The sequence below is a fragment of the Callorhinchus milii genome, unplaced genomic scaffold (genome assembly GCF_018977255.1).
Source record: "Callorhinchus milii isolate IMCB2004 unplaced genomic scaffold, IMCB_Cmil_1.0 Scaffold16, whole genome shotgun sequence".
In the NCBI taxonomy this organism is placed as follows: domain Eukaryota; kingdom Metazoa; phylum Chordata; class Chondrichthyes; order Chimaeriformes; family Callorhinchidae; genus Callorhinchus; species Callorhinchus milii.
The window spans coordinates 7,539,877-7,778,339 of record NW_024704757.1 but is presented as its reverse complement, the minus strand read 5'-3'; the positions used below and the strand labels follow the sequence as shown (position 1 = coordinate 7,778,339).

Sequence of the window (238,463 nt, the reverse complement as noted above, 5' to 3'; positions counted from 1 at the left end):
TATAGCCAGTATTCGCTGTCTGCAGTAATCTCGTCGGCCAGTCAGCACTACAACAACACTGTGGGGAGCTTCCTGTCTAATCCTTTTTATTTCAGATAATCACGCAATCTCACATGGAAGTTTCATTATTTAAAAGCATTTTATAAAAGGTAAGGAGTAAAGTTAACCTGAGAATTGAACTTTCTGGATGTCCTGCGGACTCTCAATGAGTATTTGTCACAACTAGGGAGAGTGTTACATTTTTAATAAATTATGCTTCACAAATAAAAAGTAAGATATGTCATACATTATTGGAGAATTGATCCAAAATCAAAGGTAAAGAAATGATCTCCTTTGGGCGTCTCTCTTGGGCTACATGTTTCTACCTGTTCCCAAAAGTGCACAGAAATGTACGCCTAATATAAGACAAACTTCAGCCATGTCTGTCGGATATCTGCTGAACAAAGTCTAAAAATTTGGTTTAATGTCACAATTTCTGTGCCAACTATAGGGAATAGCTGTCGATCTGGCCAGAGATTAGCCCCAGCCCAGGGCCTGCTGCCTTATGTGAATACACCATGTCTGCCGTATACTGATACTAAATATACCAATTGATCAAGAATCGCCTTTTATTGTCTTAATGCTGCATATTTTCTTGATTTATAGTCTTCAAAGCATATTAAATAGATGGCCCAATAAGTGATACTCTGACATCTGTCCTATCGAGGTGCTGCCAATGCCACCTCTAATGCTTTGCAATTGCGACACCCAAACAGCATCAGTTCCACATTCTAACTATTTTGTTCATTGATGTTAGTAAAGGTGAGGAGCTGTTTAGATCTGAAGCAGGTTGAAGATGCATGCTAAACATGTTGAATGAACAAAATCTGAACAAAACAACATCAAGATAACCATTTAGTTTGTAGAGAGCCGCTTTGATTGTACTTGCACAGTGAGTATAATCCCATACTGTCACATTGCACCTCCATCTTTCACAGTGTTGTTTACTCAAAATTTCCTTCCAGTTTTTTTTGGGGGAGGGGCTCCGCAGAAAATGTCAAGGGTATGTTGATTCGAACATTGACAATTTTAAGGTTAGAGTATTGGATTTTGAAGTATTGTCCAACAATCATTTTCAGATTTAATGAGCTCTAGTTTGTCCGTTTAAAATGTGTTCAATTTTCTATTGTATGCTGCTCCTGAACTTTGTCATTTAATCTTCACATAGTATTTTATGATGATTTGTCCAATTCTAAAGATGGTCCCAGTAAAACTCTTCTCGGTCGTTTTTTTTTGCAGGAATTATTGATTTTTTAAATCCAAAATTCTGGCAAATTGAAATTTGCATTTTACCCAGAGTTTTGCCATTTGAATGTACTCTGCAGTTCATCTCTCCACGGGTCAGGTACGTGGAATCTCCAGTATCCTGCAAATTGAAACAAATTATTGAGGAGAATATTTTATAGGATCTTATTTTGCAGATCACATGTTATTTTGGAGGAGATTATGCTAAATAGAATGATCAGAATTTGTACTCATGAGTTAGTATTTAGACGTTGAAAATTTAAAGCTTTCAAAATAGTGCCAGTATTTGGGTCAGATATTGGGATACTAAACTCTGTGTTGACCCAAACCTTGGTTTACAATTATTTCTAAATTCAACTTCCCCAACCGGAAAATCCAATGCTCAAATCTTAATTTTTAAATGTACCTCATCAGGGCTGCTGTCTCCAGGACACTATGACTGCACAGCCAGGATCAGATATCAAAAAAACTTTGATCATTTGACCAAGATTCTCTGCTGAACTAAAGCCAAATAGTGAGAAACAATGAAGATCATCAGATCAGCTGACTTAACATTTTTTGAATGCCNTTTTTTACTGCCCCACAATGGTGTATGTGTAAACTATCTGGTTGAACAAAATACACCAAATTCTAGTCTGAATTAGAAATAAGCAGCAAGTGTGAATTAGGGACTGAATGATGGTTCTGGCTATCTCACACAGACCAGCATGTATCACAAGAGCTGAATTGTTGCATGATTAGAGCTCTCGTAGGGCTACTCTGAAGACAAGTCAAAATTTATTATGTGTGAAATTGGCCATTTTTTCAGCTGATAAACTGCTTCATCACTTCTGTGCTTCACTTAACAGAAGACATATCATATTAGAACTTACCTAGGATTTTAAAAATGGAAATGTTCATTTGGATCATGGCACAACTTCCATGACTTTACACAAAGTTAATTTGAAAACATTGAATATATTTGAAAACTGACAGTGAAGTTAGTCACCGCTGGCCTTTTTGGGAGATTTTTGAGCACTGACTCCAAATGCTGCAGATATGTTTCATTAAATCACGTATTAGACCAAGTGCACTTTCAGGGTATTTCAAAAGAAAATTTTAGAATTTAAGCAGGGTCTGACATAAGATAATATGGATGATCGATCAGTAGCCCTGGATTAGTCTCATCAATGAAAGATGTTTTTGTTATCTTGTAATAATGCACTTTGATCTCATAAAAAGTTCCACTTTTCTCCAATAGTTCCACTGTTTAGATTGTGCCGATGTGTCTCAAGGCTATTAACAAAAAAAGTTTCACATTGCTTTGCAGTACTGTAGAGCAGCCACACTCAGCTCTGAATGTCAATTGCAAAAAAGCCAATGTAAGGCTGTGTTTCATTTATATTCCTTATTTTGGAACAGGCCTTTTGTTAAATATCAGGTTTTCTTGTAACTGCAGTGAAGTGTATGACTTGTGCTGTTTACATGTAGCTGAATGCAGTTTAAGTACCATGCGGGCATTTCACTTTCTGCATCCCCTACACCTTGCGCAGTGCAGCTGAAACAAGTATTTGGGTTTCCAGGTGGGATATACGTGTTGGGGATGTCTACTACATTTGAGAATTGTTCTTGCTGTGCATTTAAGGTCAAGTGACAAGTTTCCTACTTTTGTGGTAAGTTCTCTACGTACATTCCCATCTGTACCTTTAATATTACTGTGAAGTTGTACAATCCAATCGATTTATACAACAAGGATTAATAAAAGTTACAGGCATCACAGCCTAGTTTCACTGAAATGATGATGTAATAGCTAATGATTCTTTTACCTGAAACTCTTAGAGAAACTAACTCTACAGTGAGTTCATTAGACAACAGCTGAACATTAGCTACATCATTATCCATTTTGCTAGTAGTTAAATATCAATGTTAAAAGTGAGAAATTATTTTAAAAGAAGTTTATATTTAGTCTTTTCAGTTTAATTTATCCCCAAATAACTGTCACTTGACCTTTGGAATATCAGCACTCATCGAGACTGTCACTTACTCTACTTGAACTGAACTGTTCACAGTCACAGTATGGATTTTAAAGCACGCAGAAACAAACATCCAGATATAATAATATTTCACACCTTCCTCCCCTCAAAGGCTTGAAAAACAGCCTGAGCATATAGGAGATGTGCTCAGTTTGTGATCTTGGATAATCGCAGTGCATTTTGGGAGTAGTTGTCCTTTTAATTGTGAGTTTCAGTGTATGTTATACAAAAGCTGCTTAAAGAAACTACGTTTCCCAGAATGCCACATGGTTCCAGCATATCCCATGTTAAAGATTGTTAGTTGATTCCTTGTCCTAAATTTGATATGTACCGTTCCCATTCAGGTCCTCTGGACAGGGTAATGTATATTTGAATTTCAGGCCCACTGTATTATCTACTTCTCCATGTGTGGTATTGCCTGCAGTACCGGGTTCATTTGTAATCTCATTTGATTTCTTTTCATGTTCTGAAAGAGTAAAATGTCAAAATAAATCATTTGACTGGGAGACCTGATATCTTAAGTGTAATGTAATTGGAGATCCGGTGTTCTCAAATGATGAATTTTGTGTATTTGATCTGTAGATGGAGTCCTGTAGCTCAGTGGTTAGAGCACTCGCCTCGCAAGCGAGAGACCTAGATATGCTTCCTGGGCAGGGCGAAACATTGGGCAAGTTTCCTTCCTCCACACGCCTCTGTTTTCCTAGCAGTAAGTAGGAACCCGGTTGTCAGTTGATTGGCAGATCGCTTTTCAGGGAGGAATTAATTCCTTCAAAAAATATGATAAATTGGTCACTCATTCCACGTCTGTTTGTGGGACACTGCCGTGTGCAATTGGCTGCCACGTTTCGTCCACAAAATATCCAGTCAATTCATTTTACAGTATATTCTGTGAAGCTTCTGAGGCGTCTCGAAGGCGTGATAAGACGCTGTATCAAATGCAAAGTATTATTAGATATTCTTGCACTTTAATTGACTAGACTTGTGGTTTATTCAATATCATTTAACTTACCACAAGCTTAAAGCCTCCTCCTAGTGATGTAATGTTAAATGGGGAATGCTAGTTCAAACTCAGATGTGGGAAGTACTACATAATAACTTGCATTTATATAGTGCCCTTCATGCAAAGTGAGGTCTCGGAGCACTATCAGTGGCAGATTTTGATGCTGAGAAAGGAAGAAAGATGCGATGACATGAGGCACTGTCAGTTAAAGACATGCAGTACATTGTCAGGATATGTGCTGCCCAACCCAAAACATTATCATGCTTCTGAAAAATCCATTCAGCCCAGCCAAGTCATGACAGCCATGAACACTTTCTTTAACTGAAGACACCTGAATAGCAATCCTATTTCATTGCTGTTATGAGGTGTGAGCACAGCAGATTTGTATGGTAAAGGCCAGAGGTACCGTCCTGATATGGTATTACTCTGAAAAGAATGAGAATGTTAAACCATCTGCCTAGTCAGGGGGACGTTAAAGATTACATGGCACTATTTGAAAAGAGAAGGGATATCTCCCGGTTCCTGGCCAACAGTCCCACAGATAAAATTAGTCATTCACTTCATGGCTATTTTTGGGACAATGCTGTGTGCTACTTGGCTGAGGTGTTCATTACACTTGGTCATTATTATGTTTGATAGTTAAAGTTCCCCTTAAACCACCACCTTTTCAAACTAATCCCACATCTGAGGAAAGAGAGCATTGGTCTGTAGAGCAACGTGGTTCAAGATGAGAAGGGGGAGTGGGGGGGGGGGGGGGGGGGGGGGGGAGGAGGGGAGAGAGGGAAGAGAGAATGTGAGAAGTGGCATGAGAGAGTAATTCAGAAAAAGTATGTGCACAAGAGAAGAGAGAGGAAGGAGGAGAGAAGAGAGGGAGGGGGAGAGAACAGAGAGGGAGAAAAGAAGAGTGTCTCCCCCCCCCCCCCCCCACTCCCTGCTCTCTCTCCCACTCCAATCTCTCCCTCTCCCCCGCCCCACTCTCTCCCCCGTCTCATTTTGTTCCACATGTTCCTGCTACAGATGGAAGTAATGAACAGGTGGACACACGGTCTCCCCATAGGATCTGTCATCTGGGGGAGATTGGGCATCAAAGAAAACAAATTGAATTACAAATCATATATTTTAAAAAAGTGATGCCGCTTTAGAGATCTACAACACAGGAGGCCATTCGGCACATGAAGCCTGCTCGGCTCTCAGAGCAAGGATATAGCTTCAATCTTCCCACCTCACTGTATCTCCACACCCCTTCAAGCCTCTCTATTTAATTAAGAACCTTACTTGTTAAAGCAATTATTTAATGGAGGGCTTACAATGCAGAGCAAATGTCCCATCAGAACAAAGACATGATATTTTAATTCTTGTTTATTCCAGAATTAATTAAACTCATTGCAGATGATCCTGTACTGGTTACAGCTGAGTCTCCAGATGTTTCTATATTGTCAAGCTGAAGGTTAGATGGAGGATTTTGTACCATTTCCAGCATTTCCTGAGTTACAAACTGAAGGAATTAGAATCAGAAATTACAGAACACTGAGTCATCAGGATCCAGATTTTCTTTGTTCGAGGAGATTGTTGGGTTTGAACTTTATATTCTTACAGAAAATAGTGCATGGAAAACATCTCTTTACTCCTCTTGATTCTTCACTTCCTGGGATTGGGACAGAAAGTGCCATCGCACTCCATTTGGCTGGGGATAGGGAATCTTCCCACTCCACTCCTGCTTTACAAGCTTGAGCTGTAACAGGTTGGGTGGTGTTAGCTGGACAAGCAGCAGGAAGCTTTTGCCAGATGGTGTTTTCAATAGCAAGCTGTGCAGTTTTCCCTAATACACACACACACTGGGATACCAAAGCCTTGGCTCTTGCCAATCTGCATCTAATGCCCCGTGGAACTAAGTAAACGGGGAGCGAGTGAACATTCCATGTGCAGGTGGTATACCAAGAACCATGTCTGGTTTGGATTCTCTTAACAATGATGGTTTCCCTACCTGTCAGACCAAACCAAAAAGAAAAATTGGCTGGTTCCAAAGGTTGGAAAATTAATTAAACCCTCAATCAATTTGTTCAATTAATAGCTACTTAATTCCCTCTTGATTTTCTAACACAATACACTGCTCCCTGCGCCCTCCATCTATTTGCATGACTGGGAGGGATTTCCTTATCCTGAGTTAAAAGATCTTATTTGGACTTACAAGCAGGTCCTACATCATAAAACCATTTTATATAAAGTGTTTTTTCCTCTCTGGTAAAAGCAGTCACAGATTGGGAGAACTAACTACAAGGAACAGAGTCTGGGAACAGCTCACTGGATTGCAGGTACGTGTTGATTAGGGGATCTGCTTATTAACAAATAGGAACTAATTTGCGAGTCTTTCTTAACTCATTCCTAATACAAGAAATGGGTGAAGAAGTAGTCCATTTTTCCTCATGTGCTAGCTTGTGAAGGAGAACAGATGATTTGAAACGTTTTGTCTTTGTGAGCTGGGACAGGAGCCAGTGATTGCGTTCTGGCAATAGGTGGAATTGGGAGGCACTGATGACCTGCTGGTGTGTTTGCAAATTCTTTTTTCTCTCTTTCTGTAAGTTTCCGTTCACAGCAACAATAGCTACATGTTTCTGATGGCTCCGAAGACAGACTTCGATTCTGCTCATCTCCGTCAACACCAACTTGCACCAGGCGGTCTGTGTGTGAAACATACCAGGTTGAGTAACGGAACGAGACACGATTAATAGAATGAGAAATAGGTGTGACTCTTGCTAATATCACAGTTGTAAACTTTAAAATGTAACTTTTATTCAGGAATTATCAAGAAACCCACAAATTCCCCTCATTCCCTGTAAACTTCCAGATTAATCTGTACCCTGTAAATTGACACTCTGTTCTGCATTCTTTAGACTAATGTCATAATGCCCTTGTGGTAGATCTCCAGATCAACTAAACACAAAATACAGCAGATGCTGGAAATATGAAATGAAAACAGAAGTCGCTGGGAACCCTCAGCAGGTCAGGCAGCATCTGTGTTTCTCCATAGATGCTGCCTGACCTGCTGAGTGTTCCCAGCAACTTCTGTTGGATTTTATTGCTTGACGTTCAACATGGTCTCTGTGAAGTGCTCCATGCAGTTACCCGATATGAACACCACTATACAAGTTGTAATTTCTAGGATTCCTGGTATTTGTGTGCAAATCGTCAAGTCATTTCTTACACTGTTTTTAGCCTGTCTGAATTTAGCTATAATTTATCTTCACAGTAGTAACCCTCTCCTCCATCCTATTGCTCTTTTATTTGTATCTGTATACAGTCACTTCTATTCTGCGCTTTATATCTTTTCCTGTTTCCATTTTCCCACCTGCCTTTATTTTAATGGTTTACATAATAATAATCCTTGCATTTGATATACAGCGCCTTATCATGAGTCTCAAAACTCTTTACAGGATATATTGTAAAGCGGTTTTGATCATGTAGTGGGTGAAATGTGGCAGTCAGTTTTGCACATAGCAATGTCCCACAAAAAGCTGTGTCAGCCTGGCGCAGTGGTAGCTCTCTCCCCTCCAAGGCAGAAGGTCGCCCTGTGTTAGGACTTGGAATCACATAGCTGATTCTCCAGTGCAGTGCTGGGGGAGGAGGGTGGTGCATTGTTGGAGGTGCCGTCCTTCAGATGAGATGTTAAACCAAAGTCCCGTCTGCCTTTTCAGGTGGACATTAAAGATCCCAAGGCACTAATTCAAAAAGAAAAGAGTTTCTCTTCTACAGTCATTTCACTTCACATTATATCCTGTGAAGCACTTCGGCATGTCTCAATGAAGTGATAAGGCGCTATATCAAATTCAAAGATTATTCTTATGGAATGTGTCACCAATTTTATTTGGAGTATTTGTTACTTTACCTTGTCCTTCAGTTTAATAATAATAATATTAATCCTTGTATTTGATATAATGCCTTATCATATCGTCGAGACTTCTCGCAGCGCTTCACAGAAAATACTGTAAATCCTCACTCACTTCTATTTTTGCACTCTCTGTGTCGACACTGCTGCTTCCAGCGCCTTGGGATGTCCTTCTGACGTGAAAGGCACTTTATAAATGTCATTTTGGTTGTTGTTTGTTGTATACTAAAACCCTTCCTATCTGAACAGTTTTCTCCTTTCTCCAAAACATATCTCAATGTCCCAAAACTCCAGACTTGTCCCAAATCTGAACATTGCTTATACATGTTCTCAAACTACGTGTTAATATGTTTGATTTGTTTCTCCGTGTACGATGCAGCGAATTGGCACCGACTCCAGTAAAATGTCCTGTTCTTTAATCTAACGTTTTATTCTGACTAAATGCAACCACTTTGTATTCTCTTTGTTTTCGATTTAAGCTTTTTGTTTCACTTCCTATTTTCTTTTTCTAGTCCTTTCAACTAATTTTTTCTGCATTTCATGTTTATCTTCTCACATTCTTTCAACTTGCAATTGAAAACATCCAGGAATAAGCAGCTGACCTTTTGAGGAGACATCTCTCTTGTGTCCAGTCACAGCTGCATCACGTGTGGAACTGACCTTCCTCCTAAAGCTGTAAACCAACAGCATCAAAAACACACAAGTGACAACACAGAGACTGACTGCCAGCACTGTGTAGATCAGGATGTTGAAATGCTCTTCGGTAGGTAGACAGTGTCTGAAGGTAGACACAGTGTCTGAATTGAACACCGTGTTCTCTAAAAGAAAAAAAGAATTATTTAAGAATCCCAGCCAACCAAATGAAAATGAATTATGGTATCACAGAACTGTTCAATTAATCGCAGACACTTAAAATTCTCCCTGGTCCTTGTGGCAAAGTGTTGCACGGGTAATAGATAGGAGAACTGTCTCATTACTCTTTTGGTTAAGATCAAGTGTAATATCTGTTCTTATTAGTTTAAGATGAATTGCAGTTTTAACTATGCTCCATACGTCAATGTAGTGTCTTGAACATATGGAGAAGGTCATAGCATCGTTAACACCAGACCTGCGACTGCACGGGCTTCGCTGGTTTGAGACGGTGGAATTTGAAAATGGATGTTCCTATGTTCCTATGATGTGTGACTCACTAATTGGTCAGATGAGAAATATTTTGGTTTTGGTGGCCAAGTGCAGCATTTAAACGATGCTGATGAGTGCAAATGATTCTGATTCACAGTTTTACTTTTGTCAAGTCAGTCAGTGTACCGGGTCTCCACAAAGGCCCATTACCCCATATTTTTTTTCTCTCTACAGTGCACTGTCCCAACAACTGAAACATATGGAAGAATGATGATAATTGTGCTTAGAAGTGCTTAATTGTATTCAGTACAGATGTTTAACTGTATTTACACAGAGGATCGGTGTGTGTGAGAGCGCCATCATTTTCATGGTAGATAATGATCCATTGCCATGTTTGGTGCGACATTGCCATAACATGGATGGAGTGACGAGGCGTTGTTTCATATCGATGTAACAGGGGGTAAGAGACACCCTGTGGAACAATCTTTTACAGGTAAGAACCAAGTAACTGACCACCTATAATTAAGATCTTCAAATTTACGATTAATTTGCTTTTATATAAAACTACAATGAGATTATCTATTACAAACAGCATACTACCTTGACATATGTTCGAACACTGCTGAGGATGTTGTCCACACACATCTGAGCACTTCACACATTTTCGCAACAGTTTGTCCCAGTACGATTGTGAAGCATCTTTACATCTCTGAACCTCTATGATGAGAAACATTTGAGTCAGTGAAGAGATCCAAACTGGCTCACAGTTTGTGAAAGGCAAATTATCCATATAGTATTTCCTAGAGACAGGAATATCTTTTATCGGGTATTTAAAATGATGATGAGTGAAAGGTATGAAATATAATTAGAAAAATGAAGGTTGGAGAATATTGAACAAGGTAACACTCAATGAGACCATTTAATATTATTTCTATATAATAATAATAATCCCTACATTTGATATAGCGCCTCATAGATGTCTCAAAGCGCTTCACGGAATATACTGTAAAGTGAATTGACTTGTATTTTGTGGGCGAAACACGGCAGCCAATTGCGCACAGCAGTGTCCCACAAATAGTCGTAGATTGAGTGACCACATTATTATTTTTTGAAGGGCTTATTAAACCCAGAAAAGCGATCCGCCAATCGATTGACAACCACTTACTAGTTAAACAGAGGCATGTAGAGTAAGGAAACTTGCGTAACATTTCGCTCATTAGCTTTAACACTAACTCTCTGCTTCAAAGTAAATCTTTGAAGGTGGCAGATCAGGTAGATAAAGCTGTTAAAAAAGTATACGGGTTACAAGGTTTTATAAATAGGGGCATGGAATACAAAAGTCAGGAAGTTATGATGAACCTTTATTAAAACACTGGTTAGGCCTCAACTGTTCATTTCTGGGCCCCACACTTTAGGAAGTATGTCAAGGCATTGGAGAGGGTGCAAAGGAGATTTACCAGGATGGTACCAGGAATGAGGGACTTCAGTTATCAGGAGAGGCGAGAGAAGCCGGGATTATTCTCCTTGGAGCAGAGAAGGTTAAGAGGATGCTTAGTAGAACTTTTCAAAATTATAAGGGGATTCGATAGGGTGAACAAGGAGAAACTATTTCCACTGGCGGGTGGGTTGGTAACCCGAAGACATCGATTTTAAAATAGTTGTTAAAAGAAACAGAGGGGAGGTGAGGAGAAATGTTTTCATATTGTGAGTTGTTGGGATCTGGAATGCATTGCCTGATTCGATAACACCATTTAAAAGAGAAGTAGATAATTATTTGGGGAGGACAAGTTTGCAGGGCTGCGGGGAGAGAGCAGGGGAGTGGATTGAATCGGATAGTTCTTTTCAAGGAACAGGCACAGACACAATGGGCCGAATGACTTCCTTCTGTGCTGTAAATCTTTTGATTCTATGATTTGGCCCTGCCCAGAAATCAAACCCAGCTTGTCTCGCTTACGGGGCGAGTGTGCTAACCACTACACTGCAGGACTTCCAATACATGCAATTGAAACAAATTATTTTTATTTGAGTTTCTTGTGATTGTAAATTCAAAATTGAGCAGTAGAAGGTGACCTACCACAGTAAGCCCTGCACATGACTTTCACATGTTCACCGCAATGGTTCGTACATTGAGAACATTTGCGCAGAAGCTGGTCCCAGAATTCATCGTCAGAACAGTCCTTCATATTCTCTCCTCAGGAGACAGCAGCTGTCTTAATTGAAATAAAACCGGTAATAATTGCACATAATTAACTTGTTCAAAACAGAACTGCCTAAATATCTGATAAATATCTTTATGAAACGTTACTAGAGATTTGGGGATAAACAACCAATGATTTCTGTGTGGCTGGGGTGGGAGGACCAAAGAGGATGTGGCCTTAGGAAGGTTTTTAATCCTTAAAGCTAGGATTAAATTGTGGGGTGCAAGAATATTCTGCTCATTAACACTGGCTCAGGAGCCTGTAATTCTCTACAAGTAGAGACCTTTGTGGTTAAGCAAATGTGGATAATTTGACATCACACAAAATACAAATTGACCACAGTGCTAAGTAAAAACTCAGTTAGTAACACGCAGTTAGTTAATTGACTCAGTTAGTAACACTCTCACCCCTGAGACATAATGTTGCCCCATGTCAGGATTTGGCTCCAGGTACCAGCGCAGCACTGGGGGTATCTGCATGATCAAAGGTGTTGCATTGATGGCTTACTGGGCATCAAGCCCTTTTCCCAGTCCCTTTACTTTCATTCTCAATGGAGCCAAGCTCCTGGTTCTCACTCTTTAAATAACTTCATCTTTACATTCCTGGGTTTATGCTTGCAACTGAGAATGTTCCTCTGGTGTATCTGGTGCTTTTGTTAAGATATAACAAATAAGTAACATACATGTGGAGTAATAAGCACGGAAACAGACTAGTTGTGCTGTAATGTTCTGTTTCTGTGCTTTAATGTTCTACATAATTCTACAAATTTTTCTAGAACTGTAGAAGTTCACAGCAATGAAGAAAGCCTTTCGGCCCATCGTGTGTAGCTCTTTTAAAGAATGATCCTTTCAGTTCAATTCCCTGTCTCTTCCCCTTCCCCTACATATAAACATATATATATATATAAGCTTTCATCACATTCTTTTATTCAGTTCAATTTTTTTAAACTAAAATTCTAGATAACTTTTTTAACAATAATGAACCTGATAATTACCAAAGACAAGACTTGTTTCAATATTCCTCCAATTAGACCTATGTTTCTCCATATAAAATCACAAGGAATAGAAAGGGATACATGTGGGCAAAGCAGGCTTGGAGGTTTGTGTGGATATAATAATAATAATAATAATAATAATAATAATCCTTGCATTTGATATAGTGTTTTTCTTCTAGACGTCCCAAAGTGCTTCACAGAATATACTGTAAAGTGAATTGACTGAATATTTGTGGGGGAACGCGGCATCCAATTGCGCACAGCAATGTCCCACAAACAGTCGTGGATTGAAAATGACCAATTCATTATAATCCCCACACGGACTAGTTTCTGTGCCTTATCTCTCTTTGTAACTCTATGTAAGACCTATCATTTCTTCTTTATAGAGTATCAAAAGGTGATTGACAGTCAGAACAAAAGAGCGTTACAACTCCCCGAGTTTGTGGGTTTGTCGAGTGAATAACTGAGATACGCAGATTGAGAAGGTCCCAGTTACGATCCCTTATCTGTCCTGAGGAAATTAAGCTACATTGGTCTCAGCACCCAAGTTAAGGAGGGAAAAATCTGTAAGATGATTAAATGATACTTCAAAATCATTCTATAGTCACTAAATTATACTAAATTTCTCTGAAGAAGTGCAGTGATTTACAGCTAGAAGCATTTTTACTGAAAATCTCAAACCAAAGAATTCATATACATTTTAAATCTAGAAAATTAAATGATAACAGTATATATTTTCAGGAGCATCTGGTATAAAAGAAATCCAATTGTTTCATCATAAACACACAATTTCTTTAACATTTTAAATTACTGATTTGTTTCCACATCATTTTGTAGAATCGTACTCACCTGGTCATAACACCATCTGGTTCTTAGTGCACAAGGTTGTGTGAATCTGAACTGAAACCAACTCATTTTAACAGCAAGAAGGATTTCCTGGTACTTCCCCCTTGTTTTACAATAAATATTAATCAGTCATGCCTCACAAAAAGCAAAATATTTAAACTTTTGACGGGCAATCTTTAAACAATAGTAGGATTTTGCTATTTTCTGTGAGTATCTGTAACAATTAAACATCAATAGGTGGAATAAAAATTTAATTATTGCTAGAAAGATTTAAATATTTTTCAATGTGGAATTTGTTACAAACTGCTGTTGGAAGTTGAGTCAATTGCTTCTAAAAAAGGGATTTAGCCAAAGAGTAAAGAGCAGAAAATGGGATTATAAAAATTTTTTGGGGGACACTGCTGTGCGCAATTGGCTGCCGCGTTTCGCCCACAAATATACGGTCGATTCACTTTCAGCATATTCTTTGAAGTACTTTGAGACGTCCAGAAGACGTGAAAAGTGCTATATCAAATGCAAAGATTATTATTATTCATTCACAAGAGTGCAGAAAGGAATTTCATTGAAATGTTCAATAATGGAGGGATTGATTTCCCATTTTCACAAAAATGTCTCTCTTTCAGTTTTACTCTGGGTATCGGTCTCCACATATTATAGTAAATATTTGCAGTGAGGGAATGAGCACAATGTCCTGTTCCTGCCATAAAACATCCATGTTTTTAAATTTAGAAAATGATTAATAAGATGCAAGCACTTCTCTCCTGTCACATGTCAGTTTCACTAAACATATTGGAGTCCTGTAGCGCAGTGGTTAGAGCTTTGCAAGCAAGACACCTGGGTTCTTTTCCAGACAGGGCGAAACCTTGGGCAAGTTTCCTTACTCCACATGCCTAATAATATTTCCTCCAAAACAAAATAATAATAAGTTGGTCATTTTCAATCCCCGACTGTTTGTGGGACACTGCAATTGGCTGCCGCGTTTTGCCCACAGATATACGGTCAATTCACTTTACAGTCTATTCTGTGAAGCGCTTTGAGACGTCGAGAAGACGTGAAAAGTGCTATATCAAATGCAAGGATTATTATTATTATTGAATGCAAGGATTATTATTATTATCCTGACAGAACAAATTTTGAATAAGTTACCAAGAAAGAGTAAATGAACTTGCTTCCCGTGCAACAGGGAGATTGGTTATTACTGGAATCTGATTGATCAGTTACTGGAATATAGATCAATAGACAGTCACTCAGTGTACATCAACACAGAGCACTGATTTTAGATTCATTGTTAATGCTACTACAATTACAGTAATGAATATACATTTTTGTGGTAAATCTGTTTTAAATGTTTTAATGTTTGTAAATCTGAAGCTGACTGTGCAGCACCTTGGGACTTCATCCCGACGTGAAAGGCCCTATGCAAATGTAATTTTATTGTTGTTGTTATTGCTTAAAAATAATTGGTGCTTTTGATATATTGCCTTTCCACATCATCGAGACTATTATAAACATACAATTTTGTTGCATACTTGACTTCTAAAACAGGCAGATCTTAAATGAAGAAGTCACAGTGAATGGGATAAACTCTGTTTTCTCAGTACCACCTTCACTATTTTCCACTTGGAAGGTGTATGAATGGAATGCCTTACCACAAATGACTGGTGAAGCCAATTGCAAAGTTGAAAAGGGAATTGGATAACTACTCAAAGTAAACAAATAGTAAAGAATAGTGAGAAAGAGCAGGGAATGGGATTAGAGAAGAGACCATCAGTGGGGAGTGAGCACCAGCACAGACACGATGGGGAGAGAGAGAGAGCAGGGAATGGGGTTAGAGTAGAGAGCTCCAGTAGGGATGGAGCACCAGCACAGACTCCAGTTTGCAAACGCCTGTGGCAGGAGTAGGACGGATGGGACAAGTGGCCTTTCTGTTGAAATAGACAAGTCCTCTTTTCCAGTATTGACAACCCGTTGAATACACTTTCACCAAAGAGTTTGAAAGTTTTCAGATAATTTTTAAAATAAATTGATTCTTGTAACAGTCTAGATGCAAGCCCCCAGTCGTTCACACACATGCCATGAGGAGCAGATGCAGCCCTTGTTTTCTTCTTCACTTTTTCATACAAAGAACATGAGTAAAAACTATTTAAGACTCAACATCTAAAAGCGGAAGCCTTGATGAATAAATAGAAGCTTAAATTACAGCCTCCCCACTCAGAGAGGAAACGAGACAATACAGATTGTGATAGTTTTAGTTGCATTTCCTGCTGGCAACTAGTTTAAAACAAACTACATTCTTAGCTGCTTTTAGTTTAGTCAGGTAAGGATTTAAATCTTAGACACTCATTGTGTATTACAATTGAAAACAAAACTTGCTATTAGATGTTTGATAGATATTGGATGTTTGATAGATATTGGATAGATATTTGATAGAGCATTTAAACTAACAGCATTGAAACGTCTCAACATTTCAGAGGTAATTGCTGGCAAGTGTATCAGCCACGGTGTCCTGGTCTGTCTGATGCATTTCCTTTATTCTACATAAAAATAATAATAATAATCCTTGCATTTGATATAGCTCCTTATGTCATTAAGGCATCTCAAAGCACTTCACAGGATATACTGTAAATGGAGTGACCATATTTTGCGGGCAGAACCTAGATGCCAATTGCACACACTGTCCCATAAACAGCCATGGAGTGAGTGACCAGTTTTATTTGGGGGATTGTTGGCCAGAACACCGGAAGAAACTAATTTTTCCAATAGCGCCATGGGATCTTTAACGTCCACCCGAACAGGCAGACGGGACCTCGGTTTCATGTCTCATATGAAGGACATAATTTTTTAATATTTAAAAGCCTGGTAATATGGTGTTTGCTCATGTTACAACTGGCAAGATTAACTTTTAAAGTTAAACCTTCCTCGCAAATACTATATTAGATCTGCAATAGATTTTTCCATTCAACGTAATTCTGTACAAATGTTTTAAAATTAAAATAAGTAGTAATGCTATAATAAATAAGTTAATTAAAAAATAAAGTATTATTAAAATCATATCATTTATATTGTAACTCACAATTAAAACAAATTTCATCCCCTTTGAACACTTGAATATTTACAGATTTTCAAGCTGGAATGGCTTACACTTCAAGCTCTGAATAAAATCAGAGACAAAAGTTTAAGAGAAGAAATGCACAGATAATACAAGGCAAAGAAAATTCACGTTTGTAAAGCTGCAGCGTAGACTGGACACCTGGGAGGCAGCAATCAGGTCTCTGTATAGGAATGGTCTGAGTAAAATATCATGAAGTAAAACTGATCTATTTTTGAGGGTCAGCTGTTTGACACATGTGGAAACCTATCATCCTGTTTAACAGTGTCTGATCCAAACTACCGAGAGTGCCACATTTTGTATGGTTTCAGTTTGTCTCCCTGGAGGAGAGTTGCTGGTTGGCAAGTAGCGCGTTGGGGTAATTATAGGAGTTTAACCAACAAAAAGCATACCTTTCCTTTGAGAACACTAGGAAGATACCCACTGTTTGTCCAACTAGGACCACCCTACCCATTAGGCCTTTAGCTTGCAGGATTAAAAGGTGCCAAGTCGGAAAATCCCTGCCCCATTGACTGGTCTGCTCTTCCAATCATACATATTTATCACCCTATTCCTCACAACACTCCATTGGTTCTCTCAATAGGTCAACTTCAAAGTTCTCACCTATAAATCCCTAGCACCTTCCTATCTCTGTAATATTCTACCCCCTTCTTCTCAACCCTCCGCTTGGCTAACTCAGGCTTGCTGAACGTCCCTGTCCCAATGTTGGTGGCCGAGCTTTCAGCTACTAAAGCCCTAGATTCAATCTAATTTCCTCAAACTAATTTCCTCTCTATCCATCTTTAAGTTCTGTCTAAAATACAAGCTGTTTGACTGTGTCTATGGCCACCTCCCCCTTTTTCCCTCCCCCTTTTCCCTAACTCAGCATCCCACCTTGTGATGGTGAAGCACTCTAAACCTACATGAAGGGCACTATTTAAATACACAATGTTGTTATGAGCCGGACTGCCTGGTCCATCAACAAGATGCTGTTTATCTGCTCTGCTCAGGTATTGGACTGATGCTACCGCAGGGGATTGAATTGATGGAAGTGGAAATCTGAAACTCTCCCCCAAAAGGCTGTGGATCCTTTCACATTTTCAAGATGGAGGTAGATAAATATTTGTTAGGTCAGGGTATTAAAGGATATGGGGATAGGGGGAATAACTGGACTTGAGGTATAGATCAGCTATGATCTTATAAAATGGCGGAACAGGCTCTGAATGGCCTACTTCTGATCCTTTCCGATGTCATCAACCTCTCCTTGTCCAGCAGTTCAGTTCCCACCCCCCTAAAAAAGCCGTCATCACCCCCATCTTGAAAAAATCTCTAACCTCCCATTCATCTCCAAGGTCCTGGAACGAGATGTTGTGTCCCAGCTCCGCTCCTTTCTCGCTGTTCCCTCTTTGACCCCTCCAACCCGGCTTCCGCGCTGCCCACAGCACGGAAACAACCCTGGTCAAAGTCACTAATAACATTCTGAACATTTGTGATCAGGGCTCCCTCTGCCTCCTTGTCCTCCTCGACCTCTCTGCTGCCTTTGACAATGTCGACCAATCCAACCTCACACACCTCCTCTCCTTAATCTTCACAGATCTATCCCTTGCCTGGTTCGATTCCTATCTCTCTCACGGCCTCCACTTTGTTGCCTCTAACAGTTTCTCCTCCAGCCCCCACACTGTCACGTCTGGCATCTCCCAGGGCTCTGTCCTTGGCCCTCTCTTTAATATCTACATGCTCCCCCTTGGTGATGTCATCCACAGACATGGGATCAACTTCCATATGTATGAGGATGACACCCAACTCTATCTTTCTGCCTCCACCCTCAACTCCAGGACCACTGGTGTCCTGACAGACTGCCTGTCGGACATCAAGTCCTGGATGAGGGCAAATCTCTTACAGTTGAATGTGAGCAAGACTGAGGCCGTCCTGTTTGGCTCGCGCCAGCGCCTCAGCACCTCAGGCTCTGACAGCATCAACCTCCATGGTTGCACACTTCAACTCACCAGCCAGTGAGGAACCTCGGTGTCTTGTTTGACCCGCAACTGTCTTCTTTCCCACATCCAAGCCATGACCCGCTCTGCCTTCGCTCACCTCAGTAACATTGCCCGACTCCGCCACTACCTCACCCCTCAGGCCACTGAAACTCTTGGTCATGCCTTCATCACTTCCAGGCTCAACTTTGCAAACACCCTGCTTGTCAGCCTTCCCAACTCCTTTCCACAAGCTGCAGAAAATCCAGAACTCTGCAGCACGTGTCCCCTCCCTCACCAAACTCCACGACCCCATCTCCCTCATTCTCGCCCGACTCCACTGGTTCCCTATCCCTCAGAGGATCCAGTTCAAGATCCTGGTCCTCACCTACAAAGCCCTCCATGGCCTCGCCCCACCCTATGTCTGTGACCTCCTTACCCACCTATCTACCCGCCCGCTCCCTCCGCTCAGCCAGCTCCCGCCTGCTCCATGTCCCCCGACCCACCCGCCCCACCATTGGCAGGAGAGCCTTCAGCCACTCTGCCCCCAACCTCTGGAATTCTATCCCCCAATCACTCTGCCTCGCCCCCTCCTTAGCCTCCTTCAAGTCCCACCTCAAAACCCTCCTCTTCGACCATGCCATCGGCCACCCCCCTTCCGCTCCCCTCCCTTCCCTTCTCCCCCCCCGACCCCAGCTCGGGTCTAAAATGCTGTACGCTGACCAGCGCCTTGGGATATCCTCCTGATGTGAAAAGTGCTATGCAAATCTAATCTTGTTGTTGATCTTCTATTGCCTGGTGTGTCACTTTAGAGCCAACTCAAACCCAAAGAGACCCATTTCTCCTCCCCTCCCCCCCCCCCCCATCACTGCGATCGTCACTTGTTGGGTCATCAGACATCCGAGAAGTGCAGGTTTGAGCCCCCACCCACAAGAAAGACACCCACCAAATCACACTGTGCACAACAGTCACAAAATCATGTGAGGTAACGCTACCATCTGTTGGCAGAAGTCGAGAGATGCATTACCGGTGAAATCTTGTAATTTGTGTAAAGATTCACTTTTTGAACAGCTTGGCTCTGATTTTAAGATTGCGTGCCCCCCGCCGCTTACGTTGAACTTCTCGATTCCCTTCTTCAGTTTAATTACATCAGTCAGACTTTCCCTCAAATTTCTCAGCTCTAAGGAATATAACCCAAGTTTATCCCCCGCACAACCAATCTCCTCCGTCCCAGGTATTAATCAATCCAGTGAGGGGCTTTGGCCTCGGGGTTAACAACAACAACAACATGGTTGCATTTATAGAGCGCCTTTCATGTCGGGAGGACGTCCCAAGACGCTGGACAGGTGGGTTGGGATCCGAGCAAGGGGGGAAATGGTCAGGGTGAGGGGAGGGGAGGGAGGGAGCGAGGAGGGGGGAAATGGTCAGGGTGAGGGGAGGGGAGGGAGGGAGCGAGGAGGGGGAAATGGTCAGGGTGAGGGAGGGAGGGAGGGAGCGAGGAGGGGGGAAATGGTCAGGGTGAGGGAGGGAAGGGAGGGAGCGAGGAGGGGGGAAATGGTCAGGGTGAGGGAGGGAAGGGAGGGAGCGAGGAGGGGGTAGAGAGTCGGGGAGGGAGCGAGGAGGGGTAGAGAGTCGGGAGGGAGGGAGTGAGGAGGGGGTAGAGAGTCGGGAGGGAGGGAGTGAGGAGGGGGTAGAGAGTCGGGAGGGAGGGAGTGAGGAGGGGGTAGAGAGTCGGGGAGGGAGGGAGTGAGGAGGGGGTAGAGAGTCGGGGAGGGAGGGAGTGAGGAGGGGGTAGAGAGTCGGGGAGGGAGGGAGTGAGGAGGGGGTAGAGAGTCGGAGAGGGAGGGGGAGGATTCACTGCCCCCAGTGACTGGTCTGTCCTTCCAGGTCCTGCCACTGGGAGAGCCAGACTGGGGGGAGGAGTCAGGCTGTGTGGGGGGAGGGGCCACGGCTGCCGTGGGGCGTGGCCGCCGCTGGAGGCGGGGCTATGGCTGCCGGGGGCGTGGCCGCCGCTGGAGGGAGGGGCCACGGCTGCCGGGGGGAGGGGCTGTGGCGCGGCTCCCGAGGCAGTGACTGAGCTCCGGGTCCTTCCCTCAGCGCCAGTCTTCCCTCAGCCTCTCATCAGCCTTCCCCCCCTCCGGGCTCCCCATCAGGGCTCCCCTCAGCCTCCGCCCCCCCCTCCCTCCCTCAGCCCCCCCCTCCCTCAGCCCCCCCCTCCCTCAGCCCCCCCCTCCCTCAGCCCCCCCTCCCTCAGCCCCCCCTCCCTCAGCCCCCCCTCCCTCAGCCCCCTCAGCCTCCGCCCCCCCTCCCTCCCTCAGCCCCCCCTCCCTCAGCCCCCTCAGCCTCCGCCCCCCCTCCCTCCCTCAGCCCCCCCTCCCTCAGCCCCCCTCAGCCTCCGCCCCCCTCCCTCCCTCAGCCCCCCCTCCCTCCCCCCCCTCAGCCTCCCCCCCCCCTCAGCCTCCCCCCCTCCCCCCGTCATCCTCCCCCCCCCCTCCCCCCGTCATCCTCCCCCCCCTCAGCCTCCCCCCCCCCCTCAGCCTCCCCCCCCCTCCCCCCCTCAGCCTCCCTCCCCCCCCCCCCCCCTCCCCCGCTCCCGGGATCATGTCGGCCCCAGACCAGGCCTGTAGGAAATTCCAGGCCAACTTCTTTAACCGGAGCAAATGTCAAAACTGCTTCAAAGCTCGTGATTCGCACCCGGTGTCAGACCGCGACCGGAGTCAGGTGAGAGGCCCCCGCGGCCCCCGCTCCCGGCACCGTGTTATATTAATGTACATTACTGGGGGTCACATTGGTCCATATTGTGTTATATTACATTATTATAGCACACACTGTGTTACATTGATACGATGTACTGTTGTATTTTATCATAACGTGTTGCTGTATGGCTATTTACATGATTATTATATTATTATTGTGTTGTGCTATTGCGTTGTGTGTTGTTATATTGACCGATGTGTGGCTCCCCGGGGCCCTGACCCGTCGGCCTTGTCCCGTGTCGGGCAAACGCACAAACTCAGACTTGTGGCCTCGGGGGTTAACGCTAATTAATTTATCGTGGAATTAACTGACTGTCGTCGCGGCCTCGGGGCCTGAGGGATTTGTCGGCTCAGCCCGTCACGGCTGCCCAACCCGCAAGTGCTCAGGAAAGCTCCACCCTTTGAACTCTACGGTTGCGATGTTTACGGCGGCACCGAATCCCATCCAGAGGCCACCTCTGTCACCATCGTACTGTGTGTGAGACGCGGCGCGCCCGGGAGAGCCAGGCGGCGCGCCCGGGAGAGCCAGGCGGCGCGCCCGGGAGAGCCAGGCGGCGCGCCCGGGAGAGCCAGGCGGCGCGCGCCCGGGAGAGCCAGGCGGCGCGCCCGGGAGAGCCAGGCGGCGCGCCCGGGAGAGCCAGGCGGCGCGCCCGGGAGAGCCAGGCGGCGCGCGCGGGAGAGCCAGGCGGCGCGCGCGGGAGAGCCAGGCGGCGCGCGCGGGAGAGCCAGGCGGCGCGCGCGGGAGAGCCAGGCGGCGCGCCCGGGAGAGCCAGGCGGCGCGCGCGGGAGAGCGACATAGTGCATGCGTGCGTGAGAGAGAGACACCGTGCATGTGAGAGACACGGTGTGTGCATACGAGAGAGACACGGTGCGTGCGAGAGAGACGTTGTATGCGAGGGAGACACACGGTGCGTGCGCAAGAGAGGGACACCGTGTGTGCACGAGACACGGTGCGTGCGCGAGAGAGAGACACACACACACGTGTGTGCGTGTGGCTGACATGTTCGCGTTTGTGTGACGCTGCGGGTGTGTGTTCACAGTGAGAAAACTTAAGAGATTGTCCATTTCCTCATCAATTACCGGTTGTGGTTTTCACTAAATTAGGTCAAAGTCAAATGTAAACCGATGCCCATCTCCAGAGACCTACCATCTGATCTTGTTGGCCTCAGCAATGCAATATTTACACAACTCGTTTCATTTTGAGGGAGGGGGAAATTATCTGATAGTTGTTTGTCTTGAAAGATGATTGACAATCTGTATAATTAAACATTGCGATCAGGATCACAATGTGTGATCTGATCATGAAGGTCCCAGGAACAGGACATTGTGCTGTGAGGTAAATGAATGTAACCAAGGATATCAGCGGGAGGCAGAAGTGTTTCGGGCAATAGATGTTAAACTCTGTCGTTCAGAGCAGCAGATACTCTTCACATAAAGACTTTGAAAAATGGCTAAATTAGTGTCGCCACTGATGTGATTAGAGCGCTCGAATTAAGTGATTCTGCAGATTTCGTTCTGATAATCGTGCAGTTTGTCCAGCTAGAACCACCCTACAATTAGTACGATCAGAGCCTGCCCCCACCCAGGGTTTGGTCATCAGCGGGGCTCTGGATGTAATTAGATGATGAGCTCTCTGAGCCGCTACCGTGTGTGAGGGGGCGCCATATAAATGCAAGTTGTTGTTGCTGCTCTGCTTGGCTCGGGAAATGGGTCACCGAGACCCATAGAGAATTAACTCGATTTCAACATCCTAGTACCAAGCATGTTACCTTGGAGCCAGCTCAGCCCCAAGGAGGCTGTGCTTACATTCCCCTCCCTCACCCCCAGCAGCAGAATAGTCACCAGTTGGTTATTTGACAACTCATCACCTATCTGACAGCTTGTGATATGCCAGGCACCATTCATGTTCTATAAATCCAAGTCGTCCAATGCCACATACCAGGCTGGCTCAGCACCAGCTGCTAATGAAGATCCTTATTTGAGGGTCTTGGGCAACTAGATGTGTTCGTTGTGAAGCCAAGTCTGTCTCCGAAGTAGAGCCCTCCCTCCCTGCTACCGCTTTCCCGTTTAGCACAAATCCACCTCATTGCTTGCTGCTGGATTTCACAACTGGGCTGGGAGAGCTCGCTTACTGCAGCCCCATTAAGGAGGACTGGACACTCACCTCAGGCACACATCTTTCAGCACTTCAAAATGCTGCCTCATGAGAAAGGCCCTATATATAACTGCAAGTTATTGTTATGTACCACAATCTTAATCTGCATTGGGACTTTGCTGTCATTGAAGAGAAACAATGACCAGAGTGTCCTTTGTTCTGCGATGCTGTCGGACAATGTTAGTTGTTGAGTTAGTTCAGTTAGTTGAAGTGTTAATGAATGTTGGGATATAATAACAACAAATAACATTTGTATAGCGTTGGGAGGAGGATATACACCATTTTCTTGATGCCAGTAACCTGAATCCCAGAGATTGACTTTTTTTTAAAAAATCAGATCTAGTGAACCACTCGTGGTCTGAGTAGCGCCCCTTGTATATGATGTTTTCACACCTCAGTCTCGTCAGACAAGATCCCATTTTAGGCAGTGTCAAAAGTAGATTTTTGGATTTCAATATCGTTGCCTCAGTTGGAGAAAGGGAGTGAGAATGAACATCAGACACTGGGCCTCACGATAGAGAAGTTAGTGTGTGACAATGAAAATCAATCTAATTTTGTCTTTTGTTTATGTTTTAGGCAAAACCTATCTATGGAGGGTGGTTGCTATTGGCTCCTGAAGGGATTAGCTTTGACAATCCAGGACAGAGGTCAAGAGTAAGTCTGAATCTTTCCCTCTTCAGTGCTTCATGTTGGGACGTCTTGTTTAATTAATAAACAGCAATTTGCAAGAACAAACTTGTGCATCTCTGACCATCAGCAATAACTGGTACAAACTTGATTGCTATTAACAGAAATCTAGATTCTTTGTGTACAGGCAGATGGAACCTACACCTCATGGCACCTCTTAATTGGGTTAGTGCGTGAGATATTTTAGCTGTTTTTCCTCTTGTCTTTTCACATTCTTCCACATAGACATTGGGTGGAGCAGAGCTTGCACTACTGATTGATGAGAAATGTTCTCCCTTTGAACACTTCATCAGCATGAATGTACCTCTCACTGTCCTGGGTGAGAGAATGGTCACAGTCATCTGGGTGTGATGCTGTGAATGATGCTGCTTTGCTTATAAATTGAGAACCACCTGGCACTCCACAACCAGGTCTGACTCAGACTGTGATGCAATCAGTTTCCGTTCAATACTAAAAATTATATTTTAAAGTTTCAAAATAGGTTTCAAGTTTTCTGGTTCCAGCATTTAACGTTGTTGTGACTTCTCGCACAGACAGATTTAATTTCCCTTTCTCTTTCACAGAAATGGCAGAGACGATTTTTCATCCTCTATGAACATGGCTTGCTCTGCTACGCATTGGATGAGATGGTAAATTTATGCCTGTGTTTCTCTTGAATGAAGGGATGGGGTCATTCTTTGCTCAGAAAGTTTTCCTGCACAATCCAGGGACTGGTGGTGGCTGTTAACATGGTACCTGTACAGTCCTTGGACTCCTCTCCTTAGGACTGAGTTGGCTCCATGGTGAATGTTGGCAAGTCTGCAGTGTTGCTGATGGATCAGCCAACCTGACTTGGCTGGGATTTCCCAAGCCTTGGCTCTTGCCAACCTGCGCCTAATCGTCTCCAGAATTAGATCAACATGATGCGTCTCTCCAGGGAGAGTGCAAATTCCATTGCAGACATGGTGAAGTTTCATCCTCTGAAGCATGGTGATAGGTTCCTGGGTGAGGCAGAGATTTGACTGGCTAATAGTGAGTTCAGGATTGTACATCCTTTACAAGAAAGCTTCCTGTTTGCCTGGGTTTATGCTCCACGTTTTCTGGAGGTTCTACAGTATCTGGGATTAATAGAATAAAAGTTCTGTGATTTGAAGCATCCACAGTTTGAAGTCTTGCATTAAAATTATCCAGTGATGATTATCATAACCCATTTTAATGCTGGACTTGGAAACTGTTTTTACTGTAATCCCAGTTTTGGCACAAGGTGTTTGTTTCTCTGCGGTGACAATCTGGGGTGAAATGTACAGCCTCTCATGACAGATTCAGAATGATAATTATTGCATTGAATCTATCCTGAAAACCATTAGTGAACGATGGGAACTCGAATGTTTCTCCAGTACCTAAATGCAAGCGTCCAAAAGCAACAACAATAAAATTACATTTACATACTAAAATAGTTTTTAAAAGAAACAGAGGGGAGGTGAGAAGAAATGTTTTCACACAGCGAGTTGTTCGGATCTGCAAATACGTTGCCTGAAAGGGTGGTGGAAGCCAATTTGATAACAACTTTCAGAGAGAGGTTGATAATTATTTGGGGAGGACAACTTTGCAGGGCTATGGGGAGAGAGCGGGGGAGTGGGATTGATTTGGGTAGCTTTTTTCAAAGAGCCAGTACAGACACGATGGGTCGTATGGCCTCCTTCTGTGCTGTGTAATTCTATGATTTGTATAGCACCTTTCACGTCTGGAGGACGTCCAAGGCATTGGACAATCGATATTTCGGACCCGAGCTGGGGGTTGAGATCGGGAGGGGTGGAGTGCAGGGTGGGGGGATAGAGGGTGACCAAAGGCACAGTCGAAGAGGAGGGTCTTGAGGCGGGTCTTGAAGGAAGCAAGGGAGGGGGCGAGGTGGAGGGACTGCGAGGCGGAGTTCCAGAGAGTGGGGGCAGAGTGGCAGAAGGCCCGCCCGCCAATGGTGGTGCGGGCGAGGCAGGAGACATGAAGCACTGTTATTTCAAGAGCATCAATGCTGCATAGTAGTTAATGTGGGACTATAAGGATACAGGCCAACTGCAGACTAGCTGTCATCTCTTCAGCTACATTTATTTAACACTTTAACCAACAGAAGTGTTTTCCAATGTTCTTGGGTTTTTGCTAGTCATTCCTCAGACATTCTTGAATATCCTTTTCATCATTTGCATGACCCTGTTTATTTTTCCCCAACTGCATCCTTTCACTCGGGGTCATCCAACTGGTGGTTAAGTGGGATTTGAGGCCTCGGGAAGAATACTTCATCAGGTATCGGTCTGTGGGAAAACAGTGAGAAAGACGTGCGATCTCCCAACTACAATATGATGCAAGGCTTTTTGTCCTTGAATGGGTTTTCTGAGGCTGAGATACCCATAAGCAGAGGATCGTTCTTGGTGTGTTGTAATAATCTTTACATTGTGTGCAGTTCCTTTCACGTCAGGAGGACATCTCAAAGCGCTTCACAGAATATATTGTAAAGTGTAGTGACTGTGTGTTTTGTGGGTGAACGCAGTAATAATAATAATCCTTGCATTTGATATAGTGCCTTATCATGTCTTCAAGACATCTTAAAGCGCTTCACAGGATATACTGTAAAGTGCATTGATTGTATATTTTGTGGATGAACGTGGTAGCTGATTATCCTGATATTTTCACATCAATACGTACATTTGTAATTTCTCTCCTCCTAAAGCACTGACTGGTTCTGGAGGAGAGACATTGGCCTCCGTACCAGGCGGAGGCCAAGGCTCTCACAAGGTGTCATTGTCCACAGCTCCATTGGCCTTTTCCACAGTAAACTGTGGCCTGTTCAGAGAAACGAGCATTGCATTTGGAGTTAGCCTTGGAGTAAAGTTGCAGAGAGGATTGTGCCACCAGATTGGTGTCAGTGTTGGCAGGACACAACAGCTGATATGCTGATGATAAACACCAGGGCTACATCAGTAATATTCTCACTCACTGTTTCATCTCATTTCAGTGAACTAAGCACAATTTGAACTGCAATATTTTTGTATTCTCAACTGTTTAGTTTTAACGTTTAATAATGTGAACTGAAAGCAGATGTTTAATCTCTGTATAACTGACAGAGTGAGTTTGTGGGAACGACTGAATAACTAATTTCAACGTATACATGTCCCATCACAAATCCCATGTGAATCCAGAGAGGCTGGTTCACAGCAACTTAGCCAAGGATAAAAATGAGTTAATATTTTCCAGATCTTAAACCCATTAAGTCTGAGTTGAAACACACCATTCAATTGTCTGATAGACCTTTGAACTATCTGATTAGGAACAAGGATAGTTTTATAACTCAAGCCTTTTTGTTCTTGATTGCCGGTTCTTGACGTTAAACATTTACATTGGAATTAATTACCCTCAAGCAAGGATTGCAACATTTCCTTCACCTCTGTTCTGTTTTCAAGCTCAACCCCAAACGACAAGATTAAACATTTTAAACCACAGCAGGAGCTTGTGTTAATTTCACTCTGAGAGGCCACACATTCATCGGTCACACTCCTCCAAGAGGGAGAACTTCTGAATTTGGGATTCAGACTGAAATGTTGGGTTACAGTATTCATAATTTTGGGACAGAATAAAAGGAACTTTATTCGGAGGTAACCTGTACGGTAGCAAACCTAGATTTTGGAACAATTTTGATAGTCGAGAGATTCATTCATAGCAGCTGAAATGGAATTGAATTGGAAATTGATAGGCATATATAGAGTTGGTATAAAAAGGACATTCTCTGATTGGGGCTGGCCCACGGGTTTTGTAACATTAATCACACTGAGTTGGAGTTGGAAGGTTTGGGTTCGAGCCCCCAATTTGGACTTTGAGCTTGCAGTCTAAGGTGACTGCCTTCCTTGGGGGAAGGAGGTAAGCAGGGTCTCCTTGGAGCTGAGCTGGCTCCAAGATGACGTGTTTGTCGATAGAATGCCTCTGTGGCAGTTTTGGTAGTCCATTTCCAATCTTTGAAACAGTAAACTTTAGGTTTTGCCTCAAAATTTCCTGTAACCAGGTGGTGCTTCCCAGACCAGCTCTGGAATGTGTTCACACATGTAATAATCACTCGTTTTTAATGTTTTTGTTTGCGAGGGTGTTTGTTCCTTACAGGGTGGGGGACAAGATAGTGTTCAGAGCAAAACAAACAATGGGAGTGTTTCCTGGGTTACAAATCCGGACGTAAAGTAAACACTTGAGAAAAAGACACATCTGTTAAAATTGCTTCTTGTGCCCACTAGAGCTGGTGTTTCAATCATTGCCAATAATATAACTGGTGAATGTAGACTAAGAATGTTTAGTATGTTTAGTCTACTGAGTTATTTTATCTCGCAACTGGGTTGACAAATCAGCCAGGGTTCCTGCTTCTGATCGCTATTCCCAGGCGGAAATTGTTGATGAGGATAGAATCAGGCCAGGGACAGATAGCAAACATCAATGCCGTATTGCTTGTGACAGAAGATCCCATTTCACCAAATCAAGTATTTCAGCAACTTTCTAGTCTTGTCTAAACCCTGCACAGCCGGGTCTGATCACCTGTTTAGATCACCGTCCTCTTGACTATGGCTCTTTTGTGAGCAGTTTCATCTGTTAATCCCCACCATTAATCATGCTCTGTGTGTGAGTACACGTGTGATTGTGCACGCGTGTGTGTGAAGTATGGCAATCGAGTAAAATCTGTTTCACTTTTAAGACCATATGCTGAGCTGGTGCCTCCTATTGTCTGTTTACCCATTCGCATGTGGCTATTTTGGGGGTAAACATCAACAAGCAAAGTTAAATTTGCATTTATACAGTGCCTTTCACATCGAGAGTTGAAGGTGCCATGGATTTGATTGGAGAGGAGCTGGCAGAGTATCCCCTGGATGCTCTATAGGAAACACGGGCCCCGGTTGACCTTCTCGGCCTTTTGGCAAAGATCAAGTTTAGTCTCTGTTCTTATTTCTTATCAGTTACTCCTTTGGGACATGCAGCTTCCAGAAAGATCAGTTGAGATTGTCTTATGTTTATGTGTCCATGACCCAATCTCCCCATAGAGTTTATGGGAGGATGAACTCCTGCCTGCATCTCGGCTCTCAGTCCTCTGTTGGTTGGGGTGGATATTGCAGGAGTGAGATCGCTGTCACACCAGAGGAAGGCGCGACACTGGAATCACTTGAGCCCCTGGTCACTAGGCTCAGGCCCAGTTTGCCCTGTCAGAGAGGCCATCCCTCACCTGACCTGCTCAGGTGGTCGTGAAGACATGGTTCAGGTCCACATTGATGTTTGTATGAACACCTCCATCGATAAACTGAAGGCAGTGCTGGATTGGTTGTAATTGCCCTGTGTATGCTTCCACTGACTCCTGTAAGTAAAAAGGAGGATGAGATGGCGGACACTAGCCTGCTTTAGGTCCTCCGCACTTCCCGCACCACCATTGGGGGTCGGGCATTCAGCATCTCTGCCCCCGCACTCTGGAACTCTATCCCGCAATCCTTCCGCCTCACCCTGTCTCTTGCCTCCTTCAAGTCCCGTCTGCAGACCTTCCTTTTCGATCGTGCCTTCCGCCACCCTCCCACCCCCACCCCTACTGCCCTACTCCCCTTCTCTCCTCAACTCCCAACTCAGGTCCAAAATCCCTGATTGTCCAGCGCCCTGGGACGTTTTTCCAACGTGAAGGGCGCAATACAGGTGTAATTTGTTGTTGTAAACATCATCAGGAAATGAGTAACTCTGCACAACAACAACTTGCATTTACATAGCGCCCTTCACCAGCATAGCGTCTGAGCGCGCTTAACAGTGGGGGAACCTGACTCCGAGCTGGGGGGAGATAGCCAAAAGCACAGTCGAAGAGGAAAGTTTTTAAGCGGGGCCTGAGGGAGGGGGCAAGGCGGAGGGATTCAGGGAAAGTGTTTCAGAGTTTTGGGGCATAGTGGCTGAAAATACAACCTCCGATGGTGGGCCGGAGGGCGAGAGGAATGAGCAGGTGCCAGTGGAGTGGAGGTGGTGGGTTAGGGAGTGAGGAGGTCGGAGAGATAATGAGGTACCAGAGAGTGAAGGGATTTGAACACGAGAGTGTGAGGATCTTGAAGTCGATCCATTCAGCAATGGGGAGCTAGTGCAGCCTGGGGCAGAACTGGTGTGATGTTGGTAAGAAGTTTGGTCTGGGTCAGAAAGCGGGTGGCAGAGTTCTGAATGAGCTGACCTTGTGAATGGTGGAGCTGGGGAGACCAGCGAGGAGTGCATTGCAGTAATCCAGATGGGGGGTGACAAACGCATGCACAAGGGTTTCGGCTGCATTTGGGGTAAGGTACGATCGGAGGCGGATAATGTGGCAGAGGGAGAGAAAACGGATCTGGTCAGGAACCGGATGTAGATGAGGTAGGTTATTTGGGGGTCGAACCAGACACCTACATTGCGCATTGGTTCAGAGAGCCTGAGGGAGAGCCCAGAGAGGTTGTGGAGTTTAGAACTGCAGGAGTGAAGACGTTGATGGGAGCCAAGGAGTATGGCTTCTGTCTTGTCCATATTCAGCTGCAGGATGTTTACACTCATTCAGGCCTTGATGTCTGCCAGACAAGCTGATCGGCGGACCAGGAATTAGTGCTGGAAGAGGCAAAGTAGATTTGTGTGTCATCGGCATATAAGTGGAAGTTTACTCCATGTCTGCGGACGACATCGCCCAGAGCATATAGGTGAGGAAAAGAAGAGGGCCAAGGATGGAGCCCAGGAGTACCTCGCAGGTGACCGGGCATGGGCGGGAGGATGAAATGGAGGCTGGTTGAGTAGGACTCAAACCATGCAGCAGATGAGAGAGGAGAGCCAATGGAGGAGGATGGCATGGTCGACTGTGACAAACTTGGCAGAGAGATCCAGGAGGATGAGGAGGCAGAGGGAGCCCTGGCCACAGACCAGAGAGAATGTCGTTTGTGACTTTGACAAGCACTGTCTCTGTGCTGTGGGCAGGCAAGGCGAAAACCAGACTGCAGGGGCTCGAGGAGAGAGTGGAGGGAAAGGTGTGACTGAAGTTGACCTGCAACAATAAGTTCCAGGACTTTGGTAAGGAAAGGTAGGTTGGAAATGGGATGGTAGTGTGTGAGATTAGAGGGATCGAGGGTGGGTTTTTTGAGGAGGAGGTGAAGGCAGCGGTTTTCGGGGGAAGTGGAACAGAGCCTGAGGAGAGAGACTGGTTGACCAAGTCGGCCAGCAGGGGGGAGAGAAGGGGGAATTGAGTGATCAGCAGCTGGGTAGAGAGGGGAGTCAAGATAGCAAATGGTGAACTTCATCTGGGTGATTGTGGTTGAGAGGGAGAAGGGAGAAATGGTGGCAAAGGGTAAGCAGGAGGGAGTGGCAGGAGCCATGGTGGAGGGAGAGGTGGTGTGGATGGTCTTGGTGGGGTGGAAGCGGAAATCGGGGGGAGGATGATGCAGCCAAGTGGATGGTTTCCATTTTTGAGGCAAAGAAGTCGAGGACCTCTTTGCACTTGGCGTTTGATGTGAGGATAGAGGGGGTTTGAGGGGGTGCACGGAGGAGGTGATGGATGGTGGAAATCAGCGTCTTCGGATTGTTGTTTGCCTCCAGGATAACTTTGGAGCTCTCTCGCATGGAGTCTGAGAGTTCCTGATGGAACAAGTGAAATAATAATGTGGAGAACCAAATACACAATACAAACTTAAATTGATGTATCACCTTTCAAGTCAGGATGACATCCGAGGGCTTAATAATTTGACTTGACACCCAGGATGGGGGTGGGAGCCAAGGAGGGATTGGGAGAGGAAAAATGACCGAATGTGCAGTCAAAGCAAAAGGGTAGTTTGAGACGGTCCTCAAACAAGGCGAGGCAGGGAGCAAGTCAGAGGGAATCCGCGGTGGAGTTCCAGAGTGGAGGCAGAATGGCTGAAAGCTGCTGGTAGGGAGGACTCAGGCCTATACTCACTGAGTAATGGCTGGGCAGATTGCTCAGCTTTCAGGAGGTCGGGTTATTGAGACTGTGGAGAGATTTAAAGGTGAGATTTGTAGATTGGCTCACCGAGACTGGTAGGCAAAAGGACACGGGCTGCAGGGTTCTGAATTGTACGATGGTCTCCATTTCATGAAATGTTTACATTGTGTGTGTAATGACACAGTGCATGTGTAAGATGGTCAGTGTGATTAGACATATAATGTAAAGGTATAATGTAAATGTTTAGCCAATTCCTCATTTATCAGGTTGAAAATCTGCTGAGTTTCAGGCTTGCACCTCTGCTGCAACATGCCTGCACGTGTGGGCAGTGTGCCGGGTGTCTGTCAGTACACATGTGTGCGGTATGCCGGGTGTCTTGTCAGTACACGTGTGCGCGGTACGCTGGGTGTCTGTCAGTACATGTGTGCGCGGTACGCCGGGTGTCTGTCAGTACACGTGTGCGCGGTACACTGGGTGTCTGTCAGTACACGTGTGCGCGGTACTCCAGGTGTCTTGTCAGTGGAAGCCTGCCCTCTCACACTGACACGTGTCCCTGGACGAGTCACACGGGATCTGAAACAACAGCTTTCAATGTTATAAGAGTTTTTGAACACTCTGTTTACTTTGCTTACTTTAAATGTTGCTGCTGTTAAAAGCGACAACAATTTGCACTGTTTACAGTCATTGCGAAGTCAATGGCAAAGTTAGGTCTGAAACAGATACAATGCTCCTTGTTGTGTACAGCCCAGCACCCTGCCACAAGGCAGCATCAACATGAACCAGTCCACCGATGTGCTGGAGGGCGAGAGCACCACTGCTCACAAATATTCACTCTGCATTTTAACACCAGAGAAACAACACTTCATCAGAGCTGAGAACCGAGAGACCATCAACGGGTAAGAGTCAAAGTGGGGCAAAGGGTCAGCACTTGGTCAGTGGCTTTGTGCCTGGCATGGCTGCCCTGCGTTCCGTTCTCTATAACGGGGGAAATTCCACCCAAATCAGGATTTCCTCCAGGAAGGTAACATTTCAGACTGATGGGTTTTGGCAAATGAATAAATTCAGCCTTAATTTTGAAGCTGATTTTTTTTTCTCCAAATTCTTTTTATCAAATTTAGCGTTTTGCATTTACCAAGTTCTGGTCGCCTCTTTTATGTACTCCTTCATTCCAGGCAGTCCGCCCACCCCCCGTCTTACCCCTCCAACCCACTGTCTGCCCCCTTACCCCCAGCCAACCCCCCCCCCTCATCCCCCAGTTTCCCTCCCATCTCCCAGTTTACTCCCCCCACCCTACTCCCCAACCAGTCCTTGTCACTGGTGATGTTTAATGTATTTCTTATTTCTGTAGCTGGTTTGAGACGCTGATTGTGTATCCACGCGCCAACAAACAGAACCCAAAGAAGAAACGTAAAGTGGAGTCTCCCCCGGCCCAGGTACCAGCGCTGGGACAGCCCAAGTCTCTCTGTGACAGGCGAGCGATCAGCTATCGGTGTACCCACAGCATGGAAGCAGTCCTGATCAAAGTCATTAATGACATTCTGTCCATCTGTCACCAAGGCTCTCTCTGTCTCCTTGTCCTCCTCGACCTCTCTGCTGCCTTCGACACTGTCGACCATTCTATCCTCTTTCACTGCCTCACCTCCCAGCTCAACGTTCGTGGACCTGCCTTTGCCTGGTTCAAATCCTCTCCTTTTCAACATCTAAGTGCTCCACCTTGGTGACATCATCTGTAGACATGGGGTCAATCTCAACATGTATGCAGATGACACCCAACTCTACTTCTCCGCCTCCACCCTCAATTGCAGGACCACAGCTGTCCTCACAGACAAGCCCGAGGACCTCCTGCTTGGCTCCTGTCAGCGCCGCCATAACTTGGGCGCTGACAGCATCACCCTTCATGGATGCACTCTACATCTCACAGAGCCAATGATGGTGAGGACACTACCTCCGTGTCACCTCAAGCAGCAGCTGAAATGCTGCAGTTGGTGAGGATGGCCGCTGGTCTCTGAGTGATTCCCATGCAGATTAACTAATTTCTCCTGGAAACATTCACTACACTTTACAGTGATTCTTGTGAAAGCTTTGAGGCATCCTCCCGATCTGAATGGCACAATAATAAATGTAAAGATTTTTTTATTGACATTTATACGTTGAACTCAGAAGCTGAGCTCCAGTGATTGGCGCTACTATGTGCCCAGGGCCAGGGTGGGGAGAGCACTCGGCATTCAGTTGATTATTGATTACAATAACAGAGGGTAATAAACTGCTGTGGTGCCAGCTGCTTGATACTCTGTGGGTATCACTCATTCTCTTTAGGAGCCCGGACCGGCAAAGATTGCAGTCACTCAGTGCCACATTCCAGGTGTTGAGAAGATCCCCAGCCAGAAGTCAACATTGTGGCAGAAAGAGCTTCCGGAAACCAGGAATCATCCCCAACATTGCCCCCAGGGCCCGGCACCCATGGCTGTGTTTCCTAGAACCCCTGCACTGGATGAGGGTTCAGGAACCAAGGGTAATGTTGCTGCTCGCTGGCCCCTACATCAGGCATCGTAGGGAAGATAATTCAAGTAGAACTTTATTTCAGGGTCAGCTACAGGATAGAGGATGTGATAGGTCCACGTGGGTTCAAGAGGCAAATAGACATCTTCCTGGAGTGATTGAGTCAGACCTATTGCAAAACACAAGCTTGTTGTTAAGCTTTGCTTCTTTAAAACTCTTGGAAAGGTTGAGATTTTAGCCTAATCAATTGTTTATAAGGAGTCTGATTGTGTTGTCAGGCGTGTTATTGGTTTAAGAGAAGCTGGATATGTGACTGGTATGTGGGTTGCAGCGATCAGTAGAATGATACCAGGGCCGGGCTGGCTGGAAATTTCCCAAGTTCCCTATGAATAATTCCCGAGCACCCCTGTGATTGGCTCCCCATCAACCTCATTCAGAAGTTCTGTTTAAGCCCCGACAAAGTTTTTAATAGAATCAGAATATTACAGCATAGAAGGAGGCCATTCGGCCCATCATGCCTGTGCCGGCTCTTTGGAAGAGCTACCCAATCAGTCCCACTCCCCTGCTCTTTCCCCCGTACCCTTCATACCCTTTGTAAATTTTTCCTTTTCAAGTTCCTATCCAATTCTCTTTAGAAAGTTGTTATTGAATCTGTTTCTCTTGCCTTTCAGGCAGTGCATTCGAGACGGTAACAACTCTTTGTGTGAAAAAAAAAGAAAAATTTCTCCTCATCTCCCCTCATAATTTTGAACACCTCTATTAAGTCTCCCCTTAACCTTCTCATCTGAATTATCTTCCCTTTGCCTCACTTCCTCCCTTGCCTCCTTCAAGGCCAGTCTTAAGATCCTTCTCTTCGATCGTGCCTTTGGTCACCCTCCAACCTCTCTGCCTTCCCTCAACCCTACACCACCCCTCCCCTATGCTTGGGTCCCGACACCTGACTGTTCAGCACTTTGGGACGACCTCCCGACGTGAAAGGCGCTCTATAAATGTAATTTTGTTGTTTTTATTGTTGTTCTCTGCTCTAAGGAGAACAATCCCGGCTTCTCTAGTCTCTCCACATAACTAAGGTCCCTCATCCTTGGTGCCATTCTGGTTAATTTCCTCGGCACCCTCTCCAAGGCCCTGTTATCATTATGTAGAGATTTTATACAGAATCGATGGCCCTGAGACTTGGCTCTGATGTTACCTGATCATCACAGCCCTTTGTGGAGCCTCGGCCACTGGTTGATGCTCATGTGATCTCAGAGCTCTAAAAACTGGAACCAGAGAAATTAAGTGACAAATGCTCTTCACAGGAAATTAGCAAAGTTGTAGGTTAGGAGGAATATTTCACACAGAATTGTTGGGATGTGGAATGCCTTGACATTTCCGGGGCTCAAGGATACATACTAGCTTTCAAGACAGAATAAGATAGATATTTAACCAGGTGTCATTTGTTGGTGTAGAGGGAATGGGGCAGGAGACAGGTAAATGGAAATGAATGGATTGATCTTTCAAAGAGCAGCACAGACAAAAGGGGCTAGTGCAAAAACAGGCGTTGGGGTTGATAGTTCAACAAAAACAACTTGCTTTATTATAGTGCCCCTCAGGCAGGGTAGTGCCCCAGACCGCTCAGTGTGTGACCGCAGTCCGAGATGTTTGAGTCACTGCCTGATCTTCATGTTGGGAATTAATGCCATTGACTGAATGAGGTCCTTTCCCCTCTCTACAGAGACCTTCGGCACAGCCAGCACCAGCCACAGAGGTGGGCAACATAGGAACGACTGCTGCTCCCTGGAGAAGCTTCCTGCCACCTATAAACCGCTGGGTTCCTTGCCAGGCACTGGCACTTTCAGCAGGTATAGTTGCCCTGAGAGTGGCAGTGTGGCAGCCTGTTCCCCTCAGCTCTCCTGCCATCCTTTCCCTCCCACAGATCGCAACCTCTCCATTAGCTCGTCCCAGAGTTCCTTGGGCTCGGACACCAGCAGCAGCTCACTGAGCAGTGCCAGCCCCCTGGACACTCTGGGGCCGGGGCTGGAGACGAGGCACACTGACTATGTCACACTGGCTGACATTCCCAGAGTCAAGAGGAACAGTCACCGGGAAGCGTTCAGAGCAGAGCGTCAGGCCAGGGCTCGAAGTCCAGGCAGAGAGGAAGTCATTCGCTTGTTCGGGTATGAAAGAAGGTAAGAAAGATTCTGTAATTTTATTCATGCTTAACCTGAGCAGATCCACAGCCAGTAATGAGCTGTGGTCTGTGGCTGTGTGTGTACATCCCATCTCTGCCCTGTGTCGGTCAGACTCACTGTTACTGCTTCGTGCTGATTATTTGTCTCCAAGTTAATCTGAAGTTAAGGCAAAGGTTTAGGAACGGTTTCCTTCCTCATGTCACCACATGTCCCTCGTTCTGTCACGTGACAGGAACCGAGTGATGACAACTTTCTGCCAACCTCAGCCCAGGAGTGGGAGAGGTGCCCAGTGGGGGAGGCACCAGGGGTAAGGGTGCCCGGGGCTGGGGGAGGAGCCCAGGGTGGGGGGGGTGGGAGCTTTGACAGTTACACACAGTCATGTTGTTGCTTGTCCAGTTGCTGCCATGTGTCTGACTGTCCAGGTGTGTCTTCCAGGTGCTGCTGCTGCCCGACTCTGCCTCCCCGCCTGCTCCCAGGACTGATTCGCATGTGGCTCCATACAATCCAACCCCACTCATTCATTCAAATCTCTCTGTGCTTTCAGCCTGTTACCAGTTAAGACTAGACCACTGTCGAGCATTGTAAATGGGTATGGGGGGGGGGGGGGGGCGGGGGGCGCTGAGGTTGTGCCAATGGTGGAATCATCAACTGAGAATTATTCCCACCCTCGGAGCTAATGTGGCTCCTGGTTGAGGTGGGCAGTGGTCTGGCCTTCCCTGGGCAGTGTTGTCTGTGGCTGAATTGTCGCTTTGTCTGAATCATCATTTAATCGCATTACTTTGATTGTGACGACAGAACATTTGTGTGTTACTGATCCACTAAACTAGTGTAGTAACCTAGAACTCAGATTATACTGGTGTTAGTAACCTAGAGCTCAGACTATACTGGTGTTAATAATCTAGAGCTCAGTCTACACTAGTGTTAGTAACCTAGAGCTCAGACTACACTAGTGTTAGTAACCTAGAGCTCAGACTATACTGGTGTTAATCATCTAGAGCTCAGACTATACTGGTGTTAATCATCTAGAGCTCAGACTATACTGGTGTTAGTAACCTAGAGCTCAGACTGCACTAGTATTAGTAAGCTGGAGCCAATGCAATGAGGTAGGCGATGGGCAAGGTTTACCCTCAGTTTCTGGTTTTCATTCTCACTCTTCAAAGAACTCCACTTGTCTGACGAAAGTGAAAAGTGTTTGATGCCATCTCACTGATGTCCGTTAGTGCTGTTGCTGTTGAGCGGGAATTACACAATTACCCCATCATGCCATTACGTACATAATACGGCTCATTCCCCAAAGAGGCAAAACACTCTGTAATAAAACATTATGTAATATGGCGTAACCGGGGGTGAACCTCACCTCCTGCCTCCTCCCCCCCCCCCCCCCCCGCTCTCCTCCTGCCTCCCCCCGCTCGCCCTCCTCCTGCCTCCCCCCCTCACCCTCCACCTGCTCTCCTCCTGCCTCCCCCCCCCCTCTCCTCCTGCCCCCCCCCCCGCTCTCCTCCTGCCCTCCCCCTTCACTCTCCTCCTGACAATCCTGACAAACGCGATTGTTGTGGCCGAGGATTCAGTAATAAAACAGTGATGAGAAAATAGCCAATTCACAGCTGACGCTGATGGGGCTCCGTGAGCAAAGTTTACTTTGATGTAAAGTGAACATGTTGTTGTTGGCTGTTTTCCGATAATTGCTGTTCACAGTGACCAGAGGAGGTTTTATCTGATACTGTAAATGGCCACAGGAATGTGTTTCTGTTCCTCACTCACCGCAGAGGCTCGTTGCTCATCCTGTTACTCCCTGAACATGGCCGAGAAGTTTTGTGGCTGTGAACAAGCGGTTTCGCAATTGATGTAAACTCGGTGTGTGCTCCTCCGTTGCGGTGCTCACTCCTCTTGTCCCCACGTGTAGGAAGTCCCAGGTCATTGAGCAGTTTGAGGCTCTGCAGATGGAGGCCAGCTCCCCAGGCGATACGAAGATCAACAATGAGACTCGACAAGGTCGAAGTGAGACCAGGAACTTCTCAGGAAAAGGGTACGTGGAGACCGGTAGCTCAGTGGTTAGAGCACTCGCCTCACAAGCAAGAGACCTCGGTTCAATTCCTAACAGGGCGAAACCTTGGGCAAGTTTCCTAACTTTACATGCCTGATAATAATCCCTCAAGAAAAAAACCAATAATAAATTGGTCTCTACAATCCACGACTGTTTTGTGGGACACTGTTGTGCGCAATTGGCTGCCGCATTTCGCCCACAAATTATACAGTCAGTTCACTTTACAGTATATTCTGTGAAGCACTTTGAGACATCTAGAAGATGTGAAAAAGTGCTACATCAAAATGCAAGGATTATTTGTTTATCACAACATTCACACATTCCTTTTTCGTTGGTGATTCGGTTTAATCGCTCCAAAACGCACCGAGCATGGAGGCACTATGAAAATGCACAGACAGAGGCAGAGCTATTGTGAATGACGCCTTATTGTTATTAACCCCTTCAGATCTGGTGATGTTATTAACCACTTCAGATCTGGTGATGCTGATGCTCTGGGCTGTAGCAGTGATGATGTTGGTTTTTGTTGCAGGAATGTGTGTCTGAGTCGGGCAACCTGAGCTCAGTACATCCTCCCCTGTGTTCTCGGGCAATGTCACTGGACAGGAGAGTAACTGAGTGTGCAGTGACGGTAAGGACAGTTCTCAACTGATGGGAAGGATTCAGCTTGCTTCGTGTGTGTTTATGTGACTAGGCGTGTCACTGTGTGTGTTTGTGTGTGTCACTGTGTGCGTTTGTATCACTGTGCGTGTCACTGTGTCTATCGCTGTGTGCGTGTGTGTCGCTGTGCACGTGTCACTGCCCGTGTGTCACTGTGTGACTGTGCGTGTGTGTGGTGTGTCACTGTGCGTGTGTGTGGGTCACTCTGTGTGAGTGAGACTGTGTGTATATGTTTGAGATGCTGAGTTTGTACTGAATTTACTGATTTACTTTGATTTGTGATGTACAGCTAACTCTCCTTTACTTTCCTGCAGCCAGACCTGCTGAACTTTAAGAAGGGCTGGATGTCCAAGCTCTCTGAAGAGGGTCAGGTACAAGACTCCAGTTGGTCAGAGCTCCCTGCCCATTCCCGTTACACAGCCGCACAGTCTCTCTTTCTAAAGTGTGATTTCAAGCCAATGAGAATAAAACATAATTTTTTTTCACATTAAATTATGGATAAATCAAAATATTAAGAGTTACTGTGTAACCTATCCAATTACTATGTAGCTTACCCTACTTACTGTGTAGCTTACCCTACTTACTGCGTAGCGTACCCTAGTTACTGTGTAGCTTACCCTACTTACTGCATAGCTTACCCTAGTTACTGTGTAGCTTACCCTACCTCATGTGTAGCTTACCCTACTTACTGTGTAGCTTACCCTACTAACTGTGTAGCTTACCCTACTTACTGTGTAGCTTACCCTACCTCCTATGTAGCTTACCCTACTTACTGTGTAGCTTACCCTACTTACTGTGTAGCTTACCCTACTTACTGTGTAGCTTACCCTGTAGCTTACCCTACTTACTGTGTAGCTTACCCTACTTACTGTGTAGCTTACCCTACTTACTGTGTAGCTTACCCTACCTCCTATGTAGCTTACCCTACCTCCTGTGTAGCTTACCCTACCTCCTGTGTAGCTTACACTACTTTCTGTGTAGCTTACCCTACCTTCTGTGTAGCTTACCCTACCTCCTGTGTAGCTTACCGTAGTTACTGTGTAGCTTGCCCTAGGTACTGTGTAGGACCGTGTGATAAACGTCCCTGCTGGTGAGAGACTGGCGTCTTTATCAGATATCTGACCTCTTCCCGGGTGATTTACAGCACAAGGCGACTCCCTCCGAGTGTACGATCCCATCCCGAATGTGTCATTTTCATTCCCCCCGCTAACACAGTGCTGAAAGCTGCTGTACCGAATGAGCGAGTGACATTGGATTTCTCTTCCAGTGGAAGAAACATTGGTTTGTTCTAACTGATCGCTTCCTGAGGTTTTACCGCGATTCTGTAGCTGAGGAGGTGAGACACTATCTGCACAGTCACCGTCACGTTGTCGATCACCTTGTGTCTCTGGGAGGAGGGTTCTGGGGGCAGTCCCTGAATCAATACCATCTTCAATTAAGCTCTCAGAGACACTGCCACACATGAAGCCTGCTATACGCGAGCTTATTGTTGCTGTTGTTGTCTCTTTGCAGGCAGTGGATTTAGACGGTGAGGTTGATTTAAACGGCTGCTCCGAGGCGACAGAATGTGAAGTGCAAAGAAACTACGGATTTCAGATCAACGTAAGTTTGTGATAAGAAACGTCTGTCAGACTGCGGGATCACAGCACAGACACCAGGAAGTATTTCCTTACTAATGATTGAACAGGTTAATAGGAAAGAAGGTTGAGGCCAGCACTCAGTGCTAGTGCTGTGTGGGGTCAGGCATTGATTCTAGACTGATGTCAACAAAGCAGTTTCAGGGTTTGCTTCTTGTTGCAGACCCAGGCAGGTGTGTGTGTCTTGTCCGCGATGACGTCAGGAATTCGAAACAGCTGGATCCAGGCCATCATGAAAAATGTGCGTCCAGTGACTATGCCTGATGTCGCCAGGTCAGTGTGGTTTACACGAGCGTGATTTGTGCTGCTTGCCACAGGCGTGTTAGTCACGAGCGGGCGAGGCACTTGTGACAAGCGTCCTGTCCCCAACCGTGTGACTGACACCGCACGTGTATTGGGATCTCTCAGGTTGCTAAACAGCTGCTGCTTTGATTCTTGGCTGACTTTTTCTTACTTTTTAACTGCAAATGTCTGATGAAGCCAAGGTAGAAGTCAAATTATCCCCCTGCACCTTTAGCACCAGCCCTCCTGCACCCCACGCCCCAGCAACCTGCCCCCCCCCTCCCACCTCCCCACTGCCCCTCTGGGGGTGGGGCATTTTTGCTGATTGAGGGCGGGGACTGCAGGACAGATGATTGTGTGGAGGTTACCAGAGACTGAGCGTGAGCAAGTGCGGCGAAACCAAAGACTGAGTTTGAGCGAGTGTGTAACCGGAGGCTGAGTGTGAGTGAGTGTATAACCGGAGGCTGAGTGTGAGCGAGTGTGTAACCGGAGGCTGAGTGTGAGCGAGTGGGAATCGAGCATGTGTTTGGAGGTCAGGAGTAATTCACTCTGTTGTTGACAGCCATGTTTCGGAGGAGAAGCAGAAAGCCAGGACTCTGTTTGAAGGTTCCTTTAGAATGAAAACAAAAGCTGAGACGGGAACATGTGTAGAAACGGAATCAAAGCGCAGCCGCACGCGGGAGCGGAGGCGAGAAGGAAGATCCAAGACACTCGACTGGGCTGAGTTTTGTCGAGACACAAAGGTGGACTTGGATCTGAGTAACAGCAGCGCGACTGAACCAGACCCTCGCGAGCTGGAGAGAGACCGAGCCCGACGTCGGGAAGAGAGACGCAGACGCTTTGAGACAGCTGAAGATTCCCATTCGCTGCATGATGAACCACTGATGAAGCTGGAGGTGGACGGGTCAATCAGGACCCCCAAAGCTGCCAGACCAGAGAATGTTTCCGTGGAGATTGAGCAACGATGGCATCAAGTAGAAAGTGCACGGCTTTGTGAAGAGAACCAGGTCCCAATCCCAATCCACAGCACCCAGGCTAATGGGCAAGAAAGGCTCCCGGCCCAGGAGCCACAGGCACTCAGCACAGAGGTACGGGCCGGTGAGCGCTTACTCCACCATTAGTTGTTGAAACTGTTCATTCCACTCAGATTAATTCTCTGTTTACTATCCAGATAAACAGAAGCGTATCGCAAACTGGCTGACAAATCCGGCCTGTGATTCGTATGAATGTAGGAACAGTAACCGTCTCCCATTACGTTTCCTCCCACAGTTGGAGCAAGCACAGCGGGAGCTCCGGAATCTGAATGAACAAAATCGACAACTTCAGGGTCAACTGCAGGTGTCGCGGGAGCAGACACAAGCGGCCCGCGATGGTTACGTCCTTCAGGTAACAGCAAGTGAGGGTGGGGCGGGGCGTGGTGAGGGCGGGGAATGGAGAGACAAGGGTTAAGGTGAGGAGACGAGTGGGTGAGGTGGGAAGGCGAGACAAGGTAGCGTATGGAGGTGAGGAAGCGGGGTGAGGTTGTGTATCGAGGCGTGAGGGTTTGAGGTGTCATGTCGAGTGGGCGAGGTGTCATGTTGAGGGGGTGAGGCTTTCTGAGGAGGAGGAGGGGTGAAGGGGAGTGGTGAGAGGGTGAGGTGTCATGGTGAGAGGGCGTGGCAAGGGGTTGGGCGAGTGGTGGCGATGGGGGTTCAGTCCACTGTTGCATGGTATCGAGAGTCACATCTCCAGCCTTTCCTACCAGGAAACATTCAGCTGGACAGAAGCCTTGGGCTGTTTATTGCTCCTTTATCCATGCGTGATTGCATGGCTGGGTGTGCAGGGCTGGGTGTGCGTGCTGCAATGCTGCTGCATGGCTGTTATGTTGTTGACGTGCTGCATGGTGATGGTTAATATGATGATTATGGTTAAGGCAATGGTTAAGGTGATGGTGATCTGCATGGCTGTATTTAGCACGTATTGTTTCTGTTCATTTCAAATTTAGTGTATTAGGTGGTGGCTTTGTTGTAATCTACACTTTCTTCACAACCTGCCAATGGGAATCTCTCCCTCGCTGCTCCTGTGTTGAGTGACGGGGAGCAGGTACTAAATTATCTAACCTGAAAAAGCACAACTACAGATCAGATCCTAAAATGTAAAAATCTTCCATCAATTCTTCCTGGTCCAGTTTGGGCAGAGTGTGACACTCAATACCTGGAGAGAAGATGGTTATTAACATGATTTCTGATCAATGTCTTAAAGACAAAGGTGACCTCTCCACCCCGATCCTTGGAAACACACCAGTCAGCCAATCCCCATCTGCCCATCGAGTTTGGGGCCGAATGTGAGAAGCAGGCTCTGAACCATGACCGTGAGGAAACCAGAGGTTTAATCCACATCCATAAAGGATCGGATAACGGGGAGCCAACCACTGAGCAACAACTGGCCAAATGGCAACAAAAGAGCACAGTGGAGTGGGAGCAGGAGAGGACCTTAAACTTGCAGTTGAGGGAAAGTGAGGAAAGGCTGGAGGCAGAAGTTCTGTTTTTAGAGAAAACTCAAGCTCTTTGGGAGTTAGAAAGACAACAGATTTCACAAAGAGGCGACATGCAAACACTACAATACAGCAGACAGCTCCATGCCAGTGAGCAAGGTATTCTGAACGAAGAAGAAATGTTTCAGAAACATTACGAGATCTTTAAACAAAATTATGTAAAAGAAAAGGCGATCCAACTTCAAACTCTGAGGAGGGGGGAAGAAAGCCTGGAGCAATACGAGAACTGTTTGGGTGATTTTAAAGAACAACTGGATGATTTGCAGAGAGGAAAGCCCAGAAACTCGCTGCAGGGAAGCCAGATGTCACAACTGCTGGAGGAGCAAGACATCACCGTTCAGATCTTGTCCCAGTCGCTGATGCAATGTGAGAAAGAGCAGCTGGTGGAAAAGGTTATGAACAAAGCAACCAAACGGCAGGATCAGCCAGCGGAGATTCTAATGGTGAAGAACTCTCACAAACAGCTCACTCAGCAGCTTCAGGTGGCTCACAAGCTGTTGGATGAGAAAAGCAGAGAATTGAATGAGGTGAAGGATGTGTACGAGAACCTTATTAAGAAGAAGGATAGAATGCTCAATGAGGCCATGATTAAACTCTATGCCCTGGGAAACAGTTTAGAGGAAACTGAGAAACAACTCCAAGCCCAAACATCCCTGCTTCAGCAGCTCAGCCCACAAGATGCCAGCACACATACACTGAATCAACAAGACAACTTACAGAACAAATTGTCCACTGCAGAGAAGCAGATTAGTGAACTAAAACAACAATTAGATATGCTGCAACTTGAGAACGAGGAACTAGAGCTAAAAAATACAAGAATGGGTAGTTTGCAGCAATATGAAGCATCTCAGGAAAGTGAATTAAAAGCTGAACTGACTTCAACAGAGCCTGACCTTATACTGAGCGGTGTGGATAATGGTGTGACAGGAGGAGAATCAGATTCAGCTTTTCCTAAATGGCAAAGGATCAGATTCTCCAGAATTCAGTGTCACAAGTACAGAGCTGGAGATGGAACAGGAAAACTGTTGGGGCTCGGCTTAGCATCTGATATTAGTCAGGGAAGGTCCCTATCTGTGGATGGGTACTTTCAGCTCCATTGTACGCTGCTTCCTCTGCAGGGAGCGAAGCAGGAAAAGAGCTTCTATCTTCTGACGAGAAACTAAAAGCTGCAACTTTGATACTGGAAAAAGAGGCCGACCAAGATGTTCCCAATCCGAAGAGGATGAAACCGGAAGCGCAGCTTCAAGAACAACTGCAGGAGAGTGTGTTTACGGCTGATTCCGTAAACATCCGACTGGAAGTGGAAAAAGCAAAGAGATGGAAATTAATCCAAGATCTGAACGGCCATCTGGGGGCAATTGAGCTGCAATACGGGCAGGTCTGCTCGTTGATGGAGACGTGTGACCACAATGTCCAGGTGCTGCTTCGAGAAAGTAACAAAGCAAGCAGTGTCCATCTTCACACCTTGTTAGAGGTGCAGAGCAGCCTTGCTAATGCTATCCATTGCTTGGAGAAAGTGAGAAGATCCTTAGAGCAGCAGCACATGGAGCTGCAGGACGCTCACGAGCAGATACACAATGGTCTGTCAGACAGAGCGATGCTTCTCCGAGGCCAGTTCCTGCTGGCGAGGGAGAGGGAAGTCTTCCAGCAACAGGAAGCATCCGACCAGGACAAGGTCAAGCTCTTTGCTGACAAATTGGCTTTTGAAGCCTTAATCCTCAATAAGATGGCTCAAACGTTGCAAAGTGAAGCGAGTGACTCAACGGGATTGGGAGGACTCTGTGAAGAGTTTGAGGTCTTTGTGTCTGAAGCTGACAATGTTGCTGATGGCACAAGTGAACCATGCAGCACTGTTGACTTTGCAGAAATCTTATTAAAGAAAATAATTTCAGAAGGAGAATTCTGGATTGAAGTGGAGAAGTTGAGAAAAAATATCAGACCAGAGGAAGATAAAGACAAAAAGGAAGAATGTGATGCTGTTTTAATTGATGCGTTTGCTAGTAAAGTAGCGCAGAGTGCTTCACTAAAAGCAGAGCTAACTTTATCCGTGCAAAAGGTCGCAGAGTTCTTCAGACTAAAAGTTCAAAACCTTGAACAAGAGATTCAGACAGCTCGGCAGGAAATCAGGGAGAAAGACAAGATATTGAGCGAAGTTCTAGATCCCTCCAAGTCTCCGGCACACAGTGAGTTTGTGCAGCTTTTAAAGGAAGTTCCCGAGAGAAAGATGTTCAACATAAGGCACCCAGAGTTGATTTTAGCACAAATTGAAAGGGAAGAGGCCAGGAACCCGACTTTAAATGTTGTTGAAAAACATTTAAATGACATTTCCGGAAAGAAACAGGAGGAATGTGACTTTTCAGCCAGAGCAGAGTTGTCAGATCAGCTGAAGGAACGTGCCAACATCCTGCAGCAATTAGCGGAAGGTCTGCAGTCGCTGTCTCAGGGGGAAACAGAGACAATCCGTCAGAAACTACTGGAGGTTTCACAGGTTCTCTCATCCTACGTTTACATGAAAAATATCAACAATTATGCTTCGGTGTTGGTGCAGGAGGCGGGGATTCAGGCTCAGATTAGCTACATAGTCTGTAAAATACAAACCGACTACAAGGAGGAGCACAAAAGATACAAGGATTTGTGCAGTGACATGGATGCCTTGTGTCAGAAACATGCCAAAAATATTGCTTCTATTCAGCTGAAATACGAGGAGGTTCTCCACAAGGAATGGCAGGGTTACTCAGAAGCACTGGCAACGCTTGAGAAAGAAAATGAAGCCCTTAAGCATCAGAACTCTTGTTTGGACGCTGAACTCGCCCTGAAACAAACATTACTGCAAGACATGGAGAAGAAACACCAGGACAGCTTGCAGCAGGTCCAAGCCGAGCATGAACTGGAGTTAAAATTGATTCACAAAAACCTAGAGGGACTGGAAACAGCAGATCAGAACACGTTAGGTGTTGCTCCGAGGGAAGCTGAGTCCCCCAAAAACTGTCAACAAACAAAGATCAAGGACCTGGAAGAATGTTTCCACAATAAAATGCAGGAGCTCTCGAGAGTGCGTGAAGATGAAAATCATCTACATGCCCAATACGAGCAAAGGGTCAGAGCGCTGGAAAATGCTCTTGAGTACAAGAGGGAAAATTCAGAATCATTATTTCAGCAGAGCTTCCTCAGGAAGAGGAGCAGTGGCACCAAGGAAGATACGGGGCCCAGGAGAAGGCAGCTCCTGGGAGACGTGGGCCAGGCTGAGGGGAGGTTTCACCTCGACAGCATGACCGTGCTGCAAGAGCGCATCGAGGACCTGGAGACCCAGATGAATCTAATGCGCGATGAACTGGAGCAAAAAGGCCTGGAGGAAAACGCTGCAGATCTGAAGGAGAAAAAACAGAAAGACTTTGACAATCTTAAGGTTTCTGGTCACTTCGCCCCAGAGTTAGGAGTAGCAAATCTACCATGAATGTACTCAACCAGATAGTGTGTCACCATTGATTCCAGCTGAAAGTTTTGAATTTGACGAAATGCCTCACATTACCTTGACCTCACCTAGAGTGACCTCACTCTCACCGCCTGTTCAGTATTGCGCCATTGCACTGTAGTTCAGCCAAGGTGTCAGCATTGAAAGTTAGTTCAGAAATCACATTTCAACTAATTTCATCCTTTCGCCCAAAGAAAGGATAAAACCTAAGTTGAATCGTGGTTCCCACACACTCTGTTCTCGGTACAGTATTGTACAGCACCCACAACTGGCTCAGTGCGGGCAGTGTGAGCTCAGTGCGGGCAATGTGAGCTCAGTGCGGGCAGTGTGAGCTCAGTGCGGGCAGTGTGAGCTCAGTGCGGGCAGTGGGAGCTCAGTGCGGGCAGTGGGAGCTCAGTGCGGGCAGTGGGAGCTCAGTGCGGGCAGTGTGAGCTCAGTGCGGGCAGTGTGAGCTCAGTGGGGGCACAGTGGAGGCTCCGAATCTTAGCTCTTGTTCCCAGCCACTCCAGGAGCCTCAATCTTTTTAAACGACAGCCCTCCCTCAGCCAATACCTAATAATCAAATGGTTTTACAGATATGGATCAATTGTAGCTATTGACCACGATAACAAAGACACGTGGTGTTTGTAAACGTTTCAGCCAGATTTGCCATGTGGTTTTGCCGATCACTGTTGAGAATAACGCTGATTTCCACCCTCAGGCCACGTGTGAGCGAGCGTTCGCTGCCATGGAGGAGTCTCACCACAAGGTGCTGGAGGATCTGCAGCGTCGACACCAGCGGGAGCGGGAGACGCTGGAGAGGGAGAAGCAGCAGCTCCTGGCGGAGGAGACGGCAGCCACCATCGCGGGTACGTTCACACCAACAGCCGAGGGAAGTGAAGCTACAATGTCCGGTTGTTGGTGTAACCGCTATCTTCCATTTCTCCTCAAGCTATTGAAGCCATGAAGAATGCTCACAGGGAGGAGCTGGAGCGGGAACAAGGGAAAACCCAGCGATCTCAAATCAGTGGCATGAATTCAGATACAGAAGCTTTGCACAAGCAGCACATGTGAGTTTTTGTCTCTCTCCCAGTCCGGGAATCAGACTGCACACTGGACGACAGTTACTCTGAGAGAGACGGCACTGAACATCCAGTGCACGATGCTCATAGTCAAAGTTTATTCTAAAATTGTAAATGGCCTGAGTGACATAGCATCTAGATGACAAGACTAATTCCGATATTCAGTGAACAGAGAGTTTTGAGGAAAGGTTAGTTCCTCAGGCTTGATGTCAGACACAGCAACAGTCCAGGAATGAAAGGCTGTGAGAACGAAGCAGAGTTAGAGAAAATGCTGACCCACATTTCCATGCAGTGTAAAGATGAGGAACAGTAGAGAGAACCCCATGTAACTCATGTTCACTATCTCTCTCTATCCTCACGAGCCACTGATGGTGGCTGTTATGGATCTGTGAGCACAACTGGACATTTATGTTAATAGCAACTGACAATCTGCCTTTCTGTCAGGGAGGAAATTGAATCTGTTCAGCGGGAGCTGGAGGTTCTGTCGGAACAATATTCCCACAAGTGTTTGGAGAACGCTCACCTGGCCCAGGCGCTGGAGGCTGAACGCCAGGCGCTGCAACAGTGTCAGCGGGAGAATCAGGAGCTCAACACACACAACCAGGTAACAACAAGCCGTTCGTTCCTGTGTTAGCCACATCCAAGATATCGGCTCCTCACAGCCTTCACTTTAGTCGTTTGGCCATTTCTAGGATTTGAACAAGCGCCTGGCTGCAGAATTTGCACGTTTACGGGAGCTGGTGACGGGGGAGGGGCGGGGAGACCGTGCTGGCTCACCAAGCTCACAGGGGAAAGATGGCTATGAACTAGAGGTAAGGACTGGGCGGACAGATTGCCAGTGTGTGGGGGCAGTGTTGGGGTCAGTCTGGGGAGGGCAGTGTTGGGGTTCAGTCTGGGGAGGGCAGTGTTGGGGTTCAGTCTGGGGAGGGCAGTGTTGGGGTTCAGTCTGGGGAGGGTAGTGTTGGGGTTCAGTCTGGGGAGGGCAGTGTTGGGGTTCAGTCTGGGGAGGGCAGTGTTGGGGTTCAGTCTGGGGAGGGCAGTGTTGGGGTTCAGTCTGGGGAGGGCAGTGTTGGGGTTCAGTCTGGGGAGGGCAGTGTTGGGGTTCAGTCTGGGGAGGGCAGTGTTGGGGTTCAGTCTGGGGAGGGCAGTGTTTGGTTCAGTGTGGGGGGAGTTTTGTGGTCAGTCTGGTGGGAAGGTGCTTGTTAAGATAGAAATTGTTACAGTAACTAGTGTATAATCTGCTATAGACATAATTTCTACCTTTAATCTTTCAGGTTTTATTGCGGGTCAAAGAATCTGAAATTCAGTATCTTAAACAAGAGATTAGTTCAGTAAAAGATGAATTGCACACCGCCCTGAGGGTAAGAGTGTTTGTGACTCCCTACGTTGCTGTGCAACCATATGTGACATTGATTGCAGTCGATGCTGAAGCAGATTCATTAAATTAGCCACGACAGTTGGCAGTAATTCTCTGTTGCTGGTGACCTGCCATTTTATGCCCATTTAAAATGTTTTACGTTTTGTCTCTAAGGACAAGAAATACTCGACAGATAAGTACAAGGATATTTACACAGAGCTGAGCATCGTTCGAGCCAAGGCCGATTGTGACATCAACCGGTTGAGAGAACAGTTAAAAGAGGCGACTGAGGCTCTGTGTGGCGGCAGTGGACATGTTCCTGTTTATGGTAAAAAAAACACGAGCACCCGAGACACAGTTTGCTGTTCCTCCATTTTAATGTTTTACAAATTGTCCAGCTTGGTCACTGAAACAGTCTTGTTTGTTTTAATCTTTCACTTTCCTCAGACATAATGAAATCTAAAAGTAACCCTGATTTCCTGAAGAGGGAGAGACCTCAGTACAGCCGTCCCCTGCGCACCCTGAGGTCGAAGGTGAGAACTGCCCAATACTCATAAATGCTGCCGTGTGTATCCCACACAGGCCATCCCAGGGGATCAGCCTCGCTGCTCTCCTCTGTAGCCCTAACGCAGCCCAGTTTATGTCGCAAAGACCAGCATGTGCTCACGGAGGTGGGGTGGGGGCAGAGAGAGCGCTATATCGTGGGCTTTGGGTCTCTGATGGGGACCAGGTCACTGATCAAACTTGTGGGTTTTTACAACAAAATAACAATAAAACAAAATCTGTATGGAGGAAAAGGTAAGCACTCAAGTCAGCAGCTGCAGATAGGAGAGACGGCAATATAAATTAGAAGAGATTTTATGATGAGCAATAATGCAACATTGTGATTATAGGCACTGGTGAAGTTAATGAAAAGTGTTTGAGATGGATTACGGGAGAACACGAGGCGTTTCCTGTGGGAAAGCTGTAGACGGAACAGTTGAGCCGTCAGTGTTTGGTGAGCGTGTCTGACCCTGGTGTTGTGCATGCTGGGAGCCAAAGGCATTTGTTGGTCATGTTAATTGGAAGGTGGAATGGGTTTGAGCTTCACCGCAGATCAAACACCTTCCTAACAAGTCTGTCTGTGACCAGGGGCTGGTCTGCATGAGGTGCTGATTGCAGTGCTGGATGCATGTGATATTGTAACTTGCCTCCCACCAGAGTCCGCATGCTGGAATGTGGGGCTTTGTTTGTTTGTTTGTTTGTTTGTTTGTGCAAATGTTTTATCTGCATGAGGAGGGGGGAGGAGGGGGTTTCATTAAAACAAAATGTTGGATGGTTTCTATTTACCAATGTTCTATGAACTTTGAGGAAAGAGAAAATACAACAAACGTAGTGCCCCCAACCTGAGGTCACTGACCCCCCCCCCACACCACCCCATCATCATCATTGCCACCTTCCGTGAGGCCTTACAAGAGGGTTTGTGTTGCCGTTGAGACCAGGAGACCTTTCACTTAGTGACAGTAGAGATTAGTGTAGATTTGTCACAGCAATAACCCAAACATTTATAAATTGTTCTGTTTTTTATTTAAAATTGTCTTTAGTTCAGACAGAATAGACTGGATGCAGGTTGAGAATTCACTTTTAGAGCCTGCGATATCAATATTATTATTTCATTATTATTATCTCACTGTCGGATCGAGACCTGAATCCACTTCAGTCTCAGACCCAGAAAGAGCATCACGCATTCACTCATTTGAATTGTCTAAAACATGTGGGGAAAACTCGTTTACAATGTTTGTTTTCTGGATGGTTCTTTAGGTCGGCTCTTGAATAGTTTCTGCATTAATGGAAAGCCCAGTTTTCTGTCTCACACACACTCACTCAATTTCACCCACGCACTCACTCTCTCACATACTTTCTCACATTGTTTCTCTCTCACACGCTGTTTATGTCACACACTGACTCTCTCACACACTCAGTCTCTCTCTCACACATACTCTGTCTCACTCGCACACTGTCTTTCTCTCACTCACATTCTGATACTTTCTGTCTCACACACTGTCTCACGCACACTCACGCATACTCATACACCTGCTGTCTCTCTCTCACACACACACACACACACTGTCTATCTCTCACACACACCATGTTTGTTTCTCACTCACACGCTCTTTCACTCTTTCCACAGAGTTTGAAGGAAGGTCTGACAATACAAGAACGCATGAAGCTTTTTGAATCCAAGGATTCCAGGAAACTATAACGAGCTTTGAGACCACATCACTATTAGCAGCAACACCAAGTCACAGTCTGTGTAGCCACTCACTGTGTTTAGTAACACCACTCACTGTGTTAGTAACACCGCTCACTGTGTTAGTAACATCACTCCTGCAGATAATGAATCCGGTTCAGCCTAACTTTGCACATTAATTGCTGCACAGTTAAAATGGTTTGTAAATTATCGTATAGAATTGTAGTTGAGAAAGCAGATTACCTCTGTCATTAAATACAAATTATTCACATTAGTAAAGCAACAATAAAAGTTGTTATAATCAGGGATCTCTTTACCATTCCCTCAATCTATTATAAAGTTGAATGTAGGACATTTTATTTATCTGTTTGCCATCAAGCAGTAGATGAGAGCAATATTTAATTCCTACCTTTGATTCTTTATTTCCCAAATGCTGGCCAGTTCCACAGCATGGACTGTCCTTGCCCACACCCCCATTGGCGGGCAGACCATCAGCCTCTGTCCCACCCTCTGGAACTCCATCCCTCAGTCCCTCCGCCTCTCCCCCTCCCTTGCCTCCTTCAAGACCCGTCTCAAGACTCTCCTTGACCGTGTCTTCGGTCACACTCCTACCCTGACCCTCCCCATCCTCCACCCCTCCTGATCCCAACCACCAGCTCGGATGCAAATCCCTGACTGTCCAGAGCCTTGGAATGTCCTGACTTGAAAGAACCTGTGTAAATGTAATTTTGTTGTTGTTGTAAATGTAATTTGTTGTCCTGATCTCAATCCCCAGGGTGGGGGGGGAGGTTTGGGCTCATCGTTCGGAGGCTTAAAATTTGGTCACAAATTGAAATGGTATGTAAACAGCAGGAGGCAGGCACACCATTCAGCTTGGAGAGTTTTTCCGTGAAGGTTTTATCTCTGAGGTTCCCCCAGCAGATGAGCATCAGTGACGAGCAGTGGCTTCAAGATGGGGTGACTGAGGAATGGGTGATGCAGTGAAATTGTCCTGCAAAACATCTGGGGAAGGTCAGCCAATGACTTCCTCTATCTCATTGCTGTAAGTCTCGCAACTTCAACACAATCCTATGAATATGTTATGTCCCAAAGGACAAGATGTCAAACTGACTGGACCTCAGACAGTTGCTATTCACATCAACATGAAAGATCCCATGACACATTTCATGGGAAAAAGTTTCTCCCTGTGTCTTGGCCAACGCTCCTCCAGCAAAACTGGTGATTCACTTAATAGCTGTTTGTTGGATATTGCTGTGTGCAAATCAGCGGCTGGGTTTACTTATAAATACTGTAAATACTATAATTACTAAATAAATTTGCAGAAACCACAGCACATGATGCTGTGAGGAGACACTGAGATTCCGTCCAGTAAATATTGCCAGTAGACGGCGCCCTTACAGGCCTTTAAACACGTGGTTTACTTCCTGAATGTGAGCAGCTTCAGTGGGTGGCATAAGTGGCTCCTATGCAGACTGAGGATAGGGTGTGGGGGGACGTTGTGTTAGTGCTGCCTCCAGGAAATAGGAATGGAAATAATTGTTGGTTTTAGTTAATGGCTGAAAACAAACACATGGTGAACATGAACCGAGGTTAGGTTTTAGTGCAGCAAACAGCAACAAAAGCCCAAATGTGTTTCTGACTGAGTTCCAAGTATAAATGTGTATGAATGTGCCTGGTGTCATTTAAAGTTTAGTGAAGTTCATACAAATTTAGTAAAAATGTTTTTATTACAAAAAATCATCGTATTTATCATTAAATAGCCACATAAAATCAGCAATATTATTACATCTGCCAATGTTATGAAGCTAAAGATTTGTTTATATTCTGTTCAAAGCATTTAATTAAAGAGGGAAAGTTGCTAAAATATGAAACTTGTATTAACTGTGCTTGTTCCCTGACAATCTGAATGATTGTGTCATTGAAAATGCCAGCTCAATACATTCATTTATTGTCAATTCATAAATCAACATTCATAAACCTTGATCTCTCCCAACACAAATGAATGATGAGGCCATAAACTGAGCTGGGGTTTCAGGGTCCATGCGGTATATTTCCGCAACTGAGTTATGTATGCATCACCCACTGAGTAAATGCTTTTACTGTGTAAATGATCTGCAATTTGAGGAGCTTCATAAATGGTCAAAGTTCTCATTGCTGCAAAATAAATCAATAATATCCGCTTGGTTCCCCTGTCTGTAAACATAATGTATTGATCAATCTGCATGTGATATAACAGGACAATGTATCATTATGGCTATCAAACCACCATGTTTCACATACGTGACATCCTTTCCTATGATGAACTTCACCCTATAGAATAACTTAAAATTTATTCTTCTTACAATACAAAATTACATTTACACAACGCCTTTCAAGTCAGGAGGATGTCCCAAGGCGCTGGACAGTCAAGGATTTGGACCCCAGCGGGTGGAGGGGTTGGGATAAGGCAGAGTGGAGGGCAGGGGTGCGTAGGATGGTGGCCAAAGGCACGGTCAAAGAGGAGGGTCTTGAGATGTGCCTTGAAGGAGCAAGTGAGGGAGTGAGGCAAAGCGACTGTGGGATGGGGCAGAGAAGCTGAATGTTGGTATGGAACATGGGCTAGAGCAGTGAGCTCGAATGAGGGAAGGGAGCACCAACATTAATGTGAGGGGAAATAACAAGAGAAAAGCATTAGAGCAGATAAGCTCCAGTGAAGGTGCAATGAGCCAAACTGCCTCCTGCAAAGTCAACTTTCGTTTGCTGCTGAAACGCACGCACACAATCTGCACCTGTTATGACAGCTACATATGACAGGTTTGTGCCACGTGAAGGTGAATGATTCCGGGGGAGGAAACATAATTTTTGTGACGAGATCAGACAATGAATAATAATAGAGTATAAAATCATCAGGTTCATCATTCTTCACTGTTTATTCTCACAAGCTGTTTGATTAAAAAACAAACGGCCTCAGCTGTGCAGCATTCTGTACACATAGGGCCAATAAAATATAGTTTAACATCAATAAAATTGTAAGGAACTATCAAAGACCTGCGACTTCAAATTTGTTACCACACAAACATCATCGCTGGAGAATTGAAAAATACAACATCTGAATTTAATGCTTTGAAAGAACAGAACAGACTATATCCCAACAAAGTCTATCAACCCTGGAGTTTGGAACAGAATGCAGTAAGAAGTAGTAATTCTAACACGTGTCCAGCTAGGACTGTGTTAGTGAGTGTTGGCAGCCTATTGAACACCATCACCAGCCTCACCTCCCCGAAGCCACACCAGCAGCAGTGATCACTTCTGTCCGGCCTTGTTTGTCCATTACCTTCCCTTTCAATCTTCCTTGCCTTCTGTTTTGGCTGCAGGATTCTACAACAAATACCAGCTCTGAACTAGGATCAAATTTGACATTTCAATCGAAGTCCCTGAGTGAACAAAGATTCCTCTCGATGCATGTATATTCTACGTGTAGGTGTAAAATGCCAGTATGCAATGTGTGCAAATGTACATGACACATTATACCAGAAATCAAATAATTACCATTTTGATCACTGATCCTGGTCGAACAAAACGTAAGATGCAACAAAACAGAAATGTTGCTTATTGAGGCTACACATTATCGCACCACAAAGCAGTGCTTCCAATTGTCCATCTGACTGATGCCTACTGTCCCCCAAACAGCAGCAGCCAATCTCCTTCACTGGCACAATGTCACCATTTACTTTTGTGGAGAAAAGATGAACTTTGACGGATCATATTCATTCCAAAGACTTTCAAATTCTTCCACAAACGGATTCACAATATCGGGAAGTTTTACAACGATGACATTTTCTTTGTTTCCGTAAATGGCTTGGGAGCTCCAGTTGAGCGATCCGTTCAGAAGGATTGATCCATCAACGATTGCGAATTTGTGGTGCATGTAGTTTGTGTCTTGGTCGTGTCGAACTTCTATTCCTGGTGGTGAAACAACGGATTCATAAATCATCTCCAATGAATTTCACGGGAAAATAAAACTGTGCGAAGTAATGTAAATTAGCGATTTACTGCACAAAGACTGTGTATTTGTTGCGGAGAGACCAGTGTTCCAGTGTCGGTGACCCCTGGTGCAGATGTGCCCCTGGTGTGGGTGCAGGTGTGCCCCTGGTGCGGGTGTGCCCCTGGTGTGGGTGCGCGTGTGCCCCTGGTGTGGGTGCGTGTGTGCCCCTGGTGCGGGTGTGCCCCTGGTGTGGGTGTCCCCCTGGTGCGGGTGTGCCCCTGGTGTGGGTGTCCCCCTGGTGCAGGTGTGCCGCTGGTGTGGGTGCAGGTGTGTCCCTGGTGTGGGTGCAGGTGTCCCCCTGGTGCGGGTGTCCCCCTGGTGCAGGTGTGCCCCTGGTGAGGGTGTCCCCCTGGTGCAGGTGTGCCCCTGGTGCAGGTGTGCCCCTGGTGCGGGTGCAGGCGTCTTCCTGGTGCGGGTGCAGGTGTCCCCCTGGTGCAGGTGTCCCCCTGGTGCAGGTGCAGGTGTCCCCCTGGTGCGGGTACCTGCTCTCCGGAAGTTGCCGACCTGGGAGGCGGCCAGCGCCATGTGACCGGAGTCGGTGATGACGCGAACGCGGACGCCGCGGCGGTGGAGGACGAGCACCGCGTGCGCGAGCTCGCGGCTGGAGATGGTGAAGACGCAGACGTCGAGCGTGCGCTGGGCGGTGAGGAGGAGCGCGCACAGGCGGCACGCCGCGCGCTCCCGCTGCCACAGACCGCACTCACATGGGCCGCGGCCCCGAGCACACAGCGGCCGCGCGCACATCACCGGCTCCACCGGGAAGAACAGCACCTGAGCGCGCTCCCGCTCCCGCCGCCTCAGCAACCGGTACAGGAGCGCGCTCAACACAGCCAGGGCGCCCAACAGCGCGGGAACGCGCATCCCGTCCCCGCCCCACAGCCCCTCCCCACAGCGCGGCCCCGCCCCACAGCCCCTCCCACCGCTCGGCCCCTCCCACAGCTCGGCCCCTCCCACCGCTCGGCCCCTCCCACCGCTCGGCCCCTCCCACCGCTCGGCTCCGCCCCTCATGTAATAACAAAGTCCTGGTTTGGGTTGATTTTTATTGTGGCCCCGCCCTCAGCAGTGGCCCCGCCCCCAGCAGTGGCCCCGCCCCCAGCAGTGGCCCCGCCCACACACACACCCTACATTTCAATAAAATCACAATAAGTTTCAGTAAAAACAACCAAACCCCCACCCAGCGACCACCCTGACACACCCACACAGTGACCCTGACACACTGCTGCTCACACCCACACAGTGACCCTGACACACTGCTGCTCACACCCACACAGTGACCCTGACACACTGCTGCTCACACCCACACAGTGACCCTGACACACTGCTGCTCACACCCACACAGTGACCCTGACACACTGCTGCTCACACCCACACAGTGACCCTGACACACTGCTGCTCACACCCACACAGTGACCCTGACACACTGCTGCTCACACCCACACAGTGACCCTGACACACTGCTGCTCACACCCACACAGTGACCCTGACACACTGCTGCTCACACCCACACAGTGACCCTGACACACTGCTGCTCACACCCACACAGTGACCCTGACACACTGCTGCTCACACCCACACAGCCCCAAGTCACAAACGCTGATTATCTTTAACATAAAAAAGGGAATAAATCCTTGTTCAGATCTGTGTTTGCAGAGATTATCAGATTTCGCCAATGGGCAGTGAGGGCAGTGAGACCACGGTTTAACCATTTGAATTGGAACCACAATTAGGAACAGAAACTCGAGACAGGAAATTGAGAGAAAGAGAATGTCTGTCCGACCCATCACCAAATTACACGCAAATTGCTTGTTCAATCCTGATCATTCAGCTCCACTCCAGAAATACTAATTCCCTGAGATTTGTGCTCTCACAGCTCCACTCACTGCTATTTGTGCTTGGGCTTAGCTTGGAGCTGCACGATCTTCTTGTAGTCCTCCACAAACACTCGTAGCGCATCCATATACAGGTTCACATTCTCCTCCATCCACTCCTCCACTGTGTCAGGGAAGTAAATGTTTTCCATTTGTAAGCGCAGTTTTGCCAGGTATTCTTCCCACTTCTGGTGAACCCTGGAGAGGCAATGTTTATAATAATAATCCTTACATTTGATATACAACAAAAAACTTGCATTTATAAAGCACCCGTCTCGTGGGGAGCATCTCATACCTTATATTATCTAACCTCCTCCCACCTCTGCACATGATAAGATTGTAAACACTGGTGGTCCACCGAACATTCACACCAGTTTAGATCAGTCAGTGTTACACCAATATTTTGTTTCCCGCAACGATATTTACGGCGTGGCCATCAATCAAGAAATATTCAATCAAAAAAAATGTATTTGGTTGGCTGCCCAAAAAGGTAAATAATAATAATAATGCTTGCATTTGATTTGGCGCCTTATCACATCTTCAAGACGTCTCAAAGTGCTTACTGTAGTGACTGTTTTGGGGGAAATCGCCTTCAATTTCTCGAACAGATTGTGACCCACTTACTTCAATACTTTATTTCCAAATCGCTCCAGGTTTCGTGGGTTTGCAAAGTGGTATTTCCTGTGATAGTTAGTGAACCAGCCTTTGATATCACTGGAGAAAACACATTCAAAGCATCAGGGAAAAAAAAACTTTGTTTACACCAATTCAGCAACTGTTGGTTGCCTAAAATTCTGCTCTATTTTATACCAGAGCAATTAATAAGTCTGAGAACAAGTCTGGCTTGTCATTTTCAGTCACTAATCACCTCAAACTGTAAATGGAAACAGACCAAGGCACATCTGGGTGAGAATTCCAAACTTTTGATTTTACTTTATCAATGTGAAATAACTAAATGTTTCCAACAAACTGTCAAGTGTGTTAAGCATGTGATTGGTTTCCTGGTGAGCCCGTTCTGAGCTGTCACTTTTAAATTGCTGAGCGAGGTTAGGCTGCTCACCCCCATTACCCCAATTACACCCAAACGTCCCACTTTGTGCACAAGGGTTGTCCCCGCAGACCAGCCCCTTCCCCCCCAAACTCTCTAGACCCCAAATTGTCACAGGACGATGTGGACCTGAACCATGACTTCACCATCACCTGAGCAGGTCAAGTTGACTGGATGGCCTCGCTGACAGGGGAAACTCAGCCTGAGCCTCGTGACCAGGGGCTCAAGTGATTCCAGTGTCTCCCCTTCCTCTGTGTGACAGCAGATCCTGCAACAGAGGGCTGAGAGCAGAGCTGCAGCCAGGAGCTCATCCTCCCATAAGAACCTTTAAATTATGGGTGCGATTCAATTGTGCCAGTGTATTACAAGTGAATTTCAACAAGAAAACGTTTCTGTCAGGTGCGAGCCCGAGAGGAGGGGAAACAATTGACAAAAAAGTTTGTGTAGTTTGCGTGTGACTGACTAACCTGTTGTCCTGTAGAACATTGGTTATTTCAGATTTTAGATTGTCATGAATATGACAAACCATTTCGTAAATTTCAGCTCCTGCAAACGACCCGGTTCCTTCGCTGCCGAGGGTGAAAAGGCAAAGTTAGCACCAGGTACAGTAATTCACACCTGGCTCCAAACAAAGTAATCCAACTACAACAACACAATCACCCCCACCACACACACACACGCACCCCCACCACACACACACACGTGCACTCCCACCACACACACACACGTGCACTCCCACCACACACACACACGTGCACCCCCACCACACACACGCACGCGCATACCACCACATGCATCCCACCACACAACAACAACAACAACAAAATTACATTTGTAAAGAGCCTTTCACATCGGGAGGACATCCCAAGGCTCTGGACAGACAGTTACGGACCCGAGCTGGGGGTCCGGGTAGGGGATGGTGGAGGGCAGGGGTGGGGGGGGGGAAGTAGGGAGGTCAAAAGCACGGTCGAAGAGGAGGGTCTTGATGTGGATCTTGAAGGTGGCGAGGGAGGGGTCGATACGGAGGGACCATGGGATGGAGTTCCAGAGGGTGGGTGCAGAGTGGCGGAAGGTCCGCCCGCCGATAGTGGGCGAGCAAGGCGGGGGAACATTACACAGGCCGGAGCCCACTGAGCGGAGGGAGCGAATAGGATGGTGGGGGTTAGGAAGTTGGAGAGGTGGGGGGGAGCAAGACCATGGAGGGCTTTGAAGGTGAGGACCAGAATCTTGAACTGTATCCTCTGTGTGATGGGAAGCCGGTGAAGTTGGGCAAAGATGGGGTCATAGGGTCACGGAGCCTAGTGCGGGAGAGGACACGGGCTGCAGAGTTCTGATGATCTGCAGTCTGTGGAGGGAGGAGTGGGGAGGCCGACAAGCAGTGAGTTTGCATAGTCGAGCCTCGATGTAATGAAGGTGTGTGTAAGGCATTCGGTGGCCTGCGGTGTGAGACAGTGTCGGGGCCAGGCGACGTTGCGGAGCTGGGGGAAGGCAGAGCGGGTCATGGCACGGATGTCGGGTAGAAAGACTAGTTGAGGGTCAAACAAGATCCCAAGGTTCCGGATGGCTTAGCAAGGTGGAGTGTGCCACCATGGATGGTGATGCTCTCAGTGCCTGAGGTGAGGAGGCACTGACGGGAGCCAATCAGGAGAGCCTCAATCTTGTTGACGTTCAACTGAAGAAAGTTAGCTCTCATCCAGGACTTGATGTCTGACAGACATTCTGTCAGCACAGCAGTGGTCCTGGAGTCAAGGGTGGAGGCAGAGAGGTAGAGTTGGGTGTCATCTGCATACATGTGGAAGTTGCCCCCATGTCTGCGGATGATGTCACCAAGAGGGAGCATATAGATATTGAAGAGGAGGGGACCCAGGACAGAGCCCTGAGGAACATCGCACAAGCCCCTCTCCCTCCCACAACAGTAAATAGCAAAGCTGAGAATAACAAACCTGACATTTTTTTCCAGGTCAATATCCTTAAATCCTAGAGTTTGCAGTGATGTGGTTTTGGCCTCAGTGCTGAAGGAGCCTAAGGGTCCAAGTACACAGGTATGAGAGACACAGAACATCCAACAAACAAGTAAGTAAGAGAGCAAGAGTGGTACTCACCATATCGCACGGTCTGGGCACAAATCACCAGTGATGGGATTGCCACGGGCAGCAACTCACACAGTGCAGAGTAATGATCGTACCTGGAAACCACAGCAATCAGTTACCAGCCACGTAGTCTATCCACCCCTCATACCTAGTAACTAGTCTATCTACCTAACTATAACCTCTCATACCTGGTAACCACAATAATCTAAATATAACTTCTAATATAATGACAGATTGCATTTATATCGCGCCTTTCAAGTTGGGATGTCCCAAGGAGCTGGACAGTGAAGGGTTTGCACCTCAGCTGGGGGTTGGAATCAAGTGGGCAGGGAGGAATTGAAACAGGCCTTGAAGAAGGACTGGGAAGGGGCAAAGTGGAGGGACTCTGGGATGGAGTCCCAGAGGGTGAGGGGCAGAAACACTGTAGGCACAACCGCCAATGGTGAGGTGGGCTGGGTGGGGGATGTGGAGCAGGCCAGTGCCCGCCGAGCAGAGGGAGTGAGGCTCTCAGCGGCCTGAGGGGAGGTATTGATGAAGGTGGGCAAAGTTGCAAAGGTGGAGGAAGGCAGAAGCAGGTACCAACAAGCTGCTGCTTTTGGGGGGGGGGGGGGTGGGAGAAAGGGGTTAACGCAGATGTATTAAAGCGACGTGCACCATATCACAGAAACATATTAAATATTAATGAAACGAGCAAACAGCAGGCATATCTGACCTTTGCCAGCCAGTTAATGCCAGTCCCTGGAAGTGGAGTGACGGAAACTTGGGCAGAGATTTAATGACCTTCAGCCATTGGAGCTGGTTCTGCAGATGCAGGTTAATGGGGGTCCGGTCCTGAGCTGCCCCCGAGGCTCCTTTGAAGGCGCTGGCGAACCAGACATTGCGGAATCCGCTCTCCAAGTACTTGCTGAGAATCTCCTCTGACGTGAAGATTGAAGATTTATTGTAAAACTTAAAAATTAGTTTATTCAAATTATTTCTTTTTACCAGTTGCAAATATTTCTCAGACACGCAACGATATTAATAATGGAGAAAATTGAGACTCAGTGTTTCTGTTTCTTACCGACGGAATCAGTACTGAACTGAGCAGCGTAAAACCAGACCATGGGAGCCACGTACTGAGCGATCCCCGTCTCTGTGGAAAATACAGTGAGAACCTTTAACTAACAACAATTTACATTGTGCTTTTTCCATCAAGGGGAAGCTTCACACAGCTGACTCTGAGCCAGGTGGGGTGGGTGGAGACGGTGACCAAAAGCACGGTCTTAAGGTGGGCTTCAAAGACAAGACGGAGAAACTCCAGGATAGAGTTGTAGAGAGTGGTGACAGAAAGCTCACCTGCCGATGGTCAGGCAGGGGATGTGAAGCAGGTGTTAGCGGAATGAGGGGAGCGACCAGAGCAGTAGGAGATGTGAGATGGGGGAGGAGGACCTGTAATTCAATCCCCTGGTGGATTGAGAGCCAGTGTAGATGGGTGGACAGAGCAGGGCTGGTGGGGTGGGACTGGCGGGCGGGGTGGGGCGCCAACTCAGTTGGCAGCAGCCACCGGACTCGATCACGTACGCTGGATCGTCTCTTTGCTAATTTTCCGCATCATGTCGTCCCACATGATGACCTCAATCCCCGGGTACTTGGTGGTCAGGTAGCTGCTGACCGCCATCACATGGTCCAGGAAGAGCTTCCCCCGATCCTCTTCATGCTCGCTCAGCCACTGCTTTGTCTCAACTCCTTCCCCCAGATAATAAACCTGTCAACGTAAACAGAAGAGACACTCTTTACCACATCGCTCGCTGAGCATCCTCCACCACCACCACATCATGTATATAACTACATAACACAGCCTTCACACAGCATTGCACTCGGAGCCCTGAATATACAATATTCAGCAAGTGGGCATTAAACATTACACCCTCTGCCCTCCCCTGGTTGGGGGGAGGAGGGAGAGGGGGGCAGCCCTCTATGTCCTGCAGCACCGCACGGGGGCCCCTCACATCTCTAACAACAGTAAATACAGGAATCTCCCCATGGCAACACAATACCATAAATTACTGAATTGAGGACCATAATACCATGAAGGAGCTGTCACTCCCACAACTAAAGCTCTGTAGTTATTGCCTCAGCTCCGCCCTGCAAACACGAACCTCGTCCGCACCAATGTGGATCCGAGAACAGGCGGGATGCTTATCCAGGACCTGACTGATCATTTCCTTCACCAGCTTCAGGGAGTCAGGCAGATGCGGGTTCAGGCTGTTGGGATAATTCTCCACCTCCCGTAGAGTCAGATATTTGTCGTGTTTCAGCACAAACTGGAGGAAAAACACACATCACTCAACACCGAGAGACGTACGGCAGTGGCGCACGGCACGGTGACGGGAGGAGAGATAAACCCTGAGGGATAAACAGCCACTGAGCTCACTTCCATATGTCCAAATGTCTGAACCAGAGGAATAATCTCCAGCTGGTTTCTGTCCGCCAAGTCCTGGATTTTTTCAATATCAGCAGAACTGCAGAGAAAACACCACAGAATTATTGCTTATAAAGAACAGCACCGTATCACAGTGTTCTCCCTCTCTCGCTGATTTTCCTCTCACTCATGTGACCAATCTTGATGTGTGTGCAGTGACATGTTGGAAGATAATGGCGTCCCCAATCTCCCTGTATATAAATCGAATCCTGATCTTACCTGTAAGCATACGTGGATTTAAGGACTTCAAGATCACCCTCAAAAGGAAACATGTCTTCGTATTCCATCAGAACACCATGGACACCAAGTGTGTGCAGGAGGGAAAATATCTGAAAAATATTACACCCAAACTGCATTTCATTTCATAGAATTATGGAATTATACAGCACCGAAGGAAGCCATTCTGCCCATTGTATCCGTGCCAGCTTTTTGAAGGAGCTGTCCAAATTAGTCCCACTCCCCCGCCCTCTCCCCATAGCCTTGCAAACTTGTCCTCCCCAAATATCTTTCAACTCTCTTGAAAGTTGTTATCGAATCGGCTTCCACCACCCTTTCAGATCCAAACAACTCGCTGTGTGAAAACATTTCTCCTACCTCCTTTCTGTTTCTTTTAACATCTATTTTAACTCAATGCCCTCGGGTTATCGACACACCCGCCAGTGGAAATAGTTTCTCTTTGCTATGTTTTTTTAAAAAAACCAGCTTTACCTACCTGTCCTGACACCTTCAAAGATTTTCTCAGGTGGAGCCCCAGGTCTCTTATGCCCTTTAAGATTGTACCATCAGCTTACATTCCCTCTCCTCATCTTCTTCCCAAAAATGCATAATTTCGCAGTTTTATCCGCCATGTGGCTATCCATTTTATCAGTCTGTCTATGTCCTCTTGCAGTCTGCAACTGTCCATCTCATGTTTACTACTTTTCCTAGCTTAGTATCATCTGCAAACTTGGAAATTGTATTCTCTATACCCAATTCCCAGTCATTTATATAGATCAAAAACAGCAGTGGTCCCAATATTGATCCCTGGGAGACACCACTGCACACTTCCCTCCAGTCAGAAAAATACCACCACTCTCTGCTTTCTGTCTCCCAGCCAGTTCTGTATCCATGCTGCCACTGTCCCTTTAATACCATGGGCTTCAATTTTTTCTATTAACATGTCTATTATGTGGCACTTTATCAAACGCCTTTTGAAATTCCATATAAACTACATCAACGGCACTACGTTCATCCACCCTCTCCGTCACTTCATTAAAAAACTCTACCAGGTTTGTTAGACATGATTTGCCTTTAACAAACCCAGGTTGGCTGTCCTTTATTAACCCATATTTTTCAAAGTGAAAATTATTTTGTCCCGGATTATAGTCTCTAGAAGTTTCCCCATCAGGCTGCCTGTAATTCCCAGGTTTATCCTTCTCCCCTTTTTGTTCAGAGGAGTAACATTTGCAAACCTCCAGTCCTCTGGGCACCTCCCGGCATCCATGGAAAATTGAAAAATTGTGGCTAGAGCCAATGTTCCAGGAACCTAAAGTCCTCCTTTCTGCACCATTTCTCAAGCCACATATTAACGGGTTTTATCCAGCTGTTCTTATACTCGCTTGCACACTGGGAGTAATCCAGCGATCACCACCATTGAGATCCAGCTCTTTAGTTTACTCCTAGCTTCTGAAACTCTCCCTGTAGGATCTCAGCCCTTTTTTTCCCTATGTCATTGCTCCCAACATGGATTACGACTTCTGAAAGGTCCCCTTCCGCCCATAGAATGTTTTGTACCTGTTCCGTGAAGTCTTCAACCTTCACACCAGGAAGGCAACATACCATTTAACACCACTTACCAGCATCTCTCTGTACCCCCTCCCTCAGGGTGCTCACTCACTGACATCTCTGAGCCCCTCACCCAGTATACCCTCACCTGCTCCAGATATAAGAGTTTTGGAGCAGCTCCTTTAAGGTCCAAGTGCACAATTTTCATCCCTGCGGCTCCGTACTGTTTGGGCTGTCGTCTATTTTCTTTGTTGATAGTCTGTTCTGTTGTGGTTCTGTGCCGAGCCTCCCCCGTGATTTCCCTGCTCTCCAGTGTTGCCTTGGCCCTTGGGTCTTTTGCCTTTTTCCAAAAATCTATGTGGCTTGGGTCATCCACTGGCTTTGATCTTAAACACAGATTAAAATATTTATCTTCAATCAGCTCAGTAAATATACTCGATTGGCTTGCGCCAGTGCCTCTGCACCTCAGGCACCGGCAGCATCAGCATCACCGAACCAATCAGGAACCTAGGCGTCTTGTTCAACCTTTAACTGTCCTTTCTTCCCCCACATCTGTGCCATGACCCGCTCTGCCTTCTCCCACCTCCGCAACAATGCTCTACTCCGCCACTGTCTCACCCCTCAGGCCGCCAAAACCCTCATATGTCTTCACTATAACCAGGCTCAACTATGCCAATGCCCTGCTTGTCGGCCTTCCCAACTATTCCCTTCACAAGCTGCAGGTCATCTAGAACTCTGCAGCTTGTGTTCTCTCCCGCACGAGGCTCCGTGATGCATCGCACCCATCCTCACCTGGCTCCACTGGCTGCCCATTCCTCAGAGGATAGAATTCAAAGTTCTCGTCCTCACCTTCAAGGCTCTCCATGGCCTTGCCCCCTCCTACCTCTCCAACCTGCTAACCCTGTGGAGTCCTATATCTCAGTGGTTAGAGCACTAGCCCCACAAGTGAAAGACCTGGGTTTGATTCCTGGCAGGTAAAACCTTGGGCAAGTTTCCTTACTTCACCCGCCTGATAATAATCCCTCAAGAAAAAAAATAATAGTTTGGTCACTCAATCCACGACTGCTTGTGGGGACACTGTTGTGTGCAATTGGCTGCCGTGTTTCATCCACAAATATACAGTCAATTCACTTAACAGTATATTCTGTGAAGCGTTTTGAGACGTGCCGAAGACGTGATAAGGCAATATATCAAATGCAAGGATTATTGTTTATTTTATTATAACCCCTTATCAAACTGTCCACTCCCTCCACTCGGCAGGCTCCAGCCTGTCCCATGTCCCCTGCCCAGCCTGCCCCACCATCAGTGGTCGGGTCTTCAGCCTCTCTGCCCCAACCCTCAGGAACTCCATCCCACATTCCCTGGCTTCACTCCCTCCCTTGCCTCCTTCAAGGCATGTGCCAAGACGCCCTCTCCAACCGTGCCTTCAGCCACCCTCCCTGATCCCAACCCACTTTAACAATGTAATTTTGCATTTTTCGTCTTGTACTCAACGCAGAAACCCCAACGCTGGCAATCGGGCTATACTGCTGCAGCTCTGCACTGGTTATTCAGCTGAAAGCTTTTCACAATAACAACAGCTGCAGATTGCAGGTTGCAGAGCCCCATCAAACGGAATAACAATCCTCGCGTTTTTAGCGGTACCGCTTCGTTGAGACATCTTAAAGCGCTTCACAGAATACGCTATAAAGCGGATTGACAGTGCGGTTTGTGGATGAAATAGCAAAGGAGCAATCCTGCCCTCTCTTAAGCCTGTGGTTCAGATGCTATCGTGTGGTGCTCTGTGAGCTGCACCCCGCAACCTGCCCCATCTCGCGCATCACTGCGGCACAAACACCCCGCAACGCCTCCCGCACGGAGAAGCCACTTACTCTGATGGGTACAGGAGGCTGGCGCCCACCAACAGGGCGATCAGCAGCACCAGCAGGCGCAGGACCTGGAGATACGGTCTCCGCACCATAGCTCTCGCACTCCCCACCGGGAACGATGTCACTCACTCCTGAGAAAAGTGACAGCGAAGTCAGCGGCTTTCACAGTAAAGAGCAGACGTCCGGGAACGCTCAGCAGGTCAGGCGGCACCTGTGCAGCTGTTACACCGGGGCAGGAGGGCTGCCATGTGGCGGGTTTATGGGCTGACTTGCCGGTTGCCAGTGAAACTATTTAACGTGCCAGTTTTTCAGTGACCGTACCGAGATGAACGTGTGATTGCGCGCACTGCCTTTACCACGGTGGCCGCCCCCGTCACGGTTTTACCAAGATGGCCACTGGCTCCCTCCTGCCTCGCCATGCATTGCTCGCTCTGCCTTTACCAAGATGGCTACTGGCTCCCCCCCCCTCCCCGCCATGCATTGCTCGCTCTGCCTTTACCAAGATGGCCACTGCCCCCCACCTCCCCGCCATGATTGGTCACTCTGCCTTTACCAAGATGGCCACTGGCTTCCGCCCCCCTCCCCGCCATGATTGCTCACTCTGCCTTTACCAAGATGGCCGCACTCTCCCTTCGATATATTGCGGACGATGGCTTTACCAAGATGGCGCCAGCGGAGCCTTGCAGGGCGCCGGTGGTCGGTTTTTTTTCCGTGGCGGAGGTGACGGCCGGTCACCAGCAACTCACAGCGTCCAGTGTAGGTGAGCGCGGCAGCCATTAGCGCACAACAAGGAGGCACCGCTCGCCGGCCCTGAGCGTCAGAACCCCGCCTCCCGCCGGTACAATCCCCGCTCGCCCCCCACCCAGGCCCGGGCCCCTCGCTCCCCCCCCCCCCCGGGTCCCTCGCCCCCCGGGTCCCTCGCTCCCCACCCCGGACCCCTCGCTCCCCCCCGTCCCGGGCCCCTCGCCCCCCCCCGTCCCGGGTCCCTCGCCCCACCCCCGTTCCGGGCCCCTCGCCCCCCCGTCCCGGGCCCCTCGCTCCCCCCCCCCCCCCTCCGGGCCCTTAGCTCCCCCCCGCCCCTCGCTACCCGGGGCCGCGCAGCCACTGCACTGACCTCGGCCATTTGTGTGTCCGCGGCGGAGCTACTGCCGGGCAACGCCCTGGGCGGCCCTGGGGGTGGGCATCAGCAACCTGTAAACACGGTGGCTTCACAGGGGAGAGGGGGAAGTGGGGGAGGAGTTGTGTGGGGGCAGAAGAGGAGGTGGGGAGGGAGAAGGGGTGATGTGGGGGGAGACCCGTGGGGGGCGGTGGGTGGGGGAAGGGGCTGTGTGGGGGGGGAGAAGGGGAGGGGAAGAAGGAATGTTGCGGGGGGGGAGAACCGTGAGGGGGGAGAAGGGGAGGTGGGGGGGACCCGAGGGGTTGTCGGGTTCTCAAATGCCCGGGTTGATGACCTGGAGCCGCCACTCTCACTGATGATTTAATGTTGCAGGCGTGAGCGAGCGTGAGCAGCCGTGAGCGAGCGTGAGCAGCCGTGAGCGAGCGTGAGCAGCCGTGAGCGAGCGTGAGCAGCCGTGAGCGAGCGTGAGCAGGCACCTCCGACATGAACGTGAACCAAGGCACCGTCGGCAGTGACCCGGTCATCCTGGCCACAGCCGGGTACGATCACACCGTGCGCTTCTGGCAGGCTCACAGCGGCATCTGCACCCGCACCGTGCAGCACCAGGACTCCGTATCCTCGGCAGCAAATGCCCGCACACACACGCCCGTACACAAATACGTGCCTACACACACACACACACACAGGCCGGTGTGCCCGCGCACACGCGCCTGCACACACACAGGCCAGTGCACCCGTGCGCCCACTTGAACACAGGCACATCTGTGCTTGTGCATAATAATAATAATCTATTGAATGCAGGCGTATGTGGCAGTATAAAACAAACAGTTCCTATAATTATTAGTGTATCTGGGACTGTTAAGATTATTCAATATGATTTGATAAAATACCCGGGGAGCAAAATATCAACTTCCTGCAGAAAGTAGCTATTCTCGGAAGCTCAGATTTACTGAGCAACATAACATCCATTCATATGTGGCAGTGTATTGGTCTGGCTGACCACACACAGGCTGCTTAGAAACTTCCTCGATCAATTGATGTAAACTGTAGTAACATAATAATAATAACAGAATCATAGAATATTACAGCACAGAAGGAGGCCATTCTGTGGGGCAAAATGTTGGGCAAGTTTCCTTTCTCCACACTCCTATGTTTATCTAGCAGTAAGTAGGAACCCGATTGTTAGTCAATTACTGGATTGCTTTTCCAGGGGTAATAATTCCTTCAAAAATTTGGTCACTGTTTGTGGGATACAATTGGCTGTCGCGTTTCACCCATAAAAAATATATAGTCGATTCACTTTCTGTTATATCCCTTGAAGTGCTTTGAGACGTCTCGAAGATCTGATAAGACACTATATCAAATGCAACGATTATTATTACTCGGCCCATCGTGCCTGTGCCGGCTGTTTGGAAGAGCTACCCAATCAGTCCTACTTTTTCGCCATATCATTGCAAATTTTTCCTTTTCGAGTTCCTATCTAATTCCCTTTCGACAGTTGTTACTGAATCTGTTTCCAGCCTTTGAAGCAGTGCATTCCAGACTGTGACAACTCTATATAAAAAAAAACTGAATTTTGAAACCTAGCATCATCATAGTAATAAACTCTCAGGGGAGAGGGGCAGTGTGTGAGTTACAGTGAATATTGAGGATCAGTCAAACATTTTCTTAACCAAGTGACCAGCAAGTGAACTCACTGGAAATCACCCCAGATCGTAGTATGATCGCAGCTGCAGGTGAGCACAAGGTCTCAAGGTACAATCACCCCAGTGTGTGATACAGCCATTATTTCTGTCTATACCCAGGGGGGGTATGTGGTGTTTGAGAGTGTGTGTGTGGGGGGGAGCTATGTGTGTGTGATGGGGTGGGGGTGTATGTGGTGGTTAAGAGTGTGTGCGTTTTGGAGGGGTGGTTTGTATGTGTATGGGGAGGTATTTGTGTATTGGGGGCTATGGGTACGGATGTGTGTGGGGGGAGGCTGATTGGCAGTGAGGGCAGCTTTGATGCTCCTCGTCTCTCACAGGGTATCAGCATATCCGAATGTATGACCTGAATTCCAATAACCCGAATCCCGTCATTAACTATGACGGAGTCAGTAAGAACATCACCTCAGTCGGGTTTCACGAGGACGGGCGGTGGATGTACACCGGCGGCGAGGATTGCATGGCAAGGATCTGGGACCTGAGGTATTTGATGGGAGAAGAGTACACACAGGGCGATTAGGATGTGGATTCACCAAGTGGGAATTTGATAAACAATTAGAGTAGAGAGCTCCAGTGGGAGAGTGAGCACCAACACAGAAACAACAACAAGATTACATTTGTATAGCGCCTTTCACGTCAGGAGGACGTCCCATGGCGCTGCTGGGAAGAGAGCAGGGAATGAGATTAAGAGTAAAGAGCTCCAGTGGGGGAGTGAGCACCAGCACAGACATGATGGGGAGAGAGCAGGGAAGGGGTGCTAGAGAGCTCCAGGGGGGAACGAACACCAGCACAGACACGATGGGAAGAAAGCTCCAGTGGAGGAGCGAGCACCAGCACAGACATGATGGGGAGAGAGCAGAGATTGGGATTAAAAGACCTCCAATAGCTTAAAAAACTCGTTCTAGAATTAAAATGCTACCTCTATCTCTGGGCTGTAGTGACTCTCTCTCTCTCTCAATAGGTCACGTAATTTGCAGTGCCAGAGAATCTTCCAAGTCAATGCTCCCATCAACTGTGTTTGTTTGCATCCGAACCAGGTAGAGTACAATACCCGGGCCTGACTGCCACATGTCACTTCCTCCTCAATCTTGGTCCCTTGGTCACCGTGGTGCTGTCCCTGCAGCCAGGCCAGCATGTCTCCTCGTGCAGGCTGACCTCCGGCATGGCTAGGGAGAGCTGCACTGTTGGCAGTGATGTCCTCTGAATGAGATGCTGAACTGACATTTCTTCTACCTGGTCATGTGGATGTAAAGATCCCATGGCATTATTGTTCCAGTGTCCTGGCCGAGGAACAGGAAGAGGCCATACAACCCTTCAAGCCTGAGATTGTGGCTGATTGATTTACTTACCTTATCCTGTAGAGTCCTGTAGCCCAGTGGTTAGAGCACTCACCTCGTAAGTGAAAGACCTGAGTTTGATTCCTGGGCAGGGCGAAACTTTGGGCAAGTTTCCCCTCAGCACGCACACGCCTCTGTTTACCAACAGTAACAACAACAACAAGATTCCACTTATAGAGCGTCTTTCACGTCAGGAGGACGTCCCAAGGCGCTGCACAGTTGGGTCATGACCCGAGCAGGGGGGAAATGGTCAGGGTGAGGAGAGGGAAGGGAGGAGAGAGGAGGGGAAATGGTCAGGGTGAGGGGAGGAAGGGAGGGAGCGAGGAGGAGGAAGAGAGTCGAGAGGGGAGCTGAAGGCACGGTCAAAGAGAAAGGTTTTGAGACCGGCCTTGAAGGAGGAAAGGGAGGAAGCAAGGCGAAGGCACTGGGGGATGGAGTTCCAGAGCCTGGGGGCTGAGAGGCTGAAGGCCCGACCACCGATAGTAGGCGGTTGGGGCGGGGACGTGGAGCAGACCGGAGCCAGAGGAACGGAGGGTACGGGCAGGTAGGTAGGGGGATAGTAGGTTGGAGAGGTAGGAGGGAGCAAGGCCGTGAATGGCCTTGTAGGTGAGGATGAGGATCTTGAAATCAAAGTAGGAACCTGGTTGATAGTCGATTGGCGGATCGCTTTTCCGGGGATAATACTTAAAAAAAGTAATAATTTGTTCACTCAATCCACGACTGTTTGTGGGACGCTGCTGTGCGCAATTGGCTGCCGTATTTCGCCCACAAAATATAGTCTTTACAGTGTATCCGATGAAGCGCTTTGAGACATCTCGAAGACATGATAAGGTGCTATATCAAATGCAAGGATTATTATTATCTACATGCCACCAGATACCCTCACTAGACAAGTATTTACTCTTCTCTCTTCTCTGACTCACCACTAACAGGTTTTAGAGGAAGTGAATCTGAGTGAAAAAAATCTCTCACTCTCCCTCTCACACACACACACACTCTCTCTCTTGGCAGGCTGAGCTGATTGTAGGTGACCAGAGTGGAGCCATCCACATCTGGGACCTGAAAACAGACCACAATGAGCAGTTGATCCCTGAGCCGGATGTTTCTGTCAACGCTGTTCACATTGATCCTGATGCCAGCTACATGGCAGCAGTCAACAGCTCAGTGAGTAGCGTGGTGGGGGGCTGGGGTGAAGAGCGCTGAGGGTTTGAAGAAACAAAAGTAAAGGCTGGGAGGGAGTAACCTGCAGAAGAGCAACAGCTTTGCATTTGGGTTAAGTGGCGTCGCTCACATTTGCTCGCTCACACTTTTTCACACTCGCTCCTTCACACTTACTCACACACTCTCTCTTCTTAGGGGAATTGCTATGTGTGGAACCTGACAGGAGGTATTGGAGAGGAAGTGACACAGCTCATTCCTAAAACCAAGATCCCAGCCCACAAGCGCTACGCTCTGCGCTGCAAATTCAGCCCCGACTCCACGTACGTACGTTCGGTTGGAATGTTTAAAGAGGTATTGGGTGGTGTGTTAACAGGGTGACTCCTGGGCTGCATTACGTGCTGAAGTTCCTTTAAGGTTCAAATCAATAGCAAAACCATGATAAACTGAGTGAGACTGCAGCTGACATTGTTTTATGTAATATTTAAAGTAACTTGGTCATTGTGGGTGAAGCTCTATCCACTGTGGCTCGCGCTCTCGCCAGAGGCTTGTGGATTACAGCCCACCGCTCACAGTCTAGGCTGATGCTCCAGTGCCGCGCTGGCAGAGCACAGCTTGGTCGGAGGTGCTGAACTTCAGATGAAACGTTAAATCAAGGACTCATCTACCCGTTCAGGTGGACATTAAAGATCCAATGGCACTTCTCAAAGAGAGGGGGCTTTCCCCCTTATTGCAAAAGGGATTAAGGAATATGAGGATAAGGCAGGGTCAGGTTATAAGCTGGAGTTAGAAGATCATCCATGATTGAATGGCGGGGCAGGCTCGAAGGGCCGAATGGCCTACTCCTGCTCCGACATGTTATGTTCCCCGGGTCCTTTCTGACAATCCCCCACATATAGTCACTCATTCACGTCATGGCTGTTTGTGGGTCGTTGCTGTGTGAATATTGGCTGCTGTGCTTGCCCATTGTGAGGTGTGGCTTTTTAAGCTTAACTAGTTGTTCCTCCACACGGGGATCTTCCTTATCACAGAGGCTTTGAGCCGGTATCACACTTGTCCTGGTGTAGGAGCTGATGTTATACCCAGTCTTTGTCCTTTAACCCACCCCCAGGCTCCTGGCCACCTGTTCTGCTGATCAAACCTGCAAAATCTGGAGAACCTCAAACTTCTCCCTGATGACGGAGCTCAGCATCAAGAGCAACAACCCCGGGGAGACGTCGCGGGGCTGGATGTGGGACTGCGCCTTCTCGGGGGATTCCCAGTACATCGTCACAGGTTGGCTCCCTCTCTGGGCAGTAGTGGATCTCAACCAGGCTGTGGGATGGGGTTCTGCTGGCTCTGGATGGGGTGGTCTGCTGACTCTGGGGTGGGGAGAGATGCCTACTGTAGAGGCTGGGGTATCAGTTGGATGTATAAAATGTGTTCATTGTTTCCTGGCTCGAAAGCTGACGTTCCCCTCTCTCTCTCTCTCTCTCTGTGTCTCAGCTTCTTCTGATAACTTGGCCCGACTCTGGTGTGTGGAGACTGGAGAGATTAAGCGTGAATACAGTGGCCACCAGAAGGCAGTGGTGTGCTTGGCCTTCAATGACAGTGTGCTGGGCTGATGTTACCAGGAGACAGACATGGCTTTCCTGCCTACGTGTTTGTGAACTGATCCCCGTCAAGTCATTGGGCAACACTGAGGCAGAGTTGTAATAAATAGTGAATGTAGAATGACCTGGTGCTGCCTTCTCCCTCTCGCCTCTCGTGCCTGTGATGAGTCTGACAAGGTCAGTGGGCTCGTTACAGGTTTTTTCACTCCAAATTTGTTACAAAGGTCACACTTCCCTCACCCAATCCCCATGGGTGTGGGCACTGATGATAATAACCTTCACATTCCATGTCAGGAGGTGACCTCAGAGCCCTTCACAGGATATAAAGTGACTGTAAAGTGTCTGTTTCATAAGCAAACATGGCAGCCAATTTGTCTACAGAAATGTCCCACAAGTCATTAAGTGAATGTATGATTTTATTTGGGGAATTGTTAGCCAGGACACCGGGAGAAGGAACTCCCTTCTGTTTTGAATAGTGCAGCAGGGATTTTTAATGTTCACCTGAACAAGGACCTCGATTCAATGTCTCATCCAAAGGATGGCACTTGCAACAATACAGCCCCTCCACCTCCACCCCTAAAGCTGCACAGGAGTGTTGGCCTGGACTGTGAGTTCAAAATCCCCAAATGTCCCTTAACCCCCCCACCCCCCCAGGCTCCTGGCCACCTGTTCTCCCAACTCGGAGGCATCAGGACTACTGACTAAGCCTGACTGAGGGTTGGGGTGTGAGCCTAGCTGGGTCAGGCTGGGTGTGAGCCTGGCTGAGGGCTGGCTGGGGTGTGAGCCTGGCTGAGGGCTGGCTGGGGTGTGAGCCTGGCTGAGGGCTGGCTTGGGTGTGAGCCTGGCTGAGGGCTGGCTGGGGTGTGAGCCTGGCTGAGGGCTGGCTGGGGTGTGAGCCTGGCTGAGGGCTGGCTGGGGTGTGAGCCTGGCTGAGGGCTGGCTGGGGTGTGAGCCTGGCTGAGGGCTGGCTTGGGTGTGAGCCTGGCTGGGTTGGGCTGAGTGTGAGCACTGGGTTTCTTCGAGTGAAAAGGAGAAATTGAAATCACAAAAATACCACTTCAGTTGTGATGTTACACGTTTATTGTATCTACGTTTATAAAAATATGAAAGTGTAAAAATGTGTGATTGTGAGAGTTGCTATTAGTCTCGTTGTGGGAACCCTCTGTTTACGATGGTTTAAACAATGTCACACAGAGACTGACGTGGGCCTAAGCCTCAGAGGAGAGGGAATTGTGGTAGCTGCGTGGCAGCTTGTCAAGGGTGGGGGGAGGCGGAAGGAGCTCACCGCTGGCTCCAAGGGGAGTGAGCTGAGCACAGTGTCCTTCCTCTCTGGTGCTGACACTGGTCAGTGCAGAGTCAGGTACAGGAGTGTGGTTGGGAAGGGAGGGCTGTAGGTGGTTGGTCAGTAAGGATTACATTAAATGAATGTTAAAAGCAGCTACGAGGCATTATAGTGGTGAGGCCGTCGTAGAGAGCAGCTAGTCTGGGAGGTAATAGAAGCACACAGACACGCAGATGTTGTTTGGGAAGCAGATATCGATGCAGAAGTAGATTAGCCGCTGTCTCCCGGGACCTGTGGAAGCAACACATTGGTGAGAGACGAACATATCAACTGAAACACATCGTATCGACCGACCAGTGAGATTTAGGGGGAGAGGATTGAGCAGGTGCAGGTCAATGTCCAATGGTCTCCAGGGACAGGGCAGCGAAGTGACCGTGTAACCTACACTAAACATGGCGTGTCGTGTTCCACACACTGGTGAGTGAGATACCGATAGGCATCTGCAGAGAAGAGAGAGAGCATTGTGGTGGGGAAAGAGAATCCTATCATTGAACGTCTTGTCACAGGTAGAAATGGAAAGTGGAGAGTGAAGATATAATGTTGTTAATCTCAGAAAGTAGGGATTTGGAAATGGATTTGGTTAATGTTTGAAGTGCAGTAATGTGGGCCTCACCGTTGCGTTTCTGCACCCAGTAAATGCGGCTCTTGTCACAGAGGCTGTTGATGTGCTTGCCCACACTCAGGCTGTCCACCACACGGCCACTCAGGATCCCCAGAAATTCTTTGGAGAATTGTGTTTCATTTCTCCACAGCAGTAACTGGCTGAACTTCAAACAAAAGACAGTTTCTTTCACTGAACGTAGCTTGTTCCTGTCGGATTACCCTAACGTTACACAGGCCGCTGGTGGGGCCATGTTTTGTGCACTTTTAGATTCAGGATTGGCAGCTAATAACAACGAACATGTTTACAGTAAAGCTCTCTGTGCAGGTGTGGCCAGGAGACACGCTGTGGGCTTTGAGCACCGTAATCACTACTGTGAGCAGGTTACACCGAGCATTTACTCCCGGGGGGGGGAGTGGGGGAGTTGGCGAGGAAGACGGAACCTCTCCTCGGGGTGAGTGGGTTGTGGGAAGTTTAGGGTAGAGCATGGGGTTTGGCTTCCTGTTATTCCTTTTTGGTTGGCAATATAATCAATGTTTCTTGAATGAATATTTCTTGATTTATTGCATAAATCTGTGTTTTTTTATTTCTATGTTATTCTATTGCTCGCTCCCCCACTGCGCCTATACCTGCTATACCTGAATGTTCCATCCAGTGACTTACCTGACCAATGGCATGTGTGATTGGGCAGATCTAGCCGGGGGTGGGGAGAGCAGGAATAACCCCAGGGACAGGGTCAGTATAGAGTCTGTGCAGTGTCTTAGCCACGGTAACACCTGCTCAAATGTTCCTTGAAAAGGCTGAGAAAGGGTATCACAGTTCAGCACATTCCTTCCCAGGGTGGGTGGAACAGGGGAGCTTTGTGTCCGCTCCCCGGCCCGGAACCACAGCTCTCAGCAAGATAACACAGCCATTGCCCGGGATAGCACTCCCGTCTGCCAACCTCCAGTGTATCACTGCCATAACAGGTTACATTCCATCAAATGTTAAATATTTCCCCAATAGTAAAAACCTGCATATTCATCTATTGCTCACATTGTGCGACTGGAGGCTACACAGTCTATACTTTTTAAAGCTGCCATTGTTCTTGCCCCCGGCCATTTGCTATGTCAGAGGGACCCAGCACCAGCCCGGCTCCGGGACACCATTAGATGTTCCAGAAATTACTGTCTAATCACCTGCTGACATGTCGTTTGATGATCATTTGACATGTTCTTTCATGACCTGAGAAAAATCGGCTGGGGGAGCGAGCACCAGCACAGACACGATGGGGAGAGAGCAGGGACTGGGATTAGATTAGAGAGCTTCATTGGGGGAGCGAGCACCAGCACAGACACGATAGTTGTGAGGTCAGAGACGTGGGTGCTTACCCTGTGCTCCATTGTGGTGAGAAATGTTTGAATATTCTCCAGCTCATTTGTTGTCATTTGTCGGACTAAACAGATGTTCCCTCTGGGCTGGTAGCAGACTAACTCCTGCACAGAGAAATAAACCAATTATTTACTGCCCAGTTATTATTGTTTTAATCAGCTGAGTGTCTGACACATATGGAAACCATTCCTCATGCTTAAGAGTATCTAAACCACACAATGCCACATATATATGTCACTTATGTATGGAAATATCCTTCTAGAATGGAGTGGACATTCTCTCCCTGGAGGGTCTACCCTTCTTACCTAGTTTTGGGAAGTATTTGAAGCAGGTTGACACTGGCTCAATTCATCCTTGTATCTGAAGGAATGTTTAGTCCCTCAGAGTCCGAGGTAAAGGCTCTGCTTGATCAGTACTAAGACACCTAAGCCTGTATCAGTGTGTAATGCAGAGAGGGGCAAGCGGGGATGGGATGTACTAAGACAGTCAGGCAGCAATGCCCTAAGACTCACAGATACAAAGAAATAAGCACAAAGGAATTCAGTAAGTGATTGCCTGGTTAAGTGGTGATATGTTAGCGGGAGATAGTGAGGATTTTGCCTCGGGTGGCTCTGGGATGCTGTCCTGCCTGAGGGGCACTATATAACTGCAAGTTGTTGTTGTGGCTACTCACGTTCTTCCCGTCAAATAGTACCACAGCAGAGTGGTTTGCGAGTGATTTGATGGAATAAGTTACAACATTTTCCTCTGGGTCAACGCGAGCCGATTGATTCACCCAGTGACCCTGCGGGTCCTGGAATGTGATCAGCACAACCTGTCGAGAGAGCATCAGTCACACACACGCCCAGCCCTCACACATGCGTACACACACACACACACACTCGCGCGCGCAGTGTGAAGGGGGGGAGGTGAAGTGTGTGAGTGTGGGGCAGTGTGAAGGGGAGGCGGTGTGAAGGGGAGCGGTGTGAGGGAAGGTGGTGGGTTTAGACAGAGTACCGAGGGAGGAGAGGAAAGGCGGTAGTTACCTGGGGAGTGCCTCTCCTCAGAGCCACGATCCCTGTCGCCGAGACCCCAATAACGGCTAATGCGAGCAGCAGCAGCCCGAGCCCCCGGACAGTGCGGCCCCCGAGCCTGGCTGTGGCCCCCGGGCCGCCAGGCTGCACCTGTTGGGACACAATCTGTGTTAGTCTTCACTGTTCCCCTGCAATCAGCAGCTCGGGGGGGGGCAGTGGGCTGATAGACCCGTTACTAATGGGATTCCCAAACCTACAATCCCACAAAGCAGGGAGATTGAGTGCTTACACATGGCAGTATGCGCTTCAGGGAAGCGAACATGGCTGTGCCTCTCTCCTGCTCCATGTCTCCAGGTCTGACTGTCTGCCTGAGTCTCAGCCCCTGGAGCCAGGCTGCAACCTGATGCCACCACAGGACCGGGGGGGGGGGGGGAGGGAGAGGGGACTTCAGGTGCAACCCTTTTGGATGAAATCCTGGATGTTAGCATAATTTCTCACTTCAAATCTTGCTGTGTTCATACAGCGAGATTTATTTGAAGTGCAATGAGTGCAATACAATTGGTTATTGTCTGTTTGAGCTTCTGCTTAGCAAGAGGGTAGGCTAGTGTAGTCCTAGCTGCCAGACAGCGATATCAATAGCAAGTTATGCGGTTTTAACTGGTTAGACTCCAGCAGTTACCCCAACGCACACTGTGGGATCTGCGAGCCTTGGCTCGTGCCAACCTGTGCCTAATACTCTCCAGAATTAGTATTCAGGATGCCCTCTGTCGCAACTAATTTTAAAATCCTTGCATTTGATACAGTGCCATAATCGAGATATCTTTGAGCCCTTCCCAGGATAGTTAAGTCTGCTTTGGGGGTGAAACAAGGTTGTTTGAGCTGCGAACCCAGGCTGATGCTCTGGCCCAGGGCGGGAGTGGTGGGGGGGTTGGGGGGGTGCCGTGTGCCATCCATTAGAGCAGAGATTACACTGAGCTTCAATCCAGGTGAAAGTTAATGATCTTTTTGCAAAATCAGTCTCCAAATTATTCAGTTTGGTCATTCTTATTGTAGTGTGTGGGACTTCGAAGGCGGTGTGTATCACACAGTCACTACACTGGGACACAATGTACTCCATCAAACACTTTGACGTGTTTTGTACGGATCCGTTCTGAGTTAATTTTATCAAATGAATAAGGAATGGAGAGAAAAAAAAATTATTAATGGTAATTATTGGGTATTGAGAGAGGAGACCTGTAGCTCAGTGATCAGAGCACTGCCCTCACAAGTGAGAGAGAGACCTGGGTTCGATTCTCAGCAGTTTCCTTACTCCACACACACACACACACACACATGTGATTACCTTGCGGTTAAGTGGGAACAATTGGCGGATCGCTGGGTAAAAGGCAATTGGATTGAGTGACCAATGTATTAATAATAATTAATCGATGACAAAAAGGACAAGCAAGACTCGAGCAAACTGATCAGTTTATTTTCAGTGCACAGTAAAGGGTCACTCACATCACAGTAATAAATAACACGGCCGCGCTCTCTCTCTCTCTCACACACACACACAGCGCTCTCTCTCTCTCTCTCTGTGTCGCTCTCCGCAGGAACCTGAAATCTTACAGTAAAGTGTTCAGACAAATAATTCAGACAACAACGACGACGACAACACCGCGTTACCCCTGAGCTGAGCCGAGCCGCGGCCTCAGTCCAGCGCGGGCAGCAGGTCGGCCACGCTGTGCACGTAGTAGTCGGGGACGAGGCGGCGGCGGTCGGCCTCCCCGCTGTCCCGGTGGCTCTCGGCCTCCTGCAGCGTGGAGACGCCGGTCAGGGTGAGGATGGTCCGGAGGCCGCAGTTGGTGCCGAGGAGGATGTCGGTGTCCAGCCGGTCGCCCACCATGATGGTCCTGGCCGGGTCCAGCCCGAAGCGCTCGGCCGCGCAGCGGAACATGAAAGCGCTGGGTTTGCCGATCACCGTGGCCGTGCGCTGGGCCGCGGCCTCCACCGCCCGCACCAGGCAGCCCGTACCTGCGGGAGGGGGAAAGGTTAGTGCCGGCCGCTCAGCCCGAGGCCCCGCGCCCGCCCCGGCCTCACGCTGCCACCCCCCCCGCCGCCGGCGCCACTTACCCGGGATGGCGGCGCCGGCCTCCAGCGGGAGGCGGGTGTCGGTGTTGGTGGCCAGGAAGCGGCAGCCCGGGTCCCGCAGGTAGGCCGCCGCCCGCACCAGCTTCATGTAGCTGAAATGCGGGTCGAAGGCGACGAGGACGGCGCCGACGTCGCTGTCTCGGGGCAGCGCGGCCCAGTCGCCCATGGCGCCGCACAGCGGGTCGGGGCCGGGGCCGATGCAGGCGATGCCCAGGCTCCGCAGCTCCTCGCTCACGGCCTCGGCGCCCAGCACGTACACCTTCCCGCGCTGCGCGGGCTTCTGCTGCAGGTACAGCGCCGAGCAGAAGGCGGTGGCGAAGACGTCCTGGGTCTCAGCGCGGAAGCCGAGGCCGCGCAGCTTGTCGGTGTACATGGCCCGCGTCTTGGTGCTGTTGTTGGTCATGTACAGCACCCGCTTCCCGCGCTCCTGCAGCCGGTTGATGAGCTGCGCGGCGCCGGGGATCGCGGCCTCTCCCCGCCAGATCACCCCGTCACAGTCGAACAGCAGCGTGTCGGCGGCCTCCAGCACCGCGGAGGCCTCGGGGCCCGAGAGGAGCCGGCATTCGGCAGCGGCCATAACAGACTGAGGCCGCAGGTCGAGCGCTTTCTCCCGCCCTTCAGGAACTCGAGCCCGACGTCTGTCCCCCGTGAACTGCAACTCCCAGTACGCACTGCACCGCGCAGCCTCAGTATCGCTCATCAGCGCACTACAATTCCCAGCAGGCGATGCTCTGCGCAGCCTCAGTGTTGCTGTTTGCCGGCACGGAACTACAGCTCCCAGATGTCCCCGGTTTGTGCGCAGCCGCAGTCCCCGCTTGCCGCAGCCGGGCGGCTCCACCTTTGGCGGCAGGTCGTAAAGCCGCCATTTTGTCCTCCTTGCGACAAGTGGGAGGAAGTCCTGATGAGTTCAGCACATACGGCAGCCGCGGCGCCGGGGGCCGGCGGGGAGGAAGGTAATTGGGTCCCGTCCTTGTTTCCAGGCTAAACCCCGGCCTCGGGCCCAGCGCTCGCGCCCGGGCTCCGGGCCGCACTGAGGAGAATCGTCTCGACCCCGAGCCCACAGTGAAGCTGTTATTGGGGCCGGTCTAACCCGGGACGCTGTGGCTGTGGGGGCGGGAAGCGGCTCAGCTCAGCCTGTGAGTCAGTCCGGAGGTTCAGGTTGAAGCCCCAGATCAGGGCCTGTCCATGGCGCCGCTCAAACTGGCTGACAATCCCCCCCCCCCCCATAACATTGCTCCCTCACGTCACGGCTGTTGATAGCGCTCTGTGCTGCCAAACTTGCCCACCAGATCCACAGTCACCACACTTTATAGTAAATCTTGGGAAGCGCTTTGAGCCGCCCTCTCAACGTCACAGGCTCTGTACCAATATCGGGCTATCATTAACATCTCCTCCTCAGCTCATCAGTTGGATTCCAGCTGTCATTCACTTTTCTGTCTATAAAACACCTCCTCTTGTCTGTACGTCACTCGCATTCATCATCTACTGCTCTGTAAAATCTACCTCTGGTACTGGGTTTATTTGGGGAATAGTTAAGCTGTGCAGCTGTGTGTGGAGTTACAGATCTCGCGAGTCACCAGAATGCGACATTAAACATGGTACAATAAAGTTGTGTTACTGTTTGTGCTGCGTTCCAAAGCACATTCACAATGCCGGGTGGTCAATGGCATACAAGATGGGGGTGGGAACCTGGGTGATAAGTGTAAGAACAAAAGGTGATGAGTAAATATTGTATCTGAATATTAGTGTGAACGAGAGACCACAGGTGCAGGGATTATTGTGGGATGGCGTATATGATGATGCTGCGGGAGTGGTGAGGTAGGAGGTCTGTGAGTGAAGAGAGACTGATGGTGTGTGTGTGTGTTGGTGGAGCAGGTCTGTGAGTGGTGAGACACTGATTGTATGTGTTCAGGGAGGGGGTCTGTGAGTGGCGAGACACTGATGATTTGTCTGTGCATGTGTTACAGAGGATGTTGATCTGCACAAGTGCGGCCGGTGTCACACTGAGTTCCATAGCCTGGAGGATTTCATTGGTCACAAAGTGCAGAAAGCATGTCAGAGGCTGCAGGAACAGTCTGTTGTTTGTCCTGACACCATACCTGTCAGCAGCCAGTCACGACAGGTCAGTTTCTTCACACCCACCCCCTCCTTTTCCTCCCGCATTACAGTTAGGATTCATTAGTGTCTCTTCAAATCTCTTCATGTCCTGGCCCCTTCCTACCTCTCCGACCTGCTTACCCCACTACCTGCTGCTTCTGCTCGACTGGCATGTCCCTCATGCCCTCCATTCCACCATTGGTAGCTGCGTTTTCAGCCACTATGCCCAGAAACTCTGGAACGTTCTTCCTCTATCCCTCCACCCTTCCCCTTCCTTCTCCATTTTCAGGTCGCGGCTGAAGATCTTCCTATTCAACCGTGCCTACGTCGTGCTCCGCCACTGTCGAGCACTTTGGAACGCTACCCTGCATGAGGAGCGTTGTGTAAATGAAAGTTGTTGTAGCGTTGACTCTGAGACTCCAACCTCTGCATATTTCAGGAGTCTGATCCAGTGGGTTCATCGGTAGCAGTCGCTCAGTTGGTTGTGGCAACACCTGAAACAACCTACACATTGCACTCAGATGAGACTGGTAAGCAGAGCTGTGTGTGTTCCCAGGTGATAGAGCTGTGTGGGCATGTATGTGTTTCTCAGTGATAGCTGTGTGTTGCAGGATAGTAGATTGATGAACGCTGAGCACAATGCAATAATCATGCATCTGCTCCAATTTGAGAGCAATGGCTTCATCCCCTGATGTGTGTAGTCATTGCTGGGGGGGTGGTGGGGGGAAAGTATCACCGCCCAGCTATCTATCTGAACAATGTCCTGTTTTTCAGGCAATGGGTGTGAGAATGGGGGTCAGAGTTCAGAAGAGCGAGTGTCGGGCAGTGCAGAGCAGGAGGCGAGTGAGAGCGAGGAGAGCCCAGTCAGCCCCGAGGCCGGAGACCACAGGGTCAAGAGGAACAGATTGGATACTGTTCTGAACGAGGACGGACGGTTTGTGTGTCAGATCTGTGTCAAGACTTTCAAAACAGTGGGTATTGAGGAGGGTCCATACGTGTGTGTGTGTGTGTATGTGTGTGAGAGAAAGAGCTGGAGTATATCGACCTCACACACGGGTCTCATTACAGGCTGTTATCCTGAAGGCGCACATGGTTACTCACAGCGACAACAAGGCTTTCAGATGCAAGATGTGTGGAATGGCTTTCAGAACAAAGGGATCCTTAGTGCGACACAACCGGCGGCACACAGGTCAGACAGGAGTCTGGGTACCAGGCGCCGCTCGGTCACTGACTGTTTGCCAGGGGGGTGCGGGTGTCTGGCTCTGTGTAACCCCTGTGACTGTTTCAGACGAGCGACCCTACCGATGTCAGATGTGTGGGATGAGTTTCCGGGAATCGGGAGCACTAACCCGGCACCTCAAGGCCATCACTCCGTGTACAGAGAAAAACAAGTTTCAGCAACTGCAGCTGGTGTCGGAGCCGGAGACAGAGGCCACAGCGATGGGCAAACCACAGCCACAGACAGGTACTGGTGTCCGCTGGGCTGGGGTGTGGGTTGGGAGCACGACGGAGCTTTGACTTCTTTCTTTGATTGTTGTAGTAAGCGAGAAGCAGAGTGAGGAGCTGGTGTGCCCGGAGGCCACAGCTGTGATCAGTGTACTCACTAACGCTGAGGGCACCATCCAGGAGGTGCAGGTACACAGCGTCCCCGAGACACTGCTCCCCGAGACCCAGCACAGAAGCCAGGTACAGCCTGCGTTCACTCACTGACTCACCACACTCACTGACTCGTTCACTCACTCACGCCCACGCACGCACACTTACGCCCACGCTCACTCACTCACGCCCACGCTCACTCACTCACTCCCAAGCACACTCACTCACGCCCACGCACACTCACCACTATACTCACTGACCCACCCACCCAGGTCTGTCTCCGCTCACACCACAGCCTCCGCACTCCACTGCCCCCACTGCCCCTACGTGAAGGGGCAGCAGTATTGCTGTTGTTGTGATGCTCTGTATGACTGAAAGCTCTAATCGGGGTGGAGGGGGGGAGATGGCTCTGTCACTGTGGTGTCTAAGACACCGCATGTGTGAGGGACACAACATAATTACAAGTTGTTGTTGTGTCATTGACCTGCAGTCGCCCACCCCAGCAGAGATGGCTTGTTCCGGGGAGGCTGCCAGCGAGAGCCTCATCTGCCAAGCCATGAGAAACTCCGGCATCGTCATCGAGACTGTAATAATTGAAGATGCGGAAAAATGCAGTGAGTCTGTGTCCCTGGGTGAGGACGGGGACAGCCCCGAGCATGAGGCACAGACACAGGAGGTGGAAGAGGCTAACGAGGTGCGTTTGTTACATGTACAATTCACAAAAACAACATTAAAAGTAGCTGTTTGTCGTGACTCCCTGTTTAACATGGCTGCTGCAGTGAGTGATGTTTGACACCCGAGTGCTCAGCGCAAACCCAGCTGGCCACACGTTCCCAAGTTGTGGTTCGCTTTTGTACCTCACTCCTGGACGCTCACGACGGGGAATGAGGGTGCGGAGTGCGGCTTGGGATTATAAGGTGCAGTTTGTGGGTTTCTGTCAGTATCTCAGTTGGATCCTTTTGTTACAGTCGGATTCATCCAGCAGGAGAGGCTGCAGGAGGTTTAAGTGTCCTCATTGCAGCCGGGAATTCCGGGGCTCCAGCTACCTGCGGCTGCACATTAAAGCACATTTAGGTAAAGTGTCTGCTCCCGGCCTCGGTGTGAGACAATTATACTCTTACTGGCTCCTAGTGGGGGATGGGGCTGCCTGGGAACCGTGCTGACATGCTTGTGTCTGTAGGCTACAAGCCCCATCGCTGCTCGCTGTGTGAGAAGGAGTTCATGACCGCGTACATCCTGAAGAAGCACCTGGAGTCGCACTACAACGAGCGGCGTTTTAAATGTGGGGAGTGCGGTAAGCTGTACAAGAGCATCGCCCACGTGAAGGAGCACATGAGGGCCCACTCCGACCACCGGCCTTACCCCTGCCCGTGCTGCGGCAAGAGCTACAAAACCAAGGTGAGGGTTTACGGGGCCCCCCAATCTCCACCGCCCCCCCACCCCGCCTGGCTTCCCGTTGCCCCCCCACGGGGTCTCACTGTTACTGACCGCCTCTCGTTCTCTCACACAGAATGCACAGCAGGTGCACTTGCGGACGCACTCGGAGGCCAAGCCATTTGTGTGTGAGCACTGCCCGCGGGCATTCAGGGAGAAGGGCTCGCTGGTGCGGCACGTGCGGCTGCACACGGGCGAGCGGCCGTTTCACTGCTACAACTGTGGCCGCGGCTTTGCCGAGCACGGCACACTTAACCGGCACCTGAGAGCCAAAGGTGGGTCCTCCTCCGCGGCCCGTTCCCCCCCTTCGCTCGCATTTGCTGTCAAGTGTGGCTCCAAGCAGTGACTCCTCGGGCTGGCGCAGAAATGATGCTCCAGGTCAACGCTGGCTTTAATCCTATAATAATTCTTCTTAATATGGCAACAGTGTCTCGCAGTGTGCCCCTGATACCACAGTATCTGAAAACAGTCATGACTGTATTGCATGCAAAGTAGCAGCCAATTTACACAAAGCAAAGTCCCACATGAGGTCAATCTCGTTGACTGGTGTCCAGGACATCAGGAGAAACTCCCTTCTCTTTCTAAATCGTATCACAGGATCTTTAACATCCACTTAAACAGAGAAGAGGTGGGTTTAATGTCTCACTTGAAGGCTGGTGTCCCTGGTCCTGCACTGGATTGTTAGTGGACTCTGAGCCCACAGTTTAGCCCAAATGTCGGGGAGCAGTGAGCTGAGGTAGGGGTGTTGGCTGACTCTGCAGAGTAGCACTGAGGAGCTGTGACAGGTTGAAGCTGATGAGTTTTCTCCATCGCCAGGCGGCTGCCATGTGCTGGAGCAGGTGGAGATCTCATCGGATGGCCAGTCAGTGGATGGTGTCGCTGGGATCAGCTCTGACGACTCTCACACGGTCCTAGTGGAGTTCTCCTCGGTGGTTGCTGACACGCAGGAGTACATCATCGAGGTATCCCAGGCGGCTCAAGTGGGAGAGGTGTAGCCGTCGGGGGGAGGGGCGTGGTGGCCACTGGGAGGGATGTACTGATCAGGGGAGGGGTTTGTCCAGGGGGAGGGCGTGGTGACCGGGAGGAAGGACTTAGGGACAGTTTTCAGGCTCCTGATGTGTGTGTTGGTCTGTGTGTGTGTAGAGCCCGGCTGAAGCCGTTGGAAGCAGTGATGTGGAGACGCTGATCCGAGGTTCCAAACACCAGGTTAGTCAGCGGTGTCTATTCGGATGCGGGGAGGTGGGGGGGAGCTCTCTCCCGTCTGCAGCTCTGATGTCTTGTTTCTGTCCTGTCAGGTGGACAGTCACATTATGAAGGTTGTGCAACAAATCGTGAACCAGGCGAACTGTGGCCAGCAGATCATTGCCGAGAGCCTGTCGGCAGAGGATGGTGCTGACACAATTACCATAGCAACGCCCGACAGCCTGACCGAGCAGGTGGCCATGACGCTGGCCTCCACCATCAGCGAGGGCTCCAGCCTGGAAAGCAGCCCCTCCACCCTCACCATGGTCACTGCGGCTGACCTCCAGGTGCTCGGCCATGCTGAGGAGTATGTGGTCACTGGCCAGGAGGGGGAGGTGGAGATACAGACAGTAGTGGTCGGTGACTGAGACCAGGCCATACCATGGCACCGGCGGCTGAAGGCTGCACAAAGAAGTTGGTTAATTGTCGTCATCATCACCATAACTCTCCAGCGTAATCCACAGGGAGAAGCACAGGACCGGGCACAGACAGTTTGGTGAGACTGGGCCTCGGCTCTGATCTCTGCACTTTGCCTTTCAGCCATTGCTGCTTCCCGGCTTTGTGTCTCGTGTGCAGACTGCTCCATTGCTGCCACTCCTGCACACGCACAGCTGCTACAGACCCCACGTGTTACACAGAATGAAGCGTTGATGTTCTTTGAACTAAGATGAGTGTTGGTATATGAGACACCGCCTGTCACACTGCCTGTCCACAGCCCTAGTAAACACTCACTACCACCATCTGTGGAGTATGATTTGCATCATTGGACAAGACAATGCGTTTGGCATTGAAGCTACTGATTTCACAAGTATCTGCTGCTCACAGCGGAAATCCCAGACAATTCCACCTCGATGTTGCTTCCAACCCACTGCCTTAAGAGCCTCCTGTTCCTGAAACTTCCAACGCAATGTCCCGGGTGGGGCCCGACTCCCGCTGGCTATGAGGCATCTGGTGACGTGGTTCTGGGTGGGGGTGTAGTGTCCTGGTCTAGATCTCTGAGCTCATGTCTGTCAGGGATGAGGAGTTGCTCACTGGGACCTTACAATGGTGTGTGTGAATGGCTAATGTTAGGTTATGTACAGCTTATTTTAAAGCCAAACATTTCTGCACAGATGTCTTGTGTGACAAAGGTTTCTTCCACATGGCACACATTTATAATTGGCAATAGTGTGTGTGAGGCCTTTCAGCCTCTCACTGTTACTGCATGTGCCAAGGTCACTCACTCCAAGCTCCCAGCAGATGCTGAAACCATTGCAAATAAAAACAGTATTTTTATCTCTTGGTGTGTTTGCAAACTTGAGCAGCATTCTGGTGCGGGGACTAAGCCACTGGTTATTACAGGATAACACAGACCTGAGAGCAATCGGACAGATCTCTGTTACAGACCTTTTGGTTGCTTTGGAGCAGAATTCCTCAGTCTTCCATTTACAAAACCACAAACGCAGGGTATCAATGTGATTCCGGGGCCCTGCCCTGAGTGAAAGCTGCTATATGAATGCAAGTTGTTGTTGATTCACCTCTAGATTTAGCTTCTGTTCTGGCCTCCCTTTTTCTCTGCCCCATGAGCAGGATGTGAATCATAATTCCTGGTGACTCCTAAGCAGCTAACACTCCTAAGTGTCAGACCGATGTCCAGTCTCATCTCCCTGCCATCTACCACCCGGGGCTCAGACCGACCAACAGGAACTCAGACCTTCTCTGGTGTTTGCCGTGAGACCTCTGTCATAGACGTTTCTCGGGTTAACCGCTGACCAGTGGCTCTGGCACCACTCGTTGGCAGTCTGGTCAGCACGATGCCCAGCAAGAAAATGATCCGGGAAAAAAAGCCAGGAACAGCTGCTGTGAGAGGGGAGGGACTGAGGGAGAAGCTGAGACAGCAGTGAGACATCCTCACACAGAGAGTGAAAGAGGGAGAGCTGAGAGACTCTTACACAGTGTGAGCAGGTGCTTGTAGCTGTCCCAGAAGACGGCAGAGGTGGAATCAATGTTTGTTTAAAAGGAGGAATTTAGGGATAAGGAAAAAAGCCAGAAAATTGTGATTAGTAGACGTTGCACAATTTATTAAACTGACAAGATTAAGCTCAACGGCTGAACGTAAGTAAGTGGCTGTTGATCTGTCAGTGGTGAAGGTACTCTCTGAATGCAAGTTCAAGAGACAATGAGGTACATGAGAAAGTGAAGGAGCAACAGCAGAAATATTGGGCTGAATGTTTCTAACTGGACACACACACTCCCACTATAGGCAGGGGCAGTGTGCAGGGGTGGGTGGGAGGGGGGCAGGAACAGAGCAAGCTCAATAAACTGGAAACCGGGCACTGGAAGCGCCAACACCACCACAGCAAAAGACACAAGACCTTCCCTCATATTCGCCCACAACATATACTGTCAATTCACTTTATAGTATATCCTGTGAAGTGCTTCGAAACGGCCCAAAGATGTGATAAGGCCTATATCAAATGCAAGGATTATATATAATATATATACCCTCATAGAGCCCCCCCCCCAACCTCATATACCCCCCCCCCTTCACATTCCAAGCTCCCCCCACACACACATTCAGCCCTCATATCCAAATACTCCAACCCTCCCACTCCCCCAATATATACCCCACCCCAAACGCCTCTGAACACCCACCCCTAACACATCCAAACCTCTCTCACCCCAAAATACCCCCACCACTCCTCAATTACCCCCACATCTAGTTACCCCCCACACACACACACACACATTAGTTGATTAATGGATCGCTTTCCGGGGCTAATAATCTCTTCAATAAATAAACAAATAATAATGTAGTCACTCAATCCACCACCATTTGTGGGACACTGCTGTGCGCAATTGGCTGCTGCACTTCGCCCAAAAATTATACAGTCAATTCACCATCCAGTGTATTCTTCAAGGCACTTGGTGACTTCTCAATGACATGATAAGACGCTATATCAAATGTAAGGATTATTAAATTTAGTCCCCTCACATCCCAATTACCCCCATATCCCCCATCACAACCCCACCCCCATTTACCCTCTCCCCCACATCCCCATTTACCTCCCACTCACTCATCATCTCCCCACACATACACAGTGTGTGTCTCACACGCGTGTCATACTGCCTGTGCTGTGCTAGTCCTATGCTGTGGTTATTGCTGGTACGTCACGTCTTGTCTTGGTTACAGGAGCTGCTCATTCAGCCGCTGACTGTAACTGATCCACAAAAGAGTTGCGGCTCCGCAGGTAGATTTCTGGGTAATGTTCAGGCGAATTTCTGGCTGATTCAGGACCAAACGCTCAGGTACCAGGTAAGAGTGTGTCCTGGTGCAGCCAGTCGTTGTGTGTGTAACCAGCTACATGTGAACTGGCGGAGTCAAGGGGGGGTCAGAGTCGAGGACACTTGATATAATGAGGGGGAGATATAATAATATAATAAAGTAATAATAATTCTTGCAGGTGAACAAACCAATTATGTCAAAAAGTCTTGCAGCATTTCACAAGTAATTGCTGTCAAGTGTAGTGACTGTATTTGTTGACAAACACAACAGCCAATTTGCAAGGTGCAGTGAGTGACCAGATTGATGGCCAGGACACTGGGAGAGAAACTCCCTTCTCTTTCCCAATATTCTCATAGAATGTTTAACAACCAGTAGACCAGGCACAGACAGGATCTCAGTTTAATAACAATTTGTATTCACCCCCGGCAGCACTGTTCACTGCTGCGGTTGAGCAAGAGAGGAGGGGGAGGTGATACATACACGTAGTCAAAGAGATAAGTCTTAAAGTGGGATTTAAAGATAAAGAAAGAGCAAGATGGAGGGTTGGAGATGAGTAGTTCAATAGGTCAGGAGCTGAAGGCACTGGGGGTGGACCTTGGTTTAACATCTTATCTGACAGACGATGCTCTCCCCCCCCAGGATTATGCTAGAGTGTCAGCCTAGACTGTCTGACCCAGAGGCGAGAGAGAGTTCCCAACTGAGCCAGGCTGAGGCCTCTACACCAATGATTGTGGGATCCGAGGGTTCCTTGCACAGAACATCACTGCTGAGATAAAGTTTGTAAGAAGTTAACTTTCTGCTATCAATCGGCTGTGTTCTAGTTGCGAGAATTCCTGATTTAAACCTGCCGTGGAAGGGAGAAAAGCAGGTCAGCGAGGCGGCCTCATTAGCAAGAAAGGCCCTATGCTCCACAGGGAAGGCAGAGGCCAGGCAACAGCCCAGAATAGGTCTGTGTTCTTTACATAATCTTGGTATCTAGGCCGGGCCCAGGAATTGGGGCAACGCTGCCCTCAGGCAGGCTCTGGGTTGTGGCCTGGCTTCTCTCAGGCTCTGTTCTGATATTCAGCCCCTCAAGGTGTTTGGATTAGACTGGCTGAGCCAGTGCTAAATTAGTTAAAATTCAGTTAGTTATTCTCACTCTGAACCCAGTGATTCACTTTTCTATTTAACGTACATGTTGTTGATTCTCTCCCGTTTCTCTGACCCAGAAATCGCTCTGTTTCCACTCATGTTGAACACTCGCTGCTGCTCTGGTTAATTCATCTCTGTAATTTCAACACAAATATTCTCCAAACGCTCTGAAAATGGGTCAAAATCAGAACAACCTGAGCTAGAGCACCAGCTGGTCTCACGAACCAGCTGATGGTCTCACTAACCAGCTGATGGTATGGATTGGATCCTTTGACACCAATTGTAGGAACTTAGGGTCGAAGTAGGAAACACAACTGAGTGATCGATCATTTCTGTGCTCCTCACTGAACGCTTTGATCCACCCTCACCAAGTGTAAACATGTATTGTGCAGTAACATGGTGGCACATTCAGACTGATAATCGTTGGTGCAATTAACCTGGTAAAGCAATACAACACAACATATAGCGCCCTTCACCAGGTAGCATCTCGGTGCACTTCAATATGGAATACAAGATTATGTGATAAGCAGTCTGCAGTCGAGAGTTTATTGTAGGTTTGTACTGAGGTCGGCCTGTTTTTATATCCTTTTCTCCCACTTAACCCTCTCAGTGCCAGGACCTCCCTTTGTGCATCGCACTGATGCCCCTGCTATCACTGCTGAAGTCACTGCTGATCTAAGAGTGTAACAACAACAACAACATTACATTTGTATTGCGCGTTTCAAGTCGGGAGGCGTCCCAAGGCGCTGGGCAGTCAGTGCTTCTGACAGGAACTGGGGGTCGGGACTGGGGAGGGTGGAGGATAGGGGAAGCAGGATGAACGAAAGCATGGTCGAAGAGGAGGGACTTGGGATGGGTCTTGAAGGAAGCAAGGGAGGTGGGGAGTTGGAGGGACTGCGGGATGAAGTTTCAGAGGGTAGGGGTAGAGTGGCAGAAGGCTGGCCCCCAATGGTGAGGCAGGCGACACGGGGACTTGAAGCAGGCCGGAGCCCGCTGAGTGGAGGGAGCGGACAGGGTGGTTAGGGGGCTAGGAGGTCACAGAGGTAAGGGGGAGCAATCACATCTAATGAAGTTACCGGAATTCTTTTAGAAAGTAACTCGGATATCTAGTGGGTATAAATCACTTGGATTTTCAGAAGGCGTTTGATAAAAGTTCCACACGTGAGAATTATAAAGATGGTTGTAGTTTATAGGCAGGTTGGCTGTTCCCGGGCCCCTCAACATTGACCTCAAACATCCAATTGTACTGTCAGTAACCTCAATGCTATCAGAGATGTTTCAGTCACACCCTTTGGGGCTGTGACTCTGAGAGAAGCAGCTTTAGGGCCAGATAATAATCTGGAGAGTGAGTGAATGTGGTGGAGCTGGTGTCAGAAGGTTTGAGTGTGGCTTCTTGTACAGATATTGACAGAATGCGGTGGGATTGTGAGGGTCGTTGCCCTACTTCTCCCTCAGCCACACTGTGTAATCCGGGTTAGCAGCTCCCGGCTGTCACTCCATTCACAGCTTTGCCATCCCCAGATGCTTCTCTTAAACCAGGAATTAATCGGCTGCTGATTGGGGTCTGAGCGGTGTGTGTGTTGTATCTGTGTCTGTGTGAGTTTTACTGTTTCTTCCTGCGTTGAGATGAAATTTGAAGGATAAAGTGTCCCCATTCTGCACGCGGAGTTGGAAGGGACAGTTTCACTGATGTGTGAGGCTCTTTCTCACCAGGGGGGGTAGAGGCAGAGCCCAGAATAGCTCTCAACACTGCTGACTATCTCAGTGTAGCGCAGTTGGTAAAGTCTCTCTCCGTGCTCTCTGAGCGCACAGCGCTGTGTGCAGGATTCCCGGTGCCGGTGCTGCCGGCCTCAGGGCAGTGAGTAGTTATGGCCAAGAGAGAGAGCTTTGTAAACCGGGTCCGCAGGCTGCTGAGGAGCCGCCGATCCCGGCCCCGACGTTCCCTGAGTGTGGGTCCCGCTCGCCGCACCTCCTCGCCCAAGGACATCTGTAAGTACCTCGGCCTCCGCACACAGTCCCTCATCTCCGTTTCTGTGTGTAAATGTGGGGGCCGCGGCCGCTGGGAATTCAGCTAAGATCAATGGGCGGGGTGGGGTGGGGGGGTCGGGTTGATGGGGGGGGTGTTGGAGGGGGATTATGGATTAACAACATGAGCTCAGATGTGTGTTCCTCCAGTGCTGCTCACACTGGTCACTGACACCATACACCTTGCGTTTACAGTCACTCCTGGTCTTGTCACTGCCTCTAGGGGAGGTGGCGGGGTGGGGGGGGCTTTGGAAGCTTCCTCGGAGCAGCTACAACTGCAGGGACGATGGTGGTGGTGGGGGCTGGCAGTGAGGGAGGGGCCTGGCAGTGGGGGGCGAAGGGCTGGGCAGGAGCCTTGTCAAAGGGGGAGGAACCTGGCAGTGAGGGTGGGACCATGCAATGGCGAGAGCAGCGCTAAAGCAAGGCCTGTGTGTCTGTCTGTCTGCGCAACAACAACAACAACAACTGACATTTACACCGAGCCTTTCATGTCGGGAGGACGTCCCAAGGTGCTGGACAGTCAGGGATTTGGACCTGAGCTGGGGGTTGGGATCAGGGAGGGTGGAGGTCAGGGGGTATAGGAGGGTGGCGGAAGGTGCAGTCGAAGAGGAGGATCTTGAGACGTGCCTTGTAGGAGGCAAGGGAGGGGGGGCGAGGCAAAGGGTGGGGGCAGAGTGGCCAATGATGGGGCGGGGCGGGCCGGGCGGGGGACATGGAGCAAGCCGGAGCCTGCTGAGTGGAGGGAGCAGACAAGTTGATATGGGGTCAGTGGGTCACAGAGGTAGGAGAGGGCAAGACCGTAGAGGGCTTCAAGGTGAGGACGAGGGTTTTGAGCTCTATCCTCTGGGGGGATAGGGAGCCAGTGGAGCAGGTCGAGGGTAATGGGGTCACAGAGCCTGGTGCGGGAGAGGACAAGAGTTGCAGAGTTCTGAATGATCTGCAGCCTGTGGAGGGAAGAGTTGGGGAGGTTGACAAGCAGGGAGTTGGCGTAGTCCAGCCTTGATGTACCAAATGGGTAGAAGACTGTAAGGTTTATTAATGATAAATGCACATATGTATTAAATGTCTCCTGATGTTGATTGTGGAACAAACCGTTGGGAATTACTGAGCTTTCAAGACTTTTAAACCCTGAATATCTCAACCTGAGTAACTCACAGGCCTGTGTCAGTGTGCAAAAGGGCAGGTAAAAGGGACTGAAAGTGTTGCTCATTAAACAACCTTGATGGGCTGAATGGCCTTCTTCTGTGCTGTGAGATTCTATGGTTCTAATCTTCTGCTATGTCTCCTCTCCTCCCAGTTGCCACAATGCCACTGGACAACCAAGGCTGGCCGGAGGCGTTTGGGTTCCGGATCGGAGGGAAAGGACCGAGTTACATCCTGAGTGTGCAGGAGGGAGGCAGCGCCCACCTGGCCGGGCTGCAGCCGGGGGACCAGGTGCTGGAGATCGAGGGCGAGGACGTGTCGTGGCTGAGCTGTGAGGTGCTGAGCAGCCTGGCCAGGCGCTGCCACAATGTGCCCCCCAGTATCGGGGTGGTGTCCCGCATCGAGCAGGTGGACCTGCTGCCCACTCTGGAGGGCAAGTTCGGCATCACCCTGAACGGTGGGAACCCCTTACAGATAGCTGACTGCGTGCCCGGCTCCCCCGCGGCCGAGGGCGGGCTGCAGAGCGGGGACCTTGTCCTCGAGGTCAACCAGGTCCCGGTCAAGCACTCCGAGGTGGCCGCGGCCATGATAAAAGCCAACCACGGCCGCCCGCTGCAACTTGGCGTCCTGTGCTTTGGAAGGTTCCGGAACCAGGACTCAGACAGCAGCGACATCCGCGAGTACGTCCAGAACACAGAGGCTGTGCATCAGGAGCGCAAGAGCAAAGCTTTGGAATTCAGCAGGAAGGTGAGGTGTTTACCTGCCCAGGCGAGGCGGTGGCCCGCCCGGGCGAGGCGGTGGCCCGCCCGGGCGAGGTAAAGGTGACCGTATGGTTAAAAGGAAAAGTCCTTACGGCATGTTTTAAAGGTGGGCGGAGTGTGTGCGTGTGTAAGTGGCAGACTCCCTGCCGGCAGCTTGTGTCCCTGGGGTGGAGATGGGGCTTTGTGCGGGGTGGTGGTTTGGGGGGGGAAGGGGGTGGTTTGGGGGGGAGGGGGTGGTTTGGGGGGGGAGGGGGTGGTTTGGGGGGGAGGGGGTGGTTTGGGGGGAGGGGGTGGTTTGGGGGGGAGGTGGTGGTTTGGGGGGAGGGGGTGGTTTGGGGGGGGAGGGGGTGGTTTGGGGGGGGAGGGGTGGTTTGGGGGGGGAGGGGGTGGTTTGGGGGGATGTGAGAGGAGTAGATGGTGTGTGTGTGTGTGGGGGGGGGCGGTGGGTGGGGGGGGGGGGTTGAGGTGTGTGTGAGGTGCAGACCCCCTGACGCTGGCTTGTGTCCCTGGGCTGCAGATGGACGAGGTGTTGGGGGAGCAGCCGGCGGTCAGGGAGCAGCTGCTGACGGTGCTGAAGCAGTACGCGGGGGAGCGCAGGGTAGAGTACTTGGCCTACGCACTCCCCATGATCCTCTGCTCTGAGGAGCAGCGCCAACTCATACAGGACATCAGGTACGTTCCCATAGCAAAGAGGGTCTGGGTCAGGGGGGTAGGGTCAGGGGTAGGGTCAGGAGGTGGGGTTGGGTTCAGGGGGGTTGGGGTCAGGGGACTGGGCATGTGGTGACTATGTATTGGAGGCTGTGTCACTGTGTGCGGTGTAATATAATCCTTGCATTTGATACAGCGCCTTTTCGCGCTGAACCATCTCAAAGCGCTTCACGGAATACACTGTAAAGTGTAGTGACTGTGTGTTTTGTAGGAAACAGTGTGTGTGCTGGGGTGTCGAATGCATACAGCCCCCGCACTGAGCTGGATTGGATTATGGTTCCACTCCTGCCTCTCCTATGCCAGGCTCACACTCACTTTCACTCTTACATTCACTCTTACATTCACTCACACTTACTCTCACTCACACACTCTCACTCCCTCACTCTCTTAACCACACTCACACTCTTCTCACACACTCCCTCACACTCACTCCCTCTCATACTCACAATCACTCTCATACTCACACTCCCTCTCACACTCACTCAACACAGTCACACCCTCTGGGATTCAGTGCTGAGCATTGCTCCCTATTATCCCACTATTTATTTCCACAACCTTTTCGTGATCTTGTGACAGTGTCTCACCCAGTAGAGTCTGGCACCCACACTGCCCAGCCTGGCACCCACACTATCCAGCCTGGCACCCACACTGCCCAACTTGGCACCCACACTGCCCAACTTGGCACCCACACTGCCCAGCCTGGCACCCACACTGCCCAGCCTGGCACCCACACTGCCCAGCCTGGCACCCACACTGCCCAGCCTGGCACCCACACTGCCCAGCCTGGCACCCACACTGCTCTCCATCGGTTTTGGAGCTCTCAGCTACCACGTCCATTGTGTCTGAAACCCTCAAAATCCTTCAAAAAAAACCTCACACTTTATGACCATTTGCTCACCTGCACCGCACCCCCCCCCACCCACTCCCCCCCACTGGCCCACCTGCTCTCTCCCCCCCCCCCCCCTTCCGGCTGCTCCATTGGCCTGTGTGACAGACGCAGTTTAAGCACAAGCTGTTGCTCAGTGTGTGATTCCGGTCTCAGTGATTCTCTGCTGTGCTGCAGTGAGAACACGAGCTCGGTCTCTGACATCAGCAGCACAGTGACTGACTGTCCTGGGCAGCGGGGCAGTGAGTGGCAGTGCTGGAGCTGCCAGTCTGACAGCCCGGCAGCTCCCGCACCTCCTGCTCCTTCACCGTTTGGCTCCGACGTTGTCCGGCGCCCGAGCTCCGGACCGACCACGGTTGAGAGATGGGGAAGGACAGGAATTTCTCCAGACACTTTCGGTACGAGTCTGCGCAGGGGGAGAGGTTGGTGGGGGTGGGCTGTGTGTGGTCAAAGCTGCTGCTGTTGTTGTTGTTGTTGTTGTGTCGTATTGTTGCCGTGAGAGGCTGGAGCCCGAGGCTCGGACTGATGCTGTGGTTGTGATGTGAGGCTGAGAGGGTAGAACCAGAGGATAGCGCCCGTGCTCTGCTGTGTTGTATTGAGGGTGGGTGGAGGGGGGAGTGAGGGAGGAGGGTGGGAGGGGTGTGAGTGGGAGGGAGGGGAGAGTGAGGGGGAGGAGCGAGTGGGGGAGCAAGTGGGGGAGCACGGGGGAGGGGGGGAGCAAGGGGGAAGGGGGAGCGAGTGGTGTGGGGAGCAGAGGAGGGGAACGAGGGGGGAGGAGCGAGCGGGGAAGCGGGGGGGAGTGAGGGGGAGCAAGGGTGGAGGGTGGGAGGAGGATTGAGGGGGGAGTGAAGCTGCTCAGTGTTGATTGTGTTCACTAACAGATTGAGTCTCAACTGTCGGTCGAGACGAGGATGACTAATGTTGTGAAGATCACCCTCACTCCCTCCTTCACTCCCTCCCTCCGTCCATCCCTCACTCGCTTTGCTGTTCCGATGCTAATAACTCATTACATCCCAACATTACATTTGCTTGTGTCGATCACGTAAATATTACCGAGTTTCAATTACTGTGTCCTTCCTGAGAGCAGGAATAATACAAACAGTGCCACAGTGCTGTTAATCCTCTCTCTCCCTGCGAGCACATAGAAATGTGCTTTAGGGGTTAATTGATTGGCATTTTATAGCTCAGCAAATTAAATAATTTGGGTTAATTTGATCCACTGAGGCCATCTCACTGTCTTCCTAGTCACCTGAGGCTCCTGGGGGGGGCTGGGTTTGGGGTAGGCGGTGGGGGGGGGGGGCACTGATGCTGTGCTGTAGTTTGATGAATTGGGGATTATAATAATTTACTGACGATCACAATTACAGAGAAGGTGACATTTCTGTTGCACGCGTTGGTGCCTGTCACGGCCACCATTTGTATCTGAGCTGCTGATGCTTCCTCCACTTTCATCCTCTCTCTGCCCCTCGCTCCACACTCCGAACATTGCTGCTACTACAGGGTCAGACCCATTAAACAAACCCTAATAATAATAATAATAATAATAATAATCCTCGCATTTGATACAGTGCCTTATAGTGACTGCGAGATATCTCAAATTGTTTCACAGGATACACTGTGTGACTGTGTATTTTGTTACTCACAGTCGCAGACTCCACAACAAGAGACACAGACACCAGCTCGGGGAAGAGATTTAATTACTTTAAATTGAGAGCACGGAGGGTGGGGAGTGGGCCCAGGAATGGATTGCATCAGCAAATTCAAGAAGAAATTAGGTGATTGTTTAGCGAAATTGTTTGTGGGATCTGAGGAACAGAGAAGTGCAGGATTATTGTTAAAATAAAACTGAGGCACACACACACATATGCACTCACATACACGTACACCAACAGGCACATGCATACACCCACACATACCCACATACACGTACACCCATACACGTACACACACACATATACCCACACACACCCATACACCCACAGGCTCATACACCCATACACCGACACACATACACACATACATACAATACATATGCAACAACTTTTCTTTTTATAGAACCTTCACATGGGGTAGTGTCTCGGAGTTTAAATACACATACACAGAGACTGGAGATAATAATAATAATAATAATCCTTGCATTTGATATAGCGCTTTTCATGTCTTCTAAACGTCCCAAAGCGCTTCACAGAATATACTGTAAAGTGAATTGACTGTATATTTGTGGGCGAAACGCGGCAGCCAATTGCGCACAGCAGTGTCCCACAAACATTCGTGGTTTGAAGTGACCAATATATTATTGTTTTATTTTCTTGAGGGGTTATTATCAAGCGTGTGGAGTAAGGAAACTTGGCCAAGGTTTCACCATGCTGGGAATCGAACCACTGAGCTACAGGATTCCACATATATACACACACACATATACACACAGACTGGAGATACATATGTACACACACAGACTGGAGATACATATGTACACACACACAGATTGGAGATACATATTTATACACACACACACAGACTGGAGATACATGCATTACATGCACACACACACACATACTGGAGATACATATATATACACACACAGACTGGAGATACATACACACACACACAGACCAGAGATACATATATATACATACACAACACAGACTGGAGATACATACATACACACACAGACTGGAGATACACATATACACACACATACAGACTGGAGATACACGTATACACACATACAGCCTGGAGATACACATATACACACATACAGACTGGAGATACTCATATACACACAGAGACTGGAGATACAAATATACACACACACAGACTGGAGATACATACACATTGACTGAAACACACAAACTATGATATACACATTGATGTGCCCTTGCCGCTGAGATACACACACACACACTGAGGTATACACTCACATACTTATACATAAAGCAAGATCCATACACATTCTCTCACATTTGTCTCCAGCTGAGATATATCATTGAGGTGTGTGAAAGCGTTTCACAGGATTACTGTAAAGTGGTGTGACTGTGTTTGTGTGAAATATGGGGGAAGTATGAGCACACGTATGTGAGTGACATACTCACCCATGATCAATGATATACACACACATATCTAGGTACAAATACAAAGACTGACACAGATGTACTCGCACACATGCACAGTTGCCCTAGATACACAGACCGATACACAAACAGACACACTCACAGATGTACAAACAGACGCACACGCGCGTAAACGAACACACACACAGGTGCACAGAATATGTCCCCACATATACAGACTGACCCCTTTCCCCCGGGTGCACACATCTGTTTTTACAAACACGTATGTGAACTGATACACAGACTGGTGCGTGCATCGGTGCACAAAACACACGTGAACATACTGCGCACATAAACACTTGCGTGTGAGCAGAGATTCGGCTGGTAAAATGCCCCCAGGTGTGACTGCCTGTCACTTTCTCCAGGTGTGACTTCCAGTCACCAACTCCAGGTGCGATCCCTGACGCTGCCCCCAGGTAGCGGGTAGCGAGCGGCAGCCTGTGAAAGTGCGTGAGGCCCTGAGCTTCACAGCGAGGTTCATGACAGAGCACGCTGAGCTCAGGAGCAAGATGGCATTGAGGAGGTGGAGAGATAACATGTCACATGAAAAGGATTCGTTGATGACAGAATGGGGCTGCGAGTCACATGGAGGGTTTGTGTGGGAGGTTGTGCTCACACCTGCTCAGCTTGGTTCAGTCCATCCCTGGATTGTGTGTGTGTGTGTGTGTGTGTGTGTCTGTGTGTGTGTGAGTGGCGCTGTGCGCTCATCTCTCTCTCCTCTCCCGCCATGTTTGCCAGGATCTTCATCCCCAAGAAGCATCGACAGCGGTTTGACGAGGTGGTGTCCCAGAGCCTGATCAGCAAGGTGTGCAGCAAGACCCGAATCCAGCACAACAGCCGACTGCGGCGGAGCCGGAGTGAGGACCACCAGGAGCGGCTGTTGGTGTCCACGAGGGCCAGCTCGGCCCCCCAGGCCCCCGACCCCCCGTGCAGCATCCGCAAAACCGTATCCATCCCCAGCGGCAGCATCCGCTCAGCTCCTCCCCACAGGTAACTCAGCCCCTCCCGCAGGTACCTCAGTCCCTCCCGCAGGTATCTCAGCCCCTCCCGCAGGTACCGCTCAGCAGAGCCCTTCCCAACTCAGCGCTGCCCTGGCTCCCGCTGTGTGGCCGAGGCCGGAGCCCGCTCTGTAATGCAGCCAATTTCTGTGTCACTTCAAATATTGCATTCCTCTCCTCCACCTCTCTCGCTCCGCCATTCTCTCTCCTCCTTTCCGCCCTCTCTCTCCGCCTCTGCCCCTCCCCGTCTCTCCTCCCCCCCAATTCCACACCTCACAACCGTGTGCTCTCGTCTCTCTGGCACCTTGTCACAGGTCTTGTTAAAACCCAGGTATGCAACTTCCCCGAGAGCCAGTCAGGCCCCGTCAGCCGCCCTCCCACAAACCCACTGACCCAGCAGACTTGCCAGGAGCTGAGCACACACACCTGTACAGGTGAGGTCAGCAACACTGGGGGTAGGATTCACCTGTACACGTGCTTTTCTTTGTCTGAATTTATTTTATTTGGTTTATTAGAACGATACGAGTTTACAAAGGGCACAAAAGTTTCGGGTTCACACTGCGAGGCCATGGGCCCGTCTGGATCGAGTCCATTATTCCAGGTAAGCGGAAATCGCCATTCTCAGCCACTGAGAAGCCGTCTCTCAGCCACGCACTCAACACCCTGCCCTGCCTTCCCCTAACATCTCTCACAAGAGATAAACTCCATATATTCCACCTGCTTTACCCTCACCCTTTCCTCACAAAGGTAGGTGTGTGCGCTACAGGTGTGTGTGTGTATTACGTATGTGTGTTACGGGTGTAGGTGTGTGTATTACAGGTGCGTGCGTGTGTCACAGGTGTGTGTGTATTACAGGTAGCCCAGCTGAAAAAGCTGGACTGAAACCAGGGGATCGGATCCTTTTTCTGAATGGCCTGGACATGAGGTACCGCATATTAACATATAGTGTCCATGTAACATGCATGTGTTGCCCATGTAATATACATATACTGCCCGTGTAACACATGTACTGTATTTGAGCCGTGTTGTCACCACAAAGCTAGCAGGGAGTTCTTGGTACCTGACACCAGTTGAGGGCTCTAACCCATACTTGTCAGATATCAAATAACCAACTAGTGACTGGGGAGGGTGGGCGGGGAGGGGTGGGGGAGGTAGGTAAGTGGGGTCTCCTCGGAGCTGAACTGGCTTCAAAGTGACATGTCTGGCAATTGAATGTTAGACTCGAGCCAGGCCTTTGTGCCTCTCTCCAGTCTGGTTCCTGAGCCAGGTGGGTCTGCAGTATTCCAGTCCGCACAGCCCAGCCCGGCTCATCGGCAGAACCTGGAAGGACAGACTAGTGACTGGGGGAAAAGAATCCTCCCACTCGGCTCCTGTTAACCTTGCAGACAAAGCCCTAACTAATGGGGAGGGTGGTCCTAGCTGGACAAGCAGAGGAAAAGCTTGCCAGACAGCAATATCAATGCCCAAGCTATGTGGTTTTAGCTGGTTAGACTCCAGCAGTTACCCCAGCACACACTCTGGGCTACCCCTAAGTCACAGCAATAGTGTCACAGCAATGATGTCACAGTAAATAGTGTCACAGTAATCGTGTTGTGTCCGTGTGTGTTTCAGAAACTGCTCCCATGAGAAGGTTGTTGCCATGTTACAGGGCAGTGGGGCGATGCCCACGCTGGTGGTGGAGGAGGGGCTGTTTAACGTGCCTGTCGGTGAGTCAAAGCGTCAACGAGCGGAACCTGCACGTCGCTCCTGGCTGACCTCGCTCTCTCTCTTTCTCACTCTCTCTCAAATACTCTCTCGCACACAGAGCGGGAGCGAGCGGAGTCGCCGGGTGGCTCCTCTCTGACGTCGCTGCAGTGGGTGGTGGAGATCCTCCCGGCCAGCATCAAGTTCCAGGGACGAAGCTTCAGCCAACAGCTCGAGCACCTGCTCACCCCACCCGAGCGCTACACGGTCTGCCGCGCACTCGAGGCCTTCTTCCAGCACAGGTGTGCGTGGGTGCATGCGCGGGTGCACACGTGCGCGTGTGTGTATGTGTGTAAGGTGGGCAGGCTGTGTGTGTGCACACGTGTGCATGCGTGTGAGCAGGCTGTGTCATGTTGTCACCTCTCTCTCCCCGGCAGGAACATTGACACGCTGATTGTGGATGTGTACCCGGTGCTGGACACGCCAGCCAAGCAGGTGATCTGGCATTTCATTTACCAGCTGCTGACGTACGAGGAGCAGGAACTGTGTCACCAGAAGATTGCTCGCTTCCTGGGCTACAAGACAGCCACTGGTAGGGGGGGAGGGTCAGTGCGGGGGGGTGGGATGGGTAACCTCAGAGTGGAGGGGTCAAGGCCGGGGGAACTCAGGGTAGGGGGCTGATGGCGCACATGAGGCCCTGTTTGGGAGAATGTAATGCAGGTGATGAGTTATAGCGAGTGTCACAGTATTCCTCCCCCTCTTCTCTCCGTCTCTGCTGCAGAACCCGGAGACGCAGAGCCACCGGCTGAGGCCACTCACCGCGATTCCATCAGAACCTCATCGTATCGCAGCAGTGTCCGGCTCCGGCCAAGCGAAGGTACAGTGGGTAGGGATAGTCTCTGTGTCATGCGTGCACACACACCACGAGCGCACACACAAGAACAACTTGCAATTATATAGCACCCTCCACGCAGGGTAGCGTCTGAGAGGGCTTAACAGTGTCCGAGCCGGGGGAGGGGGGAGGTGGCCACAAGCACCCATGCCCCACACACACTACACACACACGCCACACACATACACACCACACACACACACACAAAAGTCTAAACACACCACATGGACACACACACGCCACCCCCCCCCCGCCACCCCCGCCTTGCCTACACTTGCCAAGGGAGACGAGGCCTCAGTGGGTGTTTGCTGTGACAGGTGCTGGAGACGCTGCGGACACGTACCAGCTCCTGGCCCCAGGGGAGCGACAGGCCGGCGACGGCACCTCCCTCCCTGAGACCCCCAACATCAAAAAGGTGGGTACATTCCGTCACTGTGACAACTGTCTGCAGCCCACCGACAAGCCACGACTGTCACCATTGACTGTATCTCTGTGTCTCTCAGGTATCTCCAATCTACGCTGAGATAGAGACCAGAAGAACCTCAGTCACCAGCTACCCGGGGAAGGGACTGAACCCACCCCTCAGCAGGAGCTCTCCAGTGGCTGAGCCCCCCAACCTCGCAGGTACCACGCTCCCCCCAGCGAGCACTCACGGTATTTCCTACAATGCAGGGCAGGTGATGGCAATGGGATTAGAGATTGACACCAGCACAGACACCATGGGGACAGAGCAGGGAATTGGGTTAGAGAGCTTCAGTGGGGGAGCGAGCACCAGCACAGACACGATGGGGGGAGAGAGAGACTGGAGAGCTCCAGTGGGGGAGCGAGCATTAGCACAGACACGATGGGGAGAGAGAGAGCAGGGAATGGGGTGAGAGTTGTAACGGTTCTAACCCGTTGTAACACGTGAATTTTTATTAACACAAAATGTACCAAGTGCCTCTGTGTCTGTAAGTACAAGTCCTGACTCTTGTGGAAACTTCACCAATTAGAGCAACGTACGGTCAGGTATTCTCAATTTGTTACTGCTCTTGCGATGGAGATGCCACACTCTACTGAGCCTGGAATTCCAGTGGACTACTTGCTTATGTGTAAATCCGTAGCCCTAAAGACCCTAATACCTACTTTTACTTCACAAGGCAAGACAAAACACGCCAGTGCAGATAGAGATCCTAAACTGTAACACCAGCAGCACTGACACTAAAGTTAGTAAAAAAAAGACTATATGCTCGACTTGCTATGGCCGTCCCAGAGGACCACATGTTGAGGACCAAAAACCAGCGACAACAAGTTAGGCCGAGCATTGCCTTATATAGCCACCCGGCTCGGCCCACTAAATGACGCGTGCGCAAGGTTTTTTTTTCCCACGCTCCCAGCCCCGTGGTCCAACACACAAATGTTGCCGTACACTGTCTAGACAGCGATCCCGGCAGGTTTGATTATCACAGACTCTTAAAGAGCCAGGCATCCCCATACAGAACAGAACACTGTGTGTAAAATATATAGATTAGGTACACTTTAACACTTTGTGGAGTCCTATAGCTCAGTAGTTAGAGCACTTGCCTTGCAAGCGAGTACACCTGGGTTCAATTCTAGGCAGGGCAAAACCTTGGGCAAGTATTCCTTACTCCACACATCTAACAATAATCCCTCCAAAAACAATAGTAAATTGGTCATTTCAATCCCCGACTGTTTGTGGGACACTGTAATTGGCTGCCGCGTTTCGCCCACAAATATACCGTCGTGAAAAGCGCTATCTCAAATGCAAGGGTTATTATTATATTTTTACATATTATTTTACACTTAAGGATACGAGGAGTGGAAAAATAGGATAACTGTGGCATACTAGAGAGAGCTGTGGTGGGTGAGCGAGCACCAGCACAGACACGGGGGGTGGGGGTGGGGTCTGGGCTGTGTGTGTGGGTGTGTGGCTAACGCTGTGTGTCTGTAGGGATGAGGCCGACACCGTTCCTGTGGCAGTCGGAGCCGGTCGCGGTGCCCCCGTGTCCCTGTCACCCTCAGGGCAGCCCCTCTCCCAGCAGCTCGGACTCACACGCCTACGCTAGCCTGGACGGCAGCCCGGACCCCTCGCCCCAAGCCACGGCCCCCGCCAGCCCTCCCACCCGCCGCAGCAAGCTCTTCACCTTCTCGCGGCCTCCCCGCAGCCGCGACACTGACCGCTTCCTGGACGCCCTGAGTGAGCAGCTCGGCCGGAGAATCACCGTCCTCGACGACTTCATGAGGCCAGAGAACGACTATGAGGAGGTGGGTCCCTGGGGGCAGGGCTGGGGGCATGGCTGGTGCGTGGAACTGGGTGGAGGCGGGGAGGGTGAGGCCGGTGGGCGGGATTGGGGCTTGCGGCGGTGGGCTGGGCTGTGGAGGTGGGGCGGCACTGGGCAGGGCGAGGGAGCAGGTGGGTGGGCATGACTCGTGGGCGGAGGCAGGGCCAAGGGACGGGGCAGGGAGTGGCAGAGAGGGCGGGTCTGTGGGCAGGGTTGGGTGAGCGGAGGAGCCCGGGAGGACAAGGCTGGGGTGGGTGGGTGGGGGGAGATCGGGCTGGATCACTCCTCACTCCTCTCTCTTCCCTCACACCGCAGATGAGCTTCCCGGACGAGTCTGGCCCCTACGCGGCGAGTGAGCCGAGCAGCGGGAGCGAGGGCACGAGCGGTAGCGAGGACGGCAGCTCCCTCACCTACTCCTCTTGCTCGGACCCCATCCCCCCTCCCCCCCAGAGCCCCCCGCCCCCGCCCCCCATTCAGTTCCACGACCCCAAACCCGTCACGTTAATCTCTGACCTGAAGCGAGTTCTACCGCCTCCTCCTCCGCCCCCACTGCCCCCTCCCCCATCTTACTCCTCCTCCTCCTCGCACCTCCCCCTGCCCCCACCCCCGCCTCCGCCCCCACTGCCTGCTGCCTCCTCCTCCGCCCCCCCGCCGCTGCATCGTGGCTTCCATCGCCGCAGCGAGTCCAGCCACATGAGCGTGAAGCGTCTGCGCTGGGAGCAGGTAGAGAACTCCGAGGGCACCATTTGGGGTCAGGTATGTGGAGCCATCACCCAGAGCCATCAGCAAACACAGCAGTGACGCTTGCATTTATATAGTCTTCACACGGCTGTTTGTCACATTCTCACCTCTGTTTTAGAAGATTGTGGGTTCAAACCCCACGAGGGGATTTTCCCTCGGGGATTGTTGGCCAGGACAGTGCAAGAAAAACTGCCTCCTCGTTTCCTATAGCGTCGCTAGATATTTAACCTTCATGTAACGTTTTATCCAAAGAACGGGATAAACCATGAGAATATTTTCTGGAGTTTTCTTGGAGCATGGGGGTAGGGGGAGGGGAGACAGCGGGGGGGAATTGGGTTGGGTGTAAACACCTTGTGTCTCCCCAGCTCGGTGAGGACAACGACTATGACAAGCTGAGCGATATGGTCAAGTACCTGGACTTGGAGCTTCACTTTGGAACCCAGAAACCCAACAGTGAGAGACACACATCCCCTCACCCAGACAGCGAATCACCCCCACACACGCATCCACTAAACCCCACCCTCACATCGTCCCCCCACACCCACACTCTCCCCACCCACACCCCTCCACCCACATTCCCCCCTACCCATACACACCCCAACACTCTCCCACCCCCATACATCCCCCCCACACAGCACAGCACCCCCACCCATCGGCACCCATCCACACAGTACCTACCCCCCACCCACACGTGTAGTTATTGGCTGATATGTTGCTCCCTGTTGCAGAGACCATGTTTGCGGCTGAATCATTTAAGAAGAAAGACATGGTGGAAGTGCTTTCTCGGAAAAAGGCCTATAACACGTGTAAGTACCGCTCCCCACGTGACCATACGTGTATGTACTGCTCCCCACGTGTACGTACCAACGTGTACGTACCACTCCCCGCGTGACCGTGCATGTATGTACTGCTCCCGTGACCACACGTGTACACACCGCTCCCGCGTGACCATACGTGTACGTACCGCTCCCCGCGTGACCACACGTGTAGGTACCGCTGCCAGTGGACACTGATCACATGTCTCTGTGTGCGCGGCAGCCATACTGATCGCCCACCTGAAGCTGTCGGCCCCGGAGCTACGGGGGGTGTTGCTGACAATGCAGAGCGAGCGCCTGGAGCCCTCACACATCAAACAGCTGCTGCTCTACGCCCCCGACGAGGATGAGGTCAAGAGGTTCAAACGTTTCTTGGCTGACCCCAGCAAGCTGAGCGAGCCAGACCGCTTTGCCCTGCAGGTAGGGGCTCACCCACCCGTCACCCCCCACCCCCTTCCCCCCGGACCCTGTGCCCCGCCCTGACGAGACGTTTTGTTGCAGATGATGTCAGTGCCGGAGTACAAGACACGTCTGCGCAGTTTGCATTATAAGATCACGCTGCAGGAGAAGGCTGAGGAGATCCGGGCCGGGCTGCAGTGTATCCACACGGCCTCCCTCGAGCTTAAAAACGGCAAAAAGCTGGCCAAGATCCTGGAGGTAACAGCACCCCACAAGCACATGGGACACACTGGCTAGACATGCAGCTAACACGCCATGGAAACTTCAGGAAGCCATTCAGCCCCTTGAGCCTGTTCCGCTATTCTATAAGATCGTGGCCTCAAGTCTAATTATCCTCCCTTGCCCAATATCCCTTAATAGCCTGACCTAACAAATATTTCAGTCTTGAAGGTGTGAAGGGATCCTGCAACCACAGCCTTGCATGACACTCACAGCCTCAGCGTGTCCTCATTCTCTGCTCCTCACTCTGCTCCTCACTCCCTGTTCCTGCGTCTCACTCCCTGTTCCTCACTAACCTGTCCTCCCTCTCTGCTCCTCACTAACCTCGCTTCACGCCCGGCTCCTGCTCTCTCCAGTTCGTGCTGGCGATGGGAAATTACCTGAACAACGGGCAGCCCAAGAGCTCCAAAACCACTGGTTTCAAGATCAATTTCCTGACCGAGGTGAGTGACTGGATCTGTGTGAACATGTGTGTGTGGGGGGGCGGTCAGTGTATGTGGGTCTATGTGAACGTGTGTGTGTGGGGGGGGGGACGAGTGTGTGTGGGGGGGGGCGGCATTGTGTGTGTGGGGGCAGTGTATATGTGGGGTGGGGGGGGCAGTGTGTAGGGTGGGGCTCAGTGAGTCACTGTATCTCTGTGCACAGTTGGACACTACGAAGACAGTGGATGGCAAGTCCACTTTCCTGCACATTTTGGCCAAGTCACTGAGGCAGCATTTCCCCGAACTCCTCACATTCGCCATCGAGATCCCCACCGTACCCCTTGCAGCCAAAGGTTAGTGACAACACCTGCTCACACACACCCCTCCCTATACAGGCTCATATAACCCCCACACATACCCCGCACAACACCCCCCACACACACACCTCCCGCGCGCACATACCCCCCGCGCGCACATACCCCCCGCGCGCACATACCCCCCGCGCGCACATACCCCCCGCGCGCACATACCCTCCGCACACACATACACCCCACACACATACTCCCCCCACACCCCCTATACACACTCGCATGCTCACACAGGCCGTGAGGAGCTGCAGTAACTAACCACAGACATTGTGTGACCACTACCGATTGGGTTGCAGTGAATCAGAGAACCATCACAGCCGACATCAATGACATCCACAGCACGAGGAAGGAGATCCAGGCGGCGTGCGCGAGTATGCCCAGCATAGAGGAGGACCGCTTTGCCGACGTCATGACTGTATCCTTCCATGCACAAAACACACCGCTATAATGGGGAGGTGCCCCTCAGGAGTGGGCCTCGTCTCTCAGAGGTGGGGCCTGTGTCTCGAGGCGGAATCTCAGGGCAGGTCCTGCGTCTCGGGGCTGGGCCTCTCAGGGCAGGGCCGGGGCCGGTGCTGTTGTTACCTTGACGATGACGGAGGCCTTCCTGGCCGAGTCGCAGCCGCTGCTGATGGCGCTGGACTCGCTGCAGCAACGGGCCGTGGAGGAGTTCAGCCGCGTCTCCGCCTTCTTCGGGGAAGATTCGAAAGCCACGATGAGCGAAGCTTTCTTTGGCATCTTCGCTGAATTCATGACAAAGTTTGAGGTAATCAACATCCCAGGGGAGCGGGGGATGGGGGAGGGTGGTTGGGTGTGGCGGGGAGGGGTGGGGTGCAGGGTATGTGGGGGGTGGGGCAGGGTGCGTGTCACTGACGCTGTGTGTTGTGGTTGCAGCGAGCACGTACTGAGACGGCGGCGTGTGAGACGCAGCGCAGCCCCCGGGTGGCCTCCCCACTCGCCTGGTGATGCCGAGTGAGGACCTGGCACAGCAGCCACCGGCACCGTGAGTGACACGGCAACTCTGCCCTGAAGCCAACTCGCAGGCTCGTCCCTCTTCTTGTAATAAATACGCAACACATAGGCTTCCCCTCTCCTGCTCTTACTCCCCCTCCTCACCCCCCCCACCCCACCGCCCCACCGACCTGCTCACTTCCTAACAGCTTCTGGCAGCCTGTTACATGCCCCCCTCCCATTGCCAGTTTTTTAAACGACTTTCCTGGTGTTGGTTGCTGGTGAAATGAATTAACGTGTTTTTTTACCATGCTCACACACGTGTGTCCCTCTTTACCCCCATGCATTGCTTGCTCTGCCTATACCAAGATGGTCGCCCTCTCCCCTCACCACCATTATGGACGATAGTTTTACCAAGATGGCGCCATAGGAGCCCGCCTGGAGCGCCAGTGGCCTTTTGTATGTCTGGGAGACAACCCAACAGGGTGACCACATTCTGTAAATCAAATCCGGGGGCACATACACAAAGCGTTGAACTCCCCGCAATTGCTGATGCTGGATGTATTAATGGCTGTGATTCTCTGACGAGTGTCTCTGTTTTAGAATGTTATTCTTGCTCAGTTTGTTGCTGAACTCTTGACAGGGCAAAGATTGGCCCCAGAGACACAATACCCTCGGGGATGCATGGTTACCCTCCCCTATCCCCCTCCCATTCCCCCACCCCTCCCCACCACACATACACACTCACACATACGTATATGCAGAAAAACATACACACACTAACACACACAAGGTCAGCCTGAACGAGTTGCTGGGCTGGTTGTCATGTGAGCCTCATGTTTAAGTGCAGGGGATGTGGCATATATTTTTGTACGAATTCAGGAGTAAAATCCTGGATAACTGTTAGCCAGAGAAGGGAATGTTTCTTGTCTCTGTGTATCGCTCGGGGGGGGATATCTCCAAACCAACTACCAGCTCTATTTTATGCAGGGCTCTCACCAAGACACTACAGGGAGTCCTGTAGCTTATGGGTTAGAGCACTCGCCTCACAAGCGAGAGGATCTGTGTTCGATTTCTGGGGAGGGCGAAACCTTAGCCATGTTTCCTCACTCCACACACACACCTCTGTTTACCCAGCAGTAAATAGGAACCCAGTTATTAGTTGGTTGGCGGATCGCTTTCTGGGTGTAATATACAGTCAATTCACGTTACAGTATATTCTATGAAGCGCTTTGACACTTCTCGAAGACGTGATAAAGCGCTATATCAAACGCAAGGATTATTATTATTATTATTACACATTACAACCTCCCAGGAGCAGCAGGTTAGAAAGGGAAGCAGGTGTATGAGGTGTTGACCGGACCATAATAAATGTAAAGTGATCCCAGGTTGACTGTGTCCCCAGAGTCCTGGCCGGGCAAGTAGTCTGGTATGTCTGCCCAGGGCCAAGATTTCTGTGGATACCGTGTGCTTGGGAGATCTTGCAAGGGCCTGTCTGAGAGCAGGGCCGTGTGTAGTGCATGCACCGCTGCCATCACTCTTGAGTGGCTGGCAATCCTGCCCTGTGACACCCGCTCCTGACCTGCCATGTTAGATATCAGAGCATTGAACAATAACCCATCATTTCCTTTCTCTCTGAACGTGCTGCACCAGGACCCTGGATTTTTGCTGCTTCTCCAGGGCCACAATCTGTGCTGTTTGTATTGTTCACACATCACTGTAACTGGAGCTGGCAATAAACGCTTTTCATCTGAATTTCAAATCGTGCGTCTGTGAAATTAATGTTGAAAATCAAAGAAAGACGACTGTGAGAGAGACTGAATATATGGATAACGCTCCCTCTACACTGGCCATTCACACTCCCGGGTCAGAGAGTAACATTCCCTCTACACTGTCTCTCGCCTTGCTATTTCACTCGAGTGGCAATTACTCAAGTCTGAGGCTAGACAATGAGGGATTCACTGTGGGCATATCTTCCCCGACGGTCACACTGTGAGCACTGGGTCTGTGGACGGTGACAATCTGATTTATCCTGAACTAATACACAGTCCGACACGTGCTGCCTGCCGAACCCCATCCCCAGCTCACGGGAATGCTCGGCCTCAGGCCTGGCTCTCACTGGCTCGGTCCGGTCTGTCACTTCACTGGCTCCCGGCAGGGACGTCAAGGCCACGTTATCTCCTTGCTTATTGCAAAATTATTTTATTTCTATTATTGCAGCTTTGATTGGATGTTAATCTATCAGCTGATATTGGGCAATCGTCATAAACTGCTGTTTGTAATGTGATCAATCTCCCAATCCTCCAGTCAGTCACTGATGTGAGCATCACGCTAGCCCCTCGTGTGTTGCCCATGAAAAGTCACTACACTTGACAGCAATTATGCGTGAAGCACTTTGAGATGTTTTGATGTGATAAAACTTACAATGAAAATGTGTATTTTGTTTCCTTGTGTCAAACCCAAGGTGAGTATGGTTGATAAACAGCAACCTTTGAACCCCCGATCACAATCCAGTTCAGAGTGAGCGACCCAGACTGTAATGTTTGGCAGGTTCGAGCTCAGTTCACAGCAAGGCCAAGACAAGCAGGCGAAGCAGGACAAGCCGAGGCGAGGAGATCACTGGCTTCGTGGTTAGAGACACTCAGATACGTTTTGAACTGAATGGAACAGAGAGGAACCGAGTGTGTGGGAGACACAAGGTCAGTGCCATGGTAAAGCATTGATAAAGCTGAGAGCAATGGGTGACAATGGGGAGACAGAGGCTGTGCAGCCACACGTGAGGGGAGGAAACATCTGCTCTCCCTGTGTGAGAGGAATTAACAGAAATCAGAATTATACAGCATAGAAGGAGACCATTCGGCCCATCGTGTCTGTGCCGGCTCTTTGAAAAGAGCTATTTAATTCTGTCCTTGGCCCTCTCCTCTTTAATATCTACATGCTCCCCCTTAGTGACATCATCCGCAGACATGGGGTCAACTTCCATATGTATGGGGATGACACCCAACTCTATCTCTCTGCCTCCACCCTCAACTCCAGGACCACTGGTGTCCTGACAGACTGTCTGTCGGACATCAAGTCCTGGATGAGGGCAAATTTCCAACAGTTGAATGTGAACAAGACTGAGGCCCTCCTGTTTGGCTCGCGCCAGCGCCTCAGCACCTCAGGCTCTGCAGCATCAACCTCCATGGTTGCACACTTCAACTCACCAAAGCCAGTCAGGAACCTCGGTGTCTTGTTCAACCCTCAACTGTCTTCTTCCCCACATCCAAGCCATGACCCGCTCTGCCTTCCCTCACCTCCGTAACATCGCTCGACTCCGCCACTACCTCACCCCTCAGGCCACTGAAACTCTTGTTCATGCCTTCATCACCTCCAGGCTCAACTGTGCAAACACCCTACTTTTCGGCCTTCTCAACTCCTCCCTCCACAGACTGCAGCAGAACTCTGCTGCTCATGTCCTCTCCTGCATTAAACTCCGTGACCCCATCTTCCCCACTCTCGCCCGACTCCACTGGCTCCCTATCCTCCAGAGGATCCAGTTCAAGATCCTGGTCCTCACATACAAAGCCCTCCATGGCCTCGCCCCACCCTACCTCTGCGACCTCCTAACCCCCTACCAACCTGCTCGCTCCCTCCACTCAGCAGCTCTGGCCTGCTCCACATCCCTGACCCACCCACCCCACCATTGGCAGGAGAGCCTTCAGCTGCTCTCCCCCCAACTCTAGAATTCCATCCCCCAGTCACTCCGTCTAACCCCCTCCTTAGCCTCCGCCTCAAGACCCTGCTCTTCGAGCATGCAATTGGCTACCCCCCTTCCCTTCCCCTCCCTTACGCCCCCAACCCCAGCTCGGGTCTGAAATGCTGTACTCTGTCCAGCACCTTGGGACATCCTCCCGACATGAAAGGCGCTATACAAATGTAATCTTGTTGTTGTTCAATCCCATTCCCCTGCTCTCTCCCATAGCCCTGCAAACTTGTCCTCCCCAATGCCCATGTATGTAGCAGGCATCCCACGCTCCCACCCCATCCCAACCCACCCTCCTCGCCCATTCCAACCCACTCTCCTACCCCATCCTAATCCACTCTCCTACCCCATCCCAATCCATTCTCCTACCCCATCCCAACCCACCTTCCTACTCCATCCCAACCCACCCTCCTTGGGTTGTGGTAACCATGGGGATAGGAAAAAGAGGTTGAGTTGATAAGCAATTGACGTTTAAAGCATTTAAGCGCGTCTGCACTCTGATTGACTTTGTATCAGGTAATTTGGTTTTAAACTTTAATCCCATTTGTAGTGGTTCCTTCACTTAATAACAGCCGAGGTTGGAGTTTGCCCTTGTGGACTAGAGAGCCTTTAACTGGCAGAGTGTCAGAGACTCTGCTCAAGACGGTCACTGGCTGCTCTCTCCAGAGGCCAGAAACCACAGCTCACGCATACCCTGTGCCCAGGTAAGCAACTTCCTCTCCATTTCCTGACTAAAGACCAGAATGTTCCATCAGTGCAATCGTCTTATCTGGCCTTCTATCAAGTAAAATCATTTCCTCACTTCATGGCTTGTTTGTAGGACATCGCTGTGCACAAATTATCTGCTACTTTTGTCTACAAAACTCACAGTCACTATACTTTATAATGAGTCCTGTGAAATGCTTTGAGATGATGACGTGATAAGGCACTGCATCAAATGCAGGAATTATGTATATATTTCATCATATGACTTGCATTTGATATAGTGCTTTTCACGTCTTCTAGACGTCTCAAAGCACTTCACAGAATATGCTGTAAAGTGAATTGACTGTATATTTTGTGGGTGAAACGCAGCAGCCAATTGCACACAGCAGTGTCCCACAAACAGCCGTGGATTAAGTGACCAAATTATTATTGGGTTTTTTTTTCTTGAGGGATGATGATCAGTAGTGTGGAGTAAGGAAACTTGCCCAAGGTTTCGCCCTGCTGGGAATCGAACCCAGGTCTCTCACTTAAAAGGCAAGTGCTCTAATTATTAGAGTCCTATTATTGGAGTCCTGTAGCTCAGTGGTAAGAGTACTCACTCTATAATACAGGTGTTTTTATTGTTGTAACTCTATCAATAACCGATTGTGATAACTGCTCTCTTACTGTTTCACAGAATAACTCCATTGGCTTTGGCCCCGAGTCCCAGGAAATCCCTATGGCAATGAGCAGCCCCACCCCCACTACGGTGCCCCCCCCGGACAGCCTGTTCCCCTCCAGCTCCCTCACTGTGGTGGATATTGTGGTGCTGGTCCTGTATTTTGTATTTGTTTTGGTCGTGGGACTCTGGGTAAATATTCCTGGTACAGATCATTCACTCACTCACTCGCTCGCTCACTCGCTCGCTCACTCGCTCACTCGCTCTCACATTCGCTCTCACATTCGCTCTCACATTCACTCTCTCACTCACATTCACTCTCTCTCTCACTTACTCTCACATTTGTTCTCTTTCTCGCTCACATTTGCTCTCTCTCTCTCTCACTCACTCACTCACAATCAGTCACTCTCTCTGTCACTCACACCCTTTCACACTTGCTCACACCAGCCCCTTTCACGGGGAGGGAATGTAACACTCTGTTTCTCACAGTCTATGTGCCGGACCAAGCGGAGCACGGTGCAGGGCTATTTCCTGGCCGGCAAAACCATGTTGTGGTGGCCGGTGAGTATTGTCCATGGCATTTCGCTTGCTCAGCGCTGTTGGTGATGGAGCCGCAGCCAGTCTGACCCGTCTGTTCTCCCCCCCACCTCCCCCGCAGGTGGGAGCGTCGCTCTTCGCCAGTAATGTGGGAAGTGGACACTTTGTGGGGCTGGCGGGGACTGGAGCCGCCTCGGGAATCGCAGTTGCTGCCTATGAACTAAACGTGAGTCTCGGCTAAACCATCACCAACCAGGAGGGTGGACACCAAAACATTTCCAAATCACTATATCCGTCACCACAAAACCGCCAATCGTTTCCCAGTATTTACTGCCCAGTGTAGTGACTGTTTCATAGGCAAACGCACAGACATTTTGTGTACACATTGAATTTTCAATCCATGGGATTGTTGTCCAGAAACTGGGAGACAGAAACTTCTATTTCTTTTCCAATAACCCCTGACCATGTGGTGTCAGCTCCAAACTGGGAAATGAGACTGAGACCGAGTGGGGCCAGGGTGACTGGGGTATATCCTGGTGTCTCAGTGCCTACAGCCCTGGAGATGGTTCCTGCCTATCAACAAGAGACACTCAGTCCTCCTGACCACACCTAACCCTGAGCAGCTCGCTGTGTCGCTCTGTGTAACTGTGTCACTGTGTTGTGGTGTAGCTGACTCTAACGTCACTCTCTTTGCCAGGGAATGTTCTCGGTGCTGCTCCTTGGATGGCTTTTCCTCCCGATTTACATCACAGCCGGGGTAAGGCTCCCTCCCACACTGTCAATATAGGCCAAGCATATGGAGTTTGTGATTGGGGTGTCGGGGTGTTTGGGGTGGGGAGGTTGGGGTGGGGGGTATGTGGGGGGCCGAGGGTGTGGTTGGGGTGGGGGATGGTTGGGGTGGAGGATGGTTGGGGTAGGGACAGTGATGTATGTCTCTATTGCCCACAGGTGACCACGATGCCCGAGTACCTGGAACGTAGATACCGGAGCCCGAGGATTCGTCTCTTCATTGCTGTCGTTTATTTGTTCATTTACATTTTCACCAAAATCTCAGTGAGTGGTCACTCCCCCACCCCGCGCCTCCGCCCCCACCCCGCGCCTTCCCCCCCACCCCGCACCTCCCCCACCACCCCTCCCCCTCCACCCCGCCTGCCCACGGGTCGAGATCACGATTCCAGAACGAGGAGCTCGGGGCTAAATTAAACAACAGAATAGGGCTTTGAACCAGTAAATGCGGGGTGAGGGTTCACATAGAAATAACAGGAAACTAAAGATAAGAATAAGAAAGAATAAGAGCAAAGATCAGAGTACAAAAAGTAATAAAGAAAACATAAATACTCCCAAGAAGAAAAAGGGTTATTGGAAGTAAACACAAAAAGGGTTAGAAAAGTACACATCAGAGCATATGGGCAGGTGAGGACAGTCACCCCACACAGCTAAGTGTCTCGAATACATGCAGCATAAGAAATAAAACAAGTGAGTTAGAAGCACAAATTCAGCTTAAAGGATTTGATGTAGTAGCCATTACAGAGATCTGGTTACAAGCTGGGCAACAACAACAAGATTACATTTGTATAGTGCCTTTCACGTCGGGAGGACGTCCCAAGGCGCTGGACAGAGTATAGCATTTCAGACCCGAGCTGGGGTCGGGAGGGGTGGGGGAGGGGAAGGGGGGTGGCCGATGGCATGGTCAAAAAGGAGGGTCTTGAGGCGGTACTTGAAGGAGGCTAAGGAGGGGGCGAGGCGGAGTGATTGGGGGATGGAATTGCAGAGGTTGGGGGCAGAGTGGCTGAAGGCTCTCCCGCCTAAGGTGGGGTGGGTGGGTCGGGGGGCGTGGAGCAGGCCAGATCTGACTGAGTGAAGGGAACGGGCGGGTTGGTATGGGGTTAGGAGGTCGCAGAGGTAGGGTTGGGCGAGGCCTTGTATGTGAGGACCAGGATCTTGAACTGGATCCTCTGAAGGATAGGGAGCCAGTGGAGTAGGGCAAGAATGGAGGAGATGGGGGTCACGGAATTTAGTGTGGGAGAGGACACGGGCTGCAGAGTTCTGGATTATTCTGGAGGGAGGAGTTGGGAAGGTTGACAAGCGGGGGTTTGCATCGAGTCTGGAGGTGATGAAGGCATGAACAAGAGTTTCAGTGGCCTGAGGGGTGAGGGAATGGTGGAGTCGGACGATGTTACGGAGGTGAGGGAAGGCAGAGCGGGTCATGGCTTGGATGTGGGGGAGAAAAGACAGTTGAGGGCATAAGTGGGAGCTAAATATTCCAGGCTTATAAGATCTTTAGAAAGAATAGGGAAATTGGGAAAGGAGGAGGAATAGCAATATTGATAACAGACTTAATTATAGCAGTGGAAAGGAAGAATTTCAGTAAAGGTGATCAGGCCGTGGAAACACTGTAGGTAGAATTAAGGTACAGCAAAGGAGACAAGACTCTGGTGGGAGTTGTCTACAGACCTCGAGACAGTAGTGATGTAATGGGGGGATATATAAATACAGAAATCAGGGAAGCATGCAGCAAAAGCAATGTGGTTATAATGGAAGATTTTAATTTTCACATAGACTTGGAGAAGCAGAATAGCTCAAGTGGGCAAGGCAACGAATTTCTAGAATATATTCAGGACAGTTTTCTGGAACAATATGTTTTAGAACTGACAAGGGAACAAGTCATACTAGATTTGGTGATGAGCAATAAGCTGGAATTAGTTAACAATCTGACAGTAAGGGAACGTCTTGCAAATAGTGACCATAATATGACTGAATTTGATATAAGGTTTGAGAGGCAAAAAGGGACAGTCACCAACCAATATTTTAAATTTAAGTAAGGCAAATTTCGGAGGAATGATAAATAAATTAACTACGGTAAACTGGGCTGAACTGTTAATGGGTAAACCCACGGACATACAGTGTATTCAAAGAAGAATTTTGTACAATACAAAATCAGGATATACCCCTAAAACACAAAAGCTCCACTGTGTAGGTCAACAATCATGGTCGACAAATGAGGTAAGAGGCAGCAGCCAACTGAAGGAAAGGCTGTCACGACTGCGAGAAAAAGTGGAAATTCTGCAGACTGGGAGACTCATAAAAAGCAACAAAGAGATACAAATAAAATAATAAAAGGTGCAAAAAAGGGAACATGAGAAAAACACTTACAAGGGTTTTCAAGGGCAATAGTAAAAGTTTTTATAAATATACTAGCTGTCCCCATTGCAGTTATGCTTTCAACCAAAGGATGATCCAATATGGAATGTAGATTGACACACAGACAGACACTTCATCTCTATCTATATTCATCTGGGAGGACTCCTGACTGTCCAATGCCCTGGGACTTCTTTCCGACGTGAAGGGTGTTATACAAGTGCAATTTGTTGTTGTTGTATATACAGCCTTGGTCAGGACTAAGACCTAAATGTACATGAATCATGTGCACACAACTTGTGAGGTGCTTACACCCCTGTGTCTGTCGTGTAAATCCACCTGGGGACAGCTTGTTCAAGGCTGTTCACTGTGTTACTAATAGGAACATAGGAGCAGGAGTAGGCCATTCAGCCCCTTGAGCCTGTTCTAGAAGATCATGGTTGATCTGTACCTCAAGTCCAATTACCCGCCCTTGCCCTGTACCCCTTGATACCCTGACCTGACAAATATCTGCCCACCTCAGTCTGGACAATGTGGGGAAGAGAGTACCAGATTTCCACTATCCTTTAGGTGAAAAACTGCCTCCTAATTTCACTCATAAACGGTCTGGCTCTAATTTAAAGATAATGCCCCCATGTTGTGGACTCCCCACCAGAGGAAATAGTTTCTCAGTAGTTATCGAACCCTTCATTATTTTAATGACAAGTCTATCTGACGCAGGTTGACATATACGCAGGAGCCATCTTTATCCAGCAGGCGCTGCACTGGGACCTATACATCGCTGTGGCCGGGCTGCTGCTCATCACTGCTCTCTACACGGTGGGAGGTAAGCCCGCGAAGGGGAGGGGAGGGGTCGCACACTCACTCACTCACTCGCCATAAGCACACTCGTTCTCACTCAAAACAAGCACTTTGGGGCACTACCCTGCGTGAGAAGCGCTACATAAATGTAACTTGTTGTTGATGGCGTGTTTGTGTGTGTGGGTGCAGGAGGGCTGGCGGCGGTGATTTACACGGATGCGCTGCAGACAGTCATCATGTTGGTCGGGGCTCTCACTCTGACAGGATTCTGTAAGTGATGATTCCCCCCCATTCCCCCCCATTCTCAAGATCACAACAGGAGCAGCCTTTCCCCCCCAAACCCCACTACTCCCCACACCAACACCTCCCCCCCCCACACCTCTGCCACTCCAAATCCCCCACACACCAACCCCCCCACACACCAACACCGCCCCCCCACACCTCTGCCACCCCAAATCCCCCACACACCAACCCCCCACACACCCACACACCACCCCCCCCACACCCGCCACCCCCCCCCCACACCTCTGCCACCCCAAATCCCCCACACACCAACCCCACCACACACCAACACCGCCCTGCACATCTCTGCCACCCAAAATCCCCCACACACCAACACCGTACCCCCCCCACACCTCTGCCACCCCAACCCCCCACACCAACACACACCCCCCACACACATCTGCCAACCCAACTCCCCCACACACCAACACTCCCCCCCCACCCGCCTGCACACTGTCACTGTTTGAGTTCCAGGCTTTGCCCGTGTGGGGGGGCTGGAGGGGCTGAGGCTGATGTACCCGGAGTCGGTGCCGCGGGTCAGAGACACCAACACCAGCTGTGGCCTCCCCCGAGATGATGCTTTTCACATTTTCCGGCACCCGGTGACGTCCGACTTCCCCTGGCCTGGCGTGGTGCTGGGCATGGCTGTGCCCTCCCTCTGGTACTGGTGCACAGACCAGGTAATCACACTCATACTCACACCCGCTCACTCACACCCGCTCACTCACACCCGCTCAAGCTCACACCCGCTTACACTTACGCCCGTTCACACTCATTTATTTACTCGCAACCGCTCACATTTACACCCACAACGGCGGGTTCATATTGTTGTGACAGGCGGCACTGGTGAGGGTGAGTGTGAGGGCAGTGACGGGGTGTTTGCTCACTGCTGCGTGTTTGGTTACAGGTGATTGTGCAGCGATCTCTCTCCGCTAAATCGATGCTTCACGCTAAAGGTGGCTCCCTGTTTGCCGCTTACCTGAAGATCCTGCCACTGTTCATCATGGTCATTCCCGGCATGGTCAGCCGTGTGCTGTTCCCTGGTGAGTGCGAGTTGTTCCCTGGTGAGTGTGAATGTGTGCTCTTCCCTGGTGAGTGTGTGCTCTTCCCTGGTGAGTGTGTGCTCTTCCCTGGTGAGTGTGTGCTCTTCCCTGGTGTGTGTGGCCGCTCGGGGCAGCGAGGTCAATGCTGTATGTTTGTTTGACCTGATGTCCTGGAAGTTGGACATATTTTAATCATGAAAAACATCCCCCAATAGAGAGGCAAGTGAACTCACATTCTGCTCCCCCCCCCACCCTCACCCCACTGTGGCTTGACCGGCGTGTCAGAGCTGGGGTGAGGGTGTGTGTGAGCTGGGATGAAGGTGTGGATGTTCTCTCGGTGTAGATGAAGTTGCCTGTGCCAATCCTGACGAGTGCCAGAGGCTGTGCGGGAATTCTGTCGGCTGCACCGACATCGCTTACCCCAAACTGGTGATGGAGCTCCTGCCAGGCGGTGAGTGTCAACTGTTCTCACACACACAGTATCTCCTCACACACACACAGTATCTCCTCACAAACGCACACACAGTCTCCTCCCTGACCCACACACCCTAAGGGACTGTAACTCTCTTGATCCAGGGAATCCCTTGTTTGTGCTGTATAATAATAATAATAATAATAATGTGTGTGGATAGGAGGCTGTGCGGCTGTGTGGGGTGGGGGCTGTGTGGGGGTTGGGCGGGCTGTGGGGCTGTGTCTGTGCCCCGAGCTCACACTGCTTGTGCTCTGCTTGTGTTGCAGGGTTGCGAGGGCTGATGATGGCGGTGATGGTTGCCGCTCTCATGTCCTCGCTCACCTCCATTTTCAACAGCTCCAGTACCATCTTCACCATGGACCTGTGGCTCCGTTTCCGGCCACACTGCACAGAGTGGGAACTCATGGTTATCGGCAGGTAACCACGGGATGGGGGCGTAACCGACTGCGCTGTGTGAGGCTCTGTGGGGCTGTGTGAGTTTGTGTGGGGCTGCGTCTGGCTGTGTGAGGCTCTGTGGGGCTGTGTAAGTCTGCGTCTGGCTGTGTGAGGCTCTGGGGCTCTGTGTCTGGCTGTGTGGGGCTGTGTCTGGCTGTGTGAGGCTGTGTCTGGCTCTGTGGGGCTGCGTGACACTCTGTGACCTCCGCTGTGCTACATTGCAGGGTATTTGTGCTGGTGTTGGTGCTGGTGTCTGTGCTGTGGATCCCGCTGGTGCAGGCCAGCCAGGGAGGCCAGCTCTTCATCTACATCCAGTCCATCAGCTCCTACTTGCAGCCGCCCATCGCCATCGTCTTCATCGCCGGCTGCTTCTGGCCTCGGGCCAACGAGAAGGTTGGCCCGAGGTCCTCTGCCTCTCCCTGCCCTGTGCTGCACCCCCCCACCCCCCCACCTCCAATCTGCATTGACACTGTTTGCATGTTTCTGTGTGTTGGCTGCTGTGATTGATGGAGTGTCTCTCTCTCTCTCCACAGGCTGCGTTCTGGGGGCTTCTGGCTGGCATTCTGCTTGGCTGTGTGCGGATGGTTTTGGATTTTATTTACGAGGAGCCGGTGTGTGGTCAGCCTGACACCCGCCCGGACATAGTGCGCTGTGTTCACTACCTGCACTTCTCCATCATCCTGTCCCTCTTCACTCTCATCATGGTGGTCTCCATCAGCCTCTGCACCGAAGCTCCTTCACCAGAGAGCGTGAGTCATTCCTGACGGGACACCAACACTCATTGGGCTCCCCGCCCTACTCGTTCACCCCCACCGGTCGCCCCCACCCCCCCGCCACCCACACACACTGCCCCCACCTCCCCCCCCACCCACACACACATTGCCCCCATCACACGTTCGACTCCACACACACTCCCCCCTCACATACTGCACTCCCCTCTCCCCCTCACACATACTCCCTCACACATACTCCCTCACACAGTCCCCTTCACACATACCCCCTCACACGGTCCCCTACACACGCTGCCCCCCCAACACACAAAGCCCCCTCCACAAAATGCCCCTCTACACAGCCCCCCCCACACTGCCCCCTCACACACTCACCCAAACACACTGCCCCCTCACATCCTCCCCTCCTCACATACTCCCCCCTCACACGTTGCTCCCCTCAGCCCCCCTCACAAACTGCCCCCTTCATACGCTGCCCCCCTCACTGTTATCCTCCCCACACCAACCCACTGCCCCCATTCACAGCTCCCCCCGCACACTGCTCCCCTCTTGATCCCATATCCTTGCCTGTGCAGCACTTGGGACTTCCAAATTTGTTATCGTTGCCCCAGTCTCTCTACCCTCCTCTCCCCCATCACACAGACACACACACATGTGGTCTCACTGCTCCGCCTGTCCCTCATCCCTAGGTCCGACAGCTCACCTGGTTCAGCCGCTACGAGGATCCAGAGCATCAACCAGCACCAGAGCCTCCTCCACAGGAGATTCCCAGCAGCAGCTCTGACACAGGTGAGAACCACCCCCCCGCAAACAGCGTATCTAACCCTGACTCAGGAATGTGGATACACAATGTAGAGGGAGCTTTGTGTCTCTAACCCTGACCTGGGACTGTGGACGGACAGTGCAGAGGGAGCTTTACTGTGTCTCTAACCCTGACCTGGGACTGTGGACGGACAGTGCAGAGGGAGCGTTACTGTGTCTCTAACCCTGACCTGGGACTGTGGACGGACAGTGCAGAGGGAGCGTTACTGTGTCTCTAACCATGACTTGGGAGTCTGGACGGACGGACAGTGCAGAGGGAGCTTTACTGTGTCTCTAACCCTGACCTGGGAGTGTGCCCGGGACACAAATGTTGGGGCCTGAGTGAGTGAGTGATGTGTTCCCTGTAGATGGTGGGCGGGGGCGATGCTGGTGGCTGTTGGCCTGTGTGCTATGGTTCTGTGGGATGGACAAACAGCAGAAGAGGCAACAAGTGGTGGCGGTGAGAAGGAGCCGGAAGGAGAACATGGAATTGCTGTGGGAGGAGCCAGGCCTGAGAAACCTCGCCAACGCCAGCCTCCTGCTGTGTCTTAGCGCTGCCGTCTTCCTCTTCGCTTATTTTGGTTAATTTAATAAAATATCCCCTGAGCGACTGTGTCTGGGATCATTATCCACAGCAGTCTGTGCCCTCTGTGAGTGAGTGTGAGTTTGAGCGTATGTGAGTGAGTGACTGCGTGTGTGAAAGAGTGTGTGTGTGCCAGAATGAGTGTGGGTATGACTGAGTGTCTATGAGTATAAGTGCATGTGTTTGAGCATGGGATGTCTGTGAGTGAGTGAGTGTGTATGTGAGAGTGTGTGTGAAACTATCTGTGAGAGTATGTGTGTGTGAGTTTGTGTGTCAGTGTGTGAGAGAGTGTGTGACTGTGTGTGAGTGACTGTGTGTATGTGTGAGAGAGTGTGGGTGAGAGTGTGTGGGTGAGTGAGTGTGCGTGTGCTATGGAAAAGGAACCCAAGAGAAAAGTCATACAGGCCGAAACATTTACATAAGACCAAATAAGCCACAGAGAACACGATAGTGCAAATAAGATCAAGGCAATATGAAATAAGGAACAATTCTGATATGGAATCTGGAAGAAGGTTATAATATTGATGCAATACGAATCATTAAGAGAACTGCACACAAAAAAAGAAAAAAAGTGTTTGACATCTCTACAGTGCACAGAAGAAAGGAAATGGTTAAGATGGATAAAGGAGCTCTGGCCAGCGCTGCGTCGCTAGGAGAGAATATATAGCTGGGAGAACCCAATAAAGACAAGTTGGAAAAAGGGAAGAGTAGACTATTGGCATTCAATAAAAAAGACATTGAGACAGTGGGTAGAATAGCTATAGAAGTGGTGTCCAAAGACAGATCATATAAGATAACGTTTCACATTGTAAAATTAAAAGCTGATACTCTGCTTGGACTACAAGATATCATTGAAATGGGATTGCTCAAAAGAATTCGGAGTGTGGGGACAAGTCTACAAATAAATGGAGACGGAAGAAATACTGGAAAAATATCAACACATTTTTGGGAAAAGGGGAGTGATGAAAGGGGAATACACAATCAGATTAAAAGAAATATGAAAAATAGTGATACTGCTGCTGAGAAGAGTGCCAGAAGCATTGAAAAAAGAGACTAAATGAAACATGAGATAAAATGGAAGAGGACCTGATAATAAAAAATGTAGAGAAACCCATTGTTTGGGTAAGTAATGCAGTCATTGTAGAAATTTGTGAGACTTTTTCCAGGTATCGGAAATAGTAAAAGCAACAAAACATAAGAAAGAGATGGGATAATTCAGACAATGCTGAAAAAGGGATGGTCTAAAAACAAGAGGAACCAGAAGAGATCCGGCCATATTGGGAATACAGAAAGGAAAATACCAGCAAAAATGCATCATATATCGAGGAGAGAGAATAATTATACCAAAAGAATTAAGGAATAAAGTATTGAGAAACATACATGAAGGACATTGTGGAATAGAAAAAGCAAAAAGAAGAGTGAGAGGAGTCTTGTTTTGGCCAGGTATAAATAAGCAGATAGAGGACTATATAATGGGAAATGGGAAATCTGTGCAAAATATCAAAACCGGGAAAGACAAGAGCCAATTATATGGTACGAGAAACCAAGTAAAGGCTGGACCAAAATAGGAACTGATTTGTTTTATTATAATAGCAAAAACTGCTTAATAATAATAAGACCATACATCGAGATATAGTGAATATACGGAGTTGAATGATACAACATCCAAAACTCTAGTGGAAAAAAACAAGGAAATCTTTGCACAGCATGGAATACCAAGAGAAATAATTAGTGATAATGGACCCCGAGTTTCAAGCAAGGAATACAAGACATTCACAAACCTCGGGAAATAAACCACAAAACAATATCACCAGGGTAGCCCTAAAGCAATGGTCAGGTTCGGGAAATACACACTATAAAGAAAATGTGGAAGAAGATAGACAATGCAAAGGCAGATAAATAAGCACATGGCAATTCTGGCCGAGAGACAATGAGGGACATTCACCAGCACAAATACTGATGTCAAGACGCTTAAGAGATTTGTTAATCTTGGAAGAAAAAAAAAATTGAGACCCGCAGGTACAACACAAGAGAAATGGAGGGAAACCACAAAGTGAACCAGGAAACGAGAAAACTTTTCCAAGAGGAGAGAGAACCTGGTTCAGGAAAAAAACTAAAAACAGAAAGTTGGACAAAAGGAGCAACATGGAAGAAGATAAAAACCCAAATCATATTGGCTTAAAGCGATAAAGGAAAATATATAGAAGAACATCATGGGAAATACGCCACACAGGGACAGATGAAGAAAAAGACCAGAAGGAAGAAGGAAGGTGGCAGAAACATCGAGACCCATCGGGTCAGGAAAAACCAACACGGAGATTAATTGAACAAGACTGAGATACCGAGAGAAAAAGAGAAGAAACCAAAAAGGGGAAGATGTTGGATACCCTTTTTGAAGAAATGACCAATTAACTTGGAACCAATGAAAGGGGATCAGGAAGTATAACGCGGGATCCAGGGGAACTAACTGAGTGTGTTTGGTTGGATTGGAAGCGGAGAATAAAATAGTGATTTCGACATTTGAGTTGTGAGAACATAACACAGTTGATGATGTCACCGCTGTTTACATACAAATTGGAAGTTGTTGGCGGTTCAGCCCCAGTGACAGCCCCCCCCCACCTCCCAGGCACACATAGATCCCGCCCTGTGATAGCCCCCCATCCCTGATACACAACTTCAGTGACAAACCCACCCCCCACCCATCACACATTCCCCGACACACAGCCACAGCATCGATACGGAGCCACAGTGACAACAAGCCCCTGACAGACAACCGCCCCCTCCCCCAGGGAGATGCTGTCTAATCTGACTGTCAGCTTCGCCTCCACTTGGGGAGGGCCACATGTAGCCGACAAACCTGGAGACAGAACCTCCCTGTTCCTCCACCTGTTGGACATACAGCGCTTCCTCAACAAGGTGAGTGTGTGTGAGACAGTGTGAGTGTGTGACTGTGTGTATGTGAGAGAGTGTGTGAAAGTGTGGGTGTGTGACAATGTGTGTGTGTGTGTGTGAGTGTGAGATTGAGTGTGAGAGAGGGTGTCTGCGCAGAGGGGGCTGTGTGTGTATGGGTGTGTGGGGTGGGGGGGGAAGAGGGAGGGTGCCTCAGCTTTACAATTGTTTCAAAATGAATGATAATAATACTAATCCTCACATTTGATACAGCGCCTTATCACGTCTTTGAGATGTCGCAAAGCTCTTCACTGAATTGACTGTCTATTTGTGCAGGAGTTTAGAAGAGTTTCCGGCCAGAAAAAAACAGTGAAAAATCAGCTTTGTTATTGAGTCTGTGTTCTTTGACTTCACATTTTTTAAAAATTGCTGAGCGAGGTTAGGCTGCTCACCCCCATTACCCCAAACATCCCACTTTGTGCACGAGGGTTGTCCCCGCAGACCAGTCCCTTCCCCCCAAAACTCTCTAGACCCCAAATTGTCACAGGACCTGAACCATGTCTTCACCATCACCTGAGCAGGTCAGGTGACAGGATGGCTTCGCTGACAGGGCAAACTCGGCCTGAGCCTCGTGACCAGGGGCTCAAGTGATTCCAGTGTGTAACAGCAGATCCTGCAACACCCAACCAACAGAGGGCTGAGAGCAGAGCTGCAGCCAGGAGCTCATCCTCCCATAATGATCCACTTCTGGGTGAGATTGGGTCCTGTTAACAATCCAACACAAGCCAATCTCAACAGGAGATGAACGTTTCCAGCGTTGCTTTATCTCAAGGAGTAATTGATGTGAACAGAAACTACATTTGATCTGGGCCAAAAGCCTAAGAAGCGATCCCATAATCTTACATTTTAAGGTAAAAGATTTAATGCAGAAACCATATATGGCCTGAGTGTCCGTCACTAACTCCCACTCCTACACTGCACCCCTCTTTTCCCCTGTCCTCTCCTCACAGAAATTCATCCTCCACAGGTTCGTTTACATCACACAATACAACTCGGCTAATACAAATCGCAGGAAGGTCTCAGGTGAGCAAATAGCACTGCCATGTGTGTGTGTGTCTGTCTCACAGTGAGGGTGTGTGTGTGTGTGCATGTGTCCCAATGAGAGTGTGTGTGTGTATGTGTGTGTCACAGTGAGAGGTATTGGGTGTATATCAGTGTTAGTTGGGGGTGAGGGTTATAATGCAAGTTATCGCAGTGATTCAGTCTTTTGCTGACAGACGGAGGCTGTGGTTTCGGTCAGTCAGTCGGTCAGTGTCTCACTGACCTGTTTCCCTCCCCTCTCACAGATTATTATGAAACGCTGTTTCACAGGATTCAGGCAGAGCACCAGGAGGAGACGTTGACAGGGTTAATGCTGCTGCACCCGACATGTGCTGTCCACCTGCTCGAGGCAAGTGACATCCCCTCCCACCATCCTCACCCAGCTCCCCATCGGTGGTCGGGCTTTCTGCCTCCACCTCAGAACCTCTCTGCCTCAGCCTCTCCCTCACACGTCTCAAGACCTTCCTCTGTCGGTGCCTTCGGTCATCTTCCCACCTCCCTTGCCCTCCACCCCTCTTGAGTCCAGCACGTAGCTCGGGTGCAAACCCTTCACTGTCCAGCTCCTGAGACGTCTTCCCGACATGAACGTTGCTGTGTAAATGCGATTTGTTGTTTAAATGGGGGAAAACTCACCAGTCATTTACTGACTGATCATTTCCTGACTGTTTTCCTCATCTCTTTAGTCTTCCACAGATAGGCTGTACGCCGTGATCCGGGATCTCGCCAGGACATCGGAGGGCGACCAGTGAGTGACCGCGAGCCTCAGAGGGAGTAAATAAATAATAAAAATAATGATAATAATCCTTGAGATTTGATATAGCACCTTATCACATCTTCGATACGTCTCAAATAGCTTCACAGAATATACTGTAAACTGAATTGACTGTACATTTTGTGGGCAGCCAATTGCACACAGCAGTGAGTGTCCCACAAACAGTCGTGGATTGAGTGACCAAGTTGTTTATGTTTTTCCAAGGGATTATTACCCCCAAAAAAGCGATCCACCAATCAACTAACAATCGGGTTCCTTCTTGCTGCTAGGTAAACAGAGGCGTGTGGAGTAAGGAATCTTGCCCAACATTTCGTCCCGCCCAGGAATCGATCCCAGGTCCTCTCATTTGTGAGGCGACTACTCTAACCAATGAGCTACAGGCCTAAGTAGTCGCTCTTCAGCACCTGGTAGAACGTAAAGAGATGGGGACATGTTGATCAGTTGCTCTCAGTGTCCACATCCGGCCATTACCCAGCGCTCAACCCTGAAAACCACAGTCAGCAGCTAACTGTGCTTCTCTGTTTGTGCTTGTGTTTAGAGCAACCATGAAAAATACCAAGATTCTGGTTCTGTCACACAACATCCCGAGTCGCCTGTTTCAGCAATGGCACGGGCGTATCATTAACCTGCCCGTCACCCTGTTGATGGACAACATAGAGCAGGAGCCGATGGACAAGCTGGTCCCCGAATGCCTCAGCCTCCTGCTCAAACTCGGAGTCCACCTCCTGGCAAACCCAAAGGTGGGAGCTCACTGGCTGAGGTCACAGTAACAACAACAAATTAGCATTAATCCTCGCGTTTGATATATCACCCCTTCAAGACTTCGCAAAGAGCTTCACAGAATATACTGTAAAATGAACTAACCATATACTTTGTGGGCAAAAACGCGGCAGTCAGTTGCGCACAGCAACATCCCACAAACAGTCGTGGATTGAGTGACCAAATTATTTTTTAAAAGGGATTATTATCCCTAGAAAACCAATCTGCCAATCGTCTAACAACTGGGTTCCTACTTACTGCTGGGTAAACAGAGGCACGTGGAATAAGGAAACTTGCCCAAGGTTTCGCCCTACCCGGGAATCATACCCAGGTCCTCTCGCTTGTCAGGCGAGTGCTATAAACACTGAGTTACAGGATTCTACAAAGTTTGTGGACCTGACTCCACACAGTCATAGTGTCTGAAATTCTCACTGCCTGGACATGCGGCACAGGTTAGAGGCAGAATAAAGCTCCCTTTATTCTGCTCCAGTGTAATGTGCTTCAGCTTTTGCCAATGTCACGCTGTCCCCCTCGAAACTGGGTTGGCCGGTTGCCCTGGGGACCCCCTTTGTATCACAATGACAGGCCCGTGGCTTGGCTTTGTCGTATGTTGACCAATTTGTTTTTCTCATTGAGGGACAATCGCCATGGCGCTGGAAACATTAGGCATTTTCAAATTTCGGGAGTGTTTTAACAAAGACACCAGCCAATCCCGTTGCTTGTTGGGCTGTGGTTCAGTGGGAATGCTGTGGGAATTGTGGAAGGTCCATCGCTCAAGGAAGCAAGCTCCTGACTTGTCATTAATCTGGCCTCTGGTGTGGAATCACAGCATCTAACACTGCTTTCCCCCTCAAAAGTAAACCTCCTCACTCACAGCAAAGCTGAACCGCTGGTCAGTCAGTCTCACTGCTGTGAACTTGTAGCATTGATGTGCAAGAGCCAGGAGCCCACAATGTGTTGTCTACCCTGTTAACAGAAAGCCATCATTGGGATGAATGACTCTGTGGCCGAGGAGGTCAGACACCTGATCATTAAGGAAAACACCATCAACTACCTGTGTGAGAGGCCAGAGTTCGACACCCCCCAGCAGTTCCTTGAGGTCTACGACAAACCCGTCTATGTGCTCCAGGAATCGGGTAATAATAATAAGTCCTTGCATTCGATACAGCACTTCATTACGTCATTGAGACGTTGAACCCAGGTGCTCTCACTTGCGAGGCAAGTGCTCTTACCACTGAGCTACATGACTCCACATCTTCCCAATTAATCACGTCTTGGCTGTGTGAGGGACATTGCTGGGGGGAATTTATTGATGTTACACTGGTCATTGCCAACCAGTGACTCGCAGGATATTCAATATCAGGTGAAATAGACCCCCCCCACCCCGAGGTCAGGCTGATCCCCACCCCCCCCCCCCCCCCGGGTCAGTCTGTGTCTGACCTGTGCCGTCCTCCCTCAGTGAGCTGTTATTGACAGTGCCGCACATCGCTGTACATACCACCACCACAACAAGTTACATTTACACAACGGGAGGAAGTCCCAAGGCACTGAACAGTCTGGGGTTTGGACATGAACAGGGGGTTGGGATCAGGAGGGGGTGGAGGGCGGCGAGGGTGGGGTTAGGAGGGTGACCGAAGGCGCGGTCAAAGAGGAGGGTCTTGAGATGTTGCCTTAAAGGAGGCAAAGGAGGGAGCGAGGCGAACAGACTGTGGATGGAGTTCCAAAGGGTGGGGGCAATATTATAAACTAAAACATTCCCTTCCCTGGTCTCTGTTTGATTGACATTAAAATCAATAACCTCCATTAAATGATTGTATTGTTGTGTTTATAGAATTGGTGTGGCCAGCTCCACATCACCTGTACTCCAGTGGCTAAACAACATGGGCCCCTGGCCCCCCAGATCCAGCGAGTGCCAGCAGCCCCCCCACCCCGTGGCCCACCCCCCAATTACACACTGAAATTTGTCAAAATTTTAAATAAAAGATTGTTAATAAGACCTCGCTCTCATTGTTTCTAGATTGCTGTATGCATCAATGTCTCTACTGTACACTGTTATCAATGATCTGAATGCAGGACTTAATAATAATCTACATTTGTGGATTTTTTTAAGTCAGTCTCACTTGTGGAAACCCAGTACCTTGTTAACAAATATCCAGGCCACATACACAGCTGTTTGGGATGGAAATGCTTGTCCAGCCATAGGACCCATTGAGTGATGGAATGTGCCGGAAACTCCAGGCAGATACTCGCATCTTAGCAGGTGTGTGAGAAACACATCAATATAGAAAAAGGTGAAGTGGTGGATTTTGTGAGAAACGGGGTACAATTATTTCCTGAGCGAGTGGAGTGTCAGCCCTCCTCCCCCCCCACCCATCCCAGCGCTGTAACCCTCCCAACTCTTACCACATCCCAGCGCTGCAACCCCCCCAACTCTCCCCCACATCCCAGCTTTGAAATCCCCCCAACTCTCCCCCCCCATCCCAGCACTGTAACTCCCCAACTCTCCCCCCTGTGCTGCAACCCCCTCCAACTTTCTCCTCATCGCTGTAATCCCCCAACTCCTCCCTCCAGCGCTGTAAACCCCAACTCCCCACCCCCAGCACTGTAACCCCCTCCAGCTCCCCCTCCAGCGCTGTGACGCCTCCACCTCCCCGCACCACAGTAACCCACTGCCCACCTTGTTCCCTTTCTCTTTAGTGTGTGTAATATTTACACATTTGCAATTTTTCAGAAATCGTTTATAATTCAAAAGATTTTCGGACAAAGGAAAATTACAATTGCGGAGATTAATTACTGGGTGAAATGTAATAAAATCTGCCTCATATAAAATAACAAGAGCTGAGGCAAGAAAGGAAGTGCACTTGTGTTAAACCATCAAACAGCATCAACCCAAACTGAGTGCAGCCCGCGTTCACTTCACCAAACCCCACCCCCTCCCACCACCTCACTCTCCCTCCCCCCACCCTCACTCTCCCCTCCCGCCCCCCCTTCACTCTGCATTAAGGATAGAAACAAGGCCCGTAAATGACTGGCCTCCAGACATATGTCACGCCAACTCATGGGAACTCTCTTCCATTCGCTCTCGCTGCAGTTCCCGTGGGCTGGGTTGACGTCTCCCTGGTTACAGAGCGGTCTGCCCCCCATTACATGTTGCCGTGATTTAGACTCCAGTGTGTACAAACTGACCGTTTCAGTACCATTGTCCTGCAGCTGCAGAGCTGAACACAGGAATAATTAACTCGTAACACGGAGCTCGGCTCCCAGAGCACAACAATAACAAATAAAGAGAAATAAACACACAGGAAAGAGAACCACAGTGAGTTTCTCTGCAGAGGCAAGGTGACAGCTACACAAGGCACTTATAGAAGTGTGACCAGCCGAGAGAGAGAGACTGTTATCCCGCAGTCTGTGTGCAGTACACCTCACACCGCAGATCAACAGTGCAGGCAGAGCCTCACATGCAAAGTGAAGAGGTCAGTGGCATTGCCAAGCTCTCAGACAGTTCCCACCCAATGTCAACATCCAGGGCAACGGAACCAAGAAACTTGCTTTGGATTTGGTTTTGCATTTGGCGTTTCCGCAGTAGAGCAGCAGTGAGAAGCTGGGGTTCAGGTACAGACCACGCTGGAGGCTCTTCACAGAGCTGTGCTCTCCAAGCCGTTCTCCAGCTCCTGCGCTCCCAGGTCCTTGTCTGTCGTCGCCCCTGCAGAGCCCGAGCGATCAGAGTCCTGCTCCCGCTGCACGCTATCAGAACCTGCAGCAAAACACAAACAGCTCAATCAGGGAGAGGGAGACGTGTCCCCATTAAAAACATCCACCATCGCAACAAGGGCCAAGGTTCAGAGGTGAAACATCAGGAACGGATTCAGTGATGAGGCAACAAAACAGAACCAAAACCCACCAAAGCATGTAGCATAGTGGCCACCGGGATTCTTCACTTCACTGCCTCACCCCCACACCAGGAAACACCAGGAAAGGTGAGTCCCATAGAACATGCCGAGATGGGACATAAGTGGTGGTGTCAGCAGCTGTACATCAGCCACCGAATGGCCCGTGTGATAATGTGAAGGATTGAAACATGGATGTCAATATCACCTGAGATGTGAAACCCTGGTTAACTATTAGTACAAGTCAGTCAAGCAATGAGTCTAGTTAGTAAGCATGCGTTAACATTGCTCATTAGCAGGGTTAGTTAGCCAATCACTTGCCTAAGTCTTACCATAATTCCCCTTTCCTGCACAAACAGCCCCTGACTGGTCAGACATCTGTGGTTTTTGACAGAATAATTTACAATTAGAAAGTACAAACGTGCTGCAGGTCGGAGGCTGTAGTTGATGCACCAGGAAACATGGAGACGCATATCTAATACATGCGTATCCTGTGGATCACATTTGCTCAACACATCATGGTACAAATGCTTCCCAACATGCTACAGGCGTGTTCCCCACCTGCCAGCCCGGGCGGGGGAGTGGGGCTGTGACAGCGATGTGAGGTCAAGAATCCAGATCCTTTACCCTCACTGAGCAGCAGCAGCAAGTAAAACTACAGCATTTCTGAAGTTCGGCTTTTGCGGAAACACCTCAGTTCCCCATTTCTCCTCTGTGCTCTATCCTGGAGGCCAGCTCCATGCTGAGACCCAGAGTCTTCACACTGACCTGCTGGGACCTTTGGCCACAATGGTACGTGCATTAACCTTTTCCCATGAACTCTTGTGTCTGTAACCCAGTGCCACCCACAACACAGAGCTGCCCTGCGCTGGGAGCAAGAGCTCGAGTTGGTTGTGAACAGCAGCTGAGGCTTTAAGAAAGGGTTAATCAGCCTTTGAGAAAGTGACTGTAGAGCAGCCAGTGGCGGAGCTCAGATATATGGTTACACTGTGAGCCTGACTCACAAGTAACCCCTTCACGTGAGCCCACAACTCACTGCCTCTGTTCAATAGCTTCGTCAACAAATTGAACTGCAGGTAAAAGCTCTCATCCACTTCCTGGTGTGGCAGAAAACTGTGACCCGGGCAATCAAGAAGAAAATAAGTTGTCAAATTAACCCATCCTTTGGATTTGTTACACATGACATAATGGACCTCACTGGCTGGCTCTGGCACTGCACGTATAGGAGTGAATGGGACAAGTTTGGGCAGAACCATGTCACACAATGTACCTTGTGATGAGCTCGCAGGGTTAGGGTGTTACAGAGGCTGCAAACACTGGCAAGCTCACATGCCCGGAGCAAGCTGAAAGATGGCAGAGGTTCTGTGCGTGGTGAGAGGAGGAAGGCTCATTCCCCATTACAACATGCTCTAATGCTCCATGCAAATCCCCACATTAATTACAGAAATACACAAAGTGTTGTTTGTCTCAAGAACAATTGATTTCTGCGAGAAAATAATATCTGGGGATACAGAATATAGTTTCGGACACGACCTGTCAAGCGATTGCCAGGATGGTGGAAGGAGAACTAGATGAACCTTGGTCTTCTTTGGCCCAGAAAATTGTTATGTTCTTAACATTGCCACATGCGGTCAGCGGTGACCACAAGCCGACAGTGGGCAGGAAGCAGGAACAATGTTGGCTAAAGGAAACCTGGAGAAGCAGCTGGGATTTTAATATCCAAATTGTAAACAATCAGCAAAGGTTAAAGACTCCCTGAATGTGTCCCAACTGGTGAGACACCGACACCGAGAAGGATTCTGGCTTTTGGTGAAACAAATCATAGAATATTACAGCACAGAAGGAGCCCATTCGGCCCATCGTGCCTGTGTCGGCTATTTGGAAAAGCTGCCCAATCAGTCTCATGCCTCTGCTCTTTCCCCATACCCCTGCAAATTTTTCCTTTTCACGTTCCTATCTAATTCCCTTTTGAAAGTTGTTATTGAATCTATTTCAACCAGCCTTTCAGGTAGTGCATTCCAGACTGTAACAACTCTCTGCCTATGTAAAAAAGTCTCCTCATCAACCCTCTGGTTCCTTTGCCAGTTATCTTAAATCTCTGTGCCCTGGTTACTGACCCACCGGCCAGTGGAAACAGTTTTTCCCTATCTACTCATCAAAACCCCTCATAATTTTGAACTCCCTCTATTAAATCTCCCCTTTACCTTCTCTGCTCTAAGGAGAATAATCCCAGCTTCCCTAGTCTCCCCACATAACTAAAGTCCCTCATCCCTGGTACCATTCTGATAAATCTCCTCTGCAGCCTCTCCAAGGCCTTGACAAATGGGCAAATAATAATAATCCTTGCATTTGATACAGCGCTTTATTATATCTTCGAGATGTCTTAAAGAGCTTCACAGAATATACTGTAAAGTGAATTGACTGTATGTTGTGGGCAAAATCTCCTTGTGTGAATAGTTACCGTGACTCACTGGTGCGTTATGTTATGGTGCTGGTATGTTTCTAAGCTGCCACGCACAGATTCCTGCAAATGTCAGTCAGGCACCAATGTTTAGAACAACGAGGCAGTGCCTGAGCGTTACACAACAGAAAGGTTTGAAATGTCACCAACCTCAGTACAGAGTCAACACCCACACCTGTGAAGGTATGGGCAGGTACAACAATTAGTCATGCAATCCTCATTGAGGTAACATCAGAACCTACCTGTCATGCAATCATAATCCCAATTGTTTCAAAAGATTAAAACTAGATTGTATTTGTTGGTGTCTATTTACCCAATTGAGTATATAACAAGAGACAAATAATGTCTAGTTCATCCTGCCCAGGAATGGTTTCTACTTTTGCCCCAGGTGCTAATTGCAATGTCGATGCACAAAACAAAGGCTCAGTAAAGCTCCCCCTTCCCAGCTCCTCTGCAATTTCCACTGTCCACCACCTGGGGCAGCTCACCTCACCTCCACCTGTCCCCCACCCCACCCACCTCACCCCACCCACCTCAACCCCACCCCACCGCCTCACCCAACCACCTCACCCCCACCCACCCCAGCCCCCCTCACAGCACCCCCCCTCCTCCCACACTGGTGATCTAGCAGCTGGTCAATCACTGACCAGTGGGTTGAGAACAGACACGAGGGGCCATGCGGCCAGTTTATCTGCTGTAAATCTCTGTGATTCTAGAGCAATTTACACAGTTGTTGTGGGCTGTACTCACCGGTAACTATTTTTGATGCTGTAGCAGACGTGCCGGCCAGCAGGTGGTCTGTGGTGAGGGAGGGGGTGGGGGAGGGCAGAGCGGGCTGTGGTGGGGGACGGATAGTGGGGCGGATCCGTGGCTTGGGCGTGGGGCGAGGTCGCTGCAAGCTGCCAGTCGGGCTGGGCAGTGAGGGGTGGGCAGGTGGGTCCTGTACAAACTGGTAGCCAGAGCTGTGTGCTCCTATGGTGGGGATCCCGGGGGATGTGGGGATCCCGGGGGATGTGGGGGTGCCCGGAGGGCTGTGAGAGCCCTGCTCCCGCCCCTGAGCTGGGGGCTGGGGCGGGGGGTGACTGGGGGCGTGGATGGAGGTTTGATTGCTGGAATGTCTGCGTGGCTGTACGACGGGCTGTCCGGGACTCAGGCCCCCAGATTGCCCCCCAGGCTGAGGATTAGCTCCTTGTCCTGCTGGCTGGCCGGGGGGAGGGTTTGATGTCTTCGGAGGAGCTGGAGCAGGCTTTTTTGTGGCTAAAAGGAAAACAAAGTTAGTACGTTGCTCATTCAAGTGTTTCCCACGATAGTTTGCTTTCTTTTTGACCGCGCCTTTGGTCACCTTCCCCCCCCTCCCCCTGGCTTGGTCCCGGGATCCTAAACTGTAAAGCGCTCTGAGACGCCGCCCGGCGTAGAGGGCGCTGTATAAATCCAAGTTGTTGTTGTTGTTTGCTGTTGGCAGGTGGGAGCCGGGCACTGCACTGCACAGCCTGCAGGGGGAGCCACTCACATCTGTCCAGCAAATCACACCCTCGCCACCACCCACACCCCCCTACCATGCCCAACATTGGGGAAACCCCGTTCAATCAAACGGCAACACAGGAAGGCGCGAGGCTCACCTCTGCGGGTGACGTGTGGGCTGGGTCCTGTGCCCGTGCTAGGGGGGGCACCGAGCTGCCCGTGCCCGGTCCCCATGCCCAGCCCTGCGCTGGCGTTCCTCACTAGTGGTGGAGTGCTCCCAGCATCTTTGGACTTGGCTGAACTGCAGAGGGGAACGATCACTGTGATCAGTGGGAATCAGTTACCCTGATCACACTAGCATCACTCACCATCCCCAGCACTGGAGACACCCACTTGCACACCCACCCGCCACCGCCCGCCCACCTGCACCAGCCCCCGGACCCCCAGTACCCCCCCCCCGCCGCCCACAACCCCCCGCCGCCCACAACCCCCACCTTGTCTGGTTTAGAAACACAAACATTGATTCCCCGATTTTACCAACAACAAATCTGACTTCCTTCCAACATGGGAAGGTCTCCCTCAGGCCGAGGGCCGGTGTTGGCTGGTTAGTGATCACTGGGCAGGCGTTACAGTGACTGACAATAGTTAGACAGTAACTAGAACTTACTGTTGTCTACCTGAAGAATTTTCAAATCTAAAAACAGCTCCACTCCCTAAGCTCAAAGTCTCTCTTACTCAATCAATCCACATTCCTCCAGAAGTCAGGAAATCTGCTCCATCATCTCCTACATCAATGACATCAGCACCCACAGTGACTGGCTCCACACTGCAGGTTTGGCTAAGTAAAAGCAGGGATAATGGGGCACACTGCCTAGCGTTATAATGGGGCACACTGCCTAGCGTTATAATGGGGCACACTGCATAGCGTTATAATGGGGCACACTGCATAGCGTTATAATGGGGCACACTGCATAGCGTTATAATGGGGCACACTGCATAGCGTTATAATGGGGCACACTGCATAGCGTTATAATGGGGCACACTGGATAGCGTTATAATGGGGCACACTGCATAGCGTTATAATGGGGCACACTGCATAGTGTTATAATGAGGTTACACTGTACCAGGGCCGCACTGTATAAGGGGGCGCCATTGCTGCTCACGGTGAAACCTTCGGCACAGAACGTGCTCCAGCTGCTGGTTCCTTACCTGGGTTCAGTTGTTTCTTGTGGCTGCAGTTCTAAGGCACTGCCAGCAGGGGGCACACTGCAGGCCGCTGGGACAGGGTCAGGCTCGGAGCCCGGGAGTGAAGGGTCTGTTAGACTAAGAGCCTCCCCTGGCGGTGGGGGCGGGAGGACAGACGGGGACATGTGCTTCCTGCCCAGAGTGCTAATCCTGCGAGCATTCGGCGCCTGATCTGGAAGCTTTAGACTCAGGCTACAGAGAGAAGAGAAAGTGAGCACACAGCAAGCTGACACGCAATGAACCCCCCCCAGAGCAAGTGTACGGCAGCCGCCTGCCTCACTGGCACAGCTACAGCTTTCAGACGCCTCGTCGATCGTGATAAGGCGCTATATCAAACGCAAGGGTTATATTATTGTTATTTGTGTAGCACAACAGACAGTGAGCGTGCGCTTGTTACCTCCCGCCTGGATTACTCAAACACACTCCTCGCCGGTCTCCCCAGCTCCACTATCCAAAGGATCCGGCTCATTCCGAACTCTACCGTCCGCGTACTGATCCCGCACCGAACTCCACACCCACATCTCACCAGTTCCGGCTCAGGCGCCACTGGCTCCCCATCACCGAACGGATCGGCTTCAAGATCCTCACTCTCGAGTTCAAATCCCTTCACTCTCTGGCACCGCCCTACCTCTCCGACCTCTTCACTCCCCAATCCACTACCCGGTCAGCACCTCCGCTCGACTGGCACCGGCCTCTTGCTCGTCCCTCGCACCCTCCGCCCCTCGCACTCTCCGCCCCACCATCGGAGGTCACGCTTTCAGCCACTACACCCCCAAACTCGGGAACACTCCCTCAATCCCTCCGTCTTGCCCCCTCTCTCAAGTCATACCTGAAAACTTTCTTCTTCACCTTGCTTACGGCCACCTTCCCCCTCCCCCCGCCTTGGAGTCAGACTCCGCCACTGTTAAGCGCTCTGAGACGCTGCCCTGCAGGGAGGGCGCTATATAAGTGCAAACTGTTGTTCTTGTTCAGCACGAGCTGGGAGTACAAGTGAACTCAGGCGGCCTGGGGACTGATTGCTTTGACTCAAGACACTAACGAGACAAGTGTAAATGTAGCAACAGACTCTGCACAATACATAGTTAAGCAACATGTAAAGGCTGCAAATGAGAGAGAGCCGGTTACTGAAAGGATCATCTGGTCTGAGCATCAGTAAGCAGAGTTGGACAAAGCTTGTATTCAATGTGCTTTGCAGCACTTCAATTGCAAAGACCTAGAATGTAACGAGGAGCGTTAGCCCAGCCGTGGCCACACACACGCACACCCCTCAGCTCTCAGCCTCCTCACACCCCTAACCCTAACCCAGGCACCTGCTCAGTGACCTCACTGGCCATCCTCATGCCGAAGGAAGTGTTGGGGGACGAAGAGGAAAGAGAGCAGTAACAGCCTGCGGTGCACCGCATGTGTGTGTATCTACTCAGTCCCGTTTAGTGAGTGAGGGGCAGGGGGTTGGGGGTGGGGGCCTGAGCTCACACACGGTTTGCTCACATTGTTTACTGGCCGCCCTGCTGACAGATTGTCCTCATTGGCCTGTGTTTGAGGAAGCCGCCTTTGCCACCCTTGCTTCTCAGTGATGGGAACACAACATCGGACAGTAAAACAAGATGGCGGTGGAGAACATACCCGTCTTTCTTTCCAGGATCCTCAGCAGCCGGCAGGCTGACCGGCCTCTTCCTCTCCAACGTGCCGCTCTCACACTCGCTGTTTAGAGAGGCCGGAGCCATGGGGCTGAACATCCCCGACTTGTTGAAATCGATTTCTGTGTAAATAGCAACGCTCGGGTGAGAACCACCAACACAGCCATTGACTACACTGTGTGCACAGTCATCAGCCAGCACAGAATACAGCGGTTCACCTGACAAGTGATCCAGCCAAGACTACATCAGAGAGAGAGAATCTCACACACACACACAGAATCATAGGGAAAGAGAGAATATCTCTCTTTCTCGCACAGACACACACACACACATTTACCATCTGGGAAGAACCAGTCAGCATGGTGCAGGATGGGCTCGATCACAGTCACTGCTTGTACAGAGGTGGCGGCCGTCATGTCTGACATCGTTCTGAGAGTGAGAAACAACAAGTTTACATTTACACAGCGCCTTTCACATCAGGAGGACGTCCCAAGGCCCTGGACAGTCAACGATTTGGACCTGAGCAGGGGGTTGGGATCAGGAGGGTGGAGGGTGACCAAAGGCATGGTCGAAGAGGACGGTCTGGAGACATGCCTTGTCGGAGGAAAGGGAGGGAGCGAGGTGAAGGGCCTGTGGGATGGAATTTCAAAGGTTGGGGGCAGAGAGGCTGAAGGCTCGACTGCCAATATTGGGGTGGACCGGGCAGAGGATGTGGAGCATGTTGAGCAGAGGAAATGGACAGGTTAATATGGAGTCAGCAGGTTACGGAGGTAGGAAGGGCCAAGGCCCTGGAGGGCGTTGGAGAGGACGAGGATTTTCAACGCTATTTTCTGCGGAATGGCGAGCCAGGTGATGGTGGGGTGATAGAATCATGGAGCCTGGTGCGGGAGATGATACACGATGATCTGCAGCTTGTGGAGAGAAGAGATGGAAAGGCCGACAATAATTTACCCCTCGCTTTTCGCCCACAGGAGGTTGGGCCCCAACACGATGGCGATGTTAGTGGGAGTCATCTTGTTGATATCTCTGTTCTGGGCCAGTTTTGCCAGGAACTTTATAAGATAGCTGTTCACCAAGGAGGAACAATATAGGTTACATTTTGTGAACAACCTCCTTCTTGCCTGCACTCTTTTTGTTTGCGTGTGAGTGAATGCGTGTGTGTGTGTGTGTGCGCACACGCGAGTGTGGTGTGTGAATGTACGGGTGACGAGTGTGCAACTGAGCGTGCGAGTGTAAGTATGATCGAGTGTGTGTGTCTCTTTCGCTGTGTGGGAAGGACACACACCTCAGGTTGGTGTGGTTGGGTTGGGGCAGTTTGTTGCAGACTGTCCAAAGCGCCTGCAGCTTCCTCTCCGGGTCTGAGAGCCTGGAGCACAGAGCGACTCTGTTAGTGTGTGCTCCAACTTGGAGATGTGACCCATAGACACTCCACCCCCCCCAAAAAAAAACCTCCGTACACACTCCCTCCCACCCACTGCACACACATACCCACAGCCCCCGCAAACTCCCCCCTCCCCCACCGTACACTCTTCCCCCAGTCACCGAACACATACACCCCCCACTGCACACACTCCCCCCACAACCCCTGAAAACTCCCACCCAACCGTACACGCTCCACCCCACCGTACACACTCTCCTCCCCCTCCACCCTCGTAGACACTCCCCGTCCACCCCCGTACACACTCCCCCTCCACCCCTGCACACCCCCCCCCCCCCACCATCCCCATACACAGAGGTGGGGAGCGAGCCCCAGTGATTACCCTGCAGCGTGAATCCACTCCTCGTACAGCTGATATGTCATCAGTGGCTCCGGCAGTTCCCGCAGGTAGGATTTCAAGGCTCCTGGACACAGGGAGAAGCTGTGAGCACATGAGGATCCCACCCACCGGGTGCCCTCCAGCCCACACACCCACCCTGCCCCAGCCAGGCAGACAGGGAGAGCAGCACTGCAGCAACCAGGGGTGGTGGGGGGAAACAGCCACAGCTGAAGGGAACGGCAGGGAGATGGGAAGTGAAGTATCCTGCCTCAGCATTGATTCAAATGGACCCGACGGCAGAGTAACTGTATTTATTCAGCAGGAAGGGAGGGGAGGGCGGGAGTGAGGGGGGAGGAGGTGGAGAAGGTCTGTGGGATGGAGAGACTAACAGCAAACAACTAACAAACATACCTGCCACAGCGTGTGGATCAGAATAAAACTCCTCGAGCTGTGAGGTGGAACAGTCTAACGCGGCTTTCAGCTTCTTCAGCTTCGAGGCTCCAGCGGCGATTCTGAACAGCCCCTGTCACAGCAACAGCTCGTCACACTCGCACCAACCCCCACCCCAACGCGCGTGCACCCACCCCCTCCCCAACACGCGCGCACCAACCCCCTCACCAACACGCGCTCCAAACCCCCCACCCCCCAAAAAAACACACACACACCCCAAACCATGTCCAAATCCCTGACTGTCCAGTGCCTTGGGATGTCCTCCTGACGTGAAAGGCGCCATGCAAATGTCATGTGTTGTTGGTGGGTGGGAGGGGGGCGGGGGGCGAAGGTTCTGTGTGGATATACAATGGGAGAGCTGCATATGCACTATCGAGTGGGGTGGGGGGGGGGGGGGAGGTAACGATTGAGAACGCTGGCCAGATCCTGTGGCGTGAGGCTGTGTGGAGTGAGGGACATGTTACTGGTTGAGGAGCTTCTCACCTCTTCCTTCATCCCTGTCTCCAGCAGCATCATTACACAGGCCTCCAGGGGCAGTGCAATTTCGCGCCCGCTCCGTTGTAAATGCTCCTCCAGCGCTGTGCCAAAGGCCGGCTTCTCTGTCCACGTTTCTGCACACAGTACAGCATTTATACACACAATATATACAAATTACTGCATTTATCCTCACTCTTGTGTTCAAATCCATTCACTCCCTGGCACCTCCCTACTTCCCTCTCCGACCTCCTCACTCCCCAATCCACCACCTGGTCAGTGCCTCCGCTCGACAGGGACTGGCCTCTTTCTGGTCCCTCGCACCCTCCGCTCCACCATCAGAGGTCGTGCTTTCAGCCACTAAATCCCAAAACTCTGGAACACTCTCCCTCAATCCCTCCACTTGGCCCCCTCTGTCCCCTCTTTCAAGTCTCATCTGAAAACTTCCTTCTTCGACCATGCTTACAGCCACCTCCCCGCTACACCTCCCCCCTGGCTCGGAGTCAGGCTCCACCACTGTTAAGCGCTCTGAGACGCGACTCTGTATGAAGGGCACTATATAAGTGCAAGTTGTTACTTATACACACACACACAATATACACAGGTTACAGCATTTATACACCAGCTCATTCAAACAATAAAAAAAATCCAAACTGAATTGATTTCCTGAGTTTCTATTTTAATGCACAATTGAAATGTTAATTGAATTCTTCGAGCAAATTATTAATCCAGCAGAACAGCGCACAGTCTCATCACTGAGCTGCCTTGGTTAATCTGTGAGAGACCCACATCAATACAGAGTCAGAGAGAATTAGCGAGAGGTGCTCAGCGGGAAAGGACAGGTAGAAAAGGACTTGTCCAGAGTTAATAGATGTAAATTAATAAAAAAAAGAAGGGAGGTAAAGAGCACAGGCTGCTGCCGGAGGCTGGCGTGCAGGCGGGAGCGAGTGAGCGAGCGGGTACTGTACCTTGCTGTGTGTGGATGGTAGGGAGGACTCTCTCTAACACTGCTAATGATTTTCTATGGTAATCAGCTTGTGCTTCTAATAACTGAGAACAGAACCCACAGCGTCAAGAGAAACATCCATCACTTCACAGCGTACAACAGCGGCAACCTTGTGGCTACCAAATACATCCTCACAACTGTCAGCAACAGCTCTGCGTACAGAGAGGTAAAAGGAGCCATGACTACCAGAGAGTCTGTAACAATGTAGAACACTCACCGTTACATAATAGTTGGCATAATCACCTTCCTTAGACGTGAAATTATACATGTCGGAAGCTAACTGGTCCTGTATGGAGAGAGACTTCATTATCTGAATGCCACAAAGCAAATAACACAGCCTCCTGGACTGAAAACACGTTCACTTTACTGCCACTCAAGGCGTTTCCATTTCACATCTGAAATAAATTTGCCCACAAAGTACAATCAATTCACTTTACAGTATATTCTGTGAAACACTTTGGTACGTCTCAAAGACGTGATATGGAGCTATATCAAATGTGAGGATTATTATTATTATTATTATAAATATCTTGTGTCCTGAAAATGGTTTCCCACCCGACCTCACCCCATCGCAGTCAGTCACACCGCACACTGGGAGATAACTGGACAAAACAGTACTTAGAAAGATCTAGACCTAATATTCATACAAGCACAGAAGTTACTAAATCTCTCTTGCACTCTACCCTGCCCCATAATAATAATAATAATCCTTGCATTTGATATTACGCTTTATCACATCATTGAGACATCTCAAAGCGCTTCACAGAATATACTGTGAAATGGAGTGACTGGGTATTTTGTAGGTGAAACGCCCATATGAAGATAATTACTATATTATAATAATATTGACCCCAAAGCTATGAAGTGAGAGAAGACAGGTCTCCCTAATTTTACCTCCTGTTCAAAACGAGTTTGGGAGTTTCACCACATCAAAGCACTGTAAATGAGCTGACCGCCAGACCCTGGTGATCAAAGGGGTGAACACGGCTCCATATACATCCATTAGACATCCTGGTTCCCATCAGGTACAATCCCACACTGACCTCGGTCTCAGGCTACACACACACCTTGCACTGCTCCACCTTGTTCCCAGCTTCTTCCATCTCCTCCCGCAGCGAGTCCACCTTGGCCGCCACAGCTTGGATATTTGCTCCCGAAAATGACGTTTTTTGCATTTGATAGTGTCTGTAATCAACCCGAGTCCATCAGCCAGACAGTCACCCCCACCCCCTGAGCCCCCAAACCACGCCCAGACAGTCAACCCCACCCCCCGAGCCCCCAAACCCGCCCAGACAGTCACCCACACCCCCCGAGCTCCCAACCCCCGTTCAGACAATCAGCCCCACCCCCAGAGCCCCCAACCCCCGCCCAGACAGTCACTCACCCCCCCCGAGCTCCCAACCCCGCTCAGACAATCAGCCCACCCCCTGAGCACCCCAAACCCGCCCAGACAGTCACCCCCACCCCCCGAGCTCCCAACTCTCGCTCAGACAATCAGTCCCACCCCCTGAGCCCCCAACCCCCCACCCCACACACAGCCACACTTTTACCTTATTTTGGCCGAGTCCCAGTCCAGGACTAGTCTCGCCAGCTGCTTCCTTTGCTTCTGAATGTTGGGAATATCAACCTGTAATAGTGTAGCACACACATGCGTGTTAGCAATCAGTATAGCACACACGTGCATGTTAGCAATCAGTGTAGCACACACGTGCATGTTAGCAATCAGTGTAGCACACACGTGCGTGTTAGCAATCAGTGTGGCACACACATGCGTGTTAGCAATCAGTGTGGCACACACATGCGTGTTAACAATCAATGCAGGCGAGGGACCCGCTGCTGGTCACTCACCTCCACTAGCGAGGAAAACGGGTCAAGGACGTCCTTCTCGATCTGGACTTCGTGCTGGGCGAGCTCCCAGGCCAGCTTACTTTCAGCCTCGCTGCAGATTTCCAGCAACTTCCTGCAAACAAAGTGTCCACTGTTAACCTGACTGTCATTCAGTTAATTCCAGCTTCTCTTTGCCAGCACTAATATCAGAACTTACCAACACTGAACCAGGCAACATTGGCAATGGTTTTACCATCTGCAAACAGAAGAGGACTATACCCATTATTGGAGACTTATCTCCATTACTGTAGCATCTGACTACCTGGTGGTAGAAGGTGAACTAGATGGACCTCAGTCTTGTTTCGTCTAGCAATCCCGCTGTCCCTATACAATTATGAAACACACCAAAAATTATATAGCACTGCAGTGTGTGTGTGTATGGGGTGGGGGGGGGCGCGAGTGAAGGTTGGAGCCTGATTGGTTGAGTGGTGGGAGGGGGCAGGAGTGTGGGGCAGGAGGAGGGCAGTCATTGCAGAGAGGATCCTTTCCCGAAGCGGCCAACATGATTCAGGACCTGCAGAAAAACTGGTCATCATGAGCAATGCAGAAATCCTTACCAGTACCAATGAACATAGGAACATAGAAACAGGAGTTGCCCATTCAGCCCCTCGAGCCTGTTCTGCATTCTATATGATCATGGCTGATCTGCACCTCAAGTCCAATTACCCGCTCTGGCCCCATTTCCCTTGATACCCTGACCTAACAAACATCTATCCACCTCAGTCTCAAAAACTTGAATGGATTCATTCATAATTCACAGCCCTTTGGAGGAGAGTGTTCCAGCTTTCCCACACGAGGAACATGAACCTCTCTTTCAGGCTGTGTCATCTGCTAGCAATGACCTTCTCTACTCTCCTTGTTCTGTGCTCTTTCTCAACCAAAGCAAGAGAAGGTGAAGCTCTCGGTCTCCAAACCACCTGTTCTGATAAGACTGCAATATCCTGACACAGCAACACTTACCCAATAAGTGAGTCATCCCCCATAGATGTGAATCCTTCCTGCATGCACTGGGACAGGCCCATCAGAGGTATTTTTTTCTGTTGAGATAAAAGGAACCATTATAGAGGGTGAATGTGCTGATCCAAGCCAAGGTGCAAAGTGTTTGTTTATGTGAGTGGATTCTGGAAGATGGTTGCTGTGTTCGGCAGCTCTGTACGAGGAGAGTCACAGTCAGTCACTGTATTGACTTGGTGACAAGGACTGCAAAGCCAAATGTACCACTGGTGCTCAGGATATCAACGCTCTATGGGTCTCCAGCCCGAAGCCTCCGTCAAGAGGTCACTGGAAGCTTCACTTCACTGATGAGAAACAGTCAGAGCTAGAGACCAAATCATGTAGGAGCAGCCATTGTGTACAGGGCACAGGGACCACTGAGTAACTGTGCAAGCGTCACTGGGTATCCAGCACATGGTGAGGAGACCTCATTACAGCTGCAGGAGGAGGACTCATCACTGTGTGACTGTGCAAAGTGTTCTGTATGAGGGCACTATACAAATGGAAGTAGTAGTTGTTTATTCCAGAGATGGCCACCACTTCCCTCATTCCCTCGCCATGCAATGTGTTCATTGAATGCAAGTTCAATATAAAGCCTCAAGGCAGATACTAAACATGAGCTCTCTCTGAATTCAGCACTACATGTTTAGTAAAGTCTACCCGTCAGTTTCTCTCGTATATGAAAGTAAGACAGATTTACACACATGACGTTTTTCCACCTCTGTGCCTTGAGGCACCTGCAAACAAGTGAGCAGCCTCTTGTGGGTGTTGTGGGAGACCACTCGGATGGTGTCTATGCGCTTCTCAATCTGAGCAAATACAAAACAAACAGAGATACTCAGGTCAGATTTCAGCCAGTCACTGGCAACTAAACCATTTCCCCCACTTCCTCAGCCACAGCCCAGCCCCCCACTGCCCCCGCCCAATCCCCCAACACCAATAAAGCCCCCCACCCCTGCCTCAGTAAGCCCTGCCCCAGTGCCTCCTCCGATTTACCTGTAGCAGGTCATCACTCAGCACTTCAGTTTTCTCGGCCCTGAAACACAAAGCAATAGTGGTCAGTACAGATAGGCGAACAGTAACAGGGCTGAACTACACACAGCCTCACACTGATGGTCACTGCCGTGGAGCACAGGGAGGGAGGTCATTCCAGGGAGATGGGGTACAGGAGCCGAGAGCTGCCTCCAATGTTGGGTTGGGAGTGAGGAACATACAACGCCTGCCCAAGCCAGTGAGATCAGGATCATCTTCACTTTCATTTTTAGCCACAGCTAAAGTGAAAGTGGAACCAGCAGATAAATAACTTTTGGGAGACCTCAGAGCTCTTTTAAGAGTCCAAACAGACCAGAGTATGAACAACAACAACCCTCACATTTGATACAGCACCTTTTCCACTTGGCAGACGTATAGTGGCGGGGTATTTGTGGGTAAAATACTGGAGAGGGGAGTGCAACGGACAGAGTCTGGCTCTCTGGACTGACAACTCCTGAAGGTGGGAATGTTTGGTTGGGAGCTGGCCAGGCCGCCTCGTGCAGAAGGAAGGAAACAGGAATCAGAGGTTCCAGGCCACTGTTCCCTATTCCCAGCCATTCATATGTTTCCTCTGCCTTTATTGCCTTCAATAATGGAAGTCCCTTTGCCCACTCCAGCACGTATCCCTGGGAAAGGGTGGGTGCTCTGGCCTGTGACTGAGCTCAGTGATCAGGAGTCAGCCAGGAGACAATACTGTGCTGGTCATGAACAAGAGAGATGGAGAGCAAAGGTGGAAGGGAAGATGACCGAAGGCACAGTCAAAGAGGAAGGTCTTGAAACCAGCCCTGAAGGAGTTAAGGAAGGGGGTGAAGCAGAGGGGATCCGGGATGGAGTTCCAGAAGGTAGTGGCAGAAACACTGAAGGCCCAACTGCCGATGGGGGAGTGGGCAGGGAGGGGGACATGGAGCAGTGCAAGAGGAGGGAGTAGGCGGGTTGATATGGTATTAATAGGTCGCAGAGGTAGGGTGGAGCAACAGGAATGATAGGCGTGATATGGCCCGAACTTTGGAACATGTAGGTGAGAGCAGTGGTCCTTCCCAACCCTGTATATTTATTTGTTTCCATGCGATAAACCGTATAACTAGAAGGTTTTGTAATAGTTGTTATCTGACGGGAGACTCACACCTGCCCTAGTTACTGTGTTCAGCAACTGCTGCAAACATCAGCAAAGCCTGACGGTATAGATGATGATAGAATTAGATCTGATGTCTCGTACTTTCAGCATTAGATGAAAAGTATCAAAAAAAAATGTGGTCGCTCAATTCATGACTGTTTGTGGGACACTGCTGTGCGCAATTCGCTGCTGAGTTTTGGCCACAAAATATACAGTGAATTCACTTTGCAGTTCCTCCGCCTCGCCCCCTCCCTTGTCTCCTTCAAGACCCATCTCAAGCGCCTCCTCTTTGATTGTGGTTTCGATCACTCCACTTCCCCACTTGCCCTCCACCCTCCCCAATCCCAACCGCCAGCTCGGGTCTGAAACACCGACTGTCTAGCGCCTTGGGACGTCCTCCCGTCATGAAAGACGCTGGTCAAACGTAATTTTGTTGTTGTATATTCCGTGAAGCGCTTTGAGGCGTCTGGAAGACGTGATAAGTGGCTACATCAAAATGCAAAGATTATTTTATGCAAGGAAAGCACTTTATAAGCACTTCACTCCCTCGGCCACATTCTTCTAAAAGGAACGCAAAAAAAAGGAATTCAGTTATTTGTGTTTTATAATAATAATAATAATCCTTGCATTTCAGGTGTCAGGTAACCAAGGGGTTATTATTACAATTGCCTCCAGGGTCACTAACGTGCTCAATCATTGCCACAACATGTGAGCCTGCCTCATGTCAAACATACCGGTGATAAGCAGCGCCTTGGGATGTCCTCCCAACGTGAAAGCACATTCTGCAGTAAATGCAATTTGTTGTTATGTTACCCAGCAGAGCACGCAGCAGCAGCTTATTTGGGATTCATCACAACCTCAGAGGCCTGCTTCCAGCTCCAGTGATAATAATAATAATAATACTTTCATTTGATACAGCGTCTTTCATGTTTGGTAGGATGTCTCAAAGCATTTCACAAGAATTTACTGTAACGTGTAGAGAGTGTATTTTGTAAGCAAGTAAGCAAGTTGTGTTCAGCAATGTCTCATAAACAGCTGTGACGTGAATGATCTGTTCTATTTGGGGGATTGTTGGCCAGGACACTGAGAGAGAGAAACTCCCTTCTCTTTTTCAATAGTGCCACAGGATCTTTAAGGTCCGCCTGAACAGGCAGACGGGACCTCAACAACAACAAGATTACATTTGTATAGCGCCTTTCACGTCGGGAGGACGTCTCAAGGCGCTGCACAGTGAACAGCATTTCAGAGCAGTCGGGGGGGGAGAAGGGAAGGGAGGGGAAGGGGGGTGACCGATGGCATGGTCGAAGAGGAGGGTTTTGAGGCGGGACTTGAAGGAGGCTAAGGACAGGGCGAGGTGGAGTGATTGGGGGATGGAATTCCAGAGGTTGGGGGCAGAGTGGCTGAAGGCTCTCCCGCCAATGGTGGATTGGGGGATGCGGAGCAGGCCAGAGCTGGCTGAGTGGAGGGAGTGGGCAGGTTGGTAGGGGTTAGGAGGTCACAGATGTGGGGTGAGTCTATTGGAGGGCTTTGTAGGTGAGGACCAGGATCTTGAACTGGATCCTCTGGAGGACAGAGAGCCAATGGAGTCGGGCGAGAATGCGGGAGATCGGATCACGGGCTTCAGAGTTCTGGATTATCTGCAGCCTGTGGAGGGAGAAGTTGGGAAGGCCGACAAGTAGGGCTGGAGGTGATGAAGGCGTGAACAAGAGTTTCAGCGGCCTGAGGGGTGAAGTAGTTAGGGAGGTGAGGGAAGGTAGAGCGGATCATGGCTTGGATGTGGGGAAGAAGACAGTTGAGGGTCAAACAAGCCATTTAACATCTCATCCGAAGAACAGCACCTCTGAAGATGCAACACACCCCAGCGCTGCATTGGAGCATCTAGACTGAGTTCAAAGTAATCATGTGGGGTTTGAACCCGGAACCTTCTGACTCAGAGGCAGGAGTACTCCTGACTGAGTCAGGCTGACACCTCAGCAGTGCTGAACGGAGAAAGTACAGTGATGTACGTACTCAGTCTTTCTGTTTGACAGAGTTGCTGAAGTAATGTCCCTTCCTGAGGAAACATCAGCACAAAGGCTACAGGACCTCACACACCTAACCTCTGACTCAAGACATAAAACCAAAACAAACAAACTTCACTCAGTGCAGTTACCATTTAGCTAAGGGAGTCACTGAGACAAATGTCTGTCTGCTTAGCTTTGGCTGCATACATCTGCTTGGAAACCAATCTGTTTCCTGTCAGATTCAGAGAAGTGGCTTCATTCAGCCAACTTCCACATCACTGCTGACCCCGAGAGCATCCAACCACCTCCACCACCAGCCTCACTTTGCCTCTTAAACGTGGAAGGGGGCACCAAGCTGCATATAGGCAGCCCATGGGCACAACATACTGTGTGGAGGAGAGACAAACTAATACACATTACTTCAAAAGACGTCCTTGTGACAATGCAACCCAACAGTATTGAATTTATCTCTAGCAACAACTCCAGCTAAGCCAGAACTATCCCATACAAGACAAGGGAGCGTCGCCAGCCCTCACAGATCTATATTGAGAGGCTTAAGCCCTCGACTGCCTGTGACACACTAGCTGCTCCTTCGCTATTAAGTCACATCCAGCGGTTAACAGATAATAATGCTAATAATGCTGGCATGTGATAAGGCACGTTAATCATGTTGAAGCATCACTTCCTAACTCCTTGTGGGACTTGCTGTGTACAAACTGGCAACTGTGTTGTTCTGTACACACAGTCACTACATTCTGTCACTGCATCCTGCGAAGCGTTTTTAGATATCACGATAATGAGATAAGGCTGTATATCAAACACTAGGATTATTATTCAGACCCCTGTTTCCTGTATCCCTACACAATACAATGATAATAATAATAATCCTTGCATTTGATAAAGCGCTTTTCACGTCTTCTAGACATCTCAAAGCGCTTCACAGTGTATACCATAAAGTGAATTAACTGTATATTTGTGGTCAAAACACGGCAGCCACAAATAGTCACAAGCAAAACAGAAAGCACACAGCAGTGTTCCACAAACAGTCGTGGATTGAGTAAGCAAATTATTATTGTTTTTTAAAAAATATGGAACGCTTCACAAATTTGCATGTCATGATGAACATGAATCTGGTTTCACCGAGTCTGCAGTAGGTTGATAATGAGATAAGAGAAGCGAGACCCTAAACAAGAAGGAACAGAGCTGCACTGCGATTGATATTTTACTGACATGGAACTGATTCTGACAGCACTGCTTCCTCTTACACTGCCCTGTATGACAGGCTTGACAGAGCTGCCCTGGTTTAAGGAATAAACCCACTGAAAAAAGCTTTCAAGATGATTAACTGGTCTGCTGAGCAGGGCAAGCCAGACTGCCCCATGTAACTCAGGCTTCCCTTTTCTATTCAGGTCAAGACATAGAATCATAGAATATTACAGCACAGGAGCCGTTCCGCCCATCGTGCCTGTGCTGGCTCTTTGGAAGAGCTACCCAATCAGACTCACTTCTCTATTCTTTCCCCATGCCCTTGAAAATGTTTCCTTTCCAAGTACCTATCCAATTCCCTTTTAAAAGTTGTTACTGAATCTGTTTCCCCCAGCCTTTTAGACAGTCCATTCTAGACTGTATCAACTCTCTGTAAAAAAAATTCTCCTCATCTCCCCTCTGGTTCTTTTGCCAACTATCTTGGATCTATGTGCCCTGGTTAGTTTCCACCCGCCAGTGGAAACAGTTTCTCCTTATCTACTCTATCAAACTCCCTCATAATTTTGAACACCTTTATTAAGCCTCACAAGTCTAAGGAGAACAATCCCAGCTTCCCTAGTCTCTCCGCATAACTAAAGTCCCTCATCCCTGGTATCGTTCTGCTAAATCTCCTCTGCACCCTCTCCAAGGCCTTGATATCCTTCCTAAGGTGTGGTGCCCAGAATTGGACACAATACTCCAGCTGAGGCCAAACCAGCGACTTATAAAGGTTTAGCAGATCTTTCTTGTTTTGCACTCTAAACCTCTATTTGTAAAGCCAAGGATCTCAAATGCTTTACTATTATTTACTATTCTTATCCTCTATCAACCTGTCCTGCCACCTCCAAAGACCTGTGTATGTTATGTAAACCCCCAGGTCGCTCTGCTCCTGAGCCGCCTTTAAACTTGTACCATTTATTGTATATTGTCTCTCCTCATTCTTCTTTCCAAAATGCATCACCTCACACTTTTCTGCATTAAATTCCATCTGCCATGTGTCTGTGTATGTCCTCCTGCAGTCTGCGACCATTCTCCAATAAACAATCTCATTCAACCATGAGCGGAAACTAGCCCTAACCCTCTACACACAACTCACATTCCCTCATCCACTCCAATTTTGGAAGGGGCTTCTCCTGTCTGTTTGCTCTCTTAGAGTGGGCAGAGAGCTCCTCACAGAACATCTGGAAATACTTTCAGATTGTGTCACTAAACACAAGAGGTAGGTCATTGCTGCTTCACAGCAATCACAGGAGGGGATGTCCCAAACCTGTCCCCCTCTTTGTACAAGACCCTGGGGATATTACACCTTGTTCACCTTCAAATCCCACTGACCCATCCCAAAGATGACAGGAGGTCACAAGACACAGGGATGTCACTGGAAGAACTAAGGCAGGTTTTTTTTCACAAAAAATGTTTTTCATATAGAGGGTTATTAGAGTTGGATCAGTATATCACAAGTGACTGTGGAGATGGACTTCATAACATTCACAATTCAACTAGGTCAGCGTTTTAAGAGGAAAAGCATTTCAATTAGGTCAGCGATGCCACCAGTTTCTGGAGCCCAATAACAAGTCCACAACAAGCAACAAACCACCTGCCACATACCCTCACCCCGAAAAGCAAGTCAGTCTGGCATGCAGTGACAAGAGGAAGCATCCTTCATACTCGGGTGTGAAACCTGCCCCGGCTTGTGCAGACAGTTACTGAGCGCAGCACAGAAACACATCACAAACCACTCAGCTCTGCCATGTCCTTCTCTACAGGCGCCTCGCACCATTACTGTGACACAGACATCAACAACAACAACTTGCATTTATACAGCGTCCCCTCAAACGCGCAGGGTAGCGTCCCAGAGCGCTCGACAGTGGCGAAGCCCGTTGCTGAGCTGGGGGGGGGGGGGGGAGTTGACCGTAGGCGCGGTCGAAGAGCAAGGTTTTCAGGCGTGTGATCTGAAGATGGGAAAGGGAGGGGGCAAGGCAGAGGGATAGAGGGAGAGGGTTCCAGAGTTTGGGGGTGAATGATTAAGGTGGTTAGGTCCTGCTGCGGGGGCCCAGGTTTCAGGTTGACTACAAAGGCTGGAGGAACAGCTGCGGCAAACAGGATCACATAGCGATGGCATGAGCCAACACGCCGATGGGAAACGTTGGGTAATCTTTAACAATATTGCTGCACACAGTGTACACCCCGAGTGAGTGAGGGCTTGTGGTGCTGTCTGGTCTGTTGTGGTGCGGTCTATCCCCCAGCGCCTTCGCCGCCTCCTCCCTCTCCTCCTTCAAGGCCGGTCTCAAGACCTTTCTCCTCGACCGCGCCTCTCAACTCTCTACCCCCTCCTCGCTCCCTGCCTCCCCCCCCCCTCTCACCCTGACCATTTCCCCCCACACCCCCCCCACACCCCCCCACTGCTCGGGTCCAGGACCCAACTGTCCAGGCGCCTTGGGACGTCCTCCCGACGTGAAAGGCGCTCTAGAAATGCAATCACGTTGTTGGTGTTGGTGTTGTTGTTGTTGTTGTTGAGAGTGGCCATGAGACCCACCGCATCGGCTGCGAAAAGATGACAGCGCGGATTTTCCTTCCAACTTTCCAACGTATCTTTTTAAGTGTAACGCGAGAGAAAGGGCCACACAGTAAAAACTACGGTCAACGAAGAATGTCGAAGAGTTTGCGTCGGGATAACAGTGTCACCGCACAGCCGCACAGCCCGAGAGCCGCACAGCCCGAGAGCCGCACAGCCACTCACACACAGAGAGAGAGAGAGAGAGAGGGGGAGAGAGAGAGAGAGAGAGAGGGGGTTTCGTCCCTCCGCTGTGGGACTGGTGACGGGAGGAATAAGGAACAGCTCCGGGTGTATCGGCCCTATTTGTTCTCACTGACCCGGAGCCGCCGCCCGACACAGCGGCCGCTTTACCCGAGAGAGGGGGACCCCCGACCCCCGGGACCCCCCGACCCCCCCGGACCCCCGTCACAACCGCGGCCCCAGGTTACCGCTTCAGACAAAGAGAGAGGTTCCGGGAGGCGATGTCGCCCACTCCCCCCCCCATCCCGGGGGCACAGCGCCCCCCCACCCCCCCCCCCATCCCGGGGGCACAGCGCCCCCCCCACCCCATCCCGGGGGCACAGCGCCCCCCCACCCCATCCCGGGGGGCACAGCGCCCCCCACCCACTCCCCCCCATCCCGGGGGGCACAGCGCCCCCCCACCCACTCCCCCCCATCCCGGGGGCACAGCGCCCCCCCACACCATCCGGGCACAGCGCCCCCCACCCCATCCCGGGGCACAGCGCCCACCCACTCCCCCCCATCCCGGGGGGCACAGCGCCCCCCCACCCCCCCACCATCCCGGGGGCACAGCGCCCCCCCACCCCATCCCGGGGGCACAGCGCCCCCCCACCCCATCCCGGGGGCACAGCGCCCCCCCCCATCCCGGGGCACAGCGCCCCCCCACCCCCCACCATCCGGGGGCACAGCGCCCACACCCACTCCCCCATCCCGGGGGCACAGCGCCCCTCCCCTCCCCCCCGCCGGCTCCCACCTGCCCACGGTCTGACTGGCCAACTGCTTCATCCGATTGAACTGTTTCTTCATGGCGGCCTCTGGTTCCTTCCCTCAGCCCCGACCTCAGGCGCGGACAGGCGTCAGCAACATAGTGTGTGTGTGTGTGTGTGTGTCGGCCTCTCTCTCTCTCTCTCTCCTCTCGGCGGCGCTCCCCTCACTCCCCCTCCTCCTCACTCCCCTCCCCCTCACTCCCCCCTCCCCCTCACTCCCCTCCCCCTCACTCCCCCTCCCCCTCACTCCCCCCTCCTCCCTCACTCCCCTCCCCTCACTCCCCTCACTCCTCCCTCACTCCCCTCCCCCTCACTCCCCCCTCCTCCCTCACTCCCCCCCCTCACTCCCCTCCTCCCTCACTCCCCTAGCGCCCCCTCACTCCCCCTCGCACGTGCCTCCCTCACTCCCCCTCCCCCTCCCTCACTCCCCCCTCCTCCCTCACTCCCCTCCCAGCGGATACTGTGTAACAGCCCCGGATACACTGTAACCAGCGCCGACACTTTGTAACCCCCTCCTCCCTCCCTCCCCGACTGATACACTGTACCCGCTGCCCCCCCCCCCCCTCCCGGCGGGTTCTCTCTCTCTCTCTCCTCTCTCTCTCTCTCTCTTTCAGTCTCAATCTTCTTTATTCTTCAATCAAATACGTTATATTTTAAAATAAAATCCCCCCCTCTCTCTCTCTCTCTCCTTCTCTCACTCTCCTTCCCTCACTCTCCCCTCCTCTCTCTCTCTCTCTCCACTCTCCTCTCCTCTCTCTCTCCCCCTCCTCTCTCACTCTCCTCTCTCTCTCTCTCTCCACTCCTCTCTCTCTCCCCTCCCCCCTCCTCTCTCTCACTCTCCTCTCTCCTTCTCTCACTCTCTTCCTCTCTCACACTTCCTATTCTCGCAGATATTTTACTTACAAACGCCTCTGCCCCCCCCCCCCCTCCCCGCCCCCCCTCTCCAGCCCCTCCACGGCCCTGAGATAACCTGCCGTTCCCTCCCTGCAGACAGACAGACACTGTGTAAGTCTCTTTCCGCAGAGACGGTTGTACAGTCACTCGCCTTCAGTCAACCCTCTGCAACTCCTTCCTCCCTAACTCTTCCCCCACCCAAGGAGTAGCACGAAGTGACTGCACATGCGTGGCTGACCAGAGTGGGGGGGGGGAGGCAGCCTCTGACTGACTGACTGACTGACAGAGAGAAGCTGGTGATCCCAGGCCATTGTACCGCAGGATCGTCATCGGCAGCAAAGTCCAGCGCAGATAACCTCGGTAACACAGTTACTACAGTATTGCATGTGTACCTTTGTGCTAAAGTATGTGCATATATACGGTCCAGTTGTAGTTCCTGAGCCAAGCGGGTCCGTAATATTCCAGGGCACGGCTGATGATGGCCCAGCCTGGAAGGGCTGACCGGTCACTGGGGGCCAGGTAGTCATCCCACTCAGCTCCGGTTAACCCATGCAGCCAAAGCCCTAATGGGTAGGGTGGTCCTAGCTGGACAAGCAGCGGGAAAGCTTGCCAGTTCTGCTTTATAACACCCTATACAGAGTGTCCACAAAGTCCTATTTCTTTTAGGAAATAGCATTATGGGATATAGTACATGGGGTGTTGGGGACATATGTCCATGCGACCGCTAGGAAGGTGGAAGGCGAACTAGATGGACCTTGGTCTTTTCTCGTCTTGCATTTCTTATGTTATTATGGGATGTCTCAAAGATGTGGTAAGGTGGGCGGGCCTTCAGCCTCACTGCCCCCAGCAACAACAAAATTACAGACAGAGATAAAGCACGGTCAAAGAGGAGGGTCTTAAGGTGAGTCTTGGAGGGGGCGAGATAGAGGGACTGCGGGATGGAGTTCCAGAGGGTGGGTGCAGAGTGGCAGAAGGTCCACCCGACAATAGTAGGGCGAGCAAGAAGGAGCACGTGAAGCAGGCCGGAGCCCGCTGAGCGGAGGGAGCGAACAGGATGGTAGGAGGTTAGGAGGTTGGAGAGGTAGGGGGGAGCAAGACCATGGAGTGCTTTAAAGGTGAGGATCAGGATCTTGAACTGTATCCTCTGTGTGATGGGAACCCCACCCTCTGGAACTCCAAAGCACAGTCCCTCCACCTCGCCCCCTCTGTTGCCTCCTTCAAGACCCTCCTCTTTGACCATGCCTTCAGTCACCCTACCCTCCCCACCCTCTTGATCCCAACCACCAGCTCGAGTGAAGATCCCTGACTGTCTTGGGACGTCCTCCTGATATGAAAGGCATTATACAAATGTAATTTGCTGTTGTTATATCAAATACAAGGATTATTATTATTTAGGTATACATCAGCCATGATCTAATAGAATGGTGAGACAGGCTTGAGGGGCTGAATGGCCTACTCCTGTTCCTATCTTCAAAGAGTGCTCTCAATGGCAAGCTATATGGGTTCAGCTGGTTAAACTCCAGCAGTTACCTTAACCCACAGTGTGGGTTGCCAAGCCTCGGCTCTGTGCCTAATACTTTCCAGAATTAGGTAAACAGGATGCATCCTCCAGGGATAGACCGTTCCATTCTAACAATCATAGGCATGGTTGAAGAGGAACGTCTTCAGGCGCGATCTGAAGATGGGTAAGGTGGAGGGATAGAGGAATAGCGTTCCATAGTTTTAGGCCGTAGTGGTTGAAGGCAATGGCCACCAATGGTGGAACAGAGAGCACGAGGGACCCGTAGGAGGCCTGAGCCAGTCAAGCGAAGGCAGCAGGTGGGTGGGGTGTTGGGGAGTAAGCCGGTTGCAGAGGTGCCAGGGCGGGAAAACAAGCAACACTGTAAAAACATGTGAAATGAATGCCGCGAGGGAAGCAGGAAGGAAAATCAGGAGTTTGATCGGGCACACACATCGCCCTTAGAATTTATACAGCACAGAAGGAGGCCATTCGGCCAATCCTGTCGGCGTCCGCTCTTTCAAAAGAGCTTTTCCAAATCAATGCCGCTCCCCCGCTCTCTCCCAACAGCCCTGCAAACTTGCCCTCCTAATTATAGGATTGATACAGAGGATTGATTTCAAGATCCTCATCCTCACCTACAAGGCCATTCACGGCCTTGCTCCCTCCTACCTCTCCAACCTACTATCCCCCTACCTACCTGCCCGTACCCTCCGTTCCTCTGGCTCCGGTCTGCTCCACGTCCCCCGCCCCAACCGCCCTACCATCGGTGGTCGGGCCTTCAGCCTCTCAGCCCCCAGGCTCTGGAACTCCATCCCCCAGTGCCTTCGCCGCTTCCTCCCTTTCCTCCTTCAAGGCCGGTCTCAAAACCTTTCTCTTTGACCGAGCCTTCAGCTCCCCTCTCGACTCTCTTCCTCCTCCTCGCTCCCCTCCCCTTCCCTCCCCTTACCCTGACCATTTCCCCCCTCCTTGCTCCCTCCCTTCCCTCCCCTCACCCTGACCATTTCCCCCCTCCTCGCTCCCTCCCTTCCCTCCCCTCACCCTGACCATTTCCCCCTCCTCGCTCCCTCCCTTCCCTCCCCTCACCCTGACCATTTCCCCCTCCTCGCTCCCTCCCCTCCCTCACCCTGACCATTTCCCCCCTCCTCGCTCCCTCCCTCCCTCCCCTCACCCTGACCATTTCCCCCTCCTCGCTCCCTCCCTTCCCTCCCCTCACCCTGACCATTTCCCCCCTGCTCGGGTCATGACCCAACTGTGCAGCGCCTTGGGACGTCCTCCTGACGTGAAAGGCGCTTTATAAATGGAATCTTGTTGTTGTTGTTGTTGTTATAGCGCCGTAAACCCTTCGCCTGCTTTATATTTGGGAGCAATTCACATCCTTTCCCGCCAACAGTAGCACAGATCTGTGGGGCTCCATCACAATATGTTTTTATTCGCATCAGAGAGTGAATCGCTTTGCGCTCACGTGGTCAGCCAGGGCCGGGCTGGGCGCATGCGCAGTCTTCTGTTTGAGTGACAAGGCGTCTCTATGACGTTGTCGAGGGGCGGGACGGGAGCGCGCGGGCGGACCAATCAGCTGCTCGTGTCCTCTGCGGCTGCGGCGCTGTGCAGCGACAGGATGTGTCACGTGGGTGGAGGGCCCTCTCACTGAGTCCTGTAACAGCTGAGTGTGTGGTGCGTGTGTCTGTGTGAGGGGGGTGTGTGTGAGGGGGGGTGTGTGTGAGGGGGGTGTGGGGGGTGTGTGTGAGGGGGGTGTGGGGGGTGTGAGGGAGGGGGGTGTGTGTGAGGGGGTGTGGGGGGTGAGGGGTGTGAGGGGGGGTGTGAGGGGGGTGTGTGTGAGGGGGGTGTGTGAGGGGGGGGTGTGAGGGGGTGTGGTGTGTGAGGGGGGGGGGTGTGTGTGAGGGGGTGTGAGGGGTGTGTGTGAGGGGGTGTGTGAGGGGGGTGTGAGGGGGGGTGTGAGGGGGTGTGTGAGGGGGGGGGTGTGTGAGGGGGGTGGGGGTGTGAGGGGGGGGTGTGTGAGGGGGTGTGGGGGGTGTGAGGGAGGGGGGGTGTGTGAGGGGGGGGGGGGGGGTGTGAGGGGGGGGTGTGTGAGGGGGGGTGTGTGAGGGGGGGTGTGAGGGGGGTGTGGGGGTGTGTGTGAGGGGGGGGTGTGTGTGAGGGGGGGGGGGTGTGAGGGGGGGGGTGTGTGAGGGGGGTGTGTGTGAGGGGGTGTGTGAGGGGGGGTGTGAGGGGGTGTGTGTGAGGGGTGGGGGTGTGTGAGGGGGGTGTGGGGGGTGTGAGGGGGAGGGGGGGGGGTGTGAGGGGGGGGTGTGTGAGGGGGGTGTGAGGGGGGGTGTGAGGGGGGGGGGGTGTGAGGAGGGGGGGTGTGAGGGGTGTGTGAGGGGGGTGTGAGGGGGGTGTGGGGGGTGTGAGGGGGGGGTGTGAGGGGGTGTGGGGGTGGGGGGTGTGTGAGGAGGTGTGTGTGAGGGGGCTGTGTGAAGGGGGTGTGTGTGAGGGGGGGTGTGTGAGGAGGTGTGTGTGAGGGGGTTGTGTGTGAGGGGGGGGTGTGAGGAGGTGTGTGTGAAGGGGGTGTGTGTGTGAGGGGGTGTGTGTGTGTGAGGGAGTGTGTTTGTGTGAGAGGGGGGGAGTGTGGGTGTGAGAGGTGGGGGGGGAGTGTGTGTGTATGAGAGGGGGAGTGAGGGAGGGTGGGTGCGTGGGCGGGTGAGGGTGTACGTGGGCGGGTGTGTGGGTGAGGGTGTGAGCGCGCACCCGTGTGAGAGCGCGTGAGAGAGAGAGTGTGTGTGAGAGAGAGAATGAGTATCTCTCATTGTCAGAGATGTTAAAACTGAGATCCTGAACTGCCAGTTATGTTTGACAAGAGTCTCTCCCGGTTTCCTGGCCGATAATCCCCTCGGATACAATTGGTCACTTCCTCATGGCTGCTGTGGGACATTACTGTTCGCATATTGGCTGCCACATTTGCCTAAAACCACACACAGTCACAACACTTTACAGTAAATCCTGTGGCACACCCTTTGAGATCTTTCAAATGACATGATAAGCTGCTATAATTAATGCATGGATTATTTATCAGTCAGCGCCTTACTTCTCAAGAGTTGTTTCGAGGGAAAAATATAATTTCTCAGAAATGCTGACAGTGTATTTTCGCATCTTGCAGTAACTGGATGGCGACCAAACACTTAATCACTGTGTCGGATGATTCTTCGGATGAAGCAGTGCGTTCTACTTGTGATGATGCCACAGTGTGCAAAAGGTACCAGTGTGCTGGCAGAGCTGAGGAGCAGGGTGGGGAAATGTGGAGTTCTGTAGCTTCATGGTTTGAGCACTCGCTTCACAAGCGACAAGATCCAGGTTTGATTCCCGGCCAGGGTGAAACGTTAGGCAAGTGTCCTCACTCCACATTTTTTAAAACTAATGATTTAGTCACTGAATCCATGACTGTTTGTGGGACACTGCAATTGGCTGCCGCGTTCTGTCCACAAAATATACAGTCAATTAACTTTACAGTATAATCTGTGAAGCGTTTTGAGATATCTCGAAGATGTGGTGAGGCACTATATCAAATGTAAGGAATATCATTGTTATAAACAGCCAAAATCCCTCTGTGTTTCTATGTGTACATGTTACATGATTACACCATTACCTTCTAATCTCAGTGTTCCTTCTTTTAAGTAGTGTGCTTTTGAAAGACAAAACATAATTAGGTTGCGATATTAAACGCTGCTTATGTGGATTTGAAAACCACCGTCTCTCAGTGTTTTTGATGGTGTCTATTGCTTGTCAGGTTTGCAGTGAGTAAGGGCTACTGGAAGGATCCCTATATTCAGCATTTTATCAGGCAGCCATCAGAAAGGAAAGCACCTGAAATCAGCCGAGGTAAGTCCAGCATTTGGTGTGTTACTTTCAGATCTTTTTTATATAGTTCCCTCTTTTTCTTTTCACCCCTTGTATTTCTCAAAAGGCAATAATTGATGCTGTGATGATGCCCTTTGCACAAGTGAGAGCAAGATTTTCCATTGGTCACACAACAGTGACAAATGCACTCACCTTAAAGCAGTTTTCGTCCATTACATTTTGTAACCATCAGAGTTATCGCAGTGAGATCTATACTGAGTGAGCCACAGGGGGCTAGGAAGCACATTGCCTGGTGAAAATGTATTTGAAATACAGTTGGCTTTTATTAAACCTGGTTTGCTTGGCACAGCCCCGATAGAATCATAAATTACAGCACAGAAGGAGGCCATTCGGCCCATCGTGCCTATGTCGGTCTTTGGAAGAGCTGCCCAATCAGTCCCACGCACCTGCTCTTTCCCCATACCCCTGCAAATTTTTCCTTTTCAAGTTCCTATCTAATTCCCTTTGAAAGTTGTTATTGAATCTGTTCCCACCAGCCTTTCAGGCAGTGCATTCTAGACCGTAACAACTCTCTGTGTTTATTTTAAGAAAAAGCCTCCTTATCTCCCCTCTGGTTCTTTTCCCAATTATCGTAAATTTATGTGCCCTGATTACTGACCCACCTGCTAGTGGAATTGTTTCACACAGTGAGTTGATCAGATGTGGAATGCACTGCCTGAAATGGTGGTGGAAGCAAATTCAATAACAACTTTCAAGAGAGGAGTGGATAGATATTTGGGAGGACAAATTTGCAAGGCGATGGTGAGAGAGCGGGGGAGTGGGGTTAATTTGGATAGATCTTTCAAAGAGCTGGCACAGGCACGATGGGCCGAATGGCCTTCTTATATGCTGTATAATTGCATGATTCTATTAAAAAAAGCAATGGACATAATACCAACCTCTGGGGGACACCACTGTATACTTCCTTCCAGTCTGAAAAACAACCATTCACCACTACCCTCTGCTTTCTGTCTCCCAGCCAGAAGACTTCAGGGTTCCTTTTAAGTTACTTGCTAATCTTTTCTCATACACTCTCTTTGCCCCTCATTACTTTTCTCAGTTCTCTGCACTTTTTGTATTCTGCTTGATTCTCTAATGTATTTTGAATTTGACATTTATCATAAGCCTCCTTTTTCTGTTTCATTTGCATCCCAGTTTCGTTAGTTATCCTCTAATTTTGGATGCCCCACCTTTTCCCCCTTGTGGGAATGTGTTTGATCTGTACCCTAACTATCTCCTGCTTGAAGGCCTCACATTACTTGTTTACCGTTTTACACATCAATCTTTGTTTCCCATTCACCTGGCCCAGATCCCTCTTCAGCTCACTGAAATTAGCCTCTTCCAATTGAATATCTTCACCTTTGATTGCTCCTTGTCCCTTTCCATAAATACTGTACACCTAATGATGTTGTGATCACTGTTATTCAGATGCTCTCCCACTGAAACCTGCCCTACTTCATTCCTCAGAACTAGATCCAGCACTGCTTCCTTCCTCATTCTGTTTTTGAACCTTCTATCACATCATTCCTTTCCAGGGCTATAACAGTATCTTTGATCAATACTGCCCCCATCCCCTCCTCTTTTTTCTTTCCCTAACCCTCCTGAATACATTGTAGTCAGGAATGCTAAGCTCTCATTCCTGCCCTTATTTTGAGCCAGGTCTCTGTTATTGCCGCTACATCATAACCCCATGTGGCAGCTTGCACCTGCAGCTCACCAACCTTATTTGTCACACTCTGTGCATTCACGCCCATGCACTCCAAGCCTGCCTCGGTTTTGCATTTCTCCCCTGTTTGGTCCCTCCTCTTTCTGGACTACTCTTTATTCCAAAGTTATTGGTCTCTCCCATTCCTCTATGTTCCTTGTTTCCCCTCTCTGATGTTATATCCTTTTTCCACCCCCCCCCCCCCGACTAAATTAGTGACACCCTCCCCTACAGCACTAGCTAACCTCCCTGCAAGGACATTGGTCCAAGCCCTGTTCAGATGCAGCCCATCCACCTTTTACAGGTCCCTCATGCCCCAGAACTGGTCCCAATGCCCCAGGAATCTGAAGGCTGCACCATTTCTCCAGCCACACATTAAACCTACTTTATCTTGCTATTCCTACACACGCACATGGCACTGGCAGTAATCCAGTGATTACCACCTTTGAGGTCCTGCTCTTTAGTCTCCTCCTGAGCTCCTGAAACTCTGTCTGTACGTCATTGGTTCCAGTATGGACCACGACTTCTGGCTACTCTCCTTCCCCCTGCAGAATTTTCTGCACCCGTTCTGTGATATCCTCCACCCTGGCACCAGGGAGGCAACACGCCATGTGAGACTCATGTCTGCAGTTGCAGAAACTCCTGTCTATCCCCCTGACTGTTGAATCTCAACGACAATAGCATTGCTACACTTCTCTGTGACCCCCGTACAGTTGTTTGTCCCACTGTGCCATGGATTTGCCTAAGATTGCCCTCCCCCGAGGTGTCGTTACCCTAACCAGTATTCAGTACAGACACTGCTTAGTGTCCTGGGGGATTTCTGCACTGCCTGTCTCTGCTTCCTACCATGCTGGGTGGTCACCCACTCACTCTTCTCCTGAACTCTCTGTGGCTATGGGGTGACCACCTCCTGAAACATACGATCCATAAAGGTTTCAGCTTCCTGTACGCATACGGTGACACCAGCCTCTCCTCAAACTCAGAAACCCTGAGCTTGAGCTCCAGCAGCCGGGGCCACTTCCTGCTCACATGGTTGTCCAGTACAAGGGAAGAGTCCTGGAGCTCCCACATGGCAACAATGTGCTGCAACAGGTCTCAGCTGTTCCGCCATTTTCCCAGAAGCTTTGTTTAATTTTTAAAAAATATATATATATAGCACTTCCTTCCCCTTCGGCACCCCTTCTGATGATGGTGGGGCTTACAGACCAAGAGTTCGCTGATTCAAGTCCTAGTTTTTGCTGCATTTGCCGTCCTCAGCCGAGCTACATTAGGAACCCAAATTCCCTGTGTGAGGAAGGTAAAAATCAACTGGGTTTCCTACTCCCAGTACCTCCTCACTGCCCTCTGTGGGGAAACATAGGCACAGCCGAATGTGACACCCTCTACAGCTGAGTGGCCTGTTAATACTCAACAACAATAAATTGCCTTTATAATGGTAGCTTTCATGTCAGGAGCCGTCCCAAGGCACACACTGAACATTGGGGGTTTGAGTGAGTCCCAGATTGTTTACCATCAGCTGCTGAGGGGCGCTAAGACAATGGGACAATGTATATAAGAAAGACTTTCTATTTGAGTTCTTTATACCTTCTCAGTTTTGTACCTTTGTGTCTGGAAGGTATTTTTAATTTTGCCATTTTTAATTTTATCTTGTTAAAACACTTTTTAATTTTTTTTGAGTGTATTAAATGTATATCATCTTGCTGCCGACTCAATGACCAGTGGGAATAATCTATCACTGTTTAGCGTATCATAATTCTTAAGAATCTTGAAAACCTCGATCAGGTGACAATTTAACTTTCTTAGCTCCAGGGGAAAGCTCCAGACTCTCAAGTCTCTTCATCACTGAAATACCGTCGTCCCTGGTCATATTACCATGAAGGTAGGTCAGGGTTAATGTTTATCTTCTATCACTACTGTTCTTCCCTCTAGGCTACTATGCCCGTGTGAAGGGAGTGAATCTGTTACTGGATGCTTTTATAAAGAAAACAAGCTGTAATTGTCAAGTAATAAACGTCGGAGCTGGTCTGGACACCACTTTCTGGCGGCTCAAGGTAATATTAGCAAAGCATGCAGTGTGATCACCACCCAATTCCTTTCGTAATTGTGTTAAACTAGGGCTTAGCTCCCCTCAGCAGCTGATGGTTTAAAAAAAAATTGATAAATTGGTCATTTTCAATTCACGACTGTTTGTAGGACATTGCTGTGCGCAATTGGCTGCCGCGTTTCACCCACAAAAATACAGTCAATTCACTTTACAGTCTATTCTGTGAAGCACTTTAAGATGTCGAGAAGACGTGAAAAGTGTTATATCAAATGCAAGGATTTCTTTATTTTGTGTTAAACTATATTGCTTTGTTGGTAGGAAGAATGGGGAGAAGCAGTATAAGCAAGATGGTAAAATCTTAAAGGGGGCAAAATGAACAGAGACCTCGGCATCCATATAAGCAAATCTCTGAAGGTGGCAGGACAGGCAGATAAAGCTGTTAAAAAAACATCCGGGATACTAGGTTTTATAAATAGGGGCGTAGAATTCAATGGTCAGGAGGTTATGTTGAATATTTATAAAATGCTGGTGAGGCCTCAGTTGGAGTACTGTGTTCAGTTCTCGGCACCGCACTTTAGGAAAGATGTGAGGGCATTGGAGAGGGTGCAAAGGAGGTTTACCAGGATGGTACCAGGAATGAAGGACCTTAGTTATGAGGAGAGGTTAGCGAAACTAGGATTATTCTCCCTGGAGCAGAGAAGATTAAGAAGGGATTTAATAGTGGTTTTCAAGATCATGAGAGGATTTGATAGGTTGAACCGGGAAAAACTGTTTCCATATGCATGTGGGTCAGTAACCTGAGGACACCGATTTAAGTTAGTTGTTTAAAGAAACAGAGGGGAGGTTAGGAAAAAAATTTCACCCAGCGAGTTGTTCAGATCTGGAATGCATTACCTGAAAGGGTAGTGGAAGCCAATTCAATAACAACGTTTAAGAGAGAAGTAGATGGGTATTTGGGGAGGACAAGATTGCAGGGAAAGTGGGCCAGTGGGATTGAGTTGGATTGCTCTTTTCGGAGCCAGTGCAGACACGATAGGCCGAATGGCCTCTTTCTGTGCTGTATGACTCTATGATTCTATATGTCAGCGCTACCCATCGTGTCCAGACATGAAACTCGCATTAAAATTGCAACAAAAATGTCATGCTCATAACTTTTTTTCAGGATGAAAATCTGCTTCCAAAAAAATATTTTGAGGTTGACTTCCCAATGATCACTGCCAGAAAAATACATTTAATCAAGTAAGTTCCTTTTTTCCTCAATTATTTCAATCAAATATATTCAGTGTGATGCCTGACGTGGGAATCATGCAATGTAGGAGAGAGATATGGGTCCATCTGAAACTATTTGCCCATAACAGTAGCTAAAGCCTTAATGAGTCCTGTGGTTCTAGATGGACAAACAGTTGGAAGCTTGCCGGACAGTACTGTCAATGAAAAGCTATATGATTTTAGTTGGTTAAACTCCAGCAGTATCCCAACAACCAAAGTTTGCGAAAGACTTAATGGTGGAGCAGTGGGGAGTGGCCAAATGGCCTCTTTTTCTGGAAAATTGCAGACCCGACTGCCTTAGAGGATTGACTGGATTCTGACATTCTGTTGCTAAGTAAATCACTTTGGAGCCAGCTCCAAGGAGACCGCAAATACCATCGGATGAGATATGAGCCCTCACTGATGGACAGCACACAGCAAGAGCGCCTGAGCCACACGGCACAGCCTGAGATACGTGAGAACATTGCCATAGCTGCTCCATTCCTGTGGCGTGGCTTCAATGTCGTGTTTCTGTCATTCCGTCTAATTATTTATCTTTTCAGAACAAAGCCTCCCTTGTCAAAGCCGATTCTGGAAACCCATTCAAGTAATAACCTGAAAATAGGTGAGAAGAGGGGTGATGCTACTCTATATGTTCATGAACAGCATTGTACAAGCTACTACCTAGGTTTATGATTTCACGTAAAGTATTGACAGAAATGGACCTCATTGCATTTATGACTGCACCTGTGTGTGAGCATGCTTAGAGTGCAGCTTAGCCTCCAGCACATTGCTCTGGACTGCAATCTGTCTAAAGGCCGTTGCCCTCAAATGCAGCTGAAAATCAGCCAGCCAGTAATGCACTTTCTTAGTTGCATTTTCTCTGTGGTTTTTCGGGAAACAAAAACCTGCATGACTACAATTAATTAACATTTATAACTAAAACTATGAATTGCATTTATAAAGCTCCCTTCACATCAGGAGGATGTCCCCAAGGCGCTGGACAGTCAAGGGTTTGCGCCCGAGCTGGGGGTCAGATTTGGGAGGGTTTGTGAGCCAAAGGAGGGCAGGGGACCGAACCCACATCCAAAGTCTTCAGATGGATCTTGAAGAAGACAGGGGAAGGAGTGAGGCAAAGGGATTCAGGGATGGAATTCAGAGAATGGGGCAGATCGGCTGAAACTTTCAATTAATTTAGCATTTATGTTTTATAATGACTAAATTTAATAACAACATATTTCCCTCAACGTCAGATGGTTATGACATGGACTCGGATCACTACAGCATCATTGGACAAGATCTCCGTGACTTGCCCGTATTTGTGGAAAAACTGAAGAAATATGGCTTAGATGTGAAGTGAGTGTATTGTATTTAATGTATTTTCTTTTTGATATTAAATATTTCCATCAGAGAACACTGAATGTCTGCAGAAATTGGATCTAGTATTTACTAACGAGAAAGATGTACCAGCAAACATATGTATAATAATATTAACATAAGGTTTATATAGGAGTACTTTGCATCTGTCTTCACAAATGAAGAGGATGCAGCCAATGCTACAGTACTAGGAGGAGACAGTAGAGAAATTGGATAAGATAAGAATAAACCGAGAGGAGGTACTAAAAGGCTGTCGGTGCTCAAGGTAGATAAGTCACCTGGTCCGGATGGGATGCACCCTAGGTTACTGAGGGAAGTAAAGGTGGAAATAGCGGAGGCTCTGGCCACAATCTTTCAATCCTCCTTGGACACCAGGAGGTGCCAGAGGTATGGAGGTTTGCAAATGTTACTCCCCTAAACAAAAAGGAGCAGAAGGATAAATCCGGGAACTACAGGCCAGTCAGCTGAACGTCAGTAGTGGGGAAACTTCTAGAGACTATAATCCAGGACAAAATAAATTTTCACTTCGAAAAATATGGGTTAATAAAGGACAGCCAACATGGGTTTGTTTAAGGCAAACCTGATAGTTTTTTTGATGATGTAACGGAGAGGGTGGATGAAGATAGTGCAGTTGATGTAGTTTGTATGGATTTTCAAAAGGCATTTGATAAAGTGCCACATAATAGACTTGTAAGCAAAATAGAAGCCCACAGTGGAGTCCTGTAGCTCAGTGGTTAGAGCACTCGCTTTGCAAGCGAAAGACCTGAGTTCAATTCCAGGCAGAGGGCGAAACCTTGGGCAAGTTTCCTTACTCCACACAGAGCCTAATAATAATCCCTCCAAAACCAAAAACAATAATAAATTGGTCATATTCAATCTACGACTATTTGTGGGACATTGCTGTGCGCAATTGGCTGCCGCGTTCACCCACAAATATACAGTCAATTCACTTTACAGTGTGTTCTGTGAAGCGCTTTGGAACGTCCTCCCGACGTGAAAAGCGCTATATCAAATGCAAGGATTATTATTATTATTATTAGTGTTAAAGGGACAGTGTCAGAATGGATACAGAACTGGCTGGGAGACAGAAGGCAGAGAGTGGTGGTGAACGGTTGTTTTTCTGACTGGAGGGAAGTATGTAGTGATGGCCCCCAGGGATCAGTATTGGGACCACTGCTGTTTTTGATCTGTATAAATGCCCTGGACTTGAGTATAGGGAGTACAATTTCCAAGTTTGCAGATGATACTAAGCTAGGAAACGTAGTAAACAGTGAGGAGGATAGTAGCAGACTGCAAGAGGACATAGACTGACTGGTGAAATGGGCCGACACGTGGCAGATGAAGTTTAATGTGGATAAATGCAAAGTGATGCATTTTGGGAGGAAGGATGAAGAGAGGCCATATAAGCCGATGGTACAATCTTAAAAGGGGTGAAAGAACAGAGAGACCTGGAGGTTCATGTAATTAAATCTTTGAAGGTGGCAGGTAGATAAAGCTGTTGAAAAGGTATATGGGATACTAGACTTTATAAACAGGGGCATAGAATACAAAAGTCAGGAAGTTATGATGAACCTTTATAAAACACTGGTTAGGCCTCAGCTAGAAACTGTGTTCAGTTCTGGGCCCCACACTTTAGGAAGGATGTCAAGGCATTGGAGAGGGTGCAAAGCAGATTTACCAGGAATGAGGGACTTCAGTTATCATGAGAGGCTAGAGAAGCTAGGATTATTCGCACAGAGACGCTGTCCGGCGTGGAGGGTGCTATATAAATCCAAGTTGTTGTTGTTATTCTCCTTGGAGCAGGGAGGATTAAGAGGAGATTTAATAGAAGTATTCAAAATTATGTGCGGTTTCGATAGGGTAAACGAGGAGAACCTATTTCAACTTGTGGGTGGGTCAGTAACTTGAGGAGACTGACACTAAACGATTGTTAAAAGAAACAGGGGAGGAGAAATTTTTTCACAGTTAGTTTAGATCTGGAATCTTGCCTAACTGGTTGTTGATAGCCAGTTTTTTAAGAGAGAAGTAGATAATTATTTGGGGAGGACAAGTTTGCAGGGCTATGGGGAGAGAGAGGGGGAGAGTGGGAATGATTTGGAAAAGCTCTTTTCAAAGAGCCAGCACAGACACGATGGGCTGAATGACTTCTTTCTGTGCTGTATGATTCTATGATATAGTATTATGCACAACATGTACAATATACACTTTCTATGCACAATGTAGGGAGAAGCAGTTTGATCAAATAAAATACTGTTTTTATTTTAAAGCAATTTATTTATTTCAAAATTCCCCATAAATTCAAATTAAATGATTGATGAAGATTCAAAAGATTTATATATTTTCATTTATATGTGGTGCAGGAGCATAAGAACATAAGAAATGCTAGACGAAAAAATTACCAAGGTCCATCTAGTTCACCTTCCTGGAGGTCGCATGGACATATGTCCTGAACTACCTATGTACTATATCCCATAATATTATTTCCTAAAAGAAAGCTATCTAATCTGTGTTTGGAGGAATCAACATTTCCTCCTTCAACCGTCTCCTAAGGTAACCTGTTCCACAGGTTCACTCTTTGTTCACTGAAATAGAATTTCCATAGATTTTTTTCTGAATTTCTCCCCTTCAATTGCAGGTTGTGTCCTCTGACCTGCAATTGAAGGGGGTGAGGTGGCCAGCTCCATGGAAGTGTGAAATATACTTTTATCACTCAAAAGCATTCACAGAATGTTGTAAACGCCTGGAGAAATGCACATTGATTGAGAGGGGCTCAGTGCACAGGGTGTAAACAACTTTTCTCAGCAGCTGAGTGTTTGACCAGTTTCACTCACTCACATCCACAGTCAGCACTCGGCACTAGTTCTCGAAGTCAAATCCAATTTATAATCCACTTGCATAGCTCAGGGACTTACAATTTGTACAAAATGTAATATGAAATATAAACCAACCTGTGCGAAAGATCTGTTTCATTGGCAAAACAGGTTACTAATACATATCAATGGTAACAGAACAATTTCTGTTTTGTGATTTCCTTGCAGATTACCAACACTGTTAATGGCAGAATGTGTTCTTGTGTACATCACACTTGAGCAGTCTGTAGAACTGGTAAAATGGGCATCGAGTAGCTTTAATACCTGCATGTTTATTAACTACGAGCAGGTAAATCACACAAGTTTAATGTTTCTCTTGTTACTTGTAACTCCTCTCTTTATTGTTAATGGGGAATATCTTTTTTAACAATAAACTGATATACAATAGATCTTCACTATAGCACGATATATGAATGTTATTGACAACCTACTGACCAAATTGTCAATTTTAGTGTGAAATGGCAGCCAGTGGCCATACACACCGATTGTGGCCTACTGTACAGCCTGGTATTGCTGAAGTTGCACCATATTGAAGCATATTAAAATGGGCTGCACTGTATTATCTAAATGGCAATAATTAATATAATTTGAAAGGAAACTAAACCAGAGGGATCGTCAAAGTTAGTATTTTTGGGGGTCAGCTGGGTGTCTGACACATGCCAAAACTTATCACATTACTTAAGAGTATCCAGATCAAACTAAGAATTCCACATGTGTACGTTAACAACACATGGACATGCTCCTGTGTCTGGAATGGGATGCACACGTGACTCTCTCTCTGAAGCGCTTTAAGACTCCTCAACGATGTGATAAGACACTGTATGAAATGCAAGGATTATTATTATTATTTAAGTTTGTAGAACAGTGAGCAGCCTCAATCATGTTTTTCAGGTAAACATGACGGATCGTTTTGGCCAAGTCATGATAGAAAATTTGCACCGGCGGCAGTGTAACCTGGCCGGGGTAGACTTCTGTAAAACGCTCGACACACAGGTTGTATATATTTCTGCCACAATTGTATTCATAGAATCCTGGAATGCTACAGCCTCTGAAACTGGCTGTTTGTTCCACAAAATATACAGTCAATTCACTTTACAGTATATCCCGTGAAGCGCTTTGAGACGTCTGGAAGATGTGATAAGGCGTTATATCAAATGCAGGGATTATTATTTATTATTTATAAAGTAAATGTGTAATTTTCTCTATCAAATCACATGCTGTTCAGGTGAAGACACAATAATGGTGGTGCAGCCCTATTATAATGAGGTAGTTGGGGGCAATAAAACTCTAAAACAAGACAAGGAGCCACTATCATCATTCACCATGACCAATGAAGTCGCTGTGCAGGCAGGAAGGCAGAAAGTCATTTGCTTTGCAACAGTCCGCCTACCGAACCTGCTCGCACTAATAGCTTAGGTTGCCAAACCTGCGTTAGATCAGATGTCTATCTGACATCTGCGGATACTTGTCATCAGGCTTAAGAGGATCAAACCAAAGAAGTTCACGTATGCCATATATGTACAGAATTTTTCCCGTCTTGAATGGAATATGCATTTTCTACTGGGAGAGATGCACTCTGGTTTCCTTATTCCAGAAAGTTCCAGGGGATGGTTGGCGAGAGACGAGGCTTAGGGAGCCCAGAGTGTGCGCTAGGGTAACTACTGGAGTAACCACATAGCTTGCCATTGCTTGTCAAGATAGGAATACCCTACCCGTTAGGGTTTAGCCTCGCAGCGGTAACAAAAAACGAATGAGAATAATCCCCATATGTTGCTGACTGGCCAGGCTGGTCTATCATCCGCAGTGAATTGGATTTCTGTGAACATCAGAAATATACCTGTCCAACTGAGATCACAAGATTTGTTTGGATAAAGAAGGTCCTTCAACCCATTTGGTCTCATCCTCCCAGAACACTTACCCCACCGTCTCTCCATCACAGCACCAATCTTTTTCTTTTAAATGAGTCAAGTGTTCTGGCCTCATCCACCCTTTCTGGTACCACATTTCTTATTAATTACAGTCTAAGTAAAGATAAACTTTGTGGTACCTGTCCTTTACATTTCTAAACGCGTGTTCTCTTGTTCTTCTATTTTCGTGCATTCAAAAGTATTGTTTTGCTTTTAGTGTTTGAGTTTCATTTAAAATCATATAAATCTCTATAAGGTTCCCTTTGAGATGTCTTTTCTCAAGACTGACAATGCAGCAAACGCCAAGGTGCTGAATATCTGAGCTGATAAATAAAATACAGTTTTACATTGCCGTGCACAGGGCATCCACCTTCTGAGGGAACCAATGTTCCAATGAAGTACATTTTTATAGGGCTGCAGTGGACTTGTTTAGGGTGAAGTTAAATAGTGGTGCTAAATATTTACATATTTATAAGTGTAGAATCTGAGCTTGTTTGTGCTTTGAAATTGTGTTTGAAATCATCTTTTTTCCTCCATAGAAAGATCGTTTTCTGTTGAATGGCTGGGACCAGGCAGATGCTCTAGATATGATGGACGTTTACAACAGTTTACCTCAAGCTGATGTTCAGAGGTATTTTCTCAGTCCCACGTTTTAATTTTATTTTAATTTTGTAGCCTTAACACCTCCCTGACACCCAGTGCTCCGGTGCCTCAATGTTACAGAGCAAAATATTGAGTTATTTATAAGTACAGAAGTCACATTAGGGTGGCTGGGTCGTGGTTGGAATATTGTGAGCTGAGAAGAAGGGAGTTGCTTTATACACCAGTGTTGTGGATTGATTTGTACAAACTCAGCATTATTGCTTTACTTTTGTACCCTATGTATAGACCCCACCAGAGAAAAAAAACAACCCAGTCAAACATGTTTGTCTCTAGCTGGTCAAACTAACCAAGTTGGTTTTGCTCTAGCTGGTTTTGCTGTACTTTAATCTCTAGCCAAATTTGGTAATTTTATTCGACCATATCCATTCCCCACACTTAAAAATGTTTCGAATTTCCATTGTCTAACAGTTCGTTACTAGATATCTCCAGAACCGCTGCAACAACTATCTATGACTGTGTGCTCTTTTCAACTCTCTCCAAGTTCTATTTAGTCACCATAATACACTCCGGTCATTTTCTCTTAAATGTCTCCCTCCTAACATTGCTCATTGGTTTCCTATAGGATTGAACTCCTTGAATTCTTAGATGAAAAAGAACTTTTGCAGCAACTTCTACAGCATTACTGTATCTGCTGGGCCACAAAAGGAGGCAGTCCCTTGGGTAAGCGTGGTTTAATAATAGTCCTCGCATTTTTTTAAAAAAAAATTATTAATAAAGCTTTTATATTTTTCAAAATCTCAATAACTAGACTAGATCAAAACCAGTAATACACCAACAGCATGCACTTATTTAGCGCCCTTCACGCGGGATAGTGTCTCTGAGCGCTTAACAGTACATAACCACAGTAAAGACCCGTTACAACACAGCGCATTATAGTGCAAATCCGTTTATTCCAAGTGCAGTGTATTCACTGTGCGTGTAGGCATGCTCCCCACTCGCTGACCTCACACCAGCCAGCTCACACTAAAATGACTGACTTCTGGGTCATTAGTTCGCCCCGATGTCACTTCCTGCTTTGCTGGACATAGAAGGAGGGGAGAGTGGATTCCAGAAGCTGAGTCAACAGGTCTATAGGGAACGAGAAATGGAAAGGGAGAATAATAACTCTTTTGATTGATCAATAGATTAGATTAGAAAACTGTTGGCCAAAGCATCAAAACAACTCAAAAACCATCTTTCCGTGGGTTATTTTATTTGTGTACGGAAGGGCCCTGTGTAAATGCCCTACCCAATGCAAGTTCCCACTTGAAGAATCAATTCATCACCTGCAAGAACAATGCTTTGATACTGATAACAAAATGGGTCCTAAACAGGTTACTGATAAAACTGAATTATCATTAAACTGGTAAAGTTAGGACAGAAGTAATGGCCCAAAAGCTAAACACTGCTGTGATATATCTTCTCACAATATCTCCATGTTCATTCTAAGTGGCAGTTTCTCTACGAGTTCAAGTTGTTGCAACTGAACCTTGACATTATCTGGATCAGTCATAAAATGGTTCCCTCAATGTCTTCAATAATGGATAAATGGATAAAAAATGAAGGAAACCGGTTAATTAAGGTAATAGTATTTATAAATAATTTTGACAAATGGTTCTCTTAAGGTCACGCCCTATTTAAGGTGTTCTTAAAAAAAATATTGGGAGTAAAATAGCAGCTGAGACTTGTTGGACCAAGTACTGATTCTTGTCTGTTGTGATTTACGCCAGTTTCAGTGACAGTTGTCCTTCAGTCCACTACTTATGGTAAATGCCGGATACCTGTGTCTGCTTTCAGGGATCAGCGAGATGACGTTTGGAAGTGTGTGATTTCCAATGAGAAGCTTTATGTGGTACTCTGTGTGAGGGAAGGACATTCTCTGACAGCACCAATGGACGATGCCTTTAAGATGAAATGTTTGTTGCTGTTTTTTATTGTATGTATGGAGCAACAGCAACAAATTACAAACTTGTGTGCGCTCCCAGGCTGCTGTTGTATTATGTCAGATTAGCCAACCCCATGTTTGGATGACTGACTGGATTGATTTAATTTCTGAAGCTCATATTTAAATAACTCTCTTTTTCGTATGAGTCAATGCTTTCATCATAACAATGGTAGCTTGGCGGTAATGATCAATAAAGAAAATTCCAATTTACCACTAAAGCTGTGATTTTAAAAGGACTGTTTTTGCAGGCAACGAATTGATTCTCCAAGTGAGAACTTGCACTGGGAATGGGTTCAAACTAAATAAATGAATTTGTTTTAAAATAATAATCCTTGCATTTGATATAGCACCTTATCACGTCTTCAAGGTCTCAAAGCGCTTCACAAAATATACTGTAAAGTGTATATTTTGTCACCAGAAAGCCCCACTTACTACCCTCTTGTGATACTGGTTTTCATTAATTAATTGCTATTTGATTTTCTAAACTCTCTTGAGATTTTAAATGTATAAAAAATTAAAGGGCTTACACCTTTTAAAAATTAGCAAAATCTTTTTTGTTGTTGTGTCGAGATTTTAATTCACGGGAAACGCCTTTCGTTGAAGTCAGATGTTGTGGGTTAAAGCCTCACATTCATTCTAAGCTGCTGCTCTGCTTGAGGAGATGCAATTTTTGAAGCTCTGGATGAGATCAGAAACCGAGGTGCGTCCCATCTGCAATCCATCCCTTGACACCAGTGTATTTGAAAAGAGAAAGTGGCCAACACTTCTCCATATAAGGGCTCATTTATGGCAGTTTGTGTATACATTGCTTGTTTTGCTTGCATGCAAAAAGGCAGCATCTCCACTTCAAAAAAAAATGAAGCGCTTTCATATATTCTAATGTCATAGGTGCAACAACAACAAGATTACATTTGTATAGTGCCTCTCATATCGGGAGGACATGCCAAGGTGCTGGACAGTGCACAGCATTTCAGAAATATAAGGTTATTATCTTATTGTTGTGAGTCACCAGTTTCAGAGAACTCCCAGGAAAAATCACACTATCTCTATCCTCTGAGGGATAGCCACACATTGATGAGCAAATGTTTGATGGATGATTTTGAGAGAGGTTTGGTGAGTAATGTTGTAAAACCTAAGTGTGTGAATGCACTGCCACCAATTCAACCCACAGTAACAGTAACCAACAAACAGCAACTCTCCCAGGAGTAGGCGTGAAGCTTCAGCAGTAAATACTGAGAACTCTTAATATAAAACCTCAATGATAAAAGCATACGCTCACAAACGCACACTCCAGGTAATGTTTGTTAACACTGCTGTCCAACTCTCAGAGGTGGAATGTCAATCTGGTTTGGATACTCAAGTCTGATGATGGCTTCCCAATGTGGACACATGTGTTGGGTGGGGGGGTGGAGGTGGCTGGAAACAGTGGAAGAAATAGATCTTAATGATAATATAATAGTCCTTGCATTCAATATTACGTCTCTATCACCTAAATAACCATTTTTTTAAAAAAAACGTGATTTTTAAGATCTTGTTCGTCAGCGAAGAGTGAAGAGATTGTGGATAAAATCGCTGCTACGTGGTCTTGGAGTTGTCACTCGGGAGAGCCAGAGACCCACTGCACCGCTCAGCAACACCACACCTCAAAGAGATGAATTGCTATCTTAATTATCCGGCTCTGTTGTAACAAAAAATACCTGTTTTTAACAAAAAAATACCGTGGCTTTTCCACTGAGAAGAAATGATTCAGGAATGTGTTGTGTCTGTGCCCCCCACTCCCCCCATTTGAAGGGTGGTGTCTCCCAAGCCCCACGCCTGGGGCTCTGGTGTCCAAACCCCCAGCCCCCAGCCCCCAATCCCAACCCCCAGCCCCCCATCCCAACCCCCAGCCCCCCATCCCAACCTCCAGCCCCCCATCCCAACCTCCAAACCCCAGCCTCCAACCCCCAGCCCCCCATCCCAACCTCCAACCCCCAGCCCCCCATCCCAACCCCAGCCCCCATCCCAACCTCCAGCCCCCAATCCCAACCTCCAACCCCAGATCCCAAACTCCAACCCCCAGCCTCCAATCCCAACCTCCAACCCCCAGCCCCCAATCCCAACCTCCAACCCTCAGCCTCCAATCTCCAGCCTCCAATCCCAACCCCCAGCCCCAACCACAAACGCACACTCCAGGTAATGTTTGTTAACACTGCTGTCCAACTCTCAGAGGTGGAAAGTCAATGTCAATCCCCAACCTCCAGCCCCACCTCCAACCCCAGCCCCCACCTCCAACCCCAGCCCCCACCTCCAACCCCCAGCCCCCACCTCCAACCCCCACCTCCCACCCCAGCCCCCACCTCCAACCCCCAGCCCCCACCTCCAACCCCAGCCCCCACCTCCAACCCCAGCCCCCACCTCCAACCCCAGCCCCACCTCCAACCTCCACCCCCACCTCCAACCCCCAGCCCCCAACCCCAGCCCCCACCTCCAACCCCAGCCCCCACCTCCAACCCCAGCCCCACCTCCAACCCCCAGCCCCCACCTCCAACCCCAGCCCCCACCTCCAACCTCCAGCCCCCAACCCCAACCTCCAGCCCCCACCCCCAGCCCCCAACCCTCAGCCCCAGCTCCAACCCTCAGGCTCAGCCTCCAATGCCAACCATCAGCTCCAGCCCAACCCACACTCCCCACTGACACAAGTAATCAGATAACATCCGGAATCCGCAGGTGGGAGAGGTATTGCCGCTCCCACTCAACACAATACCACGTCTATCACCCATTTGACGACAAACACAGTCACCATCTCCGGTTCCAGCGCCGCTCCCGATCCACACGGTTCAGTCCCGGTTTGAGATATTTCAGGTAATAAACAAAATAAATCTTTTACTCCCATCTGGTTTGGTTGTTGCTCGGTCGCGGCTGATCCATGGGCTCAGGTTGAGTTGCCAGGAAAGTGACGATCTCTTTCTTCCAAACGCTAACCTGAACTCGATGCTCTCCCAAAAGAATAAGACTTGTGTGTGTGTGTGTTTTTTAACCACAAAACAATGCAAATCCGGGTTGGAAGCTGCAGGTGATGTGTAACGAGTGAGACTTGTGAACTGTGAGAGTGGCAACAGGGAAAAGTTTCCAGAATAGAACAAATGACTACAATCCAAGCAGCCAGAGAGGTCCAGGCATGAGACTAAGTCTGAAGATCTCATTGCTTCCTTGGAAATATTTACTCAATCGAATGTAAATCTGATGCGAAATTGGTGAAAATGATCACGAAACGAAAGGGGAACGATTATCGTTCGATCTATTTTCACCAGAAATAGAAAGAGCAATTAACAATTTGGATTTATTACAGCAAATCAACCTTTTACCCTGGAGGAAATCTGCGTGACCTGTCCTCCCAATTTAACCATGTAATCATTCTGGTGAACCTGTGTTGCGCCCCCTCTGAGGTGCGGTGCCCAAAACTGATCACAGGCTCCAGATGAGGTCTGACCAAAGCTCTATATAGTTGAAGCATCAGTTCCTCTCCTTCATAATCCACCCGCCTTGAGATAAAGGCCAACATTTCATAAACTTTTGATAACTTTGTGTACCTGTTGAGCTTGTTTTTAGTGATTTGTATACGTGGACACCCAAATCCCTTTGCTTTTCCACAGTTTTTAATTTCTCCCCATTTAGAAAATATTCTATTTTGTCATTTTTGGATCCATAGTGGATGACTCACACCTTCCAAAATAAATTCCATCTGCCACAGTTTTGCGCACTCACTTAATCTGTCTAAATCCCTTGTAACTTCCTGCTCCCATCTCTAACAATTTACTGTGCCTCCTAACTTTGCCTTCTGCAAATTTGGATTTAAAACTCTCTCTTCTGTCATGTTGTGAAGTGACCTGCTCTGTAATAACAATAATAATAATTTCCTTGATAAGGTGCTTTATAAGTGCAATTTGTTGCTGTTAATTTATATATTTTTCTCTATCTCACTTGAACTCTCATCCATTGATACCTTATCACATCCTACAGATGCCTCAAAGCACTTCACAGAATATACTGTGAGCTTGTTTTTAGTTCTGGAGTCCTGTAGCTCAGTGGTTAATGCACTCACTTTGCAAGCGAGAGACCTGTATTTGATTCCCGGCAGGGCGATACCTTGGGCAAGTTTCCTTACTCCACATGCCTGATAATAATCCCTCAAAAATAACCAATAATAAATTGGTCATTTCAATCCACGACTGTTTGTGAGACATTGCTGTGCGCAATTGGCTGCCGCATTTCGCCCACAAATATACAGTCAGTTCACTTTACAGTCTATTCTATGAAGCGCTTTGAGACTTCTAGAAGATCTGAAAAGCGCTATATCAAATGTAAGGATTATTATATACTGCAAAGTGGATTGACTGTGTATTTTGTGGGCATAAGTAAACAGCAAAGTGATAGAGGAAGTTACAGTAAAGTGATAGAGGAGACTCATACCAATGCTCCCCATACAGTAGGAGCTGTTTGTCCACTGTTCCTGATGATTCGAGTTTTACTTCATGTGTCAGATATGTCATTTGTTGAGTCAGTCAATCCACAGTCAGCAACTATTTCTGTCCATCATATTCACAAATATGGGTGTCAATGGATGAGAGTTCAAGAGACATAGAGAGAAATGATACATTAACAAATAATTGCCCTTATATAGCACCTTTCAAGTCAGAAGGGCATCCCACGACGCTGGACAGTTGATGTTTTGCACCTCAGCTGGGGCTTGGATTAAGAAGGGTGGTGGGCAATGGGGCAGGAGTGGAAAGATGACCGAAGACATGGTGAAAGAGGAAGGCCTCGAGATGGACCTTGAAGGAGGAAAGGGGCAAGGCAAAGGGACTCCGGGAAGGGGTTGTAGGGAGTGGGGGCAGAGGGGTGTGAATTGGGATTATGGAGGCAATTGGATTGATGAAATCTACGGTGTTATTTGGGATATTTATCAGCTCCTATCAGCTCATGTGTCATTATGTTTTTGGTTTAAAGGTGGAAGAACTGTCCATTTGAAGATTTTGTCATTGGACGTATCATCTGATTAAGTGGAAAAATGCGACAAGTAAGATTCTGTCATTTCGGCTTCCTGGTCATTGTTATGCTGGCTATTCTATACTTGTTTCCAGGAAGGATGGGAGATATGCCCAAGAGTGCGATCTCAGATATTCATGCCTTCTACCTCAGAGTTGCCAGGTCCAAAGCCGCTCCAAGACAGGTGCAGGAAGAAAGGAGGAAAAGACTAGAGGATCTGTGCACAGATTCTGAATATAGCTTCCCAGGGAAAAGTCGCAACTTTACCAAAATTCCAAACAACGAGTTTAGGAATTTAATTGTAATCGACAAACTCAAGGTGATCTACTGTTTTGTTCCCAAAGTGGCCTGTACGCAGTGGAAGCGAGTCCTCTTTGTGCTGAATAACAATTTAGGATTTCACGAACCAGAAAGTATCAACCAAGATTTTGTCCATAATTACTTCACCAGACTGCAAAGAAAAGTAAACAGAGACACGGTTCTCAACAAGCTGAAGGATTACAAGAAGTTTCTATTTGTGCGAGATCCCTTTGTCAGGCTGATTTCTGCATTCCGAGATAAGATTGCACGTGTAAACAAAGTATTCTACCCTTATTCATTCAGGATGCTCAAGATGTATGGAAATATCTCCCACCCTCCCATTTCTGCTGAGAAAGCAGAAGAAGAGGGCGTCAAACCCACCTTCTCTCATTTTGTCCAGTATTTGTTGGATACCCAAACTGAGAAGGAGATTGCTTTTGATGACCACTGGCGCCAGATGTACCGGCTCTGTCACCCGTGTCATATCAAGTATGATTTTATTGGTAAATTAGAGACATTGGATGAAGACACCGCTTACTTGCTCCAACTCCTAAATGCAGAAAAATATTTTGAATTCCCATCCAAATATCCAAACCAAACAACCACCAGCTACGTGGAGCAATGGTTCAAGATCATTCCAAAACCTTGGAGGGAAAAGTTATATCAACTTTACAAACCTGACTTTACCCTCTTTGGTTACCCAAAGCCCATATATCTGTTCCCTGATGGAGAACAGTGACAGGAAACCTCTTAAAGGTACACACTTAGGTATACAAATGCTCAGATCCACATATGAACACATACATGTACATATATATATAGACATATACACACATTCACACACCTCTAAAACATTTGCACACACATAATCTCAAATCTTAATAAGAATGTTAGAATGGAAAAGAACTGCTGAAAGCTTTATTGGATAATAATAATAATATTCCTTGCATTTGATATAGCGCCTTATCATGTCTGCAAGTCTTGTTCACATTCAACTGTAGAAAAGTTGCTTCTAACAGTTTCTCCTCCAGCCCCCGCACTGTCACATCTGGCGTCCCCCAGGGCTCTGTCCTTGGCCCTCTCCTCTTTAATATCTACATGCTCCCCCTTGGTGATATCATCCGCAGACACGAGGTCAACTTCCATATGTATGTGGTTGACACCCAACTCTATCTCTCTGCCTCCACCCTCAACTCCAGGACCACTGATGTCCTGACAGACTGTCTGTCGGACATCAAGTCCTGGATGAGGGCAAATTTCCAACAGTTGAATGTGAACAAGACTGAGGCCCTCCTGATTGGCTCTCGCCAGCGCCTCAGCACCTCAGGCTCTGGCAGCATCAACCTCCATGGTTACACACTTCAACTCACCAAAGCCAGTCAGGAACCTCGGTGTCTTGTTCGACCCTCAACTGTCTTTTCTTCCCCACATCGAAGCCATGACCCGCTCTGCCTTCCCTCACCTCTGTAACATTGCTCGACTCCGCCACTACTGTTAGAATATGATATATGTAATGAAACGCTTTAAGGCAGAGCTGCATAAAATTGTAAACATTAAGTTGTTAATTTTGTTTATATGAATCAAAATTGAAAATGAACCCACACAAAGCTCAAATTCTGCATTCGGAGGTTAATTTCCTCAGAGTACATTTATCATCAGAAGGACGCTCCCCGGACTGCTACAAGGTTAATAATATTCAATGACTTCCCCTACCAGTGTGCAAAACAGCGCTACGATCGTTTCTTGGACTGGTTGGATATCAACGCTCTTTCAATCCTCAGTTTGCCAAACTAGCTAAACCTCTATACGAGTTACTCAAAAAGCATTCTGATGATCTCATCCAACTCTGGGAAGAAGTTCATACAACCTTCTTTGAACAGCTGAAAATGGTAGTTATGCAAGCGACATGTCTGGTGTACCCAGACCCTCATCAGTCCTTCCACTTGGAAGTTGCCGGAACAGCAGAAAGTCTAGCAGCAGTTTTATGCCAGGATGTTCAAGGGACCATTATGCCAGTCGCGTATGCTTCACAAATTTTAACTGGTGTGGAGAAACAGTACGAGCCTTGCGAGCGACATCTGCACGCTACCTTTTGGATGACCAATTTATTATTATTTTTTGAAGGAATTAAATCATGTGGTGCGGGCTTTATTATTGCAAATACTATCTCTGCTTTTGAACTCTTACTCTGAGGCATGTCACAGACTCTTTCCTCAGAACATGTTTGGTGCCAAATCGTTGCCTGTTTGATTCCAGTTTAGATTTCACTTCTCTTTTTTCATCTCCTCTGTAATCTGTTTAAACTATCACTCACAAAAAAAATTAAAATGTATTAACGGCTGTTTCAGCCAACCAGAATTCTTTGTTCATTTGATTATTTGGGGGAATTGGTTAAATACTGGATGGGAAATGACTTGAAATTGGAGATTAGGCAATGAAGGCCCGCCCGCCAATGGTGAAGCTGGCATGGCAGGGGATGTGATGCAGGCTGGAGCCCACAGACCGGGAGGAGCGGACAGGTTAGTAGCAATTTAGGAGGTCACAAAGGTAGGGAGGAGCGAAGCCATGGAGAGCTCTGAAGCTGAGGACCAGGATCTTGAACCATATCCTCTGTGTGATGGGAAGCCAGTGGAGTCGGGCGAGGATGGGGTGGCAGGGTCGCCAGAGCCTGGTGTGAAGAGTTCTGGATGATCTGCAGCCTATGGAGGGAGGAATTGGGGAGGCCGACAAGCAGGGAGTTTGCGTAGAGCCTGGATGGTGATTAATGTGTGGATGAGGGTCTTGGCGGCCGGGGGTGAGAGACAATGGCGGAACCATTTGTATAGCACTTTTCACGTTGAATGGACGTACCACGCACTAACCCAGTACCATAATAATCCCTATATTTGATAAGGCGCCTCATCACGTCTTCGAGACGTCTCGAAGCGCGTCACAGAATGTACTGTAAAGCGAATTGACCGTATATTTTTTGGGGCTATTATCATAGTTAATATATATTTTATACAAAACCAGCAGCAGAAATAGGGATTACAATTTAACAAGTTGGACTGAAATAATCAAATCATTTACATTTTTTAAACCAAAAGGGTCTTGAGCGACATTCGACGGTTCATTGGATGAACCCATTACATTGCGTGTCTTCCAAAATATTTGTCACATGTAGCCAGAGTGACATCACATACACTACAACTCCCAGACTCCTTCAGACCCACCTTCTCCGCATGCGCACAGTTAGGAAGCGGCGAGGAGACGGAAAGACAACGACTCCCAGTAGCGGATGGGGGGGGGGGGTCAGGCAGAGCTGGTTCGACGCATGCGTACTCGCGGTACGCATGCGTCGAACCAACCCCCAGCCCCCCATCCCAACCCCCAGCCCCCCATCCCAACCCCCAGCCCCCCATCCCAACCCCCAGCCCCCATCCCAACCTCCAACCCCCCATCCCAACCCCCAGCCCCATCCAACCCAACCCCATCCAACCCCCAGCCCCCCATCCCCCAACCCCCAGCCCCCCATCCCAACCCCCAGCCCCCATCCCAACCCCAGCCCCCATCCCAACCCCCAGCCCCCATCCCAACTCCAACCCCCAGCCCCCATCCCAACCCCCAGCCCCCCATCCCAACCCCCAGCCCCCCATCCCAACCTCCAACCCCCAGCCCCCATCCCAACCCCCAGCCCCCATTCCAACCCCCAGCCCCCCATCCCAACCTCCAACCCCCAGCCCCCCATCCCAACCCCCAGCCCCCATCCCAACCTCCAACCCCCAGCCCCCATCCCAACCCCCAGCCCCCCATCCCAACCCCCCCATCCCAACTCCCAGCCCCAGCCCAACCTCCAACCCCCCATCCCAACCGACAGCCCCCCATCTCAACCACCAACCCCCCATCCCAACCTCCAACCCCAGCCCCCATCCCAAACCCCAGCCCCCCATCCCAACCCCCAGCCCCCCATCCCAACCCCCAGCCCCCCATCCCAACCTCCAACCCCCATCCTAACCTCCAACCACCAGCCCCCATCCCAACCCCCAGCCCCCATCCCAACCTCCAACCCCCAGCCCTCCATCCCAACCCCCAGCGCCCCATCCCAACCTCCAACCCCCATTCCAACCACCAGCCCCCCATCCCAACCTCCAAACCCCCAGCCTCCAAACCCCAGCCCCCAATCCCAACCTCCAACCACCAGCCCCCAATCCCAACCTCCAGCGCCCCATCCCAACCTCCAACCCCCAGCCCCCCATCCCAACACCCAACCACCAGCCCCCACCCCAACCCCCTACCAACCTCCAACCCCCAGCCTCCAACCACCAGCCCCCATCCCAACCTCCAACCCCCAGCCCCCATCTCAACCTCCAACCCCCCCCAGCCTCCAACCGCCCCCAGCCTCCAACCCCCCCCAGCCTCCAACCCCCAGCCCCCCATCCCAACCTCCAGCCCCCAATCCCAACCCCCAGCCCCCATTCCAACCCCCAGCCCCCAACCCAACCTCCAACCACCAGCCCCCCATCCCAACCTCCAACCACCAGCCCCCCATCCCAACCTCCAACCCCCAGCCCCCATCCCAACCTCCAACCCCAGCCCCCCATCCCAACCTCCAACCCCCAGCCTCCAACCCCCAGCCCCCCATCCCAACCCCCAGCCCCCAATCCCAACCCCAGCCCCCATCCCAACCTCCCAACACCCAGCCTCCAATCCCAACCTCGAATCCCCAGCCCCCCATCCCAACCCCCAGCCTCCAATCCCAACCTCCAACCCCCAGCCCCCCATCCCAACCTCCAACCCCCAGCCCCCCATTCCAACCTCCAACCTCCAACCCCCAGCCCCCCATCCCAACCCCCAGCCCCCCATCCCAACCTCCAACCCACCATCCCAACCTCCAACCCCCAGCCCCCCATCCCAACCCCATCCCAACCTCCAGCCCCCAACCTCCAACCCCCAGCCTCCAATCCCAACCTCCAACCCCCAGCCCCCAATCCCAACCTCCAACCCCTGATCCCAACCTCCAACCCTCAGCCTCCAATCCCCAGCCTCCAACCCCCCATCCGAACCTCCAACACCCAGCCTCCAATCCCAACCTCCAATCCCAGCCCCCCATCCCAACCTCCAGCCCCCAACCCCAACCTCCAACCCCCAGCCTCCAATCCCAACCTCCAACCCCCAGCCCCCAATCCCAACCTCCAACCCCAGATCCCAACCTCCAACCCTCAGCCTCCAATCCCCAGCCTCCAATCCCAACCCCCAGCCCCAACCACAAACGCACACTCCAGGTAATGTTTGTTAACACTGCTGTCCAACTCTCAGAGGTGGAATGTCAATCTGGTTTGGATACTCAAGTCTGATGATGGCTTCCCAATGTGGACACATGTGTTGGGGGGGGGTGGAGGTGGCTGGAAACAGTGGAAGAAATAGATCTTAATGATAATATAATAGTCCTTGCATTCAATATTACGTCTCTATCACCTAAATAACCATTTTTTAAAAAAAACGTGATTTTTAAGATCTTGTTCGTCAGCGAAGAGTGAAGAGATTGTGGATAAAATCGCTGCTACGTGGTCTTGGAGTTGTCACTCGGGAGAGCCAGAGACCCACTGCACCGCTCAGCAACACCACACCTCAAAGAGATGAATTGCTATCTTAATTATCCGGCTCTGTTGTAACAAAAAATACCTGTTTTTAACAAAAAAATACTGTGGATTTTCCACTGAGAAGAAACGATTCAGGAATGTGTTGTGCCTGTGCCGCCCACTCCACCCATTTGAAGGGTGATGTCTCCCAAGCCCCACGCCTGGGGCTCTGGTGTCCAAACCCCCAACCCCCAGCCCCCTATCCCAACCTCCAACCCCCAGCCCCCCATCCCAACCTCCAGCCCCAATCCCAACCTCCAACCCCAGATCCCAACCTCCAACCCTCAGCCTCCAATCCCCAACCTCCAGCCTCCAATCCCAACCCCCAGCCCCAACCACAAACGCACACTCCAGGTAATGTTTGTTAACACTGCTGTCCAACTCTCAGAGGTGGAATGTCAATGTCAATCCCCAACCTCCAGCCCCCACCTCCAACCTCCAGCCCCCACCTCCAACCCCAGCCCCACCTCCAACCTCCAGCCCCCACCTCCAACCCCCAGCCCCCAACCTCCAACCTCCAGCCCCCAACCTCCAGCCCCCAACCTCCACCTCCAACCTCCAGCCCCCAACCTCCAACCCCAATCTCCAGCCCCCAACCTCCAACCTCCAGCCCCCAACCTCCAGCCCCCACCCCAACCTCCAGCCCCCAACCTCCAGCCCCCAACCTCCACCTCCAACCTCCAGCCCCACCTCCAACCTCCAGCCCCCAACCTCCAACCCCCACCTCCAACCTCCAGCCCCCAACCTCCAGCCCCCAACCTCCAGCCCCACCTCCAACCTCCAGCCCCCACCTCCAACCCCAATCTCCAGCCCCCACCTCCAACCTCCAGCCCCCAATCTCCAGCCCCCACCTCCAACCTCCAGCCCCCAACCCCAGCCCCCACCTCCAGCCCCCACCTCCAACATCCAGCCCCCAGCCCCCACCTCCAACCTCCAGCCCCCAACCTCCAGCCCCAACCTCCAACCTCCAGCCCAGCCTCAACCTCCAGCCCCAACCTCCACCCTCAACCTCCAGCCCCAGCCTCAACCTCCAGCCCCCAATCTCCAGCCCCCACCAACCTCCAGCCCCAACCTCCAGCCCCCACCTCCAACCTCCAGCCCCCAACCTCCAGCCCCCACCCCAACCTCCAGCCCCCACCTCCAACCTCCAGCCCCCAACCTCCAACCTCCAGCCCCCAATCTCCAGCTCCAACCTCCAGCCCCCAATCTCCAGCCCCCACCTCCAACCTCCAGCCCCCAACCCCCAGCCCCCACCTCCAACCTCCAGCCCCCAATCTCCAGCCCCCACCTCCAACCTGCAGCCCCAACCTCCAGCCCCCACCTCCAACCTCCAGCCCCCACCTCCAACCTCCAGCCCCCAATCTCCAGCCCCAACTTCCAGCCCCCAATCTCCAGCCCCCACCTCCAACCTCCAGCCCCCAACCCCAGCCCCCACCTCCAACCTCCAGCCCCCAACCCCCAGCTCCACCTCCAGCCCCCAGCCCCCACCTCCAGCCCCCAGCCCCCCACCCCCAACCCTCAGCTCCAACCCTCAGGCTCAGCCTCCAATGCCAACCATCAGCTCCAGCCCAACCCACACTCCCCACTGACACAAGTAATCAGATAACATCCGGAATCCGCAGGTGGGAGAGGTATTGCCGCTCCCACTCAACACAATACCACGTCTATCACCCATTTGACGACAAACACAGTCACCATCTCCGGTTCCAGCGCCGCTCCCGATCCACACGGTTCAGTCCCGGTTTGAGATATTTCAGGTAATAAACAAAATAAATCTTTTACTCCCATCTGGTTTGGTTGTTGCTCGGTCGCGGCTGATCCATGGGCTCAGGTTGAGTTGCCAGGAAAGTGACGATCTCTTTCTTCCAAACGCTAACCTGAACTCGATGCTCTCCCAAAAGAATAAGACTTGTGTGTGTGTGTGTGTGTTTTTTAACCACAAAACAATGCAAATCCGGGTTGGAAGCTGCAGGTGATGTGTAACGAGTGAGACTTGTGAACTGTGAGAGTGGCAACAGGGAAAAGTTTCCAGAATAGAACAAATGACTACAATCCAAGCAGCCAGAGAGGTCCAGGCATGAGACTAAGTCTGAAGATCTCATTGCTTCCTTGGAAATATTTACTCAATCGAATGTAAATCTGATGCGAAATTGGTGAAAATGATCACGAAACGAAAGGGGAACGATTATCGTTCGATCTATTTTCACCAGAAATAGAAAGAGCAATTAACAATTTGGATTTATTACAGCAAATCAACCTTCAACCCTGGAGGAAATTGCGCAACCCGTCCTCCCAATTTAACCATGTAATCATTCTGGTGAATCTGAGGTGCGGTGTCCAAAACTGATCACAGGCTCCAGATGAGGTCTGACCAAAGCTCTATATAGTTGAAGCATCAGTTCCTCTCCTTCATAATCCACCCCCCTTGAGATAAAGGCCAACATTTCATAAACTTTTGATAACTTTGTGTACCTGTTGAGCTTGTTTTTAGTGATTTGTATACGTGGACACCCAAATCCCTTTGCTTTTCCACAGTTTTTAATTTCTCCCCATTTAGAAAATATTCTATTTTGTCATTTTTGGATCCATAGTGGATGACTCACACCTTCCAAAATAAATTCCATCTGCCACAGTTTTGCGCACTCACTTAATCTGTCTAAATCCCTTGTAACTTCCTGCTCCCATCTCTAACAATTTACTGTGCCTCCTAACTTTGCCTTCTGCAAATTTGGATTTAAAACTTTCTATTCTGTCATGTTGTCAAGTGACCTGCTCTGTAATAACAATAATAATAATTTCCTTGATAAGGTGCTTTATAAGTGCAATTTGTTGCTGTTAATTTATATATTTTTCTCTATCTCACTTGAACTCTCATCCATTGATACCTTATCACATCCTACAGATGCCTCAAAGCACTTCACAGAATATACCTGTGAGCTTGTTTTTAGTTCTGGAGTCCTGTAGCTCAGTGGTTAGTGCACTCATTTGCAAGCGAGAGACCTGTATTTGATTCCCGGCAGGGCGATACCTTGGGCAAGTTTCCTTACTCCACATGCCTGATAATAATCCCTCAAAAATAACCAATAATAAATTGGTCATTTCAATCCACGACTGTTTGTGAGACATTGCTGTGCGCAATTGGCTGCCGCATTTCGCCCACAAATATACAGTCAGTTCACTTTACAGTCTATTCTATGAAGCGCTTTGAGACTTCTAGAAGATCTGAAAAGCGCTATATCAAATGCAAGGATTATTATATACTGCAAAGTGGATTGACTGTGTATTTTGTGGGCATAAGTAAACAGCAAAGTGATAGAGGAAGTTACAGTAAAGTGATAGAGGAGACTCATACCAATGCTCCCCATACAGTAGGAGCTGTTTGTCCACTGTTCCTGATGATTCGAGTTTTACTTCATGTGTCAGATATGTCATTTGTTGAGTCAGTCAATCCACAGTCAGCAACTATTTCTGTCCATCATATTCACAAATATGGGTGTCAATGGATGAGAGTTCAAGAGACATAGAGAGAAATGATACATTAACAAATAATTGCCCTTATATAGCACCTTTCAAGTCAGAAGGGCATCCCACGACGCTGGACAGTTGATGTTTTGCACCTCAGCTGGGGCTTGGATTAAGAAGGGTGGTGGGCAATGGGGCAGGAGTGGAAAGATGACCGAAGACATGGTGAAAGAGGAAGGCCTCGAGATGGACCTTGAAGGAGGAAAGGGGCAAGGCAAAGGGACTCCGGGAAGGGGTTGTAGGGAGTGGGGGCAGAGGGGTGTGAATTGGGATTATGGAGGCAATTGGATTGATGAAATCTACGGTGTTATTTGGGATATTTATCAGCTCCTATCAGCTCATGTGTCATTATGTTTTTGGTTTAAAGGTGGAAGAACTGTCCATTTGAAGATTTTGTCATTGGACGTATCATCTGATTAAGTGGAAAAATGCGACAAGTAAGATTCTGTCATTTCGGCTTCCTGGTCATTGTTATGCTGGCTATTCTATACTTGTTTCCAGGAAGGATGGGAGATATGCCCAAGAGTGCGATCTCAGATATTCATGCCTTCTACCTCAGAGTTGCCAGGTCCAAAGCCGCTCCAAGACAGGTGCAGGAAGAAAGGAGGAAAAGACTAGAGGATCTGTGCACAGATTCTGAATATAGCTTCCCAGGGAAAAGTCGCAACTTTACCAAAATTCCAAACAAAGAGTTTAGGAATTTAATTGTAATCGACAAACTCAAGGTGATCTACTGTTTTGTTCCCAAAGTGGCCTGTACGCAGTGGAAGCGAGTCCTCTTTGTGCTGAATAACAATTTAGGATTTCACGAACCAGAAAGTATCAACCAAGATTTTGTCCATAATTACTTCACCAGACTGCAAAGAAAAGTAAACAGAGACACGGTTCTCAACAAGCTGAAGGATTACAAGAAGTTTCTATTTGTGCGAGATCCCTTTGTCAGGCTGATTTCTGCATTCCGAGATAAGATTGCACGTGTAAACAAAGTATTCTACCCTTATTCATTCAGGATGCTCAAGATGTATGGAAATATCTCCCACCCTCCCATTTCTGCTGAGAAAGCAGAAGAAGAGGGCGTCAAACCCACCTTCTCTCATTTTGTCCAGTATTTGTTGGATACCCAAACTGAGAAGGAGATTGCTTTTGATGACCACTGGCGCCAGATGTACCGGCTCTGTCACCCGTGTCATATCAAGTATGATTTTATTGGTAAATTAGAGACATTGGATGAAGACACCGCTTACTTGCTCCAACTCCTAAATGCAGAAAAATATTTTGAATTCCCATCCAAATATCCAAACCAAACAACCACCAGCTACGTGGAGCAATGGTTCAAGATCATTCCAAAACCTTGGAGGGAAAAGTTATATCAACTTTACAAACCTGACTTTACCCTCTTTGGTTACCCAAAGCCCATATATCTGTTCCCTGATGGAGAACAGTGACAGGAAACCTCTTAAAGGTACACACTTAGGTATACAAATGCTCAGATCCACATATGAACACATACATGTACATATATATATAGACACATACACACATTCACACACGTTATTACCTCTAAAACATTTGCACACACATTATAATCTCAAATCTTAATAAGAATGTTAGAATGGAAAAGAACTGCTGAAAGCTTTATTGGATAATAATAATAATAATAATATTCCTTGCATTTGATATAGCGCCTTATCATGTCTGCAAGTCTTGTTCACATTCAACTGTAGAAAAGTTGCTTCTAACAGTTTCTCCTCCAGCCCCCGCACTGTCACATCTGGCGTCCCCCAGGGCTCTGTCCTTGGCCCTCTCCTCTTTAATATCTATATGCTCCCCCTTGGTGATATCATCCGCAGACACGAGGTCAACTTCCATATGTATGTGGTTGACACCCAACTCTATCTCTCTGCCTCCACCCTCAACTCCGGGACCACTGATGTCCTGACAGACTGTCTGTCGGACATCAAGTCCTGGATGAGGGCAAATTTCCAACAGTTGAATGTGAACAAGACTGAGGCTCTCCTGATTGGCTCTCGCCAGCGCCTCAGCACCTCAGGCTCTGGCAGCATCAACCTCCATGGTTACACACTTCAACTCACCAAAGCCAGTCAGGAACCTCGGTGTCTTGTTCGACCCTCAACTGTCTTTTCTTCCCCACATCGAAGCCATGACCCGCTCTGCCTTCCCTCACCTCTGTAACATTGCTCGACTCCGCCACTACTGTTAGAATATGATATATGTAATGAAACGCTTTAAGGCAGAGCTGCATAAAATTGTAAACATTAAGTTGTTAATTTTGTTTATATGAATCAAAATTGAAAATGAACCCACACAAAGCTCAAATTCTGCATTCGGAGGTTAATTTCCTCAGAGTACATTTATCATCAGAAGGACGCTCCCCGGACTGCTACAAGGTTAATAATATTCAATGACTTCCCCTACCAGTGTGCAAAACAGCGCTACGATCGTTTCTTGGACTGGTTGGATATCAACGCTCTTTCAATCCTCAGTTTGCCAAACTAGCTAAACCTCTATACGAGTTACTCAAAAAGCATTCTGATGATCTCATCCAACTCTGGGAAGAAGTTCATACAACCTTCTTTGAACAGCTGAAAATGGTAGTTATGCAAGCGACATGTCTGGTGTACCCAGACCCTCATCAGTCCTTCCACTTGGAAGTTGCCGGAACAGCAGAAAGTCTAGCAGCAGTTTTATGCCAGGATGTTCAAGGGACCATTATGCCAGTCGCGTATGCTTCACAAATTTTAACTGGTGTGGAGAAACAGTACGAGCCTTGCGAGCGACATCTGCACGCTACCTTTTGGATGACCAATTTATTATTATTTTTTGAAGGAATTAAATCATGTGGTGCGGGCTTTATTATTGCAAATACTATCTCTGCTTTTGAACTCTTACTCTGAGGCATGTCACAGACTCTTTCCTCAGAACATGTTTGGTGCCAAATCGTTGCCTGTTTGATTCCAGTTTAGATTTCACTTCTCTTTTTTCATCTCCTCTGTAATCTGTTTAAACTATCACTCACAAAAAAATTAAAATGTATTAACGGCTGTTTCAGCCAACCAGAATTCTTTGTTCATTTGATTATTTGGGGGAATTGGTTAAATACTGGATGGGAAATGACTTGAAATTGGAGATTAGGCAATGAAGGCCCGCCCGCCAATGGTGAAGCTGGCATGGCAGGGGATGTGATGCAGGCTGGAGCCCACAGACCGGGAGGGAGCGGACAGGTTAGCAGCAATTTAGGAGGTCACAAAGGTAGGGAGGAGCGAAGCCATGGAGAGCTCTGAAGCTGAGGACCAGGATCTTGAACCATATCCTCTGTGTGATGGGAAGCCAGTGGAGTCGGGCGAGGATGGGGTGGCAGGGTCGCCAGAGCCTGGTGTGAAGAGTTCTGGATGATCTGCAGTCTATGGAGGGAGGAATTGGGGAGGCCGACAAGCAGGGAGTTTGCGTAGAGCCTGGATGGTGATTAATGTGTGGATGAGGGTCTTGGCGGCCGGGGGTGAGAGACAATGGCGGAACCATTTGTATAGCACTTTTCACATTGGATGGACGTACCACGCACTAACCCAGTACCATAATAATCCCTATATTTGATAAGGCGCCTCATCACGTCTTCGAGACGTCTCGAAGCGCGTCACAGAATGTACTGTAAAACGAATTGACCGTATATTTTTTGGGGCTATTATCATAGTTAATATATATTTTATACAAAACCAGCAGCAGAAATAGGGATTACAATTTAACAAGTTGGACTGAAATAATCAAATCATTTACATTTTTTAAACCAAAAGGGGCTTGAGCGACATTCGACGGCTCATTGGATGAACCCATTACATTGCGTGTCTTCCAAAATATTTGTCACATGTAGCCAGAGTGACATCACATACACTACAACTCCCAGACTCCTTCAGACCCACCTTCTCCGCATGCGCACAGTTAGGAAGCGGCGAGGAGACGGAAAGACAACGACTCCCAGTAGCGGATGGGGGGGGGGGGTCAGGCAGAGCTGGTTCGACGCATGCGTACTCGCGGTTTGGGCGCCCTGACCGTGACCCCCGGCGGGCGCCCCCACCCTCCCACACTCCCGCCAATCAGAAAGGCCGATCATTGCTGGGTCGGTGCCGGCGGCAGCCGCCAACCAATGGGGAGCGGCGTTGCTATCTGGCGCTCCGGTAGTGGGAGGGAGGGCTGCAGCCATCTCGCGTTGTCAGGGACTGAACGAGGCCGAAGCTGTGGCGGCGGCTGAGCGGCTCCTCTGTGCTTCAGCTCTTCATTAGCCACTTTATTCCTTCTTCCCCTCCCTCCCCCCCCCCCCTCCCCCTCCCTCCCTCCCGGCTCCTGTCAGGCGGTGACAGCGCGCCATGCCCGTCCGCACCGAGTCCTCCTCGCTCGTGCCGCCGCCCCCCATCAACACCCAGCAGCCCGGGGTCGCCACCACCCTCCTCTACAGCGGCTCCAAGTTCAGGGGCCACCAGAAAAGTAAAGGCAACTCCTACGACGTGGAAGTGGTTCTGCAGGTAAATAACGAAGCCCCCAAACCGGCTCCCGGTGCCTCAGACCCCGAGTCAGCGGCACCGGGTCCGGCTCTGCACGGTCTCAGGCCGAGACTCACACTCGGCTCCTTCTGATATTTGTTTCAAAAGATCTGTGAAAAAGGCACCTTTTTGCCGCTTGTCACTCCTCGGCACTTGTCTACGCTGTTTTGTAACCTGTCCCGCTCCCGATTGCTCTCTTTTTCACATTCCCACATTGCAAGGAAGCGGCCATTTATCCACCACCTGCCCCGGTTTAGCCGTGACCTGCTACATTTGACGTGTAACGCATTTCAAACACCGTTCCATATGTTTACCATTTGTCTTGTAAGCTGCGTCGTTCCTGTTAATTATAAATGCCCCTTTTAACATTTCCTCGCTCTCGACAACTTTGCAAAATATCCCTGAGACATAACTACTTATCTGTCTGTTCTGTGCAGCAAATTCACTGTGACAACCCCCCTTCACCTGGTAAACCCCCGCCCCTCCCCCATCAGACTTGCTAACCAGTCCTATTTTGATGCACTTCATCCTTAAATAGATGTGGCTTTAGTATGTTGACAACATTTTGCCATTCTTACAACAGATTTGGGCCGAATGGCCTCCTCCTGTGCTGAAAGATTCTATAAAAAGGAAACATTTGCAGGGCTATGGGGTAAGAGCGGAGAGTGGGGCTATTTGGTAGCTGTTTCAAAGAGCTGGCACAGGCACAATGGGCTGAATGGCCTCCTTCTGTGCTGTAATATTCTATGATTCTATATAATTCCTAACACTTCCAGGCTGTTGGGAGCTTCAGCCTATCCCTTTGCATCTGTCTTACTCCAGCTGTACTTGTTGATAATAATCCTTGTATTTGATCTAGAGCCTTAGTCTTTGAGATGTCTCAAAGTGCTTCACAGAATATACTGTAAAGACTGTGTTTTGTCGGCGAAATGTTAGGAAACACTTCTACTTGTTAGGAGAGTACAGCAGAAGTGATCTAGCATTCATCTATGTCTCGTTCTATTAATCACATTACTCCCATTCGTAGGAGTCTGTATAGGAGACTTACTTGCTCTGATTGCCAGTCCTGCCTCTGCCACTTGGCCTGCACAGAGAAATTGCACTTCCCTTCTCTAACCATCGTTTGTCATTCTACCAATGTATCTGTTGGAAAGTTGAATCTTATTCCTGCTTTGTTACCCCATCTGTCTGTCGTTGCAATGCGACTCCTGTTGATCTGAAGCATATTTTCCTGAAGTTACATTAACTCCTCATGTGCCTTTGTTCACCTCTTTATATGTCACTTTTGGCTCATTCATCTGTGCAAGTATGTCAGTAAACTTGTCTTGTTGTCCCTGGACCTGTCATGTGCACCTGACTTCCTGTATGAATGTGTGTGCAACACACATTTAGTCCCCCATCTAACTATCCTATCACTCACTTCTGTTGTTCTACTTAGCCCTATCATCTCACCTATAAGAGCTTACCCAGTAAATGTGCAGTATTCTTTCTCCAGCTCACTTGTTCTGCTCAGCTTCTGCCTATCATTACTGACTGTTCTTTGTGTAAGTGCACTTTTTAATATTTAGTCATTCGATGAAGGCCAAAGATCAACAGTAGAGCACATCAACAGGCTGAAAGATTTGGAGAGATACTGAGACATCAGAGTCTTAAATGTTGTTAAGCTTGGGTTTGAAAGCCTGTACATACTAGGACAATGGGAAGAATGAGGAGATGCACAGGCCTTGAGAAGGAATGAGCTGCATTGAGAGATGATGCAGTGAGGATTCTGTCAGGAGGAAGAATGAATTTGAATTTTGGGAGGAACAGGAGAAAATAATTGATCCTGCCTTTAGTCAGCATTTCCCCCTTTTCTCTCGGAGCTGCCTTGGATCTCTCACTGCTTGCACATCAAATGACTAAGTAGTGACGATCCTTTTTCGGGGAGCGGCAAGCGTGATTTCCTTGGGGCTGAGCTGTTGCCAAGATGATCTGCTTTGCAACAGAATGTCGGAATTAAGTCAACCCTATGTGGTGATATCTATCCAGTTTTGAAGCTAACAATACTATACTCCCAAGAGTTTGCTGAAGACAAACCAGGAAGCTTACCTTGAGATGCAGCAAACTTACCTTGATAATTGTCTAACTCTCTCATATCTCTGACCCATCTGCTAGTGTGTGTAGTGAGCTCACCTTGACATAATCTATGTGTGAACAGTAAACCTGCATGATGTCCATATTTCCCTGTCACTCTTAACAACCCTGTCTCTGTATTCATCTCTTTCCATGCATTCTCCCTTTGACAGTGCTGACCTTGATGCCCAGTTTTTATTTCTACCTGATTATGTATCTGACCATGACTTTTTAAAGTAAAAAGGGAGCCTGGAATTTTCGCTCTACTTGTCCAGCACGTCTTGAAAATATCCAAGGATGGCTAGGGAAGAGAAGGTTTCGTGAGATTCTGTTTTTTTGGTGCATCTTCAGGTTACTCCAATGGAGAAGTTAACCCCTTGGTAGTTTTTTGAACTTTGTTTGCTCATATTTTTCTCCTTTAATTACTGGGAATACTTCATATTACAAAGGCCATCCTGCTACAGGAGGTTGCAGCTGCTGGGGAGTCATGCCATCAGTGTCACATGAGTGGAGTGGGGAGGGATTCAGAGCAGTTATACTGTTTTCTGGAGTAACGTGGATGATTTTACATCTGATTCAGTCACATGGCTTGTGGCAGTTACTAACTCTGCCCTGAAACGAGAACTCAGATCTCATAATTTACAAATAGTCTGGGGTTGAATTAAAATCAATCAAACCTACTTATAACCATTCAAACCAAATACGTATGTTTGGTTTAAAAACAAGTACAGGCCTTGGCATAGGTGTGGTGTGCGCAGAACTTATCTATCTGTATCTCTCCTAATGTAAAACAATAGCAGTAACAGTGTTTGTCCAGGCACCATCTGACTGTAGTAAATGAACATCCATATTGGGTCAGTGTCAGCCTAAAGTTTTCTCTATTTGAATTTTCTGCAACTCCCTCTTTCTGTGCTCTGTGTGTTAGTGGGGCCCAGAGGGAGGGGAATGTACCAGCAAAAAAACATGTCAAATGACTGAGAATTCTGCTCAATGCAGCGCTGCTCTAATCAATGTTCCAGCTTTCTTTTAAATTTATATTTAATTAAAGGCTGTTCTCATTTACAATTAAAAACAACCAATGAAATGGATTCAGTTAATTGTCTTGTCATTGGCCCTCTCATGTGATCTGGTGGTTGGGCATGTGTAGCTAATGGGTCTTGCAGACATTGGTGCAATAACAAGGCAAACATTGAGGTGTATTTTTAGTCTTTAGTTTTTTAGCAAAACCGCTAATGTAGTCTATTGGCCGACTGAACCTGTTGAGAACATTGTACTGGCATTGTAGAATTCTATAATGTATTGGTTAGAGCAGTCGCCTCACAAGCAAGAGGACCTGGGTTGAGTTCCTGAGCAGGGCAAAACCGTAAGTTTTCTTACTCCAGACGCACACCTCGGTTTACCTAGCAATAAGTAGGAACCCTGTTGTTAGTCAATTGGCGGATCGCTTTTCCGGGGTTAATAATCCAGCCAAATTTTTTTTTAAATAATAATTTGGACACTCAATCCACAACTGTTTATGGGACACTGCTGCGCTCAATTGGCTGACGCGTTTCGTCCACAATTTAATTCACTTTACAGTATATTCTGTGAAGCGCTTTGAGATGTCCCGAAGAAGTGATAAGGCGCTTTATAAAATGCAAGTATTATTACTATTATTGTTGTTGTAGGCCGAGGAGATCTGGGAGTTTGGAATCTTGGCCTTGGGTGATATTATTTCACTTTACTTCCCAATTTCAATTGAACTGTGAGGCCCCAACATATCAGTTACTTTACCAATGTTTAGCCGCAAAGCTGTGATATTTCTATGATTTTATGTAATTATTTATTGTAGTAGAATATTAAGTTGCTTTTCTTTTAAACAATATCCTTAATATTTCTGGTGTGTATGCTTGAATATCGCAAATCCTGATTAACACAATTATTTCTACAGCATGTTGACATGGAGAACTCCTTCCTCTGTGGATACCTGAAGATCAAAGGGCTCACTGAGGTAAGTGATGCAAATCATCAAATCTTTCCTGATCAATCAAATGACACATTACTTTGCACATTACTTTAGTCTTACTTAAATCTTGGAGGCAGAGTACAACTCCTCTTCTCCATCACCAACCGGCTCCTCCGCCCACCCTCTCATGCACTGCCTATCCTCTCTTCCAACGCCAACTGCGAGGAAATGTTGGACTTCCTCGAAACCAAAGTCTAGGGGATCCTCTCAGCTGCCTTTGCCATTCCGACCCCATCTCCCACTCATACCCCGGCCCTTACCTATCCCTCTGTCCACGCATTCGAACCTGTCTCCCCCTCCTCTCTCATCACCACCATAACCCTCCACCTGCTCCCTCGACCCCATCCCTACCCGTCTCCTTACCTCCCAACTCTACCTCCGTGCCCCCCTACTCATAGACATCATAAACCTTTCCCTGTCTTCTGGCACTGCTCCCACCCCTCTAAAAGCAGCCGTCATCACTCCTATCCTTAAAAAAAATCTTTCCCTGGACTCATCCTGCTCTTAAACTATCGCCCCATCTCCAACCTCCTTTTCCTTTCCAAGGACCTGGAACGAGTCATTGCTTCCCAGCTTCACTCCTTCCTCTCCCACCGCTCCCTTCACGAACCCCTCCAATTGGTTTCGACAGCACAGAAACAGCTTTGGTCAAAGTGACAAATGGCATTTTGTCCATCTGCGACCAGGGCTCCCTCTGCCTCCTCGTCCTCCTTGATCTCTTTGCTGCCTTCGATACCGTATCCTCCTCCACTGCCTCTCACCTCAACCTTCATGATTCTGTTCTTGAATGGTTCAGATCCTACCTCTCACACCGTCTCCACTTCATCTCCACAAATGGCTTCTCATCCAGTCCCTGCACTGTCTCTTCAGGGTTCTGTCCTTGGTCCCCTCCTTTTCAATATATATGTGCTCCTTCTTGGTGATATTATCCACAGACATGAGGTCAATTTCCATATGTATGCGGATGACACCCAACTCTATCTCGCTGCCCTCACCCTTGATTCTAGGACCACTGCTGTCCTGACAATGTCTGTCGGATGAGAGCAGGCCCTTCTGATTGTCTCCTGTCAGTGCCTCCACACCTTGGGCACTGACAGCACCGCCGTCCAAGGATGCACACTCCACCTCACTAAGCCAGTCCGGAACCTTGGCATCTTGTTTGACTCTCAACTATCCTTTCTATCCCACATCCACGCCATGTCCCACTCTGCCTTCCCCCACCTCCTCAACATCGCCCGGCTCCGCCATTGTCTCACACCGCAAGCCGCTGAACCCCTTATACACACATTCATAACATCCAGGCTCGACTACACAAACTCCATGCTTATCAGTCTCCCTAACTCCTCCCTCCATAGGCTGCAGATCATCCAGAACTCTGCAGCCCGTGTCCTCTCCCGCACGAGGCTCCCCAACCCTATAACCCCCATCCTCGCCAGACTCCACTGGCTTCCCACCACACAGAGGATACAGTTCAAGAACCTGGTCCTCACCTTCGAAGCCCTCCATGGCCTTGCTCCCCCACATCTGCTACCTTCTAATCACCTACCAACCTGTCCGCTCCCTCTGCTCAGCGGGCTCCAGCCTGCTTGACGTCGCCCGCCTAGCTCGCTCCACCACTCCACCATTGGTGGGTGGGCCTTCTACCACTCTGCCCCCACCCTCTGGAGCTCTGTTCCGCAGTCCCTCCGCCTCATCCCTCCCTTGCCTCCTTCAAGACTTGTCTCAAGACCCTCCTCTTCAACCGTGCCTTCGGTCACCCCCCATCCCCGCCCCTGTCCCCACCCTCCCCGATCCCAACCACCAGTTCGAGTCCGAAACACTGATTGTCTAACGCCTTGGGTTGTCCGCCTGATGTGAAATGCACTATACAAATGTATTGTCGTTGTTAAATCTTTTTTAAATATTAGAACTAAAAGTTATAGTCTTGGTAGTTGAATGGCAGTGTATAAATATATAAACCTTGGGAGATGAGGAGCGACCAACCCAAAGGGGCAAATGTTTCAATGAAAATTATTAGCTGCTGTAGATTTAAAAACAACCATTGTAAGTTATGGCTGTTTAGCTGATAGTGGGTGCAAGTGTGCACCTATAGTGAAAGCCCCCTGCCATGATCTGCTGTGCTTCACTAGATTGTGTTCGGTGTCACGGGGCTCTTCCAGAACCTTTGTAAATTGACACATAGTGCATTTGTGTCCTAACACTGACTATGGTTGTGCCCAGTACAGCCTCCTGTGTTGTCTTTGCCAGTCGTAATGACCCCTCCCCCCAGTTGTTGCTCTAACAAAACGCACGTGGAAGTAAACTCATTTGGAGTACATGTAAATTAGGTTTGGAAATTATTTACGGGGGAAGGGAGGGATTAAAACACTTGTCTCAGGCTGCAAATCGGCAGCTTCCTGCTCGTTCTGCTCTCAGTGGGTTGCCAGTAGTGGCCGAAGTGAAGCAATGGAAGACTGACTCCTCTTCCTATTCTCGAGTGTGGCTAGCCACAGGAATAGAATACCAAGGTACTCTGACCCTCTTATACATCGCCCAAGTGATTGCATGAATTTACTCAAAGAGCATCTCTTCTCCCCCCCACACCCCGTGAGCTTGGGGTTCATGACTGGATGTAGGTATTAATTCAGCTGTGTTGCACCGTTGGACTTGATTATTCCAAGTCAATAATTCATTAGTATTTTCTGTTTGAAAAATGTTCAAAAAAGGAAAGAATGTTAATCCGAATATCCCAGTTTCCTAGTCAGAAAGAGGATCTATGGTAACGCTTGTCATCAGCCAGAAATCAGTGAAGCCAATCAGGTTTCTCTTTGGATAATATGCTGCCATATTGGATGGCTTGTGTGGAGAACGCTCCTGTGTTCTCTGTTGTCATGTGGGGTCAACTGGCTGGTATAAGAATGACTGGATTGACTAATGTTACAAACCAGAGATTGATGGTAAAATGTTTATACAACACGCGAGTTTGTGCTTTGAGTTGAATTTGTAGATCAGCTTTAATCCACGTGATAGCTGATGTATAATTCTAGGATTTTTAAAAAAATATATTACATAACAATCAAGTGACTCAATGTTTATGCTCATCAGGATGAAGGTATCAGTGCTGCTAGTTTTAATACAGCATCAGTTCTTATATTCTTTGAGATTGGTAATTTGGCACTATATTTGGGGATAGTTTTGGCCTGCAGGCTTGCACATGCCCTTAGATATGTTGGTACTGTCCTGAATGCTATTCGACATGGAACTTTTGTAACAAGCACAAGGTTTTCATTTGTTCTTGATATAAATCTCGGTCTTGGAGGAGAAAGACAGTGTCAGTAGCACTGAAGTTCTAAAGTATTCATGTTCATGAATTAATCTTATAGGAAGAGCATATTGTAAACTACTCCATCCTGAATTAAGGAGGAAAGGAAAAGACACAAGACAGTCAGGAGACATGAGGTGGTAGCTCATCAGCAGAGCGGGTGACCAATTAACGCAGTTTCACATATCCTCTCCTGATGTAGGACCACTTTGGTAGAGGTCTGGGAGAAGGTAATCTGCCCACTGAGTATGGTGGAGAAGGGTGTTGGGAGGATAGAGAAGAGTGTTCAGAAACAAAGCAAGATCAAACTTGGCTGTCCCTATTGCTTCCCAAGTTCCTGTGTAGTTTAATGTGGGGAAAACTGCCAAGAGGTAGGAATGCTGAATGCTGTTACTGGTTGTAGTAATTCACTATAGTGGAGATAATACTGTTATAGACTTAACAGTTCTCACTGTTTATTGTGTGAGTCTTTGTTGCTAGGGAATGACATATTTGTAGCTCAGTGGTTAGAGCACTTGCCTCACAAGCGAAAGACCTGGGTTTGAATCCTGGCAGGGCTAAATGTTGTGCAAGTTTCCTTACTCCACACACCTGATAATAATCCCTCAAGAAAAAAAAACAATAATAAATTGGTCACTTCAATCCACGACTGTTTGCGTGACACTGCTGTGTGCATTTGGCTGCTGTGTTTCGCCCACAAATATACAGTCAATTCACTTTACAGTATATTCTGTGAAGTACTTTGAGACATCTCGAAGACATGAAAAAGCAAGGATTATTATATTATATATTTCCAACTTGTTCTAAGTGGGTTTTTACGCAAAGAGAAAAGGCCTTTAACCACTTCACTTATTGCTGTGCTGTTAATACTGTGGGATTGGTGCTGCCTTTATTGAGTTAGCTTGGTTGGTAACCAAATTAACTGCAATTCTGAATCATCAACGTGAATGTGTGGCTCAATAGAGCAGAATTAGCACTTAACGTGCGTGCATATTTGAATTGCTAAACATGGGCACTGAGTCGCATTGTTACTTGGTCATTGACTCGAACGTCTTTGTCAACACAGTATTAGGCAAAGCATGCTTGTGATGTCTGTTGCCTGAACCATGTGTTGTTTTCCTCTGTATCTGTTTTCAAGGCGGCCAGGGAATGATGTGCAGAAGCCCTCTGCTGTTTCAGCTACTGAGAACTCACTGAAGCAAAGATTTTGTTTGATGGTTGTAGGTCTGGCTTGGCAGAATGGGGGGAAAGAAGAAAGACACTTTAGTTTTCATGCTTTGAGAATTGGAAACTAGGGTTTCCTGAAGCAAAGGCTTTGTGGAGCCCAGACAGTATGTAGTGGATCCTGTTGGAATTGAGTTAGGAGTACAGTCACACATTGGTCTATAGACAGAATTAATACAGATCATGTTAAATTCAGGTCATTACTCATAATAATCCTTGCATTTGATATAGCGCCTTATCATGTCATTGAGGCATCTCAAAGTGCTTCATAGGATACACAAAAAAGTGGAGTGACTGTATATTTTGTGGGCGAAACACGGCAGCCAATTTCACACAGCAGTGTCCCACAAACAGCCGTGGAGTGAGCAACCAATTTTATTTGAGGGATTGTTGGCCAGTACACTGGGAGAAGCTCCTGTCTCTTTTCCAATAGTGCCATGGGATCTTTAATGTCCACCCGAACAGGCAGACGGGACCTTGGTTTCACGTCTCATCCGAAGGACATCTCATCTGAAGGACAATGGCTCCAGTCCCACTTCCACAGCTCCTCGAGGAACATCTGAGTTGTATTGCTACAGAATGTTTCATTAAGGGCCAGCTGAGACTTTCAGTCCTGTGTACTAATCCAGGGCATGATCCAGTTTCCTTTGCAGATTTTTATGTAAATCAATATTTTTATTCATAATTTGGACGTGTACTAGTTTATTAATCTGAAGAGACAAGACCCAAATCAAAGTAAACTCTGAGAATGTTGTGAGATTGAGGCTCCAGAGGATGAATATTTATGGTTATCACATGGATGAGGAGTTGTTGATTGTGGTTGTTGGAGCAGGTGAAAGCAGGTACTGCAATAGCCGTGCTGAACGATGAACTGCTGTGAGGTTTTTCAGGAAGTAACGTGCGGTAGTTTATTGGGAAGTGAAATGGTCAAACGCATTGTGCAATGAAAACTTGTGGTTTTGCTGAGTCTTGTTCTGTTTCCACCTTGTAGGAATATCCGACTCTTACCACCTTCTTTGAAGGAGAAATCATCAGTAAGAAGCATCCTTTCCTCACCAGAAAGTGGGATGCAGATGAAGACGTAGATCGCAAACACTGGGTGAGTTGTCAATTCAGGGAATCTTCCACACTTTCTCTGCAAACTTTCCAAATGTTTGATGTTTGAGATGTTAGTACCACTGCCCATTGCCCTGTGAACCCTCCAGATGTGCTCCAGTTTTGTCTCTGAAAATAATCATGGTCGAGTCATCAATTTTAATCAAAATTTAAATTACAATTGCAGACGTTTTAGTTGCCCTTCCTCTGTGATTAGGCTTAAGTAGGCTTACATAGATTCACACCCTTGTCTTGTGTAGTTTAAAGATGCTTTCAGTATCATGTGTTACAAGTTTTGCATGTTTTAATCTCTAATGTATCTGACCTGCTTACATTCCACTCCTCTACTTGCCCTCTTCGCTCAGCTGACTCCGGCCTCCTGCATGTCCCTCATCCCCTCCGCTCCACCATCGGCTTCTGTGCTTCCAGCTGCCCTGAAACCAATGAAATTCTCTGCCTCGGTTGCTCAGCCTTGCCCATTTCTTGCCCATCTTCAGATCACAGACCTTCCTCTTAAACCATGCTAACTATCACCATCCCCTACTTCCTGGCTCGGTGTCAAACTCTGCCACTTTTAAGCGCCCCAAGATGTTACCCTGTGTGAAGAGCGCTGTATACATGCAAGTTGTTTTTATTTATTTATTTGTTTGTTTATTTATATCTTTTCAGGGAAAATTCTTGCCATTTTATCAATATGCAAAGACGTTTAACTCGGATGAGTTTGATTACGATGAGCTAAAGAACAGTGATTTTGTCTTCATGAGGTGGAAGGTAACAGGAATTATTTAACTATTTCTGGTTGCTGATAAATAATGCAGGCAAAGACACAAAAATCAAACTTAAGTAAATTAGTAATTTTTAAAACCTCAATGTAACTGTCTCAATACAAGGTGACCCTGGTGGCTGATGAGTGCAAGTAACAGCAAACCTGGCAGCTGTGCACTGGACTGCCAAGGCCTAGTGTGTGCTTCACAGCCTTGTTCGTCAGCTGTTGGTAAACTCTCTTCAAGGGACACTTATTCCAGTTGATGTGACTGAGGAAACACGTCCACACTTGGGAGCAGCAGCGTGTGAAGCTGTGTGTGTACTCTGGCTTTGGGGCTTTGGTTTGGAATTAATGCACAATATTCTGGTGCAGCTCCAGCAACAAATAAAGCAAAATGTTGCCTTGGGCACAGTCTCTGCCATGAACTCGAGATCGGAATAAGCCACCAGTGTGCAGTAATTTGTAGGCAGGTGACTGACTCTGGAGCCTGGGATACAGTATACGCTCACTGGATGGATATAGGACTAAACCACTTTTTGAACTTCTAAAATTTGTCTAAATGCTGAATGTTATAGAATCTGAAAGTATGGAGACCAAGTTTGGAGGGTATTTTAGTCTGACGAGCACTTGCATAGATGTGTACAGTGGAAGAATGAATGTGTTGAGGGAAACTTGCATGAGAAAATGGTTGTTTGCTCCAATTACCTTATATACAACTCAAAGTTATAGATGTGAAGCAGCATTGAACGAACTAAACTGAATGTGAGAAGGAAAGAACTATTAACTTTAAAAATAAACTTTTCCTCTACTTTCATCTTCCACGAGCTGTAATGTTATTTTGTCACAAGGGTGACTGAGTGACGCAGTGCAACCCACACTGCTCTGGAGTAACCTCTGGGTTTGTATTTCTTTCTTCAACCTGAACTATGATTTTCTAGCTCAGGGAAAGCACTTTCCATCTGCTGTGTCCTCTTTCCCCTTCACCAAAGTGTTGCAGCTGAGAGTGGATTTTGTGGAATGTCATAGGACAGTGTCTCGGGTATAAAATATGGGGTGGGGGGAGTTTGGGTTATTGAAAATCAGCAATTAGTCCAAGGATTGTAGCTGTTTACAAGATGAAGCCCTATTTACTAGTTACCTAGATCAAATTGACAAGTCATGTTGCCTTTTTTTCCTTTTCATCAGTTTTCACCTCCCTGCCCTCAATACTGTACAGAAACTAATCAGGGTAGGAATCCGGCAGGGCTCCAATGGGGCTGTGTTATAGCTTATCTAACGTTTTTTGGAGTGAAAAGATGGACATTTCAAAGTATAATGGGTGAATTTATTGAACAGGATCATAATAGAGGTTCAAATCAAGAAGGTTCTTCAGCTCATTTGAGCTCATAGGCCCAACTGTCGTTCATAACACTGTTTCGAGCTGCTTGTTATATAAGTCCAGTATCCTGGCCTGACCACCCTTTCCTGCTAACCCATTCTCTCTGGTATATAAATATTTCTTGGTGTCAGTCTAAATTTGTTCTTCACAGCCTTGATGCAACACAAACCTGTACTCTTGCATTCCCAAGCCCTTTACCTGCTCTGTCCTTTGCAAGATACTGCCATTCAGCATATACTGCTGTCCCTTGTTTTTTCTGTTTAAATGAATCACCTCATGTTTCACTTAATTTGGCTTCATCTGCTACAGGTCTGCCCATTGCTCTAATCTATTTGACCTCCTGCAGTTTCTTGCTGTCCTCCTTACTATACACTACACCTGCAAGCTTGGTATCAGTTCATATTGTGATAAAGTCTCCCTCTTGTTTTTCTATCATTTCCTTCTTTATAGGAAGAGGTAAATATTATCCCCTGATGAACGGAGATCCATATTTCTATCAGAAGTTCTTCTTGTCTAATAACTTTGAGCTATCTTCTTAACAGATTCTAGTGTAGGAGTGTTCAGTTTAATCTAATTACCCCTGTTTGAGACATTCAGATAATATCAAACCATGTCTGCATATTTTAGGCTTTAGCCTTTCTGAATTGCTGCCTCACAATCCTCTGTCATACGCCTTCCTTGTTTGCTACATTTGAGGACAGTTCAGGATAACCTCTGCTGCTGGGTGATGTCATGAAATGACTCGGGCTCAGCTAATTATCTCCTGAAACTTAATCATTTTAGAATATTTTCCATCATGGGTTTAGAAGGAAGCTGAAGCCTTAGTAGCACAGCCTGTAGTGATGTTGTTTAAGCAGGATTACTAATGCAGGCCAGGCTCCTTGTTGGTTACTAATAGTAACCAGCAGCAGTGAAGAACCCTAGGATTGTTAGCATGCTCTTGTTTGGCTTATTGCATTTTCTGTCTCTTTTTGATTCCTCATTAGCTTTCGAATGCTTGTATTGCCTAAAGTTGATTCTATTTCCTCTTTAGTTGACAATGACTTTATGAAGAATATCTTAGAATGTATGACATTCCCCACTTCTCCCTTTGGGTCTGATACTATCTGTGATTCATTGTCCAGTTTTACTTCTCTGAAATACAGAGGCTCCTTGTAATTTCCAGGCTTGATGTACAGGAAAACATTGTATCTTCTCACCTCTTGTTAATTTCTAAGAACCTCCTCCTGCAAAACATTACAAATGTATTAAGTTGCATTATTTAACACGATCAAAACTGTCATCTTTTTACAAGTTGTTCAAGTGATGTGCTTTATCTTTTGCTGACATACCTGGGTGGTCATTGGAGTCATCACTCATGAGGCATAGAATCTCATGTTTTTTATCTCTTACCATGAACATGCAAGAATGGAGACCAAAATCAAAAAGGCCATCTCAGTTGGGTATTTGTTTGATTAAAATGTTCAAAGATGTGATCAGCAAAGTGCATCGAAGCCAAATTGAAACAAGAACATATGAAGATGGAGTCGTGCATGTATGGGATTTCCCTGTGTCTAAATGTTAGTTCCGCTAAAACACATACAAGGCTAGTCATCATATGCTATTCTTTACCGGCAATTGTGCCTGTTCCTTGTCCAATATTGGGTGCATTATTATGTTGTGCATTTACATAGGATAACATCTCTCTGAGATGAAAAGAGGTAAAAAAAAATCCTTTTGTGATCTGTTCCTGATCACCATCCCTATGCAACAACTTCCCATTTCTTCCAAACACATTTGGTCTTCTTTATCTCTAAGATAGATAACATCCGCCTGGCCGCCTCCTCTTCCTCCCCCCGCACCACGTCGCCTACCCATCCCACCTCCATGCCTCCTTCACCACCCTCTCCTCTTACGACAACCCTCACCCTACACTCCTTTGCCCCTCTCTCTGCAACTCTCTTGCCTCCGCGTTCTCCTGGACCTCTCCGCTGCATTCAGTACAGTTGGATCATGCCATCCTGCTTCACCTCCTTCATCCACCTTAGTGGGACCGCACTCGCATGGTTCGAGTCCTACTTAACAAACAGCCAATAAAACATCTAGGCAAATGGTTTTTCCTCTCGCCCCCGCCCGGGCACTTGTGGGGTACCCCAAGGCTCCATCCTTGGCCCCCTTCTTTTCCTCAACTATATGCTCCCTCTCGGTGAAGTCACCCGCAGACAAGGAGGTTAACTTCCAAGGGTATTCGGATGACACAAAAATCTACTTCTCCTCCAGCTGCGACTCCCAGTCTGTTAATGACTATCAGCTTGTTTGATGGACATCAAGGCCTGCATAAGCGCAAATTTCCTGCAGCTGAATGTCGGCAAGACGGAAACCATACTCATTGGCTTTCGTCAGTGTCTTCTCTCCTGCGGGGTGAGGAGTATTCCCATTTCTTGCTTGGAAGAAATGAGAATATTCCACAATCTCCCCATGCTCTCCAAACCCGTACGCAACTTGGGGGTCAGGTTCGATGCCCAGCTTTCCTTGCTGCCCCACATCCATTCCCTGAACAGGACCACTTTCTTCCACCTCTGCCACATTTCCCGGCTCGGTCAGTACCTCACAACCGAAGCAGCTGAAACCCTCGTCCACGACTTCGCCACTTCCTGGCTGGTCTATTCCAATGCCCTCCTCACTGGTCTCCCCAGCTCTGCAATATATAAAATCCCAATAATTTAAAACTCCGCCCAGATAAAACGCCGCACGAAACAGCGTACTCCCATCACACCAGTCCTTGCCAGGCTCCACTGGCTCCCAAGTACTGAATCAATCGATTTCAAGATCATCTCACTCGTTTTCAAATCTCTCCGTGCCTTCGCAGCTCCCTACCTATCCGATTTGCTTACTCCCCACTCCACCACCCGCTGCTTGTCCTCGTCCCCTCCACTCTACCATCAGTGGCCGTGCCTTCAGAAACTACGCCCTGAAACTCTGGAACTTACTCCCTCAGTCACTCCGGCTTGCTCCCTCACTCCCCACCTCCAAATCCTGCCTAAAGACATTTCTTTTTCATTGTGCTTACAGTCACCTCCCTCTACCCCTGGCTTGGGGTCAGACTCCACTATTGGCTATTCCGCGTGAAGGCCGTTATATAAATGCAAGTTGTTGTTGTACTCCAGTAACTGAATCATAGAGTATTACAGCACAGAAGGAGGCATTCGGCCCATCGTACCTGTGCCAGGTCTTTGGAAGAGCCAACCAATCAGTCCCACACCCCGCTCTTTCCCCATATCCTTGCAAATTTTTCCTTTTCAAGTTTCTAACTAATTCCCTTTTGAAAGATGTTATTGAATCTGTTTCCACCAGCTTTTCAGGCAGTGCATTCCAGACCGTAACAACTCTCCGCCTATATAAAAAAATGTCTCCTCAACTCCCTCTGGTTCTTTTGCCAACTATCTTAAATCTATGTGCGCTGTACCCAACGACCAATGGAAATAGTTTCTCCTTATCTACTCATCAAAACCCCTCATAATTTTGAACTCCCTCTGTTAAATCTCCCCTTATCCTTCTCTGCTCGAAGAAGAACAATCCCAGCTTCCCTAGTCTCCCCACATAACTAAAGTCCCTCATCCCTGGTACCATTCTGGTGAATCACTTCTGCACCCTCTCCAAGGCCCGTGATATCCTTCCCAAAGTGTGGTACCCAGAATTGAACTTAATATTCCAGCTGAGGCCTAAGCAGTGACTTATGAAGGTTTAGCAGAACTTCTTTGTTTTTGTACTCTATGCCTCTATTTATAAAGCCAAGAATCCCATCGGCTTTTTTAACAGCACTATCAACCTGTCCTGCCACCTTCAAAGACCTGTGTCTTTGAACCGCCAGATCTCTCTGCTCCTGAACCCCCTTTAAAACAGTATCATTTATTGAATATAGAATGGGATAATATGATTCTGTTGCCTTCCTGAAGAACTGACCCTTCTGACGTGACTGTGAACACATTTTTCCTTTGTTTGCTGACTTACTTACCTTCATAGAGTGAGACGGCATGAAAGCAGGCCATTCAGCACAGCTAATCCATGCCAGTGTTTATACTCTACCTGACCCCCCCCCCCCTCCCCACTTGCCTTATTCTGCCCCATGATCTGATAACCTTGTACCTACTGAAGAGAACAAACGTAAATTTCTTTCTGTATACAGAAAGTTAACTGCTGCATTTTACTCTCAGCGACCTGCAAACTTTTGGCTCGACGGTACTTCTCCTGCACAAGAATAATCAGATTTTATTTCCTTCCATTGAAGAGATTCCTTTTCTCTGTGTATCGTCTTTTATCCTGACACTGCAGTAACCTGGGAATTTGAGCGTTGGTTCTGTACATTCTTGTACACAGTTACTTGGCTGGTGCCCATGCAATGGGCTCAACGAATTTTGAGCCGATACAGAATTTTCTTGGACACAGAATCTGAAATAAAATGTATTGTGAACTCAGTATCTTCACTCTCCAATTTTCGTCCTGGACAACTCGAGCGCACCTCCATTTATAGTGAGATGTTTGCGAGGTCCGGGAACCAGCCTCCAACACAACCATCTGTGGAAATGACCAACGTTTAAAAAGAAGAGGAGAAACAAAAGCATTTTGAAAGCCTTAATTAGAATAATCTCAAATTTCACAACAACAATCAGTGTTACTTTGCTACTGCTGATCTGAACCTGAGGTGACATAAGTGCAAAGTGAAGAGCACTTTCTTTCCTTTCACGTGAAAGAGCACGTGCTTTCCTTTCCTTGAGCACGAGTTATGATATTGTTCCAAACACCATTCTTTTGGGCTGCAAGGTTTGAATATTTTGGCTATGATGAGAGATGTGTTACCATTGGAGCTATCTGCTGTTAGTTGCTGTGCTGGGATGATTTGCTTTCAGGAAGTGGTCCTGCTATTGAGATGTGATCAAACAGACGTACAGTACACAACTGCATCAAGTCTTTTTTTTTTGTGAAACAATTTATATTGTGAATGCGATCCACAATTGTCTTTTGGGGAGAGAATCAGGGAGCAGAAAGCAAGTGAGGAAGAGGCAAGGCACTTCTCCAGTAGGCGGGAGGGAACATTGCAGAAAGAGTCAACAAGGGCCTTCTTGTGCTCATTTTTGGTTCACAACTTTCCCACAACTACATGTCCTACTGTTCATCTGCGTCCCCCTCCCCTCCCATCACCACTTAGTAAATTTTCAACCAAAAAAAAAGCCACAAAGGCAAACAGAACCTTTCCCCAGGAATTCCAAGATGTTGAATTCATTAATGTTTGACTTCATCCTTCTGCAAGAAACACCGTAAAATCTTCCGACTGAAATAAATCTCAACACTTTTTTTAGTCCCATCTACAAGCGCTCCATGACGTGAACATCATGCCTGCCTCTACCAGCTGAGCAGCTTCCCTCCACGATTGCCAACCTGAAACCAGGACCTCAAAGTAACCTCCGTGCCCAAAAGCTGCAGTACAGTAAGTGTATACACCCAATGTCTATACTTCTTGCCTCATAAACACAATCCTTTTTATATAGAGATTTTTTTTTTCTAAAGCCTGCTCCTATATGGTTGGTATAATTCTGCATGTCAGGGATTACACCATCCAGTGACGTGGGTCAAACTCTTATTGTGTTTGCAGTGCTTGCCAGTTATTGGATGGGACTTGACTTGGATTTGTTCCCTAGTTGAATAGGAAGCTTGTGTTTTACCCTGGAAAGAATTGTCAGCTGACCTTGCTTTTGCGACCACAAGCAAGTTTTGTTTCTTGGATTTTTTGTTTGGAAATCTTAAAAGAGGAAAACAAAAACTTATGATCTTTATATCAGAAACTCTCTCCTTGCTCAGGGATTATCTCTTCTGGTTCATTTTTTTCAGAAGTTATTTTTAACGGGAAGAATAGTGAGTAAGCCCTACTTTGTACAGGAGTGCTGCACATATCCTCTTTCTCACAGTGTACCTGCATTAGGAATATTTCTTTAGTTACACCAATCTATGCAAGTGTCTCCTTATTTAGTCTTGAATTGGCTCTATAATGACAAGGATTTGGCTTCTTCACAAATGCCAGTCTTTCTGACTAAAATAATTCTCCATCGTCCATTTGTGTCTGTACCAGTGCAATGTTCAGATTATAAGGGAAAAAAAGCACCCATGGGATTTTATTCAAAGATGCAATTTACTCCTTTTACATAAATCTCTACTGTAGACTCCAACAGGTATGGTTCAATAGGGAACAAATTAGGAACTAGTTTAAATGGTTGGTCATAAAAGTTTGAATTGATTTACAGAATTATTTTTTCTTTCTTTCCAGGAACAGTTTCTAGTCCCTGATCACACGATCAAAGACATCAGTGGCGCTTCCTTCGCAGGATTTTATTATATTTGCTTCCAAAAATCCACAGCTTCGATAGAGGGCTATTACTACCACAGGAGCTCAGAATGGTGAGAGGATCTGCTTATATTTCTATATCTGTCAGTAAAGTCTCACCAATGGTCTGGTTGGCAAAGGTACTGCTCGAGTGCAGTTCCAGCAAACCTGAAGCCTTGCTCCTGGTCTGTACTGAGTTACTGGTCACCTCCCCCCTCCCTCTTCCCCGGCTCGGGGTCAGACCCCACCACTGTCAAGCGTTCTGGGACGCTACCCCTCGTGAAGGGTGCTATATTGATCAAGTTGTTGTTGATCTCAGTTAGGGCTCAATTGGATTTGGTGACAGACAAAATTAGCCAAGGTTCCTGCTCCTGATTACTCATTGTAGACACCGCTGTAAGTTGTGGATATTGGGTGAAGGAGGATGAAGGTCAGCAATGATTTTGCCTCTCGCAGCTGAATATTCCCGCTAACAATTATTGTCACAGTTGAAATGGGATTGGAAACTTGAGTGAGTTAGGGGAGGGTGACCGAATGTGGGAATCATGCCATCACCAGAAGGAAACAAGGGTCAAAATGCTGACAGGAGGGGGAGGAGAAGGCAAACCTGTTTCTGTTAAAGGGCTCCCAGGGCAGAAGTGGGTACATCTTCTGTTTTTGATCAGTCAATGCGATGGGACATGCCCTGTCACTGCACCATCACAGCACCGCTTGCAGGTGATTACACCGTAATGAAAATTATGCACAACAATTCCTTTCAAACAGAAGGATTGTCAAAAGCTGTTGATGAAGATGGGAAGCGACACGGCTGCACTAAGAGAATTGTAAAAGCAATAAACGTGTGAAATAGGTACAACCCTAATTGTTATTTGTTCAACTTGAGGCTGGCCACATCCGGATATATTTTTCTGAACAGTATCTTAAGTGTCATCTGCCAAGGATTGCACAAACTACACAATTTGATAGCCACTTGGTCAGATTGTGGTTGGATAATTCTAGTTTCTTGATGGCCGTGGAACCAAAGGTGGGAAACTCCTCCATGAATAGAAAGTGATTGTATCATGTTTGATGCTGGGGTAAGGAGGAGGTGTAATTCGATGAGAGGTTCATGTGTGGACAATACCTGCTTGTCCTTTCAGCCTTGTTGCTGTTGTTATTTTTTTAAAACTTCTTTGCCTTGAATTAAAACATTAAATATGACAAGCAAAGGAGCAATTGATTTTTAGAAAATAAATGTTTGCACCTGAGTGACAACTGAACAATATTAAGGAATGTGAGCAACAAGCTTTGAGTGTAAAGTAGTGAGTTTCCTCTTCGATCGTGCCTTTGGTCACCCTCCCACTTCTCTACCTTCCCTCACCCCTCCCCTTCCCCATGCACGGTTCCTGACCTGTGACTGTCCAGCGCGTTGGGACGTCCTCCCGACATGAAAGGCGCTCTATAAATGTAATTTTGTTGTTGTTGTTGAGTGATCTGTCAAGAGCAGAAGCCCTAAACCAGGAGCACAAAGCACAAGAACTTTATCACAATCCCTGAAATCATCCAAGATCTTTCTGGTTTGAGGGAAAAATGTGGGGACACGTGTCATTGAAACGCAATGTAAACATTAAGACGCCTGAAAAAAGTGAGATCTGGTACAATTTTAGAACGAAAGAGGCGGAAACCAAATCAGCCTGGGGGTTGGAGTGGGTGACTGAGGTATGAAGATGTAAGTGTATGTTCAGGTGTGGGCTAGAGCTTATAACCTGGGTAATATCCCATCACAAGTAGCCAATGCACAGACGCCTTGAGGACTTCCTTCATTCCCACATACTATATTCAATGCCTGTGGGGCCTCGATGTTGCCCAGCCCAAGTATGGAATGGGGGCCCACATTGGCGAAATTCTCCATTCTGTCCGTAAACCTGTTCCCGATCTCCTTGTGGCACCACTTCCTTTCCCACCTTCCCCTTAGAATACATTAGCATATACAGCACGGAAACAGGCCATTCGGCCCAACTGGTCTACGCTGGTGTTTATAATCCACATGAGCCTCCTCCTGCCCTTCCTCAACTAAGCCTTCAAGCATAACCTTCTATTCCTTTCTCCCTCATGTACCTATCTAGTTTCCCCTTAAATACATCTATGCTATTTGCCTCAACAACTCCTTGTGGTAGCATGTTCCACATTCCCACTACTCTCCGTGTGAAGAAATTTCTTCTAACTTACCTATTTGATCTATTTGTGACTTCTATATTGATGACCCCTGGTTTTGGTCTCGCCCACAAGTAAAAACATCTTCCCTATGTCAACCCTATCAAAACCTTTCATCATTTTAAAGACCTCTATCAGGTCAGCCCTTACCCTCCTCTTTTCAAGAGAAGAGTTCAAGTATGTTCAGCCTTTCCTGATAGGTATAACCGCTCAGTTCTGGGATCATCCTTGTCTAAGCTTGGCCTTGCACAGCTTCAGCCCACCCCTCAGCATGCTATTGTTGAGGCACTCTTCTGGTCCAATTGTGTTACTTTTCTTATTTAAAAGTTACAGCTTAACTTCTCACTTTTAACCAGTGTTTTATTCTCTTTCTCCAGGTATCAGTCCTTAAACCTCACACACGTCCCTGAACACAGTGCTCCCATCTACGAGTTCCGGTGACATTCATCAATACACCCCCATCTTATTGGGGGGAAGGGGAGGCAGATAATGGAACCGTTCGAGGGCAGAGAAACTCAGAGAGAAAAAAAACTGTTCTAAAATCATAAGGAACAAGTAGCAGTTTCTCTGCCGCTAACAGACATGCGGTAATGTAATGGGAAGCTCAAGCATCAAGAATTGAAGCCAAGCGCGTGACTGTTGGTGCTTGATTGTTTCACTAAGTAAAAGACAACTTGTTTTCATCTGGTTTTAAAGCTACTTTAAACTGCACTTATTGGTATTTAATTTTGCTCTCATTGATTTAAGTTTTCTTTTCAGTGCTAACTGTGTTGTACCAGAGCTAGCAGCCATTACCAGCATCACAGTTGTATTTGATGTTTTTTTCCCCCCCCTTTTTGCTGTTGGCGTGTTTTTATATATACATAAGCTAATCAGGCTTGAATCCTTTAAAAGATCTTCTTACCTATTCTGCTGGTGCTGTTGCACATGCTCTATGCTGTGTTTTTGTGAGAGTACAGAAGTGACCTTATCCGAACAGACAACGCGAGTAAATCAAAAATCAGAGAGATGGGGTTTTAAGAAAATCCCTTGAATGACTGACTTTCCTTTGCAAGTCTGTAATTCTATTAAGGATTTATAAAATGCTAACTATAGAATAAATGGATACCCGGGAGTGAGTTTACTGGGCGTTTACCTAATTTAGAGGTTATGATGGCTTCAACGAAGTCCTTTAAAACCTGAGATTAGGCTGTGGGTTTGGTCCTCCCCGTTATCCATGTTATAGGATATATTCTGTGTGGAATTTGAGTAAGTTTTGTGTCGGGAGAGGGCTTCAGTGTTGCTGTCTCAGATGTTCACAGAAGGCTAACGTGTGCCTTTTGTGATGTTGTTCCTTTGGAATTGGGGAAAAGATTAGTTTGCAGTGCAGGGGATTCCACGTGTGGCGTGTTCCCAATCTGAGCTGCCAGTTCCCCCTTCTTCACCTCCCAACTCCCTTCATCCCAAGAAAGCAGTTGTGCTGAGCATGTGCACAAAACCAGAGATCCACCTTCACTCTGGCCATGTGTCTGGCCTGACTGACTACCCAGTGGCTGGTTGATCTTGCACTTATATAAAAGGGTTTAAGGGGGGCAGGAGAAAAAGAGGTTTCCAAATTGGACAACCTATTAATATAAATTTTAATAATAGAAGAGGTTTTAACAAAATTGGTGCAGGAAAACAAGTTTCTTCAACTGGTTGTAACTAGCGACATCTAGTGCTAGAAAACGTGTATTGCACCAACATTTTATCCATAGTATGACTCCTTTTATCCTGATTAAACACATCGCTGATTTGCATACAAATTGAATGCCTAGATCAGGACTTGCGAGTACATATAATGGGAGTAAATGGGAATGGTATGGTGGAATTTTGTGCTTCAACAGGATTATGCAGGTGTATGTTTTTATTTCCAAAGTACAATTTCTCTCCTGAAGATTAGTCATGAAGATATGAATGGACTTTAGCTTTGAAATTCTACATATAACAGTTAGATCTGTTGGTTTAAAACTTTTCCTGCTCTGTCAGAAATAGGATTGTTTTAATCTCACACGGGTCAAGACTTGCTTCTGTTCCTCACTTGTATTTTGCATATTTTTGGAACACTGGCAAATAAACTCAAATACTTTTTAAAACCTTTAAGTAAGAAGATTTCTGTAAGTGGGAAAATAAAGCCCACTATCCACAGGCAAGACAGTCCCTATACAGTGTGGATGGCATACTGACACGTGAAGGTGGACTAACCAGTTTGTATTGATTTTATTGTTAAATCGGAGCATGGGGACGAATATTTCATTACACTGCATTGTTCAAAGATATCTGGAGCTTTACGTTTGAGATCTGTGGTGAAATATGTAAGAGTGCCACATCCAATAAAGTTCCTTGTGAAAGACTGCAGCTTTTGGACTCTTCTGGGCCTTACGAAAAAAAACATTCTCTCCAGTGAATTTACTGATGAGAATATTTGTCAGTGCAATAAAAAAAATTCAAGACAATTAAAATTGTAAATGTGGTAAATCGTTATCGTTGTCCAGTCTTTAGTGTCTGCCAGCATATCCAAGCACATCTGCAGTTCAGTGAAGATGCTATATTTTTGTTTGCCAACACACACGAGTTTTAATCCATTACAAAAAAAATTCCAACACATTAGGCGCTCTTGATCTTGATGACGGAACAGATTATCAGCGAGAGAGCGAGGGGCACGCCGGTAACTGGGGGGCTTGGGATTCTTCCCACTCGGGTTCCTTGAATCCGGCTCATGGGTAGTGTGGCACGAGCTGCAGAAACAGCACGAAGTTCGCCATAGACCGTGTTCTCTTGGCCTTGGGACGTCCTCCCGACGTGAAAGGCGCTCTATCAATGCAGTCTTGTTGTTGTTGTTGTTGTTGTTTTCAATGGTAAGCTGCAGTAATAGTTGGCTAAATTCCTGCAATGTCCCCCCTGATATCCCCCCCTGACAGTTTATTATTATTATTATTATTTTTTTTGGGGGGGGTGGGGGGTGGAGAGAGATGGTGCACAGCGCTTCCTTCTCTAATCCGTGTTCCCGGCTCTGCAGTGACTGACCGGGACCTCCAACCGTTCCCATGGTTTACAATCCGGAACCTTAGTATTGGGTCCTTCCGGCGGGACTGGGGACTCCGGCCCCGTAAGGTGGCTGCACCGGTCGCTGCTTCCGGTCTGGCTCCTCCCGGTGCAGGTGGTCGGCAGCGGGAAAAGTTCCCGGTCTGTGTCAGGAGGAGAGGGTTGAAGTTGGTTGGGGTTGGTTTGTCGCTGGGAGGGGGAGTGAAGGCGGGTCAGGGTCAGGGTCCGGGGGCGGGGGGAACCGTGTGCTTGTGGAGCCGGAGCCGGTGTCACGCGTCCGGCTTCCCCGCGGAGTGAGAGGCCGAGGCCGAGCCCGGGCCTGGCCCCCGGGTGCCAGTCATGGGGATCCTGGAGAAGATCTCCGAGATCGAGAAGGAAATCGCTCGGACTCAGAAAAACAAAGGTACCGACCGACCTGACTGGACAGGAGGGGGGAGGGGGGAGGGAGGGGCGGGGGGGGGGAGGGAGTGGGGGGGAGGGCAGCAGCACTGTGTCTTGATTCCCCACAAAAATAACTATTGTAGCTGTTATTTATGGAATCTGTACATTATTGATCTCTCGGGTATTGCACCGCATGGAATGTGTATGAAACCAACCCGGAGAGGCACCTTATCCCGGGTAACCTGTACCCGCTGCTGTGATGCCGGGCAATACCGGGCAATACAATATGTATATCCTGTGCCGCTGTTATCCACTGTATTTTGTTAATCCTTTCATCAGCTATAATGTTGAAAGTTCTCAAAGCACTTGCCACAACATTACCGCCAAGCGTAGTGACTGTATACTTGAAAGCAAGGTTCCACACACAAGTTCATTTGAAGACTTGTCCGATAGTGTTGTCCAAACTCCTGCAGGAGTCTCACAGGACCTTTAAAGTCCCCCTGAACAGGCAAACAGGACCTTGGTTTAACAACTTATCTGAAGGGTAGTGTCACAGACATTGCTGTGCGAGAGCGTCAGCCTAATCCGTCAGCTCAAAGTCCCCATGTGGCGTTTGACCGCACAATCTTCTGACTCAGCAATGAGTATAAAGCTTGCCAGACATTGCTATCAATGGCAAGCTATATGTATTTAGCTGGTTAGACTCCAGCAGATACACCAACGCACATTATAGGGTCCCCAAGCCTTGGCCCTTGCCAACCGGTGCCTAATACTTTCTGGAATTAGGTAAACAGGCTGCGTCCCTCCAGGGAGAGTCCGCATTCCAACAATCTGTTTCTGGGATTTCCATGTGTCGCTGGGATGCATGGAAACCTTAGTTTGGTTTGGATACTGGTGATGGGCTTCCACTTGTGTCAGACACCCGGCTGACCAAAACAGAAGCAGCAAACTTACTTCCAGATGAAACAAGTTGTAACACACAGTATGCACTATATATCTTCTCTGCCGCCATATAATTCACTTTGTTGCAGTAGGTGTTACTCTGAGGTGAAATAGTTGACTTATTTTGCTATTGTAATTACAAAAGTAAATTGTGATTTGCAGCCACAGAATACCATCTGGGCTTGCTGAAAGCCAAACTAGCCAAGTACAGAGCCCAGCTGCTGGAACCCTCAAAAACTGCAAGTGGCAAAGGGGAGGGCTTTGATGTTATGAAATCTGGAGATGCCAGGGTGGCATTGATTGGCTTCCCTTCTGTGGGTAAGGTAAGCAATGTGACTTTGAAAGCTCTTTTTTCCCCTCTTCCACCCTTTTTAGTAGAATTGTCTCTGGTGTGATAAAAGCAGGGAGGAATCGGGGGGAAGGGGAATTAAATCTTATTGACTTGATTTTTTTTGCTGACGAGCCAACTTTGAATTTGAACACCTTCGCTCGTCTCCAGTGATTCCAGCTCTTTGATTTTATTATAAAATATGCCTGATGTTTGCCTTGCAGTCCACGTTTCTGAGTTTGATGACTTCCACAGCAAGTGAGGCAGCTTCATATGAATTCACAACCCTCACCTGTATCCCAGGTGTTATAGAGGTGAGCACTTCTCTCGTTTGATTGTTTCTCTTCTCCAGAGGATAAAGAAGAAATAAGTCTTGCAAATGTAGCGTTTTGCAGGTAGAGGATCCGAGGTACCAATTAATTCTCATACTTTTTCTGTTTTTAATTCAGTACAAAGGAGCCAACATTCAGCTTTTGGATCTGCCTGGTATCATAGAAGGAGCATCGCAAGGTTTGTTTTTGTCTATGAGGTGCATTGTGTTCTGGAACATGCTTGTGGTAAAGGGAGATGGGGTATTGGGTTCTCGTGAGGACATTTAGCTTTCCTATAGATAAATTGGGAGGGAGAGGCCAGCAGGGAGAGTGTTTGCTTGCTTTGTGTGTTGTTACAAGATCATGAGATGTTCGATTCCTCCTGTGAAATGAAAGTTTGTTGTTTTAACCTTTTTCAGGGAAAGGTCGTGGGCGGCAGGTGATAGCAGTCGCGAGAACAGCAGATGTTGTCATTATGATGCTGGACGCAACAAAGGGTGATGTGCAGAGGTCTGTGTGCGGGAGCCAAATTCTCACTTAGCTCTCCGTGTTTGTTTTTGCCAATGGACGTGTCCAGATTAACATGTTCATTATTTATTGTCTCACGTTATACATAATATCATAGTCACTGATAACATCAGTGCTGTAACTCCTAAATCCAGAGCTGGGGTGTGATTGGGGAGAACCCAGTGTCAGGGAGGAGTGAGTGTGAACAAGTAACAGTTTAAGTCTTGTTTTCCACCTCAATGAACATAAACACTGAACAATTTTTATTTCTTCCAAGGAGATTACTTGAAAAGGAGTTGGAGTCTGTAGGTATCCGGCTAAACAAGCCCAAGCCCAACATTTACTTCAAGGTAAGATAGGAAATACTGTGCTTTAGGAGCGGAGCTGAGCTGCCAGTGAGACTGGTCAGCAGTAACTCTGAAACTTTGTGAAACTTTCTTCATTTTCTTACTTTTAGCCAAAGAAAGGAGGCGGCATTTCCTTCAACTCAACACTTCCGTTAACTCAATGTTCAGAGAAACTAGTTCAGCTCATCCTCCACGAGTACAGTATCCTTGGCAGCTTGGAGAAAGACCTAACCCTAACTCTGTATTCCTCAGGATTCAGCTGTCCGATGTTTTACTACAAGGAATTGCTGGTGGTTTGTGTGTGTTTGAGAAACCTGGAAGTTTTGGTGTGTGTTGGGGATATAACTCATAGCACAGAGGTAACCAACTGATATCCCTGTCCAATGACAGTCTGGATTGATGACTGCTGATTGTACAAGTGTAGAGTGTGAGCGAGAAATGTGTGTGTGGGGGCTTATGTGTGTGTGTAGGTTTTCTTTGTTTGTCCTTCACTTTTTCCATCCCAGAAATCTTTAATGCTGAAATTCTCTTCAGGGAGGATTCCAGTGCTGACGAATTTATCGATGTCATAGTTGGGAACCGTGTGCACATGCCTTGCCTTTATGTAAGTAGTTTATGTAGGGTTCTATATGAGACAGCACTGCCCTTTCTGACGTGCTAATCTTGTGTTTAAACTAATTTTAAAATATTTTGTAATTTTGCAACTTATATACAACTTATATACAGGACTTTGGAGTCCTGTAGCTCAGTGGTTAGAGCACTCGCTTTGCAAGCGAGAGACCTGAGTTCAATTCCAGGCAGGGCGAAACCTTGGGCAAGTTTCCTTACTCCACACGCCTAATAATAATCCCTCCAAAACCCAAAACAATAATAAATTGGTCATTTTCAATCTACGACTGTTTGTGGGACATTGCTGTGCGCAATTGGCTGCCGCGTTCGCCCACAAATATACAGTCAATTCACTTTACAGTGTGTTCTGTGAAGCGCTTTGGGACGTCCTCCTGACGTGAAAAGCGCTATATCAAATGCAAGGATTATTTATTATAGTTGTGGAGTCCTGTAGCTCAGTGGATAGAGCATTCGCTTTGCAAGTGAGAAACCTCAGTTCAATTCCAGGCAGAGGGCGAAACCTTGGGCAAGTTTCCTTACTCCACACACCTAATAATAATCCCTCCAAAACAATAATAAATTGGTCATTTTCAATCCACGACTGTTTGTGGGACATTGCTGTGCGCAATTGGCTTCCGCATTCGCCCACAAATATACAGTCAATTCACTTTACAGTATATTATGTGAAGTGCTTTGGGACGTCTAGAAGACGTGAAAAGCGCTATGTCAAATGCAAGGATTATTATTATTATTACACTGAAACTGTAAGCGTGCTTGCAGTGATGGGTCAAGACTACATTTTCCATGATTCATTGCATCTTGACCCATCGCCGGATGCTTACCAGCAAGCACTGGAAATGCATTGAATCAAGAGAAATGGAAGTTCTTTTTAAGCATGTGTCGATGGATCAAGACTTAGACAAGTGTCACCGAGCCAGGATGTAATTTCATGCGATTTAATGCAGCCGGTAAGTGTGGGAGTAATGGAGCGTAGGGGAGGGTGCATTGCGTGTTAAGAGATGATCAATACGACGAGAGCAACAAATTCTGAGTAGTTTTGATAGGAAACTAACTTGGATCGGTTCTCACAATTTTTTTTCTGTTTAACTTTTCCTTTTGTCTTTTTTAACAACAAGGTTTATAATAAAATCGACCAGATTTCCCTGGAGGAAGTGGACCGCCTGGCCAGAGAGCCTCACAGCGTGGTGATCAGGTACATCTCTGCACGTTCCTCCCGTTTACACCATGGAGGTGTGTGACATGCCATCTGCTGAGTAAAAAAATGCTCCCAGTCGTTTGTTTCCTTGGATTGAGTATCAGGAGTTCATGCTTCACATAGGAAGAACTTGCATTTATATAATACTCATGATGTCAGCATCTCCAAACTCCCTAGGGTAATTATTGTCCTGTTGGTGACTGTGGCCAATCTGCCCAGAACAATAGCCTATAAAGTTCGGAAGTTTAGTTAAATCCAGCTCCAGTATAGATGAAGGCTTTCACTGTCTAGTGATGACCCAGTTCACAGTTGTTCTTGTTATAAAATAGTGTATGTGGGGGGTGGGGTGGGGGGGCAGCTGATAATAACCTTAATCAGAATGGCCAGAAGTTACTAGGTTGGGAAATGGAGATGGCGCTGTGAAATGGGAGAAAGGAGGCAGAGATTGCTCTTCGGAGGTTTGAGGGTTGAAGGACATTGTTGGGTGAATCAGAGATTCTCCTAATCATGAGCTAATTCTGGGCTTGACTCGAGGGAGCCCAAGTCACAATTACTCAGTCCCCCGATGCAGACATCGCCTCACCTTGATCAATAAAACTTTCATTTAAAATATCGAAACGCTCGTATTCCTTTTCCAAGATCCCAGGGCCAGGCGGCAGGTTAGTCTTACACTGTGCTGTAGGTTTGTGTGTGAATCATCAGAAGTGAGCACGAGCTTGTCCTTGTGATGGTTACACGTACTCACTGTCCCTCTCTGCTCAGCTGTGAAATGAAGCTGAACCTGGACTATCTGATGGAAATGTTGTGGGAATACCTCGCTCTCATCTGCATCTACACAAAAAAGAGGGGAGGTAAGTAACCCCTCAAAGTTGTTGCATTGATACCAAGGGCCAAATGGCCGCCTTCTGTGCTGCAGATTTCTATGGTAACTTGTCTATGTCTGTCTAACCCGCGTGTGTCTTTATTGAACAGAAAGACCGGATTTCTCAGGCGCTATAATAATGCGAAGAGCAGCTTCAGTTGAACATGTGGTAAGGAAAATAATTTTCTGAACTTGCTTCTGTTGTATTGTGTCATGTAACTGATCCCTAGCAGTTACTGTGTGCTGTGCCTTTCAGTTTATTTGGGGGTCAAATTTCTCACTACGACAAAGTCTTAACTGAGACCCAAATTACAGGTCCCTGGTGGGGTGGGGTGTCAGTGAGTAAAGGCAGCGTGTGCTGAAGGTTAGCAATAATAGTAATATAAGCAATAACACTCTTTACAGCGTTGGGAGGACTTCTCAAAGTGCTTCACAGGATATACTGCGACTACTTTGTAGGCAAATGCAACAATCCAAATTATGCACAGCACGTCCCGCAAACAGCCTTGAAGTCAATGAGCACATTTATCGGGGAGGTGGAGGGGGGGTGTTGTTGGGCAGGACACCGACTGCAGAGAAACTCTCTTCTCTAAAGTTTGATTTCTGACTTGGCTGAGATTAGAGAGGACCGAGCTGTGTGTGGGGCAGGGAGCTAAGGTTAAACTTGTCTTGCGTTTGTCTTCTTGCCGCAGTGCCACCGAATTCACCGGACGCTGGCCAGCCACTTCAAGTACGCTCTCGTCTGGGTAAGCATGACACCACTCCATTACCAGAGGGAAAAAAACTCTTCGAAATCTATTGATATTGATTCGTAGACAATACTGTTGCGCTCATGAGAATTTCCCCTTCTTGTTCCTGATCTCAGGGCACCAGCACAAAGTACAGCCCGCAGCGAGTGGGGCTGACTCATGTGATGGAGCACGAGGATGTCATCCAGATTGTCAAGAAATAATGTGGCTGGCGAAAGCCCATCCTGTCCGGTCCCCACCCCCGTGATGGGCACAGGGGAGCGGGTCGTTTGGAAACTGCAACCAACAGACCGTGTGGGATTGTTGGATGGGAAATGTTTTGGCTGTGGGCGCCCTCTAACACCAACCTTACTGTGTGACTTGTTATCCTACAATATGGCCAGTGTTAAAAGTGGGTCTCTCTCGCTCTGCCTTATTGTTACTGATGTGCTGACACCGCGTGGGGCCCACACACGAGCCGAACTGTTTGTTTTTCCATTTCACTCACGATCGAGTTGCCTTCGAGCAGAGCGGCCGACATTAACCCTTTGAGCGCTGATCGGGTTTTAGAATGTACTCTCTTTTTCGGAACGGAAAGTCTGGAAAGGTTTCTGTTAACTCGACTGCATTGTGATATCTGTAGAGGTGGTTTGTTGGAGTAGGAGATGGGAACAATTTAAACAACAGTTTAGTTTACAATGTGCTCCCCCACCCAGTATTACAGAGCAGAGAATCCGTGCTCACACACTATAGGCATTGGGATGTATGTCTTCGCTTTGGTCCATTAAAAGGAAAATGCTTTTTTTGGGTGACATTTCAGTGATGTGATATTGCGATTCTCTTGTATTATTACCTACCCACCAGCACATACACTGTGGGACATGTTATTTTGGCTGCAAAGGCTGAATGTAATGAAGGTGTGAATCTGTCCCCGGGACTTTGTAGATGCACAGTACTTCTTCTGAATGATTAAAGTTATTTAGGGGGTGAGTGGCAGCACAGACTGACTGTTATTAAGTTAATAATCCCTTCAAAAAAAATTAGTCACTCAATCCATGACTGTGCGCAATTGGCTGCTGCGTTTTGCCCACAAAATACATTGTCTCCCTGTCATAGAGTGGATCGATGTCAAGATCCTCACTCTGGTATTTAAATCCCTTCACGCCTTGGCACCCCCTAATCTCTAACCTGCTCTCTCGCTACACCACTACCCGCTGCCTCTGCTCGACTGGTTCCGGCCTCCTCCTTGGCCCCCGGACCCTCCGCTCTACCATCAGCGGCTATGCTTACAACCACAAAGCTGTGGAACTCTTTCAATCTCTTCACCTTGCTCGCTCTCCCCATTTTTAGGTCGTGCTTGAAGCCCCTCTTCTTCGTCCGTGCCTCCAGTCACCTTCCCCCTCTCCCCGGCTCAGCATCGGGCTCCAGCGTGAAGGGCGCTGTTTAAATACAAGTTGTTGTACCCAGTCACTACACTACAGTATAACCTGTGAAGCGATTTGAAAGTTTCAATGACGTGATAAGGAGCTATATCAAATGCAGGGATTATTATTATAAGGTGAATGCTGAGCCTGAGTGGGAAAGGGAAAGAATAATAGGGTCAGAGAAGCGGTTTCCTGGCCTGTGGGGGTTGCACACTGCCCCTGCCCGGAAAAACCTTTCGGTGGGTCAATTTACTGAATGGTTGGAGGTGAAATAGTAAGGGGATGGGGGGCTTAAAGACAGGATCAGGTAGAGTGGGTTTCACTCCGGCCTTTATAATTGAAATCTAATTGATGGATAAATAAATGATGAGCCTCTGCTGTGACTAAATACCATCAATAGACTTCAGGGGAGTGGAGATGGGGATCGAGTTCTGGGTGGAAGTTTGTCATTGAGTAACAGCGAAAACCACAGATAAGGACCCCGGCCGGATTCTTCCTTCTGAGATCTGTCTGGAACTATGTGGAGGAAAGAAGGTGAACATTAGATTGGGGGCGAGCTGGGGAGATTGGTGTGGGAAGGAAGGCTGAGGGAGCGGAGTTGAAGTGATGGCTACAGAGCTGGATCTGTGGTGCCTGTTGGTCGTTTTCCATTCTTGTCTGACTGAAAGGGAGAATAATGGCGCTCATTAAATATACATGGCGATCCGCAGCTTGTCGCACTGAGAGGGTGGCTCCAATATGGTTTCTGAGGCACCAGGATTGTGAATAGATTGCGAAGGACTGTTACCCCCCACCCCCACACATTCCCTACACCCCCGTCCATGCACACACACCCTACACTATCCCACACACCTATACACACAGATAAACACACACACACATATACACACACACCCTACCCCACCCACACACACACATACACACCCTACCCAACACACACACATATACACACACCCTACCCCACACACACATACACACACACACCCTACCCCACACACACATATACACACACACCCTACCCCCACACACACATATACACACACACCCTACCCCACATGCACACACTCTCACCCACTGAGGTTGGATCTTCAGAAACGCAAAGATATTTCACATCACCAGGAAAGTATCAAACACAGGCAGAGTGACACACAGTCCTACCCCCCCCCCCCCCCACCTTTCTCTTGTCGGGGTGTCGGAGTGAACGGCGGGGTATATTAAGAGGTAGGAGTGAACTGTGCGGCTCCCACAATGTTGCTGTGACCGACCCGCTCCCGGCGCCAGTAACACGCACTGTCTCCTCAAAACCCACCTGTTGTCATTGAGGCAGTAAATGGCATTAACCCTTTGATCGCTGTGAGGGAGATGTGTAAATTGGCGCTCGCCCCGACAGAAAAGCCGTCACCGGATCCCAGCCACAAACTGATGCGATTGTAAATGTCGGGCTGGTTAAAGGGCAGCGGTTGGGGGTAAACGGTGGCTTATTTGGGGGAGAAACGATACCGTCAAAGTTGTTGAAGTTTTACAAACCAGTAATAACTCACAACTCCTCGTTGACACAATTTGCTTCATATTTACCACTTTATATTCCTAGCTTTGAAACCTGTCTTCAGTGAGTGAGTGAGTGGGACTCAAATTTAATATCAAACTTGTTGAAACTTTTAAAAGTGCAATGGGGAATTCTTCAGATAGACGTGTGACAGTACAGCCTCTGGAACTTGACTGTGATAGAAATATCTCTTTAAAACGGTAGTATAGATAGGTCAGCATATTTGGTTTGTATATTAAATAACTAATAATGTTCATTGTGTTTGATTTAGTGCTTTAGCATGTGTCTCCAATGTATCAACATCTCCTTTGCTCAGTGTCTGATCTTGTCTTTGTGGAGAGCGCTTTATAAATACAAGGTGTTTGTTCTGACTCTACTGAGGATGTGGGGATTTGGGGAAAATCTCCAGATTGAAAGGAAAGAGGGATCTATATATAGTGTGACCAATACCCAGTGTGTGCTGGGCCCTGTCACTGCTTACACACTCAATGCAGCAAGTTACCGAGGATCCATAAGATAAGAAATGAGATTAAGAGACACGGTTTTAATGTTATTTAAATCTGGAGAGAGGCGGCCGTGTTTGTGCTGATATAATGACTGCATCTCAATATGATATGAAGCGTCATGCACTAAGGTGGATAAAGATACAACTGTCACCTATTTGTAGCGAAGGAAATTACAATGCATATCCCACACACAAATAATAATATAATAATAATAATAATAATCCTTGCATTTGATATAGCGCTTTTCATGTCAGGAGGACATCCCAAAGCGCTTCACAGAACACACAGTAAAGTGAATTGACTGTATATTTGTGGGCGAACGCGGCAGCCAATTGCGCACAGCAATGTCCCACAAACAGTCGTAGATTGAAAATGACCAATTTATTATTGTTTTTGGTTTTGGTTTTGGAGGGATTATTATTAGGCTCTGTGTGGAGTAAGGAAACTTGCCCAAGGTTTCGCCCTCTGCCTGGAATTGAACTCAGGTCTCTCACTTGCAAAGCGAGTGCTCTAACCACTGAGCTACAGGACTCCTAGAAATCATGGAACAAGTTAAGGTCGTTCAGCCTATTGCACCTTGTCCACAATTTTCAATAAAAAAAACTCTTTCCAGCATTTCACAATGTCAGGGACCAATTAGTTGCCTCTTTGTACATGCAGTTACTGACTTTCCAATAACTTGAATTTATACAGCGCCCTTCATGTGGAGTAATGTCTTGGAGGGCTTAACAATGACATAGTTTGACACTGAGCCGGGGAGAAAGGAGGGGTCCATAGGCACAGTCAAAGAGGAAAGTGTTCAGGTGTGATCTGATGATGGGCAAAGAAAGGGCCAAGGGATTGAGGCAGGGAGTTCCAGAAAGTTGGACGGTGGTGGCCTCAGCACAGCTGCTGGTGAAGTGGAAGGGGCCGAGGGATACGCAGAAGGCCGAAGCCGGCTGAGCAAATAATAATAATAATCCTGATTCAATATAGCACCTCAATACGTCCAAGATGTCTCAAATCGCTTCACAGAACATACTGTAAAGTGAATTGATTGTGTACTTTGTGGGCAAAAATAAGGAGTGAAGTGTGAGCGGTTTAAATTCTGCACGTCTTCCTACTCTTAGTGTTCTTCGTCTGAACCTGCTCGCTGGTAAATATCTTTTCCTTTCCCTTTTTTTTAATGATTCCGGCAATAGAAGTGTTTTTATTGTGTCTGGCATTTTTTGATTGGACAGTAGGTGGCATCAGAAACCAGGACTGGTTTCACATCCACCTGAATCTCACCAGCTGTGCGGCTCAGACACTCAATCTCATTGATTCCTGTTATGCGCTCAGTTGGCTGATCACATCTGGAGACAGCATCAGGGGCATCGAGGGCGGAAAGATTAACTCTGGTTTCTCGTCGTTGTCCAATTTCCAATGGCAGAGTGCACTTGTGGGGTTGGCCCGGGCCAAGGGTACCACAGGAGTCCCTTCTAATCTTGGCTATATTGTTTGTGGGCAGATATCACTCAGGATCAACAACAACAAAATTACATTTATAGAGCGCCTTTCACGTCGGGAGGACGTCCCAAAGCGCTGAACAGTCAGGTGTTGGGGCCCGAGCATGGGGGAGGGGTGGTGTAGGGGTGAGGGGAGGTGGGATCAGCTATAATATCCCTCCCTCCTCCTCCCCCAACTCAACACATACTTGAAAAGGGAAACGAGAGACCAGCCAGCAGCCAACGTCTATGGAACCGGCCCCCAATGCTTGTAACAATTGGAAAGAAAATTGCAAATAATAATAATAATCCTTGCATTTGATATAGAGTCTTATCACATCGTTGAGATGTCTCAAAGCGTTTCACAGAATATACTGTAAAGTGAATTGACTGTATGTTGTGGGTGAAACACAGCAGCCAATTGCGTACAACAGCGTCCCGCAAACAGTCGTGGAATGAAGTGGCCAATTTAAAAAAAAAAAATTTTTAAGGAATTATTAGCCCCAGAAAAGCGATCCACCAAACAACTAACAATTAGGTTCCTACTTACTGCTATGTAGACAGAGGTGTGTGGAGTAAGGAATCTTGACCAACATTTTGCCCTGCCAGAACCCAGGTCTCTCGCTTGCGATGCGAGTGCTCTAACCACTGAGCTACAGGACTTGAGGCCGATGTGTGAATCAGCTTTGAAACCCACAGAATTATTGTTTGATAGCAAAAAGGGCCAGTGGCTCTGGTGTTGTCAGCAGGAAAGTTAACCCTTTCACCCCTACTGGATGCTTCTGATGTTCTTGTACTTGGTCTGGGGAAGGTAACCTCAGTGCCTGTTATCATGCTGGGCAACACATTAATTATCTGGACCAACAAGGGAGCTACTTTAAACCTATGTCTCTGAGCCTATGGTTAACACCTCTCTATATCTGTTGCCCAGCTCTAGGGAACACTGACCAGGTTTGATGCAGGAAGAGGCCACTTGTTCTCAGGGATTGTGGTAGAGCAGAAACCCGAGACGTGTCTGACTGGATGGAGAGGTATGTATCACAGAAGCCATGTAACACATCACGGGGATTGTGATGATTCTCTTTCCCACATGTTGGATATTACACAATGCCAAGCTCTCTGTGCATTTGCTGGAAGGTTTGTCCCCTTCTCCTGCCTATGTCCTCCAATCGTTCGATTCTAATCTGATGTTTCTGCACTTTCTCCATTTCGAGGCTGAGCTTTCACCTCCGTTCCCTAAAGGAGTTTAGGCAGAGCTTCTGTACACAGAGGCTGGTGAGTATGTGTAACTCACTACCTGGCAACTGTGTTTGAAGCACAAAGGATCCGTAGATTTAAAAGGAAACGCAATGCATGCATGAGGGAGATGGGAATTAGAGGAGAAATGGGAGAGGGGATTACAAAGAGTGCCGCCTTGTGTGAAGTATAAACGTGGAGAAGGACTATCTGGGCTGAGTGGCTTGTTTTGATGTTCAACATTGAATGTAAAACCTTCTCCTAAATTGTTTTACCTCAGGCTTTCTCAACCTAGCGAGTGGTTAGAGCACTCACCCCAGAAGTGAGAGGACCTGGGTTCAATTTCCAGGTGGGGCAAAACCTTAGGCAAATTTCCTTACTCTACTTGCCTGTTTACCCAGCAGTAAGTAGGAGTCCACTTGTTAGTTGATTGGTGGATAACTTTCTAGGGGTAATAATTCCTCCCCAATTTAAAAAATAATAATCTGGTCACTCAATCCACGACTGTTTGTGAGACACCGCTATGTGCTGTCGCATTTTGCCCACAAGAGTCACTACACTTTACAGTATGTTCTGTGAAGTGCTTTGAGATGTCTCAATGACGTAATAAGTTCTGTATCAAATGCAAGGATTAGTTTTTATTATTAACCTTCAAACCTTTCTTTTCCTCCTTGACCCTGATCAGTACCCTCAAATCTGGCCTCTCCTTCCTACTGACTGAGGCCCACTATTGTTAGGTGTCAGGGCTCCAATTATGTCAATCGCTGTTGAATCTTTCTCTCCCACTCTTGACAACTGCGGGTTTGCCGGTCAATTTAGATTTTGGGGGCGTTTTGTGCTGAGAACACTGTCCTGGGAATTCTTAATTCACCCAAATAACCATTGCCAGCTGAGCAGGAGGTATCCCGCAGCGAATTATGTAAACTTCACTGTAAGGCATTGTATCTGGTGAAACAATTGAGACTGAAATGAACCTGATGTAACACCTGATTGGTTTACACTAGTACGATGGCATGTTATCAGCAGCGTCAGTTACCAAATACTGAGGCGAAGCATCGAGGCCGATATCATCAGACACGTATCCTGGCCTGATAATGAGTGGATTGGTTTACTAATAAACACCAGCAGATAAGGTGAAATCAGAGTCCCCGCCGCTCAGTCCGTCCTCGCTCCTCGACAGGCCCACACTTTGTTAATCCATTCAACACTTCCATCACCCAGGGCTTTACTTCCCCCCCCACTCCCCCACCCCCCTGCCCAGTAGGGATTGTGGAAACATAAACCAAACCATGTAACTTGTTTTCCGAGTGGGCTTTCCATTCGGCCACTGCCCTTCTTTGACGGGGGTCTATTTATAAACTAACACTTTAAATGTTTAATACCCCTCATTAAATCCTTTTGTTATAAATGATTGGTCCACTTCACCCCTCAATTCAGTGAGACTGAAACACTCAGTCTGTGCGACAGCTTTGGGCTTCCCGACATTTGCCTGTTACAGGGCTGGCCACCTACAGCCAGAGCTCAGGACAAATATAGCCCCGCCACTATTAAACTTTTATGAATTCACAGCAACTTGAATCTCCCAGTCTTTCATTAACATTTAATGTGCTACAGAGTCATGAACTCCTTATATTAACTTAACAGCTGCAAAAACACCGGTTTCACCCCTCAAAACTCTATTGTAACCCAAATTGGCTCCTGGAAACGGAAGATTTTCTAACGTTAAATAAAACCAAGTTGCGTATCCTTTATTTCCTGAAATATTTTTCATTCATGGCCTCTCTGCCTTGTGACGTTAAGGTATTCCTTCTCCGTGCCTATTTCAAAGTAATTTGTGATCCCGGTTTGCATTCATTCCACATAATAATAATCCTTACATTTGGTAATAATCATAATAATAATCCTTACATTTGCTATAACGCTTTATCACATCTTCGAAACATCTCAAAGCGCTTCACAGAATATACTGTAAAGTGATTTGACTGTATAATGTGTGGGCGAAACGCAGAATAACGCCTTTCACATTAGGAGAAAGTCTCAGAGCACTTGACAATTCTGTTTGGGCACCGGAGCGGAGGGTGGTTTCTACGGGGAGGGGGTGAAGAGGGAAAAACAACAAATTACACTTGTAATGCTGTACTCTGTCCAGCGCCTTGGGACGTCCTCCCGATGTGAAAGGAGCTATACAAATGTAATCTTGTTGTTGTTGTTAAAAGATGAATGAAAGCGCGGCTAAAGTGATACATTTTGAAGCCTCCCTTGAAAGTGAGGAGGGAGGGAGGGGGTGAGTCAGAGGAATGGAGTTCCAGAAACCGGGCGCCAAGTGGCTTAAAGCCTGCATGCTGAAGGTGGGGAAGTACAGAGTGGGGTTGGGTGGAAACTGGCCAGTGTCGGTCTCCTCTTGTGGCCTCGCTCTGCAGTGACATCGCAGACAGGCTGTGGATATCAGGCAACTGAGCCAAATGTCAAAATTTGACAAGTATGAATTCGGTCCAACTATCTGTCCCTATACTGTCTCTGGGCTGTCACTGTGTCAAACTGGAGAACGAGACCTGGGTTTGAAGTCCCGATTAATTGTACCATGAGCTCCCATCTGTAACATTCAGGATTAAATTACAATTCTGATTAATACAGCTCCCCGTAAAGTCACGTCATTTGTCAGTCTAACCTCTTAATTGTTCCTTGATTATCTGGTCAATTTATACCTTGTTTGTCAGGAACCATGAGTTCAATCAATGTAAATATAAGATTCTGAGGTCATCAACCAGTGCCACAGGGAACTGTGCAAATAAGAGCCTTAAACTTGTACTCACATGCTCAACAGGCCTGCATTTTGTCCCCTGTATAAAAGGGGAGGGGGTGTAAAACAGTGAGAATATACTGTCCAGCGCCATCTCTGCAAAGCAATCTTGAGACAATACTCGTCACAAAGGTAATTTCAAGTTGCTCAATTAGGCTTGACAAGCAGGATGAACCACTTGATCTTTGTAGGCTACAGTAACTACACGTCAGAGTAAATCTTGGGAGCTGCTTTGATATGTTCTCCCAATGGAAAAAGCACCGTATAAAACACCAGATTATTCACAAATTTCAGATTATTCAGAACTCTGCATCTCGTGTCCTCTCCTGCACCAAGCTCCATGAACCGATCACCCCTATCCTCGCTTGGCTCTCCTGGCTCGCAATCACTCAAAGGGTAGAGTTCATCCTCACTTTAAGCCCTACGTGGCCTTGCTCCTCCCTAGCCCTGCGACCTATTAACACCTTATCAACTTGTCCAATCCCTCTGCTCGGCAGGCATTAGACTGCTTCATGTTCCCTGCCCGCCCCACCATTGGTGGGTGGACCTTCATCTTTTCTACTCCCACCCTCTGGAACGCCATGCTGGAGCCCCTCCGCCTCTCCCCCTCCATTGCCTCCTAGGCCCATCTCAAGACTTTCCTCTTTGATCATGCTTTCAGCCACCCTCCCCAACAAATTACATTTACACATGTCAGGAGGATGTCTCAAGGCACTGGTCAGTCAGGGGTCCGTACCCAAGCTGGTGGTTGGGATCAGGAAGGGTGGAGGGGAAGATAGGGGTAGGAAGGTGACTGAAGGCAGCCCCCTTGATTCCAACCCCCAGCTCAGGTGCAAACCCGTAACTGACCATCGTCTTGGGTTGTCCTTCGACGTGAAAGGCACTATATAAATTTGATTTTGCTGTTGGTGATGTGAGAGGTATCTCACACACCTGGTGTGAGAGCAGGATAGGAGGAAGGTGACCATAAGTTTGGTTAGATACAAACAGTGGTGGGGGGAATAGTTTATAAGATCAGCTAAGTCAGGGTAGATGGGGGAATCATACGTGGGATTGCTGCAGTGATTCATTGCCACACAGGGTGGTGCCTTTCCCGTCAACCGTCAGCAATGCCGTTCTCCGCCTTTTCTGTCAGCAATGCTGGTCTCTGCCTTTCCCGTGTGGTCAAGACTCGGCCTGAGTACCCAGCTGAGAATGTTTCCATGAGGAGCTTGCCTCTTTATTTCATTAATGAAGAATGGAAATCTAACAGAGATAGCAATCTGCGCAGTGGCTTTCAAAGTCCTCGCTGTCTGCCACACTCCAGTGAGCCTGTCAGATGACACTATTATCCTGCGTTCCTGATACAGGGATTGACGCCTGTGAGGAGAAAATGTCAGCAACTCAGAGGCTGCATACGACTAGGTTTCCCCCAAAAAGTCAGATTCAGAACTGTGCTCCATTGGTCATCTCTTTGAGTCAAACCTTTCCTTCAAGACAAGAGTCAGCTAGTGTCTGGAGGTTACCAGCCGGTGATTACAAAGTTTTATTTGGGTTCAATCTCACCCAGTTGAACCAAGTTATTTTACATTGGGTCCTTACTGGGACTATCTCACTTCCCTCGGTCTGAGCACAAATAAAATTGGCCATTTTCCTCATGGCTGTTTGTTGGGTGTCAGTGTGAAACCAACTGCCACATTTGCCTGCAATTAGTTACTAACTTTATGGTATATCCTGTGAAGTGCTTTGAAATGTCCTCCTGACATGAAAGGTGCTGTACCAAATACAATCCACTGCTTACCTTTACATTCAACCGTCGTGGAATATTTTTCTATTCAGTTATAATTCAGGAGTTCTTCTGCACTTGTTTTTCAATAACTTCCTAATCAACTTCAGGCTGAGTGAAATAATAAACCTTCACCCTGTACAGCAAGGATGGATATGGTCCTGTGGGAATGGAGGAGGGGAATGATCATTGTTCGCAGGAATCGCTGCTTTCAGGAGGGGAGAAAACAGAGAGAAAACTCTAGAAAAAAAACCTGTGTGAATATTATGAACCAGGCCAGTCTCCCGCAATAACAAATCCTCAAAAAAATTGCGACTCAGAATTTGCTCTGGGTGAAACAGAGTATTTTTTAATGTATAGAATTGGTTGCTAAAAAAAACCTAACATCACAGGGAAGTAAGTATACTTCAGGCCTGAGTATAAATACTTGAATGGGTGGATCAGATATCACTTATAAACTTACATGAGTTTGGTCATATCTAGTTTGTGTTTCTTAATGATTCTTGTGGTTATGCTGATTCCCTCGAAGATGTCAGTGAATTGCTGTTCTTCTGTTGGTCTTTTTCTTTATTCTCGGTCCGGGAGACGGTTTTGGGGAGACTATGGGCTAATTTAGCAACGGTTCAGCCCACTTGCATTATTCATTTGGGGAAAAAAACAGGTGCAGATAGCATTACAGGAAGGCAGTGGAACTAACATTAAGGCTCCTTCAACACGTCGAAGGTAAAAGCCAGCAAACCGGCACTGGTGTTTGTTTACACTTGGAGGAGTTTTCGCCGAAAGATGCAGGTTTTAAATATTGTGCAGAGCCAGCCTTTGACCCGTGACGATCTTGCCAGTTAAGGTGAAGGAAGATGCCTCCAGCAGGTGTATGGGACTCTCCTACTGACAGTTCTGAAAAGAGGACTTGATACTGAACACACCTCTTGATTTACAAGCTTCCTAGCTGTATGAAGACAGAAGACATTTAATATAGCTTCTGTATCAAAGGAAGAAGGGATAAAAGAAATCTCACTTAGTACGGAGGTAAAAAGATATTGAGAACTATTCCCTGATCCCAGCGTTTTCTGGTTCAGTACATTTGCAGATGTCTGAGTAATTTAGCTGGCTGATGTGGAAATTGGGGTGAAGTGTGATTTGCTTCAGCATTCTTTCCAGCAGATGGAATAACTTACGTAGGTTTCACACAGTCAATGTCAAAACTTCAATTGGAAGAGATCTTTTGAGAATACCCGGTTTCTTGCTGTGTTTTTTGTAGACTCCAGTATATAGCTGCTTCCACCCTCTGTTTTATCGTTGAGGTAAACTGCAGTGCAACAATGGGAGCATCTGCACTGTCATGAAGGACAAGGAGATGGAGTTCACAAACTCTGCCCTTGGTTCTCGAGTCAGTTTAAGAAATTGAAGACTTTGCTGTTTGGTATGACCCTTGAGAAGAGCAGTGATGGCGGGAAAAAAAGGTGATTCTAAAGCTGCAGCAAAGAAAGCCCCCCCCACCACTAAGGGGGGAAAAGGGCAAGCGGAGAAGAAGAATGCAGACAAAGGAAAATCTGATCCAAAGAAAGGGAAGGATGACAAAAAAGGTGGCAAAGGTAAGGAAGATGTGAAAAAGGGGAAACATGCAAAGAAAAGTAATGTTATAACTAGTGATGAATCAGACCAGCCTTCTGAGGCAGAGTTAGAGCAGAGCATCGATGAGATAGAAGAGAGTGAAGAATTGAGCGAGATAAATGAAGAGGAAGATCAAAGTGAGGAAGAGGATGGAAGTGACGTGCCGCCCCCAAAAGGGAAAAGGCTTGCGGCTCTTAAAGGTGCTTCCATGGCAATGGGAGGCATGAAACGGGATGGTCATAGGAGGAAGAATGTTCAGTCTGAAGAGGAAGAGAGTGAAGATGAGAATGAAGAAGAGGAAGATGAACGACCCAATAAACGTATTAATTTGAAGGGTGCTTCGAAAGCCATGTCTGGCTTCAAAAGCGAAGGCAAAAAGGCAGTGAAGCCAGCGCAGAAAGACTTGCATCTCAAGGGCACATCTAAGTTTGTAATGGGGCTGGCAGCGGATGGCAAGGCAAAGAAAAAGAAAAAGAGGGACAATATGAAAGCTCACTTAAAGGGAGCGATGGTCGGCTTCACATTGCCTGCTGGCAAGAAGGAGAAAGCGGAGCAGGAGATAGAGAAAAAGAACGATGCCAAAAAAGGCATCAAAAACGCATCCAAACTTTTCATTGGCTTCGGTCAAGTAAAACAGAATAATACTACAGCAAATCATAACTTGAAAAGCACCTCGAAAATGTTTATGGGTTTTGGAAAGCAAAAGTCTCCGTTTGCTAAAGCCAAGAAACTGCCAGTTTCAGGGCTGAAGAAGACTTCGAGATTTATGATGGGTTTTAAATCCAGTGTAAAGAAGCCTCCACCAGCGCCTTCCGGAGGCCCCAGGAAAGCCTCCTTCCTGCTGATCCGGCTGGGAGATAAACCAGGGAAAAGTGCAAAGCCGGCGGTGGCTGCAAAAGGTGGGCTAGGAAAAATGTTCGGGAAAACCAAGTTTGGTTTCCCGGGGACAAAGAAAGCTTTCAAAGCAAAGTTCAAGCTCAACGCTTTGCTCATGGGCAAACTGTCCAGTGCGTCAAACTGGCTCACGACAAGGTTTCTGTCCAAAAGAAACAAATATAGTATGTCAGCAAAGAGTCCAATGAATGATGTTGGATCAACGGCTTGGCTCTCTAAAATTGGAGCCCAAAAGTTACCTTTCCCATCTGGAGATGAAGTCCTGAGACACAGAGCAAACATGAGGAACAGGCATCCAGCACATGCACAAAACCAGTATGGCTATGGCTATGATTTTGACGATGGTGAGTATGATGAGTATGGGAGGAGGAGGCGCTACCCAAGGATGGCGCCTCCACGTCCTGCTTGGAGTCCGTCAGGTAGATACGCTTATGGGGACACCCAACGACATTTGCCCTCCCACTCTGAGCAGTATGATTACTATGAAGATGAAATGGAATATTATTATGAATTGCCTGAACAGTATGGCAGTTACTATGAGGACGTGGAATACTATGATGATGGCTATATGCCCCCAGAACAGTATGGGTATTATGAAGACGACATTGACTATTACGACGTCCCCAATGGTTATTTGCCTCGAGATTATTACGAGGACGATGCAGAGTATCAGGATACCCCCTCTGCCTACACAGGGCCAGAGCATTATGGTTACTATGAAGATGAGATACAAGACTATAACTCTCCGGTTGACTTTTCCCCCTACGAACAATATGGTTACTATGAAGATGACATGGAATATGATTTTCCAAATGGCTACACGTCCCCAGGGCCGTTTGGTTACTATGAAGATGAAATGGATTACTCCCAGTCACATTATGCCCGACCAGGAGATCACGATCCTTACTTGGACGAAACCGAACTCTACAACCCATATTTACCGCAAGACTTTGGCTATCAGTTGAACTACAGCGAGTATGAGCCGTTGCCGTACGTCGAGTCATCGTGCAACCAGTTTGGTTACCGGATGAGTGCTATTGAAGAGCGGGAAGAGTTTGCGGAAACCGAGGAGTCCGACTATGAAGGCTTTGGCTCTTCGATGGTGACTCCGTCGTGGCTCAACCAGCGCCGAATGGACCGCCTTCAGATCCCAGCCTGGCCGCCGGCTCCCGGCGGGCGGCACCGGCTCTTCCCGAGGCCGCAGGTCAAACTGTTCGGGAGTG

At 48.5% G+C, this 238,463-nt stretch overlaps 17 protein-coding genes across 27 annotated transcripts; 11 read left to right on the top strand and 6 right to left on the bottom strand.

The window, feature by feature from the left end:
* Positions 1-5,637: 5,637 nt before the first annotated feature.
* Positions 5,638-16,472, bottom strand: LOC103178680 (tumor necrosis factor receptor superfamily member 13B). 3 transcript variants are annotated; one of them, XM_007893543.2, is made up of 5 exons: positions 16,413-16,472; positions 11,376-11,507; positions 9,902-10,018; positions 8,782-8,997; positions 5,638-6,974 (listed from the first exon to the last, which is right to left on the bottom strand). In XM_007893543.2, the coding sequence occupies exons 2-5, from the start codon at positions 11,482-11,484 to the stop codon at positions 6,718-6,720; spliced, it is 699 nt and encodes a 232-aa protein (XP_007891734.1). In that variant the 5' UTR covers positions 11,485-11,507; positions 16,413-16,472; the 3' UTR covers positions 5,638-6,717. The 3 variants fall into 3 exon arrangements, with proteins under 3 accessions (XP_007891734.1, XP_007891732.1, XP_007891733.1); XM_007893541.2 differs by lacking the exon at positions 16,413-16,472 and adding an exon at positions 13,343-13,384; XM_007893542.2 differs by lacking the exon at positions 16,413-16,472 and adding an exon at positions 13,343-13,375 and having other exon boundaries at positions 11,376-11,511.
* A 4,518-nt stretch (positions 16,473-20,990) lies between these two features.
* On the top strand, positions 20,991-52,145 carry LOC103178678 (cytadherence high molecular weight protein 2). The gene is given in 25 exon segments (XM_042341165.1): positions 20,991-21,121; positions 23,888-23,965; positions 24,562-24,627; positions 32,673-32,824; positions 33,277-33,361; positions 34,245-34,440; positions 36,142-36,595; positions 38,502-38,649; positions 39,172-39,270; positions 39,614-39,670; positions 40,567-40,635; positions 40,812-40,901; positions 41,100-41,209; positions 41,781-42,306; positions 42,488-42,604; positions 43,460-44,906; positions 44,909-47,157; positions 47,924-48,071; positions 48,155-48,272; positions 48,729-48,888; positions 48,977-49,096; positions 49,559-49,645; positions 49,816-49,969; positions 50,089-50,174; positions 51,812-52,145. Coding segments are annotated over 25 exon segments (7,008 nt in total). The 5' UTR covers positions 20,991-21,001; the 3' UTR covers positions 51,884-52,145.
* Positions 52,146-54,761: 2,616 nt separating this feature from the next.
* On the bottom strand, positions 54,762-56,756 carry pld6 (phospholipase D family, member 6). The gene is made up of 2 exons (XM_007893529.2): positions 56,378-56,756; positions 54,762-55,813 (listed from the first exon to the last, which is right to left on the bottom strand). Exons 1-2 carry the CDS (start codon positions 56,754-56,756, stop codon positions 55,578-55,580), a joined length of 615 nt encoding a protein of 204 aa, XP_007891720.1. The 3' UTR covers positions 54,762-55,577.
* A 675-nt stretch (positions 56,757-57,431) lies between these two features.
* On the bottom strand, positions 57,432-68,175 carry zgc:113333 (beta-N-acetylhexosaminidase). Of its 2 annotated transcripts, none has more exons than XM_042341006.1 (14): positions 68,109-68,175; positions 66,998-67,125; positions 65,275-65,512; positions 63,582-63,691; positions 63,315-63,402; positions 63,040-63,204; positions 62,462-62,645; positions 61,962-62,033; positions 61,614-61,818; positions 60,914-60,996; positions 60,755-60,833; positions 59,279-59,380; positions 58,388-58,477; positions 57,432-57,961 (listed from the first exon to the last, which is right to left on the bottom strand). In XM_042341006.1, the coding sequence occupies exons 2-14, from the start codon at positions 67,084-67,086 to the stop codon at positions 57,778-57,780; spliced, it is 1,689 nt and encodes a 562-aa protein (XP_042196940.1). In that variant the 5' UTR covers positions 67,087-67,125; positions 68,109-68,175; the 3' UTR covers positions 57,432-57,777. The 2 variants fall into 2 exon arrangements, with proteins under 2 accessions (XP_042196940.1, XP_007891722.1); XM_007893531.2 differs by lacking the exon at positions 68,109-68,175 and adding an exon at positions 67,316-67,406.
* Positions 68,176-68,527: 352 nt separating this feature from the next.
* mlst8 (MTOR associated protein, LST8 homolog (S. cerevisiae)) lies at positions 68,528-74,022 on the top strand. The gene is made up of 8 exons (XM_007893527.2): positions 68,528-68,723; positions 69,796-69,847; positions 70,135-70,297; positions 70,776-70,851; positions 72,163-72,315; positions 72,508-72,632; positions 73,421-73,584; positions 73,795-74,022. The coding sequence occupies exons 1-8, from the start codon at positions 68,595-68,597 to the stop codon at positions 73,911-73,913; spliced, it is 981 nt and encodes a 326-aa protein (XP_007891718.1). The 5' UTR covers positions 68,528-68,594; the 3' UTR covers positions 73,914-74,022.
* A 1,357-nt stretch (positions 74,023-75,379) lies between these two features.
* Positions 75,380-78,574, bottom strand: bricd5 (BRICHOS domain containing 5). Its single transcript, XM_042341164.1, has 7 exons — positions 78,518-78,574; positions 78,241-78,378; positions 77,889-78,029; positions 77,215-77,319; positions 76,508-76,537; positions 75,857-76,010; positions 75,380-75,474 (listed from the first exon to the last, which is right to left on the bottom strand). The coding sequence occupies exons 1-7, from the start codon at positions 78,572-78,574 to the stop codon at positions 75,380-75,382; spliced, it is 720 nt and encodes a 239-aa protein (XP_042197098.1).
* Positions 78,575-79,678: 1,104 nt separating this feature from the next.
* Positions 79,679-81,119, bottom strand: LOC103178671 (phosphoglycolate phosphatase). The gene is made up of 2 exons (XM_007893523.2): positions 80,341-81,119; positions 79,679-80,241 (listed from the first exon to the last, which is right to left on the bottom strand). Exons 1-2 carry the CDS (start codon positions 81,056-81,058, stop codon positions 79,919-79,921), a joined length of 1,041 nt encoding a protein of 346 aa, XP_007891714.1. The 5' UTR covers positions 81,059-81,119; the 3' UTR covers positions 79,679-79,918.
* Positions 81,120-81,236: 117 nt separating this feature from the next.
* Positions 81,237-88,007, top strand: e4f1 (E4F transcription factor 1). The gene is made up of 14 exons (XM_007893524.2): positions 81,237-81,311; positions 82,326-82,480; positions 82,895-82,985; positions 83,230-83,426; positions 83,524-83,644; positions 83,744-83,920; positions 83,996-84,141; positions 84,542-84,745; positions 85,020-85,125; positions 85,232-85,449; positions 85,562-85,760; positions 86,302-86,447; positions 86,629-86,691; positions 86,781-88,007. The coding sequence occupies exons 1-14, from the start codon at positions 81,260-81,262 to the stop codon at positions 87,093-87,095; spliced, it is 2,190 nt and encodes a 729-aa protein (XP_007891715.2). The 5' UTR covers positions 81,237-81,259; the 3' UTR covers positions 87,096-88,007.
* A 6,397-nt stretch (positions 88,008-94,404) lies between these two features.
* On the top strand, positions 94,405-110,327 carry grid2ipb (glutamate receptor, ionotropic, delta 2 (Grid2) interacting protein, b). The gene is made up of 22 exons (XM_042341086.1): positions 94,405-95,038; positions 95,570-95,724; positions 100,495-100,746; positions 101,270-101,355; positions 101,610-101,679; positions 102,366-102,460; positions 102,559-102,739; positions 102,875-103,029; positions 103,219-103,314; positions 103,647-103,744; positions 103,833-103,953; positions 105,281-105,594; positions 105,927-106,367; positions 106,718-106,805; positions 107,081-107,158; positions 107,391-107,587; positions 107,669-107,824; positions 108,202-108,288; positions 108,491-108,620; positions 108,932-109,050; positions 109,234-109,398; positions 109,527-110,327. Exons 1-22 carry the CDS (start codon positions 94,427-94,429, stop codon positions 109,596-109,598), a joined length of 3,768 nt encoding a protein of 1,255 aa, XP_042197020.1. The 5' UTR covers positions 94,405-94,426; the 3' UTR covers positions 109,599-110,327.
* Positions 110,328-112,115: 1,788 nt separating this feature from the next.
* Positions 112,116-123,556, top strand: slc5a11 (solute carrier family 5 member 11). The gene is made up of 17 exons (XM_007893522.2): positions 112,116-112,282; positions 113,879-114,032; positions 114,710-114,883; positions 115,181-115,252; positions 115,350-115,454; positions 115,926-115,985; positions 116,177-116,281; positions 119,087-119,192; positions 119,357-119,437; positions 119,924-120,129; positions 120,357-120,492; positions 120,836-120,943; positions 121,231-121,381; positions 121,624-121,792; positions 121,933-122,148; positions 122,817-122,916; positions 123,297-123,556. Exons 3-17 carry the CDS (start codon positions 114,752-114,754, stop codon positions 123,512-123,514), a joined length of 1,965 nt encoding a protein of 654 aa, XP_007891713.2. The 5' UTR covers positions 112,116-112,282; positions 113,879-114,032; positions 114,710-114,751; the 3' UTR covers positions 123,515-123,556.
* A 2,657-nt stretch (positions 123,557-126,213) lies between these two features.
* LOC103178667 (testis-expressed protein 47) lies at positions 126,214-130,089 on the top strand (the record flags this gene model as incomplete). Its single annotated transcript, XM_007893520.2, has 6 exons — positions 126,214-126,427; positions 127,411-127,483; positions 127,747-127,850; positions 128,185-128,246; positions 128,812-129,013; positions 130,009-130,089. Coding segments are annotated over exons 1-6 (645 nt in total), but the record flags the coding sequence as incomplete, so codon positions are not given.
* A 1,900-nt stretch (positions 130,090-131,989) lies between these two features.
* arhgap17a (Rho GTPase activating protein 17a) lies at positions 131,990-155,376 on the bottom strand. 5 transcript variants are annotated; one of them, XM_042341016.1, is made up of 21 exons: positions 155,212-155,376; positions 147,287-147,326; positions 146,995-147,099; positions 146,258-146,334; positions 145,259-145,370; positions 144,961-145,037; positions 144,478-144,595; positions 143,628-143,696; positions 143,373-143,454; positions 142,414-142,541; positions 141,892-142,003; positions 141,484-141,565; positions 141,009-141,089; positions 140,675-140,788; positions 140,061-140,152; positions 139,710-139,845; positions 138,051-138,278; positions 137,000-137,142; positions 136,131-136,637; positions 135,531-135,555; positions 132,719-132,786 (listed from the first exon to the last, which is right to left on the bottom strand). In XM_042341016.1, the coding sequence occupies exons 1-21, from the start codon at positions 155,262-155,264 to the stop codon at positions 132,780-132,782; spliced, it is 2,388 nt and encodes a 795-aa protein (XP_042196950.1). In that variant the 5' UTR covers positions 155,265-155,376; the 3' UTR covers positions 132,719-132,779. The 5 variants fall into 5 exon arrangements, with proteins under 5 accessions (XP_042196949.1, XP_042196950.1, XP_042196951.1 ...); XM_042341017.1 differs by lacking the exon at positions 135,531-135,555 and adding an exon at positions 133,252-133,297 and having other exon boundaries at positions 132,723-132,786; XM_042341015.1 differs by lacking the exon at positions 135,531-135,555 and having other exon boundaries at positions 131,990-132,786.
* A 993-nt stretch (positions 155,377-156,369) lies between these two features.
* lcmt1 (leucine carboxyl methyltransferase 1) lies at positions 156,370-175,574 on the top strand. Of its 4 annotated transcripts, none has more exons than XR_487884.2 (13): positions 156,370-156,478; positions 160,774-160,869; positions 161,401-161,492; positions 165,145-165,266; positions 166,422-166,498; positions 167,071-167,132; positions 167,761-167,863; positions 170,923-171,043; positions 171,646-171,747; positions 173,201-173,292; positions 173,887-173,984; positions 174,754-174,885; positions 175,101-175,574. XR_487884.2 is itself a non-coding variant. In XM_007893518.2 (12 exons), exons 2-12 carry the CDS (start codon positions 160,781-160,783, stop codon positions 175,130-175,132), a joined length of 990 nt encoding a protein of 329 aa, XP_007891709.1. In that variant the 5' UTR covers positions 159,181-159,290; positions 160,774-160,780; the 3' UTR covers positions 175,133-175,574. The 4 variants fall into 4 exon arrangements, 1 of the variants encoding a protein (XP_007891709.1); XR_487886.2 differs by lacking the exon at positions 156,370-156,478 and adding an exon at positions 159,177-159,290 and having other exon boundaries at positions 174,760-174,885; XR_487883.2 differs by lacking the exon at positions 156,370-156,478 and adding an exon at positions 159,177-159,290.
* A 2,291-nt stretch (positions 175,575-177,865) lies between these two features.
* LOC121850269 (carbohydrate sulfotransferase 12-like) lies at positions 177,866-181,394 on the top strand. The gene is made up of 2 exons (XM_042341122.1): positions 177,866-178,092; positions 180,238-181,394. Exon 2 carries the CDS (start codon positions 180,299-180,301, stop codon positions 181,313-181,315), a length of 1,017 nt encoding a protein of 338 aa, XP_042197056.1. The 5' UTR covers positions 177,866-178,092; positions 180,238-180,298; the 3' UTR covers positions 181,316-181,394.
* A 6,330-nt stretch (positions 181,395-187,724) lies between these two features.
* LOC121850267 (carbohydrate sulfotransferase 12-like) lies at positions 187,725-191,377 on the top strand. Its single transcript, XM_042341105.1, has 2 exons — positions 187,725-187,951; positions 190,084-191,377. Exon 2 carries the CDS (start codon positions 190,145-190,147, stop codon positions 191,159-191,161), a length of 1,017 nt encoding a protein of 338 aa, XP_042197039.1. The 5' UTR covers positions 187,725-187,951; positions 190,084-190,144; the 3' UTR covers positions 191,162-191,377.
* Positions 191,378-194,070: 2,693 nt separating this feature from the next.
* On the top strand, positions 194,071-217,198 carry gid4 (GID complex subunit 4 homolog). The gene is made up of 6 exons (XM_007911282.2): positions 194,071-194,251; positions 198,312-198,371; positions 203,903-204,010; positions 204,676-204,777; positions 212,449-212,579; positions 215,076-217,198. The coding sequence occupies exons 1-6, from the start codon at positions 194,096-194,098 to the stop codon at positions 215,137-215,139; spliced, it is 621 nt and encodes a 206-aa protein (XP_007909473.1). The 5' UTR covers positions 194,071-194,095; the 3' UTR covers positions 215,140-217,198.
* A 642-nt stretch (positions 217,199-217,840) lies between these two features.
* Positions 217,841-224,806, top strand: drg2 (developmentally regulated GTP binding protein 2). The gene is made up of 13 exons (XM_007911283.2): positions 217,841-218,164; positions 219,247-219,407; positions 219,637-219,726; positions 219,862-219,922; positions 220,143-220,233; positions 220,508-220,580; positions 220,688-220,778; positions 221,084-221,181; positions 222,323-222,399; positions 223,165-223,253; positions 223,375-223,433; positions 223,957-224,010; positions 224,130-224,806. Exons 1-13 carry the CDS (start codon positions 218,101-218,103, stop codon positions 224,214-224,216), a joined length of 1,095 nt encoding a protein of 364 aa, XP_007909474.1. The 5' UTR covers positions 217,841-218,100; the 3' UTR covers positions 224,217-224,806.
* The last annotated feature ends 13,657 nt before the right edge of the window (positions 224,807-238,463 follow it).

Bases quoted from the DNA above. Each gene is read 5' to 3' on its own strand.
- pld6 (XM_007893529.2), bottom strand. From the start codon at position 56,756: ATGCGCGTTCCCGCGCTGTTGGGCGCCCTGGCTGTGTTGAGCGCGCTC. The intron at 55,814-56,377 runs GTACCCGCACCA...TTTCACCACCAG, and splicing joins CGGCAACTTCCGGAGAGCAG to GAATAGAAGTTCGACACGAC.
- LOC121850269 (XM_042341122.1), top strand. From the start codon at position 180,299: ATGCGACAAGTAAGATTCTGTCATTTCGGCTTCCTGGTCATTGTTATG.
- arhgap17a (XM_042341014.1), bottom strand. From the start codon at position 155,264: ATGAAGAAACAGTTCAATCGGATGAAGCAGTTGGCCAGTCAGACCGTG. The intron at 145,371-146,257 runs GTAAGTGTTGCT...CTTTGTTTGCAG, and splicing joins GGGGATGACTCACTTATTGG to GAAGTTGCTGGAAATCTGCA. The intron at 142,004-142,413 runs GTGAGAAGCTCC...TTGCTGTGACAG, and splicing joins AGACAGGGATGAAGGAAGAG to GGGCTGTTCAGAATCGCCGC.
- grid2ipb (XM_042341086.1), top strand. From the start codon at position 94,427: ATGTCTCCTCTCCTCCCAGTTGCCACAATGCCACTGGACAACCAAGGC. The intron at 101,680-102,365 runs GTACCGCATATT...TGTGTGTTTCAG, and splicing joins CTGAATGGCCTGGACATGAG to AAACTGCTCCCATGAGAAGG. The intron at 107,159-107,390 runs GTAAGTACCGCT...TGTGCGCGGCAG, and splicing joins GAAAAAGGCCTATAACACGT to CCATACTGATCGCCCACCTG.
- bricd5 (XM_042341164.1), bottom strand. From the start codon at position 78,574: ATGGAGCAGGAGAGAGGCACAGCCATGTTCGCTTCCCTGAAGCGCATA. The intron at 76,538-77,214 runs GTAAGCACCCAC...ACCCCCGGCTAG, and splicing joins TCACCACAATGGAGCACAGG to ATCTGCCCAATCACACATGC. The intron at 75,475-75,856 runs GTGAGGCCCACA...TTGCTTCCACAG, and splicing joins CTGGGTGCAGAAACGCAACG to GTCCCGGGAGACAGCGGCTA.
- slc5a11 (XM_007893522.2), top strand. From the start codon at position 114,752: ATGGCAATGAGCAGCCCCACCCCCACTACGGTGCCCCCCCCGGACAGC. The intron at 120,493-120,835 runs GTGAGTGCGAGT...CTCTCGGTGTAG, and splicing joins CAGCCGTGTGCTGTTCCCTG to ATGAAGTTGCCTGTGCCAAT. The intron at 122,917-123,296 runs GTGAGAACCACC...TGTTCCCTGTAG, and splicing joins CAGCAGCAGCTCTGACACAG to ATGGTGGGCGGGGGCGATGC.
- LOC121850267 (XM_042341105.1), top strand. From the start codon at position 190,145: ATGCGACAAGTAAGATTCTGTCATTTCGGCTTCCTGGTCATTGTTATG.
- LOC103178680 (XM_007893543.2), bottom strand. From the start codon at position 11,484: ATGAAGGACTGTTCTGACGATGAATTCTGGGACCAGCTTCTGCGCAAA. The intron at 10,019-11,375 runs GTAGGTCACCTT...TTCTCATCATAG, and splicing joins CATGTGCAGGGCTTACTGTG to AGGTTCAGAGATGTAAAGAT. The intron at 6,975-8,781 runs GTCAGCTGCTTA...TTTCACACACAG, and splicing joins GAGAGATGTCTCCTCAAAAG to ACCGCCTGGTGCAAGTTGGT.
- mlst8 (XM_007893527.2), top strand. From the start codon at position 68,595: ATGAACGTGAACCAAGGCACCGTCGGCAGTGACCCGGTCATCCTGGCC. The intron at 70,852-72,162 runs GTAGAGTACAAT...CTCTCTTGGCAG, and splicing joins TTTGTTTGCATCCGAACCAG to GCTGAGCTGATTGTAGGTGA. The intron at 72,633-73,420 runs GTACGTACGTTC...ACCCACCCCCAG, and splicing joins AAATTCAGCCCCGACTCCAC to GCTCCTGGCCACCTGTTCTG.
- gid4 (XM_007911282.2), top strand. From the start codon at position 194,096: ATGCCCGTCCGCACCGAGTCCTCCTCGCTCGTGCCGCCGCCCCCCATC. The intron at 198,372-203,902 runs GTAAGTGATGCA...TCCACCTTGTAG, and splicing joins AGATCAAAGGGCTCACTGAG to GAATATCCGACTCTTACCAC. The intron at 204,011-204,675 runs GTGAGTTGTCAA...ATATCTTTTCAG, and splicing joins ACGTAGATCGCAAACACTGG to GGAAAATTCTTGCCATTTTA.
- drg2 (XM_007911283.2), top strand. From the start codon at position 218,101: ATGGGGATCCTGGAGAAGATCTCCGAGATCGAGAAGGAAATCGCTCGG. The intron at 221,182-222,322 runs GTAAGTAGTTTA...TTTAACAACAAG, and splicing joins TGCACATGCCTTGCCTTTAT to GTTTATAATAAAATCGACCA. The intron at 223,254-223,374 runs GTAAGTAACCCC...TTTATTGAACAG, and splicing joins CTACACAAAAAAGAGGGGAG to AAAGACCGGATTTCTCAGGC.
- lcmt1 (XM_007893518.2), top strand. From the start codon at position 160,781: ATGGCGACCAAACACTTAATCACTGTGTCGGATGATTCTTCGGATGAA. The intron at 167,133-167,760 runs GTGAGAAGAGGG...CCTCAACGTCAG, and splicing joins AAGTAATAACCTGAAAATAG to ATGGTTATGACATGGACTCG. The intron at 167,864-170,922 runs GTGAGTGTATTG...ATTTCCTTGCAG, and splicing joins AAATATGGCTTAGATGTGAA to ATTACCAACACTGTTAATGG.
- zgc:113333 (XM_042341006.1), bottom strand. From the start codon at position 67,086: ATGGTGCGGAGACCGTATCTCCAGGTCCTGCGCCTGCTGGTGCTGCTG. The intron at 60,997-61,613 runs GTCAGATATGCC...TGTGGTTTCCAG, and splicing joins GCATTAACTGGCTGGCAAAG to GTACGATCATTACTCTGCAC. The intron at 59,381-60,754 runs GTTTGTTATTCT...CACCCTCGGCAG, and splicing joins GACCTGGAAAAAAATGTCAG to CGAAGGAACCGGGTCGTTTG.
- e4f1 (XM_007893524.2), top strand. From the start codon at position 81,260: ATGAGTTCAGCACATACGGCAGCCGCGGCGCCGGGGGCCGGCGGGGAG. The intron at 82,481-82,894 runs GTCAGTTTCTTC...TGCATATTTCAG, and splicing joins TCAGCAGCCAGTCACGACAG to GAGTCTGATCCAGTGGGTTC. The intron at 84,746-85,019 runs GTGCGTTTGTTA...CTTTTGTTACAG, and splicing joins AGGTGGAAGAGGCTAACGAG to TCGGATTCATCCAGCAGGAG.
- LOC103178671 (XM_007893523.2), bottom strand. From the start codon at position 81,058: ATGAGCGATACTGAGGCTGCGCGGTGCAGTGCGTACTGGGAGTTGCAG. The intron at 80,242-80,340 runs GTAAGTGGCGCC...CCCCTCCCGCAG, and splicing joins GGCCGGCGCCGCCATCCCGG to GTACGGGCTGCCTGGTGCGG.